This window comes from Osmia lignaria, chromosome 9, assembly GCF_051020975.1.
Source record: "Osmia lignaria lignaria isolate PbOS001 chromosome 9, iyOsmLign1, whole genome shotgun sequence".
Taxonomy (NCBI): domain Eukaryota; kingdom Metazoa; phylum Arthropoda; class Insecta; order Hymenoptera; family Megachilidae; genus Osmia; species Osmia lignaria.
In genome coordinates, this window is record NC_135040.1 from 6,652,949 (window position 1) to 6,889,403 (window position 236,455).

Here is a 236,455-nt window from a genome sequence, read left to right on the forward strand (position 1 = left end):
TCATGTTCAATAAAAACGTCGCGGTTATGTTGCAATTTGCTGTGAAACGGGAGAAAACGTAATGACCGGTTGTGATATAGGAACAACAGGAAGTTCGATATTGTAAAACACGCGAAAATTAGACACTTTGATACATGAGAAAAAAAAAAGAATAAAAACAAATTATACGCGAACGAAAGGTTGAGAAATTTTTCAATAAATTTAAGATTCACTCCGTTTGCCCAGCGACTATGAAGGATACGCGTCGCGACGCATCGTTTATGCGGGATAAATAAATATAATCCCTTCGTGTTTGCGGGATGAATGCGATATTTATAAATCGAGTTATTTCTCACCGTTTCATCTCTAATGTTAGCGTTTGCCTTTCAAGTGTTACCATGGAGATATTCAACGAATAATGAAACCACTCATTCTGATTCTATGACTCCATCAAGAGGCAATTGAATTTTTGATCAAATCCCATCAATTCCACGATTTATCATATTTTTTTCTCTCTTTCTTGATCCTTTGATAGGTGGCAAAGGAGAACAGAGAAGGGAGGTGAAATTGCGAACACGTAAGGATTTTTTTACCAATGTCGCCACGATTGCTGTCTTAAAGTCCGACAGAGATATTGATTATCTACCATTTGTCGATGTCAATAACTTTCTCACTAAGAAAAAGGCATTTCCTCTAAGGTTCGATTCATCTTGATAAGAATTCAATACTTCCGTCATCACGTACACGCGTTGCGTCTTCTCCCTAATTAAGAATAATAATTAATTTTCAAATTTTAAATGAATGTCAATCACTGACAGCCCTTGCAGTATGCGATAAATATTTCATGAATGGTCGAATATTTGTCCACCAAAAGTCAGTAACGAAACCACTCCATTTCGATTCTATCAATATCAGAGAAATTGAAAATATATTTTCGATTTGTTAACACCCCGAAGGATTTACGATCGGATTTGAATACTTCTAGATTTATGATACCCCGAAATCTCCGTCAGAATCAAATAACTCGCGAATTTCACGTGAAACAACAACGATCATAGTGTGTCCTAGATAGCAGCATTGAAATTGCATAACTTTGAAATATGAGCGTGACAGAATCCTCGGCGGATACGAAACTCTACGAATAAGCCGTAAGAATTACAAAGTTGTCTTATTACGTACAGTTCGCTTCTATAAGTTAACTTATTGTCACGGCCTTTTAATTCCACTTGGAAAGCCTGTTAAAGAACTTTCTTCGTAATTGTTTCAAGCCTCTTTCCGAGCCGCGCACACCTTATTTCTCACGGTTGACGTAACTGGAATTTCTTGGGGGTATTTTTGAAATGGATGAAATTTATATCGACTCGGTATTATTTTGAAACAGGCCAACAATGTTTCAGTTTGTTTAGAGTTCAGAGACATGAAACTTCTAAAGAAAGGCCTTGAGCTTACGCTTGGGAATTTCTCATCGTTGCAGAAATTAATTTTCAAATTTAAGCTTCTCAAATGGATTCGAAAATTAAAATTACAATGGAAAATTAAAATCTTCACGATTCGAAATATATTTTCCACTTTTAAATTCGTTATTCGCGTCGATTGTCTCCGCGAATATGGATCAAGATGGAATCGTTGAACACAAGGAGAAGAAAGGCACGAGGATCGTTAATAATTCATTCTTTTCGGTGAAATATGATGTTACACGGGGCATAAATTTTCATGCCTTGCCTAAGTGTGTTTCTACATAAAATGTATATGAAGCAAAATGGAGGGGTATTTTCGTACTAAATCTTATTTCTGGACGTGAGCCTCTTTTTCTTAGTCTTGGTTAAGAGGAACTGGAGTATCACTGAAAAATGGAAGAACGAAACGGTGATTAAAAAGAAAGAGCTCTTAATTGGTACGAAAGAGGGGAATAATTTTCTGTTTCGACAAATGGTTTCTTGTGCGATACCTATCGAGCAAAATGATCTTCCCTTGGAAAAATAGCGTTGCATTGGGAAGCAGGAAGCGTGGAAGATTTTAAATTTCCTTTTAATCAAGCGAAATCTCCGTTGCATCCAAGCGTACCTCTGCTATCCTCTAATTTCCATGTCCACGATGAGTGGAGTACATAAGACCGCCCCCTTAGGCGTTTATAGGTCGAATGGAAATTTTCATTCCGTCAACTTTATCCTTTCGGATCTAACTTTGATAAAGTTTTAGGATTCCGTAAGCCGTGGAAAGCATTCTATTTACTTCGTAATTCCGTGGTTGATCGTTAACGATCGTCAAACCTTTTGACCAGCAGCGAGCAGTTTCGCAAATAGGGTGGGTTTTACGGAAATCCCATCGACGACCCTTCGTCTTCGATCTTTTTTTCCCTTGCATCATTGTAAATCAGTTCCAGACGACATTTTTAGCTACGCGTTTCCTCGCAGGATTTCGAAGAAAAAAGTATATACAGCGTTTACAAATATTGGAAAAAAGAAGAGAAATATTTTCAGGAATAACCGAGGGATTAAAATTTGTTGGTAATTCCAGGAATATTCAAAGGATTACACACGAGTGGTATAATTAGCGAAAATTTTGTACTTTCATATTTCGGATTAATATTCCTCTTTAAATTTATAAAATAACATGGATTCTATTTTTATTTGAAAATTGTTACGTTATAAAAATGACCAAATATACTGGTCTCAATAATCTGTTGTTCGAATCTAAGATTACAAAACGATGGTGCACGCGATACCGTATGATTTGACATTTAGCACCGACGATCGAGCAGACGATATCGCGTGAACCAATATCGAATAACAGAGTAATGAAAATGATATTACCTGTGCAATTGAAATTCAGCCTCTTTTTAGCCCTCGATTGTCTAAATTTGGTACGTTTGGCAAGAGTCATATTTTTTATACACGTACGATAGATAAACGATTCATATTGTAGTTATATAATACACAATTAAAAATGTAATTATAAAATGTAAGAAGAAAATTGAAACAGTCGGATAGAAAAGAATCTAGGTCGTATAAATTACAGCACCTTGGTTCGGTTCGGTTGGAAATACCAGATCGTTCAGCTCGAATCCACGTTTTATTCCGCATTGAACGAACTCCGTTTTTAGTTTATCCAGAAATTGCGAAACCTTGTCTTTCGTTATGATCGCCACAATGCAGCCGCCCCACCTGTGCCGAAATAAAATTATTTAACCGCGCGGTTTCACATCCTCGATACGTTTCCTCTTTTTTTTTATCATGATTTTATCCGTGACAGTTTGAAATGAATCGCGAATGAAATAAATCGCGAAGCACGATTGAAAATTGCCAATATTTTCGTTTCGGTGCAATCGACAACGATTTTCTATGTTTTCAAATGATTTTTTTCGAGTGAAGTTGTAACTCGTCTGGTTCCGTGTCATCGTGTTGCAAAGGTATAATTTCTTTCACGTGGCACACAGAAACACACCCACGGATCGATTTGATTTCGTCCAGGTATTTTGATATGGAAACGTCGTAAAACAGTGGACCATTTTCGATATCGTATTTTACTTAGAGTTGTAAATTATGAAAATTCATGGGCGACCCTCCGACTTTTTCAGACATTGATTATTAACTTCGATTTATCTCTATTCCAACAATTATTTAAATAATTTAGTAGCTAAGAGTTATCCCTACACCTAAAATGCATTTTCCGAGTGCAAACACCATTTCTAGAGATATAAAATGTCGAAGTTAGGAATGAAATACACAGGCAACAGTTTTCAATTAAACAGAGTTCGAAACTGCATCATGCATTCGTCAATAGACGTGGATCTAAAAGTGAACAGATACTATCGGATTCTGGGTGATCAAAGAGACTGTACAAAATAATTAATCTCGGGTACACTGCCATTCCCGGAATGATTACGAATCAGTCTCTATACATACCAGATTATAAGTTAGAACATTTCAAACATTCCAAACCCCTTGTTTCCCCTGTCTATACGTTCCTCAATGTGAACAATTTTAACAATAATTTCTCCTCTTTAACCCATTCGCGATGGTCGAACGAAAATTTTAAATGTTTGCTATTTTAAAGTGCAATCACTTTGCATTGGATAATTATAGTAGCGAAAGGGTTAAATAGAGTATACAATCTCGAGACTCCTTCCAGATCCTGTTCTCTTTGATCATCCCAGATTCAGCTATTTATATTCAAATTAATTTGAGACTATTCTACGAGGAACACAGTTATTCATAGTCTTACTTACCCAGCTCCCGTGAGTCTTGCACCAAGTGCACCGTAACTCATGGCTTTTTCGACCAGTGCATCGACACTCGGATGGCTGCACTCGTAGAGTTTTTGTAGACTCTCGTGGCTCTTGCACATCAGACTGCCTAAACGTTGAAGCTTCTCCTCTTCCATCATGCTGCTGTCCGCGCTGACACGTTGGAATTCTCTCACCCTGGCAGCTTCTGAAGTATGTAACAATCATTTTTCCTTATCTCGCCCGTTTCAATCGATCTTATCAATATCGTTACCCTGGTACACGTGCAATGCCCGTTGTTTCAGCTTGAACGTCTGCGAATCTTTGAAGCCTCCTAATAACTTCCTCAGCTTATCGTTCGTCGTGTCGAGATTTTTGCTGACCTAGAAAAGCAATAGTGTCGATCTGTCTACAAAGGGTTACAGGTAACGTTATTGCACAGGAAATTGTATCGCTTTTGTGCGAATCGAAACGGCGGTTAGAAAGTACGAAAGAATGATTTCCGGTGATTCGATGAATCTAAACGGGCGAATAATGTGTTTACTATAGAAAATCAATAGAGCCAGCGACAGAACAACGGAATCAATGTTGCGTGAAATCGTACGCGTACAGATCGACCAATTTTTCTCCTCGATTACATACTTCGTCCATGGTATATGGTTCCTCGTGAAGGTCTGTGGTTACTACAGAGACCATTTCTTCTAAGTTCATACCAAGCTGTTCTTGAACGTCGATTAATCTCCTTACTCGTTCCAAAGGTATGCTCCTCTTCTTTGCTATCATCTGCAAATAAACTCCTTAAATAAGTACACTTCGTTCCTGAACGCTTTGAGCGATACAGAAGCTAATGAGATAGCAATTATTAAAATGAATGATAACTGAAGACTCTCGAGTACTCGGAGTAACGTTACATCAATCTAACAGTCCACCAGTTGTCATCGATTTATAAAGGAAGCACGCTCAGATTCGTTAGATAGACTATTCCTGACACAGGGGAGAATCTTGGAGGCGCATCGATCAAAGTCAGCCGTACAACATCCGTGAAACATAATCGAAACGCAATCCCATTAGCTCCTTTGAATCGTTACGTTCGAACGATTCTTCGAGTGTTCATTGTACGAACGCTTGGACCGTGACTAGAATTATCTTTCGAACGAACGGTGAAGGGGTTAAAATTCGTAGTGTCGAAAGAAACGATATATTACCAGTGCGGCGAGGTGACATTCCACGACCCTTAAATTAAAATCACCCGTAGAAGCTTTGTTGTGACATGCCTGGCTATGGGCTATTACGAACACTGCGGTTTCCGGTAAGGTAACGTCGGTACCACGCACGGGGTCGAATTCGATTAGCATTGCAGAACCTTCGCCGGTATTAATAATGCATTAAAAAATTTTTTTTTTAAACACATCACCGACGGAGCAGAAATAATAATACCTGGTTTTCCAAGAAACGCGATTGCCTGATCCATACCGCCACCCATGGTGCCCACGTATCTCTCTGCTCTCGCGCTGATGGTAGCCAATTCACGTTTCGACAATGGTTGCTGCAACAACGAAAACGACCATCAACTTTCTGTTTTGCCATCGAGATAGCTCCATTGTCAGCACGTTTACGTTTGTCTTCGACCACTCTCCACCCGCGAAAGTGAAAGTAAACACACTTTCCCGTTCGCGAACTACCCCTAAGTGTGGATCTCTGATAATTGCGAACACGCTTCAACTACAAAATTTTTCGTAGCGAAGCAAATTACCATGGTCCGACTCTATTAAACTGTTAATTAAATTTCTTTTTCAATGGCCGGCTCGAACTACGCGAAGAAACTAAAGTTTACTTTCAAGAATTCTCGTCGTCTCGCTACGCGTTGAAACGACCAAGCTTTCTTTTTCCCCGAGAAACAAGTTCTCCCTTTGGTAAGAACCTTTCAAAGGTTCGTGAGATCGATACAATCAAACACGAGTGGACGAAGCCGAAAGAATTTCAGCTCGAGGGAATTCTTTTTATCCACTTTCGAAACGAAATTATTAAGTCCGTCCCATACAAGTTTCGCTGTTAGTTTAATTTCTGCTAATAACAATTCCCTACTAATGACAATTTTATCTTTTAGTAAAGTTGCAGAAGCGCAGGTTTAGTTGAAAAGGTAATACCAGGAAATGGTCGAAAAGAAAATGAAATTCGCGAGTGACAGGGAAATAATGGCTGCGAGATGGCGGTGGTAAAAATAAGGAAACATTGTAGAGTAAGGGATGTTTGGCGAACAAACGGCAAGACACGGTTTAGAAGAGAAAGAGAGAAACGGAAAACTCCTTACTCGGCAGGTGGAAATTTGTAAGGCCACGTGATTAACAGGCTGCACCGGGTATTAGTGTCACGTTCCTAGCACACCCGTTTCGTTATGATTAAATCACGTAGACACGCACGCTGGGATGATATTGCAGTGTGTACGGGATGCAGCTGTTTCATTCCGGGCAGAAATAATCTTGCGCGAATGATAAGTAAAAATCTCGTCTCTATCTTTTCGCGGTCGTCGACGGTTTCGTCTCTTCTTTTCCTCTCGGGGCTTCAAAGATCGATGAGAGAAGTTCCCTGGACCTCTAATGTCTCTTTCAACGAGCCGTTTGTCCTCCTCCTTTTCACGAAGATTATGCGGCGAGTGTCTGAATGGAATGTTCCAGGAATTTCTGATACCTTCCTGTCCATTACCCACGACTTCCGCTGGGACGAGACCCATAAAACGTACTTACGATCGCTTTACATACAGTCCACGCGATACCAGATCGATTCCCTTAACGCGCAACCCCCTGCTTTCCTACCCCTCTATCGTACAGGAATGATATTCCGAGGGAAACCGCAATACGCGGCCCGATATTGCGAATTTCGCTACCCGGATAAATTACAGACGTCATCGCCACGACAGGACTTTCCAGTCAACGAATTCTATCATTACCCCGGCTGATAATGAGCAGATGCGATCAGTTGGCTCGTAATCGAACCGCGTTTCGCGTATCGGAACGATTGAATAATAAAGCACTCACCTTATTCAGATGCATGGTCAAAAGAAGAGCGGCAGAAACGAGGGCGCTCGAGCTTGAAAGGCCTGAATTAGGAGGAATGTTTCCCCAAACTGCAGCCACGAATCCCATCGGTTTGCATTCCTTCGGGATCACTTCCAGAGCTCCTTTCACTCCGCACAGGAAATATTTGTACCACATTGGAACAAAGCCCATTGGTTCCTTCACGGTAAAACTGCGAAAGAGTTGTCAAGTTTCCTTCTCTTTTCACGGAAAAGTGGCAAAGGACTTTTAAGTTATATTTTATACTGTTGCATTTCGAGCACCTTGTTCATTCCTAGTTTTATATTTACTTCAGTAGAGATTTCACATGTACTTTTTCATCGCGAAGATTAAGTTTCTTCGTAACAAGGCTGGCAAATCTGTCCGATTTTCGCAATACCTGTTACGTTTTTCAAAGAAGTAGCAAGGAACGTACAACGTGGAAAAATAACGAGTTTCCACGTATTATCCCATTTTTCATTTGCATTACAATGGATTTTGTTTTTCCCTTTCGACGGAAAGACCGAGGTTATTATATGCAAAAATTACTTCTTCTCGGTACGGTACGTCCACGAAGGAAAAAAGAAGATTAATCATAGGGATTGCAACAAGTCTGCGGGCTCGTTTAAATTCAAATTTCACGTCGTTAAGCTGAAAATATCTTGGCGAATTCTTTCGAATAGAGGGTTTATCAATAGACGTCCGCTAAACACCTGGAGACTGATGAAATTACATCGGCTAGCTTTATCGTACCACCTTTCATTTTATCGCGACCTTTTTAATCCGACACGAACGCGTTTGCTTATATTCCAACGAATTAGCTTCACGCCAGGAGCCGAATGCCATTTATTTTCTCTCCGCGAAGAAATGCACCGAAAAAAATTTCTTACCACGCAATTGCATTCCAACGTTGTGTATGGAATTTTTGCAATTATCTTCTGCTTCTACTCCTTTCTAAATTTTACGATATTTTTTAAAATATTGTCTTCTAATGTAGAAGTATCTCTTTTTTAAAGCGAGAGCGTGAAAGCAGAGCGTGGTAAATTTGCAACCCTATCCTAGATCCTGTTACCGGAAGTATAGCGTAGCGCGACACTAATTTCTTACACCCTCGAAAGCTTGGAGCGTATTAAGTTTGTCCTTGGTAATTGAAGCTCACCGAGTTTCGGTTGAAGATACGAAGTAACATTTGTGATATTCACTCACTTTAGTTCTTCAAAGTTACAGCCGAAGGGTTTGTATTTGAAATCCATGTTGACGATATGGATTTCGTCCGGATACGGAGCTACGGCGATGATTATGTCTTGTTCGATGGCCATCGGGCAAACTGCGTATCCGCAATAATCGACGTGCTCGCCAATTAAATTAACCCTGCGAACAGATTATCAAAACGACCGCAATTATTTGCTGAAAAATTAAACTACAGTCAATCAAAATACAGAGAATTTCGATATCAACCTGAAGGTGAAATTAAAATTACCTTCCCGGAACTCTGACGATAAACGAAGGCTTGCGACGGTAGTGGTCGCTAAACAAGTCAGTCAAGATGTCCAACTTCTCCAGGGTTTTCTCATCCGGTTGTATAATTGGGACCCGTTCTTTCGGTTCCAATTCGGACGTCCCATTGGCGTTCTCCAGCATTTCTGCAACGAATTTCTATATAAAAAATTCAATGTTTTTTTTAGAGATGGGTATGTTTTCACGAGGCACGTTGTTTTCCTCGAGGCGAGTGCGTTGCTATGCAAAATGTCCGCGAGCACATATGCTGCGGAGAATTTAATTTTCCGACGATCCGATTTGCCACGACCGGCAATAGATACCCTAGATGAAAATCGTGAACGAGGTCACCGCCATTAGCGCAATTATGTTGTTGCAGAAGATGGGGAGCTCGGTACGTTGCTAAATCAATCATTTAAATCTTTAAATGGTGAAGATTCGTTTTTTCCAACAAAGTTGTAGCAAGTTTATTTCTTTCTAAAATTTCTTACCAGATTTCATTATTGATTATAAATAAAGAGGCGATTAACAAATATTTTTTTTCAAGTCTGATTATAGTATGACTACAACGAATTCAATGATTCACTGAATACAGAAGTATTTTTATCGGTGCAGTAAATTGCATAAACGCTTATTTGCGGTTTGCATACTTAATCGAAACGATTTAAACGTTCTCCTATTTCGAATTCTTTTATTTGTGCAGTTGTAGATAACCAGCTCTGTTTCTTTATCTAGCGTATATTTCTTTTCGCTGTTATTAAAATAAATATACGTAAAATAAAATTGAAATGTCTCAAGATAAAGAAAAGAATTATTTTCCTTCGATAAAAGTAAATCAAATTACCGAATTGTTCTGCCCTATGGAAGGTCGTTTTGGCAGTTTCGTAATTGGACCCAGAGCGGCGCTAAAGGTCGGAAAAATCCCCGAGAATCCAATCGCGAGTGATCGAACTCGTCTCGTTTGAATATCGATAGTTGCACGACAAGTTGGAAGTCGAACGATAAATTTAAAGCTTGAGATCGGGAGAACTCGGCTCGCTTCGTATATTTCCGTTTAGCGCGATAACAGTGGATACAGCGAATCAAATAAATATATTCTTTTAATATCTAATCGTTAATTTAAGTCATTACCATACTAATTTCACTTAGTTTTGAATAATAAGTTTGTAGGATTTAGTTTTCGTTTCTGACTACGGAAGGCACCACCATGCAGTGTGCTGTTTGAAAAAAGCGGAGTCGTAGGAAACGAGGAATAATCTTACACATATAAAGCTTTCGTTCATAGAACGAGTTAGTTAATGTTTGAAATATATTCTTGAGTAATCTACTAATGACTGGATTTCAAATATACGCGTACGTGGAACGTCAACACATAGAAACAGGTGTGCGCGTGTGGGTGAACGCGATGGTACCGGCCGTTGCCGCGTCAGCTTTTCGTAGACGCGATACAACGCTACAACGTGTCCCTATGATAGGAATATAGAATAAAACTAGAAAGCTGAATTGAAGTAACACGGTAAACATACCTCTCGCTACTGCCACTGTTATTGCTTCTCACAAAGGCGACACTTCACCTTATCGTAGCCGATTAATCTTATCAGCACGTGATGTTGCGTTGACGCACCTTCCGAGGTCGTAGAATTAAATGACTTATCGATCATGAACTACTGTTTGTATACAGTGCAGTTGAGTACAGTGTCTCGCCACGAGTGACGCTACTGACACGTGGCGCTTTTAGAATTCTTTGGCGGGCAATTTGAACCGCTTCTCGTCTTTCATATGAAATAACAATTAATAATGTATAATATCGCTTTGCATGTTACTAAAAGTACAATTACAATAAAGGATAATATATTTCAATGAAATAGAACTGAAATTATCTTTCTGTTTGCTAAAGTCACGTTAAAATGGAGATACTATAAATTCCTACAGTACCAACAGTTGAACACAGTTTTCGAACTGCAAAAGTGATCGTCAGACGAAATGCTAGGTAGCTGTTTTAACGACAGTCGCTACAACGTTGGTTATCGAAATTCGATAACTTATCGTCGTAAAATATAAAGAAATGATGTGTATTCAGAAAATTCAACAAACTTCTCAAAGATGTCACTTCAGAAATTTTCCAAATTTCTATATCATTGACCATGGATCAATTTCAAATTTGAACATATGTATATAGAGTATAAAATATTCCAATTATAATACAAGGGTTAGGAAAAACGAAATTTTTCCTTTCCTTTCTTTTACCTCCCTTCCATAACACAGGAACAATAATAAATCTCTTTAAACTAAAGAAGATAGTAAAATAAACATGGGTTGTATAAAGCGTATTTCGTTAAACATTATCTTCGTATTCCCGAGGGTTCGCCGCTTGTCTCTCGATTCCGCAAGCTTCTTTCTAGCGCTTATACCGTACACGCTGAGAGAACAGGGGGACAGACGTCAGTTTAATTCGTATTACTTTTCACATAAATCCGTCGGGATTCACAGGCTGGAGAGCGATAGGGTAGGAGGAGGTATAGTCCGCGGGGATAAGCGATAAAATGTCGCGTATAACGCGAGAGGTCTATATACATATACGTGGAGGGTTGGAGGCTCGGTCCATGTCAAAGAGGGGTTGCGTAGGCAGTGGAAAACGAGGAGAAATTCTCTTTCTTCTTTCTCCATGGCCCGTTACGTCCTCCCCATTTTCCTCGGTCTCCTTGAGCCGTGGCTGTACCGATTTCCAGGCAGTTTTTGCTGAAACATCGCGCCGTTGATCCGGCATTTTCCAGGCCGCTTGGTTTATCGCTCGGCCTGATCCCTCTGTTCGTACCGCGGTGTTACAAGCCCCTGCAATCGATGTTTTCATCCCATCTTCCTTTCTCGGCTCCGTCTGCCTCTCCAGTACCAGTTCTCCTACCGATTCCACTCACTCCGGTATTTCTCTTTATCTTTTCCCTCCCTGAGATAACCACCGCCATTTGTCTCCCCCGTGGTGGCGTGTATCGAAGCTACCTACGATCTGACCGTACACCAGAGACTCGAATTCGTTGGCTTTGGAAAAAGGGGGTTGATTTTCTGCGACAGCAATCACCAGTCCGAAGGAGGTTCTGCGCCAGACCTCTGTTGGAGCCAGAGTGTAAATTTTTATCGAGAAAATGTTCCAACGTAGATCTCGATCGATTTTATACGCCTATTTTCAATCACGTTCAGTTCACGATAAAAGACTTTCTCTACGTGATCGTGTACTACCCTTCGGGCACAGGATTTTGTTTCCTGCGCCGCACGGGTTTGGCGTCGCGCGAATAAACACACCGGGGACACGCGATCTGATATTCAATATCCTCGGCTTTCCCCTCGGGAGAGTTTTGCCAGGATCTCGAACTAGCATACGTGGTATCCAGTTTCTACGTGTTCCGAGCCCGTCGGATATAATAGATACATTTTTCGATCTTTCAATATCTCACTGGCCAACGGCTCCAACGATTCTTGTCGCAATTCGCTGCCATTGTAAATAAAAAATATTTCACATTTTCGTTAATCATTAAAACTTCCCTCCTTTAATGAAACTTGGTGCACGAATCTGCCTTACATCTGGCGAATTCCTTCGGGAGCAACGGGTGGTTGGAGCAGAGGTGGATCGTGTCGCCAGTGGATCCCAGTTGTCCATTAACTCGTCGCCCTTTAATGCATCGTAGCTGGACAGGCGACCAAACCTCCATGGTGTTTTGACACTCGTCCATGCGCGACGTCGCCCACCGCACGTCGCCCGATCCATTTTGCACCGCGATTTATTTGCCTCGCCCTACTCTGTTTTTCCCCGGCCGAAAGTCCTGCTCGTACCGCGATACAGATATCGTTCCCGTATTTCATCGAAGACAGAGGACGTTGGATGCGAAGAAAAGGAGAGGAAAGATATCTCATCCAACGGGGTGCCGGAAGTGGAGCGAAGTGCTGCGATCCCGCAAGGATGTGTGGTTCGGGCCGGAAACTTGGCGGAGGGTATAAATTGAATTCGGGGCTGCGCATCCGACGCGTAAAAGTGACTTCGCACGCCCTTTAAATTTCTCCGCGTGCAATTCGACCCCTTCTTCGACTGCACCGCTGGACGACCATTACCGGGGCCGGAAAATGACAATAATTTTGCCTGCCAACCGAGAACCTTACCTTCGATCAATTGACCCTCTTCCGTTTCTACGTGTATCATCGAATAAACCATTAGAAATCGAAACGTAATTCGATAGAAATTCCCTTGAAACTACCCTTAATCGATCACAAAAGCATCGAGATCCTTAGTTGCCTATCAATGTCGAGGTTTCCCACGTTACATTTCAGATTTCACGAATTCAGCCGATCACGAGACGGCTACGGTGATGGATGAACGGAGGAATATCTAACAAAGTCAGCGTGCAAACTAAGTTGAAGGCATAGTAACGGGGACACGCGGGCGGATTATGGACGGTTGCGGACCGTGGTCCGCGTGCGGTCTCCACGAGCGAGGTTTAGGCGCGTGCGAGCTGGATTTATGGCCCCCATTATGACGTTGACGTATCGCCTTCGTGAGGGTCCTAAAGCAAACCCAAGGCGGATCTAAGCTCCGTGTATCTAAGCCGAGAGCTAGCCACAGGTTACCGCAACCGGGACGAGAATATTCCAAGCTGATCCCGTGGACCACCGTGTCCGATAAATGTCCGACTGGACGTGGCTTTTCCTCCGTTTACCTCTCCTAAGGAAATTTTCATGGTTATAATAACACGAGGGGTTTACGAGCTTAGGTAATGGATATTTAACGACGATTTTCAAAATAGTCGGAGAAAACCTCAGGGGTAAGCAACGCACGCAGCTACCCTGGCATTTCCGTATCGCGATTCATTACACCGTGTTTAGATAATTAATAAACCGCGGGTCTATGTAAATATCGCGTTGGATATCGCTGGGTCGATCTCGCGCTCGGGCAGCGGAGTAATTTTACTCGGCGTTTCCTTCCCCTTTTATCGTCGCACGGGTCGAGCGTGTTCCGTGTTTCATTCGCAATCAGCGGCAGTAAGCAACCGGCCGAACGGTGTCGTTCACGGCGGAGCGTAAGTGGTGGCAGTAACCTGAAAGTTATCGCGCGGCCAACAGGGTCGTAACGAGCACACCACGTTGAATGCAGGTTACCGGTCGAACGGACGACATTCTGACGCGCTGTTATTGCCACTAAGGCATGTTTAACACTCACATAGCCGGCCGTGATAATACCCCGTGTCCGTGATCGCCAATGGATATACATGGATCCTCGATAAACAACCCAACTCGCTTAGCGTTTTTAATTTCACGATAATCGCCGATCAACAGGTGCAAATTCTTACGCGACTACTTCTTTATTTCCACCTTTTATTTTAACCCTGTTTCGCGATCGTACCATCGGACCATTGGGCACTTTCATAATTCGCGATACAGGCACCATGGAGAGAGTGGTGAACGGAGAAGATTAATTGCAACGGGGACCAATGTCGGTGTTGCAGGTTGCTCGAATTAATTTTTCTGAAAATTATTATCCTTGGTATTCTGGTAGATACGGGGGGCGATATCCGAATGTTTATGGAATTATTAACACGATAAATGACAGTGGAAATTACCATAGCCATGTGTCATAAAATAATATGAAATAATAAAGACCTTGAAAATGAAATTTTTAACACCGCCGGCCCACGTAATCGGAGTCTTAGAAATTTATTCATATTCTTAAAATAATGATGATCTTACCTTTAGAGAACTCGATATTTCTTTAACTCCTCATTTTTCCTGATCTTCCTGTTTTTATTTGTAGCAGTTTACCTGTAATGAAAAAAAAAAATTGAATGGTTATTCGGGATTAGGATAGAAGGTAGGATATTTTTAAACGTTGGACAAGTATTTTTGATAAGTCAGTTTGATACGATCGGAGACACCGTAGGAGTCGCTCGTAACCGCGTGAATATTATTTCTGTCTCGGGAGTTTTAAACCTTTTTAGTATGCAAACAGACGGTTCTCGAGGCGATATAACAGCGACGTTAAGGGTTGAAAGACGCGGAGAATGTAGATGCGAACCGACCGGGTACATTGCTAACACGGCCGACGATTTTTACAGAGGATCGTTTAAATAAAATCGTATTAGTTACGATGCCTACAATCTCCAACTGTCGACCCATTATTATTTCTTTTATTAAAATAATAAAACATGCAATGGTGTGCAAAGTTTAAATTTGAAATAATATTATCAGTCGAATGATAAGCAGAGATAGACAAAAAAAAAAACCAACTACAACGTCGCAGATTTTTCGTTCCATTACTGTTATCGAACGAAAAACGTCAGAGAGACGAGTAGCCGCTGACAGATGCATAGAATTTTTCTCGAGTCCATTCGAGTCACCTCGACGCGAGTAACGGATGCCATGATTTCCCAGGGGTCGCGGGGTTACCGTATATTTTCATACGAATGCGTAGCCAGAAGTCTAACCCTCCTGTCGTGCGTGGATGTAACTAAGAGACTGACCGTGGAATTTAAATGCCATTATGAATATTTTCCCTCGAACGAGACCGATCTGGTATCGTTTGATTTTCATATGAATTCGCCACCGGAATCGTCGTGTTTGTTCCAGAAAATCATAGGGGTTCCTATAAAATATACGATCGTCAACGTGACACAGTAATCAACGTGTTAAATTAAAAGAAAAAAAAAGAATGACAAATACATTGGATCAAAAATAAAGTTGGTACTCATTTAATCTAAGAAAAGAATAAACAGAAAATTTCCTTGCAACCTATCCAACACAATCGCTCCCAATTATCCCGAAATCCCGTCGACTAAACAAGCGATCACAGGGGTGGTAGTGATAGTGGTGGTGGCGGCGGTGGTGGTGGTGGAAATCAATCAGAAGTCGCGGTGAGTAACGGGATGAGTGGAGGAGGGAGTGTCGTCTCCTCAAAGACGACGACAACGTCGACGACGAGGAGGACACTTGCTGGTCGCCAAGAGCAACGTAGCAACAACCCCGTTTAGTACTCTCGGTGTGTCTGCGCCGTACAGAAACGCCGAGATGGTAACGACGACGACGACGACGACGACGACGATGGTGGTGGTGGAATAGTAGAAGGATGGTGGTGGTGGTTGCGATGGTGGTGGACGAGATCCAGCCGAGAGGGTGAATAAGGGTGGTTTGAAAAGGCGAAGAGTGGGGTGGTAGGATACGGGACGGCTGGTTACGGTGGTGTTGCGGGGTGTCGAGGGGTTGGTCGACGCGGAGGGGCAAGAGGCAAGAGGCAGCGAACGGAGGTATAGGAGGGACGTAAAGAGGGTGGTTTGGTAAACGAGGTGGAGGAAGGGTGGTCTGGGTGGTTGGTTGGTGATGCATTGCGCGAACTCCCCGCGGCGAGGTCACGTGACTCGTACCCCCGGCCTATCATTGATCGCTCCCCGGAGAAACGTCGGACACACTGTGCCCACCAAGCATTGTACCTTGCACCTTACCAGCTTTCCTAGCACATCTTCGGGGCTTGAGAACGTCCGGGAGACGGAGGATGAGGCTGCGACCAGCCCGTTCCATCCGAGGCGCCCTCCAGTTATCTAGCCGCTTCCTGATCTTACGCTTTCTCCTTCCTTCCACTTTCCTTCTAGCTTCTTTATTTTTAGAATCGAACCTCGTGTTGCGGACACCCTGTCCGACCATCGTTTCTTCCTTTTCTTACACGGTTTTTTTATATTGCTGAGATTTTCGGGAAACATTAGGAAAAACTTTTGAATTTGAATTTTGAAGAAAAGAACTATCGGTGCTGATAGTTTGCAGTTAACAAGAGTTCTCGCAATGAAAGCGACTGGGCAGCAAGAAACTATCCTCCTGTTCGATCATGTCCTGCGATGGAAAAAGTGTTGCACGTGCGATCGCTCCGCGTGCCAAGGAGACGTTCGTACATCGGCAAAACCGTCAATCAGTCGGCGAACTCGCTCACGGAGCGAGTTCCTTTTAATTGATCCGCGAATTCGAGGAAACGCGAGGAACATCGGCGCGTCGCGTCGTCGAGCTGCTGGTTGAAGCCATTTCCAAGGAAAACACGGAGCAACCGGCTGCGAGTTCCTCGCTTGTAACAGCCTCTGGTAAGAAGCGTTGTCGTTGCAAGCAGTTTCTCGTGTATCCGCTTGTCAGCCAGCGGCATCTCGCTTTCGCAATTTCCACGCTTTAAACGTGCCTCGTTTTCCTTCGACGCAACGCTCTGCCTGCCGTTTTATATTAAGAATATCGACGAAACGTTTATGCAGAATTTTATGGATAATTTCAGCTTGAAATTGATACCTGGCCAAGCGATATTTCGCGGTAGTTTTCTGTCATTAAATCATGAAAATTGTAGAGACCGGTCTCGATGTAATATCGAAAATAAGAAGAAGGATAATTATGGTCGCAGCGAAATCGTTCGATCCGGCTAAATTAACAAGAAGCTTAATTAGTATATGATATTTAACGAGCGTCAATAACGATCTCGCGTGCAAGCTGAAACGCCGTGGTGCGAGTTTTCGCGTCTGTCCACCGTGTAATTATGAAAATCGAGTTTGCTTTATGGGTATCGGTGATCGTTACACGTGTGAACGTCGTGATTGCACGCGTTTCATCTAGATAACGATGTTTGTCAGCTGCTAAACGATCCGATGCCGGGGAACGCTGCTTGTTGCCGGAGAATACGGTAACAACGGGCTAAGAATATCGTGCAGACTCGTAGTCTGTCGAACACGCTGGCAATTTTCTTGCGTTTCCGCGTCTGATTCATCATCATCGCAACGTTTTATTAGCGTCGGCTGAGAAATTCGCAGACCCGAGTCTGACCGCGATAACCGAGTCACGCGATTTCTTCAAATTCCCCGGATAATTAAATCTGTCAGGTAATTAATAGCGTGTGCGCCGTTAAAGGAGGCGATGAAAATTTATAAGCAGGCAATTTCACCGCGTTTCCCCGATTATCTTCCCCCGTGATTCGGGCTGAATCGTCGCAAGGTTGGATGCACAGCGTGAAACATCTCGCAAGCTGGCAATTATCCCGCGTACGCAGACGTGGAATGGAAAATTTCAAGATGAATGTGTTGCTTCTTAGCCTTTCAGTTCAAACACCATAAACCAATAAAACATCGAGTTATGAAAAATGATAATCAACGGGTTAAAATAGCGAAGCAGCCGGTTAAGAATAAAACGAAAGGTAACGAAAGGTACCGTTTATAAGAAAAAGAGAAGGAAAAGTTAAAGCGTTTCCGGTGATTCCACGATGTCGCTCGTCGGGAATCGGAATTTCCTGCGGTTCTTTTGTCATGCAAAAGGAAAGGAGGAAAAAGAGGAGGCAGGAAAATCCGAGCGGTGAGACGATCAAGGCGTCGGTGGTGTCCTTTGAAATTAAGTAGTTACGCCGCCCTCAAAGGGTGGCTCTCGCTCTGTTCGGACCGCTTGCCGGCAGCTTGCTTCTTTCCCGCGAAAACTCTTTAAATCGTACCCTCCTACACCCGGCCAGCAGTTTATTAAAAGGGTGAAGTTCGCCGGGGAGAAGGAAAGGAATCGGACACCCTCCAGGCGGATCCTACTTTAATATATTTTGATTGATAGGATTAGCAGCCACTTAACGATGCTGTCGAAACTATGCTCGAAGGCTGAAGGAAAAAGAAACGACGGATGGTAACTAATTAAATCGCTAATTCCTTCTGGACACGATTCGTAATCCAATCGGCAAGTTCGCGTTTCGGTGTTTGTAATTTGTTAAAAAAATCATAGACACCCTGTGAGATACGAGAAACGTCAACGATTATCGCTATCCGTTGAATCACGTTTCTATTACCTTAATCTTTCCAAGGAATTCAATTCGATCCAATTAACTGGATCTCGCCGCGAAGTGTCATCCGCGTCGAGTTTACCGGAATCACATTCATATTTCTCCGCAGCCGCGCGCACCTACTCTTCGTATATACGTTTTTCAAGCATGCAAATGAATTCCGCCTTCCTTGCCTTTCGTAATTCCATAAATTCGTTGTTCGTCTAAACTGGCTGACAGACGGGAAGACGGCGAACGGAGGGGGAGGGTTGTTGAGGAGTATACCGGATGGGTGGCGACGCGGTAAGCCGTGTTAGAGAGAACGAAAGAGTGACGATGGGGGATGGGGTAACGCGAAGAAGGGTAGCAGGGGAAGGAGAAAGGTACAAGAATAATTGAAGACGAGTTTCCTTCGGTTCGTGGATAGGGATGGTCGCGGGACGTCGGGGGTAGGTTGTTGATGGAGGCAGCACCAGATGTTATCTTCCTCCTTGGGGTGACGCCATCAACTTTTAGACAATGCGAGGACTTTTCGGCGAAATATCAAACTTCGGTCGCGTCTTGTAGTTGGCAACCCAACCCCTGGCCAGCCGCCGCTTCCTCGCTCGCGACACCTCCGAGAATTCGCGACGATCGTTATTAAAATGTAAATTTTCGCGGAAAATTTGCTCTCGCAGTTCCCGAAGGTTTATTCCTGTCCCGACGTTACGAGTACACTATTCTTTTTATTGTTTTGAACTTCACCGAAAATCCCAAAATACGTGTCGAAATCTTTTATTCTCTCTCCGTCGGGATCGAGACGAGGGAAATTTACGTAATTCGAGTTTATTCGTTCGTTTTACATCTCGGCCGATATCGATCACCGCGAGAGAGAACAAGATCCTCCCCAACGGCCGTTCGGGCACCGGTTAAAAGAGCCATCCGATTCGTCGTCCGTAGAACGCGAAGATAGCAGCGACCCTCTTTTTCTTCTCCGAGAAGGTAACAGCTCGGCGATTATGGCCGTTCGAGTCGTGGAAAGGAATCGAATGATTTGATCTGGACCCGATAAAAGGCCGAAGGTAAGCACGGGGAGAGGCAGAAGAGAGAAAAACGAGGATGGAGGTGGGAGGGAGGTGAAACACGACCACCTTCAGCAGGCACCAGGTAGTTGGAAGCTGCGAGCTGAAGAAGGAGACGTGGACATTTCCGATGCAGAATCGAACGATAGTCCGGTGGTCGAAGAAAGAAGGAAAGAAAGAGAGAGGGTGGAGGGAGGGTGGTCGGAGGAGGAGGAAGAGAACGGGTCAGGAGGTCGGGTACCTTTATCGACGCCGTACTACTCGTAAATTGAATCAAAAGGAGCGAAATGAGCAAGCAGGCGCGGTGGGGTTGTAGATTGAGCGAACGCGACGACGACTAACGGAAAAGGGGGTGGTATTTTAGCTCGACTTAAAATGGCCCTTTAATCAATGTCCCTTCTTAACTACAAGCCATGAGATAAACGACCGGAAATGACGGCCCGATAAGAAAATTGCTTACCCGACGTCTCCCGAGAATTGCCTCGATTTTCCAGCATCAGACGACGCGTGAGCTCGACTTTCTGGCTCCTTCGTAAATGCTTATCAAAATGGATGTTAAACCGTGCGATTTTTTTCCACATTTCACAATCCACCCCCTTCGTCGTCGTCGACGAACTACGGCGACCGGTTGGCTCGTTCGTCTTTTTCTCGCGAGGTAACTTCAACCCCTGTTACTTAACGAGAAAAACGTATCGGGCGACGGGAATGGCTTGTTAACCGAGCACCAGGTTACACCCTCGTTTAACCGCGGCGACTTATTGCAGATATGAATCTGCGGTATGCGAGGTTCGCTCGAATTTGCATGCAAGGACCCGTTCGGTCGACGACAGGTGCAACCGGTACCCCGCGATAAGTTTGCATTTTTGCGCCAATTATTGGCATTTCGCGGTGTGCCGGGATAAAACGTCGGCCTTTAACGAGCATAGCTGGCATAATGCGTTCCCTTTGTTCGCGCGTCTACGAGCCACGTAGCAGCTGCTACGCGAACAGAAGATCCTTCAAAAGGAAGAAAACATGGTGGTCGAAAGGGACAACGGTAATTTCTCAACGTTGAAGGGTCGAGTTAAAGTCGTCTCTATCAGCGTGTACCGAAACGTCTCCATAATGCACGATACGTAGCTGCTCCCTCGTAAATCGTCCTCGTGAAACGAGACAATGAGAGTGTTCGCAACGCTTGGAACACGCTGTTCACCGGCTACGAGGCAAACCACTTTCGACCTCGAAATTGAAACGACAAGGGTTCGCTAACGCCTATAATACGTATACTCTTACGTTCATAAGTCATGGGACACCTTGACCGCTTTACGATAAATCTACGACGATATCGATTGATATTTGCAAACTCAGCCGGCATGCGGCAGAGATGGTGTTAAACAGAAAACTGAAACTATCGAATGTCCTGTCACGTCCTGCGACGCATTCTTCCAACATCCAAATTCATCGTTTCTCAATTCTGAGTGAGCAATTTATTCGGGGTCGGTATATTGCGAAAATGCCGACAACCTAAGTAAATGTAGTTCACCAGAATTGACAAATCAAGCTTCGTGCCCCCTTTTTCCTTTATAAGTATCTCTACCGCTACCAATCAATCCAGTTCTTCTATCGTTAAGACTCTGTTACGACGGTTCCGGGCCTCGAATGGACAACGTCGTGGACTCATAGACATACCCGTGGACGTCACAGTCCCATGACTTATGGAGACGAGTGTACATCCATATATCGTTGATATTCATCCGTTCCACGCAGCCGACTATCGACGAACGGATCGAAATCGCGGACCGTGAGAACCGAGCGGCGTTCCAGCATGGGACGCTTTTCAACCGGCTATCTAATCTGGCAGCAATGGTAGAAACGGTTGTCGGTTACAGGTATCTGGAGCAACGTGGCCAGGCTAGAGCGCGGGCCGGCAATTATCATGCAAATGGCCGGTCGTTTTGCAGCCGCGAAATCGCGAGCAATTGAAATTCGCTGCGGCGAGCGTGGCGGGGCTCGGACGCCGGAACGAGCGCCAGGGGTTGTCGGCATTTTAATGCTTCTATACCGTAGGAAACCGTGCGGAGGGGAACCCGGCCAAGACAGTGGGTTGATAGAAAAGGGAAGAATCGGGAAGGAAAGAGAAGAGAATTAGAGGAAGAGTCTGGAGGTGAAAGGAAACGAGGGAGGGTAAGAATGGACGGTGCTGCAGCAACGAGCGGCTCGACACGCTGTTAAGTATGGGTTTACGGCAGATACATATCGCGACGTATATATCGCGTCTCAGCCGAGCAACTATGCGCCCGATGTCGAAGGAGGTGCAGGCAACCGATTGGACATCGTTTATAGGGATCGCCGTTCCTCGACCACTTTGCCATCGTTTATTCAACATTCAGCTATTCGTGTACGTATCACATACTTCTATCAATTACATATTTCAATAATGCAGCTTCCCAAGAATCAATGAAAAACAAGAGAATAATAAAAAGTACATCAACTGAGAGTGCACGTCTTTCAATTTGTATGAAACTTTCCATTATTGATAAGAGAGTATCGGAACTTTTTTTTACCAAATCGTATCAATGGTCGATTTTATGTCTGTTCCTCGATCAGCTTGAAGATCGGTACCGAGCTGATCCCGGTCGAGAGTCAGGTCCATCGCGCAGGTAAAGCCACGATGCATTCCCTCGAGATTTATAGGAAGGAGAGGGCCAGGGCAAGGGCCGTGTGCGAGTAAGGGTGAAGGGTTGCATCTCCGTATATATAGAGTGGGCATGCGGCGGGAACAGCGACAAATATATCGAGGTATTCCCGAGGAATTGAGCCGCTCACCAGCAAACGCGAGCTGCTGCGCTTTTACCGCGGGGTCACGCGAAATATGCTCGTTCCTTCTTCGACAATTTGATCCCAGCAAAGAGATAGCATTGTGGACCCGGTGAACGCGCCCGCGCACCACACTCCTACGATGTCGGCAACCACCACCACCACGTCGACGATGTTTATCCTTTTCTTTCTTATATCTAAGCTTCCCCTCTCCGATCCCCGTAGATATATTTATATACCGATAGCAACTGCTTTACTTGTTATTCGAACTTACAAATATTCGAATGTTGATAGATATAATAAAAGATGGAGAAATTTTTAAGTAATCAACAATTATCAAAAATGACGAAAAGACAATTTCAAGGTTCGCGATCAAGAGGAATGGAAGCAGGAGCAGAGGGACGGTTCGCACAGAAGTGAGTCCCGATACCGATCTCCAGGCGACATTCCCGAAACGGCGTGGCGAAAGGGGAGGAAACTATTGGAATCTGCCGGTGTAGAAGATCGTGGCACGACCGTGGCCAGGGAATATTTACAGCGGGGAAGATCCAAAAATCACGGCGGGAGTATAATGGCACTGCGAGTCCCGCCGCGCCGTGCCGGAGATCTCACCCGCTTATCGTCGGATCGCGGGGCGAATTTTTGCGCGAAACACGTGTTAAAACATGCGCGAACACTCGCGTTGATCGCTCGGCAAATCGCGTCTGGAACCGGTACGAAACTCGTTGGAAGGGCCATGCGAAAGAGTCGGAGAAGTCACGGTAATAGCCTGTTGTTCCGTTCTCGTGTAATTGCCGCGCTTATGAGAGTTAGGACAAACGATACGGGATGTTCTTTTAAAGTTTCGTCTGACGTTTTATTCTATCGTGGTTAAGCGATACGTACCCTGCCGTCCATAAGTCACCGGATACACTTCAAAATAAAATACTCTTTTTAAAATTGGATCAAATTGAGTTGAAATTTTTTGAGAAGCTATAAAAATTAATACACTAGATGACGTGCTTTTGTCGTTTTAATAAAATTACAGTTTTTATAATTCATTTTTTTCATTCATTTTTCAACAATTAAACTGAAATTATTTTTACATTAATTAGAATTTTATTAATCGTCCAATTGACCGTTCGCGATGTACATTTCGAATGGGAAAGGAAATTTTTGCCGTACTAATGTAACGGAACAGGGAAGTTCGCGTTACCATAATTCAAAGGCCGGCAATCCCGATCTCTGGCTGCGTCGCTTTATCATCGCCGCGTAACTCCATTTATTTCGCGCCGCGTTTTTTAATTCCGTTTCGTGTTGCAACGGTTATTTTTGCGGCTGCCTGGCATTCAGTGGCTCGCTGCTACAGACACGTCGTAAAATACATGCGTGTCGCCGTTTCAAGTGAACTCGAGCATACAGAATCCATAAAAGTGACGAAGACACAGATTGCCAGACGGATACGTATTACCTGGACGATGTAACGCGTCGTTTCTCTTTTTCACCACAATTTTCACGTTTTTTTTCCCCCTTCCCACCTACAATTTATCCACTGTAATCACCGTCGAGTCTCTACATCAATTATATAACTGTTCCAACCAAAGTTTTTTTTTCTCCTCTCGAGTACTCGTTCATCCTCCATTAACCGTGCAAAAATTTTCATGAATTCGTCCCGGTTTACCTTCATTTTTACACGCAATTTCGAATTAACTCGTTGAATAATTCACGCATCGTAAAATGTAACGATTCAGATGGAATTAATTTATACTCCGCACCTGTACAAATATTTTCTACGACAGAATTTTGATCATTTTATTGCCACGAGGAGGGATTATGGGTAGGCAAAAGTATACGATCGCAAGCTCGATGAAGAGTAGGTTGTTAGGTGTATAACCTACTGGCTATAATTCATGGCGGGTCGCGAATTATGGAGTGGTTGCAACAGAGTGCACGAGGTTGGACGAGGAGGTGCGCTTGCACCTGGAAAACGAGGACCAGGTCGTTCGAGATTTAGCCAGGATCATTTCTCATCGGGGTACTTAGCGAGTCGAGGAAATATTGTCCGACGTTTGCGACTGCTTTATTAGTCGAAAACAAAATGTAAAAGAATATTAAGATCAAATTGATGGGATTTTTCAATTTAATCACGTGAAAAGGATCGAAGTAGAAGCATGTACCTTTAATTTTATGGACGATTCGTGCGAATGGTTTTTCATTGAAAACTAGATCGACGTTAAAGGGCAGGGATACAAGGTGTCGCGTTTCTTTGGACCCGTCGAGATAGTTGCCGCGGAATCACGCGAGCGCTAATTGAAAACGAAGGATGTATCCCGGGTATCCGCTCGGGTCCGGGTCGGGTCCGGCACGGTCGCGCACGTGGGCGTGCGTAACGAAGCGAGATGGTCGCAGCTGCAAGAAATTCGCGCCGTAATTCACGCCTCGCGGTGCCGCGACATCCGTCCACGGTGACCGCATTCGTTCACGTCGAACTGGCCGCGTGGTTTTCGCCTTTTTCGAACCGGTCGCTACCCCGATCGCTCGGCTAATAGTCTAATTAGTCGCGGCTCGCGTACCCTTATAAAGAATACCTCTTCAAGGTGGTCCGCAACGAAACTTTAACCGATGATGCATTACGCGGAGACGTGCCACTCGTATCCCGATCGGGAACCCGTCCCGTTTGCCGCTTTTCTCCTCGTTTAAACCATTTACCGGCCGCTAATTGGAACTCGATGGAATTTGCTCGACCTGAGAGCAAACACCTTTACCAGGTAATTTTAATCTATTAAATTACGAAATTTTCCGATTAACGGTGAAGAAAAATATTTTAAGCCCTAGATAAATTGACTCGCAGTTTATTAATTTGGACGTTCGATTCCGTGTTTGCAAGAAAGGTATCGTAACTACACCTGTTACCCTTCTCCCCCGTGCAGAATATAAAACCGGCAAGTTGCCGCCTCGTGGACCCTCGGAACGCGTGGTTGCCGATCAGGGAAGAGCTATTTTTCTTCCTCCAACGGACTTACTAATTAACGTGACCGGGCCATCAATTTCAAATCGATCAGGCTTTTTTCTCCTGGAAAGTGATTCTCGAGGAGGTTATCGCACGCGTCGAGCATGCAGCTTCTGTTTTCGTGCGACAATCGTGAAGAAATTCGTTCGTGCTTCCTCTCTAATTCGTGGTCGGTGCGCGACCAAGTTGCAGGCAAAAACACGAACGACTCGTTCGTTTGAACGAAGGATCGACCGAACGGTGTTTTGTAACTTTGCTCGTTCGATCATCGAAGCTGTCCCGAGTGGATCGTCGAATACATTGTAAATGACGCGGCACAAAATAATGTCGATAAATCAGACCGTGCTTAACCCTGTATGATTTCAATTTAATCAAATGACTTGCTACTCTTGCTGCCTCTCCTGTTCCTCCCTTGTTCACTTGCACAAAAGAAACCCGCGAAATTATCCGTCGCGAATATCTAGCCGTTTGTGCTTCTATGTTCATGATTCTCCTGTTGATCGACGTAAAAACTCGTTGTGTTCATTCATGAGAAGGTTTCATAAAGATATTGTGAGGGCACTGTTCGGAGGATTTATAGCATCTATTCATTGTCAAGAATGAATCTTAGAATTTATAGAATTTTTGTTAAATAGTGTGGGAAGATGAATAAAAATTTTTGGAAGGGAGATTTTAAAGAGAATTTAACAATTGCAGAAATTTTTCGACGGCTCCGCGTGTTTTTGGCAAAAGAAGGGGAGTATCATGAGCTAACGGGGCAGCCGGTGCTTATTTAAAATAGGCTTATGACTGTTACACCGGTGGGTGCAGGATGCCGAGTAATTTGCCAGTAAACCGAGGCCCCGGGCAACTCTTAAGTCGGCCGACGGTCTGATCATTATTATCTCCGTGGTAAAGAAATCTCTCGACCGCAACATTGCTGTAGGCGAACTCCTCGTTTCCGACCTACACGCTTGTAAAGCTGAACAGGCCTGTTTCGTTATCGACATCATCAACTTTTGTCTAGGACCCTGGAACGCTCGCTGTACAACGTGTTTTGTTCTTACACATTCCGGTCTCTCGACAAAATTAGCCGAAACTTTCTAATTACCAATTTCCTTCAAAATTCTAACACTCATTCCCAGCACCGTGAAACAGGTTTCCCTCGATATTCTTTTGTTTTCGAGGAGATTTCTGGCGACGCCAAATCCGGCAAAAATCAAACAGACACACGGAGGCTTAGAGATGGTCCGCGTTGGATGGCAGGTCCAGGGGGACACGCGACACTTTGGGTGGCCGTTCGCTCATCCAGCGGATAATGGATTCCAGGGCTACACCTTGGCATCAGTTATTTTAATCCGACGATTAAAAATGTCAGACACATGTTCGTGAACGGCGCGATCCCGTGCTATGTAGCCTGTGCAACTTTCGGGGATTATGTCCCCTGTGAGCGAACAGGCAGACGACCACGTCCAGCCACGGAAAGTTTCACGACTCCGTGGCCAGAAGATTGCTTGAAAATTTTCTTTCTCCGTTTCTCTTCACCGCGAAAACAACACGAAACTTCCTTTCGATCAAGGTTCCTCTTATCCTTGCTTTTTATTCCTTCTATAATATCTTAATGTATTTTTAGAAAAATATTTTCCTTTCGATGCGATCGTTAATAAATATTCGAAAATACAGGGAAGGTTTAAGGTGCACAGGTGTGCTAACGCGTGGGCCGGCAAGAGGCGTCTCGCGGAGGCGGAGACGAGGGAAGCGAAGAACCGACAACACGCACACGAACGTACCCCGTGAAACGAGGGTGAGATACGAAGCGGCCATCGAGGTGGCGTTATTTCCAACACTCGTTTCGCTTGGTGCTCTTCGTCGACAGGAAGTCTGTCTGATAGCCGGCCGTCGAACGATACCATCGACAGCTCGTACCAGCGTTTTGTACGACACGTAAATACAATTCCGTCGGCAACGAACGATGCGTCCGATAGATTTTCATATTCGCTCTAGTTTCGTTTCTCGATCGCTATCTTGAAAATAAATACTGTTACTCGTCATGTCTCCCTTTCCGAGCTCCGCGAACAAGCGGGAACATCGAGGTCGACAGCAACGAGGGTCCATTATAAACTCGGAGGCGAGTAGACGCGGTGGAAGGCGTCGAGGTGATGCTGCGTCCCGCTGCGTCGGGGCGGATTGTCGCGCGTGTTTAACACGCCAGTTTTCATGCGTGTCGCGCACACGATTCACACCTGTCCGCCGGCAAGTGGACTGTGTATAGGAAAGTGTCGCTAACTAACTTGGCCCCGCTTCGAAATTCCTTCCATCTGTATCTGTAGCCGGTCTATCGAGGAATAACGGTTCGACGAGCACCGGGCCTTATTTCACAAGAGCGCCGCTTCTTTTATGCTTTTATTGAACCTCCTAGCAACATCCCGCGTAGGACAAGCTTTTCGAGCGGAAATTTGCGAGGGAACAATTAAAAAAAAAGAAGAAGAGAATTTGCTAAATATACATATAGCAAAGCCAAATGTAGAACGAGGTAAAAGGGAAAAAGCGACGGGGTAGTTGTTGAAGGAGGCTAATTTTTGACGCATTTATGGTCGCTACGGCGGCTTTGGCCAAAGAGAAGGAACGAAGCTTTGGCAAGAGCGGTCTGTCTGTTGTAGTACCCTCTACAGAGGAAAAGTGTGCTCACGGTAAACGTCCGAGTGGTTTCTTGGAAGTAAGAACACGGCTACCAGCTTGCAAAATAGGCATTCGTCGACACTAGCCACCGTTTACCTTTACTCTCTATTTGTACTTATTTCCACGCGGCGAAAGTTCCTCCGCGACGTTGAAATCGAGTCTAACTACCTCCGTCGTTGTCGTGAATATTTATTTTAACGCTCTAAAACACCTGTGTCTCTGTCGGCCGCCGCGAACCAACAGCTCCTAATTTAGAAACGGTCGTTAATTTCTTCGCTGGTAATGGGACGGAGGATGGTTGTAACGTGGGCCAACGTGTAACGATATCTGGTGAAAACTTTAGTAAGAACACTAGGCGTAACTGTGTAAGAATCGTGTGTTATAATATTTTCGAGAATTATCAAGGTATATGATCAGGATACGAGGAAAGGTAGGGAAGGGTCTGGAAGGTCGAGCAGGGAGTAGAAATCCTTACCCGACCTTCCGGATCCGTGGACAGCTCGTGGTTATCGAGCAGTGCGTGCGGAATACCTTGAAGGTACGAGAGAAAAGTGCAAGGAACATGGCCGCCGACTATAGGGGTTTACCTGGAACACTCGTGCACACACAGGTAGATGGTGTACACAGGTCTACACACGGTCAATTGCCCGCCAGGGCAACCTCCGACACAAGGTACCGCCCTCCGGAAGTAGCAAGGCACTGCCTCACCCTTTACTTTCTGCCCCCCTTTCGTTCGCGTTCACCAGCAACAGACGGCCTACCACGGTACACATCTATCAATGACAAATGTTCTCGCGTGACCGTGCCACGCTGCCGTAATGAATATCAGCCACGATTCCCAAGGTGCCAACCGCGTTTCACCGACGTAATTACGCTCCGTGGCTCGGCTACCGGTTAAAAGATCAACGTTTAACGGCTAATGGCTCGGCAGAGATCGAGTCGACTCAGCCAGCCGTGCCCGGTACGATAATGATCTTCTTTTCGGTCTCCGCGTGTAGATCCTGTTCGATTCCCTCGACTACAAGCGATCTAGCCGTCAGATTTTTCTTTTTTATCCTCTCATCACGAACGCAATTTCGTTCAATCGAACGGAGAAATAGAACGAAATGGATCTTAATTGCTCGACGATATGTTGGAGATAAGTTTGGAGCTCGTGGGGTTAAAGTACAGTTTTCTTTTTAATTTATCAAATGAAATATAAGAATTTTCTGAAATGTTAATTTATACAATTTCAAGACGATTAGCTTGAATTTTTATCGACCCAATGGGCCTGAGAAAAATGAAAGTAAATACATAGGAGGGAACAATGGTAATCGCTGGTGATTATCTAGCACGCTCGGCAAAGTGCTAACAGTACTTCGTGATCTATAATTTCTTCAGCAATTATCGTGATCGATTACGGTCACGATATATCCAAGATTAATCGCGGAAAACGTAAGCGTAACTGGCTGGTAGCACGTACTTCGCCGAAAGTCAAGCCGGAAAATTACACGTTCGTATACCGTTTTCCATTTTCGCTTGGAAAATAAAACGGTACCGTCCATAAATACGTTCCATAGGAATTTGACAAACAACAGAGCGACGCCTGGCGAGCCTCGGCTATATTTGCCGGTTAATCGAAATTAAAATTCAGTTAGAGCCACTCGCTCTACTCGCTTTACTCGCTTCGCTCTGCGGCCGGGCGTATCCAATTAAAAAAATGAAGTGCTTTTTCATATTCATCTCTGGCGGGTTCCGTCTCTCCTCCTCGTTCCTCCCATTTGTTCGTAAATAATAATTAAAAAATACTCGTCCACGGTTTCCCGAGCCGCTCGTTCGCTCCGGCGCTGATATCAGTCAAAAGCAGAAAGAAAGAGCGTGCCGCCGCTCGAATATCCACATTTCCATCGCTTTTTCCATCTCCCCCGTACCCACCCTCCCTCACCCTCTCTGCTTTCAAACAAACCTACCTTCTCTCGTCATTCTCCTCTTTTGCATTCGGGACAGCTCGCGCTCGCGACGAATTTGCAAGCTTTTAATATAAACGCGACGCGTACACCGTCGAATCCGAGATTGTTGTTCCCGTCTCTCGGTCCTCTTTCCCTTTCCCTTCCTCGTCTATCCACCTTTATACCACTCGCCAGTTTCTCGTCACTCCCTTTTATGAATAAATCCGGCGCGAGTCGTTTTCACCTGCAATCGTCGCGGGTAACGCGATATCCTGTCTCGCGACGAAACGATTTTACGCGACGCAACGACGCCCGATTTTATATTCCCTTACCCGTTTTCCACCATTTTATTCGCATTATAGATTATAGCCTTTAGCCGCGACGCGACGATCGTGTTTCTTCTTTCGAGGGACAAGCTGACACTCTTAACCCTTCCTCGAGCTCACGGCTATCCGCTCGCATTCCGGCTGTCCGTCAGCGCGTAATTGAACGAGCCCGTGTTTCGTTCGATGCGACTTTAATGCCTGGATTTATTAGCCTCTCGATGGTTATCGCTCGTCGGATGGAAGCAAGCGTTGCCGTTGTAAGGGTGTTAAAAAATGGAAATCGTCTCGCATCCGAGCGAAACTTTTCGAGGAAGAAACGGTATAGGGAATTATGTACTTTTATTTTATACATCGCAACGCTTGGAGATTATTACAATGTTTCTGATAATATTACACGAGGGTTTTCTATCGAACAATCGCTAAAATTTCGAGCACCCCGATGATGTGGCTGAATAAAAAGAAGAAAGAAGAGTGGATAAGCACGTGGGGGTGAAGAGGGGTCCGTTTGCCCCGTCGAGCTTTCTTTCGGCACGTGGCCCGGTCCGCCCATCCAGTTTGAGGGCCATCGAATCCGCGTGGCCGTTGCTCCTTTCGTACACCGTCGGTTTCGCTCATTAGAACGCCCCGTGGGCAAAATATGCCCGGGTTTCCGCTCGACGAGGCCGCGTACACATGTCGCGGACCGATCAATCTTGCCACGCCACCCTTGCTCCGACGTATTTTTCATTTATGCCCAGACGAAGAAGAAAAAGGTTGACAAATTGCCGACCGTTAAAACGAATCTCTGGCTTTGCTTCTGGATGAGACTTACACATTCAAAAACATTGTTACTTTGTCTCGCTAGTGGAGCTAACTCCAGCAGTTCATCGAACTATTCTCGAAAAAAGAATAAAAAGAAGAAAAGAGGTAGAGGAGGAGAGACAACTACGAATTGCACTACAGAAAGCTGGCCGGGTCGAAAGGGGTCAGAACAATCGTCTGTTTCTCGCTATTCGAGGGAAGACTGCGGGCCGGAGCTAGAATCCGGCCAAAGTCTACGGGTCGAGGGGTTTAAGCGTGTGCCTTCTCTCGTTGGCACACGACATCTTTGCTCCGACTGCTCGTAAGCACCCTAAACAAAGGGATATTGAGAGAGACTCCGGAGTGAGATAGCGTTAAGAGGAAGGATAAGACTAGGGCGAAGCGTTGGTATGGCGAGAAGGAGGACGAAGGGTAGGAAAAGACGAGCGACCACCTTAGGATCGGGGTGACTCCGCCACAATGGTGCGTCGTCGGGAATCCAAGGGGTTTATTAAAGCCGCGGTTGGCGATACAGCTCACGTTCCCTGCTTTTCCACCGACCACCCTTATCCACCCCCTCCTCCTCTCTCTCTGCACGTCCTTAGCTTTAGTAGATCTCATCCTTTCCTGCGAAACACGACGACCGTGGATACGCTTTTAAGCGAGGCTGTCCGAAGTCGGGTCACCTACGTCCTACATCTACTCGAAGTTTAGAGGATACCCCGCGTTCTTCGCTTTAAGCCTGATCCTCACCGACGAAGATGCTGACTAAATTTGAATTCATAGCTCCGCTCGTGCCTGTTAGCATAATGCACCTCTCTTTCGTCAACGATCCAACTTCCGGCTCATTTTTTTCTAACGTTTCAGCTGATAAAATTATAATCTCTTAGAGTCTCGATAAATAAATAATTTTCCGTATAAAACGTCTACTTAATGGCTGCTACCGACGTACGCGTGTAAGAAGAAGACGCTGGGTAATCGACACCCTAGAAACACGTGTCACCCCGTGCCACGACCAACCAGAAGCGTATAGTCCGTTGAAAGAGAAGGTCTCCTCGATGAACGGTTCCTTTTCCCAAGCTATACGAGTCGTCCCGTCGACATGGAACGCGCATTAGCGACTGCATCCTCGCACCCCTCAACCATTCCCATGGATCCTGAGACGCTTCCCACAGAAGAGATACGCGTTATGATGTACACGACATTGATTTGTCTTTTCGCTTGCGAGTAGAAAGAAATATCCGCAAAGTTCGAGTTGAAATAATTAATCTAACCCTTTCGCTGGCTTTTGATTTTTCCTGGCAACTCGATGCTCATTCACAGTCTTCAAGAATCATCCCCGAAATTCTGCGCCACCGTCCAAAGGAGCGAATTCTAGATGTACTTTTCTGATCCAAGAGGATCCCCTGTCCTTCTGTCGGACCGAGTGCTCCTTCAGCTTCGCGACATCGAGTGGTCGGTTTCTTTGAAATAAGAATACCATTCCTCCCGGATCCTCCTTCTCAAGGATCGTGTCTTTATTAAAGGATCCTAAACGGCCTATTTCGTGGTCGTCCAACTTCTCCTAACTCTTCCTTCCGGGTCAGTTAAGACCACGGCGAACGGCTGCAACACCGGTGAACCGGCTCGTTCCAACTTTTTATCGCCGCTTCATTGGTTCAGCGTCGGCATAATTAACGATATTCGGTACGAGAGCCTCGGCTTTATGCTCCTTCGCCAACTCTACGAGGATGAAACTTTCCAGGAAGCAGTTTATCCCGCGAATGGAACGGGAAGCCTCCTCGAACGAGCTCGCGTACCGATTTTCAGACCGGCTCCAGTTAAGTAGCATGGAAATACCAGCGATAAATAATAAGTGGCTCGCGTGAAAATCGAAAGCAAAAATCTCAATTGTTGTTTCGTTTCAATTCCAGCCAGAAAAGATCATCGAAATGGTCTACTATCAACCAGGTTATTCGGTGTCAAATACTTTAGATTATTTTGCATCTTTCGAAATTCTCAGGAAACAAAATTAATTTGCCTGTCGACGTAATTGTAAATAGATAATTTGTAAAACGAATAACAAAAATTTTGTTAAATTAACGACTCTTGTGGATTAATTTATACCTCGCTCTTATAAAATTCGTGTAATCGTAATTAATCGTTAGATTCGAGGAGAATTGCCAAGCATAGCGTGAAAATTAGAAAATTCATATCCCTTCATCCGACTACAATGACCGACATTACAAGGAATTTATTTCGCTCGTCAGAGCCTCGCGATCTTTGCGAGAGGAAAGCTACGGATCGCAATCGAGCAGGCTGAAAGTAATTGCGGAAGCGAGCTGTTTGAATATCGTTACTGCGATTTATATTAAGCCGTCGTCGTGCCGGAGTCCATTGTGTTCCCGCCTCGAAAACGTCTATCGTACCTTCTCCTTCTGATCTTTGCCCTCCTCGTTCTGTCCTCGCCGATCCGAGCGAAAATCGCACAGGTACGCGTGTCAAATGATAATGACACTGAACAAGATGTAAAAACATTTCTAATTGCACAGTTAATCCTTTGGTAACTGAGACATTGGAAGGGTTAAACAAAGAAAGTTTGCAAAAATGAAATCGTTAAGAAGAAAATAAAAGTTCGTCGAATGAAAAACACGTGTCGAAGCGAGGTAGAAATTTTCAATAAGCTTCTATAGAAACAGGCTGTATAACTGTTCCTAATACAAGCTGTATATCCCTGTCTCGTTTCCTCGAGGTTCGCCGGAAGTTGCATTAGCGTCTCGTGGCTGAAAGCAGCGGGAGGGGGAAACGGTGGTGGTATGCTTCCTGGACAAAGTAACCGCGCCATTGTCGCAACAAGCCACCCCCTTCACCCTTACGCTCCTTTCTCCCCGTTTCACACCCCTCGACCAAGCACGCGTCCATTGTATTCGCATCGTGTTAACTTATTTGCGCGATACACGAGGTGATTCTGCTTAGAAACGCGTTCAACATTCATCGCTACCAATCACTTTCATCCCTTATTTTGTTTTCTCTTTCTAGTAGCTTATTTTACAAATAACAATGAAATGTTAGTATAACAATACAGAGGGATGATTCCGTAATCTACGGCGCCATTCAAGCGGTTAAAAAAGCCGCTACGCGAATATAGAAGTTATTTTTTATTCAAAGCATTAAATTTTCGATGTTCGAAATGCCGATGTTCGATCGCGAAAGTTATATTCGACAGACAAATAAAAGCTTAATTACAAAGGACAATGAATAATGCACAGAACTTTGTGCCATCGGATAGAGTTAATGTACAGTAATTTCGTCGATGTATATCTATGAAATGGTATGAAAGATTTCTAAATTAAGTTACAAAAATGAACGGGGCAGTATTTCATGTTCTTTAAGAAACAAAGTTAATTGAATTCGTGGTACAACGTCTGCAATTTGTCGTCAGTGCCAAAGGCTACAAGAGAAAATATTAATACGTTAAATTATACGTTACAATTTTATGAATAACTATAGATTGTTAGTGTCTCATGATGCAGAGAGTGAAAAGGGAGAAAAAGAAATTGAAATTACTCGGACGGTATAAATTTCGATGTTATAAAAGGTGGATGCGCACCTGGCCACGTCACGCTCGCGTTCGATCCGAGCGTTGCCCATGAAATGGGTAGGGATGGATATATTTATTGCTTAATTCGCGCTTCTTTGTTTCATAAAAGTGAGAAACAGCTTTAATAACTGGCTACGATGGGAATATAATGAGGGGTTGCTCGAACACCGGAGATGCTTCAGCGAAGCTAAAGAAAGCGCCATCTTATAACCCGTTTCGGTTTCACGAAATTGCCGGACCAGCGGTTCTTTTTATATCAAGAATACTTAAGTGGTCGATTATAATTCAATAGCGCCGCTTTCTGGAACGGAATACTAATTCGCGTCAGATAGAAATTCGTTCCACCGATGTACCTCGAATCTCGATTAATTATCACCGTACATCTGAACAAGGTAAAACAACCAAAACAGTGATTCCGCAGAATAATTGCAAGTTTCGGTAACTAATAAAAACGTTAAGAATCGATCGAAAATGTCCCGAATAGTCGCCAATTCCTGCTGTACCAGGAATCTTTATTTCTCCCCGATTCCTACATAATTTCGACAGATACTTAATCGCAAGGGAAAATCGACGACGAGGTGGTTCGTTTCCAAAGGACGGAACGAGTGTGAGGAGGGAGGACGGCTGGATGCGGATGGGTGACGCGCGAAGGAAGAGGGTGAGAAAGAAGAGGAAGCGGCATCGGGGCGATTGTTCGAGGCGTGGAAGCGCGCCTTAGATGCGACAATTGAGGTTCCAGACTGTGAACCTGCAATCAATGCTTCGTCGCCGTGGCGTGGAAAGAGAGCCAGCAAAGGAGGAGGAGGAGGAATAGAAGAAGGGAGTAAAACGAAGGATAGAGGAAGAAAGCAGAAAACGATGCTGTTCGAAAGAGAGAGATAGAGAGGTTGAGTAAAAGAGGAGGGAGAGAATGCGGAGGGTGTGAAGACTGGCGGAAAGGGCTGGCTTTGTCTGGCTGTGAAAGCTCCCGGAGGGTGTCCCAGAGAGGGAGGGTTTCCTCGAGGAATACGCCTCGAAGGAAGTCGGCTAGCATATCGAGCTCTCGCATCGCGCATCCTTATTTCACGAACGTAACCCTGGGAGAATCGGCTCGCCACAAATCTGCCGATGTTCAGTAAGAGAAAAAAAAAAAAGAAAAGCGTCGGGGGAGGAAGGAACGAGCCGCGGCGGGAAAGTCGCGTTTCTTCCTGTTTTCTCCTCGGCCGAGCTGGAAGAGATATAGCTACCGGTTGCCAATGAAAGTTATTGTAAATAATGCGACCACCTAGGCGATGGGGCAAGTGTTACTGACGACCTGGGTATATCATTTGAAGCATTGAATTCTTTTCTTCTGTTCGATTCAAGCGTTAACCCTCTTCTAACATTCGATACTTTCAGAAAAATCCTCCTCGACATCGAACACGTAACGCGAATAATCGAAGAAGCAAATCACGAATGTGATCATACTAAGTAATTACAGTTTCTCTTGTACTTGTACTGTGAAAGCGAGTACAAGCGATCGTTCGATCGTACCCATGTCGAAGCGTATCTCAATCAATGCAACAAGCAGAATCTCGAAGAACACCTGCAGCTTACATGTAACTGACATCAATTCGATAGCTAAACAGCGATCTTAATCGTATTCGAATCAAATTTATCCTGGTTTGTCCGTCGATTTCGTTCAGCATCGATGGATCGATTTCAAACGATTCGCCATCGTTCAACGATAACCGCGAAATAAGGGTAACTGGAGAGACTGCGTCGAGTGAAGCAACGAAAGGATCGGGATCGAAGAACGAGTGGGTGGCGATAAATTGACACGTGTCTAGCGAAGACGCAGCGTGTCGAGCAGGTAAAACGAAGGAGAGAAGAGACGATCGTGGTTCGGTGGGAGATTAGCTGTGCATCGGAAGAGCCATTAGCTGGCGTGTGTGCAGTGTACTCGAGCGAACTTGTAGTCGGTCGTCGGCCGCTTCTGTCGGGCCGAGGAAACGCGATTGTGTGTAACCCGTGGCCGGATAAACGTAGAAACGCATCGCGGAGTACGAAGTTGCCGAAAGCATCGTATCCTTTTGATCGTCCTCGTTGTCGTCGTCGGCTAAACAGCTCCGAGAGAAGCGACGTGCACGCGTTTTATGCACATACGCGGGGCGTATTAAGCGCGTAAATGAAGCGGCTGCCGTGCACGAGGAGTGGCATTTAAGCGGCTTGCAGCCTAATGGAGGTAACGGTGCCGATGTTGGCCGAGCAGTTAAGCCAAGTCCGCCGCGCCGGTCGAACAGAGAATAAATAACGGATATACAGGTGGTTGCGAGAGGTTAGACAGACGGTTTGTTATTTGTACGCTCGGCAACTGTCCCTGGCTTATCTCGGGATAAGGGTTTATCTGGATCCTGATCGCCAAGGAACTTCCCCGAGGTGTATATCGATTTTTCCGATCGAAAGTATCCTTCGCTTGTCTTACAATTTTCTTCTCTTCTTTTATTCGCGTATATCGTAAAGTAGCCATTCGATTGAAAGATCATTCGTCATCGCGGAAACGAGGGGACGGTGGATGAAACAAGAGGCGAGGCAACCGCCACGCGTCGCTAACAACCCATCGGCAGCTTCCTGTCGATCGAACTTCTTCAATTTCCAGTTCCGTTCGAGGCGGTTGGAAAACGATGCAACACGGTCCGCAGGGTGGCTGGTATAACCCCGTGGTTGTACGAATGGAACTGGATTCGAGGAGACGAAGAGGAAGCGTACAGCGAGGGAAGGAAGGAAGGAAGAAAGAAGAGGAGACGCGTGGGCCCGAGGCCGGCATTAATGACGGTAGGTTCGCGGCACTCGTTCGCCTCGTTACCGTCGCCCTGGGGCAGCCTAACCGGAGCCTCCCTCATCCTCTAACCTTCTCATCCCCCTCGTCCGTTCACCCTCTTCGTCGACTGGCTCCTCGCGTAATGCGGCCAGGATATTATTTGTTTCCACTTGTTTGTGCGCGCTCCCAGAAGCTCCCGACAAACAAACAATCTGCCTTTCCAGTCCTTGTCGTCCACCGACTGGCTCTCTCGCTTCTCTCTTTCATCTTTCTTTCAACCGATGAGACGTCCTTTTGTATCGTAAATAGATCACCGTGAAAAAAAAAGAAGGGGGAGACAAGCGAGGGGAGCTTCATCGAGCAACGAGAACACACGAGACCTGCGACGTGTATCAGCAACGGAGGGCATTCGCGAACCGAGCCTCCTTTGTGCCGTAGCTACGATAATTATTTCTGTAGACCGGCCCGTAATGGCTCATTCAGACGGTGTCGCCAGCTTTTTTCAATGGTAAATCGCGCCATTAAGCGGCCATAATGAACGCCATCGCCGGCAGCGCGCCGCGGATGAGAGCAACCAGCCGGTCACCACCTATCCATCCTCTGGACGTCTTTTCTTTTTCTTCCCTCCCTTCGCGAACGAAAAGGGAAGAAAAGGGTCTCTGTTTCATCAGCCACCGTCGAAGAAACTTTCGCGACTTTTTTCAACCAGCCAGAACGAAAATCGACGCGTTTATATCGATCCTTTCAATTAACTTTACTCCGCGAGACGCGTTGCAGATAGTAAATTTATATGATACTCTCTCGAGTTCCGGAAACGGTTATTCCGGTTCGTGTAGAATGGAAACAGTGGGACATAAAAGCAGGTGGTACAGGGAACGTGGTGCAAATGACCGATAACCGTGCTCTGCACGAGCTTCAAACAAATTAACCGATGCTCATTGGCCGCTTCCGCTCCGGGATAATTGTATAAATTCATCCTAAGCGCGATAGAACGGATTTTACGATCGCTCGGCAACGTTACAGCGGGTTGTAAAATCATTGCGTATAGAACGAGGAGAAGTGGTGTGCGATAGTGTTACTACACTGTGTTCCTCAACTTTGTATCCATTTAATGGGATACTAATGATGCTCATCTAAGACCTAATAAATTTCACAAGATACAATAGCTGTTGTACATATTATTTCATTTTATTCACCGATTTTCTGATATACCGATCGACGCTATTATAAAGTCACTGTTCAATGTTCAATATAACATTTTTCAGACACAGTGTATCAAAAATAAACTCAACAAGATTCGTTTAACACCGACAATGAAACAATTTAATAAGTACGGTAGTAAAACGGTAATAAAACTTTGCGCAGTAGTTGAAGCGTGCGTAAAAGCCTACGCGAAATTATCCGGGATAACGAAAGATATTCAACGACACGCAACTTTGTATCTCATCCTGTGCCGTGGCGTCTCCTAATTAGCTCGTTTTGTTTAGTCTACCTCATCGGCTCGATCTCTATTTTCGACTCGAAACGAAAGTGAAACACAAGAGTGAACCGCTTAAAATTCTATCCATCTCGTTACTCACGGTTGTTAATTAGAAATCACGACGAGCATCGTCCGGTTTTATTGTTAGAAACGAACGGGCAGAGATAGAGATACCAGTTGTGTTTCGTGTCAGCAAATCTAACCGTAAAATCTACTAAAGATATGCTTGTTAATTCTCCGACTTATTACTTTCTTACGAAACTCGTTGAAATTAAACAATACACAAATTATCCAATTACTCGGCGGCGTTTACGAGGGATACTCTCGAAATCCCTTTAGCACGCATTTAAGACAAACTGCACCGAGGTAAGGTATACGCTATTTATTCCTTTTCGATTATTTGCCCGTCCGTTGCGTCGAGTCGCGTCGGGACGAAAATACCGCGTAAGAAGGATCATCCGAACCGGCAGAATATTAAACGCGATGCGACAAGACGGTAAACGTAGACAGGCCGTGAAATTTCTCAAGATTACTTAGAACGATATTAAAGGCTCTCCTTCTCAGTTTCCTTTGAATGTACGCGGAGTCAGGGCTTAGTCGTCAAACCTGTACGATAAAACGAACTCGTAACGTCCGGAGTGCAAGGAGGCTCGACCTTTTCAAAAATTAATATGACCAGTCCAAACGGTAGCGTGATTTATTATTGAAAATTAATTTCAAGCCCAGGGGTAGATTTAGAAATATTCGCGAAACAAAGGTTCGTCGACTGGTTCGAAAAAGGTGCCTGTAAGAAATTCAGCAAGCACAGAGGGAATTATGGGATTGGCGTTTTCGCGTCTCCGATCCGATTAACCGTCGGAGCAAAGTGACGCCGCTTATTCGAAGCCATGGTGGCTGCGAGTAGATAAGGATGCTTCAGACAGCTCGGCGTATCGCTTGGAAAACGCGAGTTTCGCAGCCGGTGGATCCGAGACGACAAGCGGAACAATGCTCTTCGAGTGTCTCTCAATCGAGATGCAACAGTAACAACGAATAACTCGACAACCAGCTGCTTTCGATCGGCTAATCTCGCACCTGTTTCTCCGATTCTTTTAATCCGACCCACCGATAATGGAACCCGTATCAAAGCTCCCGGTAACAGGCTTTATTTCGTCAAAAATAGACAGATGTACGTACACATGCTGGTTATTTCGTTCGTAAGATGTGCAATGTTAAAACAACTGCTTCGATCCCGTTGAGAATCAACAGAGATGTTGGAAGTTAAGAATCCGCAAAGTGTCAACGGGACACTGATTGCTCGTTGCTTGCAAATAAACAGTTCGGAACGCGAGGTATCCAGGGAACAAGCTCGGACAATGTCGTATCGTCCGGTGAAAGTTGCGTATCATCTCGGTGTGATCGGTGATCGATGATCGACGACAGGGATTCGTGGATGTCCGGAGGAGCCGTTCGATCCATCAATGGCGAGAGGGACGGAGGCTGAAATTCCGAGCTGTCATATTAAGGAAACGAGTTTTTGGCGCGATGCGACCGTGTGGACAGTTTCACGAACGGAGTTTTCGAAAGGGCTGCCGATTGGGCGGTCGACCGTATCGAATCGCACGGTTGCCTAACGTTCGTTAATTAGTCCAATTAGAGTGACGGCGATTGCTCGCTAATTAATTCAGCCTAAACGTAAGAACGGCCTGATCGCGTATGTATCTGCCGGCTGATCAGCTCGAACGAACGTCAACGGATGTGTCACACGTACACGCGTGTACGCACACACTGCGTGTCTTGAATTTGTGTCGCCAGTTTCTGTCGTCGCGCTGTGTCGCGAGGAATACTCGAGTTGTACCACTCGCTCCCTGGGGAGATGCTCGTGTACCTGCTCGATATACAGGGTGTCGTGCATCAAGGAAGATGATTCTTGAAAATGTGGAACAGGCTTTTATTGTACGAGGCTTCGTTTTAAAAATAATTAATTTTGAAGGTGGCAAGATGGTCCCCTATGTGAGAAATGATTGAAACAAGGAATGATAAATAGCTTCGAAACTATAAAGCTGTCGTTGGTTCTAGCAGCAGGTTAATTCTAGCACCAGGTGTATCGCGATATAATTAATTCGCGCTATCCACGGTACACCCTGTAGACGCGTATAATTTTATACACCGCGCCGCGGAGATAGCGCCACGAATGTATCTTTTTAAAGGGTGTACCGTCCCAGTGCGACGAAATGGTTGGAAGAAAACGATACACCTGTGCCCGAGGTTCGAGCAGAACGCAACGCGGGCTAACGAGCCTCACGGTTTCCGGAAATAACGAGCTTTTACAATCGCCAGCTGCCCATTACGTTTCCACCGCACGATTCCGTGTACGCCGACCAAACGATCGTGCTCGTTAATAAACAAGAAAATGTGAGAAACACGTATCGGTTAATAAGCAACAAATCTGTTTATCGAAACATCTGAAAAATTGTTTCTTAATAACACGAGGATTGAGTTCGAAGGTACAACTTCAACCTCGTTACACAATATCGATATAATTTGATAAAAGTAGCTAATTAGCACCAGCTGTGAATGCGAACGAACGATGATAAACGAAATCCACCTTTTACATATAATTTCATCATGGTCATATGTGTTTCATATTTAATTAATTATTTTTATTACGTTCCATGACAAATTCTTGGTTCCGTAATTAAATTATAGTCTTACTCTACTCATCGAGAGTGAGTATATCTTCGGGGATTAATTATTATTAGCAAATAAATATGTTGCGAATCAAGATACCATGTGTCGTATGTTAGAAATATTAAACCCTCTTGTCAAGAAAAATAATACCACTCATTTTCACGCCTGGCTCGCCATGTCGCCTTGATCTACGCTGATGTTCAAACTTGTTCTGCAACTTAATCGTATAAACGACGTAAACCGTGGCAAGATTCTATCGTCGAGGGTATGACCGACGACTAATTAGCACTTCGTTATCTAACCCCGTAAATTTATTCCAGCGACCGTACGCGAACACAATACACGCGAGCTACGAGAGAATCCCTTTTGAAAACCGCTTCCTTTTTTCCTCGGTTCCAGTGTTTTGCACCGTTTTAATCGTACGGGATACAGATACACGGCAACGTAGACCACTGTCGAGGAACTCCATACCACCGGAAGTAATATTTTTGCTGGCGCTCGTGAAGTTATACATTGTTGGCTATCGCGGTCAAATCGATGTGTGAGAATCAGACAGATACAAGGTGACTTTAAATGATTTCCTTTAAGAAGGCCATTTACGAGATAGAAGTATAACGATGTAATGGAGACTAGTTTTATGCTTTTCCTGCTCCATAAAGCATCCCTCTTGTTCCACCTCAAATACGCATTCATTTCGTTAATTGACTTGGTAAGTGAATTATTATTATCCTACTCACGAGCAACGATTGTTCTTCATACTTATTTTCTTTTTTGAAAAATGAGAAATATTACGAGAGTAATAAAGTTGGATTTATTGAAGACTCATTTGAAAACATAATAACGATCGTGTGATCATTCGACTAACATCATTTCCACAGAATAAGAAAAAATAATGAATACAGTAAAATTCCTACCTTTAATCCAATAGTATACCTACAACTCTATTGCCATCAATTAAATAAATAAAAAAAAATAACAAATTCTACGATCTCCTATCCAAAAAAAAGTCATACCATACGCCAATTATAGTATATTAAATCCTATCGTTGGAACACGGTTTTTCATCCGGTTCCAGGATGACGTTTAATTCAGGAATCTAGCAGAGGAATGCCGTCAACCGATTCCGCATCGAAGGACGATGGCGAGATCGGCATAAGTAGACGATACTATTCGCGGCAGGGCATACTTAAACATTCTTTGCCGGTTAGGATCGAACTGTCGTTACTGTCGGTCGGTTCGTCGATTTCCTCCGTTTACGGGTAGACGTGGCGAGGATTAAAGCGCTGCTTTATACGGTTAAGTTATTTGTTAAGGGGTACCACGCGGTGCCCGGATGCCGGCCGCGTGTGAACTCTTATCTGGAACTCATAATGCACCTCTTCGGAACTCGGCCCCTCGCAAAACACGGCCTGCATACCACCGCCATTACGCTTCCTCGTCTACCTCTTGACTCGAGAGGAAAATAAAAAATGGAAAAAGAAGGAACGTACCACGAATTCTGTTTGTACAGCACCAAGTTACGAAGCCTCGCCAAGTATTTAGTCCTGTTCCATGGCTTTACGAGGAGACTTTATGGCAGTCGGAAGAAACTCGCGAACTTCACGCGTGTACTCCAAGGGTGAAAAGATATTCCATCCCTTTGAATATATTTTTCATACGCGATTTAACCGGAAGGATATTATTCTTCTTGTTGGGTTCAACGAAACTCGAGAGGAAAATCGAAAAGCAACGATCTGATTCCTGTTTCGTCGTTCCCATCCACGATTCCATTCGAAAGATAATTGGACTATTACGCGGTCGGCTAGCGGCTGGTCAGCCCACAAAAATTAAGTACTTCATTCGGTATCTCTTTCATCGGCCGTCTACATACATTACTCGTTTTCCGATGAACGGCGTGTGTATATATAAATTATCGCTCGGTTAAAAGCGTAGAAGCTGGGAGTAGCTTCTTCGATCGGGTACAATCGGCACCGCCGTGCCGAAAAGTAGACCGACGATGCACGAGGCTGTTGGAGCACGTATTACCCGATCGTACATTACATTTAATGGCTACCTCGTAATGGCCAGCCCTTCTCCTACGTTTAAGCAATTTTACGCGATACGCTCTCTCACGTAATCGCCACGATCGCTTCTTTCTATGTGAACGTATCATGTGTATATGTGTGTACGTGTTCGCGTATTCCGGTTCGAAGAGGAGAACGGAAATTGGCTGGGTCCTTTGGTCGTAAGACGCGCCGTTTATAGGGAGAAGATATCGAGAGAGGCGTCGATAGGTGTGCTCGATCGCGAACGGTAATTCGCGAACACACGTTACACGCGTTCCTCTTTTGTAATTGACACAGGGGATCGTAAGCGACGCCTTGACGCGAACGGAAGGCAGATTTTATGATCAGAAAATGATATTTCTTGTTATAAAAAGTATGCGGAATATAATTTTGTAACAATTTTGAAATTAGACAAATAAATTCTACCTCGTGTATGAAATTTCATTTGTACGATTTAATTATTCATAAATATCAATACATGGTAACTTGTTTTTGTGCACTTACAATAACCATTTGTTCCCTCATTTTCGATGTCCATCTATTTTTACCCTTCCACATGTCAGTTCCCCCATTATTCATTCCGCACGCTCTAATTAGCATTCATTACCGCGTATCAATTTTTACTTTGCAGAAGAACAAGGTAAACCGTGAATAACTGAACCCGTGTACACGAAAACCGGTACATCGTATCGAGGATATTTATATTCGGTTCTGTACAGGGTGTGTCAAAATTCCTTTATACGAAAAATCCATCATTTTTGAAGCACCTTGTACAGTTAATCGGATCGGGGGTAGAGTACATTTCTCTTCCACCTTTTTATCTCGTTTTTCAGTATCGAAATTTCGTTCATTCGCAGATGTACAAGCTTTGTAAAAGCTATCATTAACGAGATATTAATTTTTATTTTTGGGTGGACCGAGGTCGATCTCGATTAACGAAGTCATTTCGATTTAACGCGATAAGGTATTTATTTGGAGATAATTTCTTTTTTCGACCGTTTTCAGCCATCGTATTCTCGTAATTCGCAGCTTTAACGATATAAGAGAGCCGTCTTGTCGCTTTTAATCGTATCATAGATAATAAACCGAGGTCGTGCTTTTACAATTATTGATTGTAATCGGGATCAATTTCTTCTCTTCGTCAATTACCGTAGCAATTTGCATTCGTAATTATAACGAACCGGTTACGGAACGAGCGGTATCGAAAATTGGCCAACTCTCCAAGGCGAATTCGCGCCCCTTTCCCTCCACAATCACTGTTCCTCGTGTCTCAATGATAATGAGGTAATATGTGCGATACGTATTCGCTACCCTGCGAGTCGGCACGATTCGATGAAGAAATAATTGCTGTTCATCAACCGGACACAGTGTACGCGCCGTGTACACGGTACAAGTCCTTTAGAAACTAATTAGACCCATTTAGGTTCGAGACGACCGATCGTCACGCGACCATCCAACTCTACGATGCTTTACAAGATACACTTCGTGATTCTACAAACTTGCGAAAATACAAGGATTTAAAATAAAATTTTAGAACACGAGTCTATTCCAAATTAGGCAAAAATTTCAATAAAAAATGTAATTTTAATCAAAATTTCAGGTACATTACTCGGAAAGCGTTTGATGGAAGAAAGAAATGGCAATTAAGTTAGGGAAACGTTGAATCGTCTGGAATCAGAGGACGAGTTTCGGAATCGAGTGACGGACGATCAGGGAATTTCCTCTAACCCTGCTATTGAGAGTTCTAGCCATCCCTCATCCACGTGGAGGGTAGTTTGATAATCGATCCGGACCAGACGCGTTAATTATTTATCAGGTGGCACGCGCGACTGGCGATCGTCCAATTAAATTAAAGCAGGAAGCCGGATCGCAGGCTATCGGCACTTCAACGACCCTCTGTCCGCACGTTTCGTCGTTGCTATCTGATTGACGCGACCTGCCAATGCGCCACTCTGCCTCTTCGTTCACGTAGAAGAGCATTCGGTACGAGAGAGAAAGAGTGAGAGAGTCCATTAAAACTCTTTAGCGTCCGCGTACGCACCTCCCTCTAATTGGATGTCGTCGCGACGCCGCGCCGCGCTCCTCTCGTTCGCGTCCAGTCTTTTCCGTCTCTACTAATCTTCTTCGCTTCGATACGAAGCCTGCGAATTTTTCAGCAATTTCCTTTCTACAAGCCAATCGAATTGATCGGCTTCGTGATTGACGGTATTATTTAGCGTGATTTAAAAATTCTAAGAAAAGCACTGTCGCTGTTCTCTAATTTTTCTTTTCTTTTTTTATTTCTTCAAATAAAATATTCCAAGTATCTACAGTACCTTTACAACCGCGATTCTTCCATTTTGTTCCGTCTCGAATCTCTACAGATTCTGTTTTTAATATTCAGCGAGAAACGGATCCGTGTATCGACAACCTTTCCTCTCCGATATATTCGACGCGCGTATTTCAGCCTCTGGTAACGTGGAAAAAGCCAACACCTGGTGAAAAGTCACGCTATACAATGTAGAGGACGCGTCGACGCGCCCGAAATTAAAACTCACCCTGCGACACGTCGCGTTTATCCGCGCGACGATATTAAACTCTCGTGTGCTTTTTGGTAATTAAACGGAATCGTCGAACACCGTGAAACGATATCATTATCCCTCTACATGGAGACTGTCGTTCACGAGCAAAAAATTCATTAATTTTCGTAGAGAACAATGTACAAATTAATTAATACATTGATATTAGAATCATATTTGGAACGTTCAATCTAAGTGGCTTGAAAAATTAAAAAATTCCAAAATTCCTGGAACGAGATCGATCTCGCATCTCGATAATTCCCGAATCGACAGCCTGCGAGATATTTCAGGAAAGATTCTATCAAACGCACCAGGCCCTTCTAATTACAAATTGAAAGCGCCCATGAAACCGGTGTTCAAGCTGGAGGATCATCCTCCCTGGTGGCAGAAGGAAAAAAAAGCATAATCGAAAAAAAGAAATGCATCCTAACCCCGGCAGCTAGAATCGCGAGAAACGGTTTCGAGGGAAGAAAGGGTCGATCGAGGTCCCTGGTGGCGAAGCTCGCGTTATACACCCCCGCAAACATATGGGGCCCATTGTGCATCCTCGGCGCGGCGGCTGACACCCGTGGCGGTTTCGTAGGGACCGTGGAGATACGAGGCGAGATAGGGCCGCCTTTTATCCGCAACCTCGTACACCATGTTTCTTCAGTGAAAAGCTAGCTTGAAAAGCAGTTTCTTGCTTGCAAGCTGTGGAAAACCGGCGAACAGGGTGCAACGAGGTAGAAAGAGGAATATGAAAACGGGCCGTGTGTATGCTGGCTTGATATTCGACAAGGAAGGTCGAATGTCACCAGTTCCGTGCCGACTGAATGAGATCCGCACAAACGAAACTCGCGATCCTGCTACGAGCATTACACCCTTTGCGACAGAAAAATAACGATTTTTTCCCTCCTTTTTCCTTTATACTTATTTCGCCACGAGTCTCGCTTCGCGTAGCTATTCTTCTTTTTTTTTTTCCTCTTTTACGCGCACGCGTTCGCGAACCGGAGTGTATCGTTTCGAGTTAGAGACGGTGTTTGCTTTTGTTGCGAGGATTGGGATAATCAAGCTTTGAAACGTTATTTGTCCTGGTACTTTTGCTTCTACCATTCAACCTCTCCCTGTTTGTTTGACTCGGAGGATAAAATAGATTGCTACTCGTCTATCTTACCGCAAACATCGCTCGGAAAGCTTAAATAATTTTCATTCAAGTCTTCGTACGATTAACGAAATATTAACGTTAACAGTGATAATTAATCAGAGAGAAAATCACTGTTTGCGATCTTCAGCTAAGATTCGACAGGGTTGTAAAACAAGCAGGAGCCGGTAGCAAGCAGAAACGATAGAAAAAGAAGCGATAGAAGGGAAGAAGGAGGGCTATCGTTCATCGCTAGCGTCCCTAGGGAGACCAAGATATATCCCAGGGCGAACTGGTCGCCGGTGTAGGGCAAGGGCAGGCCAATGGAAGAGGAGTCAGACCACCGTTCCACCTTATCACCTACCAAATAATGGAGGCATATTGAATAGATAGGCGAACCCGAGCGATGTGTATCTGATCCCCACGGCCTCTCCAGGGGATATTAAGGAATCGGCCCTTTTCCACGCCCTTCGTGCATCAACCGAACGCGGAACGCCATTTCGCGCCTACTGTCAAGCGTTTTTACGAATAAATCCAACAGTCCTCTCACGTTCGCGAGTGCTCAGGAAAAGGTTTCTCCTCGAGCTTTCTTCTGGTAGAAACAAATTCGATTCGTGACAAAGTGATTTCCATGCGACGCGAAACATCGGCGCCTTCGTGTTTCCTTCTTTAAATTGATTTTAATCAAATCAATTTCATCGATGTCACCCTTCCTCAAATCTATCTTTCCATTCGTTATTTCGTTTCTTAATCAGAATGTAAAAACGAGCTTGAAATTCTCGTTTATTCGAAACACAAGTCCATAAAACGAGCTACAGAAGCAGGATCGTGTGTATAGAATCTGGCACGTAGACGATTCTTCGATGGGCAAAGACGGGAGAAGGTAGGAGAAAACGATAGGAGTCGGGGGTAGCGGGATGGTTGAGTTAAGGGAAAAACGAAATCCGTGTGTTCGGTGGTTGGCAGCGTATTGGATTTGTTGGCGGTGTGTTGAACAAATGATTGCGCAGCTACCACCATGGAAAAACTTGGGCTGGAAAGCGGCACGATTCGACTATTCCTACGGTTTCTCTCGCTTTCCTCCGCCTCGAGATCCGACGCGAGGGTTGTCGAACGAAGAAAGTTTACGGGCTACAAAGCGCTGCCGGAGAAAGAGCCGAGAGTACAATCGTCTGCGAACCACCCACCCCCTTCGACCGTCCTCTTTCTCAACCACCCCCCCTTCTCAACCACACGTGTACGTGTTACGTGGCCAACGTGGTGGTGAAATTTCAGTCTTGCCTTCGATCGACTCGCTGGCTGGCTGTTGGCGTTTTCCACGGACAAGTTGCTTACCGTGTCGCTCGTGAAGCAGGAACACGCCGTGAATGCAATACCGAGATCCCGAATCCCAAAACGAGTATTCTCTTTATTCTTTTATTCCCCCGCAATGGGGAATAAATACTCGAAACGATTATTCAATGATACAATTTTTGTTTCGCGAATTTGGTGAAAGAGAGACTTAGACATATTTCCGCTATTGATACCAAGGATCCGTCCGGAAGGTCGGCGACGTATGGCTTGCACTTTTGTTTGAGGTCATTTAACATCAGAAAGTATTGAAGAATTGTCTATTAAATCGTACCATCTTCCGGTATAAAGAGCTCACTTTGTGATTACGTATCGAGGGAAATGTTTGAGAGACACGATACAAAGCTAGCGTTAGAGAGGACGAGGTGGAATTAAGAAGAACCGGATCGATCGTACGAAAACAGCGGAGTAAGGACGAGGAAAAACGAGAGACAGAAGCAAGGAGGAGCTACTTGCTGCGTGGAGGTTCGTGGTTCGGCGCAAACGCAAACGACAACCGGCTTCTCTTTTACGCAAGTACGAGCCGAAATATGATGTTTCGGCAAACAGACCGGAGTAGAATACAAATATGTAAAGTCTGCACTCGAAAGGCCCGCTCTTTACGTTCGGTTCGGTCCCACGCACCCCCGCGACTGTGGATTTGTCCTTCTACCACTCCACGTGTTGACGTTCTCAATCTCTTGTCCCAAGCATGTAAATCTAGACATCTCTTTGAACCGTGTAAATTGCGCAAAAGAGAATCTTACCCCGTTGCCGACAAAAATTCTTCATCTTTTCTTTTTTCTGAACAATATACTTTACGAACTAATTTCTTACTTCTCTACCGGGATTTTGAATAAATATTAGGAACCTATTCGTGAAGAAAAAGCTATTCCCATAACATTACCAGAAATTGCTCATTTCTCGTTGCCGATGCGATCAGATGGGCAAGTAGATCGTAATGAGGAGATACGCGGTCTGGTCGTAACCGCTGGTCGACCATATCCTCGAAAATTCCTCGATAATCGGTTCCCGATAATTATCCCGAGGCTGGTTATTTGAGAGGGCAGCTACGGCCTGGAGGCCACCGAACGGATGCTCCACACGTTCAGCGTGTGCCGAAACAGGCGATAAGAAGAGGTTGGCCATCGTTCCACGAATTTAATTGACAGAACTAGGAGCAACGTAAGCTCGCGGCGAGTCGAGCTTTTATGACGCGAACGACCACGTTTCGAACGGGTGCAATCTTCACCCGGGGCAACGGCCACCCGCCACGGGATAATTAAGCCTCCGTGGTTTGTCACGCTAATGAGGAGTTTATCTTACGAGGCTGACTCTCGCTCGCTGCTTCTATTCTACGCGCGAGGAAAAAGAAAGGGATCAGAAACCGCTCTGTTTCTCCTATAGAATTATGGGAGAATGAGTATGGTTATTTCGAAGAATTTTCTAATTACAATACGTCCTGGATAAAGAGTCAAAATAAAAAAAGAAAATAATTAATCGAAGAGCAATTTTTTAAATCTAAACCGTTAATCAGCTTCCATCGGTGTTCGGGCCGATGGAAATGGAAGGAAAATCGTGGCAAGAGGGAAAATTCAGTGATCAAGATGCGACGCGAGATGCCGGCTAGGTATTTCGAAGGACGACGAGGCAATCAGATTGCTCGCACGGCACGCATACCCGATGAACCGTCGGGGAGATAGCTTCGCGTCGTTTATATTAATTTGCGCGAAAGACGACGACGTCGTCGTCGCGATGCCTAGCGTCGTCGGTCCCGATATTCCCCACGCGCTTTTTCCCTTCGACATCTCGCATTATTAAGTTTGATCCACGCATTCCGACCACGGTACACCGATTGAATAATGCGGCCAGATTTTATTCCTCGCGGCCACCAAGAATCTCGTCTGCGATCTCTCTATAGGGCTGAGGAAGCTGCTCGCCTCACTCGTATGTGTCTTTTTTCGTCTGTGTACCTCTTCTCTCGACACGAATGTCCTACCTGTGTGCGTGGGCAGCTGGACGAGGTAAAACAACGACTCGTTGAATATTGAATCAACGCTACAGCCCCCTCCGTCTCGTCTCGGAGACGTGAACGAGTGTCCGTTGCTTCGAAGGATGATTAAGGTGGTCGAAGGTGTTCCACGAGAAATTTAGCAGGTTTTTAGAGGAAATTAGTAGAATTATTTGAACACAGTCCGACGAACAATTAATTTCAATTGTATAAGATGAAACATGGTGTTCTACGAGAATAATACAGAGTCCCGTACAGTGGCGCCATCGTTCCAGCAAACACACCTTACCTCCATTACAAAAACGAAGCACACAGCTTTTACTATTAGAATCACTATTAAAGTTACTAGGTAGAAGCTAGGGGTGACTGACTCCCTTCCAAAATATCGAACATTCGGTACCTCGAAATTATTAAAATATATAAGGAAGATTTGATTCTAATAAAAATAAATACTCACAACAGACAGCACCAGAATTTTCCCAACACCTCCCATTTTAAGGTCAACGGAAGTATTTCCGTTTTTACTTTCACAGGTTCCACAATTTGTCGCGTCCTTAACACTCACCCCAAGACACCGAGGCGTCCCCATGCTTCCCAGTCGTTTCCATTTTTCCAACGGGTGGAAACACGTTTCAGCGAAGGTGTCGAGCAGAAATTCGGCAACGGAGGCGAGCGAATCGCACGCGTGTCGGTTGCGGCAGGTAGTATCTGGGAACTGAAACCGCGCCGGATCCAGCCGGTCGAAGGTAGGACGAGTTGCATGGGTAGAGGAAAGAAGGCGAGCAGGAAGGAAAAGGTGAATGAGAGAGAGTCCTTTATGGTGGATCCACCGGGCTCTGCTGGCTCGACTCCCCGACGCTTCTTTTGGCCCCGATATGTACACCGTGGAATGTTAATGAGTCGTCGCATCGGAACGATCGAATTATTCTAACTGGATTTGATCGGATAAATCTAAGGAATTATGGTTCGAAAATAATATAAACCTATGAATATGAAAATTTTCACTCTTCAACTTAAGCTGTGCGCTAATTTTCTTCTTAACGATAAACGACAGAGGATCGTTAGCAGAATTTGTCGATGCGAGAGGAATCGTTCTTCCACGCGATTCTGATTCGACCACGCGAAGAATATTCAAGGAGCATCCTTTTCTCTCCGGCGTCGATTTCGCCTCCCGATAACCCTGCACCCTGCACGTCCGGAATGTTTCTTTCGACTTGGGACAAGTCCGAAATTAAAGATTTCTACTCGATATTATGACTTAGTCCGCGAAAGTATTTATATAGCCCCAGGAGACTGTTTGTCATGCCAAACTCCTTTCAGCCTCGTTTTTCCTTAACCATCATGGATGAATTTTAAGTCGTCGCGATAAATCGATAGACTCCGTCGAATGTAACGTTCTTTCTTATAACAAGCGAGGAATAAAAGGAGCGCCAATCAAAATAATAACGACAATTAATTCTGAATAATTTTGAAATGGTAAAGAAAGAAATATTGTAGGCTAAAGTCGAGCCAAGAAGGTTGTACCGAGAAGGTTAAACATCGAACTGGTCGCAAATCGAATAACTCGGAGCCTTGTCGAAGGGCCAACATTTACATACCAGCCGGATCAAGCGGGAACAAGTCGGTTCTCAGGTGAGGAGCACGCGTTTCGGTTGGCCTCCTCGTCCTACGGATCCCAGGATGATGGACGAACGCGATCGAGCGGCTTTTCTTCTTCTGCTCCGTTCGATCGTGCATTAATTACCCGCACGAGGAGGATCGAGCGGAGACGAAGACGCGGCGAATATTCAAATCGCATGGGAGAGACGGGAAGAAGCCTTCTCAGCATTCTTACGTTTCACGTGAACTAATTAAATAATCCTTCTTTATAAAATATCCCAATTTTTATTTCATTGTCTAAAACTAAATCGACCGTGTTCCCCGTGATACGTACAGGTCGAATTATCAGCAGACGAACAGACGGGGAACAAATACTCGTATTATCGAATTCGAACAGGGAAATCCATGTTGAAATAGCGCGATATTACTGTCACGTTCCGACTAATTACGAATATCGTAGATACTCGTATTACCGCTGATACGCGCAGCTGTAGACGGCCTCGTTACATCTATCTTGTTCGCTCGCGATTAGTTTAACTCGTAGTTGTTACGCTTGTTCGTGTGTTAAATACACGCGTTAACACGTCGCTTTCGATAATGAAACAAATAAAATTATATCGCTTAATTATTTTTAAGCGGTCCTTTTCTTTTATTTTCTGTACACTCTAGAAGGAGGAGACTCCCTCTTTACTTAGGAAGTCTACCTTGGCCCCGGGTGTACCCTACCGCGGACTTACGTATAAACGAGAGAATGCGAGAGATGCGAGACGCGTTCGGTTTTGCAACGACGATTCGTGCTTGTCGTCTTTGGCATCGCGGCGAGCGGCACACGCGGCCACGCGGAATGTTATCGCGCCTGTATCGTCCGCTGCTCTTTTCATTACCATTCGTGCCCCGGCCCGTACGTTGCCCAGAAAAACTCGATTTGATTTATTGCGAGCCGCATAGCCCGGCGTCTGCTCTTTCCCCGCCTTTCGAACGCAAAATACACACCGCGACGTGATTTTGAATCAGACCCTGGGCCAACCCTCGCGACAGTTTTGCTCGATCCTCGTGCTTGTATAATTGGATTTCTTGCGAGCGATCGCACGAACGTAGAGGAACGGGATCTTTTGCATCCGTTCGATGCAACCGACTCTGTCCCGTACTGGGATAAATTGATGTAATAATATTCTCTTTGAGATTATGCAGAGTTTCTTAGAATTTAGTAGATAATAGATAATTGTTAGATAAAATGCATAGGTGGTAATGAATATTGGATGGAAAGTTAATTGCGGCTGATTTTCACATCGAGATATCGAAGGAGGAATACAGTACGATAATCGTTAATTGTATCTCCTACCTCGCTTAAATCTCTTAATCTTCGCTTAATCTCTAATGTTTATTTCATGTACAGTACGAGTTGAAGAAAAACAAGCACACCACTTGTGTGGTTAAAAGATACTTTGTTGAACGAGTATTATTTATCTTTTGTTGATGATCTTTTGAAATGAAGAATTCTAGTAAAACACTAAATCTTCGATATTGCAACCAAACTATGACTTTTACTACTGTTTATTCTCCACTCTCTAATCTATCACCATCAACCCCTTCCTAAAAAACAGTTTAAATACTGCAACAAAAGGCAGACACCGCCTTTTACGTTTGTCTATCATTAGCCAAAAAAATCTCTGATCGAAGGGTCCTGGAGATTATCGATAAAAGTAGGCCAGGTGGTTGTTGACCAGCTGATTGATGACCGGTGCAGGAATTTTAGCGCGTTCAAAGTGCCGATAATTCTAGCCGAGATCCTGTCCTCGTTATTAAAGAACGATCTGATACGTTTCTCCATCGCCGTTACACATCTATCGATCAATGGATCGGATAAATTTGCTAAATCGAACAATGTAGACTGGTGGTTCCGTTTCGGAACAGGTTGTAAATGGTCCGACGTTCTGTTACCCTTTTCTTCCCCTTTGTATAAGTACTTACCGTGCGTCTATCTACCCTGATCTTACATAAGAATATAAATATAGGACTCGTGCCGGGACTGTTCGAAACGCTGGAAGCAGTTAAAACGATCAATTTTCTGGCGAACGTGAACGGAATCGAGGATGCCTCTCCTTTGTAATATTCGTTACGCATTTTATGTAATTTCTGACCAGGCAACCGTTTGCACCGTTTCGGAAGACGGAAGGGAAAGGCACGCTTTCTCTTGAAGGGGGTATATTTTAATTTTTTAATTTTAAAACATTTTCTCTAATAGTTCTCCGTTGAACTTTTATTCTGTTCATCCTGATACGAAATCGGTGCAATAGAGAGAGACAAGGGGAGACAGACAGGCGACCCTGGCATCGCTAACTCTTACATTTGTCACTTTGTTAATCCCTATTAGATCAGACCGGATTTGAAACGCAGCCTACCCCCGGGCTATGTGCTCTCGCGTGGCGAAGAGTAAGCTCGTTTGAAAAGTGAGCACGCCCCGCGGTGTCGTGTCGTGTCGAACACTCCGGAAGAGAGAAGGAGTAGGAAACGGTACAGGAGCGAAAGAATCGACGCACCCTCGGGCCCCGCTTTGCATCGAAAACTACCGGAGATCCATCGGGCTTTTGTGCCGCCTAGCTATCCCGACCGATGTGCGCGACGACTCGTGTGATCGCTTTGAAAAAAAAAAAAAAGAAAAAAGAAAAAAGAGGGATCGAAAGAACTACCGAGACGATAAAGTGGATACTCGAGCTGATTTCACGAACGATCTCGATCAGGGATAGCAAGTGTATGAAAATTTGTAATATTCAACGAAATGACAGGTGACCGCGATTCGCGTTAAAAGGAGACAAATAAAATGAAAGAAATCGGGGTGGGAAACAGGGCCACCGACCTCGAGATCGAGTAGCATCCATCGACGTGGCCAGTATCGTGTCCTTCGGCTTGTCCGTGCGAAACGGACAAGCTGCAAGCGGACCAGCGACACATCCTAATACCCATCGTGAGTTACTAATCCTTTAAACGGATTACCAATTAAACGTGTCGCCCTGTTTCATAGGCTGAGAGACGTACGAGAGAATCGAGGGAGAGAGAGAGAGAAATCGGGGGATCGAGCTAAGTTTCGGCTCCAAGGGGGATGGTTTTCTACCATAGAAAGAGCAAAGTTGTTGCTCAATTCCCTCCATCTCTCTCTGTCTATCTATGGGTAACGGGTGTTACGTTTCAAATCTCAACAGGCTTGTCCGCTTAGGTGCACCCATATACAGCTGCCAAGTGGCGCATATTTGCTGTCAGATCGCGAAACTCGACACGGCCCACCCTATCGTCCTCGTCGTTTCGTACGTTCCTCTTTTCTTCCTCCTTTCGGCTGCTTAGAAACTCGCGAGTCCCGTGACAGCTTTCGTTTGCCGGGGGCTAACTTAAATGGACGAGTTGACGAATTTAGATGAACCGAAATTCTGTCCATATGCCATTTATGGCGAGGGAGGATCGTGTTTGCTGAACGCGTTATTAGAATACAACTCGATTTTTTTAAAACTTCTCAACCCTATCTCGACGATAAAAAAGAATGCAAATTAAGAAATATCTACGCGAAAATCACACTTGTTTATAAACGTTCCTAGTGCAGGGGGTTACCGGAAATGAGATTCGTAAAATACTCTTACGCGTGTCCCATGGGACCCAAGGATTACGTGGCGGTGCAAATTGGTCGAGAACGAAACGTGCATCAATTCTTTTGAACGAGGAAGAAGGTGAGGGAGAGAATCGAAGCGGTCGCGATGAAACCTTTATGCGAATATCCGATCTGGTTGCTCTTTGCGATGCTCCAGAATGAATTCACCGCGCGGAAAATATGTCAATCATTTGCCGTGACCCTAGCTCGTGCATGTTCTGAGTGACATCGTTTCGCATCTGTTGCCGAACGTACATGTACGGCTGGCTTTGTTAACGAGATACAGCTCGACGCTCTTTCTCTCCCCCTCGTTCATCCCCGTTCGTGTTATTTAGGCGTTGCATCGCGTCGCATATAATATCGTTGACACGATTATTCGACTTGCTACTAGAAACCGCAACAGAAACAGTTCGGTTACTGTCGAGCTACGCTTTTCAACGTCGTCAATTCGGTATGATAATAGAGATCGTTTTCAAAGAAACAAGCTTGCTCGTAATAATTTCTTATTTTTCAAAAACTGATAATTTTTTATCCAAGTCATACCAGCTACTGCATACTAGCTACAAATAATATCTGAATGTACTCACCGATGTAGACGTCAGGATGGTATAGGACGAAGGTAAGCAAACGAGCCACAACACTCGATGGGAAAAATCAGCTTCGATGATGGACAATACGCCTTATCGACTTGGTCCGGGCTTTTTCTTCCGAACAATGCAGCATCGGTAATCGCGATGAATCATTGCGTGTCAGCGATCGATCACTTAACGCTGATCGGTCCCTGGTATCGATGCAACAAAACCACACGCGTGTACCACGCGCGTACTCCCCGTGTTTTCTATATCGGTATTTATTCCGTGAATTTATCGCGCCGGTCGTCCTGCGAATCAACGCGACGCGATGCGACTCAAAACAGACTGACAATGAGCTCGCTCCTTCCACGACGGACTCGGTCTCGTGCGAAACTGTAAACAGAATTAGACGGAGCAATTAGTAAACACAAAGGAACGCGATGAACGTTATATAAATAAGATGCACAGAAATGCGAATTGATTTCAAATATTCCGACGACGCATAGTCGGTTACCATCACGAATCGTGACTTTCGTGAAGGACCAATGTTAGAAAAAATGAAAAAAAAAAAAAAAAAATCATTCAAAGAATTCGTATACACGGGTGTTGTCAAAATTTTCCGTCAGTCAGGCACCTCGTGAACCTCGAGCCTGGAATGAAAACAGTAGCTTAGTCACGGTGCATTCTTGACGAGTTAGCCAGGATACGGTCTCTCGTTCCCAAGCGTCGTTCCAGAAGAGATAACCAGGACCGAATAACGCTCTGAACGGGCCACGTCTGCGGCGAATCGCCGAATGATAGATGGTCGGTTCACCGATATTATCTCAGGTGACGAAGTCACGCATGCACGGGCTGACGCAGTCACGCGTGCCGATGTCGTAACGAGTGGATCGAAGCGGAGCGTAGGTGGGCCGAGGTTAGTTATCTCGAGGCGGGTCTCGCACCTCCGACTGCCCTTCATCGAGGTGAGACGAGAACAGCCCTGAAAGAAGCGCTTAACGAACTGACGACGACATTATTGTTGTTGCTCGGTCCCGGACGCATTCGGCCGGCTACCCGTTCCTTTTATCGGATCAGGCCAGGAGGCGCACAGCCTGTCCGATGTCCCGACGATTTTCTCTGTCCCTTCGTTCAGCAGACGGGACGGGGTGAGGAAAGCAACGGAGCAAAGAATACGAGAGGGTGAGCGGTTACCGGCAGAAAGAACAGACAGAGCCACGATTTCGGTTCTAATGCCGACGGGAGAGGGTTTTAATTAACTCGCTCTGCTATCTTCCCCCTTTCATCCCGGTGTTTACGTGTGTCAGCGGCTTTCGTTCGCCACCTTGTCGGTCCTCACCCCTCGCCAAAAAGTCGTTGAATCCGCGTTAATAGAAAATTTTTAAATGATTCGGAAGCGTTCGAGTGAAAGGCGTGAAATTATTCGGGCCACGGTGGCCATTATACGAAAATCGTGTTACGTTGCAGTTCGTATCGATAGGTTGTATCGAGCGTATATAAGATGAAGCGAGGAGAAGGGAAATGGTATCGCGGTCGTGCTGGGGCCATCTTCCTTCGGGATTCATTAAAGACTTTTATCGGGAGAACACAGTGCCGCCTATGTACCAATTCACTTAACGTAACCAATCTAAAAATGCTCATCAGCAATTTAAAGCGTCGAGGGCTCGTCGAAGGACAGCCGCGAGGGCTCGAGGGAGAATCGAACGACGACCAGACTCTTCTACAAAAGGATCGAGGGAAACAGACGAGGAGAGAAGGATCGACTAAGAGGTTGCCGAGAAGATACGACACAGGAGGAGGCGGAGGAGAAGGAAGAAGAAAGCTAGGGGAGAAATAAAGGCGTGCAAACGAGAAGAGAGAGAAACGAACAGAAATTGAAGGTAAAAGAGAGACATTGGCGGTGAACCGCTTCCACCGCGACGTTGAGAATAAAAAAAAAAAAAAAAAGAAAAAACAAAGGCAACAGAAGAAAGAAAGGAAGACAGGAAGGAAGGGTGAAGGAAGAAATGGAAAGCTCGAAGGAGGGAGGAAAAAAAGAGACAGATCCATTTGCGAAATGCTCATCGACCGTCGTCGACCCTTTTCTCTTCGGCTCAAGTACAGAAGAGAGAGACTGGGGGGGTTTTTCGAGAACGCGTCGAGGAGGATTACTCTGATTCGTTTTGGCTTGCAGATTTTGCCTTTTCCGACCGTCCCTACCCCATCGACATCCTCGCCCTACGATTTGCACCAACGCGACAGAGTAGCGGCAATGGAAACCACTCGGGGAACGATATGGCTGAAACAAGCCTAGGTACACAACGTCGATCAAAATTCTAATTAGTAAAATCGATTACTAATATTATATAAAATATTTCTTTATTAAACACAAAACATTGCACCTCTTTGTACGTCTGACCATAAATTTAAAAAAAAGTCCTCTTAAAGATAATCGAACAACACCTACATCGGTTGTTAAAATCGCACGACAAAGATTCAATCTAACCGGTCCGGATGAGATTGTCCTTCATCAAGGCTGCAATCGGCGATCGTATCGGTCTGGACGCGACGGACTTGTATACGACTTTATCCAATAATCAGCAGGGGATGATGGGAGAGCTCTGCATCCCGAATCAAGACGTAATGCGATCCGTCACGATGAAGCGGAAAGATAAAAAGGTTGTCGCGGCCACGGTTATCGAGGCCTGGCAAACGAAAGGCTGCTGCCCCGTAATGCGCTCGCCAGCCCGTAAATCATGGTGTTTGCATAAAATATTAATAAGTGACACGAGTCAATCCGGGATTAAGTAAAGGAGGAGGCCGAGAGTTAGGGGTACTCGTGGCGAACGAGCAACCCTCGAACACCGATACTAGCGCCACTTTATCTATCTCTATTTTATTTTGTTTGCCTTCGCTTTTCCCACGAAGGGTCGCCTGTGTTGCCCTTGCCCCTTTCGACCGGCCACGCTCTTCGACAAATAGTAATAATGCGAATTGACACGTGACGCCGTTGTCGCAACAACGGCAAACACTCGGACCCAGGGGCTGATGCTCGAGGTGCCCAACGAGGGTTCGCATTGCCCCGAGAGAAGTTCGTTTACAAACCGAACGCAACGAGCGTCATTTCTTCGCCGATTCAACGACCCTCGATTAACCATTCAACTTTATCTTCCTTTCCGTCTACTTCGCTGAAAATTACATGAAATTAAAAAATGTTTGCGCATTGTGTAAAATGAAAAGTTTTTTTGATCGGTAAATTAAGGTAAACGGGTAATTGTGGTGGCGCCGTAACCGGTGAAAGATTATCGTCTCGATTCGCTCGCTTTCGCAACGACGTGTGTACCGTAATTGCGAACGGCTGTATCAGTGACCCGCAGCCAGTTCGACACGTGTCGACTCGTGCGTGGCGGGTTGCTCTTATCTCGCAACTGGTTTACGTCGAACTCGCTGTTTCCATTATACGTAATAATATATTCTTCTTATAAGCTGATGCCGTCCTCCCCCAGCTGGCTGTGCAGGCGAGGCTAGTCGGGAATAAGGGTAAGGTGGATGGAAGGAAAGAGGAAAGGAAAAGGGAGATAGCGGGAGAAACAAAGTGGCTGCTGCACACGCGTTTGTCAATGTTTGCCGGTGTCGACACCCACCTACTTATGCAAATCATTTAATTTAACCCCTCCATACCGCGTATCCCGAGAGAGATCGTATCTCGAAACCTATTCGTATTCATTGCCTGAGCGATGGGGAGAGGAGAGAGAAGAGCAACCACCACCACTCGATCCGCAGAGCACCCATACGATCGCGTTTCTCGGCTACCGATCTCTACCACCTTTACGTTCCATCTTAAACCTTTTGCCATCGATGCATCTAACCGTGTCAATTCGAAGAACTTGTAAAATATCGCAACAACAGAATTTCTCATTTCGAGAGAATAAAATAAAAAATTATCGCAGGTGTCGATCTGCATTGGGAAGTAACAGGATAAACTCGGCAACGATTGTCAGCCAGTGTAGAATCCGTTTTCGTTGCTGATTTAGTTCGGACTGACGGGTTTAGATTCGCCGTTCAATGTCGACACTGATGGTCACGCGAACGACACGTTTTAACGGTTTTCATGCCAAGTGAACAAGCAATGTCGAGAGCGATTTCGATGATCGATCAAGATTGATAGGCCGCGATACAGGCGGAATATATAAACTCGGCTAGTGGTATACGTACATCTACAGGATGTTCCATTTGTCTTATACAAAACTATCGGAAATGGGACAGAGCTAACGGAGATAGAAAAAGGACAATGTACGATACAAGGGGGTGGGGAAAAAAACATAAAACAAGGTAGAAGCGACAGATCGATCGAAACGGTTTCGATCGTGGAACAAGCCATTCGGTTCGAGTTTCATTACCGCGGTGAAAATCGGGAGTCAGCGATTACGATTTAGCCGATGGCGGTGATCGTGTGTCGTCAGGCCGTTTCGATACGCGCCGATCGCGAACATCGCGGAATGACGTATCGGTCGTGCGGTCGTTTTAAACGTTTTAACGGGCAACGGGAAACGAGTGTCCGGCAGCCACCGGAAAAGCCGGTGTACACGGGAGGCTACGAGCTTTCAAAGAGCGAAACAGAGAGATGATCGCCACTCGGAACATTGCAACGTTACGATATCGATTGCAATTCACGCACGTTGAATGGTTGAGACAACGCGATGGGGTGCGAGGGAGGACACGGCGTGCTGAATTAGTAGCATTGTTAATGCAGTAATCGAGTGTTTCATCGTTCGATGATTCGCGGAGAGGTGAACGGGGGCGCGGGGAGGCGAGGTCGAATGGTAAAACCGACGGAATGGAATGACGAGATGGGCGCAGGTGTGTGTATCCAGCATGTGATACAACGTGTTGTCATTCGGGCAAACGTGTATATTGATGCCGGCTGGTGAAATTTTTGTCCTTCTCTCGCTGTAATTGCTTCGTAGATGGAAATTTTGTCATCGCGAGGGACGGTGGTGTCGCTATGTCACAATCTCCATTTAGAATTAACATTCGATCATTTTCAATAAATCTACTAGTAAATCAAAGTTGTCTCGTTGACAAACGAGTTAAATCGACGATAAGTCAGCATATTCGAGACGTCAACTTCTCGGGCAACACTGTCCATGAATTATTTTGATCGTTACGCGTTAGTTGGCGAATAAAACGCATAAACGCCGGCTAGCGTATTCATGTAGCCGACGTGTACTCGCCGTTTGTCGTCGGGAGCGACGTTCATTCGTTTTTCTGTGGCAAATGAAAAAGGTTGGCGATGCATAGCTGCTGCACCGTTGCAACGTGCAACGTGCAACGAGCCGCGGAGGCGAACGGGCTGCGTTCAACCCCCGCGCAACCCCCCGTTTGTCAAAACTCTTTATTGCCGTTCTACGGACGCTGTATTCAAAGCGAGGACTCGAATATACACCGCGGCTGGAAAAGTGCGCCGCTTCAGTTTTATATACAGATATATATAGATGTGTGTATGTGTATATAACGCGACGGCTGGTTTCGGTTTTATTATTACACCCCGCTCGAGCACCGGCCCTGGAAAAATATGCGACGATGCGCCGCTCCGAAACGGCCAGCTTGTTCCTTTCTGATAAAGCGCGATGAAAGCGACGCTGAAAGTGCAGAAGAATTTCGTTCAATGGATCAGCTAGGAAGTAGGGGTAAAAAGGACAAAGGGATTGAATGCTAAAAGACCTTTGTAACGCAATAATTGTAGTCGGAAGTAATTTAAATTTGATCGAATCTACGTTCTTCTCCCTTTGACTTCGATCAAGTTTTTTCCCTTTTCAACTATGAAAACGTCGAATACTTTTCTACTTGCATGAAATTTATTCGAAACGAAATTATGACAATAATATCAGAATTCTTGCAGGCTATTCATTAACGCAGACGCTGTTCTACGTTGCCGGAATACGTCATGCAACGAGCATGTAGGATCTGGGTGGGTGTAGAAGCGGCTCGCGTGTTCATGAATAAAAGCGCGAGTAGACGGACGGAGCAGCAGGCATTAACGAAATAAAACGAGCGTAATACCGACTGTGTTGAACACGCTTGCCGGTTGTGCGGAATTTCGTTTCTACAGCGCTCGGTTAGGGTGCATTGTAAATTTTCATTTTTCTCTCCCTACCCTCGCACGTTTTTACTGCAAATAACGCGTACTCGTAACAGTTTAATAATTATTCTATATTCTCAAACGATATTCTACAAAATCTGTTTCGATGATAAAATCACCCCCGCCACACAGGAAAACCGCGCGGTTCCGACGACACGCGTTTCCGAAAGCGGGAAACGACTTGTTAAGACAGGGGAATCGTTAAGTGCAGCACGACATAAATAAGAACGACCGAGGACAAGAGAAAATATTATCGCAACGCGTCGAGCGAAGAGTCTGGCAGAAAGTTGGCCAGGGATAGTGGCACTCGATAATAAAACGCTCCCTTTTGTCCTCGTCGCTCGGACGGCCTATAACTTCTCCGACTGACCCGCACCCCCTCGTTTTTCATCCCCATGTCGTTCTTCCTTTCTACCGTCTGGGTACGTACGTATGTATATATTGAAAAGATTTCGACAAGAAGACACTGGATGAAGGAAAAAGGGGGAGCTAGGCTGACAACGAGGAAATCACCAGCCGTGACGTACCCTCGGATGCGGATGTGTGTTACTACCATCACGGGTCCACTTCGAGTGTCAATATTGTCCGATGCGTCGTTTGCGAAATCGTTTTGTAAAAAATGACCGAACGATCGGGCGGGTTAAAATTGCCCTACTATTTTTCATATCGTTCCCAATGGAATTTCATTAAATTCGACGGACACATCGGGATGGGACACGGAAGATGGAAAGAGGATTAGAAGATCATCGAGAAGGGTTAAGTGTTGAAATCGAAAAGAAAAATCAATGTCTAGGTAGGATCGATCGATCGTAGATTAACGCTGGATCGAATAACAGCAGTGAAAATTGACATCGGACGAGTTGGAACGAACCGGTACGAGGCTGGAAGTGCACAGAAGCGAAGCAGAAGCTGCGAACGCGATTCTCCTGGCGTTGGGGTCGATGCATACAATGGGCATGAAATCCGAAAAAGGGGGAGACTGCAGATAATTGGCCGGTGCGTTTGCACAGCGTCAAATCGCGAGGTCAATCCGCTCGCACGGCAATCTCACCCTCCTGGCTTGCCGACGACTCGTATCCCTCTCCTCCCCCTTCGTCGCCCTTTCGAATTCACGGGGATGAAAATCGAGGTCGAATATACCGGGAATATGGACGACTACTCGGTCATTCGCCAGCGTATACACGTGCTTTTATGCCTGGTCGAATCGTCGGAAAACCTTCATTTTTTTTTCTCTCTTTTTATTTGCAAAAGAGGAACGAGCCGAGTCGTCGCCATTGTCAGTTTTTATTGGAGACCGTGACTGGATTTTCTTCTTATTAATTCGGGACGGGAAATGAGAAACGAAGTCTTTCGAGGCCTCTGCTCTATTTTCAAATAATTTTCACGCGACGTGTAAATTGTAGCGGTGATGGAACGATTTTGAAATTTCGTGTCGTTGCCACGTATAATACCGCCACGAATCAACCAGACTTAAAGCGGGTAAACGAATGTCCGGTTTTCATAGGTGGCAGACGAGAGCGGATCGCACGTAGTCCACGCATTATTTATGAGATTACCGGAGATTATGGGAAACGTGATTCTGGTGCCGAGTGGCTCGCTCCCAAGAGCGATTACTATGCCGCACATAATAATGCACACGCGTACACGTTGTATTAATGGTTGAACGCTGTTACGTTCGACTTCGTCGAATGAAAATGAAATCAACCCGTTAAATAATCTTTCAAAGTCCCTGAAACTGTATAGTTATTTAATATTCATTAACTAACGCTATAAAGCGGTTATCTTGGTCATAGAAACATGAAATTTTTCGAATAAAAAATCATCGACCTTTGTCTAAAACATCAAAGGTACCCGTTTCTTTCCCCCACTGTACCGTGATTCGTGCCATTTCCATGTTCGTTAGCGTCGCTTAACGTTTTATACTTCCGTCGACACGCTACCCGTCTATTCCTCCGTGATCACGCTACAACCATAAACTCATCGAGGCGAGTTGAGCATCGAGTAAAAGACGCGCATACGTTTCCCGGGCTGATTTTTACACTCGTACATAAACCGACGTCGTTGAAACACGGTGGAGGCTCGGCGGAGAGGGCTAAGCGAGGACAGGATGGTGAAAAGAGAACGAGAAAGAGGAAATAAGAATACGTGGGGCGTGAGTTGCGTACACACCGCAGGACCCTAATGGTGGCTGCTTACGAGTTGATTTATTTATCGGAGTGGCAATACCACGACGAATCCACCCTAAGAGCATGCCAGATTAGCCGAGCCCCTGTGTGTATCTTTCTCGCGGCTCTATGGACGCATAATAGACACGCGTGATAGACGAGAGAACGACTCTCCTCGTCGAGGAAAATTGCGAACGGACCGTAATGTCGAGCAAGTGACGAATGTGAGAGCAACGCGATATACCGCGTTACGTTTCTCTTAATATTTGCTTATACAACCCTGACACGTATACTTTCGTTGTTGATCTACACGGTTAGTATATGGATCCTTGTATTTTTTCGAGAATATTATTTGAAGGGGATTCAGAGTGGAAATGAATTTTTAGGGCGGTTGAATTTGATGATATTTTTTTTATATCATCGAGAGGGTTGTATCAATGGTAAGAATTTTTAATTGCAGTATGAAGAAAAATTGTAATGGTTTACTAGGTAGAAACGGCAAACTATGACTTGTCATTTTAGAAAGCTCGAGGAGTTAGCCGAAACGACGTCGCGATCTCAATTCAGTGGCAGAGAGGTGCGATTAATCGGCTCGAAGAACGTAAAATTTCGAGTTAGGCAAAGAGATGGACGAGGACAGTGGGGTAGAACGGTGAGCGAGTTAATTTCATAGCTGATCACCCCGGGTAATCCGGCCAGGGGCGGCACCAGTGATGCGGAAAACAAAGCTGCAGGGTGCGACGAGTCACCCTACCAAGCTTTTCCGAGTCGTACGTCATAAGTGCTTCCGCGCTAGATTCATCATCTTAGCCGAGCAGCTTCCAGCAAGGTTATCCACTTTTTCCACCCTTGTCGACGATGCTAGACGGCACCGGTGACGGGGATTATTCTGCTTGAACCGCCTCTGGCTCCTCTTTTCCTCCCTCTAACAAATCTTATCTCTTTCTTATTTTATCCTATCTTTGGATACTCTCGAGTATCGGATACCAGATTTTGCAATCATTCTAATCATTATAAGTGTTTAATCTTTTCGAGTTTAAAAATTCTTGCTCCATTCTGGTCGCTCTTGTACGAAGTTTTATCCTTTTCTCAAAGTCAGTCAGAGGATGGTTGAAGAAATCCATAGACTTTCGAGGCATCCAAACGGATCCCGTGTTCCATTATCTCTGATCGTGTAGCAATCGCGATCTCGTCCATCAGATTGTCGCTGACAGCAGCTCGTTATATCATTCTCGATCGATTCATCGACGGAGTAGCCAGCGTTCGAGTATTGTCCGTCTAAGCAAACAACCCACGAAACATTCTCCGCATGGAATTCCGTTGAATGGACGCTTAATTTACCGGGCAGCTTGGCCCGGCAACGAAATAACGTGGTTAAGAAGGAAGCGAAAGGGAACAACGGCGAGTGTATCCATCCCGGTCCCTGACCGACCGATTCTCCGGGGATAGAAAAAAAAGGTCCCGTCATTCTCGAGAAGAGAGAAGGGCCCTCCTCGATCATCCCGTACGTCGGCTGTATAAATATCTCCTTCCTGCCTATAAAAGATACCCGTAATTACGGCGCCTTCGGCCAGAAACACGTCCGACACTTCTACGTCGACTCGATACAGGGCGAACGGTATGCTTCGAGGGGGTGTTTACGACTTGCTTGGGGGATGTTTCACCAGTTTCGAGTTGCGTCACTCGATGCAATCCGCGGATCAGAGTCCGAGACACGTTCTCGGCGAGGAAAAAAACGACGACAGGAAATGGAGGAATAATGATACGTTCGAACGAAGCGTGACGTGGTTAAAATCGTGTAACGCATATGTCACCGATGGGTCAGGGGTTGCTTGCTCGATTATAGGAAACAGAATCAAGCATCGAGCGCGGATTGCGTATTTATGGCTACCGTTTCTGGCAAATCACCTGGCATTATCGATGAGAAGCGCCCGCTAAGGGGTAGGTCGTTTAACCGAAACCGCTTCGACTCCATAAATATCGATCTCGCCATAAATTGTTTGCGGTCGGAAACGGTAAAGTCCATAAGAGGTCGTGGAAATGTTCCAACTTCTGCTTTTCTACACTTTTCAATCGTCCAAGCCCTTACTTATCCATAAATTTCATTAAATGGTAAATGGTAATCGTTGTTGGATTAGATGGACATTTAATTGGACAAGGAAACGGTATAATAGAAACTTGCGCTCGGTGATCCGTGAGAAGAGTCAGGACCTGTATTTATTCAGATCGTTCCGCAAAATCGGTGGATCTCTTGTGCAGCTGCCCTTTCCACGTCACGTATTATGCGAACGCCATCTGCATCTTTTTTCGTGTGAACGCATGAATGCGGAATCGAAGTGGTAGGTAGGTACGTGACATCGGCATCAAAAGTTTTTCCAAGGGTTTCCCGCTCTCAGGTGGTTGGGACACGCGAGTAGAATGTCGTTTCCACGAGATCGTCGCGCAATTTCGTGAACTTCTTTAAAATCTCTTCTTCGCCCTCGCCCTCTCTTTCCAATCGAGCCAACTTTCCAGCTGGATCCGTTGGAAAGCCAATTTTGCGGTCCATGGCGAGCTGGAAACTTTCGATCTGCCATTTTTTCAGGATCTAACAGGATCCCGGAAAATTGATCTCTACTATCGAAAGAGCATCGTAGAAGAAACTTCAACCTTTCTTATTCGCATTGAGAAACTATCAACCGTGTTGAAAATAAATATACGAATACATTGAACATCGAACGGTCGATTAATTCTAATAGACACCAACCAGTGTTCAACCAGTTTCTCCGAAGCGAAGCTCATCAGAAATCGCGTAATTAGAAGTCAGCTAATTAAAGGCATCGCATCGGTACAAGGTGTACACGAGCATTCCTGATCCTTAAACGGTAGGAAACGGTGCTAATTGTCCAGCGTCGCTTCGAACAGCTCTCGCGTAGGCTCTAGCTCGCAGTTTTTGCTCTCCTCCCGCGCGTGTGTTTACTAGCTGCAAACCCTCGTTCACAGATAGATAGAGAGAGAGAGGTAGGTTACTTACGACGCAGGTAAGTAGCGATGTAAGTGGTTGTAGACAACCGGGACCCAGTGTCATAAGCAGCAGCCGCTGCCTAATGAAACTACAAATCTCTTCCTCCCGCCCTTTAGGGCACCACCTGTTCTTAGCGAAGCCAACACATCCGCTCCCGCAACAACGGGCTCGCATGTGACACGCAGCTTACGAATCAGGGGATTATTTCACGAGCTGTTTTACGTACGTTGACAGACACGCTCGAGAAGGGAACGAACGATAGAAATTTGTTAAGAAATATACGGAGAGAAATAATGTTAATTTTAACGAATCCAAGCCCTGACTCTTTATTCTCGTGAATATCCAACGCCAATACATGGAAGAAAGGGAGGAGGATATTTACCATGAAAACAGAAGACAACAATCGACGAGGCATCTGTTGTTGGGTGCCGTATCGAAAACTCGATTCCCAACGACCTTTCGATTCTCACGCGATCGTTTCGCGTCGCGTACCCCGGCTGCATACATATCTCGTAAACAACCGGTTCGGACAATAATAATTATTCGCGAAACGATCGCGCAACCCGTACCCCCGTTTCTCTGTGTTCGATTCTCCAAGCCCCTCTCTGTCTCTCTTTTTTGTCGAGAATCGAGGTTGAAAAGGGTGCGTGTAGGCGTGCAGACACGCCGCGGGGTAGGTCTGGTTCACATAGCCACACACGGTTCTCTATCGGCGCCGTTGTAAAACAATTATACGGTGTCGTCGGGCTGGCCAATCGATATATCATCAATTCCATTGTCATTGCCGGGCCAATCCGGCGTGTCATGATTATTGTTTGCAGCCCGCGCGTACAATGAAACCGCTCGGTGTATAAACCCCTCTGCGCTCGTTCTCCGCGGAAAACTGTGGGCGGATTTTACTTGGTCCAGATCGGTAGACCGGGAGGAGAGAAGGGGGCGGACTGATAAACTGCGCCCATTATCAACCGACGATTTCGTACTTTTCACGAACACGCTCGTTTCCCGTTCACCTCTGCCGATTTGTCTCTGTCCGCCGTTCTACCTCGCCTCGTTTCATCCCTTTCTCGATTATCGAACGTATACGTAGTTTCGGTACTTCGTTGACCCCACCTTTTTCTCGTACAAACCTGCTAAAACTTTCCCTATGGATCGTTCGCGTTTCGAGGAAGCGATTTCGAGCGAGGAATCGCGTCGAATTGATCCAGGTAAAAATAAAATCATTTACGCGTGACGAATTATTCTACCGATCGCAATTAATATGCATCGTGGAAAGTCACGAACGCTTACGAGTCGATTGCTTTCTTTGCAAAGTCGTATCGTTAGCTTCTTCCTATCGGTTTCTTTCGACCGAACGACGGAAGTCTGTCGAACGAGCCTGGTCGAATAACGCGAGGCGAATATAAATCTATATCCAGGATGGTACACAGCTCGTTCTCGTGGCAGGCTCGCGGGAAAAAGCAAGTGGAAAGGAGAAAATGAGAACGAACGCGAGCTGATGGGTGTGGCAGATCGGAGAAAAAACCGATGGATCGTAAAATGATTAATTGGATGAGTTCCCCGTGGACGCGAGTTCGAGTTCTGTTTGCCGGACGGACAGTAAAAGTCTGTTTGCACCATTTCGAAATGGACGTGAGATGGGAAATGTGATTCGTCGCTGTGCGAACGAGCTGGCTGTGCTTTTAAGACGCTTAATTCGATCGTCCTCTATGACCAACGCGTATACTAACCGAAGTACTTGGATAGATGGACTCGTGGTCCTGAACACACGTCGTAAAAACGTTTACGCGAACCTGGCTATCGGCCACGATCGTAAATGACTCATAATACGCGCGGCAGAAATCGTACCACCGCGCCGGAAGTGTCCGTTCCGTAAAGTGGTGCTATTCGAAGATGAAGATCCTTTAACTCGTTTCCAAGTCTCACGATGCTACGATATTTTTCTTAAATAAGATAAGAACTTTCAGTCTGCAATTCAATCTTTATCGAGTTAAGGTATCCAGAATGTTGAATTATTGACGAGGAATCCTTCGATTCTTAATACATTTGGAACACGATGACGAATAATGTAGACGGAATCGAGGATCCTTAGATCCGCAGACGCAATTTCTCGAGTAGAACAGCTGATGAGACTTCCTTGCAACAGCCTGAAAGCCTGGTGGCTCTCTTTATCCGCATGGTTGTCGACGTCGTCGGTAGGTACCCGGAGACGCGGGACATCAAATATTCAAGATTTCGCCGATGGCGTCAGCCACGCCTGTCACAGCTCGCGTTACACAGGTTTCCATCCCTCTGGCTGCCAGCCATTTAACTGATTTAGCGACTGCGAGACTGGAACACCCTCCACTTTTCCGGCTCTCGGCGTGTTCCGCGTGCCGTGACACGCGAATCGAATTTGTCAAAGATGCCGTCTCTGCCTACTTATACCATTCTATTTCCTTTCCTTCCCTTTCCTTCTACTCGAGTCTCTCTCTTCCAGCTTTCATCCTGGATTCTAGCCGAGCAATCCGAAGAATAAAGCAGCTGTCGACGACGTACACACTCGTCGGCACGCTGAACCGTCGACTTCCACGAGATTCCCGACGCCCGGGCGAGCAATGATGGATGACACGGTTGAGAAACAAAGACGGAAGTTCATTAGCATCGGACACGTAAAGACTCTTCCTGGAACGAAGACACGCGTGTCTGGCTACCGACTGAAGTCGATAAACGTGCTTCGTCGAGACATTTTTAACCCTCTTCGAGCAAACTGTTGACCGTTCGACGATTGAGAGGGGGTGTTCTTAAGTATCCTTAACCGAGCGAGTCTTCGACTTTCTTTTTCGAAAATTAATTTCACTTCGTCGGAACGCGTTCTTCGCGAACGCTGGTCGGATCGCTTGTCACCGGACGTTCATCCGATTATATCGGCGAACCGATCAAGAAATCCTTCGAACGTTAATCTGTGGTCTGTTAAGTCGTCCTGAGGACAGGTTCCCTCCAACGAGCTGTTTCTCCACGAATCGGCCCATTATTGGACGCATATTTCCAAGCAGGTTCCGATTAAGGATATTTAGACACGATCAACATCCAGAAGAATTCAAGAGAACAAGGATTCAGTTTAGTAACAACGATCGAACGATTTTATGGATATCAAGGATTACACTGAATCGATTGATTTTATAGCCGGCGAATGGAGGATTTTACGAGGGGAATATGCTTGTCATTCCTCGCCACGTTGGTATTTCTGATCGATCGATGTTCACTTCGTACGAAACAATTTTATCATTCTAATTTGGAAACTGTCTTCTTCGTTTCATATTCCGGTCTTGATTAGTTAAATGCTTTATCCTCTTATAAACGGACAGATGTTATTTTCCAAGCGTCACCATTCGAGTAGATCGTGTTATACTTGTTCTATTTTCATATTAATACAGCTTAAATATACTCTGTCTTTATGAGATTCAATTAACGTCCTTTATTTACTATAAGTCTCTGATAAATATGCAACTGAATCGAGGAAATTTTAAAAACCTCTTTCTGAATGAATATTTAGGAAGTATTAAATCTTGTTTGTTCCTAAGATATAAAATCGACATTTCGAGAGCGGTTATTTATTATCGTGTGCGCTGAAAATAATCGGGAAAGTATAAACAGCGCTACGGAATCATTCATTTATCGTCTGTTAACGAGTATTATTTTGAGAAAACATCGAGTAATAAAATTTCGAAAAAGGACGAATGATAAAAACGTAGGGACGGGTGAAACAGGAAGGCTAGTATCGTTCGGCCGCGTCAGTGGTGGAGCATCCGAGGGTTAAAAATCGACAGGACGCTAATTTTCACTCCCCTCGCCGCTTCGTAGGGCTCGATCAGCATACATATTTGTATGCACTCGCGCTCACGGGTGAAAACGAGTTCTAAACGATGGGTAATTTGAGAAGAGACCGATCCAGCGATCCACCGCCTCGCCACCCCCGTTCATTCGTGCACTGCCTTATACGGAGAAAGGAGTATTATACGCGGGACTCTGCGTACATAAAAGGGAGCCTACGTAAGTAATATAGGGGCGCCCGCGACCCTTCCGCACAAGGGTTGTATTCTAAGAGGGCATGAATTTGGTCGAGCCTTCCCCCTCTTCTTCTTCCTTCTTACTCCCCTTAGCCCGTGTCCTGGCCGTTCTTCTTCCTCCGTCGCGCGTCGCCTCGGCCCGTTTTGCGTTGCATAAGTAACCCCTCGAACCCTCGATTGTAAACCGTGCTCTTATTTGCCCCGCCAGAAGCGAGAACTCGGCCTGAAAACAGCCGCTCCACGAACATTTGTCGACGTGTCTCGAGTGGTGATATTTATAAAACATGGATATGTTTAATTAGAAAAAGGAAGAACGATTAGTTCGCTAAGGAATTTTAATGGCGATGAGAAGATGAGTGAGGAATGTCACTGATCGATTTGCACCTGTCGGAAAGACTGGTTAGAAATGAAAAAATTCGTATCCCAGGACAGGAAGTTGCTACGTGAAACTGGTTAACCCATCAGGCGGACGAGAAAAATATCATCGAACGAGAAAGATTTTGACGAGATAGCGACTTGATTTTGCAACTCGTTCGCCAGCAATTAAGGGTAGTTTACATTGATAACATAAATCGTAGACTATAGTACAGCGAGTAACTTGTCTACCTACTATAATATCCTGTATCTTCTAACTTTAAGCGGGGTTTGCACCAGTTACCGGTCAATCGGTTAGCCTGGTTAGTCTACTTTCTCAGATTCGATACTTGTACAAGTACTTCGCCTATTGGATTAGTGGCTATCTCCTAACCAGCCCGATCGTTTACACGTGTATAATAAACAGATGTTTTCCGTATTTAATTTCTGTCCGATCGAATCTCAAGGTACGCATAATTTCAAAAATTTTATTAATCAAACTAGGCTTTAGGCGTTACTCCAATTAAATTCGCGAATATTCCAAGCAAACTTTACTCCGAGTTGAGGAAACGATTAGGACTACGTATAAACGACCTATAAACACGAACCGCGAACAAGTACCGGTGCAGAGTTGAAAATTTAATCCGTTCGAGAGCGAGAGGCGAGCGTATGATAATTCGACGCTAAGAAATATAAAACCAGCACCGTGTCCAGCCAAGAATACCAATGAACCGATGCAATTACTGCACGCAGTTACGATCCGTCGAACTGACATCCTGAGCAGCGGAGTCCGATATTAAACGAAGTCCACGGGACGATATTTCGCGGCTCTACCGTCGGTAATTGCTTCCCGAAGACGTTCGATCGGTTTCTAGGATTTTCGAAAGACGATTCACCGAAGGAATACGAATAAGACGATCATTCCCAGACCACGGAACCAGCATTCCTTTCGTGATTCAACGACCTGATCGCAGAAGCGCGGATACTCATATTCAGATATTTTATTCTCAGGTAAAGAGAAGGGGGGAAGGTTAATTCCCGGGGTCAAAGATGTTCTTTCGTGAAAGCAAACAGTCGACCGTCCAATTTTCGTACCACGGCTAGACTATAGGGCGGAAGAGGGTTTTGCAAAGAGAGGAAGAGGAAGAGAAAAGGTCGGTGAATTTCTAGAGCCGTGGAGAAAGGAAGACGAGGTGAAAAGCGTTGGTAGCGTGTAAACATGTTTTTAACAAATCGATCCGAGCCCCGGTTTCGGTACCCACCTCCTGACAGTCAAACAGTCGCGTTTCAGGTTCCTGAGTGACAGTACGCCTTATCCTTGACAAGCTAATACCAAGCTACGTCGTTGAACAGAATAAAAGTAGAGGGAAGAGAGGGGATCGGCTTTGGAGTTTCGCGAACCGACCAGGCTCTAGCTGTCCCTTTCTCACCGCCTCGTCTTTCTGACAGGGACGTGTTAATCAAAATGTTAGACAAGCCACTTACACGGGCATCGTGACGTTCCCATTTAGCCCGCAGGATACGGGCCAGCCCCTTGCATCGTGCACGAGGATTTCGTGAGTGACGGAAAGATAAGCTCGCGGACGCCTGCTAATTAATAGTTATTACGCGAGACGATCATCGTCTATTTCGCGGAGAGACGTCCGAATCGAGCAGGGGGCTCGTGCTGCGAACGCGCATCGGCACCCTTTTCGGTTTTCAACTCAACTCGTGACTCGTGCTCGTAATCTATCTTATCGTGTACCGTCTTCTTAAATTTTAATTTTCATGCCCTTCGGCTCGATACGAAAACGCGCACGCGATCGCGAGCCTCGATACGCGTGTCTTATAAACGCATCGCGATGCATAGAGAGAAACGGAGAGTCGGAAAAAAGAACGGGCGATAAAGGGAAAAGAGGCTAAAGAAAAAAAGGGGTGGAAAGAGTTGGAGCAAAGAGATCGAGCGCCCCAAGGTATGCAGCCCGGCGAACTTGGGCGCGCGGATAGTAGCAAAACAAGCATCCCCCGGTCTCTTTCCCTCTTTTTCACCGGGCGTCTCGGTTTCGCTGTTGTTTGCCAAAGCGACAGAGTTGTTTCGGACCAGGCAGACGGTGGAACGAGCACGACCGGGGCAACGAGTGTTTGTCAAATGTTTGAACAAAATGTTTGTCGTATCCTGTGGACGCCGGCAGGCCAAATTAAATGCGAATGCCCTCTCCCCCACCCCCCGATTGCCAATATTCGAAATGTGTGTGCAGCGTCGCTGTTATTTGCAACGGCCGGAGACAAAGTCCGGGAGTGGCTGTGACAGCCCTGCTCCGGATATAAATGCGATGCCGTAATCATGCTGCAGCGTATCGCGAATGCGTTCCATCGCGTTTCAAATAGTTGCCACGAATAACCCGATCTCCACCTTTTTCGACTTACGTTATTTAATTTCCATTAGCATTCGAATCGCTTTTCTCCCATATCTAGCTTTGCATAATTTTGCAAATTACAGAAAATCGTCTACAGTGACGTCTTCGGAATCAATCGTAATCTCAGTATCTCTTTGACGAAATTCAGCCCCTCGTCGAAAAGCGAACGGAATTGTCAGCAGATAATGAAGACGTTCCTACGATCGTCCGCAATCAGACGTACCCGTGTATGTATACCGTTATTACCCGTGGCAGCCAGCCACTGAAACGTTCAATTATCTACGGTGCCCGCGTCATGGCCCATCGGCCGTCTCATTCTGCCGTTGAAAAGAGGCTGCCTCGAAAGGTTGCCCGGAACGAACGTGAAACGTCGTTGCTGCGAGAAGATCGTACCATTCTCTCCTACCTCATCCACGCCTGTTCCCACCTTTCGGCAGCTTCGAACGATCGAGCAGATCCACGTGTCGCTAATCAGATCCTTCAAAAGCTCGCGATCTACCTTTTGTAACCGCGTCCACCTTGAACCGAGCGCGTATTTTGACACGGTGAAGAATGACGGACCAATTACGTGGCGCCGAGACGCTGACGCTTGAATGCACGCATTCCTTTCATAGACATTATGCTCGCTGCTGGAGAAGAGAGCCCCTCGGCGAAGGTTAACAAGCGATAAATCGCGAGGATCGGAAGCTTCCAATGCAAGGATGCCGAGTCTTCTATCGGGCTTCGAAAGGATCGAGATCTTGTCGCGTACGCGTCTTCAATGGAAGGTGGACTCGATAATTGACCGTAATTGAGGAAGACTTGTCATCGTGCGTTGCGAATCTCTGAGGCTGACGAATGAGAGATTCCTCGGTTCAACGTTTCTCAGATACCCTGTACGGACTGGTCTTATCGTATTTCGAGGTTCGAGGGCTAATATCTACTCGTACCGACCGCGAACACACCTTTAAGATGGCAATAAACGGAACATGCTCATATAACCACGGATTCTTCGTCTGCAGTGTTTCTCGTGCCGAGGCTGTGCTCCTTCTCCTTTGGACGGAACAGACGCTCGGCAAAGTTAGGCGAATGAAAAAAGTTGGCGGGAGCCCTCGAGGGAGCTCGCCTCCGAGTAGTTAGCAGACTTCGGAATAATCTTCATTGAAAAAGTTTGTCTAAACCTTAGAACGGGTACGGCTTGTGTGCTCGGCCGGATATGAAACGACCAAGGCAACTTGTGAGGATCTTCAGAGGGAAAACGCGACAACTTAACCTTCTATTAGGTCATCACATAAGTAATGTCCTCGCTGCTCTTGGATACGAATTTTTCTCGTGGTTTTTCAAGAATTTTCGGTCGACACAGCTGCGCCATTTGCATTCAGCCTAATCTTTAAATTCGTACCACCGAACGCAAACCGAAGCAACATTGACGACTAATACATATCACGGTTCAGTTTGAAGAGGCTCGTTTTTCAGAGGGTGATTTTTCGGTCAAGTTCTCTCGCGTAGCTTACCGCCAGGTAGAAGCGTATCTCACCTTGCGTCGAGTTTTCGTTTCTTTCGGCGAGAACAAAGGAAAACTCCGCTCCATTTAAAGCTTCGTAAACAAATACGTTGTTCTTGGAGAAAATCGTGAGCCGGAATACTGATTTTCGCATCTGCGCTTCTGTATACCCGACCACAGGTGGGTGATGTAACGCGTCCGTTTAACAAAAGAATATTTTGACACTCGACGCTTTAGCGTTAAAATTGAAACAAAATGCAACAACTTGGTGCTAACATTGATCGGTTACAAGACGGATTAACTTTTATCCGATCACTTTTTGTTATATCCACCAGAGAGAAAGAGAGCGAGAGAGTTTTTAATTGAAAAATGACTCGGTCAACAGGTTAATCAAAAACCGATCTTTCAGCTGAACGTTGAAAATCAAGCTGAATGATCGATGCCTTTAAAATCCATGCACAATCGGTCACGGTTCCGTCTCGTTAAAACGAACGATTGCCTGAGACAAATAACTCCAGAGTGATTGACAGGCTTTATATGAAATTTCGAGTGGCTGACTAATAGCTAAAACACGATACACGACCCTGCATGCATCAACGGACCGCCGTGCATTCACATCTGCTTCCACGTTAATGAGGGAACGGTTAAGTACTCGATTCGATCCCGTGAAAGTCAAGGTCGTTGAATATACGAGCAAACGCGTGTTCTACATTCAAAATTAAGTAAACTGTTGATTGAAATTTCAGAAACCGGAAAGATTCCCGGAATTTGCGGAGGAGAAAGTAAAATTTATTTATAAAATGCTTGATTCTAGGTAGGGGGCATAAAACTTACGACGTTTAATAATTTGGTTGACGCCACGAACATCTGCCGCTCTCCCGGCAACCCTTTGCAACTCCCTCCACCTTCTCCCCACCACGTCACGGTATTGTTTAATTAATCATGTTGTATTAATAAAAGCTTGCCTAATTGAATTCGCTGATTTCACACCGTTAATACGAGTTTCATTTAAATTGAATGAAGTATCGTTCCTCCTCCCCTTTCCACCGACTCCCAACTACCCCTATTTTGTCCACCCTTCTTTGCCATCCCCCACTGTACCCCTGGCATCGTCGCCTTGAAACCGGAGCCACCCTCAAATCGTTCTTTTTCTCTCGCTGTTTTATTGATCTACATTCCCTCCGGCTACAGTCCTCTAAAACGGTTTACTAAAAGGTAACCTATTTTTCATTGCCTCTACGACCGGCATACCGAACGATTTCTCCTCAACATTGGACCGTTCACGATCCACCAAATCATTATTCCAAGGGGATATCGAAACACGTTGTTAGAATGCTTGGTTTCACCGGAACCTGATATCACGATTATTTATTGAACTGTTTTTCTCAGGCAAAATTTAGCTGAGATACTTTGTAAGCATAATAATAATTTGATCTTGCTTTGGATACGTAAGATTGTTATCGAAGAATTATTTCTTCTTAATTTACGAGCTTCGTGTTTCTTTTAAATTTAATTTGAAATAAAAATAAATAAATTATCACTCACATAATATGTGTAGGTTGATCCGGTAACACTGAAGGCAATCCACCAAGAACTAAGAGGGAGCTTTGGGTAGGATGAATAATAGGCTAAGATGGCGAGGTCCTTAATTAGCGTGATTAAGTTGCAGGTGGTAGCAGACATCTATCTTGGTAGACGCTCCTAAGTGTTTATAAGAGGAAAATGTAAGACATAGGTAAACGAGTGGTAGGAGTATTGCGAAAAATCAAAATCAGGAATTTTATGTAACAATAACAAATTATCCAGGGTTGATATTACCCGTTCATTGTATTTGTCGCGACAGAATAATTAAACACTCGTAAAAACAATGCTCGGTGTAAACAGCATCGGGGGAAAAAAAGCGTGTGTTTCACGATGTGTGTATCTACAGCGCGTAATTTCGAGCGTATTAATTCGTTTCATTTGAAACAGAATGTTTTCGTCGTTCGACCAATTAAATCTCGTTTTTATGTTTGCCAATTGTTTTGACACGCGAATAGTTTAATAAAAATGTAGCACTTTGAAAAGAAATGTACCATCACAATCTGGTAATTAGTGTTACAGAAATGTGAGGTTATCAATTTTACTGGTAACATGTTTACATTTAAAAAATATGTATATCATAACTTTTGTTTCCCATTGCTTACTGTATTTATATATTAACCGTCGAACGGTGGATATTTATATATTGAAAATATGAATAATTCAGAAATTAAAAATGAGTCGAAATTCAAATCGAAATATTGCACATTTTGGCGGTCCCGCCATTCGAGGTTTAAACCACTATCATAACCTAAGCTAACAGCATGTTCGTTCTCTTAAGTTTATATCCTTGACGTTACAAAGTCAAATCATATAAACTTGTACTTTAATCACTGTTTATTAACAGTTATCAGTACTAATTCATTGTATTTGTGACATGAAAAACATAATCCAATATTGGTACCTACATGTTCATCTTCTGGAACATTCGAGCGGTACCTCCGAATACAGCCACAAGACAACTTCTTGTATTTCTCTGTAAATATTTGCAACGTTGAATTAATAATTAAAGTATGTGAATAATTAGTAATAATAAATTGTGGAAGAAAGAAGAAATTAAAAAGGAACTAACAATGAGTAGCGAAGAACCACAGGTCCACAAGTTTCGGCTGCTCCCAGTAGAATAGACGCATGCACCGCCAGGGTGCGCCACAGTGTCCCATCGCCGCGCTGTACGGAGCAGTTTCTCAGATATATTCGCGCCGCTCGACGACTGTGCCGCAGCTGCTCTCGAGCTTATGGGAGGAGCGTGAGAGAAGGCCGCACCTCGAACTCCGCCTCTATCGAGTTTTCCTTTGGCTCCAGATGGCGCTGCGATCGCGATCGTCGCCGTTGCCGCGCTCCAACTCGACGTCCACCTTCTATTTTCTCGTACACGGGGGTCTTCTTACGATTGCCATTTTACGATACCCCATCTGATAGACCCATTCTTCGACCAAGATAAGAGCAAATTGTGCGAGTGTGTAAATGACAGAATAGAAGACCTCTCCGTTGTATCCTGTTGGGCTTTCTAAACCTTAAACTCTAACATATCCGAATAACACGTAACATCAAAGGTAAGGTTAATTCAATTTCACCCGCCTAAAAATTTAGGTGTACCGTATGTAAATGACAAATATATCCGATGCTTGAACAGCTGTTTTACGTTGTTGTACTTTAATGCAAAAAGATTACGATTCTTTTTGTATGAAAAGTACATACAACCAATGTGTTATGTAGCGACTACTGTCGTTCCGTTATTGTTTATCGAAGTTAACCTACAACGTTCTATTCATGATGTATTGTAAGCGTTAATCGTTGAGTGGCGAAGCATAAGCAAAAATTTTGTACTATAACGACGATCTATTTTCGAAAATTTGAATATCTAATATTAGTACAAACGCAATTGTGTATGTATCGGTCATGATTGACCCAGCTTCGAGGATTAAAAGTTTACAAATAGGGAGGATGAAGTAGGGGAGAATCAGGAGTCTTGAGACAGGCTGAAAAAGGCCGCTTTCGTCGGGTCGACTTCTCCGGTTTGTAAAAGGCGGAAAGTATCGAGCATTAATACGAGGTATCAAGGGAACTTTACTTTTGACCGTCGAATAAACAGCCCAGGGAGGCGGAAAGGAGCGTGGTAGTCCGGGGGTGGAGGGCATCGCAAAAGAGCATCGAAGTATCAGACGCGTCGGTTCGTCCTTGGTTCCCTTTATTTCCGTACCGAGGCTTTTCTACTCCCGGGTTGTCCGGTTTTTCCAAGTTCTCCGAGGGTCGGCCGCCAAGTTTATTCAGTCCGCCAAACTTTGTAGTACAGCGTGTCGACCGCCAGAGGGCAGTACGTCGACGGACAAGAGGTGGGAACCGGAACTGAACGGCTGGCACCGGACATAACCACCTCCACCCTTCTTCTCCTTGCACCGTGCTGCTCCTCCACCTCCGACGGTGAGGGCGCTCGCGCGCACACATACACGAGTCGCGCTTTGTCCGGTCTCTCGGACGCAATTAGGGTGGGTCTCGGCCTTCAACCCCCTTGGGGGTGCCCGTTCGCTAAGTAGAAAAGCGTGTATCCACCTCCGACCTCGAAAGGCGGTGGGGTTTGTGTCTGGCTGTAACGGACCACGACCGACCAAGCCAGGACAGACGGATGGACGGATGGACTAGACTGCCAGCAGCTGACTACCAACCTCGGCCAACTTACCCCCCCCACCTCTGCTCCCCTTTGCTCTCCTCTGTCCACCAGTCCCACTTCCTGGACTTAGCCTTCGCTCTCCTACATCGCTTCCAAGACAAACATCCTCTCCTAGAGAACTTCACCGATCTACCTCACTACTACCACCCTCTACCCCTTGCTCCATCTCTGTCCCACACCCTCGCTCTTTATTCCTTTTTCTTCTTGGCTCGTTTTCGCTTCGCTTGTATATACAATACTTTGACCCTCTCGTTTCGTCACGTTCGATCACCGTAACCGTACAATCTCCACCGATACCTTTGTCGAGTGTTTACCGGTAGTTTGAGAAGTTAAGTACGTTAATGAAACGATTAACAGCCCGTTAGCGGATAGGGTGGAAATTTTTGTTCGACGCATTGAATATCAATTTTCACAATTTAGAGCGTCAGTTGGGTGATATTTCATGGAAGAGAAATTTTTTTTCCTTCAACGAGATAATTCTAGGGTAATTCCGTTGAATGGAAAATATTCGAATATAGGATGCTAGACATCGTTGAAGGAGATCTTAACACGGGTACGAGTTCGTAGTCAAATTGAATGTGTAATGGAGGTAACTCTCGCTCGTCATTTCCCCTCGCCGACCTAACGGCATAGAAACTGCAAGCGCCTTGTAATATTACGGAATACCTACATACCATTACACGTTCCGGGGTTATATAGAGCGCGGTGCTGCAGAACCGACGATGTTCTCTTTCTTTCGCGTGTGTAATACGGTTACCAAGCACAAAAGAATGAAATTCAAGTGATAATGAATATGATTCACCGTAATTATTTCTTATTCAAAATTACCAGCTGAATAAAGCCGGAAAACACGAGGAACTAATGAACGAACAAGGTAAAAGTTACTCAAAGGTATCGTTGAAAAGGTAGCATTACATTCTACCTTATTTCATTTCTACGCTAAATTCGCGTAATGTTCTAAAACAGAACGTATGTTGTACATAAAGTAATTCTCCTTCTACGTTTTCTATTCAATACACACGAAACATATTACGAAGCGTGAACCCTAAATTGAACAGAAATAACAGAAATAACTCTGGCTAATCATTTCCCTCGTCGAATAAGCGGGCAGACAAACTGGTAGGGTGGTGTGTAATATTACGCGGGTAGGTACATACTATTACACATCCTGCAAGGCAATGGCCAGGCAACGACGATACGCTCGGTTGGTAGGATATCCTTTGAAACACCCCACAAGGGGCTCGTTTGTCTAACCAGACCCACCCCCTTCTCGAGGATGGTAGCGTATCCAGGAGCACGTGGTTGTGCCCACTTCGTCATCGGGCACGGGAAGGCGCGAATGGAAGGGAGGGGTTGCTAGTCGGTGTTACGAGGCCGCAAGCCACCCCTACGTGTTACCAAACGGTGGTGGTAACGCTATCTTCTCGGTGGCCCATTCCGCCTCTAAATTGTGAGTAATGCTGATTATGTAAAAAGACTTTACGAGACGTTATTACCGTCGTTGCGATTACGATGTTATACGAGTCGCCGGGCGCGTTCAACCCCGTGGCGCTCGTAACTTCACCCCATGTATCTACACCTCTTTCTGGTAGCCACCTTTGCGTCTACCATTTCAACGTCTCGATCTCTCGTCTATTTGTTTCTTAAACAATACATAGTATCGATAAATTCGATTAATCTACTTTAATACAGTCAGCATTTTCAGCTGAGCTAATAAGAAATCGTTGTACCGTCAATGAAACGAAAGAACGAAAAGAACCGGCACGGCAATCACGGTTCTGCGCTCGATAGATACCGTCCGAACGAAAATGTCCAATTACACGCAACCTTACCACCTACCGAGTCGATCGCCACCGGTGAAGTTTCGTTATCGATCCCCGGCGACATAGTCGCGCGTTAATGAGGAAATCTGTGTGCGCGCGCGGCGATCGTGGGAGTATAAAGTGTCGCCGATGGTTCGACGCGTTTCTACCGGTGAAAGAGAAGAGGGCGAACAGCAGAGAGAGGATAGAATGAACGAGGTGGGAAAGAGAATCGAGCCGGAGGTCGAATCGGTCCCGGAGGGGAAGACCCGGTGCTTCTCTCTCGATACGGCACTGGCTGTAGCTGCGGACTCTGCACTGTGGACGATGATGCGCCAACGAGATAGGGGTAGATTGCAGGCCTGCCCCGCGTCCTGTTGGTGTCCGTGCGCCTGGCCAGAGCTGATACGGTCAGCCCTAGGATAAAGTAGATATTAACACGAGATGATCCGTTAATGAAGCGTATGTTCTACGCCGCGCACACGCCTAGTTCTCTCTCCACCTTCCCTCTTCCCTTCTTCTCGCGCTCTCTATTTCGCGACCACCCTCTCTCCTACCCTCTTTCCGCGGCTCTTTCTCTACCTCCGCCACATCTCTGTTTAACTCATCGACCAGTACCTACCCACCTATTACCAACAGCCTTTCCTGTTATCTTATCCGAACACCGGCAACCCAGCCGCGAATTATATTATTAACCCCCGACCACCCTGTACCTCGGTCATCTCGTCAACGAGCCAGCTTTTCGTTACTTGTTCCCAACGGAAGTGCAGCGAAACTTCGATGCTTTGCTAAGCTGTTTCGGTGGACACGTGTGCGATGATACAGGATTTTTCAGTTCATTGACATTTCTTTTATATTGTCTACTTTCAAAGTCCCTGTGACATAGATTCTGTACGAATGCTTCTAGTAAGTTAACAAAGTCCACTGACCCTTACCGTCCGTCTTTACACCTTTCGTAACAGTATCACCTGAATCTCTTCAGGTTATTAGGGTTGCCTTCCCTACCGTTCGCTATTGGCCCGATCCACTAATGCCTCTTAACCTTGTTACTTTAATAGACTATTAATACGAATCGTTGCTTTACAGACTCGACCGGAGTTTCAACACGTTCTTGGATGCCGCTCAACCGTCACCTGCCAACTATTCTAAAGGTAAGTCTCCTCACTGTGTGAACGTATGTATATATCTATAGCTCGTGTGTCTAACATCGTAACGAAAGGGGAACTCGGTAAACGATCATGGCAAAAATGTCATCCGTACGTTTTCGGTGGCCGTTGGTACGGTACCAGAAGCGAGTTCGAGCTATTAATAAGCAGTCTGTCAGAGGAGATCAAAACGAGGGGCTAACGAGCTGACGGCAATAAAGATTCTTGCCCGGCCGAGTACATACATCGCGCGAGGCTGATTAGAAAGACGCCCGCGAAAGCTCACGAACACGCGTACCTACACGGCCGAGGAACGTTGCTCGGATGATAAATCGAGAGAGTGTTCTTTTACGAAACGTCCCCAGGCCGGATTTGTCACCGGTCCGTCGCGATTCAAGATCTGGCACCATCTACTATCCCGGTTTTATTTTAAACGGTAATTTGTCCATTCGGGATACGCACAAATCTGTCGTGCAACAATGTTTGACATTGTTGAAAGAATTTACACCGAGTTGCGTTACGATATCGGACATGTTTCTTGTTTCATTTTTTATCTTGTGTAACGATCGTATGTGTGTTCGTTAATTGAATCTTGCTTTAAACCGATTTAAAATGATTAAAAAAAAAAATTCAAATATGTGATATTTTCTGAAAAGAAATCGACTTTATCTCTGTGAGAAATTGGTCGAGTGAGAAATTCTGGTGTAATTTTCAGAAATCGTTTAACACGTGAATTGAATTTCATGCGCGATACGTAACCTAGTACGCTTATCTTTTTCATCGCGAGCGATCTTATCGTCGAAGGGAAAAAATTAAATAACGTTGTTCAACATTATCGCACATTTATTTTCAGTGGCTTTCTACTGGCCTCGATCTTATTATACCCGATCGTTTAATTCGATTCGGCTGGTTTCGCTCTTATCGTTCGGTATCATCGTTCGTTCGGCCGGACGAATTCATAAACGAGCGGGTACAATAAATGGTTTTTGTCCGAGCATCGGGTCTCGGGTCATTCGGATATTCGCGTGTAAGCTGATAACGACCTACATAAACGAGTCATCGAACACTGGACTCGTTCACACTGCTGTCCTCGGCTGCTGTTGACCACCCACGACATCGATCATTCAACCGTTCTCGAGCTATCCGCGTTCGAAACGAGTTGAATGGAGATTTCGAAACTCATTGAGCAAATATAGAGCAAATGGAGCCCGTGTACGTCCATCGATTTACCTCCGATACAGCCAGATAGCCAACGAACGCTACAAATATCCCTCGCCATTCGATTGCCTCCATGCCAAATACATCAAATGATCCTTTTTCCAATTCTGCATATGTGAACACGTTGTTCTCTTCATATCCTTTCATTTTCTACTAACAAACTCTTTTTTTATTTTAAATATTTAAAATTTATTTTTTCATGTCAAATCGCGTCGAGGGTGGTAATTAAAATTTCGATAGAAATTGTGAGTTGAATTTCGAAAAGAAATTGTAATGTAAGAAGGGAAGCTGGTTCGATTGGATCGAGGAACGGTAGGATGGTCGATTCGATCGATCAGCGGTAAAACTCGGTTTCTCTGGAAGTAAAAAGGTGAGAGACCGGCCACGAGCCGGCTGAAAGTTTTCAGGCGCGATATCAAAGCGGGCATCTCGAACGGCGCCAAGGCCATAGTTAACGAGCTCCTCGTCTGGCCATTCAGCAGTAGGGTTCCCTTGTCGTCGTCGTTCTCCTCGTTGTCGTCGTTGTGGATTCGGTACGTACCTGTGCTCTTACCTGAGGCCCGTTCATTGCATCCTCTGGACCTGGCCAGAAACGGCGTACGCTGTAAAACCGGCGGGTCTCGTTCGAACAAAACCGCCCACTCGACGACCACCGTGCTACGCTTTCTCGTTCTTTCTCGTTCGACCACGCTTCAGACGTGTAACACGCTCGACGAAAAAACGAACAGGCCACGTTCCGTGTCGCGCAAATGTTCTTGGCCGTTCAAGCACCTACGAGACACGCGGTTGTCGAAGCTTCGTTTCTTCATCGACCATCGAGAAATCGGTCGAGACACAGGAAACTTTCGTTGAAACAAGGAAAAATGATTAGGAAATTGTTACCTTGAATGAGAAATCGTAATTTGAAAGAAAAGCTAGTTAGGGTGATGAGAGGTGAAAGAAAGGGAAGTCAGTAAACTCGCCATTCAGGCGAGGACAGGGGCCCTTGGAGTACCTGGAAACGGTGCTAATGATATGCCCGGGCCCAACCCGGTGAATGGAACGTTTCGGGAATTCTTGGACGGTTTCGTAGAATTAGGAATTCCGAGGACGGAGGTCCTCGTTCACGCCGTTTCTATCCCCCTGTCCTCCGGCTCGCCCTTTCTTTTCTGCTCGCCGCGTCTCGCGGATCAGAGCTGACTCCATAAAGATGTGGTTTGCAGCGGCAAAGAGGCGGGTGGAACGCTTTGTGGGAAACGCTTCTCCCCATCCTTCTATATCACCTTCATCCTTTTCTTTCTATCCTTATAACCTTCCCTTCGATCCTTCCCTCCATCTTTCTCTCTCTCGTCGTTCCATTCGAATCGTTCTTTCTCGACGACGCCACCGCTCCGGGCTGAGATTTATAAGCGCGAACGAGCCTTTCAGGGACGAACAACCGGCTCATCCTCGAATGGGAACAATTTAGAGAATAAGGACGCGTCAGCGCGGAAGCCGCGAGGGAGGCGAAAAGAGCAGTCATCGTCGCAAAAATTGCTCGCCGCGATTGTGTTTGCCCCCTTCGCTGACGAGATGCCCGAGTTTTATGAGATCCGGACTCCTTCGAAGGGACTTCCTTTGTAGCGACACGAATCCCCGTCGATGAAAATCGCGCGAGCGGAACCTTTATCCCTTTTATAAACCTTCCTACCGTAGACTAGTCAGCTATTTGCTTTTATTCGATTAACTTCCACGAGATCGTCAGGAGGGTGTCTTTCGAAATTTTATTAATTACCTTCAGGGCAAACCTCGGCGCCCTGAACTTTTAGAATACCTCCTGGTACACGAAGAACAGAGACCGTTTCGTTCGTTTCTTCAGATTCCCAGTTGCCTTTACGATGGTGGCTGGCGAAGTAGAAAACAGGTTTACCGGATGCTCCTTGATTCCCGGTGTGCGTCAATTGTTTTATAGCCTGTTCCCTCTTTCCACATCCCCTGACCGTGTCTCTTCTTCCAACCATTCGCGACACTCTCGATTTCTTCGCTTTTTACAGCCGTCCCTGGCTGCTACCGCCGTCGAGGTGGCGCCACGTTGTTCCATCGTTAGTCCATTTTTCTTTTCTTTCCCCCCCCCGTTTGAAACAAAATAAAAACCCTTCCCCTGTTTCGAGTGTATTATTTTACGCACCCCTGTTCGATCGCTTTTGCGGTGAACCGATCGAAAGGATGCGGAGAAGCTTGTTGGCAATCAAGTTGGAGATTTAAGAGGTTCGAGCTGAAATTGTACTTCTGCGGAATTCTGGTTAGCGCATCCGGTGAGGAAGAAAACGAGGAACGAATTTCAGTTTCGTTAGATTTATGCAAAGTTAAATGTTTACCGAGGAAAATCGAGCACGCGCAATGTATCTCAATTTCTGCTTACCGTTTTTCCCTTATCTGGGTGGTCGCGTACGTGTAAGAAACCGCGAACAATTTCCTCGAAGCGGTCTCACGATTACGTGTAATCGTTCTTGAAATCTATCGCGCGCGCAGAGCACGTGCTCGGGGTATGACGTTCCTCGAGGTTCCCGGAACGGAAGTGGCACGGTAAACGTGCCGACTGGTTTCATCGGGCTCGTAACTTGCTTCGGCCAAATCGCAGACACGCTTCGGAGAAAGGGGGAAAAAAGAGCATTCGAAGGGAGGACGAAAGGGGTGGTGTAGCGGTGGCGTGTACAAGGGGTTAGAAGCGAGTGTAAGCTTCGCGGACTTTTCGCCGCTTCTTTCGTTTCCTTTCCTTTCCTTTCCTTTCCTTTCTTCGGCTAACGAACCTATAAATATGCATCACTTTGAACTGCCGTGTGACTGGCGCGCACGCGATTGAATAACCGGAAAGGCCCTCGGTAGACCTCGCGAGGCCTACTTGTACGCGGCGGAGCGATGTCCCGATAATTATAGTGACGATAATGAGCACGCTTGTTCCATCGGTATAAATTCAGGCTCCACGTGTCGTTCGAGACTGATTTCAACGCGAATTTTCCTCTTTGCCAAATCGAAAGACGAGAAGCAAAATTTTCGGATGTTCCTGGTCGAGGGATTTCTTCTTTTAGAATTCCCAGAAGTTTCCGAGTTCAATGTACCCTTTGAAAAATATTCCCTCTCGTTTAAAAGAGGGTACGATACAACCGAGAAGTCTCACACTGGTGCAACAATCTTCCATTTCCTTCTTCTATCGGAACAAGCACTCGATTCTGATCCCAAGGAATTGAACGCGTGTTCTAATTGAAAGTAAATATAATCAGTGACCCGAAGTCAGCGTTCTCATTAGTAGGCTCGTTCTCCCGTAAAATAACGGTTTCCATTCTTCATTTACCCCTTTCTCACGAAATCTTTCAACGAATTATCTCATTTTCTAAGATTCTCTATCAGTCCACTATCGTCTAAAACCATTTTCTCTAACACGTAATAAAACATATTCAACAGTTGTCCAATTAAATCTCCTCTCAACCATATCCTTTCTTATTATCATTCTTCAATTGTAAACACGTAATTGAAGGGGGAAATGGAAGGGAAGTGAAAGTTAAAAGGGTGTCGATTTTGACAGGGTTGCAAATTTTTGTCCCCGGGAATAAAAGAGACAGGAGGCGATCTTCTTTTCTGTTATCGTGATGGTTCGTGTTTACCTCCCTCGTTCTCCGCTCGTTGGCGCCGAATGAAAAGGAAAGGCAGTCGGTTTTATTTTATCAGACCGATGGGAACAGCGTGAGAATTCGTTTACCTTTTTCCCATTAAGGAACGTGGATGGTGTCGGCCGTTGGGGTCGGGCTTTGCGGAACCTGGGCTTGCCGTGTCATCAACGTTTTATTTCCACCTTCTTCCGCCATCGCTCCGGCAAGCAACGCAAAAGTTTAATTAATTTCGAGCCACCGGCATTAAGTGGCGCGGTATCGGGTAGCCTCCTCGCCAACCCCTCGTCTCGTGATCGTTCCTCTCAAACTTTCTTCCTTCCTTTCTTTCTTTCGCATCGAAGACGACCTGACCTCCTATACTGTGGCTTGCTCGATTAAAAATTAGCCAGTTCGCCGACCGTGCGACTGTGATAAACTCGAATCGTTCGTCATAGTCTGAACTCTCTTTCTCTTGGATTACTCGGGAACATCCACGAGTACTATAAATAAAGAGATCAACGCTCGGATTTGCGAGTGAGACAGGTTTTTTCGTGTCGCTACGTATGTAGAGGATGCATTTTTTATTTTTTCTTAATTATTGCGATTCCTTCTGACACAGGTCACGAGTTCGCCATTAGACCGGATGACTTCTGGACACCGAATTCGTCAAAGTTTCGACACGTCGGTTTGCGATGTTCAGCGGGTTCCGGTCGACGGTCAAGCCAACGTCGGTAAGTTTGTTTGTTCTCCGGACGGATCGGAAGGGTACCGGTGACTGATCACCTACGAAACCAAGAAGGGTTTTCGCGGCAAATCCTCGAGGACAGGGGTCGCGGTCGTGGCTTACGATGGCATCGTGGTCAAATACCACCCTTATAGCTCGACGACAGCCCCTTCTCGTTAAGCGCTAAGTAAAGTCCCGTCAGTCCGTAAGAGAGTGACAAATATATCGAATACCTGTGAAATTCGAAAAATTTTATCAATGAAACATTTTATTGTTACATCGACGATGTTCGATTTCTTTTTGCTAACGATCAGTCTTCCTCTGATCTTGTTTCTCAGCGCTTAGGTAACCCTCTGATCGGTCCTAGTCAAGTATATTCGTAGATCAAAGAATCGTAGCGAATTCTCGGGGCGAACATCGCCGATGAAAGCGCGTGGCATTCCCAAAGAGACTTGTCGCTCCTTGGAACGCGGTGTACGAGCGGTTTGAAACACGTGTCTGTGTCGCAACGCGTTTTCGACGGGCGACAAACGTTCGCGAAACGATGTACACCGACCTAAGACGGTAGAAAACGGGATCGAGGGGCGTCGAAACGACGACTAGGCGAGTATTCACCATCGGCGTCGCGTATTTTTCGCGCGTAGATCGAGCGTGCGACGCGTTTACGCCTCCGTGGCACGCCTCGATAACAAATCATCGACGTCTCGTCTCGCGGAGCGCGTATCTTTTGCGCTCGACTCGTTTCAACGAGCGACTCGGCAAGTTCTCTTGTCGTTGGCTCCGACGGGTGAAAAAGATTCATGGGATCGCGCGGACGGGAATAGTCTCGTCGACGAGGCAGCCAAAGACGACGCCTCTTGGTCTCTCTGCTCGACGAGGAATGCGCTTGTCCCGGCCTGTGAACCCGCTCTTCTAGCGATGGACTTGATTCGGGCATTGTCGCTCGCTTTGTCGCCTTCTCGTTTAATCCTGTTGATTTGTTGGGTTCGTTAAGCTCGCTGAAAGCTCTTGCCGCATTTCGTCCATCCTTATGATTTATCCTTGATCAAGAATTAATTAGACCCAGCGATTCCTTTCGCTGCTCAAATTTGACTCGTTGAATCGCGCTTCCTCTCATCGCTAGACGGAGGAACACTTTTATTTCGAACCGTGGGCACTCGCGCATGCCTGTCGTCGCGGCGTAAACTAGCACCGCGACGCTCGAGTGAGCTCGTTCCTCGTTCGGTAGGGAACGCGCGAGGATATTTCACGGGACGTCGGTGCATCCATCAAGCAGAGCTTTGGCTTGCACGGCAGCACTACCGTACGCGCCAGCAAAGGTTAGAAGTCAGGTGAAGGAACGAGCGCGTCGACGAATTGCCGGGTCTGCTTCTCGGATTAGGGATAGTCCGAGATCAAACGGCGACGCTCGGAAAGCCCGCGAAATTTGTCTTGGAAATATCAGACGATCGAGTCCCCTACCTCTTCTCTGTACCTTGATAAAGATTAATCGATGGATTAATCGCAATTCATACGAGACTCTTTTAAACGAAATTCATAGAATCAGAATTCCTGCGTGCTATTACAAGTTACAATAACCCTTGCACGTGGTGTTTAATTCCATCGGGGCTGCCGTGTGTTCGGGCCATTAAACGGCCTAGAAATATCTTCGTGACTGATGGAAAGAATCTTGGTTACAAGTTGCGCCCAGGAACAAGCCTCGCGGCACGCTGGACCACGCTAATCCGAGTACGTTTCGCGCTTGTTCATTAATCATTTTAGCGGGGATACCTTGCTTGTAGGGGCAAAGGTCTCGATGAGTTATCGGTTGCAGCGCGAGCAACGTCGAGTCTTCCTAGAGAAGATGGCACGCTTAGCGATCGCTTTGAAGCGGCGCGGTGGCGCGTCACCGGGTTGCTGACAACTTGGTTCGCGATCCATTAGAGACAGAATGCGAAACGAGCCGTACACATTCGCTAGACAAATGAATCGCAGACCCTTTATTCGGTGTCGAGGTTTCAACGCTGTAACGACTTAACCCTGGCGTGCCTTTCGACGATAAAACGACATCGATACGTTTCACGCAGACAAAGATCACTGTATCTCTCTGTAATTATTACGAATCACCAAATAGAGGAGCTGCTAAGAGGATTATCAATTCATCAGAGAAATTGTTTAGCGTTGACGGTGACGCGAGAGTTCCATCAGAATTGCTGAAGAATACGTCTTTGTTTATGCAGTTAACAAAAGAGCCCCGCGAATGGATAACGTTCTGACTTTCATCCCTGGTGACTGTTGGTCGCTGGAGTCGGCGGAAGCACTTGAGGGCCAGGGTTGGAAATGACGTCTAGCCCGTGGGTGGAAGCGGGAAAAGAGACGACGATCGGCACCGAACGCGGAAGAAGAACCCTTTCGCGCTGTTGCCTCGACGGGAATTATTTAAATGGATTACCGCGGCAACTCCGTGGCAAAGTTTTCCGGGGGATTCGCTGATCCGCTCTTAAAATTTAGATGGATTATAAGGAGACACCGAGAGAGAGAGAGAGAGAGAGGGAGAGAGAGGGTGCAACCAGCGAAAAGACGAGGAGACAAAACGAGAAGACGAGGCGGCAGACTTCGTACTTATTATACTTAACGGGGGACGGCGTCTTTTTAAAGGGGCTAACAATGAGGGATGGTACCCGCAACCCCCTTCCTCTTTTCCTCTTCAACACCCCCGTGCGACGCGAACACCCACCCGTCCACCCGTCTTCAAGAAAATGTTTAATGCCGTGGAAAGTAAGACGCGGTAATTAATATCCATTATCTTCTATGCTGGCGACCTTCATCCAATTAGCATCGCGGATCCCACGACGCGGAAAACCCGAGACGCATTAGCAAAGACCATCGTCGAATCGGTGGGATTTTTCGACGTTTCCGTGTGAATGCTATTTTAGGATATTCAACCCTTTCGGGTCTATTGCTTCGCGTCACACAATTCATTAACCCTTCTGTTACGACCATGACATCAAATTTTATTCTTTTACCGTGATATTAATACAATTGCGAGAACGCTAGAGGCAAGTTTTGCGAGGATGTTATACGTCGAGAATTAATTCAGACGAGGTAGATGCATTCACGACAAAATCCCGCAACAATACAACAGATCCGACGATCTGCAAGACTGCAGTTTCCTCCGGCAGTATTAGCAGCTGGCGTGTATTCGCGGTTAAATGCGGTTGTAATCTTAGAAATTCCCCTGACGTGGATCCATCGTTGCGTTTTGTAATACACACGCGTCTATCCCTCTAAACGGTTTATGTTACCTAGAAACTTGGAGAACAATTTTTATTTCCAAATTACTCCTTCCAAAGTCTCCTGTAGGAATTGATGCAACATGTTCGCCTTCTGGTGTGTCAGCTTTACATAAAACACCAGTGTCTTCTCTTCGATGCTCGCCATACATTAAAATAGCAAAACGGTTCCAATGAAAATCATTCTCTGACGTAACCAAGAACGCTCAATAACTCTGGCATATTCCCCTATTATAGATGACGCTGAATAATTCGAAGCTACTTCTCCCGACGAATCTAAGATTTTATTTTTCCCTCGAATTACCAGTGTATTTCTATCTATTTTTATAAAACGTATACAAAGATGCTTCCACGAAAATTAGACATGGAAAATGATTTAAATTTAAATTACATTCGCTTTTCGACGCCAACCGATCATTATTCGCGGGTAAACGCTTTCGTGATAATTTACAGCGCGACGAGGAAGCTCGGTAGAGGAACCATAATTAAGAGTAGGGACAATTAAAGCGTAACACGATCTCGTCGAATTAACGTAGGAAGGTTTGCGAGAGGGCCCGGTGATATAGCAATAACGCGAACGACACGAGGAAAGCAACGATTAAAGGGGGTTGGCTGGCGGAGGGATAAAGGTAGCGGCTAGCTACGATAATAACACCGATTATCGGCGGTATTCGGGAAATTACTGGTAAGCGGCGGGCCCGGTACATAATTGAACACTGGCCAGATACTATTCCGTGTGCTCGCAACACCGTTTTGGCGTTGGTAGCCACACACGCGTGTGTACGGCGCGCGAACCGCTAGCAGCCGTGCAACACACAACACTCGGCCTGGCGGCGAGGTTCACTTACACCGGTACGGAAACACGGCTATCTATCCGGCGGAGGTTTATACGCGTGTTGCCGCTGTAAACTCGCGCCCGGGTACCGGCTACGTAATCGTACGAGATCCCATTGCATGAATATAATTTGCATACAAGTTGGTTATATGGCAGGGGCCGGCATCAGCTGGCTCGACCGTATAAACGATTATATGGAGCCAACAGATGTAGGCGGACCCGCGACCCCGCGTACCTCCGCAATTCCGCGTTCTACCTTTTACGCCCTCCTACCCTTCACGCTTGCGTTATCGCTAAATACCCTGCTAATGGCAACGGCGTACAATTTATGACAACCCCTTTACCCGGCTTTGTTGGACCGGTTGAAGAATCCTCGTCAAAGAATCGCGCGGCTCTTCGTTTTCGATCCTAACGGACAAAGAACTGTTCTTCGATGCTACCTTTCGTATTTCTTCTCGCAGAATTTTCAATTCAAAATGTAGCCAAGTGTACGGTTGTTTGCCGCGAAAAGAAGTAGCTAAAGCAACACGGTCAGACCTAGAAGATCGGCACGTCATTAAGCGAGAGTAACGTTGTCGCGGCATTCGTCTCTTTCCTTTTTCCTTCCTGCCTTCGTTCGTTTCGCGTTCGTTCGTGTCGAGGTTAGACGAAGATCCTCTTTTTCGTGCGCCGCGGCATCCCGCAGTGAACATCTAATCTAATGGGAGAGACTGTCGACTGACAGAAAGAGAGAGGTGTGGGCATTTTAGGAGAAAATACCGCGGCGAACCTCGATTGTCGTTTGACCATCAGGGTAGAAGAGAGATGGAGAATGAAGGAGGGAGAGAAGTAACAGAAGGCAGAAGCGAAAGAGCAAGGTGGAAAGATCCTTTGAAGAAGCCGCCACCACTTGTTGGTCGATCAGCGGCCCCCTTTAAATTCGATCGCCAGTCTCCTGCCTCTCTCTTCCTCTTCTTCTTCTTCATCGACAGGATAGGCGCCCTTTTAGGGGAGGACACTGCGTTCCCGTGCACGCCTCGACGGCCACGCCGGGCGTTACAGATTTTCGTTTACATTTAGAAGGCTGAAACGCGCCAATAAATTCTACGGCGCCCTGCGTCCACCCTTTAGCGCCGTGCCAGCACACGAAACGCCGACCGAACCATCTTCCTCCTTGTTCAAAGATATCGGGACCCCGGCCGTGTTCACCGCGAACGGAATGCTTCATCGGCGTCCAAACGATCGATGGTTAATTGTTCTTCCCTGCACCCATTCGTCCAACCGCGTCTACTTTATCGTCGCTTTGATTTACCATCGGACATTTCAAGAATTTCAATGTTTTATTCCCGGAATATTATTTACAAAATAATTTCGCGCAAAGTAACATAAAGTACGGAAGGGTTTTTGCCATTTGGAGAGAACTTCCAAGTGCCTTTCCGCTCGTCCTCAATGGTATCAAGCAATTTACACGAGGGTCGACGCGTGACCTACCCTCGTCGGCATGGCGAGGATCCAGCAGGCGCGAGCCTCTTGTCGTTATGGCGGAGGCCATTTGCCTTTGAAAAGGAAGAAGCCAAGGGTATCGTGAAATACGACTGTACTACAAATACGCTTAATTCGTGCCAGCGTGCCGCGATTACTCGCCGGATGAATTTTAAAAAAGTTTACAAGTAGCTGTGTCATAAATTTTCCTATCGTTATCATCGTCGAGTACACTCGGTTTCTTACGATAATTGAAAATTACAGTACACGAGATCGCGTAACTTTGATTACGATTAACTAACCCCGGTGGGGCGAAGTCGTGTTCGAAAGCGATTTCCTTTCTCAATTACGCTCGACTAGAAGGGTACAAACAACCCCCTGTAGCTAATCTCGATTGATCGGCAAGTTCCGCGTTTGAGGGTAGAATTTCAAGCTTTTTTAACCCCCTGTTTTATTAGCGAGTAAAATCGCACGCGAACATTCTTCGATGTTGTACAGCGTAGCCATTAAGCGGAAAAGTCGTGGCTAAGATTACAGGCAGCCCTAATCTCTTCCAGGTCCGCGTTCTGCAAGCCGATACAGATATCCTGACCCACTTATAAATGTCCAGATGTCGTGTTTCTCAACCTTTAAACCTATCGCGTAATCGTTACAACGTTCACATGCGACCGGCTGCCGCCTGATAATACGTATCAGGTAACCGAGCCAGCCACCTGATATTCGACGGTGCAAAAATATCAGCAGAACGACGCGCGGATATCAATAACGACACGAAAGGAATATTTTCTTTCCCCTCTTCTTCGCACGGGGTGGAATGGCGACGAAACGAAATGGCGGTCATAGATCCTTAATAACTCTTCTGTACAGTCGTTCGCGAGAGACCTTCTAAAGGAGCTCGAATAAAATTGATGATCGTTAATCCATCGACTGGTTAGCACGGATTTCCATATCGTAATCGGTGTTAATTCGGGTTGGTAATCGGTTTAGGCTCCGTGTAAGAAAACGATGACGGTAGCGGTTTCGTAAGGACCAGTTATCTACGAGCGGCGTGTACTCGATAATGTTGGAACAAAGTGTTGTCTGACGGGGCCGATTACACGAATGCTGGAAAAGTAAGTGGCCCGAAAGTTAGCTGTTCGGACTGAAAGGGACGAAGAAGAGACAGGAAGCGGCAAGGTGCGTCGGTTAGAAGGTCGGCCAAAAGGGTGAGGGAAGTCGGTCGGCCATATTGAAAGAGGGTGGACATAGAGAGTGAAAAAGAGAAAGAAATAGAGAAAGAGAGAGGAGAAGGGAAAGAAAGGCGCCAGTCGGTCGCGTCCTCGAAGGAAAGAGACCACGAAGAGAGGTTTGCTGCGAGCACGCCACTGTGTCGAGAGTGAGCACCATCTTGTTAACAGTCGAGTTCTTTTTCCATCGGCGTCGACTCCGATAGGCCTACGGGATCATGGTGGGCGTTCTTCCTCGTCTTCCTATTTTGTCCACTGGTTCATGCTCCGCCTCGAGTGGTAGCCTTGCTTCTCCTGCACGCGATCGGTTGCTGTACGCCGAGCATCGGTTCCCTTATACACCATCCACTGACCGATCTTCGACGATAGGAGCGACCAGTTTCTTCCTAACGTCTTTCATTACCTCCTTGCATTGACCCAACCGCGACACCACTCGCTGATAACCACCTGTTCCTTCCGATAATGCTTCGCGCAAGAAACAAAAGGGTGCGGACAGAAGGGGTGCGAGGAAACAAGAAAATAGTAGTCCAAATTCGAATGCAAGAAAAGAGACATCCCGTACTCTTGATCTCAATTTTCCAATAAACCCTACTATAAATTTAGGGGTGTCAAGTTTCATTTCCAATATTGGTTCCAATTTTTCAACAATTCCGCAAGATCAAGGCAGTGGTCGTTTCTGAACGGATTCCGCGACGGATTATCTCGATCTACATAATTTCGTTACACCGCTCACGGTGTGACCGAATTTCTCGTCCTCTTAATCGGCCGATCGCGACACATTAAAGTATCGTATATCAAGCTTGTCATTTTTCGGGACCAGTTCCCAAAGTCGACAACCTAATTGCAGATCGAAAAGAACCGGGTCGGTCACGCGATCACGATGGACGCTTCGTTCGCTCCATCGAGTGTGGATCCTTTTTCAAAGTTTATCGTGAAACGGCGCGTTCGAGGGACAGGTGCGACTAACCTTGAGACAAGGCTGTCCAACCAGCTGCTTTCCTCTCGAACGTGTCGCCGTTTGCGCGCGCGGAGCACGGCATTTCGTGCAACGGATTGCGAGAAGAAGGGAAAAATAGAAGAAGGTAAAGCGGAGGAATAGGGGAAGATACACATCCATTACCATCAGCATGCAAATTAGATCGAGGATTACCGCAAATCCTTTCGTAACAATCATGCCGCGGAGCGACCACTCTTGGGGAAAAGCCGGGACACGAGGGTGAGAGAGAAGAAGGGAGTAGGATGGTGTCGAGAGATAAAGGTTCGAAAGACAGAGAGGAACTTCTCCGCAAAACTCCTCGTTGGAACTTAATTATCGTCTGCCATTGCTGTCGGGGATGCTTTACGAGCGGTGTACGAACGCGCGAAAGAAGCCTTTTAAAATTGTCGAATAAACACGGTTGACCCTCGAGCAGGATTTTTCCTTGAAAAAAATTACCAGCCAACTTCTACCTAAAGTTTCCATCACGGTGTCACCTTAAAAAAAAATAGAGAACCAAGGTGTCTATAATTGGCATGAAGTAAATTCTGTCCAGGTATTTAGCCATCGATCGGAGCGACAGGCGATTTTCCTACGTGTGAAACGTTTATCTGGTCGCTCACTTGCCGGACAAGTTTCTTCAATTATGCAGCATCGAACAGCGTGAAACGTTGCTGAATAATCGAAGGGAAGTTTGCCTGGAAACGTCACAATAAACGCGTTGTTTCCTTTTCGGAGCAGCATTCCAAAAGTGTCCCCTGATTACTAGCCGAAGCTGACATAATTTCCATTCGTCGCGATGCTCGAACAACCGTCCTCTCTGTTTCTAATCGAATCCAGTGAATCGGTGAAATCGAGGAAGTTGTGACATAAATATGATTATTTAATCGGATACCACGGAGAAACAAGAGGATTCATTCATCTGTACGCGATATCGATGCTGAAACGATGATTAAATTGATCGAACCGGAAGAGCAATTCCACGTATAGAGAAAGAGATAGATAGATCTCATTCATCGAATGTTCTGAATTTACTCGGAACACTTTGATGGTGCGTACGTTACGGATTATCCTGTTTTTCTTCGAGCTTTCCTCCTTTTGGTTCAACAGCTTCCCCTCTCGTTATCGCCAGGCTTTATGATTATTGTCCTCGTATCGATGTACACGGTTGTTGAACACCACCGGCAACAGCTCAGGGAATTCACGTATTAGCGAGAACTCCGGGGCCGGTTTAACGGGGTCGTTCGATTCGCCTGGTGTAAAGGCGAGAGAGGAAAACCGGAATTGCATCATAGCTCACCCTAACCGATACTTTATGGGACTACCGGTCTTATAGAATTTCAACGTTGATGCACGAATAGATACACGATGGAGAAATTAAGCGAAGCCACGTTAAATAGCGATGGGATGGTAATTCCTCTCGTTTCTCGTCGATGGAATGCGCGAGTATCGCGGAAGCAGTCGAATGTGAAATTTCAGTAATTTCTACATTTTTCTTATCTTACTCTTAATGATTAGAAATGACAAACGAAGATTCATGCAAAAGGTCTTTTAATATTGAAATTTCAAAGTAATTACCACGTATAATGATCAATGAAAACATTCAAATAGAATCTGCTGAAAGATCTAAAGGCATAGGTTGATGAGACTAGTTCGTAAAATGGCACTATTAGCCAGATCCACGAAAGCGTGAAATCGGTAGCCGTGAATCATTACAGGGAATCAAAATTCAGGCGCCAAGGAAAACTGGCTTGCCATGGATAAGAAACGAGCGATTCTTATCACATTTATGCGTGTGCAGCAGCACCTTCTCGTCGACATTCCCCGTTGGAAGGAGCTGCATTAGAAAGCATGGACGATTCTTCGAGCTCGGACAAATGGCGTAATTAAAAGCGGCTCCCCGGCACGATGTCCCGCGTTAACTAGATAAGTGTAATACAAAGTGCGTAGCGACATTTCGTGCGAACGTTACACGGTTTACGGTGGAGGCGTTAACCGAACCGTAACGCGTACAGGGTGTAATCTAAAAATTAATTAGAAAAAAAATCGTATAAAAATGTTTCTATTCGATGTTATTTTAAAATTGGAGCCAGTGGTGTGATTTAGAAATGAAAGATTTCCAAGTGGAAAAAAGTTAAATTGATATTAGAGAGTATTAAATCTTAATTAGCCTGCTATTTCCATTCGATCGGTTAAGCAGTTAGTTAAATAATGGATACCGCAAATTAAAATACACCCTGTATATATTGGACGAAGGAGAAAGAGGAGTGTCCGGTAGCCAAAAGCAGCGTTGTCCCCGTAGAACTGGATCTATAAAGATAAGAGAGGCCTGTGGGTTGCCTTGCAAAAAGTGATCACCTCGTGGTTTCATCTTGAACTCGATATCGTGGTAGTCGAGGACAAGGCTGGCTAAGATTCCGAACAAATCGGGCAATTAGCGAGTAGTACTCGGAACGGTGAATCAAGCGGAACGAAGCGACGATACCGTTGCCATTGCTACCGTTTCTCGTTGCCAGGAACGATGAGAAACTCGTATCGGAACGCGTTCATTCGAAACTTATTGCGTAAACGCGGCTCGTTTCAGCCGCGATAAAAGCTGATATCGAAGGAAGAAGCATCGTACGAAGCGTTTACCGTTTTACTCGCCAGTATTTCTCACGGTAAAATCCGCTCCGATGGACGTCGATTCTCCGTTTCCTCGACATTACTTTACGCGTAATTTCAGGTAGTTATCTAGCAAGGAAACGTTTCGGATCTTCCCGTTCTATATTTTATTATACCAGCGAGATCAGAGGGGTTACCGTAATGGAACGACGTATCGAGTACGCTTAAGAAAGAAACGTTCATTATGCGGGTTGGCTGATGAGAAAAAGGGGTGAATAAAATCGAACCGCGCGTAAATAATGGACGTTTGGTGAGCGATAGTCGCGTCTTGACGAGAAGAAGCGACGAAGGCATAACCTGGCCCCCTGCCGAGGGTGAGCTTTCATTAGGAGCAAGGCTTGTCAACGACACACCCTTCGCGAGCCAAGGGAAGAAAACAGTGCGGTGGCGGTAAGGGTTGCACAAGCTCGTCGCGCGATAAATTACCCCGGACGGTGACTTAATGCCTTCGCAGAACTTCTTTTCAATCCTCACTGACAGACTTACCCTCGTTTCGCCACCAACGAACGCTTTGACTCGCTTAAACGCCGCTTTGCGGCCCGTTCGCTTGAAAAATAGCTTTTCGATGGGCTCTAATTTCTTTTTTTTTTTTCTTCTTCTTCTTTTTCAACACTGTGCGCCCCCTTGTATTTCAGGGGAAGGGAGATGACACCCCTACCTGATCTACATTCTCGTGCAAGAGGCACACGATACGCGCGGTGCATGTCACGCGAGTTAAGCACTCTACCAGCCGGGGAGTTAATGATTCTCGAAAATCTTTTTGTCAGAAAAGGGTCAAGCAAGGGGTGCTGGAGGCAAAAGTGGCCGAGTGCCGCGGACGTTGGAGCAAGTCCAAACGATTCTGCCCGGTCGAGTATAAAGCACCGCGAAAGATCTCGAGGTGTATCCATTAAGCTTCGGGCAAACAAACTCGAATAGCGTCAACGACCGCCACTTTGCCTCTAATATATTACCACGTGACTAACGCACGCTAAATCGCCACTCTCGTCTATACTCGCTCGTCAGATTGTATTTTATAAGTAAACAGCCTCGAAATGATTTATCTCTCTCTGGCTGAACGCTCGCGTCTTACTGCACGCCCCGTAAATCCATACGAGGTTGATTCAATGGGTTAATATAGAGCTTCCGAAGGTGTACCAAAGGATTCGGATATTTGGATAGCATTTTATATCGATCGTCAAAGAGTTAGGATAACAATTGATGATTCCAAGTATTCTCGCAGGATAATATTTGAAATATCTGCCGTAAGAATTCTTCGATCGATCCTATACTTCTGTATTATACAATTTTGTCGTGAGACCAGTTATTGCATTACATGTTGCATTAATGATGCACTGACATTGTTGCGAGCCAGAGTTAATGTGAAAAATGTAATGAAACATTCATGATGGGAAATACACCGGTCAGAGATCGCTGAATAATATTAAACAAATTCGACTTTTTTGTTTCCATCGGCAATGACTAGTAGTTACATAAATGCAACATTGCATATTCTGCACGGCTACTTTGTGAACAATGTAACGGTCGCGACAGGAAACGCATCAACTAAGAAAATTAAGAATCATTGCATTAAATTGCCTCGCGTATTTCAGATTTTACAATCGTTCGCAACATTGTAGTACAACAAAATGTAATTTCCCATCGAACTCCGCGGCGTAGGGGATTGAAGCTTTCGTTTCATACGCGTGTAACGTATGCTAATTTGACAAATCGTGAAGGGAACGCGTGTACGCGGTGCGTACGGCCTGGTCGATGACGAACGTAAATTATCGATCGTCTTCATCGATCGTTACACAGGGTAGGTGAGAAGAATTCAAGACGCACGCGTTGTTGGTAGCTGTTCGAGACATGTGTGTGACACGGGCCATCTCTCATCCGGTTGTCGAATATATCTGCACGCTTGATATCGATCAGCGAGCACGCACGCAATCAGATATCTCACCCACGCGTTTCCCACCACCGACACGCGAGTCCTTTTCGCTTCGATAATTTCTCGAGTTAAACGCGAAATAATTGCGGAGCTTATAATAATTATCGTTTTAAATAGAAATTATAAGATCTAAGGATAACGAGTATGGAACTTTGACACATATATTACAGCTGAATGTAATCTGGATTGCGTCAAGTGGTTCGGTTACAATGACACCCCTGTTCGAAGCGCCATCGCGCCTACTCGTACCGCGAATGGACGTGAACGCTATGCATTTCCAAGTGCATACTGTCAGAAGCGTTGATATTACAGGAATCACTTGCTAGAATGATAGTTGAAGAACCAGTTGGAAAGAAATCTTCGAAATTCTTGTCGAGCATTCACGGTGGTCGATCCCTCAGGGATGCAGAGTCGTCAGAAGAACATAGGAGACATAGATAAATAGTTTCTCCCCGTGGTTCACCGAAAAACCCCGATGCTCGTAAACGTCCTCGAAGCAATAGAATTCTAGTCGCAACAAAGAGTTTTTTTTTTTCTTTCCCCGGTTCGTAAATCGAGTGCAGAGCTGGAAAAAGAATACTGCTGGCGCAGGGGACGAAAGATGGTTGAAGTCGTCGAAGAAAACGTAGAAAAGAAAAAGGGACAAGTGGTCGTTCGCCTTCTTTAATCGTCCAGCTTTTGGTTTTCGCGTCTGGTTAGTGTCGCCCCGTGCTTTCTCGCGGTCGACTTATCGATGTTTATGTTAAACCGGCGCATTTAACAGGCAGAACGGTTTATCTGGTCGATAAATAACACAGTCGGGGGGGTAAGAGAGCCGGAGTGGAAGAGCTCGTGTTCAGCTTGCTTCTCGAATGAGAGGCTCCGTTTCACGCGTCGTTATTGTTTCCTCAGCGAGATCCTGAAGGACTTTGTTCGGACCTTTGCTCGCTCGGTATCTCGATCCAGCCTATCGATGAGAAATGCCTTCTTTCTAATCTGTGCACACAAGTGACCCCCCGAGAAACCTCGATCCCTACCCCATAACCTTTCAGCCTTTGTTCTGCTATCTCGTCCCGGTGATTTTCAGCTTCCCGGAAAGCATTCCTATGAAATCCTATATTTCACGGCTTTTGAAATAAGTTGGCGGAGGGGATCGGGGTGATGTCGTAAATTTCGATAGCGAAACAGTTAAGGGGTTAAATGTTAGACGCTAATCGATCGTCTTGAGGGATAAAAATGGATAAAAATAGAGTATGCACCGGTTGCAATTTATAAACAATATATATGGACGATTCGAGTAGGGGGATGATTGCGTTCAGAAAAGGGGTGTAGTTTAGAATAACAACGGCTGCGTAGTTCTCAGACGCAGCTCTGTAGATGCAATTTCCTTGTAAATCGCGGCAAACCGAGCGAGAAGACGACAAGGAGATAACATTAGATGTCCACGTGTACACGTGTATCGGTACGCGTAGACGAGGGTGCGGGCGTCGCCGGCCGTCTACACCCGTTCGTGTAGCCGTGTATTTTCAGACGCGTCGCTCCGCACGCGCGGGAAACGTGCGAGCTATTCGTTTGACGGCGGAACATAAATTCGTAACGTGGCATGATTTTCTCGCCTTGTCACCTTTGTCATTCGCCGCTTATAAATACCGCCGGGTTTATTCCCGGTTTCGCGATGCTCCTCCACCGACTGTTTCTTTTCCTGGCAAATTCGTGGTTGAACGATGAAGGGTGAAAACTTAAAGATACACCTCTCTTTTTCTTTTTTTTTTTTATTATGCACTGATTTTTTCGTGACGTCATACCACGTTTTATCGCTTATTTAGGAGAGCGACTGCTCGATTTGAGCAGGAGCAAAGGCCTGAAGCGTGCGCTGACAGACGCGGAACATGCGCTCACGATCGTCGCCGTTTTTTGTCACTTTTACGGCCCACGGGCCCGAAAAATATGGCCATTAAACGGGCCAAGAGAAACACGCTTGTCGAGAAGGTCCCGTAAACACGACACGAGAGAAGTGGCCCGGTCAGGGGCCACGGACTCGTATTACACGGGTTTCTTACAACGCGACGCCAGACAAATTCTGCCTTCCTCTTCATCGATGAACGATCGAGCAGTATATTACAAAAGTTACAGAATTAGAACATTCGAAAGCGTTAATCGGGCGCGTTGCATCGAATCGAAGGAAGAGTAGAATACAATGTGACAAAGTGATAACGAGGTTCATCGAAGGCGTGAGAAAATTCCTGTTCGAGCAGCGAATCATTCAAACCTCTATTCTTCGCGTGTTTCCTAATCCATATTCAATGATCTTAAGCCGTGTCGCCTAACTAATTCGTCGATGTATCATAATTGTCGTGTATTCAAACGGCCAGTTACGTCGAACCATTTGACTGCGATTAAGTAAATTGCTTTTAATACAGTTGAAAGAGAAAAAAAAATATGGAAAAATTTTCCAACGACTGTACCGATCGGGCCAGGAGTCCGCTCCATGAAAATCATTGTTTTCTGAAAAGCTTGCGGAACACGTGTACCCCCATGGGTGGTCGCATCGTTTCGTGTAACGAAAAGTATACGTACCAAGAAATGGATCGTCTGTCGAAGTTGAAACTAGATCACGCGGTGAAAAGTAATCTCATTGGCAGAAATTCCGTGGTTTCGCTTCAACTAGTCGACGAGTTGCTCCGTCGACGTTTTGTCTACATAGAGAACGTTCGTCGAGAGAAGTTGTTGTAGGAGGCTCGAGTAGGGTCTAAGGGCGAAATATACTCGGCAGGTCCATGGGGTTCGCGTAGTTTACACGTACGCGCGATGTTTTCAGCTTTATCAGCCAGCACACTTGACTCGAGTTTAAATCCTCTGGTTTTTGCTTGAACAACCCAGCCAACTCCGCCCCCGCGCGCAAATACACCCTCGCTCTTCGGACAGAGAGACAACAAGCCGTGAATTTTTCCAGCCACTTTCGACCAGGTTCGTCGGGATACGTACGTGTGACCGGCTGTTTGTCCAGGGATCAAGATATTTGCACGTCGCTCCCGTCACTGTCCTCTTTCGTTCGTGTGTCGTGACCGGACAAACAGCCATCGTATCCTTCGACGATCCTTGTATTTCATCCTCGATGGACGAGTTACGATTATCAATGCTTATCGAAATCAATTATCGAGAAGAAGGGGGTCGGTCGGATCGGCATGATTTCGAAGCAAATGCAGCCGGGATGCGGCTCGTGCAATACGTGAAATATCAGTGAGGATCTAGCGTCACGCGGTGCGGTAAATCAAGCCGAGGTTACCGGGCGACCGCGACCGGCGATACAGAAATACAAAGAGCTCGCATTCTGATTCAGACCGGCCGTAATCGTCGAGGACAAAACTTACGGCAGATCGAGAAACGTATGTACGACCGGTCAATCGTACAGGACGATTCAACGAAGAGTTATCTCTTCCCTGATGAATCTTCGAAACACTTCAGCAACGGTGTGACTTTGTTAAATATAATAGATAATCCTAAAGTGATCCATGGATCATTTTTAATCTTGATGAATATATAATGATCAGAGTAGTTGTCGAAAGATCCTCTTTTGACGAAGCCTGTAGACACGCACGAAATTCACGTTAGCAACGAGTCAGCAGGATTGTCTCCAGTTTGCGAATATCTGGCGGCTATCTGTTGGCTATCGGAGGGTCATCGGCTAGCTTCTCTGTATAGGTATACATCAAGGTGTATATCGAAGAAGAGGGAAAGAAAGAGAGAGAGAGAGAGAGAAAGGAAAAGTCGCGGTGGATAAGAGAGGAGAAAGGAAGAACGATGTAACTAAGGGCAAAGGATGGAGGTTAGAAGAAGGTAGGAGAGTTAGGAGACGACAAAGAAGAGGATGAAAGAGAGGATGAGAGAGGATGAGGCGAGGCTGGGCTACAAGCTGTCGGGCGACGATAGCATCGCCTATCGACCCCTAGGATCGCCCGAAGAGGTTTTCCATGTTCTTCTTCGTTATACGATCTTGTACGAGGAGCACTGGTACGAGGGTGTGCAGGTAACAAACACCCCCAATTATGTCAGCCTGAATTAGTAGTGGTCCAACTATTTCGAACCTAACGAGTTGCCTCTGTCCGTGCGGTATACTCGGCCTTCGTTTCTCCTCGCCCCTCGCCTTAGCCTCCACCCTCGTCAAACGATTTTTCATTTGTCTTCGCTCACCACCGGTAGCCGTAGATTCGAGAAAGAAATTTTTACCCACGGACATAGAACGTCGCTTTACGAGCTGTCACGGGACAGGCCGCGATTACGCGAGACACGAGCGTTCCTTGTTTCGCTTAAGTGGTTGCTTCAACGAGTAACCAGCCACCTTTCCTGGATTCCTCTATCCTCGACGATAACACGTTTAGAATTTTAGTCCCGACAAATTATCCAGCAAGTTGTTTTAATATTTAATAAATGAAATGATCCTGTCGTATTAAGAGATCGTTTTGTATACAAAATACATTTTCATTGATTTCACTTTGGATCTGATCTGTCCACGGATTAAACCGGTTAATCGAGCTTCCGTCGTAATTATCATCGAGCTAATGTATCGGATTAATCGAGTACGAATTGACAGGTTAGTAGAAGAGTTTCATTGGTTGATTTAACGTGTTGTAAAGTGTTAATCATAAGCATCGACGAAAACGTGTTTCACGACTGGTCCCATCGAAGAAGAGATGTAGACATAGCAGCCGTAAAGAAACGGGGACGACAGCTCTTTAGGTACGGTGCAACATCGAACATGACTTTTCCCTTTCAGACCAGACGAGATAGCATTTTACCCCGTACCGCGAACGACCCCGCACCCTGCCGGCATAATACCAGAAAAGTCAGCCCGCCAATTTGTTGGCCGCCGGCGGTGGACACTTTTTTGAAGCGTCCAAACCGGGTACCCTGGTCGCTGCATATTTTTACTTTGCCCGTAGCAAGCAAATGACAACCGTGTCCCCCGTATTCTCGTGTGTCGAAGGAAGGACTAAAAGGTTTTGCCTGCGGGAGGTGATCCCGTAGCAAGGTAGGCGGTTGCTTCTGCTTTCATTGTGCAATCAGTCTCTCTTACCTATCTCTCTCTCTTTTCTTCTTTTCCTTGTCATTCCACCACGGAGTCTCTTTCCGTTTTACACGAGTCCGTGCTCGTCCGTTATCTGGTAGCATTGTTGTACTCCAGGCTTCTAGCAGTTTTCTTTGCTGAAAAGTTCGGAAAACATTCTGATACATAGGAAACTCGGTGTACGTATTCGAGACATTCTTTAACGTTGAAAGGCTATCGCTAAAAATTCTATCGTTAACTGTTTGCGATGGTAGACGCGATGAAATTTTGCATATTTATTTTTTTTTTTCTAATTAAGAGGCAACAGTTCAAGTTTGTCGAAGGAAGAGCAAAACGGTCGTTTTCAGTCCCTGTCGAAAGCAGGATCCTTGAACGGTGCTGCCATCAGGGTGACCGACGGTCACCTGTGCAACGACCGCCGGATCCGCCTACGCGTACCTGTTCACTAGCTCCTCGCGCATCGTTGGCGAGACAATGCGAAAGCGGATACGCGCGTGCACGCGGGCGATGGAAGTGTGCACCCAAGGTGCTGCTTGCGAATCGTGGAAGGGAGGGGGCAATCTTAAGTGCGCTGCTTTACAAGATAAGGAATTAAGTACGAATACCCCTGGGTGACCGGCAACCAACGTGCCGGATAAGATAAGACCGCCGCGTATGTAGCACCGTTGCGGAATCGGTTCGACCGGTATTGAAGCGAAATCGCAACGTGGAAACACGAGTTTACGATCGCTCTTTTAAACAGAGCGTTAAAGAAAGAAAAGAAAAAGAAACGACAAGTCGGCTTGTGTTCGATTTTATCAGCTTTTACTCGAAGACCAAGTTCGATTCGTGTCAACTTGTTATCTCTAATTTTCTAGTTCTCGTAAAAATAATCCTTTCTTACGATTTACGAGCAACGTTCGTTTAATATCCTGTATATTTATCCGGTGAAAAACTGCTTGTACGATACGTGCTCGAAATCGTATTAGAAATGTTGTTTAACAGCAGAAATCAGGGCAAACGCGATCGGTGCTGGTCGATGACGGTGAGATTAAATCGCCGACAAGAAGGCAGTCGTTGAAACGCATAATGGTCGCGCGGAGAGCGGGAAGCAGCTGTAAACAAATCGTAAAAAGAGCGAAAAGCGGCCCTTTGCTTCGGTTCGCTGTTCAGGTAATAATCTCGAGCGCCAGCAGGGACCCTTATAAAATCGCTTCTCCGTTTCGATGACTGCACCTTCATAACGGAAACCACGATCGTTAGAATCGTAAAAATTGAATCGTTTTAGGAAAATGATTTTCCTTTGAAGTCGAATTTTTTCTCATGAATTTCGAGTAACCTCGCTTGTTTCCTTTCTAAAAGAATAAAACAGAGATTCACGCGTGACCGAGGTATCTTATCCGCGGCTCTGTCTAAGCCAGTATCAATAGAGCTCCTCTTTCGTGGTAATAATGAAAGTTAAATATCAGCTCGTTCGTCGATCGTGTGAGCCGAGAGTGCTCGAATCAATGTTTCATGGATGTTCGTGCCGCGAAGCGTCCTCCTAGGATTAATTAAGCATCGCTTCTGCAAGGAAGCAATCGCGCTGGTAAACACCTGTCGTATATTTTAAGCACGAATCGTAAATAACCGATCCTCTTGTTTCAATATTTATACGATGTCTGTGATCGAGAACGTACAAATTGCATTTCGATGGATCCTTCGATTCGAAGAATAAAAAATAATAAGTAAAAAAATTAGTCGACACTTGACATTCGAACGGTACTAAAATCTAACAGATGCAGAGATAATGGTAATAACCACGAAAATTATCTTTATAAACTTCATTGTCAAGCTGAAACACGGTATTCAGAAAATCCCAACAACCACCGTTCTCTTCCGAAGCAGAACGAAACAGATGCTCGCACAGCGTATTCGTCTTTTCACGCTGTCCCGGTATAATTGATATCCGTTTCCAATGCGGCGATTAATCATTCGCCAAGTGTCGGTAGCACCGCAGGCGATCGAATGCAGGGACGCCCATAAACAGCCGCAACGTTGACAAACATTGTATCAAAATATTTGTACAGATCCGACGTATCGAAGGTGGGAATCGCGTGAACCGGAAACCGTCCACCTAAATCCGTGCCGCGCGTCGAAAGAAAGGTGGTTCCGAGGAGGGTTCGAGAGCCCTTTGAGGCTCGATTATCTCGTAAAATACGCGCGACAGGCCGAGAGTCCTTAGTTATTGCCGGAAGCGATGGATGGTCGCAGAGAGAAGGACCGGGTACCTTCTTACCTACACACAATATACGTGCGCGCGAGCATTTCTCTGTCCATAGGAAAAGGCAGTGCATGGGTAAACACACGTTAGTTACGTGACCGGTCTTTATCGTTCGAGTCCCTTTTGAGAAGCGACGCGGCTGATTCGAAATAAATCGAGGAGCCGTTTCTTTCCGGTTGTTCGTTAAGCCTATTACCGGCCTGCTTGGTTGCTTTTGCTGGTAGAAACGCGAAGGGGACCATTCAGTGACACCGGCGCGAGTCGCGAGCATCCATAATCCTTCAGCTTGTGTATTTACAAGCTACGAAAAGCCAGCCGTATAATACTGACCACCGATGTGTGTGCTTTGCCGGGCCACCGGGACCGAACAGCAGCTTTTTCTTTTCATTTCTTTTCTTCCTCGACCTTTGCAACGATCTACCTATCGAGTAATTCCATGGGTATATTTGATATATTTAAAAAATTATTGCATCCTGCTGATTAATCGAACTACCTATAGTAGGCAATAGCAAAGTACACCGTGTAGCGCAGGCGTATAGTAAATTATATGGATAAGGTAGAAAGAGGAAGAAAAGGATGAAGAAAGAGGTGCAGGTTCCGGGAACAGAGGGAACTCTGGTTCTTCATTCAGAATCGAAAGGTGGCTCCCGCAGGTTGACCAAACTCTGCTACCTGTTCCTTCCACCAATTCTCCCTTTCTCTCGGCGAAGAGAAGATGGCCGTGCCGTGGTAATCAGTCATCCCGGATCGCTTTTCTCGTACATCATGCTGGGTTGAATCTTGCAACGAACGGCCCAGGAGGGCCCCATTATTCGTCATTACACGGTCACTCGTGAAAACACATTTCGAATGACTCCGCCACCTTGGTCGCAGGTTGTCGCTACGTTCCTGCCCTTTTCTTTTCTCCTCTGTACATTCGAAAGGAAGAGAACGAGACTACGCTCGTGTTTCACATTCACACGCGGCGATTCAGAGCAGCTCGTCTCTCATTCGAGGAAGTTTCGGCCGGATTGCGGTGGGCCCGACGCGTCAATATTTGGAATCCGCTTGTCTGCGGGATGATCGAGCGCCGCCGATCCTTTGTATCATCCTTCGTGGGATCGTGAAACGAGAGACGTGAAAGTGGATACGCTCCGTTGTTCGCGAGAACTTAGCCGAATTTACGATCTGATTATGTGGGATCCGTGACCTTTTTCGGAGTTTTTAACAGCCGTCGAGATATAATTTTAGCTTATTACCAATTGTCCATTTGTAGCTACGGAACGTAATTGAAACGCGACAAGGTCCACTCGAGATAAGTTTCGCGATGGTAGGAAGCGAATGCCCAGTCTAATCACAAGTTGCCACGAAGGGCACGCGTTCGGTTGATGGGTTCATTAGGCGTCGGGACGCCGGTCGCATCCAGATCTCACTTTTCTCCTCGGTAATGGTCCTCGTTGGTCGTTCGCCTCCCGGGATTGCTCCAACTTGTACGCGACCGGATTGCTTATCGTGCAAAGGGTGGAAACGCTCGAAATATTCTCCGCAAGATGATCGAGACTGATTGGTTCGCTTTCGAACAACCAGACGATCGAATCAACTATATGTATAAATCTTATTTTAACACCAGAATCGACTCGCGACGAAACAAATGATAGTATTTTTTAGATATAAAAAATTCATTGACTTCGAGCTAACAATGGAGTATCGCGTTCGATTCAAACGATTCTTCGATCTGGAAATATATCTATCGTGTCGATCGAACGATCAAGCAATCTATTGTTGCCAGTCACCGTGGAAATTGGCGTAATTAACGAATGGGTAACGGACGTTTAGAGGGTGAACGAATAACAGGGTACTTTCTGAAGGTAAATTCAGCCGATAATGGCTTATCTTCGTTTAACCACTTCGCCGCAATGGCAGACAACGTGACCATCGGTCTGGTAGAAAAGATTGGCAAGCCAATAATTGCACTGTTTCCCCCCACTCTAATTTATTTCATTAGAGCAGCTAGAGCAGCTTCGACGCCCGCCATTCGACTTGCTTCCCGTAATTGGGAAAACCATTAAGGGCTCGCTCTCGCTCTCTTTCTCCTCACCCTTTAAACTCCTTAATGAATTGAGCCTAACTGCGATTATACCATCTCGCTAGTAACGCCTCTCTCCTTTGAAGGGAGAGCGGACCCTCCGTGATTCGACGTTTAATTTTCTCGCGCCTCGTTGTCCGCTTCTTTTTCACGGCTGTAAAGTACCCTCGGTGCCCCGTCGAGAACGATATTTAAACGTTGCCTGATTATCTCGTGATTTCTCGAAATTCCGGGGCATAACAAATTGATACAGGATTATAAAAATCTTTATCCATAAATATTTGTCGATGAAACTCGTGAATCTTCGCGTCCAGCATCCCCTAGCTCCGCGGTGCGAGCGTTTATGCGACAGAGGAAGAAGAATCGTCTGAATAAAAACAGCAGGAAACGAACGAAATAAAAGGAAAGGTAAAAAAAAGAAAACACACGGAGAGCGGAAAGAAAAATGAAAAAAATAGAGCGTGGAGTAAAGAGAAAAACGGCAGAAAACAAAGGTGTATGTACGGTCGGCCGTGCCGAAAATCGGCCGGACGATCGGCGGGGTCTGGTAGCCGTCGGAGCAGCAAGCGACGCCCTCCCCGTCCGAATAAATAATTCGTTCGTATGCGCGGGCCAGAATAGACAGAGAAAAAGATAGAGAGAGAAAGTAGAGTGAATCTCCTCTCGTATATACATACAGTACCGGTCAAAAATCTCTTGCTGATTTCAATGAAAATCAAATAATTTGAGAAATTCTGAAAAACACGCGTGATTCGATGATCATCCAAGAGTCACTGATGAAGAAGATAGCAGATGGAAAATTTAATTAAACAAAATAAAACGATTATATGCCGAGTAATTAGCATAACTTGTCTACCTATGCATGACTAATTCCTCTGCGACAGTCGAAGGGATGTTCAATTTTTCTTGAAAAGATCCTATTTCTTTTGATTCGGCAGGGGGATCGAAAACTTTTGGCCGGTAGTGTATGTATACACATAGACACGTATAATACGTAGGTGAACGAACGTTGGGAGCCGTATAGCGATTTCATTGCCGGCACAGAGTGGCGTTTGACCGACGTGTGATATGCAGCGACGAGCCGTGATGGAGGCGAGGTGGTTGCAGCCGAGCAGGTGGTGGCGTGGGTAGCGTGTGACGCCACCCAACGTTACACCCTAACCCCCTTGACCCACGGTACGTCCACCCTTTTTCGTTCTCCTCTCGGTCCCGGTTGCGCCGAACCATCCGATTCCCTCATACCATCGTTCGTGAATCTCTCTCTCCTGAGCGCTCTCTCGTCGTTGCAGCAGCCCTTTCAAACGACCGATGCAATATTCAGCGGCTCTTGGCAGTCGGCCGTTGGAAAGGGGTGGGTGGGTGGCCGGTTCTCGTTCTCTACCCACCCCCCGAGCAGCGGCCACCCTGTTCCCGAAAAAAAAACCGCCTCACGTGGCTAGAGCCTCCGACCGTCAAATTGGCGCCGCTGTCCATCAACCGGTGCGCGAGCGATCGCCTCTCTTTTCCACACTTTTCGCTTCTTCTTTCCGTCTCCGTTCTCTCACGCTTGTCCCTCTTCTTTTTGCACCCTTTTCCATTCGACCATCGCGCGCTCCCAGCTACGACTAGCTGCTAACTCGTTGCCAGATGAAAGAGACAGATTCTTTTTCGATATTTCGATGCACCAACTCGGCAAATTGTAAGAATAAGTCTGACGAGAGGGAAATTGGAATTAGTTTCAAATATGTAATTCTATTTGAAGAAAAAAAAAAGAAAATTTTATGATAGAAAGTTGTACGACATAGACGAAGAAAGATGTCGTCATGGTGTCAACGGCACGGTACCGACGAAATTTTCGAAACAATATTCCTCGCCGGGTCGGAGATGATTACACGTAGTAGAACAATGTCGCGGTTGGCCAGCTGCCAGCCGTTCTGTCTGCTCGGGGATTCTCCGTAGCTCGAGCAAAGTCAATTTTGTAACAACGCCGAGGCGTCGACGACAAGGAAAGTGACGAGTCCCGCCCTTTGCGAGCCGATCGTGCAAGCATCCCAGTCCTGGCGACGACACCGGCAAACGACGAAATAAGAAGAGATCGCGAACAAGAGAGAAAGAAACGTGGCCGTTTTCACCGACAAAGCCGAGTAAGACCAGCCGCGTGTATATTACCAGCTCGAGCAGCGTGGCGACGAAAGAGGAAACCGTGAAGGAAGAAAAAGAAGAAGGAGAAGAAGAAGAAGGGTGGCAGAGGGAGGCATAAAAGACTCGACACTCCGTTATAATAAAGTCCACCCTTGGAAGCCTTCCGCGCTCCAACCCTCCTTCGCTTCTCTCTTGGCAGCAGCAGCATTACGCCATTCAACTTACTTTGTTCCTCAACTTTATTAATTTTTCCCTCGGTCTTGGGGGACCGAGCCGAGCCACCCCTCCGCTCGCCCGGTTATATCGAGAACCTTAGCCCGGTTGTGTCGGCGTTGAAAGAGGGAGAAGAGAAAAGCCGGCGAGAAAGGAGGACGGAAAGGAGAAAGAAAGGGGTGAAAAGAGGCTGGAGGGGCTTTCTTGTGACGGGAAATTTAAAAATCTGTCTACGCGTTGTCGAACCACCCGAGGAAACTTTATTATTAGCGCCACCCTTGCCAACCTTCCTCTTCCTCTTGCTCTTTACTTTCGCCGAGGGATGGCGACCACGCCGAGGACGAGGCTGGCGGTTCGACGAACTACACCACGAACGAAGATATTGCCTTTATAAACTCATTTGCAGCCACGACCCGGCGTCGAACGAGGAAGTTTTGACCTCGTCGACGGTCTGTGACCTCCTCGTTTCCGGACAAGATTTGCACCGCCCGTTGACAAGGTTCTGGTGATTGATGCGTCCCACGGACTAAAGACTCGCTGATGCCGAATAATTAGGGGGTGGCTCTTCGACGCCGGAGGTGTTGGCTTTTTTTCACGCCGATGCTTGCCGCTTTAACGCTTCCTTCCTCCCGCGATCTTCACGGCCTTCAACGCGCGGTAATACCTACTATGCGATCGTTTTCCATCGGAACTGTTCATATAGAAAGGGTTGAATACCTTCGGTTACAAATCCGATTGTAGCACAAAACCTTGAAAAGTACGCGTCAACGAAGGAACGTTTTTCTAACGTTCTGTTCGCAGGTTGTCAGAGATTTTCTCGTGTCGCTAGAAGAGATCGTCGATGCTTTCTTCGAGAGAGGAGGGATGGAATTGTGAGGACGGTTTGTGAACCGATTAGCGGTGGCCGCACTTCCACACGGGTTTTCTGCAACATAAATATTTACGACTCATTCACGAAGCTAATATAAATGCGATTTGGCCGCTTGCTCTTTTTGCTGCACGCTCTAATCCGATTAGGCCCGGCCTGCTACAATGAGTCGCGGCTGCTCGCTTATTGTACTCGAGCCTACCTTACCCCCTCTGGAAAGAAAAGCCTCTACCCTCGAGCCTCGTAGGATCCACACGCGGTTGATGCCCCCCCTTTTCACCCCTTCGCGCCATCTTTGACCGGTGACGCGGATTTAGTCGCTTTACGACTGCTCCGTCCACACAGGAACACAAGTCGATCGGTCCTTCTTCAGGGTGCCACGATCCAGTTTTAGGGGTGTCCCATTGTGTTAACCCCCTACGCTACAGGCTTAAACGTCTCGCCCTGCTGCATGCTTTTTAACAGCCCACGCTGTAGAGGATATGTGTCGCGTTTCTTTTTTCTTTTTTTTCTGTATCCTTGTGCCTGGCGATGATTGATTCGCGCTAAGGTTTTTTTGAATAACCCTCGTCGAGTTTTGTTGGCGACACGGGGGCGCGACTGTTAATCGCGTTTGAGAAAAAAGATCCGTCGCGTTGGTCGGGGTAGAACGGTTCGACCATTTCATTTTCATTCTTCTGTTGGCTGATCTTTAACTCGTTAATTAGGAGACGTAAGTGAAATCTAATGATCCTGTTTCGTAAAAATAAGAAAACGGAACGTGCAACTTTCGTCTTTTCACGATTCGTACCGCAAATAGTCGCAAATAGTCGGCTGGTTCGTTCGGGATCCCGGAACGTTTTCCTGGCGTCTCATCGACGTCAAAGAAAAACGGTGGCCAGCCAAGCCAATAGCGGAGAAGCGGGCAGTTTTGCAACTCTTCCCGGCTCTCGAGCTAACTCGATCCTATAAATCGTGCGTTCAGCAAGTAGTAACGCCCAGCTCGTTTCGGTCTGGTCACAATCGGAACAATGACGCGCGGAGAGTGTACCCTAGCGGCGAGGCAGAAATATGGCGGTCCTCCTGCTCGATTCAGCTCGTCGGGTACGGTGGAGAGATAGGAAGAGGGCAAAGAGGAAAGCGTGGATAGAAGGAGAGAATGGTGTAAGTGGCGTAGAGAGAAAGAGAGAGAAAGATATCGGTGGAAAACGAAAGAGACAGAGGGACGAGGAGGAGGAAGTCGCGGGCTCCACCTTCTTAATTCAGGGAGAGGCGATAAAAATGACAGAGCCACTGCTCGCCCGCGCTGACTTATATCCATTTACTACACAACGGGCGGCTGACAAAAAATAAGAATGGAATAAATAATAGCTTGCTCCTCATTCAAAGGATAACAAATGCGTCTCTGAAAAGGCTCTGCCTGACAATAGGGTGGAGAGTCGCTTACAACACGGCTCTGCCCTGTATCCTCTACGACGCAGCAGCTCGTCGTACCTCGTTTCCTCTTTCTAGTCGTTTTCCAGAACCACCGAGCGCTCTTGTAATGAGAACGCTCCGTGTTTCGCGTGCTCTTCAAACCGCTACCCTCCTTCGGCCAACGCGAACATCCGAAACTACCGACTCCGTTGTTCTACCTTGCGAAATCTAACAGAGAAAAGAAAAAAAATGGTGTTAACATAATTTTTCATACGATTAAACCCATCGTCTTTTCTGGAATTTTCCTTCGGACACGAAATTATACGAGAAGGTAGGACGAGTATTTCTATAAAGTTCACGGAGTAGTCTCTATACCGTAGATACCAACGACAAGACTCTCCAATTTCGTGTAAAATTTGCATGGGATCAGCTCTTAGACAGACGTCTTCCCGGGAAGAAAGTTGACTGGACGATGACCAAAGGGTCCTGACAGAAGGCTGGACCAACGACTTACAACGATCTCCACTCCGTATTGTCAATAATAGATCCGTTCCTCCGGTATCGCAGTCCACGTATAACGCGGCTACGTGTCGAAACGGTGTTCCAGATATCGTTGTTCGCCGCTAAGTCTCCTTTTTCCCCTCGAAAGGATCACCCTTCGGTCTGCAGCCAGTATCCAAGACGGGACGGTCATGCTTTCCGGAGCTTCGATATCACGTCGAGGGGGTGGAGAGGGATCCCTATAACATATTTGACGGTCGACGGAGGGTCCGTGAAATCGGATTGACCAGTGTCCATATTGGTTTTTCCTCTTCTCCACCCGTTACTCTCTTTCTGCCGGTTGACCCTCCGAAGATAAGGATTACCCTAGCCGGACAGACGTCTCTCTGATCGTCGGGAGAAATATGGTGGCGATATAACGCGGGTAGCAAACAGTTCAATTTGATCACGAGCATGAAATTGTTGCTCGTTCAAGATTTTTTAAAGAAGAACTTTTTAATATACCTTCGAGTAAGAGCACTTTAAAATGATATCGAGTTTACTTCGAGCACGATGTTCGAAACAACCCCCGAAATCGTATTCTGAGCTCCGTAAGCTGAAAAGCGACCACGTCTTAACTAGCTGGCTCGATCGTCTGCTTGAAACGACGAAGAAGAGATATTCTTCCATCGAGTACAAGCAAGAGCTTCCGAGGTTGGAAGGGAGAAGAAGATAAAAAGGGGTGGCCAGAAGAAGAGAAAGGGAAAGAGAAGTCGAACTCTCGAACGAGCTCGGGATTAGCCAGTGGTAATAACCGTCTCCGCGGTTTCGAAAGCTCGCCAACCAGCAGCCGCAAGCTCGTCTCTTTCACGTGATGGGAGGAGGAGGTGGAGGGAAAGTGGCGAAAGCGAGGGGTAGAAAGGAAAGAAGGAAGGGTAGCTTTCACGGGGATGATTTTACGCGGCTAGGCACGTAACGTGGGCCTACACGGTAGTCGGGTGGCCGTGTCGGTAGGCGGTCTGAGGCAATCCTGTTGATTAAAAGGTGGGGCATCGACCCAAATAAACTCACCATTAAACCAGATGAGTCTCTACGCTTCAACCCCGTTTCTACGTTTCCACAAAATGTGTTGGAGAGAGAAGAAGAATCAGCCGGCACGACGACGGTGTAGGTGAACAGCAAGGACCGAGTTGTGGCAAACCGTATTTGTACGTGTGTATATATGCTGGTGCACCACCCTGTTTCGAACCTACCCTCTTTTTCCCTACCACCGTGTGCCAGCCAGCTACGGGAGCAAAGGAGAAGCGAAGAGGGGTGGTGCCGGCCCCTGGAGAGGGGAGAATAAATTGATTTCGTTGACTCAACCAGCCGTAACGCCCCCTCAGCATGATATCAACCCTAAGCCTCGGTTATCTTTATTTAAGCTTTACGAGAGTCTACGCCAGCGAATCAGGGGGTAAGGGGGCAGGGAAGAAGTTCTCGCAGGATTCTTCCCTCTTGCTCACCCTAGCCGTTCCTCGGTTATAACCGGGAGAATTCTATACCGTAGAGAGGAAAAAAAATCGCTCGAATTCCTTCGCGGCCTCTACTCCTAGCGATCCTGTTACGGACACTGCGAATTACTTCGTGAAAAGAACATTGAGATGGTCGAATTTAGAATAGGAACATGAGAAATAATATGTAAATTGGATATGTCTACAATGAAATGACTATTTAGTATACTCCGAGCGTTTCTAAAGCATCATCGTTAGGCCGTACGAAGTCAGCGGATTCACCGTGTACGGCAACTTAACCGTCAACGATCCTCGTACACGGAATTCACAGGCTCGTCGTTTGCTAATGAGCCCCGAATGGGCTGAACGGGAATATGCGAAACGTCGTGTACACACACCTGGCGGACGTAATGCGTGGGTACCGATGACACCTCGCGCGATGTAAGTATGCCGATGGGTTATCTGGGGCCCGGCGTACACGCCCGCTACGAGTGTATTCAGGTATTACATCTAGTAGACGAGTGTTCGCTGGCTTATACGATCTCTCGCCCTCGCGCCGGCAAATCCCGCCAACTAGCGTCCCTTTTGCCCTATCCTCCTCTCGCAACGCCGCATCCCGCTCGCAGTTGGTCGACACGCTTCGAACAGAGCTTTAATTAATCCTCGCCTAGTCACCGTTTACCCTAATCTCTTGCCTACTTATCGACGTCATCGAAAATTTGAAGTTTCAAAGCTTCGCGTCGAAAGAGATATATTCTTCCTCGATGAACATTTCTTTTTCCACCCCCTAAATACAGTTGCAGTGACAGCAGGACGATATTATAATCGCGTGGCGGGTCATTTCTCAGAGTGTCAACTGCATTGAATCGAAGGACGGGTCGGTCGTGTCCAGGGAAGAGACACGTCGCGTCTAACATCCCCGAGGGTGTCGTGATACCGAGAGTTAGAGGGATGCCCGTGCAGCTTCATCAACGGATATTAAAGGATTTGCATGAAGTATTATTATCGTTATTGCGAGCCGTATACCGATGAAACGAACACAGACAGGGGTGTCGTAGAGGGGGAGTGAAACGATAATTTTATTCGACACTCGATCCGCTTGTCGGCTTTTTACCGGGCCAAAGTGCGATTCCGTGTCGCTTCTGTTAATTTTCACGATATTTAATTGCCTCGGTATTATGATTGATTTATTCTCAACCATTTGCTTTCTGCTGTTGATCCGTTGTAAGAATAGAGGCAGACATCGTGTTTTTTAAATCCTCTTTTTTAACAACATTACATTATACTGTTAAATGAACGAATAATCAATTATTATCAAACAAATTCTCTGTCCCTATTTTCGGGTATCAATTTAGTCGATAAATAGCATGTTCCTCTAACGTGACACTAACAACCCCTATGGAGCACCCTCTTCTCTGATATTAATTAAACTAAGAAAGTAGCAATTGGTTGTCGATGTTCCCAACAGAAGTGGGCGGTATTTTTACCAGATTTTAATACCGACGAAGCATTATAGGCGATTCGGATGAATGACATTAAATTATGTAGGGTGGTGTACGGTAAGGAAGGAGAGAGGGGTGGGTCGCGCGAATAGCAAGCCACATCTGTGGCCCCGCAGAGGGTGTAACTGTTATAAGGGACGAGGGCGCCGACTCGCCACCTTCTCTCTCGCCCTATACCTAAACACTCTCCTCGCTTTACTTGGCACTAACTTTATTGCGTGGCAATTTGCTTATTAACTCGCAGTTAGTTTCGGCTGCGCGTCGATTAATTAATACGCGCCGAGTCGCCAGATGGAGACACGCCCAGAATCCACCCTCGACACGATGCCGTTCGAGATTGTGCGTGCTTACCCCCTTCAAGATTTGCTAGTCACTTTGCGTTGCAGAATCATTGGACGGAGGATTGTTATTCAAACAGTTTCTTTGAATCGTCTGGATGGAGAATTTTATTACAGTGTTTTGTTTGTCGATGCTCGGATGGGGTGGAATTGGGTCATAATCTGACCGGGAAATGCTGATTGCTCGTACAGATATTTCGCGTTACGTATTCCGAGGGTGGATTACTTTATGTAGGGACAATTTGGAACTCGTTTTAGGAGATGTTTCATTTATTATAAATATACATTTTGAATACAGTCACGAAAAAAAGACTTATAAAAGAAATCGATCGACTTTCACCCTAACCGATACGATCGTCAATATTTGCTGAAAGAATACCTTTGAACGACGTAGCATCACCCTTGTCTTCACCTGTGCTCGACCGATCACAGATTTCTGTATACTCGAACCCGTGGTTAATATTGAGCCACGTAAACGTAGCGTTTCGCGTCGGGGGTAAACATTTGAGCAAGTTCCTTCGCCGGCGAAAGGCGTCGTTGCTTCGACATCGAAGACCACGAGTACACAAACGGCTACTCGAGGGTGGTTTGTCGTTGCCATTCACCGTTTAACCCAGGTCAGTCGATTGATCGCAATATATTTATGTGCAAATATGAAATAAAAATATATATATATCGCACCGGAAAATAGATATTTTCGAGAAGACGTGAACGAGAAGAGAAATCATATTGACCCCTAGCCATATACGCCTCGGTCGACGGCTACGAATCAATAAAGATTTCCCATCGCGAGCTTGCAGTCGAACGGAAGAATATTTCAAACATCCAGCCACCCTCCTATTCGAGCCACGCGCCCCGCCAACCCCTTGGTCCAACCTCCACTTATTCACACTTTTATTATCTCCGCGCGAGAAACATTTTTTATCGACTGCCCCGCGCCACCAATCTTGGACACGGCCTGTAAACTTTTCCTCCTCTTCACCCTGCTACCCCTCCGAACCTTCGCCGACCTCCTTCCATCGTCCCTTTTTCGTTCGACGCGTTGCACGCGCGCATGAATACGTAAGGGCACACGGTTTATGCTCGCGAGTGAACGCCAGCCAATTCTGGCCCGTGAAATCGTTTAAAGGCAGGAATCCGCTGATCGTAGGGATTTCGAGCTTTCCTTTCCGAGCCTGACTTGCTCGTTTCTTCCTCGGCAGCGTATCGAATTGATTGGTTGCTTTACGACCAGGGGTTTATACTCCTCCAGCTTTATTTGTAATCTTGAACCACCGGTGGGATAACTTTCTTTCTTTTTTACAATGCGACTCGTAAAAAATGAGAACATTTTGTACGCCGTGTCTTGCAAAGAAATCGCGTTTTTTCGATATTGTCAATCTTCTCGGACGTGGTTATTTTCGCCGGTTAAGTTTTCTATTTACGAGCGGCTGGCAAATTGGCACGTGTTCGGCAACGCGGTTAATCGAATCGCTCGTCCCGAATAAAAATTAATCGACTGACATTTATTCTCGGCCCCGGACGATGATAACGCGAAAATATCGCGATACTGTAACAGAATGGAATTACGACGCCGAAAATGGAGGCGTCGTTGCCCGGCCCCGGACAGCAAATCGATGTGCTATCTCGTGTTTCGTTCGATATAATCAGACCGTATATATGTGGTATTTATTTTTTTTTTACCACTCGATCGATAAGATAGAAATTCCTCCGAAAAACGTGGAAAATTGAATTGCAAATTACTGCTATTGTGGTTGCTCATCGACGAAAGGAGAATTCGTTTGAGGATTCAGGATTCGTTCGTTGGTAGCCGTGACGTTGTAGAGTTTCAGAACGGTTCTCGGTGGTGCGAGTTAAGGGATGAGGACGGAGCCGGGCCGCGAAGAGGATGCCCAGGGGATGCTCGAGACATTTGTCAACGAGACGAGCGGTGAGTGGACCGGACCTCCACCGTACCACGGATCGTACGTGTATCCCGTCGAGACCACGAACGGCAGAAAGCTAACCTTTCTCTCTCGGGTCAAGCAATATTAAACCGCATACGTCTTCGGCGTCCGATCAAAGGACCGAGTTCTCCTGGACATTTCTCTTTCTCTTTCTCTCGCGCGACCGAGCACGACTCCCACGTAGCTGAACAGAGGTAATCCAACCGACGGAGAGAAAAGAGAGCACGATAACCTGGCCTCGCATTCTCCAAGATTGATCCTCGCTCCTGATGGAAACATATTGTCCTTGCTTGCTTCTCGCGAATGCATTTTTTATCGTTTGTCCAATGGTCACGCGATGGCTTCGTGGATCTTTACTTTTCTATAATTTTCTATAATTTTCTTGCTGAAATGGTTAACCAGATGGTAATTGTTGCTCGTTAGAAAAGATTAGAGAAAGAGAAAAGACACGTGGATCCCTCGGCTTCTCGCGAACGCCATGTTTCCCTGTTCCCTTTATTATAGATTAACACGGGTTACAACTCGCACGTTAATTAACCGGCTTCCATGCCGTGTTTGCGTTTGTAAGCTCGAACCAAAGTGAGACGTCGGGACGGGGGGTCAATAATATTACGAAGACAAACGTACCGACGTTATCTACCATCGAGAGCTTCCTGCTTTTGTCCCCTCCTGATAGCCGACCACGGTCTTCGGGGAATATTCATCAGGATGAGAACGGTGGTGAACTTTTCCGCAGCCGGGGCTTGTACCAAACTCGATGACTTTATTTTTCCACTGGTTGTTTTTTGTTCGAGAAATCCGTTCGGACAGTTTTCAGGTTTGTCCGAGGGTTTGTTTCAGAGTAGAAATATTAAATTTATCAAAAAGGAAGTGTAGTTCCTTAAATTTAGTATAACTATCGCGATTTCTTTCGAGCGTGGCGCTCGTTTAACAAGAGAAATTCGCAGATTGCTCGCGACAGGAAGCTGGCAGGTTTTCTTGCGAGCGAGGGCTGGAACCGTAACGCGGATCAATGGAACGGAAAGAAGAAGCCGCGCACGGGAATCGTGTATACGAATGCCCTGTAATCAAATAAAGGGGAACAATGTTGGCGAACGATGCGAGTCAGCTAGCTCAGCAGCGCGATTCCGAACCCGCCCGTTCCTTGTCCTGGACACACCCCCACCGTAACCGAACGAACGCTGTTATCCGCGTATCCTGCGACTCACCCCGTCTGCCCTTTTTACCCCGTCACCCTCTCCTTCCTTCTCCGCTCTCTTTCAACCTTTCTTTTTATTATTTTCCTTCGATTCCTGTTCGTACCTCGTAGACGCATCGGTGCAAGTCCCAAAGAAACGTTGAATAACAACAAAATTATACCGGAATATTAGTAAGAATACATAATGAAATTTCGAATGTATTAGTTAACGAAGCGAAAAACAGGAGCAGAACTAACGTTTCCCCTCCGAAATTCCTCGCATCCTGTTCGCCGTGTAAGCACGGTCGAGAGACTATCCTTTCGCTTTATATAAATGAAGCGTTGTAAGCATGCCCCACAGGAGCAGGCCGGATTCGCACGGCTAACAGATGAGGCATTAGGCACCGTAATGGCTCCATTTCCCTGGAGGAAGAGAAACGGAGACGGAGGAAACCGAGAGGGAAAGAGAAGGATAAACGAACGGTGGAAGTGGTGTTGTAGGGTAGCACCGAGAGTAGAGTCAGCGCCGAAATATTTCTACAAATCATTACTTTTAATTTGCTCGTCCCTTTTATCAAGACAAATGTGCACGGACGCCGCGCAGCGAACCAACAATCGAACTTCTCCCATACACGTAGCCCGGGTGTACGCGTGTTTTATGCGCGTATCTCTTGCAGCCGTGCTCTAAACTGCTTTACATTCGCGAACGATACACGGAGCCAGGGTAGGAGAGACGCGTGTGCGACGACAATGGAGCACCGTGGAGGAGCAGCAACGGTTCCAGCTGGCTTCACCGCGGGACGTCTCTACCACTAGCATCGTCAGCGACACAAGCAACATCGGCACACCGTGACCGTCATCGTCTCCGGCACGACGAAACAGCAGCATACAGCTACGAAGCTAGGGATTCGGTTATACGGCCAGCACGGTCGGGCAGAGGACGCCGAGAGAGTATCGGGGCCATCGGGTGCAGCCTCGTAACAGAGAGAAGAGAGAGAGGAGGTGGTGCACGGTGGTAGGTCGACACCGTGAGACGAGCTCTCGCCGTGAACGCGAAGCAACAACAATAATTTTTCATAGGCAGAAAAGAAAAGGGAGGATGCCATTCATTAGCCCCCGGCTCGGTTGGTTCGCACGTTGTTGGTGCCGCTGGCTGTGACACCTCAATAACCGACCAACCTTCACCGTCCACACACACGTTCACCTTTCTCTCTTCTACCTTCCTACCTTCGGTTACACGACACCGTACATGTGGATAGGTGGCATCGTACCTCCTATATAACAGATATATCTCCGCCGGCCATTGTGCTCCTCTACTGATATTTCTGTTATTGCTGGATTAAATGCGCGCCCTGCACCCCGTCGCGCATTATTCCTCTCTCTACCTTCTTCCTCTATACCTTTTTTCACCTTACCCCTCCTTTCCATATATCGCGTTCGTTTTGCTGTTTCTGCACTAATGCCGTATACATGTTCCCCTTGATCGTTTCTTTACCTACCGTACTCTAATTTTGGGGGAATTTTAAAAATGGAATCATTTTGCTCTCAATTAGGCCCGGTTAAAATCTCATCCTCGTATTTAGCGCTCAAATTATTTACGCTAGTCAGTTGACAAAACACACGATCAATTCCTTTTCACAGAAGGATGGGGAGTAAGTGGACAGTAGGGTGAGGGGTAATTACGAAAACGGTAAAGGTCGGTCGCCTATTATCGTCGCCCCCCCCGGGCGATGGGGTTTCTCGGTCGGTCGAGCGTGCGGATACAAACGTTTGTTTCGCAAAACATCTTGGTCGTAGGAGCGACGGTGCGGCACGACCCGCGGGCCAGAGTGCAATTCTGAACTGCAACAGACAGAAGCGGGAGAGAGAGAGAGAAGAGGTGGGGTTGAGAAGCAGGGTAACCAAACAGGGTATAAGTCACGGACACCCCGTGGTGTACCATCCGGTAACTCGACACCGTCGTTTGTACTCCGGTGTGGTATAGGAGTGGCTGGCAGCGGCAGCACAGACGCAGAAAAACACACGTATGAATACGTACGACAATAGCAAGTCCTACAGAGAACTGTTGGTCTTTCTCTCTTTCTTCGTGCTCCCTGCCATCAGATAGATCTGTCCGTGCCTGGTGTGACATTAGATACCATTTAAGGATTAATATAGCCATAAATAAGGCTGACTCTCTGCGTGGCAGTGTCTCTTTTCCGACTGCTGCCAGTCCGAACCTCGGCCAACAATGAACGACCCACCAACCACCAACGAATCCCTTTCCTTTACACTGCTTCTCTTTTTTTCTTCCTAGCTTCCTAGAATCTCTGCAAGATTGTTGCGTTTGTAATCTCTCAATTAAAGTTTCGAAAATATGAGAATCTGAAGAATTCAACCGATTTCGTTGGACGGCGATGAAATTTAGAACGGGTTCGGTGCACTTTGGTGAATTTTACGTTCGTCCACGCGGACAGAGCGCGTAACAGAGTTGCAAATATAGCGAGGGACGTGCCGCTTTGCTCGGAAGGTGTACGGTTGCTGGTAATTCGGTAGTAACAATAGCAGTCGTGCCAGCCGGAGCATACAGGGCCCGTTTGTACGAATGAAATTATTCGCTTCTAGGAATATATAACCGTGGCTGCAGGCGTACGAACCGTAGCAAGGTATGTAGAAGGAAAAGGGAAAGGGTGGCTCTCTCACCTCTCTCGCCCTTTCTATACGCGTTACCCTGCCACCGTTTATGTATAGGTGTTGATTGCGAGGCGGCAGCTGTGTTTTATGCGACTCGCCTTTTCTTATATTATATTATATCGTCGTGTTAAACGCCGGCGCCTTCCTGTTCCTACAAACTCTGAATATTATATTCGACGTCGTTCCTTTCCACGCTCGCACGATCCGACCGTTTTTACGGAATCGAGAGCGACCGTGTGTTCGACGACACCGCTGTACCCACCGTTTTGCATCCTGAACGGAACACACCCTTCAGGGTTTGATTGACAGATTCGCAAATGCAAGAAAGATCACACGCATCCTAGATGAGCAATGCAGGATTAAGAAGAAACAGTGTTCAACGATGCTGCGATTAGTCTTGGATCAAACCGAAAGTTTTACGCTATATGGCAAGATAAGGAGGAAACAGATCCATGGTCGAAGGAATGCCAACGAGGATGAGGAGGAGGATGAGATGGTGTACGGAAGCAGGAGGATCGTAAGCGGAGAAGCGAGAAAGCTGGTTGTCCACCAGTGCGGTGAAGGCGGCTGAGGAGGCGGGAGGCGAACTTTAGGTGTATATTAGGTGGCTACTGGTAAAGTAGGTACCGTCAGGCCACCGCACGACGATAAGCTAATGCGTTTCGTGGCTTTAATGAGGTTGATTGGCGGCTATGGCGGGTCGCCGCTTAACCATCCTCCTATCGCTCAGCCGAGTCTGTTCACCTCTGTTCAGGTCCAACCAACAGATTATTACTTACTTAAAAAGCTGTTAGCCACGGTTTCGTAGCTAAACTGCCCTGTCCTCTCGGATAAGACGTTCGCTTCGGCCACGCTCGAACACGACGACGGTCTACAAGGATCGAAATAGCCGGCAAGGAAAACGGCGCGAACCTTGCGAATCACGCCGTAATTATATTCTCCCGAAACGAACGGTCAGATAATCGTTTCCAGCTTTCTCGAGCGTGTTAACAAGCCTCCCGCATAATTATTTCGTATACTTTACACTAAACACTTCGTACAGTGCTTTCCTATGCCAGTTACTTTCTTTAATCAGAGAACTAATTATTGATTTTCTGTCCGAACGGTCGGTCAGGGAAATTCATTAAGAAACAGGGAAAATTTTGTTAAGCGACACGCAGCTGCACCCTCTCTTATCGTTGCAGATAAACGCCTTCATTGTTTATCGATGCATTATTGTTCGTTCGTTATCTATCGCATCGACCAACTGTGCCGAACTCTGCCACTTCTATCGGTCGAATTTAGACACCGCTAGAGTGGTCAACCGTCTGGTTTTGTGGCCATTGATTCATCTTCAGTTAGGGTGCACTTACTGTATGGTCGTAATTAAACGCGATAAGAATTAGCCTGCCATGGGGACCAGAGACAAATTGGATGGAAATTGAATTAGACGAACCGGTCTGTCTTATAATTAGATTAAATTACTATTTTTTATATTCTTCGATTAACACCGATTCATCGTATCAGAGACAACGGCACCGATTTCCCGCTGAAACGGTAGCCAGTCGGAAAGGAAAGGAAGGGCTAAAGAGGAGAGTCAGAAAGACGGGGCGTGCTACGTCACGGCCGAGCAGACACAGATGGCCAATTACCTCCGACAATAAACACAATTTAATTTCATATTCATTCCACTTAGCGCTTAGGCGAGGTAATCCATCACTCGGGATTATTTGGGCTATCTGTTGGCCGGTCCACAGATGCACACCGGGCCAATGCATTTACCCTCACACGTGCAACCGTTGCACCGGCACGTCCTACGTGCTGCTGCGAGCTCGCACGCACGATATCCGGCCAGCTAATGCGTTCGTGCGCTACATATTTATGCTGCGAGATGGCTGATAGACCAGAGTAGCTACTGTATACGATTGCTCTCCTACGTTGGGTGGGCCCGGATTCAGCCTACCCCTCAGCCTGCTTGATCCTAATCGTTTTGCATTGTGTCGGAAAGTCGGGGGGGCAGAGTGGTGAAATGATGCGATTAGAATTTCCAGGCGTAAACTCGGATCTGTCCTGACATCAATCGAGGGAAATTGATAACCACTCGATGTTGTATTATCGCTTCGACTGGCATTTTAGTCCTGGGGTGTGTCGCTCAGCACCGGTTTAATGAAATTCAATATTAGATCGTTTCGTGAAATTTATCGCGATCTAGGTCGATCGATGTGATTTGAATAACAACGCGTGTATGTTTAATTTGTACAAGAATAAAAATGCATAAACATGGTGCATCTATATGCGTAAAGCGTGAATGCATTCGCAAGAGGGGGTAGTAGCCGAAGGATGGTGGCGGGTCGCGTCGGTTCTTATGCAAATCGGGCGGAAAAACTCGCGTGTTTTCAACGTGTTTTAATTATTCAAGCAACAACTTTCCGCAATGAAATTAGAAGCGGCGCGCTCGCTCGTGACTGCCGGCGACAAGTGTTTTGCTTATGGCCGCCGCCGGCCCAGCCAGTCGCTCGCAAAAGCGACCAGGGTGTATCCAAATCCGTGGGCAAAGAAACAGAGAAACTGTACGGGGAAAGAGAAAGAGGGGCAGGAGGTGGGCTCGTTTCTTCTCGAGGGATGGAAGAAAATTAAGAGAGCAAGGAAAAGCCGGGGACGTTATCCCCGGCGAGGCTGAGCTAGTCGGGAACGATGTCAAGCGGCTGTCTGCGAAACTTTGAAACAAAACGACCACGCTCTGGCAGGAATCTAGGTTGACGCCGTCGTCCCTGTGGATCTCTACTAAGGAGATTCTTTAGCGCGAAGAAAATTTTACCTCCGCGGACGTTCCCGGTGTCACCGACAGACTCCATACTTGTCCGGATCCGTGTCTCGTAACGAAAAACTTGTATCTTTGCAACATTTTTAAGCAGTTATCCATTGCTAAGAAAATTTTCAAACTTCACGAATGACGTTCAATTCAATTACAATGGCTGTGTCATTTGTAACGCCAAGACGATTGACCCTAATACGAACGCTAACGGGATTGCCGCGGACAGTTTCCGTCCTCGCTTTTCCGCGAGCCATTCGATTGGTTTCTGTGCCGGTCTAATTAGAGTGTACGAAGCCGCCGCTTTCGTAATTGCCCGGCGTGTCCTCTATCGACGGCTAATTCCGGCCCTCGAGGGATGAGCCGTAAGCCCCGCCACTTGAAATCCGATGACACGCTCGGCAAGCTTACGAAACCAATGGTTTTCCTGCAAATTGATAGATCGAGAAAGGAAAATATTCTTTCCGACCACGTCTAATTCATTATATCGTTTCTTTAATTCGCGTATTAATCGTTTACAAAGCTCTTGGACACGGTATTCGCGAAGAACGCTAAACGTTGGTCGTTTTCGGAGGAACGGTAACGAGCTTGTATAATCAGCGAGGCATGTCCAGCTTGATGAATCCATCCAGCACGCTTAGAAACGGTCCGTGGTGTACGTTCGGACCGGAGCGTTGCTGCACCGCATTGACCAGCGACGCGACTCGGGCCGGAACCCATTAATATCCATTTTCCATTCGAATGGAAAAGGAGCAAAAGGCTAAAAGCGAGCCATCATTTATCTCGACCTTATACCTCCTCCCGCATTAATACCAATTGTGTTTCGCACGACGATTCCGACCCTTCCTGCTGATTCTCTACCACCTATCCCACCTGAAGGAATCGTTTCATCTCGATGCGTTTATTTCTGCTGCCAAATTAATTTAAATCTCAACGCCGAAATTTAAGACGTGAAAAGAAATATGTATCTAACGAGACAACGATCGAAGACGGTGATAATTAAACGAAGGTATTAGGACATCCGATCGCTGGGCACGCGATTTGTAGTGATTAATTAAGTGAGAAACACGAGGTGTACAAGACGGAGGAAGAAAGGACCGGCAGCTTCCATCAGCCGGCCCCGCGGGATACCTATTGCTCCAGCGTGCGGTCACTTCCGTTTCCCTTGGAACCGACCAACTAACGCTATAACCTCCCGTCCGCGTCATAGCAGCGTCGTATCCCTGTGGTTTCGCATCGTGCCCCGTACCCAGGCTTCATCCCCGATGATTAACGGCACTCCCGAGGCCAGCCGGCGTCTATTATCTTCTGGTTGCCGCTACGTTTATATCTACTTGCTGCTACCAGACCTCGGTATATCAGAGACGATGAACAAGAGGGAAAAAGAAAGAGCAACTTGCCGAACGATGAAAAATGTCTGTAAACGACTGGATAGACCGTGTAGGAAAAGATGTCGCGACATTGCCCTCGTGTGAACCAACGATAATTGAAGATACCTCGATGGCTAATTGTTTGAATTTAATTTTTTCTTTTTTTTTTTTCTTGGAATATTTTGAAAGTTTAGAAATTTTAGAGAAGGTAGCAAACGCTAGAACGTTGTTTTTTCAAGGATATTCTTATCCAGCGACGATGCACAGAATCGATGCCTCTCCCCGTTGCGTCGATTTCCTCCGTCAGTTGGCGAACTGTCAACGATCCTCGCGTGTCTGAAGTCATTTTCACAGCGAGCCTCGACGGAAGCGACAAACTTCGACAACGGAAATAGACGAGTACTCGTGAAGATAAACAACCGGTGCGTGGTTCGTCAGTAATATCCTTCGGTAATACGTAACATGTGTTTAAAACCAACTTGCCACCCCAGAGACGTGGACGGTGACGTCGATACCAGAGCCATTTCTATTGCTGTTCTAACGAATGGCTCTTGAAAAACGTAATTCGTCTTTGCGCGAAGGTTTTTCGTCCAGCGGTCAGCACCTGTGTCGGTCGAGCATGCAGGGACAAGGTAAAAGGGCGTGAAATTAAATATCAGATGTTGACAAATTGCGAGGAGGCGTCGCGGCAACGGATATTAATGACGCGCGGTAGAAAAACTGCGTAAACCCGCTCCGCCCTCTCTTTCTTCGGCTTACAGCTGCGGATGAAGAGAAACGATGCGGTCGTCAACTCCCTCCTCCTGCTCGCTCAACTTCTTCGTCCTCTCGTCGGTAAAGTTAGACGGGACAGTAGAGAGCTGGTTAGCCTGGCGTTATCAAGCCTCTCGCAGCTGGATATCCACCGCTAACTCGATGTAAAGATTCGTCGGACGTGTTCGCATCGCGAAAATACTCCGTGTTGATATCAATGATGTCTCGTTTAGAACAGCCTCGACGACATTCTGTTCGATAGACCACTTCTGTAATTTATTGACCACTCGGTTAATAAAGCTATCAGCTGCAATATTTGCCATCGACTTAATTTAGTATTAATTTTTGAACTCGTCGACAAAAATACTGGCTGCTTAGGTTCCTCGACGAACCCATCACGGAGAAGGTACTTAGATACACGAAACGCGATTCTTCGAGAATAAGCCTGGTTAAAGGGTGTAGAAAGAAAGAGAAAGACGCGGAGGATGGAGGGGTAAACGCGAGGACGGAGGTGGAGGTCGAAAGAAGTCTCCATCAATAACGCACGTCCGCGCCTTGAGACGTGGAAGACCGCAAGATTAATCACCCTTCTTCTCTTGCTTTCTTGCCTACGTTTATACCCGTACGCACGACAATCGGGAGGAGCTTCGAACAAACGTAGCCGCTGCCTCGTCGAAACTTATCCTCCTTTTTATCCTTCACGCTTCTTCTTCTTCTTCGTCTTCTTCCATCTCCGTCCTCTCCACCCTTTTCATCGCATTCCTTTCCTCGCTCCGCGACAGCTACGAATAAGGAGAACGACGCGTTTTCAGCGCGATCAAGAACACCCGCCTCGGTTTTTGCGCCGACCCATCCGGCTCGCGAGACCTTATACGATCGGTTAATTGCGAAAAATATAAATGACTCTGTGAATAATCGTTGGGGCTGGAAAGAATTATCGTGGGACTGTCCAGGGGGAGATAACTATTTTATCTGTATCGCAAAAAGCGATTCGTTTCTTCGTCGAAATTGTCATTCTACGACGACATCCGGTATCGTATAGAGTAGTTAGGTGTATCTATGCTTAGGCAAAGGGTAAACAGGAAAAGGAAGAGGAGGATCCGGGCACGGTAATTTCGCAAACAGCGACGGATCAAATGAATCATCGAGGCGGAGGGGGTTAAACTCGCGAGCGTTTTGGTATTGCATGCTTGCCACGAAATTTATGGCCGGTCGGCAAACGATCAGCGGCTACGTTCGAAGAAAACCGTTCGCGCCTCTCTCGTATTCGGTTTGGCCCGTACGCAAATACGCTCCTCGCCGCGCGTTATCCAGTTGGCTGCGATACACGTTCGCGTCGTAGTAAATTTATCGACGAGCCGCAACTGATAGAGAGACGCTCATGAATAGATCCGCGCTTTTCCGGGCGGGGGTAAGTTATATAGGAACGGCGCGGGATATCCGGCTCAGGCGGAGGTTGATGGTCGTAGGAGGAAAAGGGATGTGCTATCGGTGGCTTACGATGCTCGAGAGAGAAACGGTGAGAAAGAACGGCGAAGAGAGGGATGCAGAAGGACGGTTTGGCACGGCCATGAATATTTCGCTAGCGCACTTATTTATGCAATACTTTGCGCTGGCAGCTTTACGGCGGTTCCCTCTTTCGATGGCCAACGCTGCCAACAGGGTTGCCCGTTTCTTTTTTATATCGAATAAAAATAACAAATAATTACTACCAAACAGAATAACAAATAAGTTTATTTGAGAATAAGGATCTACAATAAATTAGAAAATCTTGTTTAACAAATCAGTTATTTCTAGATGATTTATTTGCCAAATATTTGCTTATTTCGGATAATAATACAAAATAATCAATGTTATAGTTTTCTTTACATATCGAAACATTTCATAGGATGACCTGTAGAGTCAGTTTCAATATTTTTTCCTGTACATACACGTTTGATAGGCGGGCAGGAACGGGTGCTATTTAAAATTTTATTCCTATAAAAGTTTATCTCGATAACGCCGAGTCTAGTGTGCCAACTACGTCTCCGGCTACTCCCGGTGCGCTCGGATAAATACCCACGCCGTTCCTCCGTATATGTCCGATAATATATTACGTTTGAGCGTTTTCGAGCTGTTTAGAGAGAATGTACGGCGGCGAAGGACGCAGCTCGAGGCGCGAGCAGGACGAAAAGAGGGTGGAAGAGCATTTAGCTGCGAGCACACCGGATACCACCCTACCCTCTCTTTCCCTTTCAATCCTCCTCCTGCTACTCCGGCACCGATGCGCTTCAAACCCCCCCTCTGTCCTCCCTAAACTTGCCTCTCCACCTATTTCTACACCGAAACCACCCCCTCGTGCAATAGTTTCCGAATAAATCCCCGATTCTCGAACGCGCCGGGCTGCTTTCCTGTTCGGATTTACCCGCCCCCATATCTACCTACAAACCTGCAGCAGCGCGGAATGCTCCACCGTAGAGGGTAGATCGAGTGCTTCGCTTCGTTCCAGTTCCCGTTCCCGGTTCCCTCCTCGCTCACCTCTTTCACCTCTTTTGCTCTCCGTCTAGTCGAGCTAGAGGGAACGACGGGGTCGGAGGTGGGACCGACTCGCCTGGCTCAACCAAGGGACAAGGGAGGAGGGATACCTCGGCGGCCATTACTCTGCCGGCTACAAACAACCCCTCCGCGAGAGCCAGCAGCGCCTTTGTTGCGGCAATTGGCTAAACGATCCGCAGAAACAAATGATCCTGCCCGCGATATACACGTACACCCTCGAGCACCCTCGGTACCGGGTGCAACCCCCGGTGTCGGCCACATGTTAGGTATCCGAGATGGGCACCTGTGTGCCAGCCGTGAATGGGCTCCGAGGTAATACACGTAAGGTCCAGGAGGACTCCTTTAGCGCCGGTGTCGGTTGTCAACCGTAGAGCAAAGTGAAACACCATCAGTCTTATAGCGACCGCCGAGGGATGCTGATCCTACCTGTTAAACATACATATGTCCTTATTTTATTTTCTGCCTTTATTTAATTTAAAAGTCCAGATAGAACCTATATATTTCACAAGATACACAGTCGTTGACCCAACTTTGATGACCGATCGATCGACGCGGAATTCGTTGGAATTCAAATAGATCGTAGGGCTACTCGTTCAGAAAGGAACAGAAGTATTCAATCGGCGAAATTGTCTCGCTTCTCGGCGTTCGTTTCCTCCGCAACGGGCGCGAAACAGAGAAGAGCCGTGGAGTAGAGGGATGGAGAGTGGTTGGAAGGGGTGGCGAACCGTGAGGACGGGTGGACCAGGGGGAGAGAAAATTCGACGACGCGCGGGAGACGAGACACGCGGCCGTTGTGATTGACAGCAGGCAATATGGCTGTGCGAAGTCTCCCTTTTGCTCTTTGTCGGCCGCGTTACGCAAGCTGTTGCACCCGCATCTGCGCATTCATGCAAAGTCGAACCGTCCGTCTGTCCGTCCATCCATCCGTCCGAACGTCCGTACGTCTCTCCTCTCTGATAATCGCTGGCTCGCGCATTGCACCGCTGCGTTTTTTCGTTCGCCAACCACCACCGGCCACCCCCGTATCGATTCCCAGGAACAACTTTTCGTTCCAGAGCCGCGTCTGCCCCTCGGAGATACGCTCCACGGAAATAACTACCTTAAACGAATAACAATTTCTAAAATCTATTCTATTTAATTGCGTTAATCGAAATGAAATTCTCCCGCTCATCCCTCAAGTATTTAACCTCGAGGGTTAAGTTGCGACAGCTTGAAAAAGGAAGGTCGTCACACGTTTGGGAGGAAAGGCGCGTGCACGCTGAGCTTCCGACGAACGATGGCATTGTGAAGGAGTGCGGAGTGCGGAGACCTTTCCATTCACTCGTCCGACGATCCAAGGGTGGCACACCGTGTGGGTGGTATTTTCTCGCTACGAGTTCTTCGTTGCTCGTTCGTTGGCGATCGTAGACGATCCGTTGAATAGACGATTTCTCTTCTTCTTCTTCTTCTTCTCCCATTCTTTCCTACATTCCAGCTCTCTTTCTTGAACGCTGCTCAAATCGCATTTATGCGCCAGTTACAGACGACCCTCTTCTGCCTACTCCACTTTCGTATACCTTTATGGTAGCTCCATAGAGACGTCAATCAGTCGGCGTTGCCTTCCTTTCACGAATAATTCTAAAGTTGGTCCCTTCGTCAATCGATCCAACCTTGCCTCTCCTTTTTCGTCTTCCTCCTTTCTTCTCTTCCTCGCTCTGTCCTTATTCATCGCCGTTACCGTAGATGCTCCTCCTCGTCGTGTCGCGGAATCCGCAAATCGGAAAATGGAAACGTCAGCATCTGCACGAATGCGATGGAAATGAAGGAGAAAGAGAGACACGGGGATAGCTGACGTTTCTGTCGTGTATCGCACATCTGCGAGATCCGCATCTTTGCCAAGAATAGCGTGCATCGGCGTATCCGGTCATCCTGATCTCATCGCCGGAAGCGTTCGATCGTTGGACCGTTGAAAGACAAACCTCTTCCTCGAATCTAACGATTCGTTGATTGGAAAATCAATAGACGATACTTTGATAAATAATTTATCGTACCTAGTTATCGCGTGAAACATTCGTAAACGTTAAATTTCACGCGATACCGAACGCGTTCAACCATCGCTTTCAAAAGCTCGAGAACGTGTCCGGCTCTGAATAACAAACGAGCGTATTTTTCAAGAATAAAGAACAATCCTGTGCGGAGAGAAGAAAACGAGACGCGTCCGTGTCCGGATGCTGTCCATTCAAGGGACCCGACGTATGTATGTAGACACATTAGATCGTGATTTCTCGTCGTCCGGGCAGGACAATTATGCCCACGGTAACGCGTCCTCTTTTTAAAAGACGATCCCTGAACGGGCGTCCACCGAACTGGTCGTCGAGGCTGACCACCCTGAGCGGCATGATTTATGGCCAGCCGTCGTAATAGCGCGCGATTCACCGCTCACAGAAAATATTTGTGCCGGCCCAGCCGATTGTGCGCGGCCGGAGTTCTGGCCAAACATTTTCATTTGTGGATGACGAAGGAGACCCAGCAAGAAGAAGAAGAGGTAGAAGAGGGGTGGTTGAGAAGCAGAAGAGAAAGAAAAGAAAAAAAAGGGACAGAGAAGAAAGGGATCAGAAAGCAGGAGGACACGGTGGGCGCAGATAATAATGGGTCCAACGACTGGGAAAAGTGAAACGTCAGAAGTATCTTTCTTTCTCGGGGATGGTCGTCCTTTTTGCTCGTACTCGCAGAAACGCGTACGGAAGACCACCTGCTCGTGACGTCTTATTTCGTTGGACGAGAAGCGACCCGCAGCGATTACAGTTTAACGATCGTAAGCAGTTACCTGTGCCGAGGATACCTGTAACGCCTCCGTTCATTCATTACCACCTACCGTTCGCGGCCTCGGTGTACGTCAATTAATTAACCCTACCTTCCCGCTGCTCGGTTAACGAGCCGTTGATTGGCGATGCCCGTTTCAGGTGGCCAGTTAAAACACCGGCCGGGAATCGAACAATCAAAAGGGTACAATAAAGGTGTCTTAAGTCTATGGGCGGTCGAACAATCTCATCCTCTTGTTTTATACCTGTCTATAGGCGTTTAATTGGTTTTACCGATTGTTACAGTGTTTTTGACTATGTTGTCCGTTCGTATATCGAAGAGAAGAAAAATATTCTTCGTTTATATTACACACCATTATGGCTAATAACCGGGGACATTATCGTAGCTCGTAACGGGCGAATTCTCGGCATGGAAATCGGCATGCAACCGGCTCGAAATTGCGCGAATCTGCGCACAAGCCAGCTACATCGAGATGCAGTTTGCATAAGAGGTTAAGTGTGTGCGCTGATATTTGATCGCCAGCCCGCGGGGCGTAGCCGTTTCTGGCCGAAATGGCCGCGCGAACGATTGAACTTTACGAGAATTACGCCTGGTCGAGTTACACCGAGAACACCTTGCGGAATCGTGCACCGTCGACAGAGCCGCCGGTAAGCCGCAAACAGCATGCGATTTAATATGAAATCGAGAGATCGAAAATGAAATCGATATGACCACTTGCAAATTGAACCAACCCCTGGTACGATTCCTTGAAAATGAATCCCTTACGCACCGTGTAAGTGTATTTCGAAATAAAACGGGAAAAATTTACTGACAATAGCCGAGGAAAAGAGTAGAGAAGCGGTACAGGGGAGAGAGCGAAAGCGATTATGCAACGTCACAGGGTGGCATGCGAACCCGAAGGGAATAAAGTCATCGTTTTCCGGTGAGAAAACGAATCGAATTCTTCTGGAGAAGCTTTGTGGGAGAAGCTCGCGGTAAAAGGAGTCATCACTATCCTGACCTCCCGTTCTCGGGACCGTTTACACAGTGTCCTGTTGAACCGGCAAAAGGTCTCATTGTGGCAAACGGTCACAACAGATCGTCCCCCGCTGCCATGCTGCATTCAGCCCCGTCACGAAGTTAGCGGGCAAACGTGGCTTTTACAGCCAATTATTTTCTTCCTTCTCCTATACTTCATGGACACACACGAATCGTCTCTCCAAGAGAATCGTAACCCGACGAACGAACTCGTGCTGAGAGAGCCAGGTACCATTTTACCTGGTGCGCGATCCGTTTAGCGAAAACCTGGACAACCAGATTTTGTAAACACTGGTCAACTCCCTGGGAGTTTTCAGATATTCTTCTTGAATAAGATGTTTACCGATGCTGTTCCATTTTCTGACTTAAAAAGGTGTGCCATTATTTCTCACCAACATTTGGTCCTTTCCATCGACTGAATAAAATATGATTTGTATTAAAAATTGATCGAAGAATCTGGTTATTCAAAGAACGCAACAAATTGTCTAATCCGAAAGTGACTACGGATTTTCCCTTTGTCATCGAACGGCACGGATCGAGATGGTAAAAAGTACAAGCATTCAAACGACCCCGAACTTTTTCCTTAATCCCTGCATAAACGAATCAGAAGCATCCGTTTGGTGGTAGACTCGAAGGATCCTCTCATCCTGATGTTCGTCGACTGAACGGAAAAGCAGGAGAACCGCTTGGCTGGCAGCAACAGCCATCTGTCAAAAAGTCAAAATATACGAAGGGTCTGTTATTGTCCCGTGGGTCCTGCGGGATTGCTACTTAGCGTGCTCCTATAAACCCGGTGTCACCTATTATGAGCCGTTCCGTAGCACGGCTGTTTTGTAGAACATCTGTATCCCGCTATGTCCTGCCGATTCCCGTGTTCCTGCGTCCTTTACGATCTTTAGGGTACGAAAAGAGGGAGGCAAGACCTCCTGGCTGTGTCGTACACATTCAGGACTTTTCCGGTGTCCTTTACTGTTATTAATAGTACCAATATCGGTATCGTAATTCTAAAGAAGTATATACGAGTAGAAGCACCTCGTTTCCCGGATTTACCTTTTAATCGCGTTTGTATAAGTCGTCTAGGGATATGGAAGCCGGTGTTGCAGCAACACCGTCCGGATAGACAATCCTGACGAAGATTACGGATCCTGAAATCGAGCGGTCGAAAAACAAGAACGATACTCGAGGAAGCTGGATGGTTCCGTTGTTCCGAAAGCAATGGCGATTAAACGTTTCGGGGGTGGTCCGTGGGATCTGCATCGAAGAAATCCAATCCAGGAAGCAACGCTGGTCGAGATCAAAAAGATCGGTAAAGGAGAGAAAGAGGAGGAGGATGATCTCGTTCGTGTGGATGTTTTCAAACGTGGCCGATCTTTCGTGGTCGCCGAAGGGATGGGGTCCGAAGGTCCGTGTTCGGTTCGTCGGTTATAACGTAATTTTATGTCCCTTCGGTTTCTCCGGGCGAACCAAGTCGTCGAATGGGAAAGGGTGGGGATAATTACCGATTAAAGAGATTAAATCCCGCGGCGTATCGATTGCCGGGCCTATATAATCGAGCGAAAGAGGCCTTCGGAGTGGATGAGGGCGATGGCGGAGAAAGAAGAGCCGAGAGCATGGCCTGGACTAGGGAATAAGGAACGGGACGAGGGGTCGAACGGGGCAGGGCCGCCTTTGTTTCTGATTTGAGGGGCATCCTTACGAACGGGTTAGCCGCACCAGTGATCACCAACGCTAATTACAGCGGATCAGTCCGGACGAGTTTAAAACTCATTCTCCCTCCCGTTTTAAGCGGCGCGAAAGGGGCTTCCCGGCTGGCTGCTGATTGGCCGGTCGGGATGACACGAAAGTGCCCCAACATGGCGTCTTATCTGATTTCACCGTGCCCTCTCGAAGGGAGACGCGGGGTGGTGAAACGCGGAACGTTATTACGACTTCCGCACCGGTTTATTCGATTAATCCAAATTCCAGGAATTTTCCTTGCCCTCCGCCCACCGTTCACGCTAATCTTCTGAGCCCTTCGTTTCACTGGATCAACGCTTGGATCGACGCTGAACTGAGAGCAACGAAAGGGATATCGATATTTTTCTCGTTAACACCGAAAGATTCTAGACTCTTTGCTTTTGCTACTTTGGAAATTAATAGAATTAAACCTAAAGAATTAAACATTTCTAAATTGAAAAATGGGAGTAGAAAACCGTGAAAGCAAAAAGCGACGGATGTCGAGGACGTTCTTCATGCGTCGAAGAAAAGAAGGTCCTAAGGTTAGAGGAGATGACGCGGGGGGGCGTATAAGTCGGCAAAGGTGCTAAATCAACATTTTTATAAACTGCTTAGTATTCATAGGCTCGGAGCTGGTAGCACGTATAACGCGAAAACGAGAGGGCTTCGATCGAGCTACCGCACACATACACCGTTTCCACGCTACACACGATCGCGGTCATAATTTTACGACTATATTATCGCGGTCCGTTCTAACGTCGAAAGCAGCCAGAGGGGGGGTGGAGAAACGATCGATAACGTTTATCGTCGAATCCGTGTTATCGTTTTCGTGGATATACTTTCGAATATCTCGTGGTCCCAGTACGTGTTCGTACCAAATAGATTTCCGAAAACGAGAAGCCAGCAACCCCTCTCAACGATTATCGTTCAAAGTCGAGCAGAATTTCGTGGGCGTTAATTTACGCGGATCGTCGGTGTCGGGTCGTACGAAATTTCCTGCAAAAGTTCAATAAAACGCGTTAGGGGCGCGTTAAAAATTTCGTCGAAATTACCCGGCACGAAATCACGAGCTTCGAAAAACTGTCAACAACACCGGGGAATATCGTTAACGAGAGAGAGAAAGGGGAGGGGGTTCGTTTCATCTCGACGCGTTTCACCTGCCCTCCACCCGCGCCTCGTCGCGCGACCATTGATATTCAACATTAAATTTGCATCGGATGCACGCACAGCTAGCAGGCAGGAGAGTTTTCGCGAGCGGGCGAACGGGCGAGCAACGATCGCTCTGCCAGCTGAGATTCGTGGGGCCGTTAGGGGCGGAGGGGGGTGTAGTCGGCGAGGGCGAGTCCCGGGTTAGGGTAAAACAATCACGCAGGCCTCATGCATGTTAATGCGTTGTTAGGGGCGCGTGAGAGAATCGGGGTTGGCTAGGATTGAATGGCCAATATCAGCGAACCGCCCCCTCCGTTTTCCTCGACTCGCTCAGGAACCAATATCAATCTCGTCACCGCGCTCTGCCGCATGCGATCACGCAAAAGCACCCGACGAATCTGCCTCTCGTCGCCCTCGTTTCTCTGCCTCCTGCTTTTATTCCTCCTCGACACGACTACGACTTTGCTCGCCCTGCTGCCTCCAAAATCTCTGCGCATACACGCGTGTTTATACTTTCGTAGCCTTCCGCCATTCGACTCTTTTTCCTAAAATTCCTCGGAAACTTAATTTTTAACAACACGAAAGGAATAAGATCGATCGTCGAGTAAGGGAATAAAAATATAAATATAAAGTGATAGGCATCGAATGAAAAGGGGACGTGTAAATTGCGAATGGAAAACAGCCTCGTTTACAAGAGGACCCTTCGTTTCGATGCTGGAAACTCGTGAAACGGAGAACGGAAGTGACAGGGGGAAAGTTATTACACCGATGACCAGTTAGGATACAAGGGCGCGTCTCTGTAAGGTCGGATCGAGGAGTTAAGGAAACTAGCGACTACCGAAAGGCAGTTGATACGAAACTAGTTTCGCGGCCTAGGGTACACGTTGTGCAGAGGTTCGGATAGGGGTAGAGAGGAGGAGAACGGAGTTTGACGACGGGTTGCTTGTGTGCGATGAGACGAAAAGGGGGATGGCGTCGACTGTTTGTCCTTCGAATGGAAGTTCTAGGGGTTGAGGGTGGCCGTTCCCCGGCTGGAGTGGTACTTACCAAATCGACACGGGCCAACTCAATACATCAAAGACCTTCGAAGCCAACAGGCAGCGGTTATATGGAACGGCTCCCGGGCCTGGCTTCCAACGCCACCTCCGCCGATGTCCATACATAATCATGGCCCGTCTTTGTCCCTCGAAATTGATTTATTATTCAAAGTGACGCGTGTTTCACAATGTGTATTTACCACGATACGGTTTCGGGCGTGAAACACGTCAGGGGCCCGGTCTGGCCGGCCACCTTTGTAGAACGTCCACGTAACCCGCATATACGATAAGCAACCACGACCAACGAAGAAATTTACCTTTGCCTTAGATAGCTTGTCTGCGGATCCGTTGCACTTTGAATGCCGATCGACATTACAGCTCGTTGAATACATTTAGACCGACTGATCTTTTTTGCGCGATGTCATCGGTTTACGAATGAGCCGTTCGGCTCGTGCGAAAAGAAATAATCGCCTCCTCTGATGTATACGATTAACACTGAAACCATCAAACCAATAGTTACCTGTCTTACTATAGATACCAATTTTCATTATGTCTGTTGAACCGTTAATTCGCGTTACGAAATGACACGAATAGGAGGTAATGGAAGCAGCCGTTGCGTAACCGGAAATTGCACCACTATGTAATAATCGCTTTGCTGTTTCGATATTAGGTCATCCAAAAAGTTGCCGCTGTCTTTGCATTCTTCGCGATGTATTTCTTAAACTAACGTACCGTCTTTGAAAGAGATACCGGCAAAACAATTTGTACGATTCAATATCGATGGTTTTATTTTCAACGTCGAAAGGGATCGATCATCGTCGAGAGTTCGCGTGGAATCTCGCTGTGTTTCAGAAACTAGTTCACCGGGCGGGGATGTTACGTAAGGAGTAGGAAAAGGAAGTTTGCCGAAAAGTATCCGCGTTGGATCGGAAGATCGATGCCGGGGGTCGCGTGTGGACGGTGCGGTAAGGAAGAGGTTGCAAGCCACCGCCTCGGCAGCGAGCGAAAATATTGACAGAAAACAACCGTCCGAAGTTAATTAAACTCGGTGAGCTGTGTTTCCCGGTGCCTTCGTTCCCCTCCACCCAGCATACACTTCGAGTAGTAATTTCCTGATGGTGTGTACGTGGATCCTGGGCGACCGAACCAAGTGGACAAACAGCAAGTTTCCCCAACGGTACGTGTTTCTGATCCGAAATTGTGTTCTTATGTACGTGTGCGTTTCACCTACAGATCCCCTTACCATTGTTCGATCTTCGAGCGCCGCTATATGAAACAATGCCGTCTCTTTCATTATTATCTTCTTCGCGTTAACAATGGAAAATTGAAAGTTATTCATTTTCCTAAAGACGATTTAGCCAAATTTCACAGACGAATTTCTCGCGAATTCGTCGAAGGCCGATTGGTATCCAAGGAACATTGGACGCCATAGCTAAGATTCCCGTCGAGCGAATTCTTCGCCGTTTATTACACATGCTCCGGTTGCACGGCTGAAAGCCACCCCCATATTTCGCCTGTCGATGCTCGTGTCGTCGGATCGAAGGCGTATCGTCACTCGGTACGAGCCGAGATCACGAACCTTGTAAAACCTCGTCACGCTGGAACACACCGTTTGCCCTTTCTCGCGGCTCCAGTCACGCTGGAATGGACCACTCTTTCGAGACGCGTAACTCCCTCGCTCTTCTCTTCTTCCTCCTTCCGTCCGACTCTGTGTCCCTCAGGACCGGCTGTCTCTCAGGCTGCCTTATAATCCTGAGATATGAGTGCGCATTATGTGGAATAGTAAGTTGACTACTGGGGGGTCGACGCGGGACGGTGTGAACGGAACGTAACCCCCCGAGAAACACGTATATTCGGCAGGGTGGTGGCGGGACAAGTCAGCCAGATTACCGGGAGAAATCTAAATCAGGATCAGAACCGCTTGACTTCCAGGCGAACGGGCAACAAACCGGGGCCGCAGATGTTGCTTTACGCTGGTTCCTGACCGGCTGCGTGTCGCGCCCGAAATTCCTAGGTGTTTTCGGAAGTGTCAGCTTGCAGTTATCCGCTGGATCGCTCAATCTAAGTCCCTTTGCGACGAACGAGAGGAGGAGTAAAATTTTTCATTGGCAAAAATAATTGGAATCGACCAGCGCAAGATTCGAGCGAAATCATCAGAGTTATAAGGGATTGACGTTGGACGAAGATTTCGCGATAGCAAGTTGCGTTCCACGCAAGCGACACGCCATTAAGCGGAACGCAGGGAAATCAATCGCCGGTAATGATCTCGGATCTGGCGCGCTGTTCGGTGCTGGTATATCTCACGGATATCTCGCGGCTCGACTAGCCGCTATTAGAAACGCAACGCGGTGGCCCTCGTCTCTCTTTTCCTCTCGTCGTTGAACCGCCTCTGGCAGGTAAAGGCAGCGGTCAACATCCGGGGGTCTGGAAGACGAGGAAGACGGCAGAGAGATAGAGTCAAGTCGGTAAGCAGATGACGCGTCAGATAAGGCGTCCTTAGGCTTAGTTCAGAAGCTGCTGCGTCGGCTACCGTGCTGCGCGGGGTGGCTCGCGCGGATCCAGGACCACCCGAACGGATACGGCGAAAAGGAGAATGGAATCCGCGCGATGAACAGCCTCCTCTAGGATTTCAGCTCCGTGGGTATCGCATGCACCGACAACAACAACAACCGGAATTATCGCGGCACAATGGACCGAAACTCTTTATTTCCAGCTAACTCGCTGGCCCTCACGCGGTCGGATTCCTCTGGGCACCTCTTCATCAAGCGTGGCAATCTCTCGGACCGCCTGATTCAGAAGGTGGCCCGTGAAAAGCAGATCGAGACGAGTAGGCCCACGGTTACAGATCCGACCGGTTGTTGGCGTTGTTCGGCTGGTTGTTCGAGCGAACTGCCAGCCAGAGAGTCAGAGACACAATGAGTCTCGCGATATCGCGTGTGGATCAAGGGCCACGCGTAAGAGAGACGAACGAAAGGAGGGGGTGAAATGGCCGATCCGTCGAGCCTCGTAACTCATAACCCGGCTGCTACCCCACCCTTCCTAAATCTTCGCGAAACAGAGACTGGCTTTGACGTTTCGCCCTGGCGAAGAACCGTTGTTACATTATGCAGCAGCAGCAACAGCAACTCGAGGTGGGACAAAGTAGCCCGAGGTGGGGCGGGGGAGAGAACGAGAAGAAGGAGGGGGCGGACGGATAAATCCTTTTTCGTCGGACGGACAATAAACGCGACGGCTACGAGTCCTGCGAAAAGGGATCCGCTGATGCTGATGCTGATGCTGATGCTGATGCCGCTACCCGTTACCGGCTGAACTGGATTGTCGTATCGTGCAGGCCCATTCATGGTGTGGTCCACGCTGGCCACGCGCGAATACGATATCGTTCGCTGCAGGTGCGCCCAGCCTTCTCAGCCCGCTACTTCGTGGATCGCGAACGAGAGAGATTTAGCCGCGATCACACCGAGACTTTATACAACCTTCTCTTCCTACTAATGCGTTTTAGATTTCACGATTTCGCAGCCTGGACGTAATCCCTCCGCTGATACTCGAGAATCATTTGCACGCATAATACGAAATTACCAGTTCCTAGGGGTACTTGAAAATTTGTAGATAATCACGCTTCTGTCTACGCACGATAGCGACGAGCATCGAGCATCGATCCTTCCTTCCCCGTGATCCCGACGCGAAACTCGTGACGATTCTGCCCGCGTGAGGAGGACGCGGAGAGAGAGGAAGAAGGAAGCCGAAGTAGGCGGTTCGATTACACGGAGCGCAAGCACAAGCAACCGGCCCTCTCGAAGAGCATCCTACGGCATAATGTCCTGCCTGGTCCGTGTCTTCTCCTCGGTTTGCTGTCTTCTGCCTTCCGCCGACTTGACCCGCGGGCCCGCCGGGTTAGATTCCTACGCGGAGCCCCTCGCTCGCGTACACAATGCGAGTTATTGCGGCAGCCGCGGGCCCGCAGGAACGGCAGCGGTCGCCGTTGGCGCCAGCGCCGACTTCCAGCTTCGGCCCGCATAAATCCTGCCCGCAGATCCCCCTTTGTCTCATTCCTCCTCGATTCCTTCTCCACTACCTTCGCCGCCACTTTTCTGCCCTTCGATCACGGAAAACCAGATCGCGAGACGACTACACCGGAGCCACTTGGAAACTTGCAGATTGCTCGATGTTAATTGGAAAAATTCACTTATTTTTACTCGAAGAAACGATCACGGTTGGTAAAGATATGATTAATGGAATAAAAGGAAGAATTTGAAATGAATGGTCACGAACGAGGTGTACGGAGCTTAAAGGCTGTAAAGTCAGAAGGGATCGTGGCGTCGGCTTTTCTCTCGTCTGTCGGTTTGGCTCGCCTTAACTTATGGCCGGAAGTATTATCCGCTCGCCGACATCGTATTGTTTTCATTTAAGGGTATTAAACCGGCTTATATCTGGTTGGACACCAGCGCTTCGTTAGCGAGCTGAAACCCCGCCTTTAAATGACTGTCGATACTTGAATACGCATGGAATGCAATTACCTCTGTGCTCGCAGTTCCCGAGTACACACATAGAAACGTAACAAAAGTGTAGAATTTTCTTTTCAATGGTAATAAATAAGCTGATCTTAGGTGTCGTAGAAGAGAGCTGGATATCGTTGGACAGAATTGAAAAATTATACTGAACTGAATAGCGCGGTTCGTTTTAATTAAATTCGAGCGGCGATCGTTTGTTTGTAAGGCAACTTCTAACGAAGCTTGAAATCGAATTGAAAAAAATAAAAAAAAAGAAGGAAGAAGGATGGAGGGACCTCGGGTTTTAAGAGCGATCAGAGTAGCAAACGATTAAAAGGTATCGCAATCTGACGATCCATTAACCGTATCCAATGAGCAGTCGCTAATTAAGGCTATTTATATCGGGGTTCGACCCTTTCCGAGTTCCTGGCGACCCTATTCCTTCCCCGTCCAACATCAGCCTCGGGGTGAAAATTGGAAAGCACGGTGGTCCAATGACGAAGCAAAAGATCATCCGAACGTGGACAACTTTGACCCATCTCGATCAAGTGGAAAATTCATCAAGTTATCTAGACGAGTATCGTTATGCTTAATGCTTTTAACATATTCCAGAATGGATTTCAATATTAACTAAAGATTTATCGATATTAACTAAACAGCATTCGAAGCTCTCGATAATCGTTTCCTTTGAACAGTGCCTCTCCCCTCTCTTCCTCGTTGAATAATAAGTTCTTCCTGAAAGAAATAACTCCCGACGAATGATCGTCGGCAAAGTCGCTCATCCCCCCCGGGTTCTATCCTCGCCGGAAATCACGTTCGAGTGATTCTCGAGTAAGAGAATCGACGGTGAAGTAGGAGAGGATCTCTGGTCGTGGATAAAGTCGGCCAAAGCGGAAAGCGGACAGAGAGATAGAGAAAGAGAGAAAGGTAAAAGTCGGTGAAGGAGGAGGAAACGAGATGGAGAAAGAGGTCTCGCCGGATAATATACTTCGCAAAGTACGCTCGTCAAACACAAGCGCGAGCAAGCGGGGCTTGCCGGATATATTAGAGGATGCATCTCCATAAAAGTTGGAGCCGAGCAGCGAGTCAACATCCCTTCGTTTCGCGTAAGAAGAAGGGAGAGGTGGATGAAAAGGTACGGCAATCCCGGAGGGTGGGAAAAAGGTGAACGGGAAAGAGAGAAGAAATCTCGGATTCCTTTTTCCGCTTGAAGCGTTCCCGTTTCGGGGAGGCAAAGAAGCGGTCTTGCGGTAGCAATCACCGATATTGAGGGTTTCATTTCGTCCCTACGTTAGTAAGAGCGTCTGCGAGGCTGCTGGTTCGAGGAAAAGTGGCGAACAAGGATGAGGAAACGATGAAGAGGAAGGTAGTCCTGCACTATTCATAGAGAACCTGATTTTCATCGGAATAAACGCTGGAAGACATTTTTTAACTATCAACGAGAAGGGAAAGGTGTTTGAAAGTCAAACCTTTTAGCTATTGTCTAGACGATCAGCGATAGGATAGTGCAATTCCCATGGTGGACGACGAAAGAAGGGACGAAATCCTAAACAGATTCGAAATGTTTACAGAAGGTTTATCGGTACCTTGGCGAGAAGTTAATCCGACGTGAATCGTCGGTGAATCCGAGAACGCCGGCAAGGTACCGTCTCCAGATTATCCGCAAATAATTAGTAATCCGGCGTTCAAATAAAGCGTCCGCCACGCTGCTCACCGCAGGCTCGACCTTTTTCTCAACTGGAACGGAGAATCCCGCCCAGTGTTTATCCGAAGGAGGTAAAGTTTGCCTTCAAACTGACGACGCCCGGTGGAAAACTTTGCAAGGGATCCTACTTCGGATTCGACCAGTCTATGTTGCGATATTTCATAGGGTTCCCGATGACGAACGCGAAAGTAATAGACGCGTACACGAATACCATTCTGAAAGGTTGGGTCTAATTTCGACGAAACTTTTTCGATTACCCAATACAATTACTCACGATCGGTTGCTGTCCGTTTACCGATCACGTAGAAGGAAATAAAGCCAAACACAGCGGTGATTGTATCTGTTAATCGAAAAAAAAACTATCGGCGCAACGTGGTCTAAGTGAAAATCCGTTGGCTGAAAACGCGTTACACGTTCCCTGTGTCTTGCGGAGAAAAACAAGACCGCAAGAATCCACGACGAGGACCAAGCTCGGTTTTGTCGGTGATTTAGTAACAGACCGAGCGAGTTCGAGAGACTCGTGATCACGCTGGCGAAGAACAATTTAGCTACGGTCGCAATAATTCTTCTCCTGTCCACGAGCTTTCGAAAATTCTTACATTAATTAGGTGTGTACCTTTAAGAAAAGAGCAAAACGAAGCAGAGAGAGTCGGGCAGCCGAGCAGTCGGCTCCGGCTGGTTGAAGTTAATCTCGAAGTAAGGAGTGTTTGGTCCTGCAAAGGGGATTAACGAGTAGAAGAAGAAGGTCTAGCGTTTTCTTGAACGCCTTTCGAGGGGTGGAAATCGGGGACGAGGGTGTTGGCTGTGAAGTCGCGCGAGACCAGCAGCTTCGCACTTGGTGCACACCCAGTGCTCCCTTAATCCGTATTCATCAGCAGTTATAGGCACGAGCTAAGGGGGTAAGGGTCTAATCCGGCTGATCCGCGCTCAGCCGACACTCGCCCCGCCCCCACGGTTCTGGGTCATCTCTAAAACGCGTTATACACCGGTAGCACCGAGTACACCGACTGTACGAACACCTAGTAACAACGACCCTGCGAAATTTCCACCGCCTCCACCCCTCTTATAAAGCCGTCCTTTATAATTTTCATCGGATTAGAGAAACGAGAAAGAAGCGTGCCCCGGTACGGAACTTTGCTCCGGCTTATCGAGTCAGCCATTTGCTGTCTGTCACGAGATAGATCGAACCGTTTTCTATGGCCCCTAACCAAAGCAATCATTCTGGGGAGTAGCATTTTTTTACCTAATACAATTTAATTAATTTTGCGTTTTTAAGTATAAGTCCAAACGAAGGAACCCTTCTATCCATCCGCGTTCCCTTAGGCCGGAAAGGAGCGCGCTGGTCCAGGTGGACTGGAAGTTAAATGGACTTGTCTACCGGTAAAAGATAAACCGGATATGCCCGTAGACAGAATTGACGGTTCAGTGTGCGGCCGTATTTTCCCTGGCGTGTTTTACTTGCATCGGTGTGCAGGCGATCGCAAGAGTGAGGAGGAGGAGGTAGAGGGTTGGTCGAAGCAACGAGACACATTGGACGAGCAAGCAAGAGAGAATCGTAGGGATGGCGTCGCGACGCGACGAGAGGCGAGGCGAGGCGAGGCGAGGCGTCGTGCCGATAAATCAAATTGACTGGTGCGACGTCGAGCGCAGCCAGAATCCAGCATCCTCTCCCACCGATCCTCTCCGTTTGCCCCGACAGAACGGCGACCGTCCATATACAACGTGTCCAATCGCAAATCCCTTTAATTCGTTCCTTGCAGTATAAGTTTAATCCGAATTAAACTGCACAGGACGGCACATAAATTCGGAGCAAAGGCCAAGCATTAAAAGGAGCGGCTCCTGCCGTTCTATCCAACCCATCACTCCTCACCCTCGACCAACGACCGTCTCGTTGTTCTGCCGTTAACTGTGTCATGTTCGATGATCAAACTATCGCCTCTCGATACCGTGAAATCACTTTGTTTTACGTTAGAGAACCAATGTTGCGCCTCGAGGCACCGGATATCGCGTATTACCCTTAATTAGAATTACAATTAGATGGCTGCATTCGAATAACCTAGTTGAGAATCTATCTAAATAGAGAGACGTTACGCGAATTTATTAGTGGAAATATTTTAGCAAAGAGAGCGCAATTCGGTGTAAAATCGGTTTCGTGTCGACGGGTGCGACACGTTCCACGAATATTCGCTGACGTTCCTGAAAACGATCAAGTTGCATTACACAGGAAGTACAAGTTTCTGCATTAGTACACGAGACCGAGTCCAGGAAACAGGAAGCAGCGTTGCGAAACGTTGCTAGTATTTGGATTTCGATGTGGTAAGCAGTAGTCGAAAACTGTCGTAGTTTCTGACGGTGTCGCTTGCGCCTCGACGCGACGTCTCTGAATTCGTACCTAACAATTCTGAATGAAATAAAAAGCTATGAATTGTTTTGTTAAATCCATCGAAATAACACGAGTATCCCTGTTAATCACCGTAAAGAATTATCCGACAAACAGTCACGGTCCGCGCGATAGTTGCTCGTTTGTTGAATTCAACCGACGTGCGTCGGGATAAAGCAGAGCCTCCCTTTCGAAGGGTATACAAACACGCCCTTCTTCACGTGGACCGATCAAAGTGTTCTTCCCCGTTCGAATGACGGCGTGCGGAGAATGATCATCGAACAACGTGTAGCCGGTGGACTGCGCGACGAATGCTGGTAATGATCGGGACACGCGCGTATCGCGATTCCTGGACAGATCGCGAAGGGTGAGGAACGGTGGTCGAATAGAGGCTAACGTCGACCATCGTCGACGACATCGAGGGTGGCACGCTCGTCCTTTGTGCAGTTTATGGGCTCGACAACGCGTTATGATTATTCACGGGGTTACTGTGTTTTATTGCTCTTATCCCTGCCATCGACGCGAACAGACTTCGAAGGTGTTAAAACGTGTCACACGGCATTGTATCCTTCTTTGTCTCGGACTAAATTGTCGACTGTAAGTCAGTTTTACTGCGTAAGTTGGTTAATATTTATAATTAGCTGGAACGAGAAGACTAATGGCGAAACGTGATCGCACGTGGTGAAGCTGTTAAGGGTGTTAATTTACTCGGAAAGGGTTAACAAGATGGAAGAGCGAATGATGGCGAAAAGAAATCATTAGCAATTATCGCGTAACGGAGTGTGAGAATCAAGGAATTTTGGAAATTCTGAAACAATCCTTTCTTCAATTGTTAAAGGGCTGGCTGTTCCTTCGGTATTCGATAGGCTTGGCAATGTGTAGAGGGCAGTAGGTAGCGTTATTGAGGATATTGGTATCATATAGGGGCGATAGTACAAGCAATAATACGGCGAGCCGATCGTGTCCGAAAGCTGCGAGTCTGGCATAGCTGGTCTCATTCGTCGCATATCGACGATGTCCAGCGGCCGATATGAGATATCGTCCAGTCGGTTCGTACCACGAGAGACGGTGAACGTATATTGCCGCGATATTTCATAAGGCACATCGTGGCATACCGCGATCCACGGTTTCCACGTTTCCGGCCGACTTCCGGCGCATTTTTGCAGAAATTACGCGTGATGGAATCCCAAGCCGCGAGGGAGAATTGAAATTAATATTGTATTATTTGCGATAATATTCGAGATCAAATATCGCAATTTGCCGCTAAACGACTGCGGGGAATGTTTCGAGGAAGTGTTAAAGATTTTCTTGGTAGAGATAACGCTCATTAATTTATCAAATATAACATGTAACGAAAGGATTATCTTATCGTATTTCTTCCTTTAATCTCACGCGAGGTTTATGTCTTGAGACGTTTAACTTCTAACATGCGTGTGAGATGATGTTAATTTTTTATTCAACAACGTTCATGGGTTAACTCGCATTTTTACAAAAGATACCAAGAATCCGAGAGGTTCCAGCCGAGGACTACGTTAAGAAGGTAGGCTACCAATTAAGGGTTCAACGAGTACACTCGAGATGGGGGAGGATCGGCTGGAATAAGGTCTATTTTAATGCGAATTAATGTACGATATAAGATAAGATAAGAGAAATAAGGAGGAAAAGGAGAAGAAGAGGGCTGCCGAGCCACGGCCGGGAAACGCATTACAATACATTCGTTTGATAAATTGCGAGCTCGCACCGTGTTCACCGATTAGGCCTCTCTTCCTCCTATTATCGTCGATCTACCTACGCCGTAAGGGAGCAAAGTTTCATTTACTCGTCCGTTTTCCTCCTCGTTTTTCCTCTTCTGAAACCGCTCCGGAATAGAAATGTTACACCGTGGCCCGATTATAAGCGAAAAGGACCTTGTGCGAACGCGGCTGGTAAGCCGCGCTAAGATAACAGGATTTACCACGAGTATCCGTTGATGCGCCACGCAAACGGAATACGTGAGAAAGCTGGCTGCATGGGCGAACGATCATCAATTAAATTAACACTGATTTTCAGGAAGCGATAAACGGTTTGCCGTACGCTCCACACGATGCCTTCTAATTTTAGCTTGTTTAAACGGATAGGTATATCGTGGAATCGTCTGATTTAGTTTAATTGCGGGCGGGACAAGACCTCCTAGGGTTGCGATTTTCCTTTTTATCATTTTTCCTTCGTGTACCAGTGTACGCAGCTTCGGGGGCACGCGTATAAATATAATCTCGATCGATCGTTCGTACGGAATAGCGAAGTGAAAAAGTTTGACAGGGACCTACGGTTTACCCGTGATATTGATGGACGTGTCGAGCAGAGAAACGAAGGGTTACATCCGCATCGTTGTTTCCAGATGAGCCCACGCTGCGAGACGTATGCTCCTACGACTAACGCCAAATTTATCTCCTCCTGTCGGCGACAGAGGTCGGCGACTTTCACGAGCATCCCTCCAGATCGAAGGACCAGGCCTGAACTTTGCTCCTCGGTATGGCTTAGTTTAATCCACGATTAAAAACACGAGAAGAATAAAAGGAGATTGTAACGAGCGAATCTACCCTCGATCCGAGCCACGGAGGGAGTAACAGCCGGCATCGATGACCGCACACCGGCCGAATCGGTGTTCCCTGACGAAAAATGTTGGAATTTAAGGGTTAACCGCAGGGTTGGCTACCGCGAACGAATACAATATTGCGAGCTGAGGGAAGAGTGAAAAACGACGAGAAAGAGAGAGAAAGAAGGAAGGGGTAGGTGAGCAACGGTCGTACGGGGGGTCAGTCGTATTAATATCGCATATCGGGCAAGCATGGTCAGAGGCAACGGTGCCGTCCACCAGGCCGATATGAAATCATCGCGGCGGACGAGGGAGTGCTTGGCAAATAGTAGGGCATAATTGGAATCCATCCGGCAAACATGGCATCAGCCGTACCTCTAATCAATCTGTCGCGATGCTTTCCTTGTGGCATGCTCGTAAAAATCCCAGTTGACACGGTCGAAAGATCGGCCAGGATTTGTAATTAATTGATTCCCAAGGAACCGAGGGTATCGGCTACGCGTCAGGTCCGACTATGAATTTTATGACGCAAGCAATAAAGATTGTACCGTAGGACGTGTTTGGAAAAGATTTTCAAAGCGAAGAAAAGAGAGAGAGATTATGAACGGGTTCGTTGTCGACTCGGCCACGATATATCTTTCGACGGTGAATTCGTGCGAGGAATCCTTGACTCTCGGTGTTCACCGATCGTGTTCTTATAACGTCTTCTCCTTTCTCAGCGATTCCCGAAATTAATAGCCGGCTAAGTGGCGGTTAAATTATTGCCTCGTAAATATCTCCGCGCCCTCGACGCACGGTCCCGTTTCCGTTTCTATCGCCGCGGCGCGGCGGTGAGGGTGGAAAACGTCCCCCCTCGATATTGTGCTTACTCCACGTTGTCGTCCGACTGTTTTCCGTTCGAACTGGTAACCAGATACCTTTATCTTTCGATGGAAAAATCTTCCCTCAAAAGGTTCCTCGATTTGAGTAGTAAATCACGATTGTTAAAGGTTAAGAGTTCGAAACGAGATAGCTCTCGATCAAATTAAAACGTTCCTTTTCTTTTTTTTTTTTTTTTCACCGTGCAACCAATTAGATCGAATACTCGGTAGCGCCTTAATTATCCCCGGGTATTCAACGATGCTTTACAATCGGTTCACGTGCACGCGGCTCGAAAAGGCTACTCTCACAGTAGACAAGCGTACAATGGGCCCGGTTATGAGCGTACGCCGCGCTCCGAAAGGAAAACCACTTATTATCTTACTGTCAGGAGGGTCGTCGATTGCACTGCATCGGCAGGAACGGTAACGAGCGCGGCAATTACCGCACTCTTTCATTGAGCGATAGCGAGAAACCAGAAAGTTGGTCGTCTTGGCAGAACAATGGCTCGCGTTTCGAACCGTCCAAGATAATTCTTCATCGTTGCCAGCGTAACCAGGGTGTTGGACATTTTATTCCTTCGTTGACAATTTCAATGAATTACTTTCTATCCTGAAATTCGTTGACTTTCGCTCGCTCTATCAGCAGAGGGTTGAAGTAGCGTGGCGCTGAGTAATCTGGAGGGGTGCCCGCAACCCTTTAACGCAGTGCTTTCTTACAGCGACATAGGCGACGATAATTCCAACAATTAGATCGCGGCTATACATTAGGTGGTTTTTTCTGTCTCTCGGATGGCCAGAGGCGAAGCAAAGCAGCAACGGTGGTGGCGGTGGAGGCGAAGGTGGGGGAGGTTACGGAGACCCCGAGCACAAGGGGTATGGGGAACATGGCCGCACAGGCTCGACGTCTCCACCTTTTTATTGTGAGCGCCAGAGGCAGAAGGCAGAATGTCTGTCTACTGCTGCGGCCAGGTGCGTGTGTGCATGTGTGTGCATGTGTCTGCAAGCGTACCAGAGAGACGAAGAAGAAAAAAGACAGACACCACAGCAGACGAAGAGAACGAACACTGCCAGAGGACTGTTAAACGGAGTAAGAGGGCAAAACAGCGAGAAAGTGAACTGATAGAGGGAGAGAGAGAAAGAGAGAAAGGAACGAGAGAGGACTTTTGCGGAGGAGGCTGGCAAGCAGCACCTCTGACTGGCTGGTTGGCTGTGCGGAACAGTCCTCCTGCACACTTATTCGCCTGGTCGTGAGGCGGTAGTCGCGTTTATTTATCGGCGGTTGCCGGTGAGTGGCGCTAGCGCGGCATTTTAATTGCACTCTTATACCACCACCGAGTTGCGGGGCCCTCCAGGGCGGCGGTGGTCCCCAGAGGACCCTCTTCGTCCCCTTTCAACCTCCGTACCCATCCCTCTTTGCCATTTCCTATGCTATCCGCTTCGCCTCGACTCGCTTCAGTCCCCGCTACTTATGCTTTTATGCCTTGTCCCCTATACGAAATCACCTCCTCGCTTCTTCTTCTTCTTCTTCTTCTTCCTTCTCCACCTTCTGCGGCTGTATTTCTTTGCTGTCCGCCGTTCATCGCCGTCCTTCCCTTTTTCCCCTACCCTTCGCCCGGTTGTACCAGCACCCCTGTCGCCGCGCCGCGCCGGCAAGCTTATACGCGATCGCGACGCCGACGTGGGAAATGAAGGTGCTGGATCGGCAACGGACACCGAGACGGACCGAATTACTGACCGATCTTTTTTCCCCTCCTTTTTCTTCTTCTTCTTCTTCATCTTCTTCGAGCTGACTCTGCTGGCGCCTCGTCGCCCCCATATTTGTATCGTATGCTCTTCTTCCTTTGACTCTTGTTTCGGCGGCGCCTCCTCTTCAGGCTCTAATCGATTAAACGTTGCGAAGACAAAGATGTTTACTTTTGGATTTTAATTAAAATTTACGTATAATCTTTCGCACGATTGATATTTGATATTGAAAGAAGACTGCCTTTCGAGCAAACATCCAGCATTATTCCATGACGGTACACGCGTAGGCGGACTAACTCTGGCCGCTTCTTTCTCAAGTGCATCGGTGGAGATGGGTACGGTGTAAGCGTGCCTCCCCGAAGCCTCGTGTCCGACGTATATCAGCCGGGTTATCATCGCCAGATCTACAGGGACTGCGCGAGAAATTATTTATTAGCACGGGACACCTCCTTCGTCACCCTCAGAGGGGAGCAGAGTTCTTTTCGCGAAGGCGCGTCGTAAAAAAGATTAACGAGCGTCTGACCAACCCTGACTCCGGTAAAGGAGAGCGCGAAATCGTCACGGACTTCGGATTTCGATTTCCGGATTTTTCAACGATCGATAGTATTTTCGAATGTAACAAAGAAAAATTTTGTTTCAACTCGCAGGTAGCGAAGTTGAAACGCAAGAATACAGAGAGGGTTGTTTAAAACGCGCGGTGGTTGTACGCTTGGTAATCCCGGTCCCCGAGCATTATCGTCACCCTGGAGACGTTCCACGGCGACGAAGAATTTCGCCAAGGAAAATATTTGTCGGGCGTGTCTGGCATCGTGTATAAACAGATCGACGCCGATGGAAATGCGATTGTGCTGGACAGGTACTGACCTGCTAATGTCTGACCGTTGTTCCCGTCCTGTCGTCACCCTCGTCTTCAAGGAACCGTTCTTACTATACCGCGACCAAAAAGGCTGCGAATACGAATTCATAGATTCTTTGGTCTAATCTGTCGTAAACTGATTAACAGGTATCCTGATTCGAATTCTTTCGAATAGCAAGCGAAGGATCGTAAATCGTAGAACTTCCTGGAGGTGTTCCAGAGATGCAAGGGGTGCAAAACGCTATTTGCCTTTTAAATTAAAAAATCGCGACTTTAGGGGTGGCCACTAATCGCGATTTTTCGATCTGGAACATCAACCCCGAAATTTCTCGATTTGCAACATTGTTGTCGCGAATCACGATTCGCGATTTCTCAATTTGCAACATTGTTGCGAGCCACGAGTACCAGGCCCTCCATATGCTAGGGGGCGGTAATCGAAACTAAAATTTGGGACTAAATTCCGCATAATTTTTGCGCTCGCTCAGATACAATCAAACCCGCTGCTCCCGTAGGACACCGCGACCGGTCCGACTGAATAATTCAGGAGACGTCGTTCGCGAGAGTTTGCCGGATTTGTAACGCGACCGCGCGCCCATTCACAAAGAGGCGAGAAAGAGAAGAGGACGCCTAGGAATGTTTGACGGCTCGTCACCCGGCCCCAAGATACGTCTACGATCTACCGAGTTGGTCGTTGGATCTCTGTGTGCCGCTCCCACGATCAGGATTCGCAATTTCGAACCTCCTTCTTCGTTTCCCTCTTCGGGATTAAAAATTACTGGCGCGCGGACGAGATTGAAATTCTCCCATTGAAAATCCCCTGCTCCCCGCGTTTGTCATTCAAAGAGAATACCTTGACTCGGAAATATTCATAAATTCGCGCAGGAAATATTAAACTTAGTAAACTTCAATTATAACTAATTGAAACTCATTCGAGGGTTAATGATACTTGAAAGAGGAAAAAAACTGATTCGTGAATCAGCACCAAGTCTAGCATTTCGAAATACATACGTGAAACGCGACGCCCCGTGGTTTGTAATTTCCTTTTTGATGAACATCTGCACTGTTCTTTTATTTTCGTTTTTTCAACGAGTTTCCGTAATACAGTTCTTGGTTGCACGGTACTTTCACAGGGTAATTGCGATTTATCGTCGGGAACGGTGGAGGAACGGTCTAATCGAGGTAGTGGAGCGCGTTAACAGGATTCGGACGTCTTGCGGACGAGCAACGGATCAGGGACGATACACAATCGTATCTTGCGGGACCAGATTCAGCGGAAATGTTCGACTAACCGCAACGAAATCGTCTTCGAAAATTTGCGCCTCGGCTCGATTCGGTCGTGGGCCGGTATCAATGATATCCCCCGTGTCTGTCTGGCTACGAGGGAAATCGCAATTGCTTTTATTAGCATACTAATTGTAAGATTTCTCTCGACGCGATCCAAGATAACGGCGTGTCGCTGTTGCGATTGCGAGTGAACCGAGTGAAGCGAGTGAAAGCGAACCGAGACAGTTTCTTGGTATCGAAACGATCCACCGATCGCGAGTTAATAAATTGCTCGTTAATTGACTCGTACCTGTGTCGCTCGTGAATCTAGCAGTTAAGATTACGTCGGTGACGCTGGACGTTAACGAGTCTGGTAATTCCTTCGATAACATCGAGTCGAAATGATCTTTTAAACGGGCACAGAAAGGGAACGGTGAAGTTTCGAAAATGTTTAACACTTTCACTGATGTATTACCAGTATTTTATTTACTTAATAAAATAAACGTGTTAACAAATGATTGAACGTTTCGAACCTTTCGTTATTATCCTTTCTTGATCCACCAGTATATCCGCTCGATCCATTCGATCGACCCTTCATTCTAAGCCTCTGTAACAATCGAAAAGAATCTGGAATCTGCGCCGAGGCAAGACCTGAACCGTAAAATCGTAGCTCTACCGTTCCGTCTGGCGTGGTTCATCGCGATAATCACGCCTCGAAACGCAGCCGAGTTCCCGGTCCAAGGCACCGCTTTCCTCGACGGGCAACGATTTTCCGGAAAAGGAGGCGGTGTACGGTGTACGGGACACAATGGTATCTCGCGAAACCGGCAGCCACGTCTCGGCTGCTCGCAAAGGCGTGTACGAGAGGCAAAATGGAAACGAACGACGATGCATCCAGCTCACGGCTCGTTTGCGACTCAACCAGAGAAACGGGGACACGATTGCAAATGATGCAAACTAGTAATCACTTTGATTCGCTTTCGATATTCGAAGTTGACGAAGAACAATTTCAGAAAAGAATCCTTCGCTTTGAAAAATTCTGCAAATGACAGAGTATGAAATGTTAGTAACTCGCCGAGAATTCCAGCGTCGGTTCATTTACATTCTTGGCTACCGTTATTAGCGAGGACCAGTCTCTCGCTCTCTCGATCGTCGAATCTACATAAGTATCCATGCGGCGAGGACCAGAGGAGGCGGTTAATTTTTTTGACACGTGTAATTCCATAGCGGGAAGCGGTTAATGGAGGTCCGAAGTACGCGTATGCAGATTCTCGGAAGGAAGCGGATCGCTCGACTCGCTGGAACGATCCGAACTCGAGTCGCGACCGATCGAGATCGGGATCGGGATCAGAGTTCCTCGCCGTAACACCGTCACGGCATCGTGTCCGCTCTGACTAAGCGCTGATTAACCGAACGGAAATAGATCTTCCTCTTTGGATTCGATTACCTCGCCGTTGATGAGCAGACGGCGGTAAGAGTAATGCATAATGAAAATTGCTGAAATGAATTCAGCTGAAAATTGCTTGTACCTTTTCGCTTCTCGCTAACTCGTAGAAGAATAACGATAAAGTCGCTTCAAAGGAGACGGCCGTAAAAAAAAAAGGTATCTCGCGTGCCTAATGGACTTTCCAACGGGCGTTTATCTTTCAATTTCAATCTCATATTAACTCTTAAAGTATAAATTACGAAGGCAATCGCGTACGATCTTGCAGCCTCCACGCTTCGTTGCCGTCCTCTCTCGCGTAATTTATAGCGCATCGGTTCGCGATTTATCGCGATTTTATGGTTCAACGAGAGACGTTGATCGTCTCCAACGGCCACCGAGTTCGCCTCGTGTTCACTCGAAGGGGAACAATTAACCTTAATAGCGGCAATAACGCGTTACACCCTATACCGTGCACCGAAACCTCTCGATCACTGTTTTTGCTCGTAATTCACTGTTTCCTCGACCTACCACAGGCTCTTCATTTTCGGAAAATATCGCGGTTTCAGTTTCTACAGACCGTGTATACGATTCTCGTCAATCTCCACGAATTTTCCTTAGCACGCGTATTCAGTGTTCGGTTTGCTATCAATTTAACTTACAATTTTTATACGGACATTTCTACTTTGTAAACTTTCGTGTCGGAGCGAGTTCGCATTTCTAATTAATCCGTATTTGGCAGGGATCGCTATCAATCACTTCGAGTGCGAGATTAAAATAATTAGCCGATGGCCTGACGGTCGGACGATGGTTAAACGATTCAAAGGAGACGTTAAAATAGCGCTTGTCAGTCGAATCGATTGATATTTTGACGCGCGTGTCAAGAGTTAAGCGGAGAAATCGGTTGGTTTTTCTTTCGATCACATTAGTAGCACCGTTCGCGTGGCACTTAAACGGATGAACAGGACCAAACGGACACGGGTATAAATTGAAATTTACGAAGTTGCCGGTGGAATCGCGTGATACGACTGCGTCCTGTTGCTCGTTTTGCTCCTGCCGGGCCAACAGAATCGCGGCGAAGAATCTCGAGTAGAGTATACGCCTCTCGTTCCTTTCATTCACCACTTCGTGCCTCGTAAGTCTCGTTTACCGCGTTTCACCGGCTAAATTAACGTCACCCTTGCCCCACGACTCCTCTCCGATACGCTAACCTTCCACGATCCTCGATTATTTATCCCCATTGTTCGTCCGTTCTGTCGTGCAGTATAGTTGCGCGACTTCTTTGCTCCTTGGACACCGGAAACGATCACCTCTGATTTTTCATTGAAATCATTTAAGAAAAAAAATCAATTTTCAAAAAATTTGAATTTTAAATTTTCCATAATTGTATAAAGAAGCGAGAAAAATAGAAAAAAGAAAAAGAATATGGATGAAGAAAGGTGAAGGTAGCGGTGGACGTGTCTCGCGAGGAATGGTGGACTCGGCGAGCGTGGGCGGCCTCGCATCCGGCCTAAACTGCAAGATAATATAGCGCCGGTCCGCCAAGACATTTGCACCATCATTAAAATTCGCGATAGCGGATCGAACAGGCACGGTGACATCACCCTCGTTCGCGCGAACCAACTAAACGAGCATAGGGAACGTTCGCTCGTGTAAAACCTCCCTGCACGTCTCCTTAACCCTCCTACCCTTCGCCGTCTCCGTCTCTTTCCGTTCTTCACGCGTTCTCCTCTTTCTTCGTTCGACGAGGATCCGGTGGACAGGCAGCAGGATTCAGCCGCGTACAACCGTAACGCAACGATACACGCAGCTGGTATGCGTATAATGAGATTGACGATAACCTTCTGACAATTAGCGCGAAATATTCTGCTAGCTCGACGGGCTTGGCTAGGATCTCGCCAGACCTTTTTTTCTTCTTCAATCTTGTGGGTAACGAGCGAATTTATGAGGGGGAAACTAGATGAGACGATGGGTAGAATTGGAAATAACGTTCTCGAAAACTAAGTATTAATTGAAGAGGGTGTGTGCGCGCGGTTAACAGATCGCGATTATCATAGAATTATTTATTACACGCGTGAATTAATTGCCGCGTCGACTCGTACCGTCCCTGCAGATTGCTCGATTGAAAATTTACAGCGGTTTCAACGATACAACCGTTTCATTACGCGAATGCAACAGACAGATATCGCGTTACTCATTCACTGTCGTCAGTGTCGCGCTGGTTGAGAGGAACGTTTCTTCGAGACGTTAATTATTTGTCGCCTATTGACACGGAACATCCGAACACGAGGCTCGATGAAAATTTACGCGCTCCCGAAACTCGTCGTCGCGTCCCTGAAACGTGCGGTCAATTAATGCGAAACAGGTTGTTACGTTAGCTGGAAAGACAATCCATCGTGGTCCCGTTGCAAACGTCGGAGTAATTATTTAACAACCGATTACTAATTTATTCAATTTTCTTGAAATTTTCACGAAACAAAGCTCGAGCAACAAAAGACATTAGAGTTTTTGGTAAATCGATATTAAAGAAGAATCGGTAGGAAAAATAAAATCTATGATTGCTTGGTGCAGCTGGTCGACATCGAACGACACGATCGCGTTGAACGTGTCGTTTAATCAAGGCCGAATGTTTTACGCGCGATCATTAAAAGCGAAACGGGCCGTGTTATACGCGAATGCATAAACCCGAACGACGATATCGAGCTTTACGTCGGTTTTATTTAAATAAACTTCCCTTCCGCGGGGATCAAGCCTCGAGACATTGCTGCATGGACGACGAAATTGCCGTGGAAAGTGGCGTTGAACGATTCACTGGCAAGTTGAAACGACGATAAAGTTGGTTGCACGCTTCAGGAATTAATTACCTTCCCGATTTTTCCTTTTTTTCCAGTCGTTATTCAAAATATACATTGAATTAACGGCGACGCGTTAAATCGTAAAGACAAACGCGTGCAACAGCACTTTCGAAGCTGTTGCAAGAAACCGTGTTCGCCAGTTGCACCAGGTATACTTCAAGTCGCGAGTTGATCGACGACTCGGAATACCAGTAGGAGAGATCTCAACCTTGCTTTCCCAGAAAGCAATGTTCCCGGCCAGCTGAATCTCAATAAGAGTAAAAATGGTCTCGCACGGTTCGCGCTAATAGTGCATCGACGAGATCGCCTATCGGCACGACCGATCAGCCAGATCTAACGCGAGCTTGTCGCATAAGTAATCGCTTTTAATAGTAGCCGCCTCGACTACACGAGTACGGTTTACGTTGAAACGGCCGCGAAAGGAGACAATTTCGCAGCTACGAACGCGGGTTTTCCTGTATACAGACTTGTCCACCGACGCGCTGAATAATCCTGTGCCATCGAGTTCCTATTTAATTCAGGAATCCTAGCGGTTTCTGCCTCTCGGTTGCTCGCTGAGATCGAGAAAGAGAAATAAATGTTCGAAGCTTTTATCATCCGAGTCCGCCGCGTATTCTGGTTCCCTTATTCGAGAAGGCAATAATCGAAGGGTAAAAAGGAAAGATACGCGATGAACTCTACGAACCGGTAGCTATCAGCAGGTAGGATCTTGAAAATAGATCGACGAGGAGACGGCAGGAAACGGGCACGTCGTCGTCGTTAACGTCCCTCGCGGAGCATCGCGAAAACGAAAGAAGGAGTGACGGACAAACGAACGGACGGACGGGCGAGGCTGGTGAACGCGAACGCGAACGTAGAAGAGAAACGAAGGCGGTAACTCGCGTGAACCGCGTAGGCCGCCTAACGAGCTCTCCACACCGTGTGTACGATGGCATGCTCTCGTTAGCCGACTTCACCGCAGGCCCACCAACCTGTGCGTGAGTCCACGCCAACTAAGTATTTCTCTCGTCCGTTTAAACAGTGACTTAATCACCGGGTCGCATCTGAGGATCGGCGGGAAAAATCTGCTATTAAAGCTCCTGGACTCGTCCGGCTTGAAAATCTCATCAATTTCGTGGAAAAATATATCGTTATATTCCGTCGAAAGATTGTTAAGAATCCGTGTTGCGAAACAGATCGGGAGGATTCGTTAACCGGCAACAAAGGTCGGTAAATTGATGAAAAGACGAAAGGAGAATGGGGTACAGTTGGCGAGCAACGAGAAGCTTCACCGCAACGAGGCAAGGCGTCGGAAACGGAGACGCGAGGAAGAAACCGTTTCCAGATTCCATCCATTGAACGTTCTCCATCGTTACCGTACCCTTCCTCCTTCCCTCCGTTACCGGTAACAATACGTACGCGAAAAGAAGTTGGGAGTCGCAAGCTGACGAGTCTCCCCGGCTCTGGTCTAGCGAGGTTCGCTCTTTGATAAATTGATTCCAGGTGTAGAAGAGTGTCCCCGTCGTCGCGGATGCGCGTTTCCAGCCGAGTAACGATGCCGGTCGGTCATTGTCTCAGGTATTATCGAGACGGGCATCTCTCGACGCCTCTTCCACTTGCGGGGGCGAACACGGCCCGTGTCCTCCTCTTCTTTCTCTTTTTCACCCTCTCTTTTCCACGTCTCGTTGACGCTCACTGCTCGGCTCGGTTTGTCCAGAGAAACGAAACGAACCCGCCAGAAGAAAAGCCCCCGACTCTTATACCTATTCTTTCAAGGCGTGGAAACAGAAGGGTGCCGGGCCGACCAAGCGGAAAATTATAAATAATGACGAGCATTTACGTTCGAACACCTCCTCTGACCCCGGCTACAGTCAGGGGGCGGCGCGAAAGAAAAGACCTTCGTGTGACTTCGTTCGACGACTACGAAACGACGTAGCCGTGCTGACCGACATTCAAACGAAAGTAATTTGCAGACGAACGACGGGAATGATTATCGATAGCGAGGGTGAATTAATGGATGCTTGGATCGAAATTTATCGCTCCGTTCGATATATAACGTAATATGTCAAAACGTGTTACCATATACGATTCATCTCTATTAGCGAGATCGAGGTCAGAGCGCAGCTCCATCGACCATGATCTGCATCCAATCAAGGTGCACCAAGGAGATGCATCCTGCATCGACGAGGATCCTGAACGTATAGAGAAGGATTCGCAGCCGGTGTCGGAGTGCCGTTTCCACGAACAACCGAGCCGACATCTCCTTAACGATCGACTCGTTGTATCGGCAAGGATAATCGTCGCATCCGGTGCGAGGACGGGTCTCGTTATCGCGAGAAGAACGAGGACTGTGTGTGCGTGCGTGCACGGTTTGATGCTTGATCGTGCTTCGACATCGAGCTTCAGCCTTTCTTCGCAGTGACAAGTCGTTTTCGCGAAGCAGCAGCAACCGGAGGAAACGATCAAAGATTTATTTTACAATTTGTGGAAGCGAGTTAAACGAAGAATTTTAATAAATAAATTTAATAAAATGAATTTCCAGTTTTCGCGTAGAAATTCCATAAACGGGTGAAATTGAAAGGAATCGGAGAACGTCCAAGGCTGTGGAAATAAAAAGATCATGTTTGGAAAGCTGCGATCGAGCCAGTTAATGAAACGTCGAAAGGAATCGTAGAAATCGTACTTGACATTTGCATAATTCAGAGGGAATATTGTAAAGACGATCGTGACGAGGGCAATTCGTTGCAAGGACGTCGATACGAATTCCCATTAACGTAGCCAATAACGGCACGGGAAAGTCGGTTTATGCCTTGCTTGCATTTCGCGCTGACCTAGTATCGTGTTAATTAATCTCGACCACTTAGTGTACGAACGTCGAGCAGCCCCTTCGAATCGTAGCTTGTATCTTCAATTAGCATTAAAGCAGAAGGATATCGCGCGGTCCCGATTTCGTTCGATTCGTTCAGCTTCTTATAAAGAGACATTCCAACGAGACGCATCGACTGTTGGCTTAATAAACGCGAATCCGTACACGCGTTCTGCCGATCGTAATACGGTCGCTTATCAAATCGCGGATGCCGTAGATGGTGACACGACCGTGAAGACCAGATCTCGTTATTTCGATGGATAATCAAGCGTTCTGTTTAATACTCGACAAAAAAAGCACCCCCGCTTCGAAACAGCTCGAAGAGATTCCAATCATCGCGTTTACCACTCTCATTACTCGATGTTTTTAGAACTTCAAATCGAGAAAGGAAACTGTAACGAGAAGCAATTCAATTTGCCGACGAACCTCCCCGGGTATCATAATCACCCGATCCCGAAGGCGTCTTCGTCTTCGAACAGGTCGGATGAAAAAATTAACGAACGGTCGCGTTTCTGTATTGCTATACAGCTCCTCCACGCACGATGCACTCGAGGTTGAGGGAAATAAAGGAGAAAAAAGAAAGTTGAACGCGAGAGGGCCCGTGTCATGTAATCTTAATCGGTAAATGAGACATAACCAGTTCGAGGGCGGTGTTTGTGTCCATTAACCGCATACCCGGCCATTAAGCCGTGCCCGTAAAGGTCTCCGAAACCTCGGCGTGTTTCCTCGAAACCAGAGACCGAGCGAAACACGCTCGGCGAGAGTGCGTCGACGAGGTCGAAGGAAGGTAGAAGAAGCTGGCTCCAGGGAGATCGGACACGACTTCAACGAGCCACGGTCCGCGGGTAACCGGAGCCAATATGCGTGTTAAACCCGAACACAGAACGGATCCGAGGACGAAACGAACGCCTTAACTATTCGATAGAGCCTTCGTTACGTCGTCGCTTTTCTTCTGAATTAAACGCAAAGAAAAACAAGGAAGTTCTATATCCGTAGAAACTTCCTCGAGTACTTTGCGACAAAGCTGGAAGTACGTGAAGTGAAATACCCCTAGCGTAGAGTGGTATACGCGAATGCAGAAGTCCGAACGAACGATGTATCGCATTTATAACGAATGACGTGGGGGAGAATAAGGGAAAAGAAGGGTTTCGTAGCGGCGAACACGCGGGCCAACAGCAGCGTGGCCGTGCAGAGCCACTCACCGAGAGGATGCTACCCTCCCTCTTGTGGCACCAGCGGTGATCGGACACCGGGAGTATCCAGAGAGGTATTCGAGACTCTTGTAGCCTGTCCTCGGCTGGATGGACCACGGCAAGGCACGGCGGTGGGTGAACATCGTGGTCGAAGGTGGAGGGTACCGCGGTGGATCAAAAGACGCCGCCACCAGGATATAGGGTTACCGACTCCGCCATAGGCCAGGTTATTCCTCCTAATAGCCTGTATTGGGTTAGGACGGTTGTATATAGCAGTTTCCAGCTTCGCCTCTCCTTTCTCCCGGGTCTCTCCATCTGACGATCCGTCCTCTATCTATCCCTTCGTTCCTCTTCTATTTTCTTCCCTCCGTCCTCTAACCTCCAGGATCAGGCGCGCGCGCGCGAACGAAAACCAGCCATCCTCTCTCGATTTGTATCCGGCCAAGCGTGAGCTGTAGACACGACGCGTCGCTGCCTCGACAATAGACCCTTACGAAAGTGTACACCTACTCGGAACAGCACCCCGCCACTCGGACTGACTTTTTAGGGTCGAAGAAAAGTGCGGATCAGGTGATTTCGAAACAGGTGTCGAGAATCGCGCCTTCTATCATCGACACCCGATTTCGGTAAACCGAGACAGATATTATTTATCATCGGATCGGTATAAAATTGTATGTGTCTGTGGGAAGAAAATGCGACTCGCGGTTGATGGCGCATTCTTCGGATGTCATAGAAGCTACTGATCGATTAGCCGCGCCAGATCGTGACGCGAAATCGACGAAAATAGATTAAACTCATTAGATGTATTAGGCTGGATGGTAGAAAGGCGGTAAGTCAGTCGACCGCTTCGACACGAACACCGGTTACGGTTCGCCAATCGCTATTTATTAGCTTCGAATGCTATCTCGAGCCGCGTACAGACCGTTTATGGGAAAGACTTATGTCACACGCGGGTGGCTAGTAATTCCTTTCGGCATCATCGTATCCCGATATTCTGTTGCCACGGCGAACCGACTAGATCCGACTCGAAGAACTTATTAGACCTTTTATCTTTGCTACCGACACGCTTCTCGTTCCATGTTCCCCATTCTATAAATACCAGCGATCCTTCCATAGAGTCGACGACGTACGGAACTTGGAAATTCCTCTCTCTGTCCCCAGAACGTTGCTGTGTTTGCCAAAAAGTAGGGTTCTTCGGTTTCACGGTGGTCTCGACCTGGAATTAGTGGAACAATTCAAAGCGGACTGCAGAGTTCGCGCTTCCTCGGTGTCAAGCTGGATAAATTAAGGCGGCCGAGGAGACGAAGCAGTTCGGTACCTCTGTTCCATCGAATCCAAGATCCTTGTGTTAGAATGACGGATCCCTTCGAGGGACGATTTAGTCTATAGATATCGATCTCGATGGGGTACCGGCCTCTTCTCTCCTATCGCTGCAATCTCAAGGCGACCAACTACCTTCTCACATGGACCGCTCTCTTTTATTCTCACAATATCAACTGTAATTCCTTTTGAAATTATAATAAAATTTGTAAAATCACTCGTTTGTAACCTAAACTTATCCTCCATAAATCTTGAAGATACACACGATTGCTCTATCAACGCGTCGCTTCTAACCACGATAATGAACGCTGAAAAGGTAAGCATGCGTTGTTTCGTACGGTGCTTACACGTTCGTTTGCAAAATGGTGAGAGGTAAGACAGCGTCGGTGAGGTTCGTTAGCAGAGGATGGGCAAAGGGCGACAGATATTAGCGAGACAAATAACTCAGTGGGCTAGCGAGGCGAACGTGTAGGTGTATCCAGTATCCGATGAAGAGAGGACTAGCAATAGGTTGTGCGGGTGTGTGTATTCAAAGAGGGACGAGTGTTAGTCTGAGATTGGTAGCATAGAGGCTACGTGTAGTATAACCGAGTAACTAAGTGAGCAGAGTATGCTTGTACGCGGCTCATGGCAGCTACTATGCGAATAAGCGCAGCTTAGTCCCACGTATTAGCATATGAGCACCGTCTAATTAATGCCCCGACCACCGTCGCCGACGGGGTATTAAATAATGTAAACCTGGAACCTCGCCATTGTCTTAGCTAAAGCCGTGCGTAAAACTCGGCTTAAGTCGGCTAGAATCGTTACCAGATTCCTCGCGGACGACGGCTAATCTCTCTTCCGCTTCAATCCGTCTTCTGATAAATAACAACTTATTTCGTTGCTAATTTCTATACCATTCTTGCTAATTCACGCATCATTCTTTCGATCCGTCCACATATCGATACTGAAAATTCAAGTTTAATGAACATGTATCTATGAGAGCACGGAAATAAAGGATGACAAATAAATGTAGAAAAGAGGTAACGAGCAGCGTGCTCGACGAACACCCCTTGAACTCTCGAAACAAGCTCGAGGCGCGTTCGATAACCAGATGGTCGCGATAAAGAAATCGAGACACACGGCACGGCGTCTCCAGGTGGAGCCGATAATACCTCACGGCGTGGCGAGACGAAGAAAAATCAATCTGACCGATCTCGAGGCCGTGTGTAGTACAAGGCACGTTGGTCCGCCCCGCGACTCCGCTCCATTTTCAAACTTCCTACCACCACGCGTAGCGTCGTCGCCGGTGAACTGGTCGCAGCGGCATATTGTCAGACGATAAAACGATGCTGGCAGAAGGCGGCGGGAATGAATTTATGAATGTTGGAAGCCGAGAGGCTGGCTGCATTCCACGCGGCCTGTGCTCGACACACTGAATTGTCGCTCTCATTAGCGACTCGCCCCGATTCTCTCTCTTTCCTTCTTTCTCCGCCACTTCGAGCAGCCTACCGTCCTCTTTTTATCTCACCCTTTCCTCTCTTCTTCTTCTTCCTCCCGTCCCATCGATATCCTTTTTTCTTCCCTATTTTAAACCTGTCCTCCCTTTGGCCCGGACAACCGATTGATATGCGTCGCGCGGCCTTTCGAGTCCATTTCCAGAACCGCACTAATCTCGTCGGCTTTAATGAATTTTAATCGGCAACCGTTGCGTCAAGAGATCGGCACCGGGATCGCGACCAGAGCGCCAAGCTGCCCGTGTTAATTGGCTTCTCCCCCTTTTTTTCTGAGATGCAGACGCGTGGGCGCATCCGTTGGTAAATATGAGATCGTAAAAGTTAGAGAGAAAGCTGCTGACAAGACGAAGAGGCCAGACTCGTTGCCGATGGTCGGAGAAGGATCGCGGATATCTGGAAGACGTATCGGGACACGTCTTCCTTTGCTGAATTAAGGAACATCGATTGGATGTCCCTTTTATCTGCCTCTTCGAGGAATATCGCGATTAGATCCTCGCGTCCTTTCGACTGAATTTTTGGTCGAATAATTAATTCCGATCGGTAGGAGGGAAATAAGTAATAACTTCTGTCCCATCGCGGGATATTCACGAGCTGGTCGCGAAACAGATCCTTGGTTCGGAGTTAACGAAAATATTATTAGGGGATAAAAAGGGAGCCTCGGGAGAGAAATACGAGCGCGTGTGGGTGATGAGATTTATCGACGAGACGTCGCCGCGACCGCAAATCATCGCAAATCATTGCAAATCTTCGAAAGCGACGAGCTGCTGGACGATTTAGAGGCGAAACAGCGAGGAGAGCCACGCGCAGAATGTTTCGGTGCATGGAAAACCATCGACGCCGCAATCTCTGCCATTGTCCGTCCGCCGCATAGAACCGTGTACACCGGCGCAATACGCTTCTCTATGGCCGCGTATGAATTATTGCCCAACAACAGCTCCCTCTTGTTCCTTTTTTTACTCCTACGCGCTTTTACACGAAATTCGGCCGAATAAATGCCCCTCTGTTCGCCATTTTTCCTCCACCGTTCGATCAGTCACGGATAACAAAAATTAATTTTCCACTGCAGCAAACTCGAGAATCTACGAATGCACCGATACTGTTTTCCTTCCGGAAAATCGAACATGGCGCAGAAAAGTCCGAGTCAGCGAAAGATAGAAAGATCTTGGAAACGAACGAACGTACGTCGGATTTCCATCGAATATGCAAATTCCTGGGCGGCTACTTTAAAAAACAACCGTGTTACGAAGCAGTTCCGGTCAACTTTACGTATGTGCACACCTGTGCTATGCGGACGATCCAACTTTCGCTCGATATCTTCCGGCATTTAATTCCGTTACGTATTCGAGTCGATGTCAACCATGCTAGATCAATTGATAGATCAATTTTCGAATTCTCTACAGAGTCAACAGCGAAATGAATATTACCCTGCTTAAAATCGATTTATTCCAACGACCGATCGCAAGGTAAACGAACGTTGAAGACGCAAAGAGTGACGAATCGATTCGCGTTTAGCGGCAAATTTGGCAAGGAACCTTGGTCGCAGACGTGCCGCGCGACAAACCGAGGGACACTTCCTTCGCAGCGTCGAACATCGAATACCTAATCGCACGCCACGTCGACACGGTCCTCCTCTTCGTTCTCCACCGGCTAGCTGCCAGCACGCGTTAATGACGCGTGTGTATTAAAAAAACGCGGCCGCGACTTAAAATAAACGGGCCTGCGAGCGGTGATTGATGAAGGAACACCGCATTCTCGACCCCTTTCCAGACCGAATCTCGCGCGAGTACACCCAGAACGGATACCTCGACCATTTCGCAACAGCATATACAAAGAAAACGAAAAGTTTCCCTTAATTTTATAAAATCACGTTATTTATATTATAAAACAAACGTTAATTCGCCTTCTGTTTAATGATCTGTCTGTCCTGAATAATAAAAAAAAGCTTTCCGAGAGATAATAATTGGAGACAGAATTCCGAAGCAAAAAATCTCGTTCCATAACGAAGATACTCTCCCACGCGCTTTTTTCTCCAGTTCCGCTGAAAAAAAAGGACGAAGATTAATGCGTGCACGAGACAGGACTCGCGCGACGATCGAGCTTACAAATTACGAGAAGCCGCGATATCTTCGATGGGCTGACGGATGTTCACGGAATCGATCATCGCCCAAAGATCTCGCTATAATTAATTATAAATAATTAGACACGATTCGTTAAAATATTCGAAATAATTCGTGACGGTTAGGGTGACTCTAACGATCGTGGTCGGACAAACGAAGCTAACAGTTGATCTCTCTCTGTCGCTTCGTTTCATCTCGTTTCCCATACGGGAAGAAGAGACGCGTCACCAAGATCGTTACGCTGACGGATACGCGGCTCCAAGTGCGACGGAAGTGACGCGGTGGCGCCTCGGGGACACCCTGTGATCAGGCTGCTCGAAACTTCTCCCTACGCTTATCTCGTACTTTGTTTCGTTGGAAAAATATTTTTACTTCGTTCCAAAGAATCTTCAAAAGTATCTAAATAAAATTAATACGAGCAATAAATAAGGAAACGCGAACGCCGCGAAAATATCGGCCCCGGTAGAACGAACCGATTCGCGATCCTTCAATTTCTTCGAAGTTGAGGAAGAATAAGGAGACGCCGATAAACTTCTGCACAGGCTGAGGAATTAAATCGTTCGAACGGATTCCCGGTTCGACTTCCATTCATCTCGCACGGCCACCGACCAATGTTGATTTATTTAGCCGATCTATTTCGCCCGGCTCATACATTTTAACGCGTGCATCGTTCCACCCGGCATCCCGCGATCCATCATGATCCGTGGATCAATGTTTAAATCGGACGTCTTCGATTTCTGACCGCGGAGAAAGGAGCGAGAAATGATCGGTTAAGAACAACGTTGCAATGAACGCTGATAGGCTTTCTAGAGATGGGAGAAGATTCGTATCAATGCGGTTAATTTATGGAACTGCAGGAAAAACAGGAAAAAGGAAGAGCCGCGAAGGGCCTAACGACGACGTTACGTTGAAAAGGGTAGCGTTTCGCAGGAACGAGGCCCGTGAAGAGGCAGATCAAAGGTTGACTCGGTGGGAAAATATCATAAATCCACTTTGACGATTCGCGCCTCGACGCTGTTGCGACGCTCTCCCTCTGCTTCGGGCCGATTCTCTCATAACAAACGTCATTTATTTATACACACGGCGAGCGAGAGAAAACGAGGCCGAAGGAAAGATCGGTGTATGGGAAAAACGGGACGAAATCGTAAATCGTACACCGGCTTGATGCACGATGTTGCTCGTAATTTCTGTTACAATTGCTGAAGAAGATTCCTTACTAAGTTTTCATTTTATACACCCTTGGAACAAATAATCATTGTTCTTCATTAGCGTGACACGTGCATGGCATACCCTGTTCAATTAACACTCTCGAGTTGGCAAATAATCCAAGGATGATCGATAAATAAGATCTCAGCGGTAGAGATGATATCTGAATTATCGAAAAATTAGCATCGCGGCGACGGTGGGCATCGTTAAGATGGAAAGAAAACCGGCTAGACGTAGACGGTTTCGGACGATCCTTTAATTACGGTTTTTACAATCAATTATCTCGTTAGACGACGGTGTCCCGCTGCTTCGAGAATGTTAATCCGACGCAGCGATCGAGAAGGCAGACGGTAGAAAGGAGAGTTTCTTTTCTCGATATCGCTGGTCCCATAATCGAGAAGCCGAACGGGGGGGTTCGGGCGAGATCCGAACGAGAACTTTTTCACCTGGGACCCTACGGAACACCGGGAACCCCGCTGGCGTAATTAACATTCGGCACGTTTAGCCAATCCTTCAAGAACTTCTTGCCACCACGGGGCTCCCCCGCTTCGTTTCGTTTCTACCCAGACACTGATTGAGACGTGACCAACGGATGACGTGCTACCGACTTTTGCCCTGTCTGATTCTCTAATCCTGCGTGTCGTTAACAAATTCGACTGAACGTCTAGGTTGATGACACTCGATAATGATCCTTTTATCCTTTACGTTAATTAAATAAAATTTTAGATAACAGGAAAAATCACAACCCATAATGTTGTATCTTGATTCATAGCGAAAGGGTTAAATTAGAAATCTTCTTAACGAGGATATGATACAACTTCCGCGATTCTATCGATGTAGCAGGAAATAAATTGCACGATCGGTTGCATCTCTTGATCAGGATCAATAAGGCAAGCTTCATCGATCGACGAGGATTGATTCGTCATCGAACGGTGCCCCGCGGCTATGGCGTTTTTGCTCGCGATCTCTCGACTAGTCACCAGTCATCTTCCACGTCGTAGTTTTCGTGTTCTTGTCCCCTGGTCGTGGCTCGGACCGAGTCGTTTAATTAAATACAGTTTTTCATCGGTAGGCCAAATCCGCGGCTGCCCACTGGGAACCGCGACCGGGAACGCCGGCAAATAAATCAAAAGGGAAACGGAGCCGCCGATCAAATGATCCTTCCTGGAAGTCGAACACCAGTTGTTGATATAATTAGTGGCCACGCCTGTCTAATGATTCTTTGTCGATAGATTTCTTTTCTGAAAGTCCTTCTTCTTTTTTGTCAGAATTTTTCATTTTAGACGTAAGAAAGAGAACGATATGTAAAATTTGACGGTGATTATACACCCTTGATGTTATTTTCAACGACTTTAACACTCGCCAGCCTTCAGAGTGCGCACATTGTAAGGAAGGTTGTACCGTGTAAAACGATGTCTGGCGAAGTGAGGCATTAGAACAGTCGTCGGAGACGGTTTTGGATATGAAAGACATCAATCATTATAACGACCCCGCGGGAAGTCTCCCTGTTTTGAGGCTGCTTGACAAGCGGGGGACTTTTAATCTCTTACGAACTTTTATAAACTTCTTCGATCGACGTTTTTGCCCATTACTGAAAAATCTCCCTCGCACCTTTCTTCTCCTTTCATCCTGTCGGGCCACTGTTTTTCATCGTCACGGAACGATAACCCGTATCGTAATATCCTTTTTCTAAATCATTTTTCAATTATTTCAAAAATACAAGACTCCTTCTTTCCAGGTTTCAATGATAGAGATCAGTTTTTTCGAATAAACCTCGTAATGATCGAATTAACCCTTTGCACCCGTAATAAATTAATTCTATTACGAGCTCTGAACTTCACTCCGCTCGTGCTTGTTCATAAATATTGTGTCTAAAGCACGCGACGAGGTAGAACAGAGGAGGCAGGATGAAAAAGAAGATAAGCAGTCGAGAATCACGACAGACGATGCTGAACGACGTGCCGGTTCGTTAGGAGCCGCGACGATATGACTTATTTAATCGTCCGGGATGGACGTTAACGAGCCTCTCTATGAGCATCCTCAAATCTTTTCAACTTTACTTGCCCAGAGTTGCATGAAGCACGATTAGATGTTCAAACAAGATTTTGTTGCAAATAAAAATAATCTTCTCATTTGATTTCGATAAGTGAATTAAAATTAGTCTGCATCGAGCGGGCAGGAATGAAACAGCGAACTGTTAAATAGACAGTCGAATTCCAAGCGCAATTGAGTTATTCGAAGCCAGGGATAGATGATTCCTTTCCCGTGAAAAGCCATCGTTCGAATAGCCATGCAAACAATTACGTAACAACGTGGTAGACTGGTCGATTCGCTCAATGTCGGTCATTAATTCAGCTTTTAACGGGCAATAGTGTATCCATCGGAATTCGGAGACAGGGCAGTTAACAGTTTAAAAATTGATTCTCTAGCCAGTAGCCAGGCATCCGTTTTCGACCTCGTCTCTCGACGAGTTCTCTCTCTCTCTCTCTCTCTCTCTCGAAACTGTAGCCGCCTTTGACAGACTGGCGGCTGGCGTGAAAACGCTCGCCAATTAACCCGTGGTGAATTATGCACCGCCCCTTACCCACTAATTTAGTAGGTGACTTATGTCGTACTTGCCAGCCGACAAGCCTTGGACGAATTCGAGTACCAGCCTCAACTGTAAGCTCCCTCTTTTTCTTCCTCTTCTTCTTCTTCTCCTTATTATTCTTAGTCTTTTTCTTCGTCTTGTCGTTGGCTCGGTGTACGCCTCGAGCCGCTTCTCTTCTCGATCGCGAACAGCCGGACATCCGGCAAACCCGCGAGCACTCCTTTGAAGTTCTTTGAGCGAATGAATTCGCGGGATCGTAGACCGAATGAAATATCGCTGTCGTTCTTTCTGCATCCTCGACGCGGATCCAGCGCGTCCCTTGCTCCGATAGAACACGCTCCAGACTCGCATTACTCCTCGAGGATTACTTAGTTTCCACTCGCAATCGGTTTATTGCCGTCTCGTCGCCGTTTCCTTGCAACGCACCGTGAAATTTCTTGCCGACAGACACTTTCGTCGAATTCTTGCGACAAGATTAAGGAAATTACAATGTAGACGATCGGTAGATAAGGAGATGCGAAAATTGGAGACGAGTCGGAAAAATTCGATGATATTCGATGGAACGGAAAGGGAACGGCGCACGCGACTTTTTCGTGTAATCGCGCAGGAAGTCGAAGAGTTACTGCCTGCCGTTGGTATTCGGCCACACGATGGTTTATTCAGGAACAATAGATAGTCCGCAGCATCCGGGACCTACGTCGAAGAGGAGCGGCCGCATCAAACATTCGATGCCGAGGCCACAAATCGGGAAGCCAGACGTCGACGATATATTATGATCGTCACGGACGTCCACGATGTTCTTTACCGATTCATGTTGTTGTCCATGTCGAGGAAAGGGGGAAAAAAAAGGATGGAAAAGATCTCGTTCACGAAGATTTCCCATGTTCTCTTTATTCTATATCCAGTTCAACGTCTTTCGATCCCACGGAAGTAGATGATTTTACGATTCTGTCCGACTTTAGATCGGCTAAATCGAATCTATCGCGAACGAACAACTTTATCGACAGCAGTTGGACTATTTTTACGAGAATACTAAAAGTTTAATTGACGAAGTTTAAACTTCGATCGAGAAGGGGATGGAGGAGAGTCTAGAAAAAAAGAGCGGAGATGCGCGTATGCTTCGAGCGATAAAAGGGTGGTTAAAAGAGAAATTGAAAATGCGATCTTTTAGCCGGTCCTTCTTCTTTCCTCAGCCCGGTGCCCTTTTTCTCTTGGTCCCTCGCGTTGGTCCGCTTCGAGAGTAATCTACACGGTCACGGCACGATCTATCACTCGTACAACGAAAGTTTGACGCAACGTCAAAACGCGAGCCCCGTTAATTTTTCATGTCGTTTCACCCGGAACTCGCGCTGTAACTGCGCCCTCCACCCCCGTTCCCTCGTCACCCATCCTCGTCCTCTCGATCCGCGTCCTCGACGCTGGTCCAGCAAGTTGTTTCGACGCTGCCATTCATTATTCACCACCTACACGACTATGCTACCTTTCGACACGCGGCACGCAGTTGCGCAAAGATTCTCCAACGGAGAAGAACGAACCGGGAGGCACGTGTTCAAGTTCAAATTATATAGCATGTTAGATAAAAAAATTGCAAACTGAATGGGTGCAAAGAGTAAGTTCAATTTAAAGAGAAAGAAGCTAAGAGTGGAGACCCCCGTATACCCCGTTACCAGTGCAGAAACTTCAATTAGACGGCGTGATAAAAAAAAAAAAAGAGTTGAAAAGACGCGGAAGCCTAATAAAAATCTTTCGCCGCCCACGACTCCGTTAATTACCATAAGTTAATTACAACGACGTGAAAGCAGCCTGGCTGAGCCACCCCCGGTTCGGTTCGCTTCCACCCTCGACTGTACGTACATAAACGCGCATATACACGTATATACTGTGCACGATGCAAGAACTTACCGTGCCCACCCCCTTCCCCCCGCCTTATCACCTTTCCCACCCCCATCATATTTACGAGGCGAACTTTGCTTTAAGCCTGCCGATGTTTTAACTTTATCGCGACGAAAGTATGATTTTACGAGAAGCCCACGGGCTAAATATGCCCGCGTCGTAAAATTAACGGCGTTTCCATAAAGGAATCCGGTGTGCTTGCGTTAAAACTCGATAAAAGCCAATAAAGCATCGCCACGGAGCGGAGTTTAGTATAGTTTATCGTCCCTTCCCTTCAACAGCGAAGTCACCAGCGGTCCGTCGCTAACCCGCGCCCATTTGCAGCGTCCTCGGATAAGACTTACGAGGATTCTAAGGAACAAGGGTTCGAGGACCTTTCTCAGGATCCTCTGGACTCGATAGGTCTCGCTAGATGGTGTTCATTTTTATTAACTCCTCGACTAATCGACCTTATCAAAGTTGCAATATTTTTGCATTCGAAAGGATGAACGGCAACGTTAAAGGGCGTCGAAGCGAATGGTCATCGCGTTTCGATGACTGTATCGGGAAAAGATTGTAATAGAAGGACTTGACGATCCCGAGTTATTTCATCGATGAATCAGTGCACGGCACCGAGGGTGTTCACGTACAAGGTCCTCGTATACTTGTAGGATAAGTGGTCGATTATCGTCCGTTCGCTTGGCTGACGCCACTAAAAACTGCATCCCCGTTGGGCGGTAGATATCGTTGTCTCGGTCAGTACGCCGCGGACACGATCGTTTTACAAGTGAGCTACTATATTGGTAATGGGTCGGTTTATCTGCGACCAGGTACCAGGACCCGTGATCGTCCCGCTGGATACCCTCCTGCCTTAGACTCCCTTTCTCCCGTGTACGTACCTGCATTTTTCTACATCAGTATCTTTATGGTGGCATAAAACGAGTTTACCGGCCGATTTAAATGCCGTTCGCCACATTAACCGCGTGCCGCCGTACGTTTCTGCAATGCTAAAATCAGACGTATACTCGCGCCACCGTAATCGCGTGTACAAAGACAAATTAATTTCATTTACTTCCAGGAGAAAGTTAACCTACTGACTTCTCCTCTTCCGTCTCGACTACACGCTTCACCCTGTCCAAAGGTTCCTGGCCCTTACGCGGTCACCCTGAATAAATACTCGTCCGATTTTCGTACGGGCAGGACACGAGGCAAAGGCCAAACTTGCGGATCGTCGTCGTTGGAAGAAGAAGAAGAAGAAACGAAACGTAAAGGGACACGAGCGTCCACATAACTCTGCGGGATCTAGCGAGGCCGGAGCGAAGCAGGGGAAGGACCCCCACAACCCTTTGAAGGTTTATGCCGATTCAGGAACGAGTTGATTCATGAAGACGGGATGGACCTCCTTGGGATCCGCAGCTCGCTGCCCCCAAGGCCGTGGCGGGTGGTCCCGCGGCTTGATTTCTTGTTTCCTCCACCATGCTCGATCTGGCCATTCGTGTGTCTCTCTTTCTCTTCACTCGCAACCGGCAAGAACGAGACGGCGAAACGGAATCGGCCACCGCTCGTGAGACAACGACAGAGGACGAAAAGCAACCAGGGCGAAAGAGGTGAACAGGGATGAGAGACGAAGAGAAAGAGAGAACCAATCGCGTTCCCTGCTGTCCCTGTATACCTATAGCGATTGTCGATTTAAATGTTTACTAATAACCAAGCTTGTCCCGCAACCACCCAGAAGTCGGTCGCTTTGCATTTTTATAAGTACATCTTACGGCCGGCTTCCAAGAACGGGGCACCGTTTCATATTCATCTGCCGCGCCGCTGGCCGACTGTCCTCTGCGTTGCCTCCGCTCCTCTTCTGCCGCGTATTGTCTCTCCTCTTTCTCTTTCTTTGCAACGGGATGCATGCGTTCGCGATTAGCCAGCAAACGGCATAATGATTCGCGTTCCGCGCTCCACCGCCAACAGGCAACACGATTCGGCGTAGTCGAAGTCGTCGAACGGAATTATCCAGGTGATCGTTACACCTGGGAAACGTTATTTCGGACACCGAATATTCTTATTAAAATTAAATTACCAGGCGTTCTACAAGATCACTTACCTTTTTCTCGGTCGAAGCCAACGGAAGGGAAGAGGCGATCGATCAAACGGGACGGGTAGACGGGGAAAAGCAGAATGACGAGGCATCCCAACATATTTTTTTCCTTTTTTTTTTTTTTATAATGACTCGTTTATTGCGAAAGGACACAGTCTGCAAGCCATCTGCCAATGTGGCATCAGCGAGCTCGCGTGAATTTTGGACACGAATGACTAAAAGGTGATGGCGATCGTTCACTCTCGACACGACATGATATGTTGACAGTCGCCGCGCCCTGCGAGCGTCGCGCCTCGCACAACCAAGGACTTTTCCCAGCTCCGATAGTACGTCTATGTGTGTGTGTGCCTTTTTATTTTCTCCTATTTTCACCCTACTTTCCTCGGGTTCGAGAGCGGTACACCTCTCGCGACTGCGGGGCGCAACGCGAATTCTAAGTCAGCCAGATTACGGCCGGAGCCGAGGCGCGTTCGATGAAAGCGCGAAATAAAAGGATGATAGAAAAATTCCTTGAAACGGTGTCGTCGATTACGATTAATAACCACCGGCTCGAGGATAAGGAGTTCGCTCGAATCGAATAAATAACTAATAACTATGAAATGATAAACTTTGGATTGCGACTTTCAAAGATCTATACCCTCTAACGAGTCCTCCGTAATCTGTCACAGCGATCAACGATCCATACCTCGTCATGATCGACCGAGTCGACGTGAATCGATAATATTATAAACATTGCAATAACAATAATAATGATCAGAATAATAATAATAATCAGAATAATAATAATAATAATGTTCATCATCATCGTCGTCGTTAGTATGAATTATGATCTCAAATATTATAATAATAATATCGTAGCTACTCTACATACAATACATACACTGGCCGGACGCTCTCTACTGGGCCCTCTCTACTATTTACAAACGCATAAATAATTATTATTATTATCATCATCGTGTATTTATATATATAGTATTCTTTCGTATAATATTACTTGCCGAATAGACACGCCTAGGAATAGAGTTCTCCTGTTCTTTATTTTTTTTTTTTTAAACCGCGAAATAACCGCTGTTGCTACAAAGATCATGAAACGGGTCTACGATTCGTTATCCTTTTTCCTGCGAGAAACAGAAAATATCTTGCGACCGAGGACGAGAGAGATATAGAGTAGGAACTAAAGGAGAAAGGAGTCGAGGATTGGTGGAAGCGAAATTGAAAATTACGAAGACAGAGAGACTAGGAATCGTGACGGGGGGCCAGGAGACGAGGGGACGCGGGGTTCAATTATTAATGTATCTCGTTTCGAAGTTCAGTTACTGTACACTAATTACAAGATTGTAGTCTGTTATTATTGTCATCCACACCACACAGAGTCGAACGGCTGCGCGGCGATCCGTCCCTCGACATTTCAATTTATATTAGTCCGTGCTCGGTTCACGGGAATCACACTCGTCCCGGAGACTTGAGCTCCTGCGTGGGCGGTAAACTTCCACTGGGATGAGGGGACTGATCGGACCCACCCGAGGAGGCGGTCGACGAGGAGGAGGGGGAGAGGCCCGAGGTGGCGGTAGTCAAGAGAACCGCGGGTCCACCAGGCGCGCCACTACCCCCGTTAATCGTAAAAGGTTTAACGTTACCACTGGCAGACACCGCCGACGAGGTGGACGTAAGTATGCTGGGAGCCGTGGAGGGTGGCATCACGCCGCTCAAACCGCCCAGGGTCCTCGAGTAAGTCTCCAACAAGGACATGTCACCGGATCCTAGGTGAGAGGCACCGTAAAGGTTCCGGTAGAAATCCGGATGCGGCCGTACGAACTGGGTACCCGAGTGCATCGCCGGATGAAGAGGATGATGAGGTGGTAAACGACTGGCCAAAGGGCTCACCAGTTTTCCGCCTCCACCGGCCACTCCACCACCGCCCCCGCCGCTTCCGCTGTACGGAGACGAGAGACCGGTCATCGTCGTCGGATTGGGACTCGGCTGATCGCAATCCTTGCTCGCCATGTCGGCCAACGACCAAATCCTGGGCTTCGTGGTGACTCCGCTGCCGGTCGAGGAGGCGGTGGTGCTCGGTGGAAGATGATGACTACTCGGTGGGGTGCTCTCCGGCGACGGATGACGCAGGAGTCGACCATGAGCGGACGCCAGGTAGGCCGGATGCTGAAGTTGCAACGGATGCCTTGGCTCCCTCTGGTCGTACAGACACTCTGGACTGTCTGGCCCACTGTCGGCCCGCGACTCGCTCCATTCGCTCTCGGTCCTACCCTGCACCCCGGTCGACCCTCCGCTGGTACTGTGCAAAAGGTCCATCCGGTGCGCCGGTCGTTCTCCGTCCTCGCTCGATCCAGTGCCCGAATCTTTCGAGTCTGAAGCAGAGAAGGGGACTGTGCGTTGACGAGGAGGAAGTTTCATTTACAGACGCGGAAAGCAGGAACACGAAAAATAAAAGAGGAAGAATGTAGATGAATTTTGTTATCGATGATCCTTACCTAGTCGATCTTTCTCATCGACGCTCTTTCTCCCGCTGTCGTCGTCTTCGTTGTTGTTGTCCTCGTCCTCGACCCTATTCCTCGGCTCCCACGTCATCTTGTTCTCTTTCTTGAGACGCCTCCGCGCGTTCGCGAACCACGTGGACACCTGCGTCAGAGTCATCTTCGTGATGATGGCCAGCATGATCTTCTCGCCTTTCGTTGGGTAAGGATTCTTCTTGTGCTCGTTCAGCCAAGCCTTCAGGGTGCTCGTCGTCTCTCGCGTCGCGTTTTTCCGTCTCGCGCCGTTCAGATCCATGCCGTAACTGGAACAAAGTAAGTTACGCACCCGTTACACCACAAAGTCCTTTAACCGTCCTCCTCGTCATCTTGGATGTTTAATCTTGGAAAAGGTTCAGCTTCGTTAAGAGACATCGAACTGTAAGAAAGTTTTTCAATGGAAGACTCGAAGTGGTCCTTTTATTAAGTCCTTCGATGGTTGCTCCTTCTCATCGTCGTAGGATGCACGTGACCCGGATATAACGCTGTCGGGGACGAACACAAGTCGCGCGATACGTTATACCAGCAAACTGGATAAGAGAGACAGCTCAGGCAAAGAGCGGGGCAAGAAGGAGGAGGAGGAGGAGGAAGAAGCAGAAGAAGAAGAAAGCAAAGCCTCCGATGGAAGCTCGTGTCGGGAAACTTATCCAATCGTGAGGCTCGTTACGCCTTCCCCAGAGCTTGGTATAAAAGTCCGAGTCCTGCTCGGTTAGAGGAACGATATAAGCGGGTAGCTACTACTTTCATCCCGAGAGCAGATCTCTATCTAACGGTTTAAGCTCCTTCCTTCCATCCCGAGCAGGAGTGGAGTGGAAAAGGAGTGGAGAGAGCGTCGTGTGCCCTCCTCGCTCTTCCGTGCGTCTCACCCAGTCGGACCGAAGCGACCGACCCCCTGGGATCCCATTACTAAAAGACTAACCCTTATCAAAGATTAAACTTCGGTATAACTGCTGAATCGACGGGATCGAAATTAAATTTTCCAGCCGTCGACTGGGACTCGGGAGATGCTTACTCCCTTCTTCCATCTCTTTTTCTCCTTTCTTACTTTTTACCTTGTTTCAACCAACCCTCGATTTCCCTCGCTCGTTGCGGTCTTCCCGCGATCCTCTCTCCCTCTCGTTGCTTACTCTTCTCTTCCGACCTTTTACCGAGTTTCAGAATTCGAGGGAACGCCGACAATTTTATTACAACCCTTTCGCGGACGACCGACGTACGTATTCGTCGATCCTCTGAATAATCCTGAAACGAGTTATCGTTGACTCGAGAACGCACCTTTGTCTGCAAGATTGCAGCGTGACAGAAAGCCGGAATTATTGAGTTTTATTCCGAAGCTTTTTCGTTGGAACGCGAGCTAGATAGAGAGGATACGGTAAGGGGTTGAAAACGTGTGTGGACGGGCGGGACTGACGTTGCCGGTGTTGGTAGCGGATCGAGGGGGTTGCAGAGGGTGGCAGTGACGGGAGGAGATGGGAAATTAATAAAACTGTCACTTATCTACCCTTCCCCGAGGCAGGCCTACACGCGGTATCTCTTCCCTCTTTCTCCCCTATCATTCCCTCCTGCTTTCTTCCATTCGCGGCTCTATCCCTCTCTCTTACTCACCAGGCTACACGCGGGATTCGCAGCAGCTGAAACGAGGCGCTAAACATTTCAATTTGGCATCAGCCGCTTCCAACGAGAGCGTGTAGACGAGCGGAATCGCTGGCGCACAGTTATACACACACACACACACGAGCTCGCGTTTTTCTCGATTCTCTCTGTCTCTCGTTCTCTTATCCGTCCAGAATGGAGGGTCGAAGTAAACGGACGGAAAGAGAGCGAAAGATCGAGAAGGGAAGAGAAAGGGATGAAACAGAGAGAGGAAGAGGAAGAGATAGAAAAAGAGAAGGAGAAGAGAGGATGGCTTAACCCCGGTCTGTTTGCGAGGAGCAAATGGCGTTCTGCAGTTATTTTAAAATTCAGCCGGTGGCAGGGGGTGCGGATCGGATTAAAAAATCAGAGTGGAAGCTTGTTTCTCATGATAACAGCCAACCGCCCCCGAGAGCGGAAACTGCTGCTTTCTACCGATTCCGTCCTTTCTCTGCCATCCCCTGCGTCGATCCTCTATCTCTCCGCCTCTTTCACGTTCACTGATCCTTTCTCTCCCTCTTCGTTTCACTGTTTCTTTTTCCTCCTCCCATCGCGGAGCATTTTTTTCCTTCTGTTTCCTCGCTTCTCTCAATCTGTACCTCTCGCACGGCCTCCGCTATCGCATATATCCTCGTCATTGACTACTTTGAATGCCATTCGAAAATCCTCTACTATCCCTTCGGTTAAGTGATTTTATTTTCCAATTAATCTGAGATAATGTTTTCTATGATATTTGTCGCTATCTAGACGCGATATCTTTTAGATTTTATATTTCAAGCACGATATAAAAAGTGTTTACTGCTAATGTCCTGGTAAAGAATTGAATTTTGTGTCGAACGATAGCGTGGGAGAAACATCCCCGCAAGCACGAGGGGATGAATCGAGAGAGCGTATCAACCATTAAAGTCCATCGAAACGGCCATTTCTCGCGACCCTCAACTACCCGCCGGTTAACGTAAACGCGTTTGTCATGGCGTAGCCTTTAAGGGGATAAAAAGGGGGATGAGTGACCATGGGCAGTTTGAAAGCGAGGCAGGTGTGCGGTTCGTGCGACTCCGCCCCTCGTTACCACTCGTAACTAGGGGTGATATCCGACTTCTTTCCTTCCCTCTTTGTCCAACGCGACGGAAGCCTCGCTCCGTCTCCGTCTATCATTCGAGCACACCTTTTCAGGTAGGGTCGCGGGCTTCGGTCCGCTTTATCAACGCAAAGGTGCAGCCATTTCGGTGACGGGCGCCATCTTTTCCCCCCTCGTAGATACGTGTGTGCACGCACACGGGCCGACGCGACGCGACGTTTCACTCGCCTACAATTTCCAGCCATGTGCTTCTCGGCCTTTCGGTTTAATCAACCGCGAAGCCACGCCAACCCGACCACGCGAACGCGGCCCCTTTCATCCGTCCGTTCGTCCTCCTTCCATTGTCTTTCGCTATCCGTCCAGAACATCTTCGGAATTACAAGCAACGCGCCGCGAGTTTTACACGGTAACTGGAAGGAATTAAAATTGCCTTTGGAAATCACCGCAACCGGACTTTTCGTCGCGGGTATTTCTCTCGATCGAAGAGAGAAGGAACTAGGTAAGAGAGTAGACGAGAAAGGGATTTTCACTCGGCAATTTACACGAGGAGCGTGTGTACACGCGCGATGTCGTCGCGTTAAGCTTTTAGAAGCGTTCAGGAGAGACGGGAGGGAAGTTTTGCGCGAACCTGGTGACAGCCGGTTGTTCCACATCCAACTTTATTACCGGTTGCTAGCGACGTGACAGATCGATCGTAAACTCGACGATTCACTGGTGTACGTGTACGTCTGTACACCGGGGCTGTTTTACGTGTGTTAAGAACACCGAACGGAGGAGAATGCCCGCGGATACGCGAGGCAATCGTACGTGCGCTCATGCAAAACTCCACTATCTCTCTCTCTCTCTCTCGAGACACGGCAAGCAGACATCGAAAAGAGAGATTATACAACCTGTCGCTTTCTCTGTCGCTCGTTGTATCACACGGTGAACGTAACCGAGTTTATATAAAATGATACACGGTCCGCTACTTTGTTATACGATCGTTTAAATTCATCTCGAGAACGCACGTACACAAAGTAGCCCCCGTGGGCCGCGATTAAAGTCACTCCGCGTTGAATTATCGTCCACCGAGATTACTCTTCGACTTACTGTTATGGCTAACTCGAGAAAATTTACTAAACCGAATGATGGAGCTCGAGATCCGCTGCTCGCCTCTTGTAACATAGTATCGTTACAATGAACCTTTATAGTTCGTTTCAGAATACGACGCGTTGAACGAAAGACCTGGTTATATACACAAGTGTGCTAGAGTTCTCTATATAATTGAATACACTGCATAAAATAAAATAAACGTCTTCCACGATGGATATCCAAGAGGAAATGATTTTTTCCATAAATAATTTAATAAAAACCTCGGTACACCTTTGATCTCCTTAACGGTAAGTACCGATCACGCGAGAGTTCACTAAACGATCGACCTATAAATCGCACGTAACGCGGCCAGGTTGACCTTTCGACGTCGACACGCGTTATCCGTAAAAGCATTCGCCTAGTCGCGAAAGGGGTGCGGCACAGTCATTAAATCATTGCATTCGAGGTTCGACGTGGCTTAATCTGCGTCCATTAAGGCTAATGGGGAAAAAGCTGGAAGACTCGGGCAAGGTAGAGCCACGTAGACTCGACGGAACGCTGTCATCTGCATGTCGATGAAGGAAGACGAGAGGGAAACGGAACGCGGCGTCCTTTTGTCGAGGAAAAACGCGTGTCGCTGACTTTTCACCCGGTCCACGTTCCCGTACCGTGCAACCCTTGCCGGTGGCGTGCAAAAACCACCCTCTAGAACTAAAACCGGGTCATTAAACGGCCGTACATCATCGCGGGACGTGACACATCCGTGAAGTTGAATGTTGGAGGGCGTGGATACCGGGACCAGACTCATTAGCCCTGGATATTCCCAGTTTGCGTCGGATCGACCGGCTTGAAGGATCGTTTCCAGTTTGACGAGTAAACCCATGTACGTTATCCATCGGATAAATTTGTTATCTTTGCTCGAAGATAGATAAAACAAAGATTTCGTTACAACAAAGATTCGTCAAACGAATCGAGAAATATTAAAATAGAATAGAAGAGAAACGTGTAACTACATCGTAGATTCGTCGATAGACAGACGAGCTTGTTGCACGGTCTCGGCTGCAGAATGAATCAGATGCACCGTGATTGCAATGTAATTCCATTGCGAGCGAAGACAGCAAATATTTGATGGAGCGTTCGAAAGGGGTTGGCAACATACTCGGAGCGTAAATCAAATAAGCGATCTTATCGTCGGAACGTACATTCGCTGTTGGCAACGCTAAACGGTCTACGATAGGATCGCCGTGTATCGTTCCCTGCGTTTTACTAAATAATGCACCGCAAACTTTCGTACGCCAGAGACATTTGCGCAATCGGGGACGAGACCTTTTCGTATGAAACTCGGGTTAATCTTATCGAGTTTGCCCGTGATCGCAGACCATGGTTATCGTTGAGAATCAATTTTGACAAAGAGAGAGAATCTTAATATAATATTAATACTACTTTATTCGTATTAAATTCGCGGTGCCAATCAATGGCACGATCATCGCGCAATTGGACGCATCAATTATTTAACCTCCGTAATTAAAACGTTAGCGTCGTGTCGGACAAATGTATCAATTCTTCAACGAGATAATCGCGAATGAGAAGCGATCAACACGTGGCACGGTAAGCGTGCTATCCGTTCCTCTCGAAAACGATCCTTGCCTCGAAAAAGTCAATCCTCCAACGTCTCTATTCTATTCCGTTCGAGTTTGCCACCACGAGAATTTGACGACGAAGGTTGAGCACGCATTAATTCTACGGAAGAAAAGCGGACGAGGGTCTGACAGATAGATCGGAAAGGTACGATAGCGAGGCTGAAAATCGTGGAGAAGGTGCGTGTATCTGTGCGCGTGTGTGCCGAACGATCCAAGAAGAGTATTATGGCAGAGCGTGCGCGGCGGTCGTTTGACATAAGCATACAAAAAGCCAATAATGCAGAGTTAGCATGCACGGCCGCGAGGTCTTGGGATCGTTCGGGTTAACGGTCTCGTCTTTCCGGCGGATTGGCCCTGCTTCCGGGGACATATAGGGTAAACAATAAGAAACAAGCGGCCGATGTGTGTAGCGCAGTCGTTACTTGTACGAACAGCAGAACCGTTTACGTAGAGCTGACTGACTCTTGTGTCCGGCTTCGATTCTCTTCCCTTCGGCACTGCTTCCACTCTCCTCTCCACTTCTCTCCACACGATCAACGACACGTATTATTAAGTGTGTCCGTACAACGACCGATGTGTCGGCACGCGCTTCGAGCCTCGAGCGCGTTTAAGGACGTCGGGACGACCCGCGAATCTTAATCGATTCGCGAGAGAGTACGAACAGGTGCAGGTGAACGCGTATGGTGTAGATTATTAACGATACTAGGTGTCAAGTATTCATGCTTCGATCGAAATCTTCGTTTATCGCAAGATAATGAAATGAAAATCAATTTCCTACGAACGAAGAGAAATCAAAATTTTGTTGCAGAGAAGAGAAAGAAAATGCTATGTCGGTTAAAGAAATATCGATGTCGATTGGGTAAGGCCGCAGGTGCATTCCGGATCTTCCGGTAATTGTTATCGCGTGGGGTAGTGGTCGGTTCCGGTGTGGACCGGCGGTAGGTCTCCGTAAAGGAAGACCCGGTGCGCGAACCGACTAGACCGAATGGATGCTAAGCAAGCTGTAGTACCCGATCGCTTCCTTGCATACGAAGCAGTCCCAACCGGAAGTGCGTCACGCGGCAGTATAGATTCCACGAGGTGACACTGACCACTCGTCGGCTCGACCACCATCGTCAGACCGACTATCGCTACGTGATCACCGATCCCGTTTCTTCGCACCAGATAACGAAAATATTTCGAAAAATCAATCGATGCGTCGTAAACGCAATACCGAAGTAAATAGATAAATATTCCGTAATAATTCTCTCTGTCAGAGAGAATCGCGACGTGTTTACAAATTCGCGAATTCAGATTACGAGTTTATTCGTGGCTGACGGGAATATCGCTTTTCTAAAAGAAGCAGCAATTATATTAATCGACAGTGACATTTATAGGAATCAATTATTATCAGTCGTGTTTTCGAATGTTTTCAAACTTACTCTCGCGTGATTGTAACAGCTGTATCGTTCCCGTGGAAACATAAACAATATATTGTTTTTGTAAAGTATCAATAAAGAGGGATGGTTGTAAATTTGATTATTAACGGGTTGATTGTCGCGGTAGAATTAACTGTGTCCAGAAGAATTGAACGTACAAATGAACGTTTCGCGATGCGCGACTCCCACGTTCTTCGCTCAACCCTTTCCTCGTTTTCTAATTGTTTACAATCATCGATCCCATTAGCGAGTCGTAAAAGCCTGCTTACAAATCGGTCGGAGCGTCGGTTCGGCGTCCCTGGCCGAGGCGTCGAACTCCGGAGACACGATTGATAACGCAACGGGAGGGAAGGGAAGGGGGAAGAGCGATGGAAAAAGAAAAAGGAAAAATTGAAAAATTCATCGATCGGGCACCCGGAAACGCAGATAGGCTGACTAATTATCGTGCGCTCTCGAACTCGAGGGCGCTTCATCTTCGAAAAGGCATCTAGGAACCAGCAGGCGAGAATTCGTAATCTCGAGAAACGACGCGGTCGATATACGATTTCGATTTATCAAAACGGGCGAGACCTTTCACCGGTCGCATCGTGACACGCGTTGACCGATTCGAGCGAGCCAGCGCGAGAATAAAAACGCCCAAGGCGACAGTCCCGGGTCAGAGGAGCGCTAATTTATTGGAATGTTTATGTGTTTCTCCGGCTCGTTATCGGGCTGTGCGCGAAGAGGGCAGATCGATGATCGAGAGGAGGCGCGAAGCGGAGAGAACCGCGTCGTAACCAAAGGGGAACTCTAACTCTACTCCTATTTGCTTTCGTGCGAGAAAACAGGAGCGTAGATTTCACGACACGTGCTCAACGCCAAACAGATAATTCTCCAAACTGCGTGAAAGAAAAATTTTCCGACCGATAATATTATTAATTGAAACTGTGTTATGTATTCCCGATCGGCGCACGATCGAAAAGGTAAAAATCATTCGAAAGTTTTCAGACGATCGTATTTGAACATAAAGTACAAATGCTTAGAATAATTACGGGATTACCTACTCGAATGGCTGAATACACGGTACAAAGTAATTTCGAGGATCATACACGCGGCTGAGTGAGTTTATCGCCGGCCGAAGAGGTATATAAGGTGCCTCGGAATAGCTCCGAATCGGGCATAAAATACACTTGGTACTTTAAATACGTAGTATTTCTTTCGGAATAGTTCATAAAATTGAGCCCCTTAATTGTTCAAGGGGCACGTGTGTAATTTTGGATTTAGCGAAGGTACGGATAAAAGAGGATGTTATTTAACGCGTTGACTATAACGGTTGAAATATAATAAAATATTGGTTATAAAATTGTTGTTGAATTAACTCACCCGTTGAAGGGATAGCTGGCAAAAGCGGCATCGTACGGATGGTAGACGGATGGATAAGGCCATGCTGCCGCGGCTCCTGCGCCAAGATTTTCCTTCAGATCGAGGCCAGCAGCCTGCAAAACCGAAGCAATTATACTTGTTAATAACGCGGCCAACGCCTCGCATGAGTAATTAACGCGCCGCGTGCAAGGAAAAGAGACGAGAAACGGATTCCTTGATGCACGATTAGCTGGCAACGCTCGTTCTAAACTGGAGCAGAGTTCTGTGATCGCAAAACGAACGAAACCGTGACACTATCGTTCCGCTACCGATTCATCGAACTTTTAACAGAAGTCTTGAGAGAACGAACCCATCGCGTGTCTCACGAATCGTTCGTTCGACGTTCCACGTCCACCTTTTTTTATTCGTCCAATTTTTAATTACCCGCCTGTCGCGTATCGTCGTTATTCAATCTATAAAAACAACAGCAACAAGAAAAAAAAAAAATTCAAGACCCTTTCAATCAGCAATATCTCTGTTTCAGCACCCCGGTCGGTCGAACCGACGGAAATATTCATTTTTCGAATGACGCGACGATTAATTGGCGTCGTTCGGTCGGCCGGGATTATCAGCAATTCATCGACGATAATGAGAAAAATAGCTGGCACAGCAGCGATAACAATAATTAGAATCGATGTGTGCCGTCGTTGTTTGTTTCTGTAACCCGTAACCCCGGACACGGTTCGTCTCCATACCGGCTGCATTTAAACTACCATCAACCGGTGGAATAATAGAACCATAGTACGTAGCCCCCTCCCTCCGCCCTCTCACTCTCACGACCCCTTCTATCGCTCGTTCGTTCTCTTGTTCTATATGCATTAGTCTTGCATTAACGGCATTAATTATATACCGTGTTCGAATGGCGTAGTCATCAGCCGACCAACTCTAATTAGTACTTCAAAATAGCGGATGGTGAATTGCGAAATGGATCGACGCGAAATAGGGAACACTTAACCCTTTACACTTCTCGCGCCAACGACGAATATTAATTGCCGAACATCTACTCCGTTCGGACGATCAGAAAAATTCTCAACTATCCATTTATTTCGAGATAAGTTTCTCTGATGCGATTAATTAATCGTCAATTTTCTATGATGCGTACGCGCGCCGGTTCGGAGTGAAAGGATTAAAACCTCGATACTCTACGTACATCAAGTACAATGGTATCACACGGTGATACCACACACAACCTGTGATCCACTGGCTGGTTAGGAGGAGGCCACTCTGTACGGTCGTTCCTTAAGCTCGATCATAAAGAGCGACGATAACAGGCAAGCCACGGCGACCGCTTCGAATACGACAGTGTCCCACTGTTACGGCAGGACGTATTCATAAATTAACGCTTTGCGACTAGTTTCTTCGTGTACCCGCTCTGTGTGTGGTCCCGATAACCTTCTCTCTTTCACCATCGCCGGCCTCCTTTTTCTCGCGTATATTAACATCGATGTCCATTCTAGATCTCTCACCGCGATAACACCTCGATTAAAGGGTATAGAGCAGGAAAGAAAATTTCGCGATATCTGGCTTAGAACGCGACCTGGACTACGTTGGCCGATCGTCGCGAAGTTCCTTATCCGAACGATGAAACTCGCCGCGATCCGAGATAACCGAGTCGATTCGTGCGAACGGTATTTTAATACCGGCTATACACAACTTGCCACGCAAAATTTATATACATTCGCGATTGAACGGCGAGGAGAAACGGGAAAATTTGTAAAGATCTCCGAGCCACGATGAAATTAATTACGCGTCTGGTAATAAAAGGAAAAAAGAATTCGTCGAATGCGAACGTGGTAAAATGAAATTTTAATATTCTCCTCGAGCGAAATGTCGTGAGTATGACCAGCGAACTTCTCGTTAATGTTGACATTTATTACATAGATGATAGAGTAATTGAAACTCCTTTCTACATTTATGAAGAATCTACCGATGGAATTGTATCTGGACGAATAAATGTATAGAATTCCAGGTAGCAATCATCATCGTACGCAAATAAGGTAAAGAATGTTGACGTAAAAAGAATCCACGAATACCGCGTATCAAAATCGGGAATACGTGAGAGCAGCCGTAAAATCGTGAAACCCGCAACGAATTCAACGACGACGCATCGATGTAATAGTAAAGTAAATTTTGAAATAAACTCACCGTGGGCGTGTAGAAGGGCGCTTGTTCAGCACCTAGGCTCGGAAAGTAGGCGGCCATCCCTTCGGAAGCCGCGGCCGCGGCCGCAGCCGCGTAAGGTGCGCTGTACATGGACAATGCTGCCGTCGGTAAACCTCCGAGTCGTTGGTAACCGCCTAGAAGGTCGTACTGACAAGAACAGACGGTCTGACCGGTCAAAGGATCGGTGAAGATCGGTCTTCCAGTGTCGCAACACCTTCCGGTCGGCGTCGGGCCGCCGGTCGTCGGCGGCGGATGACCCTGAGACGGGCTGACCGAGGTGGTAGGACTTCCTGGTGGCCTAACCACCGCGCTGGTCACCGCCATCCTCGCGTTCGACAGACCGGCAGCTACCCCGAGGGGATGATTCGTGGTGGTGGCAGCTACGCTGACCAACGACGAACCGGCTGCGCTCAGGATCGCACCGGACACCGGCGAGGCCGATGAGGACGTCAACGACGAGCTCGCTGTCACAGGACACTGCAACACCAGGTCGAGGCGTTTTCACGTTAGGTTACGCTGTTGAAACAAGGCGAGAAGGAGTTTCAGAGATGAACGGCTCGTTTTACAGAGCTTGCTGTATACTTATATTTTAAATTATATCACTGTCTTAATGGCTTTTGTCGAAGTGTTAAATACACAAAGAGATATGTACATGTATCAATAAAATATATTGAACGGCACGCGTTGTTGTTTGAATGACGCACAATACCCACTCCAATAAAAAAAAGAAAAATGAAAAAGAAATGAAATTTTAACGTGTGACTACAAAGTTTGCTGTAAACACGTAAGACTCGTAGAAGTTTTGAATATTCCCCGGGCACATATCGCAATCTAAACACGAATGTTTGCATTACATCGTATCGCTATGAAACGTACATACGTCAAACAGGGAGAAGGATAACTTTCGTATCTGTGCGAAAACAAGATGTTACGTCTTTTAACGAAATCGTTTTCTGACGGAAGCTTAAATACCGACACGTTTCGTTTCACGCTGTTTGCTTCAAATTCTCCGCGACTAGGCCACAGCCTGCTCTCGCTCGGCAAACAGAGCCCTCAATGAAACAGAGTACATTTATGTTCCATGGGTCATCTATTTGCTTCCTCTTCTCTTTACCTTCTCCCGTTACACGCCAACTACTCCCCCATTTTCCCCACGATTTTTTATCTCAAACTTAACGTTTAGTTTCGTCCTCTGCTTTCTCAAAGCTATGCTCTAATTAGCTTTGAAACAGAGTAGATTCGGAATAAAAAATGATGGCAGCTTAAATTCATGGCAGAATGGCAGAAAGTGAAAGTTGAATGAGGTCTGGGATTTGCAAACACGTATCGGGGGTTTGATTCTATCGCCAGCTCGGTTCCAGAGACACCGTGTATCATCGTGTATCGTCATCGTCGATGACGAAATTACGGAAAACTAGTGGATGTTTCTGCGCTTGTAGACGCTCGGCCGACAGGCGGGTACACGCGTTACATCTCACTCGAGCGTGCTAGGTACACACGCGCGGCTCCACATTAACATAGTCAAAGTTTACTCTCGACGAGGCTACCGTGTCGTTTCCTACGTCGAAGATTCGCTGACTATGTCGAGCGACGCGTTCCTCTAATCGCCGCCTCCTCCAATTGCAAGGCTACAAAATGCAGTTCACTGTAACGTCGTCGCCGTTTGCTTGAAAGTAAGATCTGTTCGCGAATATCATTGCGAACGGTGTTATAAAGTTTTCTATCTGTCCAAAAGCAACGAGATCGACACGGTAGGCGTTTCGGTAGCTGCTTAAAAGCGAATTAATGGAGGTTGATCGCGAGAAAATCGATCGAAATCGTTATGAAACACGGACTACGAGATATCTCGTGTTCGATTGCAAGTCCGGTCGGTTTAGCGTTTCTTCGAAACGAGGCCGGGTAATGTCGGCTCGTCGACAGGCAGTTTTGATACGTTTTACAAATACATTCTGGAAGTTGGATACAAAGTCGGAGTTGGTGAAAAATTCCTGAGCGAATTCCGAACGAGAACTCGAACCGTCCACCGCGCAGTAGCCATTGCGTATGCCAGTGTAATTTGAGCGACGTTATCGAAACACGAGAATAAACGACGCAAGATTTCCATATTAATCGAACAACTTTCTCTCCGAACGAATGAAAATCCTCGGTATTCGTCGCGCATACCGAGCGACGAGGAACGGACCGTTTCCACGTCCGATTGTTTCCGATTTACGAGACAATAAACGCCTTTGGTGACGCGTTATAATCGCCTTGCAGAATCGAAAGAGCAGCTGCGCGAAAGGAGCGGAAGGTGAAGGGAGCCCGAAAGGACTTTCCAGCAGCGTGAAAAAGGCGCAGGCAACTGCCAGTAAATCGTGGCCACCTCTGATTCTCCCCTTTCTTTTTTCTCTCTAGCCATGAAGGTAAACCGAGAATCAGGGCCGCGCACATAATAGCAGGGGGTGCTCATTAATTCCATATCAAACAGCACGGCTAAATAGATTAGCGGGTTGAGTGGCTTTCGCGCCCCGTAGCCTAAACAAACCCCCGTTCGAACGTCCCTGCAGGGTCGTGCGAGTCTCCCAAACCATCCCATCCGTCCACATCCATCCATCCATCCATCTATCCGTCCGTCGCGTCACCTCGCCTCGTTTCGATGGCCCCGAACATATTGTCGAAAGCCAGCCGGGCATTGTGCCGCTAGGAAAAACGTGACCCACCGCGCATTATGGCATCGAGAGCGGCGTTAATGCGTGTCCCGGTTCCGCTTTTGCCTCTTGTTCTCCCTCGATGCTTTTCCAGCTCCAACTGCCTGCTGCAGTTCGATCACGATTCCTGCAGACCCGCTTGTGTATACCTTGTAACCCTGTGCGTCGCTCGGCACCGTTCTGGGATATCGAGACCGATCGACGATAAAACACGATACTCTCGTTTCGTTAATACGCCCGCTTTACAACCTTCGATATTTTCATATTTTCGAATCACGGTTCGTAAGGAAAAAATCCTCGATCTTGGACAATGCGAAGAAGACGCGAAGGATACTGCGTTCTCACCAGGTATCGTAAGATTCCACGGGTCCGCGAGAAAAGCGGAGGACAGGAAGAATGCGCTTCGGGGCTCGGGATCGGACTCGGGGTTAAACGACGAAGCGTGTTGGCGAGTGTCCGCTGCCACGGGCCATAATTCAGTGCTACGGGCCCCGAGAAGAAGCCAGCCGGCAGTCCCTGAGTTACTTCACGCGATCGCATCGAGAAGATGCTGTACCAAGCCGCTGGCAACCGTGCACAAGCCAGAGACCGGCAACTATATCACCCTGGACCCGTGCTGTTTGCTCGCGTCGCCTTTAAAGTAGCGTTCAAGGTAGCGCCCCGTGTACCATCCAACCAGATCCTCCAAGTATGACCCTCTCTCGTCGTCGCGAGCAACCAGCCGGAGAACGATAATTATTCGTACGCCAGGGGATCGATATATCGAGGCATTAGCCCGATACGTTGGCTCGTTTGTTCCACGACCATGCTAATTGCCGCCACCACGATTTCTCCTCCGCGTCGCACCGCACCGGGGAACACAGGCTCGAACGGAAGCTGAGACCATCGTCACGTACCATGGCGTGCATTACGATACGATTATCGCGGCCAACTGTACCAGGTTCGTTCGAACGTGCCAAGGGTGGAATTTTAATTTAGACTTAAAATTTATAATCAAATTTTGCAGAAAATCCTCTATGATTCCGTCGACGGTCGGTGATGATGTTCGTTGTCTCGCATACCTGTGTCGGTCCTACGAAAAACCGATATATCGTGCTCTTAGGGCTGCGAGTCGACGATGAATGATCGATAGACGTCCGATCCTGGCGGAGAGAAAAAACTTGAAGTCCTCGGGTAGAAACGGTTGTGGCTGCTAGAGAAACCAGTACCTCTTTTCTTCTCCCTCTTTGAACGTACGGCCACGATCAGCCTTTGGTACACGCGTTTTATGACGCGATTTATATGCACAATGTAACAGTCGCGTCGACGTGGGAACACGTTACGTCGCGATCCTCGTGTGTCGTTCCTTTCTTCTGCTCGTACCGACAAGAACTGTCCCTTCGTTCCTCTCGCCATTCTTCCAGCGAGGAAAGATCATCGGGTCCAGGTCCGCAGTAAGGGCACGCGATCTCGATGCTAAACATTGACCAATGGTATTTTTTTCCCCCCCCGTCAGACATTGCCACCGTTGCTCACCTCGTTCAGATTTATTGCTTATCCATATTCAGTAACGAAATCGTCCCTCTTCGACGCGTTCATTGTCGACGGTTCTATTCTTGAGAAATGGAAAAACTAACGGATACTACTTGAGTACGGCGATTCCGCGCTGATTCGCACAATTATGGAGCTTAGTTCGAAAAATGGAATGTTGAAAAATTTGTTGTTGCACGATTTCTAGATTCGAAGGAGAGTTCGGTTATCCTGTGGACACAGATGCACCGCTGTTTGCAGACGGAGCATTTGTCACGCGTGTCCTGCGAGAGAAAAGGGACCGGTCGATGATGCCCTCTTTGCAACGAGGCCCAGCCAAGTCAATATTGACTGCAAGCCCAGATTGATGGACCTTCGCCGCATGTGTGTTTAGGCCTCACGGCACTCACTTATGTTCCCACCCTGGTCTCGTTAGTCTCTGTTTAACTCGCCCCTTGTTCCACGATCGTCCGATCGTTCGGGGAAACACGAAATACACGCTTTTATAACACGCTTGCTTTTTCTTAATATCATTTTAAAAGTTACGCTCTCGAGGGAATCATTTTAATCATACCAATCTCGCGCTGTTTCGAGCGAAACCGAACTACTTCGGGGAACAACGATTCACCGTCTTATTTATTCTTATTTATTCCACTTCCCCCTCGATCGACAGAGTGATTACGAAACGAAGACACGGCTCATTCATACTCATCGAGCGGAAAAAAAAGAATCGTCGGATGGTGAGCAAATTACACCTCGCCGACCGTAAACGCATGCTTTTACGAAATCGTTGTATTTATATACACCATATGTTCCAAGAAATTTGCCAACTACATATTACTTTCATTCAGAAGGAAAAATGATCGACCTTCGGAATTATGTTTCAATGTATCGCGAGCACGAAATCGAAACAAATGCGTGAAAGTTTCTGAATTACTTCCTGTATCGCAGGATACATTCAAACAATCGGATAAAAATGTTGTGTCAAAAGAACAGAAAAATTGATTGCGAAGCCAAATTGCAACGAAATGAAATACTTGTTTCTAGAAGAGAACGAGAAAAAATGAATGCGCGATTGAAGAAACGGAAATGCCGGAAGTCCCAGGAAAAACAGCGCGATACGAGGAGACGTTAGAAAGCTTCTTGTAAGGGAGCTACGAATGTAAAACGAAATCTGATAAACCGTGAAATCGGTCGTTCTCACGGGGTTACACGATCGTGGTCTCGCGTCTATCACGCGGTATCTGTCTAAATTAATTCGCTCCTCTTTACTAATCGCTAAGCTCTTTCATGCTCGCGAGAGAGTAGCTTGTTATCGTGGCGAAGGATCGAAGAAAAGGGGGAGTAAAGGACGACCGTCCGCGTCTATGGAGATATTCGTTGAACGGAAAAGACCTGCGCAAGTTTCGACAAAAGGAAAGCGCGATGCGGCAGGAGCGGAGAGGATCGACGAGTCGCCATCCGACACCAAAGTTTCGCCGTAAAACGATTAGCAGCGTGAGTGGCGTTATCGGAAGAGAACCCGTGACGATACAATGGCGCATCCGGCGTCATTTGCTAACGCCGTCGCACTCGAATGATAGCAATGTGTTAGTGTGGGTGTGTGGTTGCGATGCTCGCACGCATTGTCGCGCGATACTTTCGTCCTCGTCGGCATAATCGTATTCACGTTGCCGCCGTACCTATAATACTCTTCGCTTCGCGCCACACTCGCGCTCTATTTATTAAACATACACACAGCCGAGCGGGACCGAACGTATTACGCGATACGGCTTATCGCACGAAAAGAGTTACTTTGTAATCTCGAAGCAGCGTGTTAGATGTTAACCGGCCACGAAGAGAGAAACAAAACTCGAGACTCCTTTCCTGTGACCAGTTCCCGACTTGATGATTTTGCTTTTATCCTGAGATCGTTTTCTTTCGAAAATGAATCGGATCAGAATTCAGAAAATGTAGCAGTAGGAGTAGAAAGAGGAGAAGAGGAAAGTCATCGGTTACACCGAATTCGTAATGGTTCGTTTACAAGCGGCCCCACGGAATTTATTGCACGCCTCGTACACACATCGGTCGCCGCGAACCAATGATTTATACCGTGAGAAAGATTAGGCATTCGCGGCTGAAAACCCTTCCACCACTACCGTTACGCGAGAAACCGTGGTGGCTAACAGCAGATAAAATAGTAACGACTCCCGTAAGGACAATTTCAATAAATTATCGAGCTGCAGCGCGCGAATGATCAGAGATCGCCGTCGCCTTTCCTCGAATGCTTCGAACACCGATTACACCTCGATCTCTCCCTCGATTCTGCATTCCCTCTTGCCTTTCCCTTGAATTTGCATCGACACTCAGCCTCTTCTGCCCCCTCTATCCCCCCCCCCGGGCATCCGAACCACCGAGAATGCATGGAACGACATTTCTTTCGGTAAAAACTGATCGAACATCGACGTCCTTCGGGAGGAGCTTCTTCGCAATCCCATTGTTCTTGCACCGCAACGATGGAAGAAGAGTGAAAGACTTGCGAACACACCGATGTTTACTAGCTCTACGATATCAACGCGAAGATAATTTCGAGACGAAAGGAAGAGGCTCCATCGTAGACGACTCAATTATTTATGAACTTTTAAGAGTGTAACGCGAAAGGTAGTGGTGCTCTTAAGGGTTCGTGTTTTCCTATCTGGGATCATCAAGCTGTCGGGAGCGTATCTTTCACGCGTAAACTTCACGGATCGATCCTAGCACCTAGCAGGGTGCCTCTCTACTCGTCCAAACTAAACAACTACATTAACTCGAAAACTCAAACGATTCATTTACGAATGAAAGAAAACACTGTATTCTCTGTTTATACGGATTTTAACTAAATACGTGCCTTGTGACCGCGACAATTAACAGCTTCTCTCTCGTTGATCCGTCAAATTATCCTGAATCGTAAAGTGTAATATAAAAAATAATTCTGTCGTAGCGGAACAAGTAGCCTCTTATACGAACGATTACTCAATTACAAAAGAGATAAGCTCTATTAAGGGAGTACACGAGCACTCTGCAAAAATGGTTCTGTTCCTCGATTGCTTATCTAACGATTCCAAGTAGGCCGGTATCGAGCGAGCGGAAGATGAAGCGTGCAGGTTCTATAAAGCTAATCGTGAACGATAAACAGCTAACGATTCATCGACACCGACAATTGGAGCGCTATGTCGAAATGTAACCAGAGTACCGGAAGTCTCGTGGGTGGGTAGGGTGAACTTTGTCGACTAGCAACAATGTTCCTGTCGCGGCTTAAGGCCTCGTCCACACGATCCCACGAAGCGCACGAATCTTCTCTCGAAAATCACAGCTCTTGCTCGCGCGGTGTTTCAATCTCTCGCTACTACAGTAACGAGAGGGTTAAACGTGCGTGATCAAGAGTACAACGCAAGATAGTCTCGAAGCGGTGGCGAGTGAATGAATTCGAGGAAAAAACGAGTGAAAGAAAACCAGTTTGAGTTAAAGGGAGTAGAAAAAAAAGGTGTGCGAGAAAGAGAGCGTCTAGTCGAGAGTCGACCGCGACGAGGATGGACGAACCGAAGGAAAAAAACGCGCGCTACGAAACATCGAGCGCACGAGTGAATGAATAGAAGAGTCCGAGGAAAGGAAAGGAACGGAAAGAAAAAAAAAAAGGAGGGCAGAACTGGAAGCAGCCAGAGTAAGAATGAATGCAGAGACGAAGAGGCGAGGAAAGAAAAGAAGAGAGAGAGAGAGAGAGAGTGAGAGAGGGTTCGAGCAAGGCGCGAGGAGAACGAGGGCGGAGGATTCTGAGTCAGCTCGATTGGATCGAGTAGCGCCGAGTCAGCGAGCGAAACATCGGCTAACTGCCGGGCGCAAACTACTACCGGAGATCGTATCTATATGGCAACGTATCGTGCCGTGGCACATCGCGCGCTGCCAACTTGCAATAATATGGCCATTCATAATTTTTACGCGGTCACCGCCATTCAGGAATCCTCGCGGCCTGCCGTTTCTTCGTCTCTAGCGTCCACCCCTCGCGCTAATGCGAACGCGAACGCATTCCGATAGGCTAACAACAACAAAGAGAAACGCGACGAAATTGTCCTCAGACCCGTGGCTGAATCGCAGGCCACGCAATTCCACGAATTCCTTGCCGGTTCGTCGGTTCCTCGGTTCGTTCGACCGGAAATGACTGACGGCGGACTTCGCGGTGAGACCGAACCATCCAGAACTAACTTCTTCTGGTACGGTGGTCTCGCTAAATGCCAAATAATCGAGAATTTCCTAAAGAATAACGATAAATAAGTTGTAATTTGAAATTGATCCTTAGGGAGTCTGAGAGTTAATTACCGATCGGTTTTCTTATTGCAACAAACACGATAGAGCGTCGCGGTTGGCATTTGCTTTGCGTCGATGATGTAATCGAGTCGTTGAGCTCTCGACGAAGAAACTGTCGGCCGTAAATACGTACGACACGCGAGCCGTGTAAACTTATCATTAATAACCATAAAGCGCGTTCAGGTGTACTTGTTGTCGGCTTTCGTCTTCTTAATTTCAAGCCGGCGCGGAGCGGCGATTCCGCTGTCCTCGACCAGATGGGGATCGAAGAATTTTTATCTCTTCATCGTTGCAATAACCTCGTCTTACTGTTCGTTCGAATACTCGAGCTCGAAAAATGGTACCGTTCGCGACAGAACAACTTGCGACACCGAACATCAATTTCTTCTGGGCTTGTTTCGCATAGCGCGAAATTCGCGTGTCATCGGAGGGAGCTTAATTTTGGCTGGAAAAAATTAAGAGGCTCTTGCTCCCTCCGAATACGACGACGAGCATGCATTAAATTTAGAACAAGAGGAATTCATATTGGTAATTCTCGTCGCTCGATTTCATCCGAGAGTTTGACGATAATTATTTACAGTTTACTGTTTGAAATATTTTATCAAATTCTGCGTTTATCGTTGAAAATGATCGAAACAGAATAGAAAAGGGCATTTATTGTAGAAGATCGAGGATGAAACTAGGCTTCACGAACGATAGAACAAAGTGTGTGGTTTCTTATCGCCGTTTTTTAGCCGAACTATGACATAATTACGATAAGCAGTGTCGCGTACGTTCTCCTCGAGAAAGTGGCGTCCGATGATTCAAAGACCCCGTCTGCGTGTTGAGAAATTGAATTCTACGATTACGATGGCTCTTAATAATTTTTCTTCGTACAAATAAACGATGGGTGGTAGACGAGATTAAACGCGTCAGGTTGACAGGCAACGGGTGGGCGTTCGAAAGAGAAAAAAAAACTGTGTCAACGATAAAACAACAAGCCGTAACTGAAGTTCTTCCCTTGTTTATTTAACTCTGTTATAAGGAGAGTAATACACATAGATAATAGACCATTAGTTTTTATCGACACTTTAAACAAACACGATACGGAGAAACGATTCCGTTTTCTGTTTCGTCTATGAATAATAGCGATTGTTAAGTTTTCAATTGTCTATAATGTGAAACATATTATTGTATTCCAATCAGTGTTTCTATGTTGTTGAAAATCATCTTCCAATTAATGTTGAATGAAAAAGAAAATTTCTCCTTATAACATCGTTTATCTTTCTATCAGAATAGATAATTAAAATGATCATACTTCCAAGATTGAACCACAAGAACATTATGAAACAACCGTTCCAACAATGCAACGATAGAGGTGTAAAAAGCTTGCTGATAGTAAGACGAGATAATTATTCTAGCAGGGCGCAAGCTCTTCGATCATTTCGGAACGTTGCTTTAGGCGTGGCAACACATGTTCTCAGCTCGGCGCTATGCACAGCGAATAGGTATGCACCAACAGCAGCGTAACACCTATATGCAACATGTCAGGACACGTGGTACCGAATCTCTCAGGCTTGCCAACGGCTATCCATTTTCCCTACGAACAAGATCCCACGCTACAAATTATCCGTTGCGGTTTGCAAGACCGAAATGAATCGTTGCAACCGTTCAACCTGCCCTCGCATCTCATCACGATTAATGTCTTCAATTGAAACTTTCCATTCAACTTGAAATTTTCATTAATTTTTTTTTCTCACCCCACGTTGGAAACTTCCCTCTTACGATCAAACTTTAAACGTTCATTTATTCCTATCCAAACGAATGAAGTAGCGAAACTCTGTTCGACGAAAAAGTGCAGTTGCATCGCGTGCAATCAAACGATCGTAACTCGAAGGAGCGAAGATGACTTCCTACTTCTCGGTAGATCGTAAAAGTGCATCCGCAACGATAAAGACGATATCCGTTTTCGCGGTGTATACCCAACGGCATAAACGATTCATTCGCCCGGTTAACCGTGACATATGGTGAAATCGCATACAGGAAAAGGAACAGATAGACACAAATAGGTGAGAGCCTTACCACCGTTGAATACATTTGACTTTCAAACGGTTCAAATTATATCCGGATTTATACATCTACTGGCCAGACAACGATCACGATTTTCATTTAACACGCTGCTTCCACCAAAATCACTTGTTCGACATCCTTTTATAATTAAACAGAAGCTGCTCTTTCTTGGGTTTATTGGAATTTCAAAATTTCTCATCAAATTCTAAGATACTTTCTTAGAAAACTTGCAATCAGAATCACATATAAATTTCCCCTGAAATATTTTTTTTCTCGAATCACTTTATCTTTTCAAAAACAACTCGCTTTGATTTCCCCGATAGAAATAGGCACACGTAATTCATCGATAGATCTAGCGGTAACTGTTTACAATATTTCAATATTACTTTTCGCTTTTTTTCCTACGGGTTTCAAGTATTATGCGCTTGTACGTGCCTCGTATATTTTCTTAGCTTTCTATGTTAATCAAACACGCCACGATATTTCTTGATCGTAAGAAATAGAAATTAATGAGATGGAAAGCAACGCGGACGAATAGCCTGTGTTAATAATTCTTGGAACTTCGTGCTTCTAACGTTCTCTAAACTTTTCTTTCTGCACATACAAAATATGTAAAAACAGAAGAAAGTGTTTGAAAGATTTATAACTAACATATATGGCCTGAGGAAAATCTGTAACTTAAAATTTGGCAAAACTTGGAGGCAACCGTATGGATCATTACTATCCGAGTAGGTTCAATTCAAGATATATTCTGAATAATTGCGATTATAATTTGATATACTAGAAAAAGGCATTTTCAACGCGGCGGTGAACGTGTTACCGATAACGAGGCAAAAAGTTCACGGAACCAGCTGATTGAGATTCAATCACGGTTGATCGATGTCAACGAAAGGTATCGGAATCGAAGGTACATCCATCACCGATGTGATCGCGTGCACTCGGAGACGCTGCTACGGCAAAATTCTGCAGTGAACGATCACGGATTTCGAGCGGTGGAAGTTGGGATAAGAATGATCGAAGAACTCACCTGTAGATTTGGCGATCCTCGAAAAGAGAACTGTGACATGATGTGTCGGCCACTCAGGGCCGTGATAGTCGAGCGCCGCTACGCGTTCATCCTTTCATACCGTGACATCTGTGTTGTGTTTCGGTTTCACCAAGTCACTCGATGGAACAAGTATGTACGAAAGAACACTACCTCTCTTTCCTCGGTATCGTTTCACTGGCAATAAATCGCGTTGGCCGATGATCGACCGAGTCACAAACGACGGACGAAAGAAGATGGAAAAGAAGATGAAAAAAAAAAAGAAAGAACCGTAGGGATATCTTTCACTGTCGCGCGCGTTTTATTGCACCGTCTAGTACTCGATCGTACTCGACCCTGAAGAAGGTCTTCTTCTCCAGTTGGTATACACTCGTCGCACTGTCACAGACTCGTAGGCACAAAAGCGAGAGGGAGCAGTTTACCGATCTCCAGACCACAAGGCAACGCGACGCAGCCACCCGGTGCGGACGACACTGTCGGTTTCGTGGAGGACTCGTCTTTCACGGCTGGCACACCGCGCTGACAACCGTAAGTCAACGGAATAGAGTTTGCACACTGGTCTCACTACTTGGTATCGGTCGAAAGGCGATGATCGTTTTGTCCAGGTGGATCGGACGACGTCGAGTGCGGCGTGATGCCTATTAACTAATTACACGGTAAAGGCTTGAGAAAAACACGTTTAGTCACACGGTAATGCGTGGTATCATAGCAGCCGGTGGATGACGATTTCGTGTGACCAACTTGCACACGCCGTTGATCCGATCGACGCGCCAGCTATGATCGGTCGCGACTATCCTCCGAATCGTCGTTTCTTTTCGACGGAATCCAGTCCTCCGCTTGGCGGATAGGAAGGCGGAGGTACGTAAGCGGCTGGTGCGACGAAGAAAGCACGATGCAGAGGGAGAGAGAGAAAGAGGAAATGAGAAAGCGAGAGAGAAGAGAGGGAGGAGCGAGCGAGAGGAAGCGCTAGAGGGACGGACAGCCGGTGAAACGAGAGATAGAGAGGGAGAGAGTGGTAGGTCGAGAACTCGAGCGATGGTGACGGAGGAGAGACGTTTGTGAAAAAGGAAAGGCGAGGATCGACTTGTTCGCGCACACCGTTCTTCTTCTTCTTTTTTTCTTTTTTTTTTTTTTTTCGCCTCGATCCGTAGAATCCTTCAACACTGCGGACTGGTTCGCGCCCGGTGTAATCACAAAATCCTATAACCCGTATTTATCTTGTGTTCCTTTTTTACTTTTTTTTTCTCGTAAATGAGGAGTTTGATTCGATCACGATTTTCTTGACTCACGACGAGTTGTAAGGTAACACTACACCAAGTGGTGCGCACTCTAAACAACTAACTACAAACTGGCTCGGTTCACACGTGCATAACCCCTCTCGGCACTTCTGTCTTCGTCCTCTGCGTGTGATTCGCGCGCGTGTGCGTCCACATGTATGCATACACGTTCTCACTGGTATTTAGAGGGGGGTACCGAAGAAGGAGAGCCGCGTGCCCATGCGACCACCGCTCGGTCCCTCTTTGTTCCAACTTGGCGGAAACTTCTTTTTTTTCTTTTTTTTTTGCTTGCGCCCGTGGCAAGATTAGGTGTAATCGCTTGTTGTTCCTCCGGTACAATTCACACGCGCACTTTTATAAATCGTCGTCACTGACATCGAAATCGAAATTTCAATCGGTTCGACGATCGCGGAACACGAAGGCGAGGGACGTTGGATGCTGTCGATAAGAAGCTGTTGGTAGTAGCGGCTTCCTCGAAGGAGCGTAGAAGCCGATCGAAATCCGTAAGTTCTGGTATCCTCGTTCCGCGAGATGACGGTTGATCGCGGTGTAGGAGGAGGCGGCGGTACAGTGACGGTGACGGTGGCGCTGGCGATAACGATGGTAGTGTGCCGACGGTGGTGGTGGTAGTGACGACGAGAAACGGTCGGCTCGACAGTGGTGGTGGCAGAGTCGTCGCCGTAGTTCTTTTCCTTCCATGGAAAGGGGGACGATTTTTGCGAGATGGTTTGCCCTCGTTGAGACGGGTGGGAGGGTCCAGGCTGGCAGAGCGCGTGGTGTGGTGGGGGAGCTGGGTGCCACCTCTGTTGGTGGCTGATGATGCCACTACCGGCACCTCGTAGCCACGCGAATTCCTCTACCGCACTCTGCTAGTAGGCCGAGTGTTCTCTGTGTAGTTCTCTTCTCTCGGCGAGTAGTCAGGTCGGCATCTTCGTAGATCGGCCACGGAGCCGTACGCCGGCGGTTAGCGTCGGCAAACGCGACAATAAAATATGGTGAGTCGCCCGTGGGGCCAGCTAACGCGCTCCCTGCTTACCCCCTCTCGCTTTCGCTCTCGCGTTCCTTCTCTCTCTCTTTCTCTCCTTTTCCTCTTTCTGTTTCAACGTCTCTCTCTTTCACAATACCTTCCGATCTCTTCTTCTCCCTCCATCGTACACGCTCCTCGTCCCTCGTGACGCCCCACCGTCAACGCTTTTCTTCCCTCTTCGTTCGACTTTCGTTTCGTGGAGGGGATGGGTGCTCGAGCCAGAGGGGGCGCAACCGGCCGAGATGCTGCCGTTGCCACCGTGTTGGTTCTGGTGGGGTCAAGGGAGAGGTAGGTTGCGTTAGGAGGGGCGAGAAGAGGAGGCAGAAACTACACGACAATTTTAGTTCGATAGATCCCGAAGTTTAGCCTCGGCGGCGCTGCTTTACTTGCCGCTGACTTCTTCCCGGTAGTTTGTTCGCTACCCTCTCTCCCCTTCCTATTCGCTTCTCCACCTCTTTCTTCGACACGACCGCACACACTCTGACGTGTCTCCCCTCCGCTGTACTTCCCACTCTCTTTCTTTCTCTTTCTACCTCTTCTCCTTCATCGTCGTGGCCGATCGTCAACTACTTCGTACCCCTTGCTTATACACCTCTACCCCTACTTCCTCGAGATCCTCCGTGCTCTATGCACACAACGCGACACTTGACTACACACCACCTCCCTCTCTCTCTCTCTCTCTCTGTCTTTAACTTACAATTTTCCTTTTTCACTCTAATCTACCGTTGCGACGTCTTTCTCGCTCCACACTTATACAGTGGATCGCACGATCACTGTACGACGAACGTATTACACGAGCACGTTTACGCGGCATAAACGCGAACCGGCAGTTTAATGCGGCGACGATGCGTAGATGTCCCATCGCCACGTATCGTCGACAATTATTGTCATTGGCTTTCGAAAAAGTCACGACGATGATGACCTCTTTCTTTCTATTTTTTTTTTTTTTTTTTAAATTCTTTTCACGCAGCTTCGATCGAATTTAAAAATGAATCCACGTCGCCGACTATTGTTACGAGCCCCCGCGATTCGAACGGCGACCAACCAGCGGGGTGTACGCGATTGCGGCAACGTGCCGACGATCACTAACAATATACAAGTTAACAACGGCGAGCGCGACGGATACGATGACGACAACGACGACTTCGGCCGTGGCGTCGTGAAAGTGTGTTTTGCGCAGTTCTTTCAAGGGAACTCGCCTCCTCGCGCTTACTTGTCGCCCTCCTGGTGCGACCGCCGATCAAAGGGGCGGGTAGGGGCGGCTGTAGGTGGCGGATCGCGAAGCATAGAGGTTGCGGGGGAGGACATTCGTCGGTACGAGTGGGGGCATTTCGTAGGGGACGTTGGAGATTCGCGGGGTGGGTAGAAAAAAAAAAAAAAGGTGCACTGACATTTTTCGCCGGCCGGCAGATTGCCGATATACACACCTACCTACGAGAGTACCTGCCAGCGAAGATATTTTTGCCGTTTCGTGGTGAAACTCACACGCTCGCGTTTACCCCCCGTCGCTTAGACGAACGGTATGTAGTGGTGTTCAACGATGGAACGATGGAACTGGAGAAAGAGAGAGACAGGGAACTGGATAAATCGTCCCCTTCCATACTTCTTTCGTCTCCCCTCTAATGGAGCACAGTGGGTGCGGAGCTCGGCTTTTTTCCCCTCCGTGGGCGCGGACTAACCTTGCCCCGCCTCTGCCACCTTTCCCGTGCCCCCTCCACTTATACTCGTAGCTACTAGTACTACTACTAAACCCTTCTGTTCGTTGCCTTTCTCATGGTCCCGCAGTGTGCGCGGCACGTTGAGCTACTACTTCGCGCTCTTGCTCGCCACCGCGTCGCCGACGGAGGAACACGTTGCGGAACAGAGAAGCTCCGAAAGCTCGAGCGAGATAGTAACATACGGCGAGAGGGCACACCGAGATGTGAAACATTATTGTACCGTTTGTTAACACCGCGGTCTACACATAGCCGCGCGCAACCTTTCTCTCTCTCTCTCTCTCTCTCTCTTCACGATTTCTCAGCACCCACCTACTACACCTCGGTGACTTCAAGAGGCCGCTACTATGCGTATATGCTTTGTAAGCTCGCTTGTGCAAGTGTAGACGAGTCGAAATACGCGAGTGTCATTGCAGTGTGTGCGTTCGTAGTAGATATGGTCCCCTGCATATAAAGGATTCTCTCCCTCTTCGTCTCGAGGAAACGTCACACATCTCCCGTGAGCCCCCCTTTTCCTGCTTGTTCTCTCTTCCGCTCTTTGACTCCACCTTAAAAGCCCCTACCCTCTATCCACTTTCTATCCCTACATCGGTGACTTTCCGAGAATGCGACACCGAATTTGTCGACGGCACAGAACGTCGACGTTCCGCTACGACTACGCCCAAGCTTAAGCCGGTGACCGATGTCGTCGCACATCGATTTTCGGATTTCCCCGTCTTCTTGTGCGTGTGCTACGACCTATCAAACCCCGTGCGTCTTCGGAATCGGGAATTAAGGAGGCAACACCAGGGGGAGTAATAGTGGCTTTGTATCGTGATACTCGGCTACCTCCATTCTATTACCGGTTACCGATTTAGTTGGTGAAACAAAACCGTGTCGACAAATTTTCTCGGTTATTATCGCGTCACGATCGGCTAATCAGCATTGAATTATTCATCGGAGTGAGCGTAAAATCAGCTGGGCAACGGGGCACCTATTGCTACTTCAATTCTTTTTTTTTTTTTTTCATTTCATTCTGAAAACGTAAATCGACGTAACAGTGGCAAAAGAATTAAAATCCAAGAGCTTAAAAATTATAAATCCTTTTTTTTAAATATTTCAATGCACCCCGTATGGTAAACGGTATCGATTAGGCAGCAATTTGTAACAAGTCCGTTTGCAGACACGATATTCCAGAGAGGTGTTTTATTATGAACTGTGAGCACTATAGATGTCTCCGCGCTTTGAATTACTAATGCCGTGGATCAACTAACACGTTCAACCGTGGTGAGATGAGACAGTTAACCGTGGTGCGAGACAAGGCATTAACATGTTAATGCGTTCAACACTATAGCCTATAGTCTAGCAGAGTACGTACATGCAATTCATGTTAAATGCATTGGCTGTACGCATTGTTACGTTTCAACTAATGATTCGTACTTTGCGTCGAATTTGAATGTAAATGAAAGGAAAGATAATACGGTTTAATGTTACACGTTCTTGGTGCACAATATATATGTATATTTTAATTTCCTATGGTTTTAAGGTGTTTGCGTTTAACCAGACGAACGGTAAAACGCATAATTTTATTTTCAAACGAATATTTTCCTCATTAATAATGTGTTGAAACAATCTTGAACTTTGCTCGAAAAATACACCAGCTGTAATCTGTTGAAACCGTGTAAAATAAAGTCGTAAAGTAACGCTAATTGAAAATCGTATTAAAAAGCATGCTGTACAATTGTAATAATATAGTTGTACGCGGTTATCGCGTTCTTTATTACCGGATTTCCCTGGAACACGAGAGAACATAGGTTATAAGATCGCGTACAATCGGTATTACAGGCGGCAATAAAAAAATTCTCACAATAAAGCGGCAAGCGAAGGTAGCAACAATGACTACTGTATGCAAGCGTGCGCTAACCCGTCTCCGTATCTGGATCTATCGCTTTGAAAACACGTAAAAACTGTCACGGCGGTAACCTGTAATTACAGATGGTGCACGATATACAATAAAGTGCACGTAACACCGAGTAGAGAAAGTTCATTCGGTGCCCGGTTACCCTACGGACTCGTCGTCCATTGAACCCATAATCATTTTTTTCTAACACGATACACGCGAGTTTAAAAACATGTTAATCTAAATATTCGAAGATGACACGTTTCCTTATCGGTGTCACAATTACGTGATCCCTTTCACATGACCGTAATTGCTTGTTTGATATACATACTCTAAAGCAGATGAAAATCAAACTTTGCTGTACGATTTTTAAAAGAGTATAATATACGAACAATGTGCATGGTCTGAAGTTATATTATTTTTAAAAAAAGGTTTAGAATTAGCAGTGCACAATGGCAACTGTTTTTGGATTTAATTTCATGGAAGAATTATGACGATACAGTAGCCGTTCGATTATTTCCCGCCAGATAGTTGATCGCCAAGAACACCCACTTTACACCCACGCGCGTGCATCTTTAAAGCGCCGAATTATCGGCCGGCTACTGTACTATGATACCAGTTGCGTAGCGTTCTTGCACTTTGGTACGAAGGATCTTTGGTACAAGAAGAGGTTCGAAGTGGTTCGCGAGCAGTCACGTGCAAGGTCGAGGAAAGCTTTTGCACAGGTGGCAGCACGACTCGACGGAGGACGGTTATAGACCCTCCTCGAATGGTACCGTGGCATCGTAACCAACGGGAAAAGTGGGGGCTTTAGGATGGGGCTATTTGGTGGAGGGGGTCTTTCCCTTTCCACTTTACTCGCGGCCACCCCTCTGCTGCTCGTCCCTCTCGCACCTCGAGGGACGGAAGGGGTGGCACGTATACTTTCCGACAATGTGTGCAGCAACGGTTGTCACCGTGTTGAAATACCCGCACTTCGACAGGTTCCACGAGTGAGACGTTTCTAACGCTAGACCACGGTGCAACGAGGAAAGAATCATGGACGGGTTCAGCGTGCACTCGGTAGAGTGCGCGCCCATTGCACTTTTCAATTCGATATTGCACCTTTCTACGGAATGCTCGAGTTCCTTTCGGAGTTCCGAACGGACACCGACGCCGATGCCGCTTCAACGTCGTCTTTTCTTTGAGAACGAGGCTGGTGATCTTGATCGTCTACAAATTGGAGTTTCAACTGTTGTAACCCCTGTTAACCCTTTGCTGGCGATCAATCCAGTTTGTTGAAATTAAATCATCATTGTAAATGAATTAATAATAAAATGTAATTTTGGTGATGAGACGTTTAACTTATCGAACCTTCCTCACGGTTTCCTTTAGAGGCAAACTTTCACTGAAATTATTTATCTATCAAAGTATCATAAGAGCAAGACTTAACGCGCGGTTTGCTCATAAATCAAAGACGCTGGGCCGCAGGAGATGGCGAGGGCACGAAAAGCCATGGAGGCAAAGCTGAGTGTACTACTTATGGAGCGGAGTGGATAGAAGGCCGGCATAAACTTGAGTGATTAATCTCGCCGGATTGATAACGCTCCCCTCGGTCGTACCCTCGTGCTCCCATAAATTACGTTATAAGGAGGCCCAGGATAATTAATACACCCGCTGGTACATAAGCACGCCGTTGTTGCGCGTAGTTGACACAAGGTGATCCGTGATAGCGTTTCCTGCCCGCCATTGTCTGCAACCTCTTCACCATGAAATTCATTGCGTAAATTACGGAGCAATTCAAATGAATTTCGTGATCTTACATGGATCAAGATATCGCGAGCTACACCATTGGTTATTACATACGCAGAATGGCGTTGGAGTACGATAACTGGTTCGAAATTCAAAAGAAAATGAATTCAGTTTCATCGAGCGGGTTTGCGTAACATCCGCGTCGAGTTAAGAAATTTTCAAATCGAAAGAATTTCGATCGTCCATTTGCCAATCTTGTTTCAGCGATACTTTAAGCGACACAAGTACAAACATAGGTACCTGATAAGGGTTCGAGCAGGATGAGTGGCACGTTTCACGATCGCCGGAACCATCGACGATCACGCTCGTTATCAATGACGGACAGAGTGCTCGTCCATGTTTCGACGTAGATCAAACAACGAATCGACCGATACGCGATATCTTCAAAGGATTTCGGCCGACCCTTTGTCAGCCTATCGCTGATAAATCGGCAATCTGGTTCGAACAAATATGTCCGCACAACGTCGCGTCACAGGTCGTTCCGTTCGTTTTCCTCGCAGATGGTGACAATTACGAATTGTATTCTAGTTTACCAATTTTATCTATGTTCGCACTGATATTCGGCGAGTTCAAATGGGACCACTCTTTAGGCAACAATATTTTTCATTTAATTCTCTTAAACAATGCATAGGTGGAAGCGAATTTCGGCCAACAAGTGGCCAGAAACGCTTCGATGTATCCGATTAGCGTCGATGGAGCGTCTCGATCGGACATCGTGATGCTCGTTCATCAGGAAAGGTGGGCTCACGTATCTCATCGTGCGGCAACATGAAAGATTCCTCGCGGTAGAAAAGTCCCATGTGCATTCGTTCGTGTTTCGTTCCAACCCCATACATCGCGACGAGCCGAGTGGTCCATAAACAGCGTCATCGGTGTGTCCACAAGCAGGACGCGCGTGTAATCGTGAGAAGAATGCGGGGAGGGAAGCATGGCTAGATCAACCGGCGCGTAGATTCTATAAAGGGAAGAGAGGAAACGGTGCCGCCGTTCATTAATTAAACGAAGCGTGAGATTCCCAACCCTTTTTCAATGCGGTCCCTTCTTTCGCCCCACCTCTCCTTTGTTCCAAACCAGCCAACCCCCGCGGACGATCTGAAGGAGCCGCTCTTCGACCATCATCCGCTGGAAAGTCGATCGACCGATTCGTAAATTCATCCTCTACTCTCTTTTCTCTCGTCTGCTTTCAACTTACCAAGACTAATCGAATCCTGGAACAAAGGGCCGACCAACAGTTTAACCCTTTAAGGACCCGATCAACCCGAAATTGCATAAATATTTCAAACCTTCCCGAACCTCACTCGACCATCAAATTCCTAACAACGAGACACAAGTGTCGCCCTTGTTCCTTACAGATTTGCATGAGCAGGATGTCGTGGTAACGATTCATCATTTATCGAGGACAGCTCGGGCTATTTCTTTCGAATTAGTTCGATCCATCCGTCCGATGGATCACGATTCACCGTCTGATTGACAAGTTCGTCTCCGCAGAAGACATTTTGCTTAAATTATCACGCGTTTCTCTCGGGCAGGTTCGTGAGAAGGACAGGGGGTAACCTCCCTACGACTCGTTTCTGGATTATCTCTGGGAACAACGAGAGAACGTCGTTCCGTTATCGGCGAACGTTCAATTATCTCGAGCCTCGTGGCTTTCTGAAAATTTCCATCCGACTGCAGAATCGATAAGGAGCATGATCGATGCACAGGTGTCTGGTCGGAAGACGAGTCGGACGCGTTCGTGGAAGCAGGGGGATATCGGTCCACGTAGCTGGTTCCCAGCAATAATCGACGCGAAACCGGGCTGAAATTCAGTTTCCGTCCGAGTTAATGGCGTTACATATTTATCGGGATCGAAAGCGACCAAGCGAACGATGGCGTGGACGAAGGACGAAAGGGCGGGCTAATCGACGAGCACGCGGTGGTTCCCGCGATAATCGCGTTTCCAGAGAACCTTCCACGCCTTATCTGGGGATATATACAGCGACGTATCAAGCGTTCTAGTTAATTTTTCGTTTTAACACAACGCAAAGTGAATGAAACCGTTCGTTTGGACGCGATATGCAGCTGTTAACCGTTACCTCGTTAATGACTGCACTTTGGCTTAACAATGTAATGTCTTTCAATCCGATAACCGTGGACGTTTTTTATTGGGACACACGCGGCTTTTATGGGATGCCGAGAACTCGCTCTTACTTTGTTCGACAACCATTTGCACGCACTCTCATGTGTACCAAGTACGATTATTACAGGGACGAGATAACCGGTAATCGGCTCTGTTAATTGTATACGGCGACTGATAATCATAAAACCACGCTTTATTAAATGGAATTCTGGTGCTATCGTGTATACCGACATTTCGCTACGATAAACATTCAAACATTCGTATAATGTTATTTTGTCAACCAAGGACGTTTGCCATGTTATCTTTCAACCGAATTCTAATTTTTCAAGGTATATCGGCGAAAGAAAAGGATAAAAGTAAGGTTGTTTTTAACAGCAGGAAGTAAATTCAAAGAGAATCCTACGTAGTTTGAAACAAAGTTGCAAGGTAACTTTTTTTATCTATCTACCGATATATAATCGAATCGCCACTTATCTAAATGAAATTCACAAGAAAGAGAAATACAGCGAATTGAAAGCATTTTAATTGGAAATTTTCAAAAGTGTATGGTAATCTTTAAAGAGGCCTATTACTTGTTAAAATATATTAAAAACGTAGATAACTCTTGACCTTCGTTAGTTGAAAACGAGCAATTATTGAACCTCGATTTACTTAAATTGGAAATTCTAACGAAATGACGATTCTCCATTTAAAAAAATAATAGTAAGTATAACGAGAATTTATCGGTAAATGACAACCTTCGAATCAACGGGAAGGCGATACCTGCAATTTTCATATTTCTATTTTAATGCGATGTCTGTCATTTTCAACGCAAAATATGCGACAACAAAACCGTTTACAAGTATTTAGTTAATCGTATGCGACACGAGGAAGTTTCGTATGATTCACAAATGTAAAACAACGAAGACCTCGACGATATGCAATCGGCTAGAAAAATAACTGAACCTTTTGAAGGAAGCGATAAAGCGCTTTCAGCGTTAATTATTAAAGCCAGTCTTTTATCTGCGAAGGCATATGTCACCGTGTACAGAAATTAGCCTGAATATTTAATTTGTAGATTGTGTTGACATTGACTGCGTCGATTTTCTTTTAATCAGCCGACACACAGCTGCGGTCCTTTCGATTCTATCTCTGAAACGAGCTACGATTTCGTTCCGATCATGAAATATGTTAACTATAATTAAATGTTCGATGGGAACACGCGAAATGCCACGAACTGGTCTAATTAACGGCTCAATTTGTTATTTGATCGCAATACATTTGGAGACGATCACTATCGTCCTCGAACGATTCGTTGCAATTAATTTCACGGTGAACGCAATTTATTGTACAACCGAAACGGTTCAACGATAAACTTACAGAAGCCGAAGCAAGTTTTCTCGACGATGTTTCATCGAATCAAACAATTTTCTGAATATTAACCAGGAGATGGAAGTCGATTAACGTTAACGGGGCAGTTTGTGGAATGAAGAAGCGCGCAACGTAATCTTTTCAAATAATCAAAGCAATTAAATGCATACATCGCGCAGCGTGTCGATGGATCGGTATCCGACGATGAGGGACAGGTGCGCTACTGTTCTCTCCTTCCATTCGCTATTAAACGGTAATTAAAGGTAATTGCTAGAGTTTGCATCCGCTCGATTAAAAAAAAAACCAAGTAACAATCATTTCCTGTTGCAAATTGGAATGAGAAAAAGAGAGACGAAAAAATCAAAGCGTATTTTCGTCTAAATTCTTGTTAATTAAATTCGTAAAAGCGCCTGACATATAACCCCATTATCTCTTCTATACCAAAAGTATTTCTCTCGAGGGTTTTATTGTTTCAAAAACGAAATCCCTCGCTTCTTCCCACATTTACAATGACCAATAAAAATCCTTGTCGAGGATTCCTCGGTTCTCTCTAAAAATAAAAAATAAAAAACACCGTCCGTTTCCCATCGCGAGCCATCGGATCGAGACTCGATGCTCGACGATAAAGTAGAAAGATGTACGGTTCTCACGGCAGCCTTCCATAAATCGCGAACAACGTCGAATCGGCCGGTCTGTAACGTTACCTACAGAGGGAACATGGTAGCATTGGTCGTGGTGCACGCGTCTAGGAGGCCGATGTATACCCTCGGTATACCTCGAGGATGATTGCAACCCTGTGCCGTTGCTTTACCACTCCCAACGATGGAGGCATGGTTTCTTCAGGTGAGTTTTTCTCACCTGGTGCTGTAACGAGGGGTCCGTTCGTCCAACCAGGTCTCACCAACGCTCGGGCCCGCGAGCCAATCCCCGTTGATGGTCCTTGGTCCACAGCCACAGCCTCCTTTCCTTTTCCTTTCTCCGTTGCTCCCGATACTCGGATTCGTCTTACCGTCTTTTTCTATCTTTCCGTTCGCGGGTCCAGCTCCTCATTAGTGCCTCCTCTACCTTCTTCGAGCCCATGAGAACCTCGTATCCCTGGATCCTTATATCAACGACGCGTAGGAAAAGGGCCTTTGACCGTGCCTCTCCACCCTCTACGCGAACAGTAACGCCCCTTTCTGATACCTGCTCATGTTTCATTATTTTCCCCCGCAATCATTAAGGCAGCCGAGTCATCTCCCTCCATAGAGGCGAGCACTGGACTCCCATCGGCCCACCTCTCTCTCTACCATAGAACAGATTAAACGCACACACTTCGACAACACGCAATCACACACGAGCAGTGTCTCGTTTCATCCTCCGGTCTGTCCTCTGTTCTTCGTTCGTTAGCTTCCTTTTTCCTTCCATCAAGTACAACCCCTTCCATGGTCCGTGTCTTTCTTCCAGACTAACTGTCCTGGTCGCTCTCTTTCCCTTTCTCTCTGTCCGTTCGATCGGAAATTCTCGTTTCATTCATCTCTCTACTCCGCCTTCACACCCGTTCCTCCTCCTCCACTTCCTCCTCCATCGCTCTCCTGTGGCTTTTTAATTCGGCCGCGGTGCAGTGCGGTGCTGCCATCTTCTACTTGCGGGAACTAAGCGTTTTTACACGCGTTGCAAACACTTGCCCGGAGAATCTGGTGAATCCTCGGTTACCGTGTTTCGCAGCGACCGCGAGAATCAACGGGCCGACGCGACGCGCGCCCAACCCCCATCGTGCTACTTTCAGGGAAAGTTCTTTTCTCGGAGGTGCCAGATGAAATTTTCAACTACAATATCGTTCACCAACATCTCCCGCGCATTTGGAGGCGTACATGCTACCGAAGTAATCGGTTTAAGGAAAGGGCGATACCCTTAACAGCTCCGAAAGTTCCTTCGAAATACTGTATCGTCGTCGCGGTGAACACGCGAGCGGATTAGGAAATTTCTCTGGCGAAACGATGTTCCGTGTACTCGTAGGCAGAAAGATTTGCATCCGCTTGGCGGACTCTCGACGACAGTGCGCCTAGTCAAAGATACGTCATTAGAATCTAGACGCGATCACGCTACGTGCTGCCATTTCTCTGATAACGAACGCGAAACGCTGCCATTTCGCCGATAAACGCCCGCCTTTTCCACTGGCTTATCAGCAATAACCGAGCACGAGTACACGAGTCCGGATCGCCGCGACTGAGATTGCACGATAAAAGCTCGGCTAATGAACGACGAGCGATCCTGTTCGTTTCTTCAACGTTATACCTTACCATTCCGAAGAAAAAGCTTGCATCAATTGCGTGAAATTACGTCCGGCTCGATGATCATCCTGGACGTTAAGCTCGAGTTTATTAAGCGGACGACGACGCGACGCGGCGGATGAAATGGCGAGAAGTAAAGTCGCGTTTATCGTCGCCAGCATCGAACACGAATATAGAAGGAGAAACGATAACCGGAATGGCGGATTCCTTGGAGAATACGTCGCGATACGCTTGGTCCGATTCCAGCGTAGATTGTCAGCACGAACTCGATAACGAGTGTCGACAGAATGAAATGGTTACGTGCAGAAAAACACTATGTTGCCCTGGATAATTATAGCTGTCAAGGGAAAGCGACGGAAGGTGCGAAATGTCATTAGATCGTAACCAGTAATTTTCACCTCCTTTGAAGAACCGATTGGACTAATCATTTTTCACACACGCTTTTACAAAGTTTTTCACGGTTTCGTCTAGTCGAATAAACGATAGTACATATTCGAAATAAAATGCGCACTTCAAATTAATCAAACCTACCGAGGATTATGGAGCATATTTTAATAGACGTTTAGAAGAAAGGAGAACTCGAGACGGTTCGGTCACGACAAGTTGCGATTTCATCACAGTCCATTCAGATTTATTCAATGGAGCGTGACTGGAGTATATAATGTCCGATCAGATCGTGCCCTTAACCCTTTTGCGGATGGTTAAGGGACTTTTAAGCTCGACGATATGCACGGAATATTCTTCGTCGAGATGTATAACGTTTCTTTTCTTCGATAAGTAGCACAGTATAAAAGGGTTAAGACCGGTTGTTTGACGGAAGATGATAAAATACGATCGCGAGTGAACGTGTTAAATTATTTTTCGAGCAATCAATGAACTGCCAATCGCGGATTAATCGCGAATCAAAGGTGTTACTCCCCTTGGAGATTTCCACTGTCCTTGAGGATGCGTTTCGTCCCTCGTAGATCAGGATCAAGCAGAGCGAGTGGAGAGGCAAGGGAGAAGCAGGAGGAACGGTGCAAGGATCGCTCGCGTCCTGTTCGGCGTGGCAATAATTATTCCGATGTAGATAGGGCCGCGTAACTCGAGCGTTAATGCTCGCCGACGGTGCAACTCGCCGTGAGCGGAGCTCGAATGCAACGCCACAGAGCCACGAGAGCGAAACGAGGAGAGACAGATCACGAGGCCCGATTGCCTCTCGGCTATAACCTGGCTCCTGAACGATATTCATGCCGGTCAACGGTAATAACGATAAATTGCTAGGGCGTAATGCTCGTACTGCCGTTGCTGCGGAGTCTCGGGAGGAAGCGCACGATTCATCCCTTGCCGATGGGTGAACCACTTTTTTTTCTTTTTCTCTTTTTCTTACTGCTTTAAACTGGGACCACTTTTTCGTGAAATCCGACGGTAATTTCATTAAAAGAGTGAGAAGAAAATGTTTTATCTTTCTCGAGATATTGTTTCTTATTTCATTACCAAATAGTTAAATATAGAAACTACAGTCTATCGGTAAAGTATTTCACCGCATTGGTGTACTCATCAATATTGAACACTTTAGAAAATCAATCTATTAAGTATCAATAACGTAAATTGTTATCGAGTCGAACCCGTCCACGACATTAATCTCGCGGACAGTCGTAATTCTATTTGCGAGGCAATTATCTACAACATGAATTGACCGCACGTTACAGCTATTCGTAATAAATAATTCACATCCAATTCCCCGGGGCTATTTCATCGGAAGGAGGAAAGAGAAGAAATTGTTTTTTCTGTTTTTTAAATAACACCGATCAAAAGAGTTGCAACGTTCGTTGCCCATTTTTTCAAGTACGCGTTACAAATTCAATCAGGTCCAGAAAGGGATCTCGGAGGCCGGCAAAGAATAATTCCCGGACGGGGTTGAAAAGGAACTTAATCCAAGATAAAGTTTTCCTCGTGTACACGTTGAACGGAGGAAAGTTGCCGGAGCCCGAACTCGCAGTTGAGCGTCTGTTTCAGCTACTTCACCCTTGCCGAGCACGACACGTGCACCACCTCCGATCTCTTCTTCTTCTCAAACTGCCTTACGCCCCGTTTCCATGCTCTCGCGAGCGACGTTATGTTTCCGTCGAAGCCGAGTTTCCGGCCGCGTATATTCACCCAGCCGACTTCGTCGAGCACCGACACACTCCGCTCTTTTCCCTTACCAAAGTTCGCTCAAGTTTTCCTGCGTTACGACGCTATACAACGTCTCTCTCCCTCATTCTCCCTTCAACATCCACTCGTTCCCCGTCGAAATGTCCTGTACGGTACAGTTTGTACAAGTATCCGAACTTTCGTCACGACGTGTCACGTATACAGGACGTGTAGGCTGGATGCTCGCGATTTTTCGACGTTCTTCCCGAGTTCGCCTTTTCCCGTTCGGTATTTTTCATTTTCTTTCCACTTTAAACGAGATATCTCACGCATGGATGCAATAGAATGCCGTAGTCAGCCGGAAAATTTCTTTTATCCACGTTAGCAGGAGGAAATTTGAAGGAGCTAGTCGGCAGGGGACTTGTATCGCGTGGTAGTTGCAAGCATTTCGAGTTCTCCCCTGCGTCGCGTTGTCTTAATACGCGCAAAGCGCGAAAGTTTCGTCGTAAAAGCACGACAAGGAACAGAGAGGCGGGCTACGAGTTACGCTCTCGTACTTTCAAAAGGTTCTTCGAGGCTGATGGCGCTCGATGAGTTAGAAGATAACTTTTCTCGTTAACAAGTACAGAGACACCGGTTTCCAATTGTTTCCAATGTTCTATTTCTTAACGTTCTATTTAAACGACCAATCCCGTGTCGCTTTGAATGTTAACGAGCTCTCGCTTTGCTCGATGAATCACCGGTGAATACAATAGCGAATTTCGCGGATGCCACTTTCGTGCCAGGAAGAAAGGTCGATTAGAAATTCAGTATCTGAAATCGAAAGTTTGCTCGTGGATCATGTTGCAGATATTCCGCGAGATACGAGGTGAATTTGTCTAAGGAACATCCTTTAATGGAGAGAAACTCTGCAGAGATGCTGTTTATGAATTGGTAGGAAAGGTTGCTTAGAAATTTCATATTTCAAATGGCAATGACACGGTATACGAAAGAGTACCCACTTTTTCAATTTTCCTCGCACCGATGTAAAATAAAAAAAAATAAAAAACCGACGAACGCGAATTTACCAAAGGAGCATCTTTTAATCGATGCCGAAGTTATGAACGAGGGGCATTCCGGCAACGAGCTCGTAAAATCCGTTCGAGAAGAAAGAGGAGAGCGAGGTAGGTACTCGTTTACTCGATTTCGCGGTGGCGTCGATCGATCGGAGAAAAATAAAAACGGCCGCTTTGAGAGCCGGCCCGTGGAACACGCTCGACACGGGCCCGGCTACGTCCACTGCGCCAATTAATTCACCGTGGTTTATTTATTTATCGAACGGTCCCGCGGTTAGCACGCCACTTAATCACCGCGATCTACGCGTCGGGACGCGAGAAGCTGCGTACGAAAAAGGGGCGAACCGGTGAGCTTCGTCGGCGAAGATAAATCAGCGGGGCAGGCCGATCCGCAAGCAGTTGCTATATCAGCGAGAGGATAACGCTCTGTGTTGCGAGGATCTGGCGCGGAAACGAAACGGTCCGGCTCGGCACCGCGATCGCTTCTAACGAGCTCGCGTGTTCTCGCGGTGGCGCGTTTTGTTTTCGCTCCGCAACGATACTAGCGATACGAGTCTCGAGCCGATATGCAGATACAAGCGGGCAGGCTACATAACGTTGGTACAGCCTAGACTCGTAGCTCGTAACCGGGGTCCCGCAGCGAGAGTAGCTATCCTTTTTCAAGACTCCTACGCGCCCACGGTCCTCTCCCTAATGTCTAACCAATGGTCCACGATAAATTCATAAGCCGACCAAAACATGCCTCGGCGAGATTCGGAACACGCCAGCCAGCCAAGAGCAGCCGAGTTGACCCGATATCGCGTTTTATAAAAATATCGATAAAAGATCTCACGAATAAAGATAACAGAATTTTCTTCCGGAAATCATGACAGCGAAGAGGCAAACGAAAGGTGGGAAAACGGAGGGGAAAAGTACGAGAGGAAGAAGGTACATTAAATTAAGTCAGTTTTACGAGGTTGGTGTGGAAATGAATCCACCACGGCATCCAATGCTTAGCTCGGTACGCGATACCATAAAGTCTGCCGTATCACCGTAACGCGCGAATACGACCACCGACCACGAAAGCAAGCGGGTTCCCGCGTATCTACGCGCCTCCACGTATCCACCGGTTCGCTTTCTCGGTTATCGTCGTCGCTCTAAAACAGCTCGAATCGGGATCGTTTGTCCGGTAGTGGCGAAAGAAAATTCTTCAAGAGAGAATGGATTAGAAGTTTAATCGAAGATTAGATCCCTCTCTCGAGAGAATTTCAGAATTATTACTTCCTCGATGCGTTACAAGGACTGCTGTTAACGTCGATTACACGAATTCCATCGATCACGGTGAGAATCGACCAAGCGAAACGATGACATTACAGAAAGCGTATCGCGTGGTTCGTGGAACGCGCACGTCGTTCACCGATCGATCGAACATCGTTCTAGAATTCGACTAGCCCCGAAGGTCGAGCCTGTAGATCATCGTCGATCTCCCGCTTGGAAAAAATGGGAGACGATCGGTGCCGTAGTAATGAGAACAATGCGAGGCACGTGACGCCGTGGCCATTCTTATTCGACGAACTTTTCTCTGTCGTATCTCTGTTGACTCTTTTCTTATCCGTTCCGAGTGGCTCGTTCCTTCTCTGTCGTGGTACAACGTGGCTCGCAGCGAGTTATAGCGGCACGGATCCAGGTAAATAATATATTAATATAAGATACGAGTGGCGGTGCAGTGGTTGGCAGGGCACCAGGAGGTAATGGATGCCCGGGCTCGCTGGAAGTGACGGCTCTCCGCTGGTTGCGTGGCCATTCGTGGTTAAATTCCTGGTTCTTCCGAGCAGACCCCCCGCGGTCTCTGGGCCCCGCTGTCACCACCCCCCGCCAAGGTTCTCCCTCTCGAAACTACGCTCGCATGCCTTAGGCACCGCGTTCTTCCACCGCGTTCCATCATCCGAGCGAAACCACCTTTACCAACCCTCTCCACCTCACTCGCGCTTTCGCGGATCTCTTTGCTTCAACTTCCTTCCATTTGCCTCCCTCTCTCCTCTCCGCTTTCTTTTATATCTCTTTCGCGCGCCAGCTTTCCTCCGTAATCTCTTAATCTCCAGTATTTCGGGTTTTCTCGCCTGAACGGCTACGAATCCCGCTCATCGGGCTTGCCTCTTCTTGGGAAACGAACAAGTTGCCGATAGAGACCGCGGATCTTCCGAGTTGGATTAACAAAAGCTTCCGATCAATTACCGTCTATGCTATTAATTTTGTCGATGCATAATTATCGGTTCGTAGAGTTCAATTAGGCGGTGGAACGAATACGGGACCGATGTCGTACGCATCGAACCTGTCCGCATCGAACTCCAACTATCCGATGGGAGATCGACTGAGTCTCCTAACAGGGAGGATGTTACGGTTCGGGTTAATTGAAAAATGCTCGCAGTTCGATGCAGTCCCGGTGTCCTGGCTTTTCGTTTCATCCGTTACCTGCCGGTAAGTTGAATGGAGCACCGGAGGAGAGAGGAGATGACCGCTCGTTGTCCATCCGACGAGTTGGCCCTTACTGTCGCACAGATTTTTCAGCCCAACGACATTTTTTCGCGTTTCCAACAGAAGCTCTGCTAACCACGATACGTTTTCATTAGATGTAAATGCACTCTGATCCATTCGGTTCCCCGACAAACTCATTTCTAGCAGGGGTTACCGAGTTGTCGATCTCGTTTGACAGCTGACGAAAGAGCAACTTTGAAAATCACGTTTTTTCCCCCCATTGAAATATGATTAAGCAAACGTAGAATCGATAAATATCCCGAGGAATCCTATCGCTGATGCTCAAATGCGGTCTAAATTGATACAAGAACGTCTAAACGATGCCAAGATGCGATTAGACACGCCGTTTCGAACAAAAGGGTGCCGAGGGTGAGACGCGCGACGCGTTGCGTTGGTGCCGCAGAACGAGGCGTCCACGAAAACCGTGCGAAATCGTTTCGATTCCCATCGAGGCCGTGACCAATCCAGCCGGGCATCCGTCCCGTAGGATACAGCACTGGTTAGACAGAAGGCAGGTACTCGGAAGGGCCGAAAATAGCCGGATACTAAGGGCGTTAGGCCAGGTTAGGCAAGGATCTCCATCTTGGAAATAATTAGGGGGACCAAGATCGATGTCCCTAGGCTGGAGGAAGCACTCGCTGAAGATAGGATCGGGACCGAGTTTGAATGGAGCCCATTGATGCCGTCCGCTTCTTTTCTGCTATCAGCGTGCATGGGCACGGCCTAAATCTCCTCGAGCAGCCGAGAGAACCGAGCCGGGCGTTCCGAGAAATCGAGCGTCCTTTCCGGGACGAATTCTCGAGATAAAAAGGGTCTGAATGAATCAAGGCCAACCGCACGAGTCTGTACGCCGACTTCTTCGCCCTTCTTCGCCTTCTTTCCCTCCTTTCTTCGGCGACCGCCACTTCTTCTTCTAATACTACTTCTTCGGCTACGATTCCCATCCGGTGAACCTCCTGTCGCCATCTCTCGAAGATGAGACCGCACGATAGAAGGACGACCGGTTCTTTTTCCTCGATTTTTGGGCTACGATTTCGAAGACGGAAGTCGCAGTGCTTGGACCGTTCCTGGGATCCTTACTCTTTTCATTTCAAAATCTACGTACGTTGATTACGATTTCTACGGGAATCGAATACCGTGGAATTATTTATCAATCGCTCGAATGTCATGAAAGGTGTACATAATTTTTATGTGAAAACTTGTCATTTAAAAAACGTCGAGTGGAATTTTAATTACCATTTTATCTTCCCGCGAACAGGATTTATTTTGTCACATTTCTACTGCAATCCATCACTAGAGCACGATTCTGATATTGTAAGGCTCGTTGAAAGTGGCAGAAGCAGTAGGCACGACAGATTGTACGTAATGACCAAATTATCAGTCGCCATACATCAACCGTTCGGAGTTTCGATATCTCCGACACGGCAATCGATCCACGCAGGTTGTGCAACAATCGCGAGAGAACATCTTCGACTCGCTGGCTCTTTCGCGCAATGACGACACCATTTTCTTATCGACACTGTGCGTCAAACGTTCTCCAGTTACGTTTTGACGAAACCGCTTGGTCGCGCGTCTCGTTTTCATCGCGAAAGATTTTCGATATCGACGCCCAAGGGTTACGGCAGCACGCGACTCGAAAAAATTTTCATACGAATCGTCCTGTGATTCACTTTAACGCGTTTATTATGCGCGACATGAAATGTCGCCGCGTCCGCGTTAAGCAACAACGACAATGGCCGACTGGTTGTAACGATTTAGCTGGAATATACTGGAGAAGCTAGGCGACAATAGACTGCCACGCGAATAAAAGGGGGAAGAAAGAGGTGGAGAAGAAAAGGAGGAAGGTAAGCCGATGTAGCTCGTCGGACGTGACAGGATGCGCGGCCATGTGCCCCCCTTGTGCGGCTGCTTGCTAACACAAGCGATAAGGTAACCTCGTCATCGAGTACGTGGAACACGTCGAGAATCTGTAGAAAACCAACTGGCGGGGAACTTTATCCCATCGTCAGTTTGGCAAAACAAAAATGGGCCATTTGAAATAGAAGAATATCCTAAGTAACGTGCGTCGCCGGCCTTCCAGACGGATTCTTGGTACCAAAATTCTAATTAAACGCAACGTTACTACCCTCAATTTTTGGAAACGATTACACGGCACCGATCCACGCGTCCTATTCATAATTATTCTGGTTGCACCTGACGACGCGCTTGCATCGACACAAAGGAGACGATGCCTATAATCGATGAGTCACGGCTAGACAAGTCAAACGAGACACCGTGTCGATTTTCAATCGGTTCGACGTGACCCGCGCCGATTTCTTGCGTATTCCACGCGTACAGAAGCGACACGGTACTCGGTAATAACAGGGACAATGGGACGGCAACCGCGTCATTGTTTACACAGCGAAACAATCGAGGCTATTGTGACGGATGATGAAAAAAAAAAAAAAATCGTTCGACGATTTTTGGTGGGTGTAGGCTTCAAAGGAACCACGAATGCAAATTGTCCTAGGATGTTCGTTGAATTTTAAGCAGGACATTAAAAACAATCGGCTGCTTTCTTAGAATGACCCATTTGGAAAGAAAATTCCTTTGATGGCGTTCATTCTATTGAGTAAAAGTTTGTATGGATGTTCATAAGCTTTTTCTATTTAATCACCGCGTAAACGACTGATACAATTGAATCATAAGCGGGCAAACGATCCGTGACATTAATGAGACACTAAAGAACGACCAGTCGGGACCTGCGGGTTAAGAATTTCCGTTTGAAGGATTTGCGGCGACGGCATGAAATTACAGCGATAAAGCGTCGAAGGGCCTTAGAGGACTGACGTGTAATGTTCATCTTTCGAGGCAGCATCGATGCGTGTCCCGAGAATTTGCTCGCGGTGGTATAAAAGCCACATAAACGTGGTCCTGTCCATGGCAATAAAATCAAGTTGAATTTAATTACGCGCCGTTATCTTTCCAAGGATCTAGTCCTTTTATCATTAACCCTTTCTCACAACCCTCGGGACCACCGCGTGACCATTAAACCAACCCGGCTTTATTAAATTTGTAGCCGTTCGCGCGGTTCATCGAAATAATAGACCGAAACTAACACATCGCGCCTTCCAATTATTACCAAACAGCCGAACAAAAGCTGTCGGGCTGACAATGAAATTTCTTCGTTTCGTTTCGACGTCTAGCGCTGAAAAATCAGAGACCGAAGAGGATGTCGAATGAAATTCAAATTTTCAGGCTTTTCATTCAGTTTGGTACGGAATACCGATCGAAGGTATCCGAACGAACGACCGGATGTGCCGAGCGGAGTGAAGAGGAGTCGAGGCGGTCAACGGGCCGTCGTAAAGCGTGAAATAATCGAGCGGACGAAAAGTGGCAATAAAATGTGTCGCCAGGACTGGGTAACGAGCCGGAATGGGCCAACGACGGAGGCGGTGGACCACCCAAAGAATCTCGAACAGGAGGCGGTTCGACGAGGAATGAGAGGGTGGGCAGGTGGAGGGGTCACTCGGCTACTCATTATGCATCTTGGATCTCTGCTCGCACCTCTGTTGTTAATCTCGCTAAGCGTTAATTTAATTAAACGCCTCCTTCGCTGCGTGACCGCGCCATTCATTCTGTTTCTGCGTTCCTCTTCTGTCCTCTTCGTCCCATCCTCGCGCGGCGAGATACCGCGGCCCACGGTAATTAACGCTCGTCGCGATGCGATGGAACCCTTACCTGACGGAATTATTCCTTCGAGAGGACGCTAGTTTTCAACGAATCTCTTTCTTTCTTTCTTTCGCTTCTTATTTTTGTTAGGAAACTTTCGAATCGTTTCATCAGTTTGATACAATTCAATTTCATTAACTTCCCGATTGACCAGCTGTGACGTTCTTTGATGAACAACTTGAAACGATCGGTTTACCAAGTTTCGTATTACCAGAAGTATCAGGAGCTTTCCCTTTCACATACCAGCCGTCGAACGCTTTCATAAGAATATTATCCAGCAATGTAATCAATCCTCGAATTTTATCGGTTCGATTCTTTCGAATTCGACATGGAGGCAGTGTTATCCATATCAATCCACCGTACGTCTAAACGAACTAGATCAACGTCGATTTCGCAGCAATTTCTCTGCCGATTTTTCCTTGATCTTTCATCCAGACCAATCTGGACGTTCATCAATCTCGTTTCTCAACGAGAAACGTTGGTTACGAGACGAAGCGATACGGTGAACAGCGTGGATCGCGCGAGGCGGAATGCTTCTCAACAGGTTTCGCGAGTCGTACCGACTCGTGGCGGGTAAACGCGAACGATCAGCTGATTACGTACGGAGGCAATTAGTTTAAGGTAATGGCATGCTCGATACCATTCGTTTCCCGACGAGGATCGAACACTCTCGGAGAACGTTCGTGTACGATGCGCTTGCCTTACGAAACGTTCGTCACCCTTTCACTCGATGCAAAATTATGTGTCGATAAACATTTCGAACGAATGGCGCACGATGTTTCGAACCCGATTCGTGTCTCAACGATACACCGTTCCTCGGCGATGTCGAAACAAGATAGTTGCACGCTTTACGAGGGAAAAATCGGTAACAGTTTCGATGGTACCAAGGTAGATGTATCGATTGAGGAGATTTAATGATTAATTACACCTGATAAAATGTTGATATTTTGGAATTCCAAACCTAGCGTCAAAGAGTGATTAACTAGTGCTCGAGTTAAAAGGCGTTAAATCTTTAAATCGAGGTTGGGAGAACTAAATCACGAAGAAAGGTTCGCTAAGTGCTACAGAATATCTACGAGCTAATGGTTGTAATTTCTATTTGAAAAGAAGTTTCAGCGTGCGCGCAGGTTGAAAGCCGCGAAAATCGAGCTCGGGAGACGAGGTGTACAAGTCAGGTCTTAAGCGAAGCCGCTCACAGCGTGGGGGTATCTCTATCGGAATGTGTTTTACATTAATACTTTAGTGTTTTAGTGGCGATTGCCGGCCGTTAATGCCACTCCGGCTTGAGTGGCCTGGCTCCCGGCTTTACAAATTTATACACTCTCCCGGTCGCTCGTCCTCTCCGATATGATATCTACGGCCGAGTCGAGTCGAGCCGAGTCGCTTGACCTTATTCCCAGCTTTCGATCCGTCTTACGACCTTGATATCCACCCGGACGATCCTCCGGCTCGCGGATCACCTCCGGTGATCGATGCGTTCTGATAAGTTCACGGATCCGCGAAACGTTGGACCACAGTCGACCCGTCTCGTTGCGCAATGGTTAGTTTTCTGTCTCCTTAAGTGTGTTTCTTCGTTCCAGTGACCGGTCATTAATAACCCTGCCGTTTATTCTCGAAGACACGAAGCGTAGACGCGTAGACGCTTCCTCTGGAAATTGTCTCATCGTTTGGAAGCTCGGTTTCGTTTTTAAAAGTGAAACATTTTATGGGTCGGTAGGAAACATCTTAGACCATCTTACGTATCTTTAATTGTTCGTATCTCGAAGATTATCGAGCGTCTGCACCTAATATTTCATAGGTGCATCATTAAGAAGCCGCACGGCATCATGTCAGAAAAACAGGTTAAAATCAAAGTCGGACAGTTGGGGTCCTTTTCTTGCGAGTGATCCGAGGAGGAGTGGTATTGGTGACGGATACGAGGATACGACGTGGATGACGGTGCTCTGGTGGTGTGGTAGTGGCGGTAGTGGTGGTAAGTATGGTACCCCTGGAGCGGGTGTCATCATTTATCTCGCACCGGAGATCGGGCCCGCCGATACAGCGGGACGTTTTAATGGCCGAACCATGTTGGAATTAACCAAAACAAAGACGAAGCATCAATTAGGCGACTTTTTCTTCCACTTCTCCTTCCTCTCCGTCTCGCCGATGGATCGCGATCTTCCTTCCTCTCGGCTCGCCGTGTGTCAAAGAAGAGGATCGTATAGCTGCATACTCCTGTACGCGGCCCACCTATGTACTTTGCCTGGATCTCCCTTTGCACCCTCCCACCCTTTTACGCCGTGCGCCTCCGCCCTGCCATCCTCGTTCTTCCTTCAGCCTTCGCGATACTCGCCCCTCGTCCGACGCGACGCGACGCTTTAAACCGTACGCGCCCTTTGGCGCCCAGGTAGCCGCATTGTCTCAGATAATGGCTAATAAATTGCCCGGTGAAATCGCGCGGTCCCCGGACCACCGCGACTACGACGACGAGCGGCCAATTGCCCGTCCACTCGGTCCCCGAGGCACCCGTACGTCTCTTCCCTTTCGTTCCCTTGCGAATTTTCGCGACAGCTAGAAGGAACAAGACGAAAAGAAAAAAGACGAGAGGACGATTGAAGAATTTTTTTCATTCCACCAGTTAAACAGTTATTTTTCGCATTCGTACGTGTTGTTGAAAGAACGCGTTCCGAGGTTACACCGGTTCGCAACGGTAGCAGGACGAAGAAACGTGTAAACGTTTCCCAGAATCGTTGAACGTTGGACGTCGGAGACGAGTCGAGTGGAGTAAAGGAACGGACAAATTGCCGGGCGTATATTACACGCTTCTTAGAGCCACGTCACCGTGAAATATCGCATTTTGGCACGCGGCGTCCCGCTTCAAGAGGGACCAAAGTGACGCGCGAACCAGACGTCCCACCGACTGACCTGCCAGTCGAAGGAACATCCTGAGGAACGAGAACGAGGGCTGTCCTTGACCATCTACGAATAATTAACGTCGCTTTTCGTGAGACTCTCCCTTTGCTACCTGACTGCCTCTTCCATCCCTAATGCCGTCCTCTAACAACCGACTAATCTTGATCACGAAAACGGATACGTTTTCGAGCGCGATTTCAAACAAATTTAACCCAACAATCTAATAATTGGTTCGGCGATCGGTAGTCGGCGAGGGAAACGAGGCAAACAACTATAGGAAAGGGTGAACGGATGATGGATAGTGGGAAACGGAGCGCATCCGTGGCTGAAAATCGGTCGCGGGAACGCTCGGATCCGGCTATAAACGAGAAGCTGATAACGCAGGTGACGCCGAACGGCTCCTCTCCACTAATCACCATCGGTTTTAGATTATTCTAAAATAATGATGCCCTTCTAACGGCCGTCGAATCGACGCTGACAAATCGTCCCTCCGGCTGGACGCGTCGCGTCCCATCGCCGCGGTTAAAACGGGGCTTTCAGGTGTCGCTGAGAAATCCTTGGAACGTCCTGCGCCTCCGCGGTTCCTGTCCTTCGATCCGCCTGAGAGATGCCACGAATTGTTCTCGTACCGCGCAGGAAATGGTAAATCAAAGGTCGGCTCGAGAAACAGGGAAAATACAGAGTCCGCGTGAGAAATCAGAGGAAACGGAAATTTTGCTATCGTATATTGGGTATTCAGCTGTTACACGGCTGATAAGCGTTGTAATGTATCGAGGATCTCTCGGATACAGAGCTTCTACGTCCACCGTTTAGGATTTATAACCGGGGAAACGTTTGGAACAACTTTGGCCATGGTAACAGATCGAGAAACGAAATGGTAGATAAGGGAAATTCGGATTTAGAAAGGCAACGACAAGGCTCGTCCGGTTTGGACACGTGAACAGGTACACGGACCGACTCTTGTAGACATCGTTCTTGAAACGATGTCGATGTTTAAATGTTTTTCCTTTCTTTTATATGAAATCTCTGCGTTTTTTCTCAGATACCTAAGCTATCTTGTTCTGTAACAAAATATATAACAGTAGAGATTTCTTTTTATAAATATAGTTGATCGGTTCATATTCGTCGGGCAAGATTCGAACAACCGAACCCGTCTCCCATTCACCGCCACCCATAGCTCTGAACCATCCGACGCGACGCGACGCGACCGACGAACCAGCAGAAGTCGAAGAATGGAATTGCCAACAGATACGATCAATTACTATAAAACTGTCCAAGACGAGGGGCCGAAAGCTCGGGGCGCATTCCGTATCCAGGTGTGACCGCGACATCCTTGGAACGTCCTGCCGGCTATCCGTCTACTTTTTCTCGCCGATGGGGTCGCTACGGTGTCCTAGGAGGCAGCTTCGCCGCGAGCCGCACTTTTTCAACTCGCCTTCTCACGGCGAGCAGCGGTAAAAAATGAAAAGAAAAGAACCGAGGCGAGTATTAATGCGTGGTCCTTCCTCGTTACGCCATCCGTGTCGCATAGTTTTCTCCTTTGGAGCCGCCGCGGATTCTACCTTTGCGTTTCTACCCGGTGCAGCCGCGATTCCTCATCAATGGAAAGGTTTCCGCGCGTGAATGGACCACGATCTCGGCCGGGTTAGGGTAGGCAGACGTGTTCGAGGGAGGAAATACCGCTCTCACGGTGCCGAATCGACGTATATTATGGCTGAAATTGAACGGGAAAAGAGACGGGAAGCTTTTTGCAACGATTCTAATTAGTCGATGTGCTTTTTCAAAATTATGGTAATATTTCCGCGCGACAACCAGGTACCTTTTATCGCGAAGAACGTTCGAAAGGAAAGTCCTCGTGTCTGGCTCGTTAACACTGCCATACTAAACGCAATATCGTACCTTCAATTTTCCTGCAATCTTTGTGTAACAGTTTTTATAGTTTCACAGCATGCGCATGCACGGTCTCCGATGGAGGCAAGGGGTAAGGCGATTTGAATATTCGCCGGGGTAATGTTTCCTCTGGTTCTTGAACGAAACACACCCGTACACACCATTGCGCTGCCTAACAACGGGAACGTCCACAGAAGTAGCTCGAAGCGTGAAACACGAGGGCGTACCGTGAGCTTATACAAGAGGGGAAGGCCCCGTTAATTCGTTGTAATTTAGGAGAGCGGTAATTATATTTAATGGTGATATCGTTCGATCTTGAAAAGTCTCAACAAATACAGCGTGCTACGGCACGAGAGGAATATTAATCTCAGTCGTAAATTTTGATATGCTGCGGAAAGCTGGCTCCGTACTGCCTCGACTCGCAAGGTTTATTGTTCCGCGACATGCACGTAACATCGCACCTGAAATCCTTATCGACTAACGGGTTGCCGTGTACGTGTAACCGAGTAATGCGCTGCTTCTCTCATACCTTTTCACTATTTTCAAATAGGAAATTCTAATTCGTTTCTAGTAGAAAATATAGAAAAGTGTTCAATAAAAAAAATGATAATTTCTTAAATCTCTTCTTTCAATTACCACGGTATGCAACCATCAAAGTATGTTAAGACCGTATACATTTTTCCCACGATCCAGAACGAGAAAGTTCCTTTATCGTAAAGAGCAGAAGGACGATCGACATGTTTGAAGCGGACGACGATCGACGCGTCGCGTAATTTCTGTTAACGAGCGAGGATCAGTGATGCCGGCAGAGAGGAGCAAGAAGAAAAGGACTCCCGACTAATCCTGGACAATCCGTGACCGAGTAACAAGCGTGGTCGTTGTCGTCGTTGTCCTCGCTTCAAACGAGGATCCTTTCTTTGTTTTTCCCTTAGTCGGGTTCGCTCATTTCCAGGATAAATGTTCGGACAGGTCGCAGACAGACGTTGGGTTTGGCGACAGACCCCTCGCGAAAGTCTGCCTCGACCCACCTTGCCTCGTCTGCTGACCTTAAATCACGATTTTTCGGGAGGCTGGAGACAAGCAAAGACGAAGGGAGAGAGAAAAAGAGAAGGGAAGAAGCGTGTCGTACGAGAGCATGCTACGAGGGCCACGCTGATCGAGGGTTGTTTTTCTGGACGACGTAGCCGATAAGATAGGAGCCGGAGAAGACAGGGAATATCCGGTGCCCACTTTCGGCCAGGGCTGACAGTTTTGTACCTACTCGCGCGGCAACAGATAGTCGGTGGAGAGGGAGGACCAAATTCCGAAAGGGCAGGGTGGTCCCTCGTTCGGCTAAACTGCCAGCGATCGGCTACAAGTCGCGTTCGAACCGGTCGTATCTCGTTTGCGGAAGCCATGCGATACTTTCTGGTGTTGAGGCTTTTCATTAGAACCAGGAAACTGTAGATAAAGGGATGTAAAGTCGGATGGGCCTTATTGATCGAGGACCGTTCCTCCGTTCGGACCTCTCCGTCCGCTTTAGCGACAGGTTTCTTTGCCGAGTCGCGCGACCGATTTTAAATTGTGTGCCGAATCCATGCACAAATCTTTACCAAACTAACTTCGTTTTCATTTCGCTGTCGTTCGCTGATAATATTCTTCCTAAATTTCGCTTCAGCGAAGCGATACATCGACAACGAAAGCGGAGAATTGCAGAAAAGTAGTACCGACAGGGATTACCGGAAGATTAAATCACGGAGAGAGCGACAGGTCCAATCACCGACGAAAATCAATTACCGTTCGAGAACACGACCGTGCCGGGATAATTAACTCGACAGAGTCCTTGCCTGGGAGCTGACACTGATTGGTCGTCACCGATAATAAACTTATTTAGGAATAACACAATCGTCCGTGGCTGCGTTGTCGATCCATGATTTTCGCTCGTTACGAGACGATCACGAAAATTCGACAGGCAATTTCATCGCTGAATAACGAAGCTACCAGATAGAACGTGGAAATCGTGAATGCTTTCCAGCTTCGAAAGTTTACGATCTAAACGCTGCTATCTCCGGCGCATTACATTTTCATGAATTCCCTTTCGTCCGGTCGAAGGAAATCGGAATTAACGAACAAGTCTTTCTGGTCCCTAGGCGACTTATCGTAATAATATATTAAGGCCATTTAGATATCGCTATCCTTGACTCTGTCACCCTATTAACTCGATGAAAGGATTTACGGACCGTTCATCGAAAGACAATTCACCGAAGACAATTCACCGAATGAACAATTTATCTAATGTACAATTCATCGAATGGACATTTCACCGTATACCGATTCACCAAATACCACTTCACCGAACGCACATTTCACCGAATGAGACAATTCATCGAATGTTTATGATCTTATTTTGTTTTCCCGATTTCTACAAATTGTGATCTTTTAAATAATAAGGAAAGCGTTGCCGGCCGCCTGACGGGGAATTGTTTTCGGGGAATTGTTTCCGGTTTTAAATATATGTCCAAACCTAACCTACCACATCTATGTGTGGTTTTAAGCATAATACCAATTTTTGATGAACTGTCAATTCGGGGAATTGTTTTCGGTGAATTGTCCCTTCGATGAACTGGCATTCGATGAATCATATCTTTCGGTGAATTAACATTCGGTGATTTGTGTTCGATGAATTGTCTTTCGATGAACTAGATGTATACCGATGAAAGAGGTGCCTTCCGATTGAATCCTGGACAGCCGACGAATGCAAAGGATCCATAAATGCTGATAACAGCATCGAACACTCGTCTCATGAAATCTGTTCCTTTCTATAAACGTAAACATCTTCTTCGAAACGAAGGAAAGTTATTATCTATTACAGAAATAAGAAGGTTTGAAGGAAAACTATCCGGGGAACCGTGACAATTTATCAAACGAAATCCTCGAAAACGAGGACACCGTGATCTTTGCACCTTGCCGAAGAGAAAGTTGATAATCAAGGAACATATATTCAGACAATATATCGCGAATGGAGTGTAACAAGTAAGGAGAATCAAAAGTAGATCGTGCAGACCCCCCGCGACTAGTCGGCAAGCCTCGAGTTTCGCTCGCGGACGAACTGACCGTGTAATTTAATTTAAGTTACGAGCGCCGATAACGGCCCAGCCACAAATCAATTAGAGTGGTCCGTTCTTTTGGGCTGATAGTGATAGTGGCGGCGCAGACTGCGCTGTAAACATCTTTACTGCCAGATAAGTGTGCGAGCGTACCAGCACCGTTTCTTGCCTGTTCCACGACCACTCTTCCTTCCACCCTCTTTATTCCTTATCTGCCTACCATTTTGTACTCTCGATTATTCTGTTCCTTGAATTATTGTCATCCTATTAAGTAGAACGATTTCTTTTGCAAATTCAACTCGATGCTTTAGGATTCCCTTTTTTTCTTACTTTAAATTCGGAAATGATTCGGAACTCGAACCAGAGTCGAATACGACAGCAGTGTCGTGAAACAGAGAACCACCTACCTAAATGGAACTTGGCATTCCAGCGCAGCGTGAACTGACTCGACCTCCTCCGTACACCCGCTGCTCTCTCGGCTCTCTTCATTCATTCAAAGCAACTCCTAGACAACGTTTCGCCGTCGGGGGTGTCCTCCCGATCGTGACGATTCTCTCTTCCTCGATAACTCCATCCCAGCCCGCGCCGCCACCTTTTCGACCGGTTTCGGCGCACACTTTTTCGTGTAACTTATGGAAATTTTGTGGTTCTTCTCGATAATCTGCAATAGAGTTGTTTGGAAAATTCGTAAGCATCGTTTTAAAAAGCGAATAAGTTCGCGTTCGAATAACAGCTGGAACGTATGGTAGTCAAAAATCTGTTAAGGCAAGTATGCAAAAGGTGCGCGTGATCGAAGCGAGTCGCGCACTGGTTCGAATCGGGCCGGATTTGATCGGATTGGATCGGATCAGATCGGATCAGACATTGTATCGCAGAGCTAGTTGCGCACTGGTGCGAATCGGATCGAATCGGACGTCGGTACCCCGGTGCACACTACGTCGAACGGGTAATAGCGAATAGATTGTCGTTGAAAGAAAAAGAAGCGATCGATCTATCAGTCTTTGCTTTCTCGTTGAACGCGAACGGAAAGGCCTTTTGAAACGAACAGAATAATATTGTTATATTGACAAATGCCGTCGTCGGAAACATTTCATTTATCGACGAGTCTATGAAACGTATGAACAGTTGGTGGATTTGGAAAATAGATGCTCGAAAAGATATCATTTATAAGAGAAGAACTGGCAGCGAAGGTGTACACTTGTACAGAGGAGGAAAGAGAAAAAGGTGAAGCGAGTGCCGAGGAAGAAAATGGTGGCCGAGCCTGAGGGGTGTCCGCGCTGCGATGAAATAGTGTCGGTAATCCGGCGTAAGTTAGCGCGGACCGATGTCCCACGGCGAGGAAGACGAGCTGCTCTTCGAGGTCTTCGCGAGCTGCGTGCGCTCGTGAATGCTGGCTCGCCTCGAAGCATGAAAATAAAACGCAACCATCGAGACAGATAAGATTTACGAGGCGGAAAATTTCGAGCGAATCGAACGACCCGCCAGATTTCAGATTTTCTAAGTACCTAAACGACAAGCTTAGATCTGCAGGATTTATTTTGAGAATCGGTCAAATACACTGTCTGCACTATCTCTACAACGATCTATTCTAACGAAGCCAGACACTTACGATCAGATACTATCACTCGATTGCTACGTCTATTAATAAAAGCTCTAATCTTTCACCACCGTTCCCCTCCAACGATTCAATTTACCGACAAGTAGTTTCAACGCATATTTCTCGAACATTGAAATCAGCGAAGTAGCAAAAGAACTGACCTACGGATGGAGGTCAGGCGAATTCTGGTACAAGAAGGTTCGAGGTGTTGGTAACCGAGCAATGGTCATTGCTGAAGGGCAGCATCTCCCATTGGAGGAGAGAGAGAGGGGGAGAAGAGATGCATAGGTGGAGCACCGCGAACGATGCATCACGGCTGCACCCCACGCGGTGCATCCCGGTATATTAGTCACCGGGAACGGGCACCAACTGCCGAGGCCAAATTGAGTCTTTGCCATAAAGTAAGCCGTAAAAGGGGTTGCAGTCGCGGGCAGACGGCTGGCCCACGAGCAAGGTGAGCCTGCGCGAAGAAAGAAGACGATGCTCAGAACGACGGAGGGCCAGAAATCGAGAGAGAAAGGCAGACGTAGAAGAACGCGTGGACATTCAAATTTATGGTAATGTTCGACCGCTCTGCACGGGGTTATCGATATGCTCCTCGTTCTTATTCCTATTATTAATATTGTTAGCCATCCTCTACGCGACCTGCTGTACCAACCTTGAAAATTTCTTTCTTTCAAATAAATCAATAATAATTAATTTTTTATTGTCAATGTCCTCGCAGGAAACTCCCGTGTTACAACATCGAATCGCATCAGTCTTGCAATTAAAAGGTTTTAAAACGAGACAAATAGCAGCTGTTGCTCCCACTCGGTCGAGTTAAAGCACCTCGTCCCTCTCGTATTCCGCGATTATTTCTCAGACACGCGCGGCGCACGCGTTAAATCATCGCAATACGTCGAGCTGTTTCCCTTGGAGCGCGTGCATATTCATCGAGAGGAAGCGAAAGGGACGAGGGTAGAAAGAACGAAAGCAGCCGGTCGGTGGTTGGTTGTATCGAAACGGTTAACCGCGGCGGCGCACACGGTGCGAAAGGTTTCCGCGCACCCGCGGAGCCTCGCGACACGTTCAAACAGCCGGCTGCGAGATCTCATATTTCTTTGGAAATGATATAAGGGCCTCGGTTCCGTTCTCTGGCATGGCTCTTGTAAACCATCGAGTTCGCATCTGCCCCTCGGAGTACCGGCTAACTTAGAGGGCACCACTGCCGCGCGAGAAACGGAGCGTTTTCTCGAGCTGAGAGAGAGAAAAAAAAAAAAGGGACTGGAAGGTTATGACTTTATAGTGGGTCTGGCCGACACCACAGGGTGGAAGCTAAGCCCTTTGTCTTAGGCGGATTGTCGCCGCCTTTGCCGTCCTTTGTTACCCAATTTACGATTGTTAGGGTTTAGGACGCGGCAATAGAACGGACTTATATCCTCCGATGTAGGTGGCGGATCGGAGAACGACTTTTATTGCTGTTCTTGAGAATATCTTAGGGTCATGTTTTGAAGGAGGATGCTAACTTGTTGCTTCAACTTTTTTTCAACTTCCTTTTTCTACTCTGACTTTGGTTCTAATTTTTGTAAAATTACACTGTCTCCGGCTAGACAACTTCCAGCATCGACGCGTCATCTAACACAGTGTACCTCATTATCCCTAATCGAATGATTTTGACGTTTAACAAGGAAAACACGAAACGTCGTTTGTTCGCGCAGAATCCCAATCGTTTCGTACTCAGCGCAGCATAAATCGTTAAGAAAAAAAAAAAAAAAAAAAGAATGCCTCGGTTCGAAGGAGAGCTTTCTCCGTACGACAAGCGCGACAAGCATCCGGGCTGATTTATACGTCACGAGCAGCGAACCTTGAATCTTCGTGGGAAGTTTTCGCGCATAAATCCGATCTGTAAATAATGCCGTGGGCGATCAAAGCGACCGAGCGTGAAGCAACATGAAACGCTCGTAAAAAATATACGAAACACCGGCCGCTATCGTTGATTTTCTTTCGTCCGATAAACTGACGGGAAATTAGCTTGGAACGAACGCACGATTTTCGCGATAATTCGGCAAAAATGGCACATCAGAGAAACTTTCGGATTGACTTCGACAAGAGTTCGAAAGAAGAGAAGATAGAGCAATAATGTCAACCTATCGTATCGCGGTTCACTGTAGTGTCACACGAAGGAGAAAGTGTACGAAAATCTCGGAAACCTCAGATAAACTCGAGCGACTATCTTATCTCCCGCATATCCGTGTACAAAACGTCCAGAGAATCGTGCAAAAGCCACCGCAAATATTTAACAGCCACTTATCTATTGTTTGTACCAACAGACTAAGAAAGAAGGTAATACCTTGGAATTTTCGTTAACTTTACACCCATGGGGTATTTCTATTTTGAAAAACACATAGCCGAACATTCCTCTCCAACTAGGGATTCACGAGCCATTGTCCTACCTTCGACCGCGTATTTTTGTTGGAACTCCGCCCACCATGAAAATACCATTGTTTGAGTATTCAAAAACGGAAACGTACCCATTGTGGAATGTCTACGTATCCGTTCGACTCGAAATAACACCGTTAATCCGTAAATAATCGTCCCGATCGCTTTCAAAAATGAACTCATTAAATGTCTTCTATCATTATATCGTATATGTTGAACTTTTTCTGTATTTTACAGGGTGTTTCGATTTCTTTTCGAACCACCCTGTATAATGTCTTAACTCATAAAAGAGGGAGACGAAAATATATTCCGGGATCATAGAGGTTCGTAAAAGAAACATAAAATAAAAATTGAAAAGGTACAACATAATAGTCTCCTTTTTAATATAATGGATTCATAATGGTAGTAGACAATAATAATAATATAATAATAATCATATGATATTGATAATAATAATAATAAAAT

The 236,455-nt window shown here is 46.7% G+C and overlaps 3 protein-coding genes across 21 annotated transcripts; 1 reads left to right on the forward strand and 2 right to left on the reverse strand.

The window, feature by feature from the left end:
• Positions 1 to 2,590: 2,590 nt before the first annotated feature.
• Positions 2,591 to 78,750, reverse strand: Galk (N-acetylgalactosamine kinase). 10 transcript variants are annotated; one of them, XM_034328371.2, is made up of 14 exons: positions 78,682 to 78,750; positions 78,518 to 78,585; positions 77,574 to 77,729; positions 56,475 to 56,852; positions 14,485 to 14,556; positions 8,738 to 8,900; positions 8,464 to 8,628; positions 7,240 to 7,450; positions 5,642 to 5,750; positions 5,410 to 5,567; positions 4,847 to 4,987; positions 4,479 to 4,587; positions 4,208 to 4,412; positions 2,595 to 3,143 (listed from the first exon to the last, which is right to left on the reverse strand). In XM_034328371.2, the coding sequence occupies exons 6-14, from the start codon at positions 8,896 to 8,898 to the stop codon at positions 2,978 to 2,980; spliced, it is 1,425 nt and encodes a 474-aa protein (XP_034184262.2). In that variant the 5' UTR covers positions 8,899 to 8,900; positions 14,485 to 14,556; positions 56,475 to 56,852; positions 77,574 to 77,729; positions 78,518 to 78,585; positions 78,682 to 78,750; the 3' UTR covers positions 2,595 to 2,977. The 10 variants fall into 10 exon arrangements, with proteins under 10 accessions (XP_034184341.2, XP_034184262.2, XP_034184282.2 ...); XM_034328391.2 differs by having other exon boundaries at positions 8,738 to 8,913; XM_034328412.2 differs by lacking the exons at positions 56,475 to 56,852; positions 77,574 to 77,729; positions 78,518 to 78,585; positions 78,682 to 78,750 and adding an exon at positions 51,217 to 51,360.
• Positions 78,751 to 78,951: 201 nt separating this feature from the next.
• LOC143305696 (uncharacterized) lies at positions 78,952 to 211,712 on the forward strand. Of its 9 annotated transcripts, none has more exons than XM_076690270.1 (4): positions 78,952 to 79,165; positions 83,169 to 83,233; positions 88,670 to 88,781; positions 211,419 to 211,712. In XM_076690270.1, the coding sequence occupies exons 2-4, from the start codon at positions 83,198 to 83,200 to the stop codon at positions 211,472 to 211,474; spliced, it is 204 nt and encodes a 67-aa protein (XP_076546385.1). In that variant the 5' UTR covers positions 78,952 to 79,165; positions 83,169 to 83,197; the 3' UTR covers positions 211,475 to 211,712. The 9 variants fall into 9 exon arrangements, 8 of the variants coding, with proteins under 8 accessions (XP_076546385.1, XP_076546384.1, XP_076546386.1 ...); XM_076690269.1 differs by lacking the exon at positions 211,419 to 211,712 and adding an exon at positions 165,212 to 166,275; XM_076690271.1 differs by lacking the exon at positions 211,419 to 211,712 and adding an exon at positions 154,957 to 156,205.
• Positions 177,767 to 204,752, reverse strand: mirr (iroquois-class homeodomain protein mirror). 2 transcript variants are annotated; one of them, XM_034328329.2, is made up of 5 exons: positions 201,264 to 204,752; positions 189,654 to 190,148; positions 187,470 to 187,582; positions 179,233 to 179,537; positions 177,767 to 179,109 (listed from the first exon to the last, which is right to left on the reverse strand). In XM_034328329.2, exons 1-5 carry the CDS (start codon positions 201,300 to 201,302, stop codon positions 178,187 to 178,189), a joined length of 1,875 nt encoding a protein of 624 aa, XP_034184220.1. In that variant the 5' UTR covers positions 201,303 to 204,752; the 3' UTR covers positions 177,767 to 178,186. The 2 variants fall into 2 exon arrangements, with proteins under 2 accessions (XP_034184220.1, XP_034184232.1); XM_034328341.2 differs by having other exon boundaries at positions 189,654 to 190,187; positions 201,264 to 204,750.
• Positions 211,713 to 236,455: the final 24,743 nt, after the last annotated feature.

What these genes read in the sequence shown, in the direction of transcription:
- mirr (XM_034328329.2), bottom strand. Translation starts at nt 201,302, where the DNA reads ATGTCACAGTTCTCTTTTCGAGGATCGCCAAATCTACAG. An exon ending in CGCCCTTCTACACGCCCACG is followed by an intron (nt 187,583 to 189,653) that starts GTGAGTTTATTT and finishes TCGGTTTTGCAG; the next exon opens with GCTGCTGGCCTCGATCTGAA. An exon ending in GCCAGCTATCCCTTCAACGG is followed by an intron (nt 179,538 to 187,469) that starts GTGAGTTAATTC and finishes ACTTTGTTCCAG; the next exon opens with TTACGGCATGGATCTGAACG.
- LOC143305696 (XM_076690266.1), top strand. Translation starts at nt 83,198, where the DNA reads ATGCCGCTCAACCGTCACCTGCCAACTATTCTAAAG. An exon ending in ACCTGCCAACTATTCTAAAG is followed by an intron (nt 83,234 to 88,669) that starts GTAAGTCTCCTC and finishes CTTCTGACACAG; the next exon opens with GTCACGAGTTCGCCATTAGA. An exon ending in CGACGGTCAAGCCAACGTCG is followed by an intron (nt 88,782 to 154,262) that starts GTAAGTTTGTTT and finishes TTCAACTCGCAG; the next exon opens with GTAGCGAAGTTGAAACGCAA.
- Galk (XM_034328371.2), bottom strand. Translation starts at nt 8,898, where the DNA reads ATGCTGGAGAACGCCAATGGGACGTCCGAATTGGAACCGAAAGAACGG. An exon ending in ATCGTCAGAGTTCCGGGAAG is followed by an intron (nt 8,629 to 8,737) that starts GTAATTTTAATT and finishes ATCTGTTCGCAG; the next exon opens with GGTTAATTTAATTGGCGAGC. An exon ending in CGCGTTTCTTGGAAAACCAG is followed by an intron (nt 5,568 to 5,641) that starts GTATTATTATTT and finishes ATACCGGCGAAG; the next exon opens with GTTCTGCAATGCTAATCGAA.